The sequence below is a fragment of the Phyllobates terribilis genome, unplaced genomic scaffold (assembly GCF_046119375.1).
Source record: "Phyllobates terribilis strain yellow unplaced genomic scaffold, ASM4611937v1 Scaffold_2__4_contigs__length_985480577, whole genome shotgun sequence".
Taxonomy (NCBI): domain Eukaryota; kingdom Metazoa; phylum Chordata; class Amphibia; order Anura; family Dendrobatidae; genus Phyllobates; species Phyllobates terribilis.
Window position 1 is genome coordinate 425272497 of NW_027362762.1, and position 288358 is coordinate 425560854.

Below are 288358 nucleotides of genomic sequence, written 5' to 3' on the forward strand. Positions count from 1 at the left end.
AATGATAATAACTGCCTAACTCCATATCAACATGGATTCATGAGGGATCGCTCCTGCCAAACAAACCTGATCGCCTTCTACGAGTAGGTGAGCTCACAGCTGGACCGGGGAGAGTCAGTGGATGTTGTATACCTTGACTTCTCCAAAGTGTTTGATACCGTGCCACACAAAAGGTTGGTATATAAAATGAGAATGCTTGGTCTGGGGGATAATGTGTGCAAGTGGGTAAATAGCTGGCTGAGTGATAGAAAGCAGAGGGTGGTTATCAATGGAGTAAGCTCAGGGTGTGTCAGGGTTACTAGCGGGGTGCCTCAAGCGTCTGTCTTGGGCCCTATATTATTTAATATATTTATTAATGATCTAGTGGAAGGGTTGCATAGTAAAATAGCAATATTTGCAGATGATATTAAACTTTGTAAGTAGCTAATACAGATGAGGATAGGGCACAGCTACAGGAGGATTTAGATAAATTGGGGAGTTGGGCCAAAAAATGGCAAATGGGGTTCAATGCCGATAAATGTAAGGTCATGCACATGGGAAAGAAAAACAGCAGTCACCCATACATATTAAATGTGAAACCGTTGGGGAAATCTGACATGGAGAAGGACCTGGGCGTCTTGGTTAACAGCAAATTAAATTGGAGTGCCCAGTGTCAGGCAGCAGCTGCGAAGGCAAATAGAGTCATGGCATGCATCAGAAGAGGAATAGGGGCATATGATGAGAACATTGTTCTTCCTCTGTATAAAGCGCTGGTAAGGCCGCACTTAGAATATTGTGCACAGTTCTGGGCTCCGGTGCTCAGGAAAGACATATTGGAGCTAGAGAGGGTACAAAGGAGGGCGACTAAGGTAATAAAGGGAATGGAGGGATTAGAATACCCAGAGAGGTTGTCAAAATTAGGCCTATTTACGTTGGAAAAGAGAAGGCTTAGGGGAGACCTCATAAACATGTATAAATACATTAGGTGGCAGTACAGAGATCTCTCCCATGACCTGTTTATACCAAGGATGGTGACAAAGACGAGGGGGCACACTATGCGTCTGGAGGAAAGGAGGTTCCTGCACCAGCATAGAAGGGGATTCTTTACGGTCAGAGACGTGAGACTCTGGAACTCTCTGGGAGAGGAAGTGGTGATGTCCAACTCACTTAATGAGTTCAAGAGAGGCCTGGATGCCTTTCTTGAGAACAATAAAATTACATCTTATGCTTAGTGATAGTTAATTAATCCAGGGATTTAATCTGACTGCCAGATTGGAGTCGGGAAGTGAATTTTTCCTCAATGATGTAAATTGGCCTATACCGCATGGGGTTTTTTTTGCCTTCCCCTGGATCAACGCTGCGGAATAGCTGCAGTGCACAAGAAATAGGCTGAACTGGATGGACGCTTGTCTTTTTTCGGCCTTATAAACTATGTAGATCCCAAAACAGACAGAGTTACAGTGAGTAACAGTGTGACATTCATTGAAGATTTAAATGAAGACATAATGATTTCAGTTGAAACAAAAAATGAGAAAAACAATAGTGACATAACTGAAGAAATATCTGATGAGAAAGAAGTAGAAATTAATGAAGAACAAAATACTGAAAGTGAAGAATCACAACTACAAACAGACACAGAACCAAGACGTTCAATGAGAGAGAACAAAGGAAAACCACCAAAACGTCTCTCATACAAGACAAGCATAAGAAAAATCTATGAGCCTACCTCTTGGGAAGACATATCTAAACTTCCTGAAGAAGAAGCTAATAAATGGATGGAAGCAACAGAAGCAGAAATTAAATCCATGCATGATTCAAATACATGGACACTAACAGATTTGCCAGAAGGAAGAAAAGCCATAGGATGTAAATGGATTTTTAAAGTAAAATACCAAATAGATGGCACAGCTGAAAGATACCGAGCAAGACTCGTAGCTAAAGGGTATTCTCAAAAATATGGAGAAGACTATGATGAGACATTTTCTCCAGTTGTCAAACACACTACAATAAGAACTTTACTTACAGTTGCAGCAATGAAACAGATGGAACTGAGACATCTGGATGTAAAGACAGCTTTTCTAAATGGAGATTTAACAGAAGACATTTACATGGAACAACCTCCAGGATTCAAAGATGAAAGAAATCCAAACAAAGTTTGCAAACTACAGAAAAGCATATATGGTTTAAAGCAAGCAGCTAAAGCGTGGAATGACAAAATCACGGAAGTACTTACAAATGAAAAATTTCAAAGAAGCAAAGCTGATCCATGCTTATACACAAAAAGGCTGATTAATAGATGGATTTATGTACTCATATACAGTACAGACCAAAAGTTTGGACACACCTTCTCATTTAAAGATTTTTCTGTATTTTCATGACTATGAAAATTGTACATTCACACTGAAGGCATCAAAACTATGAATTAACACATGTGGAATTATATAGTTAATAAAAAAGTGTGAAACAACTGAAAATATGTCTTAAATTCTAGGCTCTTCAAAGTAGCCACCTTTTACTTTGATGACTGCTTTTGCACACTCTTGATGAGCTTCAAGAGGTAGTCATCGGAAATGGTTTTCACTTCACAGGTGTGCCCTGTCAGGTTTAATAAGTGGGATTTCTTGCCTTATAAATGGGGTTGGGACCATCAGTTGTGTTGTGCAGAAGTCTGGTGGATACACAGCTGATAGTCCTACTGAATAGACTGTTAGAATTTGTATTATGGTAAGAAAAAAGCAGCTAAGTAAAGAAAAATGAGTGGCCATCATTACTTTAAGAAATGAAGGTCAGTCTGTGTGAAAAATTGGGAAAACTTTGAAAGTGTCCTCAAGTGCAGTTGCAAAAACCATCAAGCGCTACGAAGAAACTGTCTCACATGAGGACCGCCCCAGGAAAGGAAGACCAAGAGTCACCTCTGCTTCTGAGGATAAGTTTATCCGAGTCACCAGCCTCAGAAATCGCAGGTTAACAGCAGCTCAGATTAGAGACCAGGTCAATGCCACACAGAGTTCTAGCAGCAGACACATCTCTACAACAACTGTTAAGAGGAAACTTTGTGCAGCAGGCCTTCATAGTAAAATAGCTGCTAGGAAACCACTTCTAAGGACAGGCAACAAGCAGAAGAGACTTGTTTGGGATAAAGAACACAAGGAATGGACATTAGACCAGTGGAAATCTGTGCTTTGGTCTGATGAGTCCAAATTTGAGATCTTTGGTTCCAACCATCGTGTCTTTGTGCGACGCAAAAAAGGTTAACGGATGGACTCTACATGCCTGGTTCTCACCGTGAAGCATGTAGGAGGAGCTGTGATGGTGCTGGGGGTGCTTTGCTGGTGACACTGTTGGGGATTTATTCAAACTTGAAGGCATACTGAACCAGCATGGCTACCACAGCGTCTTGCAGCGGCATGCGATTCCATCCTGTTTGTATTTAGTTGGACCATCATTTATTTTTCAACAGGACAATGACCCAAAACACACCTCCAGGCTGTGTAAGGCCTATTTGACCAAGAAGGAGAGTGATGGGGTGCTACGCCAGAGGACCTGGCCTCCACAGTCATCAGACCTGAACCCAATCGAGATGGTTTGGGGTGAGCTGAACTGCAGAGTGAAGGCAAAAGGGCCAACAAGTGCTAAGCATCTCTGGGAACTCCTTCAATATTGTTGGAAGACCATTTCCGGTGACTACCTCTTGAAGCTCATCAAGAGAATCCCAAGAGTGTGCAAAGCAGTCATCAAAGCAAAAGGTGGCTACTTTGAAGAACCTAGAATATAAGACATATTTTCAGTTGTTTCACACTTTTTTTGTTAAGTTTATAATTCCACATGTGTTAATTCATAGTTTTGATGCCTTCAGTGTGAATGTACAATTTTCATAGTCAAGAAAATACAGAAAAATCTTTAAATGAGGTGTGTCCAAACTTTTGGTCTGTACTGTATGTAGACGACATTTTGATTTGTTTTAAACAAGAAAGGGATAAAGAAAACATTCTAAAAATCCTGAAGCAACATTTCAAAATCGAAGACTTGGGAAAAGTAAAAAAGTACTTAGGAATACAGGTAGAAAGAGAAGAAGACGGAAGTTTCCTACTGAATCAAAATCACATGATTCAAGACATAACAGAAAAATTTGGATTAAAGGATGCAAAAACAGTAAAGTCTCCAAGGGAAACTAATTATCTCAAAGAGATGAACAGTGAAAAAAATATTCTACCAAATAATGAAGAATACAGAACAGCAATAGGAAAACTACTGTATCTAGCGACCGTTACAAGACCAGACATCGCAGCAGCAGTAGGAATCCTGAGTAGAAAGGTATCAAAACTAAATAAAGCTGATTGGAATGCCGTGAAGAGAGTAATGCGTTATTTGAAAGGAACTAGCAATGTTAAGCTGAAATTAATTAAGTGATAATTGCATTTTAACAGGATATGTTGATGCAGATTGGGCTGGAGATCCAACGGACAGAAGATCTACCAGTGGACATATTTTTTTTCTCTCAGGTGGACCAATAAGTTGGACAAGTAAGAAACAGTCAATTGTGACACTGTCTTCAACAGAAGTGTAGCACCCTGAGGATTCGGCTGCTACAGGGGTATTGCACCTCAGCCAGAGGTGTGATATTCCACTCCCGGGTAAGGATGGAGTGTGGAACTGAGCTCAGTAGGCTGCATGCACTACACACATCCCATTTCCGGGGGACAGACCAATGGTACTCCCACTAGAGAAATGTGCAGGTACGACAGTGTCTGTCCCTGGCTGGAGTGGGAGGGGGGGTGGAACATCCCAGTAGTGTAGGGGCAGATAGGGGGAGCAGTCTGGGTAAAGCTAGGAGCTCATTGGGTGCTGGTCACCTGAGCTCACACATAGAGGGAGTATATAAGGTGGGCACCATCTTAGATCAGGGTCAGTCTGTCAGAGTTGAGTCAGAGGAGCAGAGCAGAGAAGCTCAGCCAGAAGGGCTGACAGGGAGTTGTGGTTCCGGCTGGGCCCAGCTCCAAGGCCAAGAGAGAGAGAGGAGTCAGAAGGACCCAGAGAGAAGGAGAAGGAACCCCAAGACCCCAGAATACAAGCAACAGGGTGAAGGGTTGGCACCTAGGGTACCGGATCCCAAGCTGGCAGAGAGAAAAGCACACCTTAGCCAGAGACCGGAGGTCATGGGCAGGATCTGCCACGACCCTCACCAAATCCACCAGGAAGGCAGACCAAGTATAGGGTCAGGGAACCCAGAAGAGGTGTACCCACCAAGAGACCCGAGGGAGCCGGACATAGGTGGATCCCTGGTGAGAACGGCCAGAAGAGAGGGAAAGTCAGACAGGAGCTCAGGACCACGCTCCAGAATTACTTGGGGGTTGGCCGAGTCCAGGACCTGGTGGACGCAGCACGGCTCGGGTGGTCGCTTCAGGCCAGAGTGACCATAAGAACACCCGTAAGTAAAAACCCCTGAACTGCACAGCCCGACTCTGAGTCTTCTTGCTGAATCATCCTGCACCTTCACAACCACCATCCTCTACATCTGACCCCCTGAGGCTATACCCCTCCCGTTGGGGGTTATACTACCAGAGCTGCACACACACCACCAGCCTCAGCGGACCCTTCTGCAGCGGCGGCCTTGTGACCGCAAATCAACGGGTGGCGTAGTCGACATTAAGGACCTTTAACAACATCTGTAAAGACTGCCACACACTGAGTTTGACACCCTGGGCACGGACCGGGTCACCGCCACTCGGAGACTACAACCCCCATCTGATCCGGCTCCGGGTAATCCCCAAACAGCACTGGCCCAGGGGGCGCGTCAGAAGCAGAATATGTTGCCGCAGCACATGCGAGTCTAGAAGTACTGTGGTTAAGACAATTGTTGACAGAATTAGGACAGCCACAGTTGGAACCAACAAAACTGAAAGAGGACAATCAAGGCTGTCTTGTTCTTGCTCAGATGGAAAGAGTCAATCCAAGAACCAAGCACATTGATGTGAAATATCATTTCTTGAGAGATCATCAGGAACAAGTCTTGAAGTTAGAGTATTGTCCTACTGAAGAAATGACAGCAGACATCTTCACGAAGGCGTTGAATGCTGATACACCAGAGACTAATAAAAAAGTTGGGTTTGATTGAATAAGTCCTTACTGTTGAGAAAGGGTGTTGACATATACTACAGATTAGGACTTATTATAAGTGAAAGGAGGACTTTATACTAACCAGACAGCAGATGGCGATAGTATGTTAAGTTATATGCTTGCTGTAATGAGGGGAGGAAAGCTCTCAATTGTTGGTTGTTTTACTTCCTGTGGGTTTTTTTTTTTTCCTGAATGTGTTATGTCAGAAGCACACGGACTGTGTGACACTGAATTGTATCTCATGTTTAACCAGTATGAAGTAAATACTATTTACTCAAGATATCTTGCTGATTGAAGCTCTCATAAGTACAGTGGTGACTATAAGAAGATGCACTCTGCGACAGTCTGGTCTTCTACTAAAAGTCTGCAGTCACTCTATATAGCTACCATGGTTAAATCATTCCTCAACCAGGAGCGTACATAGAAATCATGGGGCCCCATAGCAGAAGTTTTAATTGGGCCACTCCCTCCCAAAAAAATATTCGGCAAGGTCACAGAAGAACTTATCCCACAATTTTGCAGCCCTTAAAAAAGGTGATTTTGCCTTTATTGAAGCCCATTAAAGTTCCCACACACTAAGATACCACTTTCATGTCCCCCATAAAATATGATGCCCCCCAAACACAGTAAGATACCCCACAGTGAATTCCTCCACACGCACAGTATAAGGACCCTACACTACCCCCTGCAAAGTAAGATACCCCCACAGTGACCCCAACACAGTATGATGACCCCCTAGTCCCCCACACACAGTATGATGGCCCTTTACACAATATGATAGCCCCCACACAGCCCTCCATACAGTACAATGGCCCTCCATACAGTATAGTGGCCCCCCATACAGTATAGTGGCCTCCACACAACCCTCCAAGCAGTATAATGGCCCCACACTCAATATAATGGCCCTCACACAGCCCTCCAAACAGTATAATTGGCCCCCACACAGCCATTTAAACAGTATAGTACGATGTAATGACCCCCACATAGTCCTCCAAATAGTATGATGCCCCCAAAATAGCATGATAGCTCCCACATAGCACTCCAAATAGTATGATGTTCCCCTACATATCCCTGCAGATAGTATGATAGTCCCCACATAGCACTCCAAATAGTATGATGGCCTCCACGTAGTACTCAAAATAGTATAATTGCACCCAAATAGTATGAAGCCCCCTATATAGACCTCCAAATAGTATGATGGCCCCACAAATACTGTAGATCACCAAAAACTATGATAGCCCACCAAATAGCCCTCCAAATAGAATGATGGACCCCAAATAGACTTCCAAATAGTATGATGGCCCCCCTAAAAAGCCCTCCAAATAGTATGATGCCCCCCCAAATAGCCGTCCAAATAGTATGATGGCCCCCTAGTAGCGTGATGCCCCCACATAGCCCTCCGAATATTATGATGGCCCCCATAAGGTACTCATTGATTAAAAAAAATATACCTCACACTCCTCCTGTTGCTTTGGACTCTGCAGCACGTGGTCTGCACTGCTTGGCACAGTGGTCACAATATAATGATGTCATCTTGCCCACTGAGACCCCCAGACTCAAGGGCCCCATAGGGGCCACATGATTTGCCGCTATTAGCGGCACTCCACAATCCTCAACATTGAAATTGCAACACCAAGAAGGAAAAGTCAGGGAATTATGGAAATCAGGGGATCTATAGACATGTTAATGATATTCAAATGATGAAAAATGGAAACACAATTTTCTTTCTGGGATTGTCCACATGGTCTCTAGATGATGTAATGGTGCATTTGAGGCAAGAATTGAGGACTATTCTATTCAGTGATGAGTTCCACTTTTGTTTTGGGTGCAATAATAGCTGGAGATTGGTCCACTTGGGCAATGCCATGAAGAGGCTTTCAAATGGGAAAATAACACCAGTCCTACTCCTACAATTTTGGTTTGGGGTGTCATAATGTACAATAACCAGTATCTCTAGTCTTAATTCAAGGTACACTAATAGATCGGCATAACATTTATTTGGTCATGGAACCAGTGATACAGCCATTGCTCCAAAGTGTACCCGTATTGGTTTTTCAACACAACACCAGGTTACATGGCTGAAATGTGCTACCATGACTTACAGTATCTCTGGCCTAGTCTCCCATTGAACACATCTGGTATGTCATTGGTCAGCAACTGCAAAGGGAGCTGCCAGCAGCAGATCTTGATGATTTACATGCCCAATTGCATTCAGCATGACAGAACATTCCTGAGACAACAATTTTTAACTTCACTGATAGCATGCCAAGGTATGTTAGTGTGTGTATGTCTGCATTAATGGCGCTCATACTCAAAACTAAATAAATAAAACATTTTTGAAAATGTTGTTTACATTTTGTTCATTATTTGCATATCATTAACATGTCTATCCATCCTGTAATTTCAACAATTCTATGCCTTTTCCTTCTTGGTGTTGCAGTTTCATTGCTCAGTAAGGTAGATACAGTCATGACCAAAAATTTGAGTCTTACACAAATTTTGATTCACAAAGTTTGCTGCTTCGGTGTTTTTACATCTTTCAGTCAGATGTTTCTGTGGTTACTGAAGTACAATTATAAACATTTCATAATTTTTTACACTTTTATTGACAAATATATCAAGTTTATCCAAAGACCCTTATTTTTCAAAACTTATGTTATTCACCCTGGCATCATGGATATCAGTTTCTGGATCAAATCCAGACTGATGGCAACTCATTCGTGCATACCCAGTGATTGGAGTTTACCACAATTACTGAGTTTTTATTTGTCCACCTGCTTTTTGTATAATAGCCACAGGTTCTCAAATGGGATTGAGATCTGAGGAGTTTTTAGTTTCTGGATCCAAAATTTCAATGTTTTTATCACTGAGCTAAATAGTTATCACTTTTGCAACATGATATGGTTCTCCATCATGCAGAAAAAAACATTGTTCATCACCAAATTGCTCCCGGATCATTGGGAGAAGTTGCTCTTGGAGGGCATTTACATACTATTCTATATCCATGGCAGTGTTCTTAGGCAAAATTGTTAGTGAGTTCAATTCCTTGGATGAATAGTAATCCCTCACATGAATGTCTCAGGCATGACACAGGACTCATGGTAGTGCTCACCTTTTCTTCTTCTGATAATCATTCTTCTAGATGTCCCAACTAGCCTGAAGAGGTCTTCAAAGAAAATAACTTTACCCCAGTCCTCTGCAGTCCAATCCCTATAGTTCCTGCATAGTGATTATTTCTGATGAAGTCCCCTTAAGACTGTTTGAGACATCTGAAACAATGATTGTCCAGAGAAGAAAAGGTGAGCGCTACCATGAGTCTTGTGTCATTCCAAGAGCATCCAGAGACCATTCGTATGTGGGGTTGCTTTAAAGTAAGTGGCAACACCCACAATTTTGCCAAAATGCCCCTATACCCAATATACTAATATTGGGTGAACCTACTGATATTGACGGGTTCAGCCGACAGTGTAATGTGTGTGGGGGCATTGGTCAACTGATGGTCAGGGGACATGTTGATCATGCATGTATGATTTCGAACTGTCAATTGCATTGTTCTCCCAGAGATAAACCACCAGATGATGTGTCAGTTATCAATTTTCTCACAGAGAATGCAGCAGCACTCAGCCAAACAAGCACTCCTGTATATGGGAAAGTCGGCTGAGATGGCTGTTGATGGAGCAACACATCACAAGGCAAAAGTGATAATTAAATGGCTCGATGAATAAAACATTTTAATTTTGGGTCCATAGTCAGAAAACGCCCCAGGTCTCAATACATTAACCAACATGTGGTATATGGCAGAGGTTTGTGCTCCTGGCGGTCTATAATGTGCCTCACGGTGGCCCAGCTTTCTGTCACGATAAGACTCCTTCCCTCCCCAATTACACACACACATAAAGTTCCACAATATATAAAATGGAAAGGGATATAACAGTTAGAGATAGTTTGTTGCTGTGCCAGATGCGTATCAGACCATTTGAGATGGGCTCCTGGACATAGGGCTGATGGTGAATCTTAAATCTGCACACATCAGAATGGGTAATTTGGAAAATGATGATCTGCACAGTAGCAGCCTCTTTAAGCAGAGGATGATGGTGGTGATGGTGGTTTGTGCGACTAATCCCCAATCAAGAAGAAGCAGTGGTAACTTGAAAAGAACATTCCTTTTACTAATGATAGGGGAATCAGTAACTAAGGTATATACAAACAGTAGGTAATTAGTGGCCAGGTTTACACTCACAAGACACAAGATTGACTCATACATGGGGACAGGCAGGTCTCTGTGGGACACTCGTTTCATGAAATCAGTGTATTCCTTCCTCAGGACTGATCTATGCTTCTGCTCTGAGACAGCTTTTCCTTCTGGAGGTGCAATAGCAATATTCCGAATATGAAGGCTGTAAGCTCCCCTTCTTTTATTGGTCCCTTATAGACCCAGCAGTCAGGGGGAGAAACCCCTACTCCTGCAATCTGCCTTCCTCTTCTCACTCCTCTCTCATAATGGCTGACCCCTTCCAGCCGACTCAATTCTTAGGGTATGTGCAAACGATCCGTAGCCGACCGCCTCCGGTTTCCCCTGAATATGCAAATGAGCGGCGGCCGTTTTTTTTTTCTCACAGGCGGACTTTCCCCATAGAAGTTAGGTCTATGGGGAAAGCCCGCATAGGGACCCGCAGGAGCAAATAGACATGCTGCGGTCTGGAAAGACGCGCCGCATGTCAATTTCCACGGGTGTGCCGCAGATGCATAGTGGACATGGGATTTGTATAAATCCCATCCACTATACTGTAACATCTGGCTGCTGCGGGTTGCATGCAGCGCACTTGCGCTGCGTCCAATCCGCAGCGAACACTGATCATGTGCACATACCCTTACTGCCTCACAGGAGTTAGCTCCTCTCACTCATGTGATTCTTACAGCTGCAGTCATTGGCTGACTACCCAGGGGAATTTGTTTCAGCTCTTTCCAGAATCTACTGCATACCAAGCAGAGCTGGGTCACATGAACAAGCCTCTGTGGGGGAAGATTAACCTTTTGAGTGCTGCCTCTCAGCAGGTCTCTCAATGTGCTACAACATGCAGTTTACACAGAAATCAAAGTATTTGCATGGAACACACTATACATCCAGTATCCCATGGAGATGGCCACTATGTGGAATACCACATCATGATCATTGAGAACCTGTTGTCAATTCTAAAAAAGTAGGTGCGCAAACAAAAACATAAAAATTATGATATACTCCAAGCATTCAATAGGCAAGAATAGTTTGTCATCAGTCAGGATTAGCCCCAGAAGCTGATATCCAGCATGTCAGGATGTACTGCAGAAATCTTGAAAAATAAGAATCAAATCAACATAGATATTGAGCCCAATAAATTAAGACAGGTGTTGTACACATCAGTCTTAATGAAAGGATGTAATAAATTAGGCGCATCTTATCACAGACATGCACCTCAATGCGCTTTGCCAGAAATGTTACTCTGTTATTCTAGTCAGTAACTACAGTGGTGTAACTTTGGAAGAATCTATCAGATGTGTATCAATATGCCCTGTTCTACTCATGCTCCACCCACTTTGGCGGATCTGGCCGGGACTGAAAATGCTAAAAGTCTCAAACTTTTTACGCAACTTGGAGTTGTGACTTCTCAAAGTGTTTTACTCCAGAAGTCTGAAAAAAGTACTTTGATGAATCAGGGCCATTCTTGTTACATTAAGATTTGAAACAGCAAGAAATGTATAATCTGTTTAATCTCAATCTCTAGTCCCAGATTTGCTGTGCATAATTTAGTACATAATCCCTGCTAGCAATACCTTTTAATACCTTTCTTTGTAAATTGTCTGTTATGTCTAAATTTAGCAATGGATTAAAAATGTGTTAACCTCTACTTTTCTCATCGTTTCAGTCACCTCGAACCCTGTGATTAGCTAATAGGCAGAAATAAATCTTAGCTCAATACAGCGTTGTTGGGTGTAACTGCATTACACATATCAGATATGCACTGTCTGCCCCACCTTATTGGAGGTGAACATACTTGTCTTTGTTGTCATTTTGCCTTGGTGCTATTTTAATGGTTTATTATGTACATTACTTAACATAGTTATGAAAGTTGTACCAAGACCAACATTGTGCCAAACACAGTGTGAGAGGATTATCTGAATCTGGCATTCTGATGGATGAGTCTGGCTTTTGTGAATACCAGAACGTTACCTGCCTGACTGTATTGTGCACACTGTAAGTTGTGGTTTGGTGTGGATAATGCTATGGGGTTTTGAGGAGTTAGCCTAGGTCCCTTAGTTCCATTGAACGGAAATCTTAAGTCTGTCACCAGGTTTTTGCTACCCCATCTGAGAGCAGCATAATTTAGGGGCAAAGACCCTGATTCCAGCGATGTGTCACTTACTGAGCTGCTTGCTGTCATTTTTATATAATCTCTGTTTTCTCTATTGCAGATCTAGCAGTTATCTGAATTCTGAACTCTGTTAAACCTCATTCACACCACTGATTTCTTTCTACATATAGTGTATACAGAAAGCTGCAAATCAGTGGTGGGGGTGGGGTTATACAGACCTCATGAATATGGAGGGATACCTGGCAGAAGATTTTCTAGGCTTCAAGTGATAATAATCTCCTGCTAATAAAACAGTGATTTTACCAAAGCAGCAACAAGCAGCCCAATAAGAGACAAAGTGCTGAAATCAGGGTCTATGTCTCTACATTTTGCTGCTCTCTAACGAGGTGGCAAAAAAAACTGGTGACAGATTCCCTTTCAAGGGAATCTATCATGTCCACAAATGTTATTTACCTGCAGATATCGGGTTAATCTGCAGGTGAATAATGTTCAAATCCTGCCTGTTTGCCTTAATGGAGTAGCGGTTACAGGGAAAAATGAAGGTACAGTTGTGCTCAAAAGTTTACATATCCCGGCAGAATTTTTCCTTTCTTGGCCTTGTTTCAGAGAATATGAATGATAACAAAAAAACTTTTTCTCCACTCATGGTTATTGGTTGGATGAAGCCATTTATTATCAAACTACTGTGCTTTCTCTTTTTAAATCTTAATGACAACCAAAAACATCCAAATGATCCTGATCAAAAGTTCACATACCCTGGTTATTGTGGCCTGATAACATGCTCAGAATTTGACACAAATGGGTTTGAATGGTTACTAAAAGTAACATCCTCACCTGTGACCTATTTGATTGTAATCAGTGTGTGTGCATAAAAGCTGAGTGAGTTTCTGGGATCCAGATAGACTCTTGCATCTTTCATCCATCCAGCCGCTGACGTTTCTGGACGTCATGGGGAAAGCAAAAGAATTGTCAACGGATCTACGAGAAAAGGTAGTTGAACTGTATAACACAGGAAAGGGATACAAAAAGATATCCAAGGAATTGATAATGCCAGTCAGCAGCATTCAAACTGTGATTAGCAAATGGAAAATCAGGGGCTCTGTAAAATCCAAAACCACGGTCAGATAGACCAACAAAAATTTCAGCCACAACTGCCATGAAAATTGTTCGGAATGCAAAGAAAAACCCACAAATAACATCAGCTGAAATTCAGGACTCCCTGAAAACTAGCAGTGTGGCTGCTTCAAGATGCACAATAAGGAGTCACTTGAAGAAAATTGGGCTGCATGGTCAAGTCACCAGAAGAAAGCCATTACTGCGCTAATGCTACAAAAGTATCTCGCCTACAATACACCAAACAGCACAGAGACAAGCTTCAAAACTTCTGCAACAAGGTACACTGTGTTCCAAATTATTATGCAAATAATATTTTCTCAGATTTTCCCAAATTACCTATATGAATTGCAGTCATTGTAATTTTCCAGTCAAATAACTATTAGAGTACAATTGAAAGGTTTTTGTACAAACTGCCTATGATAACAGTATATTTAAAAAAAAAATAAAATACTCAAACTGCACTCAAAATGCATGTTCCAAATTATTATGCACAGCAGAGTTTTCAACCTTTTCATTTTAATAAAGAACAAAAAAATTGTCATTTTTGCAATTATAAGAATTAGCAGGTTATTACAAACTGAAATCAAACAGTTTTCAACTCAAAACTTTATTCTAGGTGATGTTACATTTGCACATAGGACCGCTTGTTCGAAAGGAGCTTCTGAACTCTCTCGTCCATTTAATTTGTCAGGTTTTGGATGGTTTCTGCTTCAATTGTTTTGCATGAGGACAGAATACCCTCCCAGAGCTGTTGCTTAGATGTGAACTGCCTCCTGCCATCATAGACACTCCTTTTAATGATGCTCCAGAGGTTCTCAATGGGGTTGAGGTCAGGGGAGCATGGGGGCCACACCATAAGTTTGTCCCCTTTTATTCCCACTCCATCCATCTGGACCATTGAACTGTTTTGTTCACCGATGAGTGCCGTGCAACGCTTGATGGTCCAGATGGATGGAGTGGAGGATGGCTGGTTTATGGACACCCCATGCAAACACGGCTACGGCGCCAACAAGGAGGAGTTGGAGTAATGTTTTGGGCTGGAATCATAGGGAGAGAGATTGTCGACCCCTTTAGGATCCCTGAAGGGGTAAAGATGAACTCCATAATGTATGTTGAGTTTCTCAAACAGAACTTCCTGCCATGGTTCAAGAAGAAGAACCGTGCATTCCGCAGCAAGATCATTTTCATGCATGATAATGCACCGTCTCATGCTGCACATAACACATCTGCATCTCTGGCTGCTATGGGAATAAAAGGGGACAAACTTATTGTGTGGCCCCCATGCTCCCCTGACCTCAACCCCATTGAGAACCTCTGGAGCATCATCAAAAGGAGTGTCTATGATGGCGGGAGGCAGTTCACATCTAAGCAACAGCTCTGGGAAGGTATTCTGTCCTCATGCAAAACAATTGAAGCAGAAACCATCCAAAACCTGACAAATTCAATGGACGAGAGAGTTCAGAAGCTCCTTTCGGACAAGGGGTCCTATGTGCAAATGTGACATCACCTAGAATCAAGTTTTGAGTTGAAAACTGTTTGATTTCAGTTTGTAATAACCTGCTAATGCTTATAATTTCAAAAATGACCATTTTTTTGTTCTTTATTAAAATGAAAAGGTTGAAAACTCTGCTGTGCATAATAATTTGGAACATGCATTTTGAGTGCAGTTTGAGTGTTTAATTTTTTAAAAAATATACTGTTATCATAGGCAGTGTGTACAAAAACCTTTCAATTGTACTCAAATAGTTATTTGACTGGAAAATTACAATGACTGCAATTCATATAGGTATTTTGGGAAAATCTGAGAAAATATTATTTGCATAATAATTTGGAACACAGTGTAATTTGGAGTGATGAGACCAAAATTGAACTTTTTGGCCGCAACCATAAACGTTACATTTGGAGAGAGGTCAACAAGGCCTATGATGAAAGGAACACTATTCCTACTGTAAATCACGGAGGTGGATCACTGATGTTTTGGGGATGTGTGAGCTACAAAGGCACAGGAAAGTTGGTGAAAGTTGAAGGAAAGATGAATGCAGCACGTTATCAGCAAATACTGGAGGCAAATTTGCACTCATCAGCCCAGAAGCTGCGCATGGGACGTACTTGGATGTTCCAACATGACAACAATCCAAAACACAAGGCCATGTCGACCTGTCATTGGCTACAGCAGAACAAAGTGAAGGCTCTGGAGTGGCCATCTCAGTCTCCTGACCTCAATATCATTGAGCCACTCTGGGAAGATCTCAAGCGCGCAGTTCATGCTAGACAGCCCAGGAATTTACAGGAACTGGAGGCTTTTTGCCAAGAAGAATGGGCAGCTTTACCATCTGAGAAAATAAAGAACCTCATCCACAACTATCACAAAAGACTTCAAGTTGGCATTGATGTTAAAGGGTGCAATACACGGTATTAAGAACTGGGGTATGTGAACTTTTGATCAGGATCATTTGGATGTTTTTGGTTGTCATTAAGATTTAAAAAGAGAAAACTCAGTAGTTTGACAATAAATGGCTTCACCCAATCAATAACCATAAGTGGAGAAAAAGTTTTTTTGTTGTCATTCATATTCTCTGAAACAAGGCTAAGAAAGCCAAAATTCTGCCGGGGTATGTAAACTTTTGAACACAACTGTATATCCTTCCTGCAGCCAATCGCTTTCAGTCATGGGATTGGCGCAGGGGGCTACCCACTAAACTGTGAAGACTCAGTTATCACTACCTGGCATATTGATTGACAGCCTGCTCTGCACACACACAATGTAGATATACGCTGCAAAGTAGGCTGTCAATCTAGGTGCACAGGAGTGAATACAGTGCAGAGGATATAAATTCATCTATTTGGAACTTCAAGACCAAGAATTTTTTTTTCCGTTTTTTTCAATGTCACATTTAAAGAGTCATAACATTTTTATTTTTCCTTCATCATAACCAGATGATGGCTTGTTTTTTTGCGAGATGAGAGGTATTTACCAGTGCCATTATTTTGGGATGCATATAGCCTATTAACCAACTTTTATTAGCTCTTTTTCTACGGGAAGGCAAAAAAACCTATATATTTATTTGTAATGTGGCTCTGTCAGTGGTCACCTGGTAGCTCTAAAATCCTATCACAGACAGGCTTGGCACAAGGCACTTAGTTTAGTAGATCCAAGGTGCAAGGCCGGTTGTAGACATAGTAGGACCTGGGCAAAAATTTATAGTGGGGCCCAAAATTCTTCACCCACATTATGATATTACCAGAATGTCCACCAACTATAGCTGGTCAAATAAGACACATGAATGATACCTGGCAATTATGCATCCCACCAGGTATGTATAGATACACACGTGGTCAAAATTGTTGGTACCCCTCGTTTAATGAAAGAAAAACCCACAATGGTCACAGAAATAACTTGAATCTGACTAAAGTAATAATAAATTAAAAATCTATGAAAATGAACAAATGAAAGTCAGACATTGCTTTACACCCCTGCTTCCACAGAATTTAAAAAAAATAAACTCATGAAATAGGCATGGACAGAAATGATGGTACCCCTGAAAATAATGTGATAAAAGGTACATGTTAAATCAGGTTGTGTAAACTAATTAGCATCACAGGTGTCTACAATCCTTGTAATCAGTCAGTGGGCTTTTATATAGGGCTACAGATACTCACTGTGCTATTTGGTTACATGGTGTGTACCACACTCAACATGGACCAGAGGAACCAAAGTAAAGAGTTGTCTCAGGAGATTAGAAAGAAAATTATAGACAAGCATGTTAAAGGTAAAGGTTATAAGAGCATCTCCAAGCAGCTTGATGTTCCTGTGACTACAGTTGCACATATTATTCAGAAATGTAAGATCCATGGGACTGTAGCCAACCTTCCTGGACATGGCCGCAGGAGGACAATTGATGACAAATCAAAGAGACGGATAATATGAATGGTAACAAAAGAGCCCAGGAAAACTTCTAAAGAGATTAAAGGTGAACTTCAAGCTCAAGGAACATCAGTGTCAGATCGCCCCATCCATCGTTGTTTGATCCAAAGTGGACGTCATGGGAGACGACCAAGGATAACACCATTTGTTGAAAAAAAATCATAAAAAAAGCCAGAATGGAATTTGCCAAACAACATGTTGACAAGTCACAAAGCTTCTGGGAGAATGTCCTATGGACAGATGAATCAAGAATGGAAGTTTTTGGCAAGGCACATCAGCTCTATGTTCACAGATGGAAAAATGAAGCATATAAAGAAAAGAACACTGTCCCTACTGCCGAACATGGAGGAGCCTCTGTTATGTTCTGGGGCTGCTTTGCTGCATCTGGCAGAGGGTGTCTTGAATCTATGCAGGGTACAATGAAATCTCAAGAATATCAAGGGATTTTAGAGAGAAATGTGCTGTCCAGTGTCAGAAAGCTTGGTCTTAGTCGCAGGTCATGGGTCTTGCAACAGGATAATGACCCAAAACACACAGCTAAAAACACCCAAGAATGGCTAAGAGGGAAACATTGGACTATTCTGAAGTGGATTTCTATGAGCCCTGACCTAAATCCTATTGAGCATCTTTGGAAAGAGCTGAAACATGCTGTCTGGAAAAGGCAACCTTCAAACACGAGACAATTGGAGCAGTTTGCTCATGAGGAGTGGGCCAAAATGCCTGTCTAGAGGTGCAGAAGTCTCATTGTCAGTTACAGGAATTGTTTGATTGCAGTGATTGCCTCAAAAGGTTGTTCAACAAAATATTAAGTTAAGAGTACCATCATTTCTGTCCAGGCCTATTTCATGAGTTTAATTTTTTTTTAAATTCTGAGGAAGCAGGGCTGAAAAGCAATGTCTGACTTTCATTTTTTCATTTTCATAGATTTTTACTTTATTATTACCTTTTTTGTCAGATTCAAGTTATTTCTGGGACCATTGTGGGTTTTTCTTTCATTAAACGAAGGGTACCAACAATTTTGACCACGTGTATATGATGTCATTAGCTCATGTTACCTCCTGATGCAACAATGAGCAGTGCCAGACAAGAACTTTACGTTTAAGTTTAAAGATACACTTAAAGGAGTTCTCTGGTGAAAACAAATTATTCCCTATCCACAGAATTGGTGCTAAGTTATTGATTTGTGGGGGTCCAATCACCCAGACCTTCATCGAACGGCAGAACAGGGAACTTTTATCCCTATTAGAATGAAGTGGCAGTGCACATATATGACCTGCACTCCATTCTTCTCATATGGGGCTGCTGACCTTTGAGCTCAGTCAGTAGCGTAGCTAACAGGGGGGGGGCAGAGGGGGCGGTGGCCCCAGGCCCCGTGCTCTCAAGGGACCACTCGGGGCTACGCTAGTGTAACTGTATCAGCGTGGGCAGCACGCCGATACAGTTACACTCCAGGGCAGAGCATGGAGACTTGATGTCCCTGCCCTGCCCGGCGGCCGCTGTCGGGCCCTTGAGCAGGAGGGTGGGCCTCCATGCCAGCATCGGGCCCCCCGCCCGTCTCCACAAGTTCAATGATGATGGAGGGAGTGCGACGCTCCCTCGCCCATCAGTCCCCCCTCTGCATCTGACGTCACTGACATCATCACTTGGCGACCGCCCGCTCTTCTGCTATGTGCGGGCGCTCGGAACAGGGGGGAAAGAGGAGGAGAAGTGAGTATTGTGTTTAGTTATTTTTTTCCTATGGGATGCATTATACTATAGTCTGCCTATGGGGTGCATTTTACTATAGTCCGCCTATGGGGTGCATTATACTATAGACTGCCTATGGGGTGCATTATACTATAGACTGCCTATGGGATGAATTATACTATAGACTGCCTATGGGGTGCATTATACTATAGACTGCCTATGGGTTGCATTATACTATAGACTGCCTATGGGATGCATTATACTATAGACTGCCTATGGGGCGCATTATACTATAGACTGCCTATGGGGTGCATTATACTATAGTCTGCCTATGGGGTGCATTATACTATAGACTGCCTATGAGGTGCATTATACTATAGACTGCCAATAGGGGTGCATATACAATAATCTGCCTACGGGGTGCATTATACAAAAGTCTGCCTATGGGATGCATTATACTATAGACTGCCTATGGGGTGCATTATACTATAGACTGCCTATGGGGTGCATTATACTATAGACTGCCTATGGGGTGAATTATACTATAGTCTGCCTATGGGGAGCATTATACTATAGTCTGCCTATGGGGTGATTGTACTATAGTCTGCCTATGGGGTGTATTATCCTATAGTCTGCCTATGGGGTCCATTATACTATAGTCTGCCTACAGGGGTGCATTATACAATAGTCTGCCTATGGGGTGCATTATGCCATAGTCTGCCTATGGGGTGCATTATACTATAGTCTGCCTATGGGGAGCATTATACTATAGTCTGCCTATGGGGTGATTATACTATAGTCTGCCTATGGGGTGTATTATACTATAGTCTGCTTATGGGGTGCATTATACTACAGACTGCCTATGGGGTGCATTAAACTACATACTGCCTACAGGGTGCATTATACTATTCGACTGCCTATAGGGGTGCATTATACAATAATCTGCCTTTGGGGTGCATTATACAATAATCTGCCTATGGGGGTGCATTATACTATAGACTACCCATGGGGTGCATTATACCACAATCTGCCTATGGGGTGCATTATACTATAGTCTGCCTAGGGGGTAACATTATATAATAGAGGCCTATGGGCGTACTGTTAGAACCCTCCTGTTAGTTTTTTCTATCTTGTGTTTTGCGGTCACGTGACCATCTGCCTATATATTCCAGCTCCGCCCTTCTGGCTTTGCTGGACTTCAGTGTTGTTTGACTGTCTTGCTAGCCTGGTGCTTCGGTGCCTATCTCTGTCAGTTCGCTTGGTCCTCTGGAACCTCTAGTACTTTTTGTCAGTTTGTCTTTTGTGTTCTACAACAACTTCTGTTTAGGAGGTGTCCCATTTTGGTCCCAGTCCTTAGTTCTTTTAGGGACCCCTCCCTTAATTCTATAGGTCTTCGTTCAGACTAGCCGAGGACGAAGGCGGGTCTGTTCACTAGGAACAGGCAGCCCGTTACATCGTAGGGATTCAGCTTAGTCTTACTGTAGGGACAGCTTTCCCCTATCTTTTCTTAGTTCTTGTTGCAGATCATAACAGTAAGTCCAGCGCAAAAAAAACTTAAAGGAAAGAAATTTGGGGATCAGTATGGTTTCTGTCCAGGAGTTGGCTCAACGCTTGCAGGGATTGTCTCTGGAGGTGGCCGAGCTCCAGCAACACGTGAGTAGCTGTTCTGGAGCGCATTTTGTCGAACCCAAGGTAGGACTGCCTGATGTTTTTTGTGGTAAACAGCAAGATTTTTTTTTCTTTAAATATGCTTGTTTGTTATATTTTCCTTTGAGACCAAGATCCTCTGGGAATGAATCACAGCGCATTGGTTTTATTATGTCACTTTTGCGCAAGGAACCACAGGGGTGGGCCTTTTCTCTCCAACCTAATGATCCATGTTTGGGGTCTGTTGAGGAATTTTTTTCTGCTATGGGGCTATTATATGATGATCCTGATCGAATCTCATCTGCTGAATCAGAACTTAGACGTTTGAATCAGGGGTCAGATGATGTTGAAAATTATTGCACACACTTCAGGAGATGGGCCTCTGAAGTTAAATGGAATGATTCTGCGCTGAGATGTTTATTTCTTGCTGGTCTAAGTGAAAGGGTTAAGGATTTGCTAATTGCATTCCCTGCACCTGAGACACTGCAGGAGGCTATGCAGTTAGCTGTTCGTGTGGACAGGAGACTGAGGTCCAGGGTGAATGATGTAAAAACTTGTGGTAAAGCTGACTATTTGATTAAGTATTGTGAGCGTCGTTTAAGTAAAGAAAAAAAAAAGGTCAGTTACGCCCGTATAGCTTGTTTACACTCTGCAGGAGTATTTCTTTCTGGGAGTACCACTCTGCAGGGAGATTTGATTGAATTTCAGGTATTTGTGGATTGTGGTTCAACACTTAATGTGATTGATAAAGGGTTTTTGGAAAACCTTAAATTGAAATCCAAGCCTTTGTCATCACCTATTTCTGTGGTTGCAATTGATAACACTCCTTTGAAATGTATTACTCACAAGACTGCTGCATTTTCCCTCACTATCAATGGAATTCACCAAGAAATTTTGGACTTGGTTGTTTTGGATAATTTGCCCTCTCCAGTTGTTCTACGATTGCCTTGGTTAAAACTGCACAATCCGACTTCCGGATCCAGCCAGGAGGATTGAAGACTGAGAGCTCTGCAAAGCCCCGGTGATTACCACCCCCTCAGGCACATAAAAACATACAGAGACGCTGGGCAGAGGATCCTGAAGATAGTGTGAAAGTACCTGGCTGCACATGGACTGGTATGTCCTCAGAAGTGGCTGTAAAATCCCTGTAGCAGGCAAGAAGTGTGGAGAGCAAAGAGGAGATAAGATGGCTGACGCTGATAAAGGCAAGCATACTGAACGCTCACAGCAAATGGAGAGGGGGAGCGAGGCAGTTTCAGGGGAGGAGATGCAAGCTGATGCTGGTGTCAGAGAGGTAGATCATTGCCAAATGTACAGAAAAGCAGATCAGTGTGAGAAGCTTTCACTGGTGGCTGGTGCAATAAACTCTGACAGCATGAACTATAAGGATTTTGCACAAGAAGTAGCAAAACACCTTGTCCCAGAGATCACTGCCTCTCTAGCCAGCACAGTACAGTAGTCACTGGCAGCCCTTAAAGAGGACATTACACAGCATGGGCAGAGACTGGATGAAGCTGAGGACAGAACAAGGAAAGTGGAGGATAAAACTGAGCACATAGAAAAGGATGTTAACTTACTGCAGAAACAAGTGTACATTATGGCTGACCGCATTGAGGACCTAGAGAACCGGTCACGCAGAAACAACGTACGCGTAGTGGGCCTGCCTGAAGCCTGGACAACTTCAGAGGCTATTTGAGGAGGATCTGCCATCAGCTCTGGGTTTAGCGCCAAAAATGAGAGTGGAAAGAGCACACAGAATAGGGGCGCTTAGGCCAAGTACTGCCGCAGAACCAGAAACGAATCAGAGACCCAGACAAGCCATCGCCAAATACCTAGACTTTAATGATAAAGAGGCTATTTTACGTGCCTTCAGAAGGCATAAAGAACCGCTAAACTTCCAAGGCCACAAAATTATTATCTTCAATGATTACTCCGCAGAGGTCACTAAAAGGAGGAGGATGTTCAGCTACTGCTGCTCAAAGCTATTCCATGGCCGAATCCAATTTCAGCTTGTGTACCCAGCCACCCTGAAAGTACGACAGGCGGACGGATTGGTAAAGAGCTTTCAGAACCCGGCGGAGGCAGAGGAGTATGTTTCCAGGATGGTTGAAAAAGATGGACCAAAAGAAAAGGAGAAGAGGGCTTCGCCACGACAGGAGAGAAGAACGGAACAGGACGCAGAGGCGGATGAAGAATCTGTGGGACCGAAGTCAGCAGCGCAAACCCAAAGACAAAGATCGCCCCAAAATCATAGGGGATCCCCGGCTGCAGACTCTGGTTAAGATAAGTGGACCATATGGGAGGGTATAACACTTTAAGAGAGAGAGATCTCAAAAAATCTGGCAACCCTTGGACTCTCTTGATTTTACTCACTTGAGGGGGTGATCATTTAAAGAACAGAAACATGATTTAGTAATAACAAAATGCCGGGAAGGAGCATATGGGGAGAAGCTGCCAGAAAAAAGGAGGTCACAAAGATGAAGACGTCATTGTTTGTTTATATGTTGTTATATGTTAATGTTAAGGGAAGGTTTATTAAAGGGAAAGACATACAGAATGCTGCTCAAGTACAGGAAGGAACAAAAGTATTAAGGAGTGTCAGTTCAATCTATAATCCAGAAGTGGTAAAACACATAGTATGCGGATAGTCTCGTGGAACGTAAAGGGGCTCAGAGCCCCAACCAAGAGAATGATGGTTCTAAGACACTTAAAAAAGTTAAAAACAGACATAGCACTGTTGCAGGAAACCCATCTGAGGAAGGAAGACTTGTTTAGAATGAAAAAACTGTGGGTGGGGGAGGCTTATGGATCGGAAGGAGAAGGAAGGAAGGCGGCGGTGTTAATATTGCTGCACAAAAACCTTACCTACAAAGTGACACAGGTAGAACACGACGCAGAGGGAAGGTATATAATGCTCCAGCTTGAAGGGAATGAGGGGGAGCTGAGTATAATTAATGTTTATGCACCAAACGCAAACCAGAAACCATTCTTCGAACATCTGCACACTAGTTTACTGCAAAATACGACCAAGAAAATAGTAATGGGAGGTGACTTTAACAATACTCACCGTGAGGAGGAGGACAGACAAAGTTTAGGGGGTGCAAAACTTAGACCGAATGGGAAATCAACTCTGCTAGCTGACTTGATAGCCGACACAAATTTATCAGACGTGTGGCGCATGGAATTCCCCATTGAGCGAGAATTCACACACTTTTCCCTCCCGCATCAGACTTGGTCCAGGATTGACTATCTTCTTGTCAGTAGAGAATTGCTAGATAGGTGCAAGGAGACTAAAATAGAGGAACTGGTTATTTCGGACCATGCGCCAACCTCGATAAACCTCCTAGAAAAATACCCAAAAGGGACAGACTATATATGGAAATTCCCTGCCTTTCTTCTTAGAGAGCAACATTTTATCATTACACTACAGCAATGGTGAGAGGAATACACTTTCCACAATTCATCAGACGAATTAAAGACACAAACATTCTGGGAAGCAGGGAAAGCTGTTTTGAGAGGGAGACTGATGGCATATGTCCATACACTGAAGAAAAAAACGAACACAAAATACGAAGAGGTTAGCGGTGATCTGAGGAGAAAGTACGTACTCTTCCAACAATTAAAAACGGAAAAGGCAAGGGAAGATTGGAAGGACGCCAAAAAAAACTTTGATGAATGGGCGGAGAAGAAAGAAGGATTTAGGAAGTCACAAATGGAAATTGAACTAAGGAGGTTTGGGGATAAAGCGGGACGGCTACTAGCAAACTTAGCAAAAGGAAGAGAGGGGAGGAAAGGCATACTGAAACTTAAGAACGAGAAGGGGATAGCTGTAGATAATCCCAAAGAGATAAGCCGTGTCTTAAGGGAATTCTATGCGGCTTTATACTCAGAAGATGGCTGCGAGGAGGATATGGGAACGACCTTCCTCAGCAAAATTAAAATGCCTGCCATAACTGAGTCACAACTGAACATGTTAAATGCGCCGGTAACAGAGGAAGAAGTGAAAAGCACTATTGGAGGTCTACCAGGTAGTAAAGCCCCTGGGCCTGATGGGTTCACAGGCGATTTTTTTAAGGTCATGTCCCATCAAGTAGCTCCTATTTTGACTAAATGGTATAACGAGTTGTTACAGGGTGGTGAATTGTTGGGGGGAACCAACATGGCCTATATAAGTTTGATACCAAAAGAAGGGAAGGATGGGGAAGATCCAGCGGCCTACAGACCTATATCCCTGATAAATCAGGAAATTAAAATTATATCCAAACTGATGGCGAACAGGCTAGCAGTAATACTTCCGACACTAGTGTCACCAGCACAAGTGGGCTTTGTAAAGGGCAGGAGCGCAGTCACAAACATCAGGCGTACATTACTAGCATTAGACACAGTAAGGAATGGAGATAATAAGAGTAAAGACCCGGCCTTAGTCACATTAGATGCAGAGAAGGCATTTGACAAGGTGAAATGGTCCTGGTTAAAACAAATCCTGGACAAAATGGGGGTGATGGGCAAATTTAGAAACCTTATAAAAGCCCTATACAATAATCCCATGGCGAAAATTCAAACCCCTGGGCACCTTTCCGCTAGCTTCCTCTTGGAAAAAGGAACACGCCAGGGCTGCCCTTTGTCGCCACTTATATTTAATTTAGCGCTTGAACCTTTGTCATGCTATCTGCAGCAGTATGAAGTATTTGAAGGGCTGAAAATAGGAGACGAGAAGATTAAGGCCTCGGACGACATAATACTTTATATGGCAGAGGTAGAAAGAGATTTATCAGGAGTGTTGAAACTTCTGGAGGCTTTTGGGAAATGCTCAGGGTTTACGCTAAACAAAAATAAGTGTGAAATACTGGAATTAAAAGAAAAAGGAAGAGGGCACACAGTGAGAAAAGAGCTGCATGATATACCGATAGCAGGAGCATACATAAACTATTTGGGCATCAAACTGGGTAGGAGACCAGAGTCAGTGTATAACTTAAACTTTCCCCCAATTATATCTAAAATACAGCAAGAACTAGAAAGATGGCAAAACTTGCCCCTGAGCCTATTAGGCAGGATACACCTAATAAAAATGATGAGCACTGCAAAACTCATGTACCCGCTGCAAACTATACCAACTCTTTTAAAACATGTAGATGTTAAAAGAATAAATTCTTCTATTAGGAAATTCATATGGAAGGGTCGGAGACCTCGGATAAAACTGAAAACATTGATGGCAACAAGGAATGAGGAAGGTGCCAATCTACCAGACATAAGAGGGTACAATCTGGCATGCATATCTAGACACATAATAGACTGGTTGAAAGGTACTAGTAAATATTCTGACACGAACCTGGAAAAACATTATGTAGGGCCCTGGAACTTAGTCGCCCTGCTACATACACCTTTAAATCTACTACCTAGCAAAATTAAGAATTCAATAATATACCGGGACACGATAGCAACATGGAAGGAAATTAGAAAGCGACTAAAATTATCATGGAGAATATCTAGGGATTTGCCTCTGTGGGATAATTCAGCACTAAGACAAATAGGGGAAAACAAGCTTTTCCAAGAGTGGAAAATAAAGGGGATACATAAGGTTGCTAACCTACTACATGAGAAGGAAAACAGGTGGCTATCTGAAGAGGAGACCATCTCAAAATTTAATCTTAAAAAGCAACAATACCTACAATTTGAACAGATAAGAAAGACAGTGATGGTTCACTTAATAAATGTCAGGGAAGAAACAAAAAGGAATGCAATGGATACCCGGCTGCTAAACTGGGCAAGTTCGCATCACAGTGTTTCTGCAATATATAAAGGTATTAAAGAAATCCTTGTGAGGGCGGATGTGAAACAAATATTTGGATCTTGGGAAAGTCAAATAGAAGGGGTAGAAATTGGGGAAAAAATTCTATTAGGTTGGCAGGCGGTGGGTAAAAACATATTGAGTGAGACCTGGAGAGACACGCAATTCAGAATTATGCATAGAGCAATTATAGCCTTTAATATACCAGTTTTCAAAAATATGATAGACCGCCTGACACACTGCCCAAAGTGCAAGCTCAAAAGTTCTAACCTACTGCACGGTCTGTGGAGCTGCCCCAAAGTGCAAAAATTTTGGATGGATACAAAAAATATACTAGAGAACTTAGGCGTCCACAATATAGATCTACATCCGCTACCGTTTCTTTTTCATTTTTGGGGTACTGAAGAAAATGCACAACAGAAGGGTGGGAATGTTTTGGCCCCAATGTTCCATACAGTGTGTTTAATAGCTAAAAGAAGTTTATTAAAACATTGGTTGTCTGACTCTATTCCAAGTCCGAATGAAATCATAGCCCAATTGAAAGCCCTGTTTCGCTCGGAAAAGCTGGAAGCCGAGCGTGATAGGGAAAAAAATATAAAAGCACTCATGACAAAGTGGAATGGTTTTCTATTGAAGTATTACACAAATGAGGAAATTCAAGGAGCTGTGAAACCATTTCTATGTACTAGCTGGTATATAGTAGAAGACATGAGTGGAACATTGGGTAGGTTAAAAATTGCTGATCCAAATGTGGAAGGGAAAGAAGCTATAGAAAGTGTCGCATAGGTGAGAGGAGCTATAAGACACTGAAATAAATAAAGACAGAACTAACAAGGTCGCTGTACATAGGTATTCCTGTATGTCTGGGATGAGGGAGGGCAGTTGGGGATTATTCTTTTAAAATGTTTTCTGTTTTTTTTTTTTTTGTTTTTTTGTTTTCTCACTGAACATGATATTCAAAAATCCGGAATAATACTATTGATCAACGATGTTACCTTTGCGCGAGATGTACCTTAATGTATCCAGAGTCCAATACTTGGAATACAGTTGTATAAAGTGAAAATTTCAATAAAAAGTATTGTTAAAAAAAACAACTGCACAATCCTTTATTGGACTGGTCTACTAATGTGATTAAGTCTTGGAGTCCGAAGTGCTATGATAAATGTTGTAATGGTCGCACTGCGGCTGTGCTGTGGTAAAAGGGGAATTACCTGTACCTATTCAAGATTTTTGGAGGTTTTTTTCAGAGGAGGAGTCGCAAGTTTTACCTCCTCATAGGGATTATGATTGCGCCATTGAGTTTGTTCCTGGAGCTGCTCTTCCCAAAAGTCGCTTTTTTAATTTGACTATCCCTGAAAGAAAGGCTTTGGAGGAGTACATAGAGACTAGCCTGGCTGCTGGTCACATTAGACCTTCTAAGTCGCCGGTGGCAGTTGGATTCTTCTTTGTTAAAAAAAAGGACGTCGGTTTACGTCCATGTCTGGATTTTCGAGAAATTAATAAGATTACCGTACGCAATTCCTACCCGTTGCCGTTAATTCCTGACTTGTTTAACCAGTTAGTGGGAGCCAAGTGGTTCTCCAAAATTGATCTCCGGGGGGCATACAATTTGTTACGAGTGAAGGAGGGTGATGAATGGAAAACTGCTTTTAACACTCCGGTAGGTCATTATGAGAATCTGGTGATGCCTTTTGGTCTTATCAATGCACCTGCATTTTTTAAGAACCTTATTAATGACATCCTGAGACCTTTGATTGGTAAGAATGTGGTTGTGTATTTGGATGACATTTTGATTTATTTGCCAGATCTGGAGTCCCATTGGCAGAGTGTACGTGAAGTTTGGCAGTTATTGAGTGATAATTCACTCTTTGCTAAGCTGTAGAAATGTGAGTTCGCTGTGCAGAAAATTAGTTTTTTGGGCTACATTGTCTCCAGCGAGGGCTTTGAGATGGACCCGGTGAAGGTTCAGGCTGTACAGGAATGGCCTAGGCCTATTGGTTTGAAATCTATACAGAGATTTTTGGGTTTTGCCAATTATTACAGGAAATTCATTAAGAATTTTTCTGTAATTGTTAAACCTCTAACCGATCTCACTAAGAAAGGTGCGAATACGGCCCAGTGGACTACTGAGCCCATTGAAGCGTTTGAGTATCTCAAGGAGAGGTTCAGTTCTGCCCCTATCCTTATGCAGCCTGATGAGACCAAGCCTTTTTTGGTCGAGGTCGATGCTTCATCGGTGGGGGTCGGAGCAGTTTTGTCTCAGGAGAACAAGGGTGGAGTACATCCTTGTGCCTTCTTTTCGAGGAGATTTTCAGAAACCGAACTGAATTATGATGTTGGAAATCGGGAGTTGCTGGCTATTAAACTTGCGTTTGAACATTGGCGTCATTTTTTGGAAGGCACTAGATTTCCTATTCAGGTTTTCACAGATCATAAGAATTTGATCTATCTGGATGCTGCCAAGCGCTTGAATGCCCGTCAAGCTAGGTGGGCCCTTTTTTTTTCTCGGTTTCATTTTTCTGTTACCTACATCCCTGGTACTAAGAATGTTAAAGCCGATGCTTTATCTCGCAGTTTCTCTCCTACAGTCGGTGCCGAGGAGGAGGAGAGCATTTTACAGAAAGGAGTTGTGGTGGCGGCTTTGGACTCCATTTTGGAGAATGGGATTCTGAAAGCTCAAGATGATGCTCCATCTAACACTACCCATGGGAGGTTGTTCATGCCTAGAGCCTTTAGGAGAGATTTGTTTGTGGAGTATCATGAGTCTCGGTTGGCAGGTCATCCAGGAATTTCGGAAACTAAAAGACTTATCAGTCGCAGTTTTTGGTTGCCTGGATGGCAGAAGGAAGTCATCAAGTGGGTGCGTCAGTGTACTGTGTGTACTAGGTCAAAGGCTTCACATACTCCTGCTGCGGGGTTGCTTTGCCCTCTGGAAGTTCCTAGTGCGCCTTGGACGCATCTCACAATGGATTTTATTACTGATCTTCCTGTGTTGGAGGGTTTTACTGTCATCTGGGTGGTCGTGGACCATTTTAGTAAGATGTGTCACTTGGTTCCATTCATTAAGTTGCCCTGCGCCAAGACACTCGCTAAGGCGTTTGTTAAGGAGATTGTCAAACTCCATGGCATTCCCACAGATATTGTTTCTGATAGAGGACTTCAGTTTGTGGCTCACTTTTGGCGTGCTTTTTGTGACAGGTTGGGAGTCCATTTGTCATTTTCGTCTGGTTATCATGCTGAGTCTAATGGACAGACTGAAAGAAAGAACCAGGATGTTGAACAGTTTTTGCGTTGTATTGTGGCAGACAATCAAGAGGTGTGGTCTGAGTTTCTGCCTCTCACAGAATTTGCTCTTAACAATCATACATCCTCCTCTGCTGGGTGTTCTCCTTTTTTTTGTTGTACTGGCAGACATCCGTCTTTTGGTTCCTTCTCCAAATTAGGGTCGGCGGTGCCGGAGGAGAAGAGTTTTTCCTGTGATTTGGAGAGAGTTTGGACTAATGTACGTTGCAACCTTCAAGAGGCTAACAAGAAATCCAAGAAGTATTTTGACAGGAAACGTAAAGAGCTTTCGTTTACTGTGGGTGACATGGTTTGGTTGTCCTCGAAGAACCTGCGGTTGAGGATTCCCTCTAAAAAACTGGGTCCTAAGTTTGTGGGTCCATTTAAAGTGCTTCAGGTTGTTAACCCGTCTGCTGTTAGGTTGGATGTCCCTACTTCCTGGAAGATTAATCCTGTGTTTCATGTTTCCTTGTTGAAAAAGGCTGACGTTTCTGATAGGGACGCCACTGTCACAGTTCCTCCTGTGGTGGAAGATGGCGAATTTGAGATTTCGCGTATCTTGAATTCTAGATGGCATAGAGGGAGATTACAGTATCTTGTCTCCTGGAAGGGTTTCGGTCCCGAAGACAACTCCTGGGTAAGGACGGATGATGTCTCTGCTCCTAGGCTTGTTAAAGCTTTCCACAGGAGGTTTCCAGATAGGCCTGGGCCTGGAGGATCTGGAGGATCCTCATAAAAGAGGGGGTACTGTTAGAACCCTCCTGTTAGTTTTTTCTATCTTGTGTTTTGCGGTCACGTGACCATCTGCCTATATATCCCAGCTCCGCCCTTCTGGCTTTGCTGGACTTCAGTGTTGTTTGACTGTCTTGCTAGCCTGGTGCTTCGGTGCCTATCTCTGTCAGTTCGCTTGGTCCTCTGGGACCTCTAGTACTTTTTGTCAGTTTGTCTTTTGTGTTCTACAACAACTTCTGTTTAGGAGGTGTCCCATTTTGGTCCCAGTCCTTAGTTCTTTTAGGGACCCCTCCCTTAATTCTATAGGTCTTCGTTCAGACTAGCCGAGGACGAAGACGGGTCTGTTCACTAGGAACAGGCAGCCCGCTACATCGTAGGGATTCAGCTTAGTCTTACTGTAGGGACAGCTTTCTCCTATCTTTCCTTAGTTCTTGTTGCAGATCATAACAGGTGCATTATACTATATGGAGGTACATTATACTATATGGAGGCCTATGGGGGTGCATTATACTATATGGAGGCCTATGGGGTGCATTATACTATAGAGAGGCCTATTTGGTGCATTATACTATAAGTAGGCTATTTATACAGTGTGAGGATTACACTTGGGGTCATACAGTGTGGGAGATAATGTGGGGTCTTTGCACAGTGTGGGAGCCATCATACAGTGTTGGAGCCATCAGTTTGGAGGCTACTAAGGGGTCAGTATACTGTGTGGGGGGTACTATACAGTGAGGGGGAATTATACTGTGTATAGGAGAGCATCATACTGTGTAGAGGGGAGCTGTACAGGGGAGAGACTCAGGACATTATAAAATGTTAAGTGGGCACTTATCGTTATAGGGGAACTCAGGTTATTGTGAGACTGTCAAAGGGGCACACAGAGGGCACTATTACTTTATATGGGGCACAATGTGGGCACTGTTTTCTATGGCACTTGCACACCACATTACTATATTCTAGAGGTTTGTTTTACCATCTAGAGGGCACACAGTAGGTGCAGTAATAGCGACACATACAGCAACAGAGGCTCAGTAGGATGAGGGGTTTGTGCAAGTTGGGAATAGATGGGGACAGTGCCTGAAATGTAAAGAGTCAAATGTGTCTTTGTTGTGATCTCTGTAATCTCCGCAGATGAGTCCTGACTGGAGAAGTTGTCGTGTTGGTCTGGGCCAGATGGAAAAGACGGGAAAAGTGAACAATTTAATCAGAAAGAACGTCAGCTGTAAGTCATTATATATAACTTTACTGTGATCTCTTATATGTTCTGCAGGACTGGCATCTATCAATATATGTCACCATATGGCGGTAATATCAGTGCTGCTCATTGTATACAGATTATTTCCAGTAACAGTGCGGACATCTGCTGAGGTTCTCCTACATCCACTATCCGGGTGCGCCACCATAGTTGTAATCAAGGTTACCTGCTTAGGGACCCACTCAAAAGTTTCACCCCCCCCCCCTGAACCAAAACCCTAGCTACGCCTCTGAGCTCAGCTTTTTCTGGCAACCTCATAAAGAATGAATAGAACGGCAGTCAGGCATTCCCTGTTTTGATGATTGATGCAGGTTCCAGAAGTCAGACACCCACCAATCAGTAAGTTATCGCCTATCCTATGAATAGGCGATAACTTGTTTTCACTGGAAAATCACTTTAGCTTCCTAATACCACATGTGTTTTAGTCCTTAGCCACTTAAAGACACAGGTATTTTGGGCCTTAAGGACACAGTAACTCATGGAAAAGTAACTCTTGGAAAATGGGGACAGGTGTGACATGCAGAAGTAGTGCTGTTGCTTCAAAAGCATTCAGCAGCTATTAGAAATAACACAAGCACAGGAGACAGGAAGTGTTGTGCTTCAGAAGCATCCAGCAACTAGAGGGGTTAACACAGTCACAGGAAACCGGAAATGTTTTAGCAGAGCCCCAGGGGGATTGTGGGGAACTTGTTATTGTAGTCTGGCTGAAGCCGAAGAGAGAAGTGGTGTGTTATCTGTATCTAACAGAAGGCAATTGAACAGGATTCAGATCAGGAGAGAAACTAAACACAGGTCAGATAAACTCTCTGAACTAACAGTGCAGAGTATTATCGGGCAGGAAGATAAGGACTGGAAGGAATTATGTCACAGGGATCATTTCCCTCATCAAACCCTACCCCCCTCCATCTTCATACAGGATAAAGAATGCTGTGTACTATTGTGTCTTTGTGAAGGAAATGCCTGTGGTTATGCATGCATAGAAGTGTGCTGCTAAGAGATCTAATCTGTGCTAAACTGTGCTACTGAAGAGACTGCCGTTACTGTACCTGCTTTTATAGACTGTACTGTGGTGAAGCCTGTGTCTTCAAAGAGTTAAATGGTACTGGTCGTACTTGAATAAACTCCACAGTTAAACTGTTGAAAAAGACTCTTGTTAGATGTGTCTGGTCAGCAATTGAATTGATCATGTGCCTGACAGAAGCTGCAGCCTATGGTCGCCCTGAGTAACGGTTCCCCCAGGATTCCAAAGAATTCATGAAACCCGTCTCGCCCCTATCTGAACTTATGTGGCATGCGTGTAACATTGGTGGCCCGTACGGAGAATCCTGAGTGGGAATTAGCGTGTAGAGGGAGAAGAGGAAAAGTGTCTGGAAAAACACAGCAGCACAGCACCTCAATTCAACTCTGCTACTCCAGTTAAAGGGGACCAGCCCTAAAGAAAACTCACTAGCAGCAATGGATGTGGAAATACAAATGGACAGAATTAGTGAGCTGCTTCTTCAGTTAACCTGTGAAGAATTGAAGACAGTAGCAGAACATATAAAGATGTCAGAAGAACAGATTTCTAAAGCACACAACCGCAGGCAACTTTTAGCTGCCATTAATGCAAAAATGGATGAGCTGGGGGAGAAAGAAGCTGAAGACGTCATGGGGACGTTCCTCCAGGAGCAAACACAGTTTTTAACCAGGTTTCAGTTGGAGGATGGAGGGGCGGCACCAATTACCAAAAGCGGAAATCTCCGTCCGCAGACAGAACTACAGGAATTGAAAGAACAATTCAAAGCCCTAACATCCCTGCAGGAATCGACCAAAACCTCTGAATGGGTGACAGACTCAGACAGAACCTTTAACCTGCTCAGATTAGATAAATCAGGAAAACAGTCCTCTCTAACACCACAAATCACCATAAGGAAAGAATTCAAGATCCTGGGACAGATTGGAGAGTGTGAACAGAAAGAGAAACTGTCTTATGTGAACTTGTTGCACCAGATCGATGCAGGCTTACAGAAAGGCTACTAGCCAGATGAGATCGTTGAGGGGATGGTGAAAGCGATCAGCCCAGGACTGAACCTCCGTAGTATGCTAGAAATGAAGAGTCAATTGACCTTGCAACAGCTGAAGATGATTTTAAAAGGGCACTATAAAGAAGAGAGTACTTCAGAATTGTTCCACCAGCTTATTAACCTCTCACAGAAAAATAATGAATCACCCCAATGTTTCTTGTTCAGAGTAATTGAACTGAAGGATAGACTGTTGTTTGCATCCAGAGATGTAGAAGCGGAGGGGAAGTTTGATGCTGGACTAGTCCAGAAGAAGTTCTTGAGATCATTGGGAACAGGGTTAATCAGTGAAGATATCAAGTTGCAGCTGGAACAGTACCTAGAAGATCCTGGCATTCTGGACGAAGTCCTAATTGAAAAAAATGAATGAGGCAGCTAGTTTGGAGTCAGAGAGCAAACAGAAGTTAAAGAAAGGCTCTGCTCCTAAAATCACCAAAATGAGTCAGCTGATGTTGGAGACCCCTGGTGTCCAGTCTGAAGATCATCATGGACACCCTCCAGTGCCACCTGCGAGAGGGAACCTTAAATCACCAGCAAAAGAGAGGACCACCAGCGCTGACTGGGAGAAAGTAATAGGAGAACTGTGAGCAGAGTTGATTGAGGTGAAAAAGTTGATATATTCCAGGCCAGAACCTATATCTCTCAGATCCAGGAGTGGGTTACAAAACAGAAGATACCCGGCTTGTGAAGCGTGCCGTTCATCAAATCAGAGTACGGTGTGTGTCCACTGTCTAAGATATGGTGAGGAAGGACATTATGCCAAGGAATGCCAATGGTCATGGTCGTTTGGGTTAAAAGACAGGAGGTTGCCAGTGCGGGGCGACTGGTAACCACGACACGAAGGAGGCCCCAGAAGCAAATCCAAATCTCACCAAACCCCAGAACGGCGCATGAGGTAAAACGGCTGCGTCAGTACTATCCCCAAGTGTGTTCCTGTCTAAAACAGCTGCAAGAGAGACAGGGGCATCAGTTACTTAAAGTCCAGTGTGGAGGTCAAACGATGTACTCCTAGGAGGAGGATTCCTCGGTCAGTAAAGATAGCCTCATCAGCCTAATCGGTGAGAGGTGTTTTATACAGTGCCAGCTAGATGGACTCCTGGTAAAAGGACTGTGGGACACAGGAGCCCAAGCGAGCCTTTTAAATGAAGAATGGAGAAGGTGCTACCTGCCACATACCTGCCTTCGGTCACTTAAAGAACTCTTAGGACCAGTGGAACTCTACAGCAAAGCTGTCAACCAGACCAGACCAAAATCCCTTTCATATGCTGGGTGGAAGTGACTTTCCAACTGAGGGCCACGAAGAACAGCAACACCATTGAGCTTTTGGTACCTTTTCTCGTGACCAGTGATCAGAACGTGGCAGAGGATCCTATCCTGGGTTATAATGTAATCAGTGAGGTCATCACGAAACACAAGTCAGGGACGCTGGTGATGGATGCAATTGCCACATCACTTGCCATACCCAACGCCGTGGCGGAAAATGTGATTCATAGAGTAAAGAAAGCACAGAATACAATGGACCTAAAAGAAGTCAAGGTAGGCTGGCGCCCAACCATCATCCCTGCAATCCAAATGGTGGGAGTCAGGTGTGGAGTCCAGGTAGAACCAGGAAGAAAAGTCCATAAAACACTGTTCGTGCCAAAAGACTCCTCAGAACTTCTGGAAGGCCTAGTTCAAGGTGAGACGGTGCTTACGATTCCTAGTGGTGGGTTTGCTCGAGTGACAGTACCGGTGATGAATACTACGAAACACAAAATTAGACTGGATCCAAAGACTGTGTTAGGTCACATTGAAACTGTTAAAATGGTATATCCAGCCAGTGTGAGACCCACCCAGGGGTCTAACGTGAATTCAGTCTCCCCACCAAGGAACAGGAGTTGCCCAGGGAAGGAAATTGCACGACCTACCTCAGGGTCCTGGGATCCCCCAGTACCCCTGGAACACTTGTGTGCTCAAGATATAGCGATAGCAAAACAGATGCTGAGAGAGTGTCATGTATTCTCTAAAGATGACTCTGATATAGGCTGTATCCCGTCGTTGCAACTGAAAATCAATTTGAAAGACATGACCCCAGTAGCAAGAAATTACATGTCTGTGCCGAAACCATTACACCGTGAAGTGAAAAAGTATTTACAAAATCTAATCAACAGAGGTTGGGTCCAAAAGTTGAAGTTGTCTTATTCCTCTCCTATTGTCTGTGTTAGGAAGAAGTACGGTACGTTGAGACTCTGTTGTGATTACCAGGAACTAAACCGAAAGTCAGTACCTGATCAACACCCGATACCAAAGATACAAGATATGCTGGATAGCATATCAGGAAGTACCTGGTTCTCTGTCCTCGATCAGGGTGAAGCATACCATCAAGGGTTTGTTGAAGAGTCCAGTAGACCCTTGACAGCATTCATCACACTGTGGGGGTTATATGAGTGGATCCGCATACCGTTTGGGCTCAGTTCAGCTCCAGCAGAATTCCAGAGGAGCATGGAGACATGTTTAGAAGGATTGAGGGACGATATCTGCCAGCCGCACTTGGATGACAATATGGTACACAGCAAAACCTTCCAGGAGCATGTTGAATACGTGAGGACCATATTACAGCAGTATTAACAACACGGAGTTAAGTTGACCCCAAAGAAGTGTGACCTGTTCAAAAGGCAAGTCCGATTTCTAGGGAAAATTGTGTCCGGAGAAGGTTATACCATGGACCAAGCAGAAATTTCTCTGGTACTGGCCTTAAAAGACAAGCGGCCCTCTACCGTCGGGGAGTTGAAGCAGATCTTAGGATTCCTCTCCTACTATCGTACTTACGTTCGGAACTTCTCCAGGATTGCCGCCCCACTGTACCTCCTCTTGGGGGAGACAAAAGAGTCAACAACACCAATGGAGAAAAAGAAGAACGCGGGCAGGACTGGGCTTAAAAGAAACAACGCCGTTTTGTCCCAACAGTCCATTCTCTGGACAGCAGACCACCAGGAGATATTGGAAGAACTAATAGATTACCTAGTAAAACCACCCATCTTGGGATATCCTGATTTCAAATTACCATTTGTTCTTCATTGTGACGCTTCTCAAGTTGGACTGGGAGCTGCCCTGTATCAGCATCAAGATAGAAAATTTCAGTATCAAGTACAGGCCAGGAAAATGCAATGCGGATGCTGACGGATTGTCGAGAATGCCACTAGAGCCTGAGGAGTTCATGCAAGAATGCTCCGAGGAAGTCAGTCTGCAAGCACTTGAGAGCACTACCCAAGCAGTACAAGCAAATCTGAGGAAGACACACCATTGTGGTGTCCGTTGACAGTGGAAACCAGTGTAAAAGCGAGAGAACAAGATCACCCCCTGTCCATTCAACAACTACCGAAAGGAAAAATCCGTAGAGCACAATGGCAAGATCAGATAATTGGTAGAATACTACTTTATGTGGACCAAAATTGGTTTCCAAGTAAACGGGAGAGAGATAATGAGTCACCAGCAGTATCTGTTTTAGTTAAAGAATGGACGAAGCTCTACCTCAGTGAAGACGGTATCCTGTATCGTAAAGGACAAAACCGGCAGTTGGTACTACCCAGAGTATTCCATAGGTTGGTCTTCAAGGAACTCCATGAAAACATGGGACACCTGGGAGTGGAAAAGACAACCTACTTGATCTGTGAATGTTTCTTCTGGCCGTACATGCAGAGAGATATTGAGAGGTACGTGACCAGGGAGTGTGGGTGTCTGAAAGATAAACGTCCCAACACATCAACCTGGGCACTTATGGGCAACATCCAAACTACGTATTCATTTGAGATGGTCTCAATAGACTTTCCACATCTCGAGACGTGCAAGGGTGGTTACGAATACATATTGGTGGTGATGGACCATTTTACTCAATTTGCCCAAGCATATGCCACCACCAATAAAGCTGGTCGAACAGCGGCAGAGAAGATCTTCAATGATTTTGCTTTGAGGTTTGGGTTCCCTATGAGGTTAAACCATGACCAAGGAAGAGAATTTGAGAACCAGCTCTTTGCCAAGCTAGGAAACTACTGTAGAATTCAGAGATCCCACACAACGCCCTATCACCCAGAGGGTAATGGACAAGTGGAACGTTTTAACTGGACATTATTGTCGATGTTGCGCACTTTAACAGCTGATGAGAAGAAAGACTGGAAGAGTTCTCTGTCAAAAGTGGTACATGTCTATAACTGTACAAAGATCGATGCAACAGGTTACTCATCCTTCTTCCTATTGTATGGACGATCACCAAGACTGCAAATCGACATCATGTTCGATACTCCGGTATCAGAGACTTGCAGAACGTATCCGGAGTACATTTGGAAATGGAAGGTACGGATGGCAGAGGCATACAACATAACGTCCAAAGTGGTTACACAAGGACAGAGCAAGAGTAAGGAGCACTATGATCGAAAATGTTATGGAGCAGAATTGGCACCGGGAAGCCGGGTGCTAGTCAAGAACGTACGTGAGAAAGGTGGTCCAGGAAAACTTAGTTCGTAGTGGGAAGACAAGGTGTATGTGGTCGTAAAGAGGAAAGCCGATGACAGTCCAGTGTATGAAATCTGATTGGAAAGAGGGGACAAGAAAACCAGAATAGTTCATCCGAATTTATTATTACCCATTGATTATCTCCCACCACAACAAGACTACCCAGAAGCAGACCAACATCAACCGAGATCGACTAAGAGATCACTACAGATTGAAGCTCCGGTGGTGGATAATGACCTTGAAAGTTCTGATGAGGAAGAGCACAGCGTTGTATTTCTTGGACCGGGAAGGAGAGGGATGTACCATCCTCAGGAGAGTGAACTAAGTCCCGAGGCTCCAGAGTTTGTACCAAGGAGTACAGATGAAGTCCAATACAGATATGATGATCGAATACCGATCACTGAAGAGACCAATCGACACTCAGGAGGAGTGGAATTACCAGACCGTGTGGAAACAGGCGAATCAGAAAAAGTACAGGAACTTACAGAGGCAGATCCAATAGCATCTGAGGAAGCACAGGAAATGAGTGTGGTGGAAGAAACTCCTGTAACTGAAGAACCCGTGGTATCAGAGGAACAACCCACCAGGAGGATGTCGACTCGAGAAGTGAGGAGGCCCATGATGCTGACGTACAAGACACTTGGTGAACCAAGTGCCAAGGACTATCGACTGGAAAAGGGTATCTCTGCCTGCAGACCAGGTAAGCTTACTTGAGTGGTATTCACCACCAAGAGGCAGTATGGAAGATGTTGCCTGGTGGATAGACTTGTTTTCATGCTTTGATTTTCCTTAAAAGATTTTGTAGAAACAAAGAACTGTTAAGGCCTAGTGAGAGAGAGAGCTGGTTGAAGACGTACGAAAAGCTCCAGCTGAAGAGACGCTGATTGTGTTAATTGTTTATTTCTTACAGGAGTGCTAAAAGAAAAAGGTCGTAGAATAGGTTGTTAAAAATGTTTATAAATGTTTATAAATGTTATGTCAACTTGACAATGCCAATTTGTATATAAAGTTACTCAACTTTCACCACTGTCTCAGAATTGGTCAGATTGACCAATTAAGACAAATGTCGAGGACAACATTCAAAAAGGAGTATGACATGTAGAAGTAGTGCTGCTACTTCAAAAGCATCCAGCCGCTATTAGAACAACCCCTGGCAAAAATTATGGAATCATCGGGCTCGGAGGATGTTCATTCAGTTGTTTAATGTTGTTGAAAAAAAGCAGATCACAGACATGGCACAAAACTAAAGTCATTTCAAATGGCAACTTTAGGGCTTTAAGAAACACTAAAAGAAATCAAGATTAAAAATGTGGTACTCAGTAAGGGTAATGTTTTTCAGACCAAGCAGAGGGAAAAAATTATGGAATCACTCACTTCTGAGGAAAAAATTATGGAATCATCCTGTAAATTTTCATTTCCAAAACTAACACCTGCATCAAATTAGATCTACTCGTTAGTCTGCATCTAAAAAGGAGTGATCACACCTTGGAGAGCTGTTGCACCAAGTGGACTGACATGAATCATTGCTCCAACACAAGAGATGTCAATTGAAACAAAGGAGAGGATTATCAAATTCTTAAAAGAAGGTAAATCATCACGCAATGTTGCAAAAGATGTTAGTTGCTCACACTCAGCTGTGTCTAAAATCTGGACCAAATACAAACAACATGGAAAGGTTGTTAAAGGCAAACATACTGGTAGACCAAGGAAGACATCAAAGCGTCAAGACCGGAAACTTAAAGCAATATGTCTCCAATACAGGAAATGCACAACAAAACAAATGAGGAACGAATAGGAGGAAACTGGAGTCAATGTCTGTGATCGAACTGTAAGAAACTACCTAAAGGAAATGGGATTTACATACAGAAAAGCTAAACATAAGCCATCATTAACACCTAAACAGAAAAAAACAAGGTTACAATGGGCTAAGGAAAAGCATTCGTGGACTGTGGATGACTGGATGAAAGTCATGTACAGTGATGAATCGCGAATCTGCATTGGGCAAGGTGATAATGCTGGAACTTTTGTTTGGTGCCGTTCCAATGAGATTTATAAAGATGACTGCATGAATAGAACATACAAATTTCCACAGTCATTGATGATATGGGGCTGCATGTCAGGTAAAGGCACTGGGGAGATGGCTGTCATTACATCTTCAATAAATGCCCAAGTTTACATTGATATTTTTGACAGTTTTCTTATCCCATCAATTGAAAGGATGTTTGGGGATGATGACCTAATTTTTCAAGATGATAATGCATCCTGCCATAAAGCAAATTGCCTCTTCAGAGAAAAAAAGGACTTGTACTCTATAGCGCCACCTATTGGAAGCAGCAATCCTACAAAGTCACAATCAACCCTTTATCGAGTCGTGCAATATGACTTAGGATAATCAGAATCTCAATTTGCAGACACGGTGTTTAGGACTGTTGGCCCTCGTCAGTGCAAAGTATGAGAACTGATTTGGCTAGGTGAGAGGCTCTGGACAAAAACTGTGAAAACATTCCTTGAAAGAAGACACATAAGGTCAATGTCATGGCCTGCAAATAGTCCAGATCTCAATCCAATTGAAAATCTTTGGTGGAAGTTGAAGAAAATGGGCCATGACAAGGCTCCAACCTGCAAAGTTGATCTGGCAACAGCAATCAGAGAAAGTTGGAGCCAGATTGATGAAGAGTACTGTTTGTCACTCATTAAGTCCATGCCTCAGAGACTGCAAACTGTTATTAAAGCCAGAGGGGGTGCAACAAAATACTAATGATGTATTGGAGTGTTCTTTTGTGTGTTTGTTTTTCATGATTCCATAATTTTTACCTCAGAATTGAGTGATTCCATAATTTTTTCCCTCTGCTTGGTCTGAAAAAATTACCCTTACTGAGTACCACATTTTTAATCTTGATTTCTTTTAGTGTTTCTTAAAGCCCTAAAGTTGCCATTTGAAATGACTTTAGTTTTGTGCCAAGTCTGTGATCTGCTTTTTTTCAACAACATTACACAACTGAATGAACATCCTCCGAGCCCGATGATTCCATAATTTTTGCCAGGGGTTGTAGTAACACAAGCACAAGAGACAGGAAGTGTTGTGCTGCAGAAGCATCCAGCAACTAGGCGGGTTAACACAGTCACAGGAGACAGGGAGTGTTTTAACAGAGCCCCAGGGGGATTGTGGGGAACTTGTTATTGTAGTCTGGCTGAAGCCGAAGAGAGAGGTGGTGTGTTATCTGTATCTGACAGAAGATCAGGAGAGAAACTAAACACAGGTCAGATAAACTCCCTGAACTAACAGTGTAGAGTATTATCGGGCAGGAATATAAGGACTGGAAGGAATTATGTCACAGGGATCATCTCCCTCATCAAATCCCACCCCATCTCCATGCAAGATAAAGAATGCTGTGTACTATTGTGTCTTTGTGAAGTTCATAGAAGTGTGCTGCCAAGAGATCTTATCTGTGCTGAACTGTGCTACTGAAGAGACTGCCGTTACTGTACCTGCTTTAATAGATTGTACTGTGGTGAAGCCTGTTTCTTCAAAGAGTTAAATGGTACTGGTGGTACTTGAATAAACTGTTGAAAAAGACTCTTGTCAGACGTGTCTGGTCAACAATTGAATCGATTGTGTGCTGAGAGAAGCTGCAGCCTATGGTCACCCTGAGTAACGGTTCCCCCAGGATTCCAAAGAATTCATATAACCCGTCTCGCCCCTATCTGAACTTAGGCTGCGTGCGTGTAACACATACTATGGCCAAAATATAATAATTGGCTGAGTGAACCAAAATCAGATCTCATACTTTGTACTATGAGGGGCAATACCCCGAAACACTGTGTCTACAAATTGAGATTCTGAATTGGCTTTTATCCTAAGTCATATTTCAAGGCTCGTTAAAGGGTCGATAATGACTTGTAGGATTGCTACTTCCAATAGGTGGCACTAAAGTTTAAGTTCTCTTCCTCTCTGAAGAGACAATTTGCATATTTAATTTCCCAGAGGAGCATGCAAAGCATTTAAGTCTCCTCATACTGGCGTACCAGATCTGGCATGTTACCCTCTACAAGGAGAAACCTTACCCCTTAGATCCCAGCCTTTACATAGTAATTTTCCTCCTTCTGAAGTCCTATATTCCCCTTTCATTGCTTCCATAAAGTTTGATGCCAACAAAAGTGCCCCCCAAACACAGTATGATACCCCCATAGTGGATTCCTCCACATTAGCCTCCACATGTACAGTATAATGACCCTACTGTATCCCACCACAACTCCAAAGGCAAAGTATGGTAACCCCAACACAGTATGATCCCCCACACAGCCCTCCATGCAGTATAATGGATCTACATACAGTATAATGGGCCCACATTGTATAATGGCCTCCACTTGCCCTCCAAACAGTATATTGGACCCCAGACAACCCTCTACACAGTATTATGGACCCCACACAAACTTTCACACTGTATAATTGCTTGCATACAGTATAATGGCCCCCCACATAGCTCTCCAAATATTACAATGGCCCAACATAGCCTTCCATATAGTATAATGCAGCCTCCATAATCCTCCAAATAGTATAATGTACTCCCTATGGTCCTCCATAAAATATAATGTACTCGCCATGGTCCTCCTGGTAGCCACGATAAGGCGTTTCTTGTTACCAGGAACCTACCAATGGATATCCTCTCTTAGAGACTAAAGTCTGCATGTGTATGGGAAGGTAAGAACCTGCTGTAATTAAAACCGCCTGTGGCTTAGAGGCGGAGTGCTCAGTCAGAAGGCTAAGTATGTAACGCTAAGGATGCTAAGAAACGCCTGACCGTAGCTACCAGGTACACATGAATTGGCCAATTTATGCGCTAAGATTTCTCAATTATTTCTATTTTCTTGAGCAGTAACGCTATTCAAATTTCATATATTTCATGTTTGCATACTATAGCGTTACAGAGTGCTACTTTATTTGTTAGTTGTACATGGAGATGGCTACTCTTAGTGCACCTGTACACACTAGTTTTCTGTTTTGGATGTGATGGTCAGTCTTTTTCATTTGTATTCATAGGCCTTCTGACTGAGCACTCTGCCTCTAAGCCACTAACCGAGTATCTTCGATGTGCTCACAAAATAGGTTCACGTAGCCACGGTTGCATGATTCGCAGCTGTTTGAGAGCCGCGAGACATGCAGGGATGGCCTGACTAACAGGCCATCCCTGCATGTGTTGCGGCTGTCTAACAGCCGCGAGACATGCAGCTGCGGCGACTTGAACCTATTTTGCGAGCACACCTGATCAAAGCACGTTTGCTCACCACTACTGCTCAAGTCTACAGTCTTTGGATCTTCTGAGGTGAAAAGTGTGCTCCCGAACTCTGCCACTGCGATGGAGCTACAGATAACACTGGATAGCACAGCACTCAGCAGTACAAGAAGGCTGAGAGATAAACACATCTCTGCACCTTCTCGCCTGCATTTTCCTATTTTGTGCTGTGCTGTCCATTGTTATTTGTAGCTCAATTACAGAGATTGGGAGCGCAATAAGGACTTGCGCTTCTCCTCTTCTGTCTTGGTACTCACTCAGCACAACACTGAGCTTTAGCATGTGGAGACTCATTAAAGCAGTAGACAAGTGAGGTCACAGGCAGGGGGCCCCTCTGTGGATGGGGGCCCTGGGCAATCGCCCTCTCTTCCCCTAATACTGACCCTGCCCAGGTGTTGTGCTGACCTTCACCCTTTAACCCCTGTACAGGGATTTGGACTTACACAGGTGCCTCTGGGTTGGGGCCACGGAGTTAGCTACTGGCCAGTGGTGTTGGCTGGCAAGAGTGGTCAGGTAGCTGGGTAAGAACCAGGAGGTCACAGAAGGTACAAAATCATAAGACGCAAGAGACAGGAGCTGAGCACACAGGACTGAACCAGAGCAGAACAAGGCTATATCTAGCAGCGTACAGCAATATGATGTGAACTAAAATTGAGATTGCAAGGCGTTCTTATCCAAAATCATTGTCTGACCTCACATGTGTTCTCCTGGATGATCGGGGAAAAATTTGTACAGACATGTTACATTTTTAGGGTGTAGGGGTCCACATACTTTTTGTCCATTGTAAGGCAGCGGTGATCACGCCGTGCAGTAACTGAGGCAGTGACCCAAGCAAATCCAACATAAGCAGCTTTTATTCAGCAGACTCACGGGTAAGCAGAAAAGTCCTCCGGTTCGCAGCCGGGTTAACACAAGTCCATAACAAAGGTTGCCGGGGGCAACAGCTGCGTCGGGCCGCTCAGAGCCTGACGGGTGCAGAGCCTTCCCAGGCGTGGGTTCAGCTACTCACAGGTCCGCTGAGCTTTCCTGCTATGCTCCTAGCAGGTCCCAACACTGAACAACAACACTAGTGCAGGGTTTTTAACGGACCTGTGGCAAGAGCCACTAGAAAACCCAGGTTGGAGGGAGGAGGCCGCCCCACTGACTTCCTGTAGCCTCCTCCAAAAAATGAAGGCCCTGCCGGGTTTTACTTAATCTGCCTTAGCCAGGTAGTCTGACCAGGTCCATGCTCACCATCATTTCTGCATTGCAGCCGCAGCCGTGTCTGTGTCTGCCATGCACTCCAACAGGTTTAATAGGTCTCTGTACACATTCTGGGGGATATATAACATCCCTCGTATACAATCCCAGTCACTGCCTCACACCATACTGTGGAAAAATTTTAGGCAGGTGTGGAAAAAATGTTGAAAAGTAAAAATGCTTTAAAAAATAAAAGTACACATAATTTATTTGTATCAATTAACAAAATGAATGAACAAAAGAGTAATTTAAATCAAATCAATATTTGGTGTGACCACACTTTACCCTCAAGACACGAGCTGAGCACACAGGACTGATCCACAGTAGAACAAGGCTATATCTGGCAACTTCCAGCAATTTGCGATGAACTAGAATTGAGATTGCAAGGCTTTTTTATCCAAAATTATTGTCTGACCTCACATGTGTTCTTCGGGATGATTGGGAAAACATTTTCATAGACATGTTGAATGTTTAAGGTGTAGGTGTCCCCATACTTTTGTCCCTAGTGTGCAAAATTTTTAGGAAGATGTGGAAAAAATATTAAAAAGTAAAAATGCTTTAGAAAAATAAAAGTACACAGAACTTATACTTATTAGTTAACAAAATTAATGAACAAAAGAGTACAGTAATATAAATAAAATCAATATTTGGTGTGACCAAACTTTGCAATCAAATCAGCAGCAATTCTAGGCACACTTGCACAAATTCAGGGATTTTGTAGGATTATAGTCAGGTTTATGAGTCACCATGTTATACCAAACAGATAATAATAATCATCATTTTCATATGTAGGTTGAATCACAGTGTAGCGTAATGGCTGGCGCCTCTGCATGGTGTCCCCTTCTCCCTCCAGGCTTACTCACCTCAACGGCCCCGCGGCGTGGTCCCTGGCGCGTTCCCTGCTTCCTACTTTTTGCTCTGTTCAGAGTGCTGGTGGCACGCCAAGGGCGTGAGCGCATGCTTCCTCGCTCTTAAAGGGGCAGCGGGCATATAGTGAAATGCCCTTAGCTTGTTGCTGAGAGGCATTTAGCATAATGAGTTCACCTGCTGGATGGCTCTCAGCCTATTGCTGGGAGTCATCCTGTATAAAAGACTTCCTCCCCCTTAGGGAGTCGCAAAGCAACAGCTTTCATTAGTATGTAGTCTCCCTTGCTAGTGAGTTGTTAGGTCCTCTGGTCCCAGTGTGGCCCATATTCTGAATCCGAGTGCCTGGTCCCAGTGTGGTCCGTGTCGTGAACCCGAACCCCTGGTCCCAGTGTGGCCAGAGTCTTAAATCAGAATCCTTGGTCCTGTTCTGGCCAGGTCCTGAACCTAAATCCCTGGTCCATGTGCGGCCAGTGTCTGAACATTGTCCCCTGGTCCTGGTGCAGCCAGTCCTGTCCCTGAAGTCTCCTGGTCCCGGAGCGACCAGTGCCTGAACATTTTCCCCTGGTCCTGGTGCAGCCAGTCCTGTCCCTGAAGTCTCCTGGTCCTAGAGCGGCCAGTGTCTGAACATTGTCCCCTAGTCCTGGTGCAGCCAATCCTGTCCCTGAAGTCTCCTGGTCCCAGTCCGGCCAGTGCCTGAACATTGTCCCCTGGTCCTGGTGCAGCCAGTCCTGTCCATGAAGTCTCATGGTCCCAGTCCGGCCAGTGCCTGAACATTGTCCCCTGGTCCTGATGTGGATAGGCCTGTTCCTGAAGTCCCCTGGTCCCAGTGTGGAAAGGAATCATAATGTTTCCTATCTGAATCTCAGTGTCAGTAACCATTATACAGTGATCCTGAACTAATCCTATTAGTCTGAACAGAGCCCTAGTCTGTGTCAGCTAATCTGACCCCTGAGGTCATCTGTTGTAGTACCGGCATCTATCTAGGAGTGGTACCTGGTGAACACCAGGTAGCTGCTTAGCTATGCCCCTACCTAGGCAGACCCAGTTCTGTGGCACAGTGGGTCCACTAATTCACATGCACCACCGGTGGGCGTAATACACAGTCATTAAATGAAATAGAAACTGTGTAGGAGGCTTTAACCCCTTTACGACATACGGCGTATTAGTACGTATCTGTGCCTTGGGACTTATGGACCAGATACGTATTTATACGCCCTGGCGATTTCGCCCGCACACAAGCTGTGCAGGCGCGATCGCCGCCGGGTGTCAGCTGATTGTCACATCTGACACCCGGTGCAGGGAGCGGTCCCGCACCACTCCCGGCACATTAACCCCCGCAGTCGATCGCAGTCGATCGCAGCATTGCGGTGACAAGGGGAGGTGATCGCCGATACTCACCTCCTCTTCCGGCCTCCAGCGCTGTCTGCCGCGGCTTCCAGGTTGTTGCCATGACGACCCGATGTCGTCATGACAACATCCGGGTCGCCAGACAGCAGGAAGATTTTTTTGGCCATGCGCAGTGCATCTCCAAACTATCTTCTCCCTGTCCAGCGCTGACAGCCTGCATGGCACAGGGATGATGCTGCATTCCTGTGCCATGCAGGCGATCAGAATAAAAAAAGTGAAAGTCCCATAGTGGGACAAAGTAAAAAAGTGTAAAAAGTGTCATAAAGTGAAAAAAAATAAAAAAATTTAAAATTGTAAAATTATTAAAAAAAAAATAAAAAAAATAATCCACCAAAAATAAAAATATAATGTACCCATCAATAAATATTATCAAAAAAAACAATAAAAGTACACATATTTGGTATCGCCGCATCTGGAACGACCTGACCTATAAAACTGTCCCACTAGTTAACCCCTTCAGTGAACAAGGTAAAAAAAAAAAAACGAAGCAAAAAACAATGCTTTATCACCATACCGCCAAACAAAAAATGGAATAACACGCGATCAAAAAGACGAATATAAATAAAAATGGTGCCACTGAAAATGTCATCTCGTCCCGCAAAAAACAAGCCGCCATACAGCTCCATCAGCCGAAAAATAAAAAAGTTATAGCTCTCAGAATAAATGCTAAAAATAATTTTTTCAATAAAATTGCTTTTATTATGTAAAAGTGCAAAACATAGAAAAACGATATAAATGTGGTACCACTGTAAATGTACTGACCCAAAGAATAAAGCTGCCTTATCAATTTTATCACACGCGGAATGGCATAAAAAAAAACAAAAAAAACAATTCCTGAATTGTTGGTTTTTGTTTATTCTGCCTCCCAAAAATCGGAATAGAAAGCGATCAAAAAATGTCACGTGCCTGAAAATGGCACCAATAACAACGTCAACTCATCCCGCAAAAAAAAAGCCGTCACATGACTCTGTCTGCCAAAATCTGGAAAAATTATAGCTCTCAAAATATGGCGATGCAAAAACTAGATTTTACAAAAAATGTGTCTTTTAGTGTGTGACAGCTGTCAATCATAAAAACCACATATGATTCTGGTATCGCTGTAGTCGCACCGACCCAAAGAATAAGGTCGTCTAATCACTTATACCGCACGAGGAATGGCGTAAAAAATAAACTCTCGGGTTAGGGTTGGGCTAGGGTTAGGGCTGGGGTTGGGGATAGGTTTGGGGTTAGGGTTGTGATGGGGTTGGGATTTTTTTCAAAAGTAAGGAAAAAAAGATGACGATATGGCGACTAGTGTTGAGCGCAAGTGCTCGCTACTTGAGTTTGCATCGGGTGCTCTGGTATGCATTGAGTATCGTGGGTATTTGAGTGACGTGCTCGAGTCTCCGCCCCATATGCTTCGCGGCCAAAAAACTTTGCGAGGATTGCCTGCCATGCACGAGCGATCCCCGCATGTTTTTTTTTGGGTGTCTAATAACCGTGAAACATGCGGAGCAGGGACTCGAGCATGTCACTCGAGCACACGCAGTACATGGTGCATACCTGAGTACCCGATGCAAACTCAAGTAGCGAGCACTTGCGCTCAAGACTAATGACAACTTATTCAATATGATGACCTAATGTTATCAAATTCTGTGTCGTACCTCTGGGTTCAAAATGTTCACTATACCCCTTAATAAAATCCTTGAGGGGTATAGTTTCCAAAATGGGGTCACTTGTGCGGGAGCTCCACTGTTTAGGCACATCAGGGGCTCTCCAAACGTGACATGGTGTCCGCTAACAAATTGAATGGAAAATCGGCTCAAATTGTTAGCGGACGCCATGTTGCGTTTGGAGAGCGCCTGTGTGCCTAAATATTGGAGCTCCCCCACAAGTGACCCCATTTTGGAAACTAGACCACCCAAGGCACCTATCTAGATGCATAGTGAGCACTTGGAACCCCCAGGTGCTTCACAAATTGATTCGTAAAAATGAAAAAGTGGGAAAAAAAACACTTTTTCATTTTTACGAATCAATCTGTGAAGCACCTAGGGGTTCCAAGTGCTCATTATGCATCTAGATAGGTGCCTTGGGTGGTCTAGTTTCCAAAATGGGGTCACTTGTGGGGGAGCTCCAATGTTTAGGCACACAGTAGCTCTCCAAACGCAACATGGCGTCCGCTAATTATTCAAGCAAATTTTACAATCAAAAAGTCAAATGGCGCTCCTTCCCTTCCGAGCCCTGCCATGCGCCCAAACAGTGTTTTTTCCCCACATATGGGATATATGCGTGCCCAGGGGAAATTGCACAACAAATTTTGGGGTCCATTTTTTCTTGTTACCCTTGTGAAAATAAAAAAAATTGGGTCTAAAGTAACATTTTTGTGAAAAAAGTTAAATGTTCATTTTTTTCTTCCACATTCCAAAAATTCCTGTGAAGCATCTGAAGGGTTAATAAAGTTCTTGAATGTGGTTTTGAGCACCTTGAGGGGTGCAGTTTTTAGAATGGTGTCACTTTTGGGTATTTTCTGTCATAGAGACCTCTCAAAGTGACTTCAAATGTGATGTGGTCCCTAAAAAAATGGTTTTGTAAATTTTGTTGGAAAAGTGAGAAATCGCTGGTCAACTTTTAACCCTTACAGCTCCCTAACAAAAAAAATGTGGGTTCCAAAATTGTGCTGATGTAAAGTATACATGTGAGAAATGTTATTTATTAAGTATTTTGTGTGACATATCTCTCTGATTTAAGGGCATAAAAATTCAAATTTTGAAAATTGCAAAATTTTCAACATTTTCGCAAAATTTCCATTTTTTTCACAAATAAACGCAAGTGATATCGAAGAAATTTTACCACAATCATGAAGTACAATATATCACGAAAAAACAGTCTCAGAATCAGGGGGATCCGTTGAAGCGTTCCAGAGTAATTACCTCATAAAGTGACAGTGGTCAGGATTGTAAAAATTGGCCTGGTCATTAACGTGCAAACCACCCTCGGGGGTAAAGGGGTTAAACTGGGTGAGAAACAAAATTTTACTACAAAGGTGAGGTTGTAGAAAACAGTGTTCATGACAGTGAAGTAGTGTTCATGTCACATGTCTTAAATTATGGCAAGACTGAGCACAGCAACAAGACACAAAGTATTTACACTGCATCAACAAAGTCTGTCCTAGGCAGATTTTAATGCAGACTGGTATTTCAAAATGTGCTGTTCATGCTCTTTTGAAGGAAGCATCAAGAAATGGGCAACGTCGATGACTGTATATGCAGAGGTTGGCTGTTACGCTCGCGCCTGGACTGACTGGCGTGAGCGTGATTAGTGATCCCACTGTACCATGAACCGAGGAGTGCTTGGAGGGGCGTAACTAAGTATCAACCCGATCCGACCAAGGTTGCACGGCGGCTTAGTCGACTCTGTGGACCAAAGAGGAACCGAGCAGAGGGACCAGGTGCGACTCCAGGTCAGACCCCGGTCACAGTTGTTGACCCACACCGGGGAATGCAGGAACAGGCAGGTTAGACTGGCATACAGGCAGGTGGGTATTGGCAAGTAAGGCTGGTATGCAGACAGGTGGGCACTGGCAAGCACGGCTGGTATGCAGACAGGTGGGCACTGGCAAGCACGGCTGGTATGCAGACAGGTGGGCACTGGCAGGCACGGCTGGTATGCAGACAGGTGGGCACTGGCAAGCACGGCTGGAGTGCAGACAGGGAGGTACTAGCAGGTAGGAGCGAATGCTGGATAGGGTCCAGTACAGACTGGGAGACGGGTTCAGAGCCGCAGATGCAGTAGTCAAGCAGTGTAAAATGAAACCGCAGGTGCGGTGGACAAGGCTGAGCAGAGCGAAACCGCAGGTGCGGTGGACAAGGATGAGCAGAGCGAAACCGCAGGTGCGGTGGACAAGGATGAGCAGAGCGAAACCGCAGGTGCGGTGGACAAGGCTGAGCAGAGCGAAACCGCAGGTGCGGTGGACAAGGCTGAGCAGAGTGAAACCGCAGGTGCGGTGGACAAGGCTGAGCAGAGCGAAACTGCAGGTGTAGTGGACAAGGCTGAGCAGAGCGAAACCGCAGGTGCGGTGGACAAGGTTGAGCAGAGTGAAACCACAAGTGCGGTGGACAAGGCTGAGCAGAGCGAAACCGCAAGTGCGGTGGACAAGGCTGAGCAGAGCGAAACCGCAGGTACGTTGGACAAGGCTGAGCAGAGCGAAACCGCAGGTGCGGTGGACAAGACTGAGCAGAGCGAAACCACAGGTGCGGTGGACAAGGCTGAGCAGAGCGAAACCGCAGGTGCGGTGAACAAGGCTGAGCAGAGCGAAACCGCAGGTTCGGTGGACAAGGTTGAGCAGAGCGAAACCGCAGGTGCGGTGGACAAGGCAGAGAGGACAGGGCTCTGTTCACATGGAACAGACAGGAAAATGCAGGAAGATGGCTAGAACACAAGAGGAAGATACAGAGGAAGGGAAAAGGGACAAGCAGATCCAGATACACACAAGGTACTTCACATGAAGTAGCGAGTGGACACAAAACTCACAAACAGAAGTACAGAGACAACGAGTTGGAGTTAGGTGCAGCTTCAGATACTGCAGGAAAAGGGAAGGTACGGACGTAGAGAGAAACAGGTAACAGGTTAGGATACAGCTCAGACTGGAACTGCTACTGCAATGAGATACAAGAACGAGCCTGGGTATACAGCCCCCAGAGTGGCGGGAACAGACTAGAAGTCAGAGATAACCTGTCTGGGAATGCAGCCCCCAGAATGGCGGCGACAGACTAGAAACAGGACAGGACCTGGCAATTCAGTAGCAAAGACTAACTGAGTGAAGGAGTTGCTCAGGCACCTCCTACTGGGTGGAGGGGGTTTAAATATCCAGTGACTCACAGCAATAGGCTGGAGACGCATTGGGGGTGCGCCCACAGCAGCTATAAGAATCAGGAAGTAACCGGGCCGCCGCCCTAAACAGTCAGTCAAGAGACATGCACATAGCATGAACTGGAGCAAGGTTTGTAGGCTGGACTGACAGGTAAGATTGCGGTCTTGCATAGTGGGAGGTGGTGCACTATGCAAGTACGCCGCCAGGGATGTTACATTGCCAAGCAAGCTAAATGCCGCAAGATGAAAGAAACATCATACTTAATAACCATCAAAATCAGAAGTGCCATCAGCTCAGAACTAGCAGCAACCAATGGGACTCAGCTGCGACCATCTACTGTTCAGAGACGTCTTGCCAGAAGTGGTCCTCATGGAAGAAAGTCAAGAAAACAAGCGACTTAACTATGTATGAATACATGAAAGCTTGAGTGCAGTTAAATGGCAAATGATGAGTCAAATTTGAAATATTTGCCTGTAAAAGTAGGCAGTTTGTTTAGCAAAGATTTAGGGAGTGGTACAATAAGAAATGTCTGCAGACCACTGTGAAGCATGGTGGGGCTGTATTTCAGCAAATGGAGTTGGGGATTTGGTCTGGACTAATGGTGTCCTAAGTGCTGAGAAATACAGGCAGATATAATATCATGGCGGAGTCTGATTGGTTCCAAATTTATTCTGTAGCCGGACAACGACCCCAAACATACAGCAAAGAGTCCTAGAAGTGATAGTATGGCCCCCATACAGCACTGATCCTAACAACATGGAGTCTGTGTGGGATTACATGAAGAGACAGAGGATTTGCACAAGCCTACATCCAAATATCTGTGGTTAGTTCTCCAAGATGTTTAGATCTTTTCTACCAAGTGCCTTCAAAGACTGTGTGCACAGACTGGTCTACATACTACAATACTGTTCTATTGTACTAGATAGTATAAACAATCAAACAATTCAAGGTAAAAGTCCCCTATGGTGACTAAAATATAAAATTAATAAGATTTTGAAAATATAAAAAAAATCGAAAAATCCAAAAAAAATATTCACCTTATTAAAAATGAAGAAAATTTTAAAATAAATATATTTGATATTCCACATTCATAAAAGTCCAGTCTATCAAATAATAAAATTAATTAACCTGAACAGTAAATCCCATAAAGACAAGCAAAAAAAATACGACACACCAGAATTGTGTCTATTTTGTCACCTCATCTCTCTAAAAATGCAATAAAAACATGAATATGTCCTATGTACCCCAAATTGGTAACAATAAAAACAGTACCTCACCATGCAAAAAAAACAAGCTCTCACACAGCTCCATCAATGGACAAATTAAAACATGACAGGTCTCTTTTTCTTATTTTTATTTTACAAACTTCTGAATTATTTTTGCCACTAAAATAAAACAAACAAAAAAAAATCTATGCAAGTTTGATTTCGCCATAATTGTGTTAACCTGAAGAGTGTTGACAGGTCATTTTTACCATACAATAAATACCGTAAAAGCAAAACCCAAAAAACAATGGCAGAATTGCGATTATCCACTGTAGGTTATACTGAAAGGACAGGCCGGAGTACAGCCGCCCCCTCCCCCGCAGGCTTGGACGCAGGCCTGCATGACGATGGGTTGGAGGGAGTGGCTAAGACTATTAACATTGGGAGGGGTTAACGGGGGGGTTTTAAGTGCCAGGGAGGGGAGGGGCGTCACATTTTCCCACTCACAAGGGTGGTGAGTTGTCTCCCCCACATCGTGCTGCGTACCTCATGGCGTCCACGGCGCAGCTGTTGGAATCCCTGAGGGCGGCTGCAGAGTTGCACCCTGCTGGCTGGCTGGAAGAGCAGGTAGCGGCGATTCTCGGAGGGGAAGTGGGGACGGTGGCTGTGTCAGCACAGCCTGAGCGGCATTCCCGTCGGGCGCGGCCTCCTGCCAGGCTGTCGCCTGATTTAGCTCCCCGGACACAGCGCAGGCGCAGGAGCCCCTCCGGGGACCCTCCAGGCCGGGTGCCGGTCAGGAAGCGCAGCAGCAGGCCCCGGTCTGGGAGGAATCCGCCCGCCAGCGCGTGTCACGCGGCGGTTAGTAGGCCACAGCGTGCGTTCGGGTCTGGGCCTACACGAGCCAGTCCTTTCATTACCAGTGACGTCACGGGGGGTCGCATCGGCGATGATTCGGTCGGGCGGCCCGCCTCCTCAGACACAGTAGTCGGCAGGATTATCCATGATGGGCAGCAATCGGGCGGTGATAACAGGCAAGTGTTGTTACCGGCCCCTACAGATGGTCTCTGGTCAGCGTTAAATTCAGGATCGGATGCCAATAGACAGACCTTGCGGGCAGGGGGCAGGGCGGGCAGGGGGTCGGGCGATATTAATATGTCCCCACATACACATCCCCTTGGTCCTTCTTCAACTCCAGTGCATGTCAGTAACTTTCGGCCTTACAGGGCTGCGTCGGCGGGATCCAGTGCTTCGGCGGTGCTCGGGCCTCAAGAGATAGAGGGTCCAACGGGAGGAGTCGGAAGTCGGGATGGACTTCTGGAGTCGGGAATATCGGCTGGGGGGACCACAGCTCCTCCGCAGCCCGGTGAGTTGGGTTCTATGTCTTGTTCGTTATCCCAGAATTTTTTATCCCCAGGTTTAAGTGTTAATCGGGGGTCAGTGGCTGGGAGTACAAGTCAGGAACAGGTTGGGGAGACTGTGAGTGAGGTTTTAGCAAATGTGAGGGAGTTATTGTTGCGTTTGGAAAGGGGTAGTAGTGCTGTTTCGGGCCATTTAGCTGCATGGGTGAGCCCTCAATGGGGCGGGCTGAACAGTTTAGGTAATAGACTTGGGGGTGCGAGCCAATTGCCCGAGCCCGTTTCGGTGTCAGTGCAGACAGAAAAAGAAAAAGAGTGTAGAATTCATTTGGATGACAGGTCTCACGACGAGGTTTACATGTGCTTTGAGGGTCCGTTATGTGCACACCTCAAGAAAGAGGTGAGGGAAAAAATTTGGAAGGATGAGTACGTCAAAATTTTTCTCTTTTGCCTCTGGTGAAATTTAACCTGGAAAAAAGTAAGAAGGATGATAGTAAGAAGGAGGAGGAGGAAAAGAAAAGGTGGCGCTTAATCCCGCAGACTTTTACTAATTGGCTGCAGGCATTCGCCATTTTGGCGTGCGTAATAGGTGAAAAAGCACCAGAGAATTGCTCTCCCTTGTTTTGCTATATGGATGCCATTGGGGAGGCTCACAGAACTTATGGGGGACAAGCATGGCTTCGTTATGACGAGCAGTTTCGTCAGAGGAAAGCTATTCGTCCTGCCATAAGATGGGATCAGAAGGACATTGGCCTCTGGTTACGGGTGATGGCTCCTTCTAGATTAGGGCATTCCTTTCATGGAGGGGTCAGTTTTGCCGGCTTTTCCGGGGGTCAATCAAGTATGCAGGGGAGCGGAGGCACGTCAGGGCAAGCGGGAACACAGAAACCGGGCTTATGCTGGCAGTTCAATGACGGCCAGTGTAAATTTGGGGCCAGCTGCAGGTTCAAGCATCTTTGCTCGCACTGCTGCAGTGGATCATCACACGGTGCTGCCAGATGTTTCAAAAAGAAGGCTAAGTCAGGGGCCAACAATTCTCAAGGGGGAGACACCAGTGAAACTAACCGCGATGCTCCCTTATCTAAGTAGGTTTCCCGATAGGGAAAAAGCTGCAGTGTTAGTATCATGTTTTGCTGACGGTTTTAAAATTCCTCCACCTCTATTCGAGATTCCCCAGGGGTTGAAAAATCTTAGATCAGCAGATCAATATGCGGAGGTGGTTTCTGCTAAGTTACAAAAGGAGGTAGCTTTGGGGCATATGGCCAGTCCGTTTGCCGATCCTCCTTTTTCGAATTTAGTAGTATCGCCATTGGGGGTGGTGCCCAAAAAGGAGCCTAATAAGTTTAGGCTCATTCACCATCTTTCCTATCCGCGGGGAAAGTCAGTGAATGATGGGATTGATCCAGAACTATGTTCCGTGGTTTATACATCATTCGATGAGGCGGCTCGGTGGGTCAGACAGTGTGGTAAAGGGGCATTGCTGGCTAAGACGGATGTGGAATCAGCGTTACAGTTGTTGCCCGTTTATCCTGAAAGTGTTAGGTTGTTGGGTTGTTACTGGGAGGGCGAGTTTTTCGTAGATAGATGTTTGCCCATGGGATGTTCTTTATCTTGCTCCTTGTTTGAGGCTTTCAGCACATTTTTGGAATGGGTCGTACAGGATATGACAGGGCTCGAATCCATTATACATTGCCTGGATGATTTTCTGTGCATCGGTGCGGGCGACTCTTCATGTTGTGAAATTTTGCTGAGAGCGACTCAGTGGGTAGCAGAGCATTTCGGAGTGCCTTTGGCTCCAGAAAAGACCAAAGGTCCAACTACCACCATTTGTTTTTTAGGTATTGTAATCGATTCAGTGAATTGAGAATTTAGGTTGCCAGAGGAGAAAGTGAAAGCTTTGAAGGAAGAGGTCGCACGGGCTAGGAAGTTAAAGAAGATGACTTTGAGAGAAATGCAGTCTCTCCTTGGGAAACTTAGTTTTGCATGTCGCATCATTTCTATGGGGAGAATTTTTTCTCGCCGGTTAGCCAGCGCTACGGTGGGTGTAAAATCGCCGCATCATTATATGCGTTTGTCGGCTGAACACAGAGACGATTTGGTAGTGTGGGAGAAATTTTTGGAGCAATATAACGGACGCTCATTGCTCATGGAGGAAGTTCAGGACAATTGTGCTTTGGAGTTGTACACGGATGCAGCGGGAAGTTCAGGTTTTGGGGCGTACTTTAGAGGTCGATGGTGCGCATCCAGTTGGCCTAAGGAGTGGGTAACATCAGGATTGGTAAAGAACATAGCCCTATTAGAGATTTTTCCCATTTTGGTGGCAATGTATTTGTGGAAGGGGGAACTGCAAAAAAAGAGGGTGAGGTTTAATTGCGACAACATGGGGGTCGTGTGTGCAATTAATAACATTACAGCATCCTCACCTCCAGTGATTAGGGTTCTTCGACAGTTAGTGCTGACTTGCCTTTCCATGAATGCTTATGTGACAGCGTCTCACGTACCGGGTGTTCAGAATGCCATTGCTGACTCACTTTCTCGTTTTCAGTGGGAGCGCTTCCGGCAGTTGGCACCAGAGGCGGCAGACAAGGGGCTGGAGTGCCCTCCGGAGCTTTGGAAGGTGGTATGCGGGCCGCTGAGTCGCTGATTAGGTCATCGTTGGCAAGGGGAACTTGGGAAGCGTATCAGTCTATTGGGCATTTATGGGAAGATCGGTTGTTTAATACAGTCGGGATTATGGCTCAGGATGACAATCAGTTAGGTGTACTATTGGCATGGATTAGTCAAGGGGCTGAAGAGGGTTGGTCTGTAGTAAAAATCTCTCGGACTATGGCGGCTTTGGCTTTTGGCTTTAAGTTTCATGGTCAGAGAGATTTGACAAAAAGTTTTTTGATCAAACAGGCTTTGAAGGGGTTTCGGAAGGGGAAGGGGCAAGAGGACTCCAGAAGGCCAGTTTCATTTGGCATTTTGGAAAAGATTGGGGGCGTGTTACCTTCTGTGTGTTGCTCCGGGTTTGAAGTTTGTCTTTTTAGATTGGCCTTTTCCCTGGCCTTCTTTGGAGCGTTGAGGTTGGGTGAGATCGTGTCACCCAGCAGGTCAGTGGGCGGGGGGCTTTTGTCAGCAGATGTGATTGGTACCTCAGGAGGTGTGGAATTTTGGATCAGGAAATCTAAAACGGACCAGTTGGGAAAAGGGAGGCATGTAGTTTTGAGAGCAATTGAGAATTCCATTATGTGTCCGTTAAGATGTTTACAACTGTTTAGGGAGTCCGAACCAAAGCAGGGGGGTCCATTATTGTGTCACGAGGATGGGTCCTTCTTGTCCAGATATCAGTTCATAGCGTTATTTAGGAAGTGTTTAAATTCATTAGGGTTAGATGCATCCCGTTTTGGGTCGCACTCGTTTCGGATTGGAGCAGCAACGGAAGCCGCTGCTGGTGGTCTTAGTGGGGAGACTATACAGCGCATTGGGCGTTGGGAATCAAGGCGTTATCGGAGTTATATCAGACCCCAGGCTCAGGGTAAAATTCAACTTTAATGCTTGATTTTGGCAGGTGTTGTTATTGCGAGAGTGTTCAAGTTTGTTTGTATTTTCCGCAGGTTCCAATTCCGCGTTGGTGTGGATTCTGGGACACTCCTACGTACACTGGGGAGCAATGAGGGGAGATGTAAGGCCTGCAGGAAGGCAGCTCGGTTTTGACAGAGAAACAGCTGTGATTAGGTGGTTGGGCTTTAGAGGCATGAGTTGGTGCAGAGTGCTGCAGGAGGTACATCACAGTGCGCGCTTGGATAGGTCACCTGACATTTTGGTGTTGCACGTGGGGGGGAACGACCTAGGTTCACGCCCTTTTAGAGAGTTGATAAGGGATGTTAAACATGATTTGTTGCGTTTGTGGGTATCATTTCCAGGCTTGTTTATTGTTTGGTCGGAGATTGTTCCTCGAAGATGTTGGCGGAGGGCTAGGTCAGTAGAGAAGATCAATAAAGCCAGGATTAAAGTTAATAGGGCAGTCTCTAGTTTTGTTACTAGGAATGGGGGGATTGCTGTACGGCACTTTGAGTTAGAGAGAGGGGAGGGTGAATTTTGGTTGGCGGATGGGGTGCATTTGAATGCAGTAGGTATTGATATGTGGGCTTTGGGGTTACAAGAGGGCATTGAGAGGGCCATAGCTTTTCGTTCGGGGGTAGTCTCGGGCATTTGAGATATTCAAAGTGCCCTCGTTGTGGCGGTTGGGGGTCCTTGAAGTTGGTTTTAAATTGGTATAAGGGGTCCATTTGGGTATGGATTCCTTAATTGGAAAATCTTGATTGCTGATCTGGTTTTGGGGGTCTCATGGCAGGCAATGTCGGAGCCCGGGATGTGGAAGTAATTATTGGAACCCATGTTGGGTTGTAGTTCTCTCGAGCCAGTGGGTATCGGCTGGGGTCAAGTTGGTGTTAATTGTTTGTTTATGTTAATCACCAGATCTTTGGAGCTTCAAGGACCCTCCTACCATTGTGTGTTAATTAATTACTTATCTATGCAATTTTGTTAAATAAAGGCTGCTGTGGCCAGTTTTTCCCAAAGTATATGGTGTTTTGGTCTTATTTTAGTTAAATAAAGGAATTCCACGGGAAGATGGGTATTAATATCGGATGGTTTGGTTAAACAGACTATCGACAATACCAGTGTCAAGTACAGGCCGGAGTACAGCCGCCCCCTCCCCCGCAGGCTTGGACGCAGGCCTGCATGACGATGGGTTGGAGGGAGTGGCTAAGACTATTAACATTGCGAGGAGTTAACGGGGGGGTTTTAAGTGCCAGGGAGGGGAGGGGCATCACATTTTCCCGCTCACAAGGGTGGTGAGTTGTCCCGCCCGCCCTTGGTTCGTATTTGGTTAAGAGGTTTTTAGTTTGGTTGGGTCACTGTGGCTCTTGGCGGTTGGGGGTCCCTGAAGTTGGTTTTAAATTGGTATAAGGGGTCCATTTGGGTATGGATTCCTTAATTGGAAAATGTTGATTGCTGATCTGGTTTTGGGGGTCTCACGGCAGGCAATGTCGGAGCCCGGGATGTGTAAGTAATTATTGGAACCCATGTTGGGTTGTGGTGCTCTCCAGCCAGTGGGTATGGGCTGGGGGCAAGTTGGTGTTAATTGTTGGTTTATGTTAATCACCAGATCTTTGGAGCTTCAAGGACCCTCCTACCATTGTGTGTTAATTAATTACTTATCTATGTAATTTTGTTAAATAAAGGCTGCTGTGGCCAGTTTTTCCCAAAGTATATGGTGTTTTGGTCTTATTTTAGTTAAATAAAGGAATTCCACGGGAAGATGGGTATTAATATCGGATGGTTTGGTTAAACGGACTATCGACAATACCAGTGTCATGTTTTAACTGTAAATTATGTTAGCAGTTTTAGGGCTAATGTGACCTTTAACACACTAATCCTAAATAATGGACTGAAATGGATACATAAAGCAAAATCAGTAAAGATGAAGTGAAACACATTAGCAAGGTAGATTGTGTCTAGAAGTTCCCTGTAAGCCATGTATTGAAGTAGCAAAATACAGACCCAAAAGTCTCATTCTCCAAAAACATAATGAAATGTACTTTATCTCCCATTTACATGGGTAATATTATAAATCTGTAAGAGTTTACATTTTAGCACACTTTCCATTACAAAACCTGCTGACATCTCCTGCTCCAGCACCATGGACAAAGCCAGCAGGATCCTTTAAATTCTATTTTTATGTCTGTATTTAGTCTATGAAAGAGGCAATATCAGTTCAGTGTTATAATACTGCAACATTTATTGGTTATATTCTTATGATCCAAACGCATTAACGTTCGTAAACCATAACCGATTATATGAGACACATACATGATATTTGAACTGCATATATGAATTTCACACACAGTTGTGATTGACATCATAATCCTCATTCAGCAATGTCAAAAATAATTATTTACTATTTTTGGGGGAAACCTGTGCCTATTATATGTGTCATGCAATGTGCTGTGTGGTGTGTTTACCACTTCACCACGGCAGTGACAAAAATAAAAAAAACGTAAGTTTGTGATGCCAGGGTGCACTTAATTAACCTCTGCTTCTTGGTAGTGTGTAGTAATGTGGTGCACTCCAAATAGTCCAGAAAACAGGGAGGCTAGAGTGACTGTTAATAACTTACTTGTTGCATGAATACACAGGTACATCCAGATAGATGATGATTGAACAGAGATTCAATTCCTATGCAGCAATCGCAGTTACTTTCCAGTATAGTAATGCTGATATATAAATGGTGCAGTTATTTCTGAGCTTCAACTTCTGCTTATTTGCACAGTCTTTCTCACACAGCTGTCTGAAGCTGAGACTGTGATTTCTCATATACAGGCGCTAAGGCTGCTCCCTTGACTGCTCCTTCTGCTTCTCTAGAAAGACTCACATGTGCACAAAATGTCTCCTTCTCCTTCACTGCTAAGCCCAAGACCGGGGTCATGTGGTTTAACCATGTGACCTTGTGGCCATATATGAAAAACAGGGCTGCTTTGTTAACTCTTAACCTCTTAATGGCAGAACATAATAAGTACATCACTTTGTGCATACAGTACAGACCAAAAGTTTGGACACACCTTCTCATTTAAAGATTTTTATGTATTTTCATGACTATGAAAATTGTACATTCACACTGAAGGCATCAAAACTATGAATTAACACATGTGGAATTACTGTATATACTTAACAAAAAGTGTGAGACAACTGAAAATATGTCTTATATTCTAGGTTCTTCAAAGTAGCCACCTTTTGCTTTGATGACTGCTTTGCACACTCTTGGCATTCTCTTGATGAGCTTCAAGAGGTAGTCACCGGTAATGGTCTTCCAACAATCTTGAAGGAGTTCCCAGAGATGCTTAGCACTTGTTGGCCCTTTTGCCTTCACTCTGCAGTCCAGTTCACCCCAAACCATCTCGATTGGGTTCAGGTCTGGTGACTGTGGAGGCCAGGTCCTCTGGCGTAGCACCCCATCACTCTCCCTCTTGGTCAAATAACCCTTACACAGCCTGGAGGTGTGTTTGGTGTCATTGTCCTGTTGAAAAATAAATGATGGTCCAACTAAACGCAAACCGGATGGAATAGCATGCTGCTGCAAGATGCTGTGGTAGCCATGCTGGTTCAGTATGCCTTCAATTTTGAATAAATCCCTAACAGTGTCACCAGAAAAGCACCCCCACACCATCACACCTCCTCCTCTATGCTTCACGGTGGGAACCAGGCATGTAGAGTCCATCCATTCACCTTTTCTGCGTCACACAAAGACACGGTGGTTGGAACCAAAGATCTCAAATTTGGACTCATCAGGCCAAAGCATAGATTTCCACTGGTCTAATGTCCATTCCTTGTGTTCTTTAGCCCAAACAAGTCTCTTCTGCTTGTTGCCTGTTCTTAGCAGTGGTTTCCTAGCAGCTATTTTACCATGAAGGCCTGCTGCACAAAGTCTCCTCTTAACAGTTGTTGAAGAGATGTGTCTGCTGCTAGAACTCTGTGTGGCATTGACCTGGTCTCTGATCTGAGCTGCTGTTAACCTGCGATTTCTGAGGCTGGTGACTCGGATAAACTTATCCTCAGAAGCATAGGTGACTCTTGGTCTTCCTTTCCTGCGGCGGTCCTCATGTGAGCCAGTTTCTTTGTAGCGCTTGATGGTTTTTGCAACTGCACTTAGGGACACTTTCAAAGTTTTCCCAATTTTTCAGACTGACTGACCTTCATTTCTTAAAGTAATGATGGCCCCTCGTTTTTCTTTACTTAGAATTTGTATTATGGAAAGAAAAAAGCAGCTAACAGTCTATTCAGAAGGACTATCAGCTGTGTATCCACCAGACTTCTGCACAACACAACTCCATTTATAAGGCAAGAAATCCCACTTATTAAACCTGACAGGGCACATCTGTGAAGTGAAAACCATTTCCGGTGACTACCTCTTGAAGCTCATCAAGAGAATGCCAAGAGTGTGCAAAGCAGTCATCAAAGCAAAAGGTGGCTACTTTGAAGAACCTAGAATATAAGACATATTTTCAGTTGTTTCACACTTTTTTGTTAAGTATATAATTCCACATGTGTTAATTCATAGTTTTGATGCCTTCAGTGTGAATGTACAATTTTCATAGTCATGAAAATACAGAAAACTCTTTAAATGAGAAGGTGTGTCCAAACTTTTGGTCTGTACTGTATATAAACCACTTCTATGTACTGAATTCTCATGTACATTATCTGCCAGGGAAATGTTAGCATAGTGCAAACATAATGAGGTAGCTGCTAGCTCTGCTAAATCTTAAAGGCACATGCACTACAACTTTGGGGCATTACATATTCACTAACTGTTGTGTTTTAGGTAGTTTACCCACTTTTCAAGTTTGTACAACATGTGTACTATTTTCAACACACCTGTTTTTTCACATTTTCTGATGCATGTAATTACATTATTAATTACTATTCTTATTATCACCATCATTATTGATTTTAAAGTGTTCCTAATGCCTGGGGAGAGGTTGTGGACCTCCTTATTTGAAACTGATTTTGTGTGATGGCAGTAGGTGTGGACCCACTGCGCCACTGGCCGGGCTTACCCTGGAGGGGCATGATTAAGTGGCTACCTGGTCTTCACTAGAACCTCTGATAGTAAGGATAGGCTTGGGCCATTGGGGTAGCCACCAGTTGCCACTCCACGGCAGTACCCAAACCTGCAGCCGCTGACCAACGGGTCAAGGCTGGGATACGTGGCACCGAGGGCAAAGGCAGAGACGTGGTCAGGAAGTCCAAGGCCGGAGCAGGCAGCATATGTTCAGAATACAAACCCAAGGTTAGGAGCAGAGAAGTCAAACAAAATGGCCATACCAGCCGGGTCCGTAACAGGAGAGTCAATACAAACATACAATTAAACAGGATACTAGGAGACAAACTGCACAAGGAACCTTAGGTGTGAAGGGTGGAACTGCCTAATATATCCCCTGCTGGCAGGGGATAAGCTAGAGAAGTTAAACTCTGCAGGACACAGGGTCTAAATTTCTGCAGAGTCTGGCCACACCTCTGTATAGTCAGGTGGAGATTATCAACAAGAATAGGATGCAGTTGTGCTTGGAATGCTGCAAGAGAAAGTTCAGCATGATAGTCTGAAACTGAAAGGAGCAAAGCAGTGAGTAGCACGGTGCTGAGAAAGCATGCGAGTTGACGGCATAACAGTAGCCCCCGTACCCTTGTTTAAGCCCCCTCCATTTTTGGCCAGACCAAGAGAGACACCTTTTTTAAGATAATAGAGGTGCAGATGTTCTCCGCAGGCTCCCAAGATCTCTCCTCAGGATCAAAGCCCTTCCAATCTCTCCTCAGGACCAAAGTCCTTTATATCGACCAAATAGGTCTTCCCCCGAACTTTCTTAAAATACAGATTGTCCTTAACCTCAAACACATCTGAGGGACTTTCCAGAAGAGAAGTAGAGGCGGGAGTATGGAATTCAGAGTAGCGATTCAGGACCACCGATTTCAGGAGCGAGATGTGGAACGAATTTGGAAACCATAGATTCACCGGGAACTGAAGACAGTAAGTCACCAGATTAATTTGTCTGAGAATTTTGAATGGCCCGAGATACCAGGGGCTAACTTGTAGGTGGGTACCTTCAGGCGATTGTTCCGGGAAGATAGCCATACTTTATCTCCAAGTTGGTAATTAGGAGAATGGGTCTACACACATGTCAGTGTATTTCCACTAACTGTGTGTCCATGTGATCCACACATAGACATGTTTGTTTTTGACCGGCAGCTTGTATCACACGGACCCATTCAAATCAATGGGTCCGTGTAAACATATATTGCACACGGATGCCATCCGTGTGACACGTACCGGCGCTTGTGAATCAGTGTACAGTTAGCGCTGTTCCCAAGCGCCGGGTGCTGAACACTGCCCTCATCATAGTCCCCTGCCAGCGCTGCAGAGAGCGGGCCCCGGAGCTGCGCTGAGCTCAGTGAGTGACACAACAGCACTTGCTGAGCGCTGCTCCCGGGCCCACTCACTGCAGGCGTCATTCCCCCCGGCTCCTCTGCTGAGTGGTCACATGGATTACAGCGGGGGACACTTAGGACAGATGAGTCTATGGATTTTTTTATTTTATTCTTATTTTTACTGGGGGGGACACCTTAAGCAGACACTACAACTCTCATTATTATCAGCTGCTGGTGCTGATCGCAGTGCCGGCAGGGGACTTGGATGAGAGCAGCGTTCAGCACCCGGTGCTTGGGAACAGCGCTAACTGTACCGCTGATTCCCAAACGCCGGTACGTGTGCTCCTGATGCGGCACACGGGGGGCACGTGGTTGCCACACGTGTGCCACAAAGGTGCACACGGACACACGGATACGGATATCTCCGGTAGTGGTTTTTACAGTACCGGAAATATCAGGACATGTGAAAGAGGCCTTAATGTGATTTCCAGCTCAAGGAAGGGAGGCCACACCCTGGCTTGCACAGAATGCAAAGATACAAAGAAAAAACAGAAAAACTGAGCTTGGTTTATGTTGGTATACATGCAGCATATAAACACACGTTTACACTGGCCATAAATCAGAAAAAAACTACAAGAAGCAAAAATGAACATAAACCTTGCTGTAAAGAAAAGGAAAAAGTGCATTTAAATAACATAGGTTTCTTAGTAACACTGTTTTTGATCAAAAATAGTATAAAAGCAATCACCGTGCTGTGGTGGGATAGCTTTTATACTATTTCTGATCAAAAACAGTGTTACTAAGAAACCTATGTTATTTAAATGCATTTTTGCTTTTTATTTTTATTTTTTTACAGCATGGTTTTAGCTCCCGCTCCTGAGAAAAAATACTGACCGCATACTGACCAAATACTATCAGCATTTGGTGAGTATTCGGTCAGTACTTTTTCATCAGTATTTGGTCAGTATTCGGTCAGTACTTTTTCATCAGTATTTGGTCAGTATTTTTTCTCAAGAGTGGGAGTCAAAACCAGGAGTGGGTGATAAATGCAGAATTGGTGCACTGACTGAATACTGACCAAATACTGATAGTGGGGCCGTGGCCTAAGAGTGAGAATTGTACAAACTATCGGTATACAAAATATTTACCATTACATGAATGAGATCAAATATTTTAGTATCAAGCTTGGAGCTGTACTCACATTTAAAAAAAATGACTCATATCCTATACCAGTCCTCAATGACGAAAGTTGCACCTGTGATTTAGTGAAACGGCATGTGACTTTCAGAGGTGAGAACTAGTAAGAGCTAAACATTTTCATGTGTTGTTTGGTGCAGGTCACAGAGAACTATCTCTTTTTCTTTGAATGGTTTTTCAAATTTATACCAGGATATGACTTCATTGTATAAGCAAGATTGTAATGGACATACTGTACATTAATACAAATGTTCCATTTGTAATATCCATTAAAGAGATTGTTCAGGGCTAGAAAAACCTAACTTCTTTCCAGCCAAAAAAATATTGCAATACTTGTCCACAGATTTGTGTAATTTTGCAGATCAGCCAGATAAACTTCAATGAGGCTGAGCTGTAATACCAGACACAACCCCTAGACAACCATGGAAAAAAGCAGCCATATTTCTCTAAGGGCTCGCTCACATTAACATATAAAAAATAGCTCCACTGTTGCTCTTGAAAAGTTGGATGCGTGGAATCCGTATGGTTCATGCGTTCATGTTATGTTATGTGGGTACAATGCGATTTTATCCTCACCTAGCATCCATATCACATGTGTATGCAATCCGCAAGCAATCCGTATGCAGTGCGTTTTTAACATCATCTTTTACAAACTGTAATTCACTATGTAAATTAAAGCTAGTTTTCAAATTAATAAAGCCATATTATATACAGATAGATAGAATAGATAAATAGAACAGATAGATACAATATATAGATATCCCCTAGACATATAATTTCACAAGGCCCCTGAATATAATAAACTAGCATCCTTTAATACCTTTCATGTAGCACTAAAGGATGTTTCGCCTTATTTAACATATTAAAGAAATAAATAATTTTAAAAAAATGACGTGGAGTCCCCCCTATTTTTCATAACCAGCCAAGGTAAAGCAGACAGCTGTGGGCTTATATTATGAGGCAGGCTAGGTCCCTGGTTATTTGGCCTTTCTCAGCCTAAAAATACAAGCCTGCAGTTGCCCCAGAAGTGGCGCATCACATGAGATGTGCCAATTCTGACACTTGGCCCGAATCTTCGCGATTGCCCTGGTGTGGTGGCAATCAGAGTAATGGTTTATGGGCTTTATGTCAGATTTGTAATGTCCACTGGCATCAAGCCCAGGGGTTAGTAATGGAGAGGTGTCTATAAGACACCCCTATTACTAACCCAGTAAGTTAAAAGCAAAAAACACACACACAACATTTTTATTTGAAAACACATCCCCTGACTCTAGCCCTCTTTCACCAATTTATGAAAAAAAATTAGAAAATCTAGGGGTTCCGACGTAGTCAACTAAATCCGATGAAGTCCATAAATGGGAATCTGAATTGCATAAAAGGAGAGATGTAAAGAAATAAAAACAAGAAACACTCCCTCACTCATCGATTTATTATAAAAAAAAAATCTCTGCAGCTCCAACGTAATCCATCGCGTTCTCATAACGTCTAGCAACTCTGTACTGCAACCTAGGTTACTCCCGGTCATGTCTCATGAGCGATGATGTCAGTAACTCTGTAACGTCATCGCTCGTGAGACATGACCGAGAGTGACCTATGGTTGCATTACAGAATCAGAGCTGCTGGCTCCTCCAAGACCCGGCAGCTCTGAACAGCGGTGACATCTGTAAGTACACCGCTCATCAGAGTCGCCGAGACTCACAGATGAGCGGAGTAGTTACAGATGTCACCGCTGTCCTCAATGAGACTTGGCAACTCTGATGAGCAGCGTAGTTACAGATGTCACCGCTGTCCTCTATGAGATTCAGCGATTCTGATGAGCAGAGGGTACTGTGGTAGGTCGACTAGCTCAGCAGCTTCCGGAAGTAGACTCAGGAACCGGGTTTTCTCTGCAGGCTTTATTATATGGCATAAAGCCCTGCAACTCCAGCAAGAATAAACCCGGCCTTACTGGCAAAACAACAAAGCAAAAGATAAACAATAGCACAGTCCATATGTGTGTGTGCAGATCGCCCACACAGGTTATGTCCAGCCTTCAGCTCCCTCCTGAGCTATGGCTGTCTAGTCTGGAGACCTTGCCTCTCCAAACACAACACAGAGAAAAAAAAACTGGACTAAATATTTAAATCTTGCTCAGCCACACCCTGAGGTGGAGGTATGGGGAATGACTTCCCTCCCATCTCTACGTCATTCCCATAAAACCACACCCTTTAAAAGAGGTAACCCCCAGCATAACATGCTGGCAGAAATTCAGTAGGTCTCAGTTCACACAGGAAAGCATTCTGAGTTACACATACCTTCCCTTGCATATAACACCAGTGACTCTGGGCTTGGGCACCTTCAGACACCAAGCAAGGAATTCTGGAGAGGGCATCAGAATTAGCGTGTAACTTCCCGGGTCTATGCTCCACATAAAAATTAAAGTCTTGGAGACCTAAGAACCACCTAGTTCCTCGAGCATTCTTACCCTTCTTTTCCCTCAACCATCTCAAAGGTGCATGGTCTGACACCAGTTTAAACTTTCGGACAAGTAGGTAATACCTTAGCCTGTCTACGGCTCATTTTATGGCTAAGCATTCTTTCTCCACAATGGCAAAATTTTTCTCACAGGACGAGAGCTTCCAGCTCATATGCAGGATGGGATGCTCTTCCCCATTTATCTCCTGCGACAGCACGACTCCTAGGCCAACTTCTGAGACGTCTGTCTGGAGCGCAAACTCTTTGGTAAAGTCTGGTGCGACCAGGACCAGCTGCTTATAGAGTGCCAGCTTCAGCTGTTGGACCGCCATCTCGGTTTCAACCGTCTATTTCACCATCGTTGATTTTGTGCCTTTCAGAAGGTCCGTCGGTGGTGTGGCAATCATAGCAAAATTTGGGATAAACCGCTGGTAATATCACACGATTTCAAGAAACACTCTCACCTGCTTCTTGGAGAGCGGTTGCGGCCAGTTCTGAATTGCCTCTGTCTTATTGACCTGTGGCTTAATTTCGCCTCTCCCGTTGACGTAGCCTAAATACTTGGCCTCCTCCTTCCCAATGGCACATTTTCTCGGATTTATCATAAATCCTGCCTTGCTGAGAGCATCCAGAATCGCCTGTACCTTTGGCAGATGACAAGCCCAGTCTGGGCTAAAGACGACAATGTCATCAAGGTAAGCTGCGGCATACTTCTTATGTGGGTCGAGGATCCGATCCATGACCCTCTGGAAGGTGGCTGGTGCTCCCTGCAGTCTGAAAGGCATTTGGGTGTACTGGAAGCACCCATCAGGTGTTGAGAAAGCTGTGTTCTCCTTGGCCCTTTGGGACATGGGGATCTGCCAGTAGCTCTTCATCAAGTCGAGGGTGGTAATATATCTCGCAGGTCCAAGTCTCTCGATGATTTCATCGACGCGGGGCATCGGGTATGCGTCACACTTGGAAACCTCATTCAGCCTACAGTAGTCATTACTAAATCTCCAATCCCCGTCGGGCTTTGGCACGAAAACGATGGGACTCGACCATCCTCTCTTCGATTCCTCTATCATGCCGAGGTCCAGCATCCTCTTCACCTCAACTGAGATTACCTCACGGCGGGCGTCAGGAATCCTATAGAGTTTGAGGTTTACTCTAACATGCGTTTCCGTTAGCACGTCATGCTCGACCACCTCCGTACGCTCTGGTAACTCCGAGAACAGGTTACGGTTCCATTGCAGCAGTTCTCTACATTGTTGTTTCTGTGCCGGCAATAGAGTCTCTGCTATCGTGACGTCCTCGACTTTGGCTTTCGGACTGGCTCCCAAACAAGAAGACCCCAGCGTTTCCCGATCTCGCCACGGCTTAAGCAAGTTCACATGGTACACTTGGTGTGGCTTTCTTCGCCAGGCTGGTGAACTTTGTAGTTCACTTCGCTGAGTTTCTCCACCACCTCATACGGGCCTTGCCACTTGGCCAGGAACTTGCTCTCGACAGTGGGAATAAGCACCAGTACTCGATCCCCAGGCTTGAACTCTCTCAGCCTCGCTGACCGGTTACAAACCCTTGCCTGGGCCTCTTGTGCTTGGAGGAGATGAGCCTTCATGATAGGCATCACTTTCACCATTCTCTCCTGCATCTGGGCGAAATGTTCTATGATGTGGCATAACCTCGGCTGCCCAGGTTTCTTTGGCAATTTCCAGGAGCCTTCGCGGATGTCATCCGTACAGTAGCTCAAATGGGTAGAAACCTGTAGAGGCTTGTGGGACCTCTCTTACTGATAAGAGCAGGAATGGTAGCAGGTAGTCCGAGTCACGATCGTCCTTCTCTACGACCTTTTTGAGCATTGCTTTTAAGGTTATATTAAAGCGCTCCACCAGGCCATCTGTCTGCGGATGGTAAACAGGTTCGCAGCTGGGTAATCTGAAGGACTTTACACAGCTCCTTCATTACCTTGCTCATAAATGGGGTTCTTTGGTCCGTTAGGATCACCTTCGGAAGTCCGGTTCTGGCAAATATATGGACAAGTTCCCGGGCGATGCTCCTACTCAACGAGTTCCTCAGTGGTACTGCTACCGGGTACCGGGTCGCATAGTCCATGAACATCAGGATGTATTGGTGGCCCTGGGCTGATTTGACTAAGGGCCCCACTAGGTCCATGGCAATCCTCTCAAAGGGGATTTCTATCACAGGTAGGGGGATTAAAGGATTACGGAAGTGGGAGGAGGGCTTGGTTATCTGGCAGATGGGGCAGGATCTACAATATTTCAGGATCTCTCGGTAACACCCTGGTCAGTAAAACCTCCTCAATATCCTCTCCTGAGTTTTCCTGACCCCCAGGTGTCCCCCCAGAACATGTAAATAGGCCATATCTAATGCCCTCTGTCGGTATGGCCCTGGAACTAACGGCTGCTTCACTATTTCATCACCCCTTGGTTTGGTCACCTGATACAATTACTTCCCCTGAACTGCGAAGTGTGGGTACCTGGTGTCTGCCCATGGCTCTTGAGCAACCCCACTACAGATAGTAACATTGTCTCATGCCCCCTTCAAGGTCAAGTCCCGAACTTGAGCAGACCCAAAGTTCTCTCCTGTCACCTCTATCTCAGGGAGGTCGGCCTCCTCCGTCAGTCTCATCCTCGTCGCCGGCAAGGACACACAATGGGAACTCATCCTCTTCAGATGTCGACGGGGGTATTTCCTTAGGGACCTGGAATTTGTCCACACGACTCAGTCCGATTCCTTTCCCCCACAAGTCCCAGAACGAGAAATTGCTCACCAATATGACGGAATGTATCAGGTCCTTAACCACCCCGACCTCATGGGATTGGGCACAACAGTCTGTTCCCACTGTCACAGTGGCTTCAGGGTAGTCCTTGGCGTCCCCATGTATGCAGCGAACACCCACAGTCTTGGCAGAGATCAGCTGGTGAGGAAGGTTGGCACTGATTAGCGTCACTAGACTCCCTGAATCCAACAGTCCAAGCACTATCACCCCATTAACGGACACGGCACATGCCTGCGGCCCCTCGCTGGGTCGACAGTCCACACTGCTGGCGGGATAAGTATAATAGGAGACCCGTCTGCCTAGGCTGCAGTCCATGGGCTCAGGGGACAAATGACACCTGGCGGCTACGTGTCCAGGGTTGTGACACTGCCAACAGACTAGATCTTTAGCAACAGTCCTTATGTCACCTTCAGTGGGAGTGGGACGCCCCCCAGTGGTGGCTCTAGACCCCTTCCGTGGTGAACCCGCCCCCTTTTGGGTATCCCAGTATGGAGGAGTGACTATTTCTGGTTTCCCGGGGTATCTCTCAACCACCTAGTACCTCTCTACCAGGCCGATGAAGTCATCTGCGTTCTGGGGATCGCCCTGGGCAACCCAAGTCTGTACTAGCTTGGGAAGGGAGTGCACAAATCTATCAACCTGCTCAACCTTCTGGGCCGGTGTGGAGGACTCTGGCTGCAACCACTTCTGTACGAGATGCAGTAGATCAAACATCTGCGAGCGAGGGGGTTTGTCGCTGGCATAAGCCCAATGGTGGACTCGTTGGGCTCTCACCGCCATATTCACTCCCAGACATGCTAAGATCTCTGTCTTTAGTTTGACGTATTCCTTTGCATCCTGCAGTGCCAAGTCGTAATATGCCTTTTGGGGTTCCCCCGACAAATATGGTGCCAGAACCTCTGCCCGCTGTTCTGGTGGAAGTCTCTCCCGATTAGCCACCCTCTCAAAGACAGTCAGAAATGCCTCTACATCATAACCAGGGGTCATCTTCTGCATGGCCTGTCTTACCGCCTTCCTGACGTGGGCCTCATAAGTCGGCCTTGTGGGTGGGGCGGTTGCCCTGCCCTGGATGGCGTCCGCCAGAAGCTGTATCTGCTTCTGCTGTTCCTGGTGGTGCTGTTGCTGCGCCTTTTGCTGCAACTGGATCTGTTGCAACAACAGTTTGGTCGTCTCCTGGTGTTATTGCTGGCTCTGCAAATGCTGTTGGTGCATCTGTGGTTGGCTCTGCACCAGGTGCTTAATGAGCTCCTCCATGCTGCCAGACTTCTCTGGCTGGCTGCCGGCCTTCACCCAGGACATCCACCGGTCTCTGTGGCAGGTACACGTGTTCCTGGAATCTTGCACGCACTCTCACACCAACTGAGGTAGGTCGACTCGCTCGGCAGTTTCCGGAAGTAGACTCAGGAACCGGGTTTTCTCTGCAGGCTTTATTATATGTCATAAAGCCCTGCAACTCCAGCAAAAATAAACACGGCCTTACTGCCAAAACAACAAAACAAAAGATAAACGATAGCACAGTCCATATGTGTGTGTGCGGTTCACTCACACAGGCTTTGTCCAGCCTTCAGCTCCTCTCTGAGCTATGGCTGCCCAGTCTGGAGACCTTGCCTCTCCAAACACAACACAGAGAAAAAAAAAACAGGACTGAACATTTAAAGCTTGCTTAGCTGAGGTGGAGGTATGGGAATGACTTCCCTCCTTTCTCTATGTCATTACTATAAAACCACACCCTTTAAAAGAGGTAACCCCCAGCATAACATGCTGGCAGAAATTCAGTAGGTCTCAGTTCACACAGGAAAGCATCCTGAGTGACACATACATCCCCTCGCATATAACACAAGTGACTCTGTCACAATATGTAGGTTAATAGTTCATACTTTGAAAAGACAAGATTTGGGAGTGACATTTTCAATATCTTTATATTCTATGTTCAACAATAGTTGTCAAAAACAGCCACCAGGTTGCTCTAACATCAGACAATAAAGAAACTAATTAGATATGTTGTTTAACCCATTTTATGTCCCAATCAATGCTGATCAAAAATTACAAACACAGAAACTTTGTCAATTGGCAGGGCCAAGACAATGAAATTTGGTGCCTTAAGTAAATAAGGCAAATTAATAGTGAAGAGACTAACATAGTAACGTAGGTTGAATAAAGACCTAGTTCCATCAAGTTCAACCTTTCTCCCCCAATTGTACTCCCCATACCAACACTACACTAACTTACTGGAACTAGGCCTCACAAATGAATTACCATTTTTATTTTTATCATTACTGCACTATTACAATTACAAATAAACCAGTTTCTAATTTTTTAATTAGTTTTATTTTTGTATTACTGTTATGGTATTACTAAAATCCTTGTACCTAAATCTGTTCATCCAGAAGAAGGCAAAAAACCCAGGATACATTCAGCCAATTTGCATCATGGGGAAAAATTCCTTCTTGACCCCGAGAAAGACAATCAGTACAAGAACCCTGGATCAAAAGTACTACTATAGGTGTAACATTTTGTCTAATTTAACTGTAGCCCACAATGTTATGTGTATCGAGGAAATCATCCAGCCCTTTTTTGAACGCTGTTATAGTATCTGCCATTACTACCTCTTGTGGTAGGGCACTTCACAGTCTGACTGCTCTAACTGTAAAGAACCCTTTACTGTTTAGGTACCGGAATCGCCTTTCTTCCACCCGTAATGAGTGCCTCCTGGTCCTTAGTATAGTCTTTGGAAGGAATAAGTCATGGGCTATACCTTTGTACTGATCACACACATATTTATACATGTAAATGAGATCCCCTCTGAGGCGTAGTTTTTTCTAAGCTAAACAAGCTCAACTTTTTCAACCTCTCATCATATGAGAGGCCTTCCATCCCTTGTAATAATCTAGTTACCCGCCTTTGAACTGACTCTAACTTCTGAATATCTTTTTAAAATGTGGAGCCCAAAACTGGATTCCATATTCTAGATGTGGCCTCACCAGTGATTTATAAAGGGGCAACAGTACGTTGGGATTTTATTTCTCTTTTTATACAGTACAGACCAAAAGTTTGGACACACCTTCTCATTTAAAGATTTTTCTGTATTTTCATGACTATAAAAATTGTACATTCACAGTGAAGGCATCAAAACTATGAATTAACACATATGGAATTATATACTTAACAAAAAAGTGTGAAACAACTGAAAATATGTCTTATATTCTAGGTTCTTCAAAGTAGCCACCTTTTGCTTTGATGACTGCTTTGCACATTCTTGGCATTCTCTTGATGAGCTTCAAGAGGTAGTCACCGGAAATGGTTTGCACTCCACAGGTTTGCCCTGTCAGGTTTAATAAGTGGGATTTCTTGCCTTATAAATGGGGTTGGGACCATCATTTGTGTTGTGCAGAAGTCAGGTGGATACACAGCTGATAGTCCTACTGAATAGACTGTTAGAATTTGTATTATGGCAAGAAAAAAACAGCTAAGTAAAGAAAAACGAGTGGCGATCATTACTTTAAGAAATGAAGGTCAGTCAGTCCGAAAAATTGGGAAAACTTTGAAAGTGTCCCCAAGTGCAGTTGCAAAAACCATCAAGCACTACAAAGAAACTGGCTCACATGAGGACCGCCCCAGGAAAGGAAGACCAAGAGTCACCTCTGCTTCTGAGGATAAGTTTATCCAAGTCACCAGCCTCAGAAATCACAGGTTAACAGCAGCTCAGATTAGAGACCAGGTCAATGCCACACAGAGTTCTAGCAGCACACACATCTCTTCAACAACTGTTAAGAGGAGACTTTGTGCAGCAGGCCTTCATGGTAATATAGCTGCTAGGAAACCACTGCTAAGGACAGGCAAAAAGAACACAAGGAATGGACATTAGACCAGTGGAAATCTGTGCTTTGGTCTGATGAGTCCAAATTTGAGATCTTTGGTTCCAACCACCGAGTCTTTGTGCGACGCAGAAAAGGTGAAAAGATGGACTCTACAAGCCTGGTTCCCACCGTGAAGCATGGAGGAGGAGGTGTGATGGTGTGGGGGTGGTTTGCTGGTGACACTGTTGGGGATTTATTCGAAATTGAAGGCATACTGAACCAGCATGGCTACCACAGCATCTTGCAGCGGTATGCTATTCCATCCGGTTTGCGTTTAGTTGGACCATCATTTATTTTTCCACAGGACAATGACCCCAAACACACCTCCAGGCTGTGTAAGGGCTATTTGACCAAGCAGGAGAGTGATGGGGTGCTACGCCAGATGACCTGGCGTCCACAGTCACCAGACCTGAACCCAATCGAGATGGTTTGGGGTGAGCTGGACCGCAGAGTGAAGGCAAAAGGGCCAACAAGTGCTAAGCATCTCTGGGAACTCCTTCAAGATTGTTGGAAGACCACTTCAGGTGACTACCTCTTGAAGCTCATCAAGAGAATGCCAAGAGTGTGCAAAGCAGTCATCAAAGCAAAAGGTGGCTACTTTGAATAACCTAGAAAATAAGACATATTTTCAGTTGTTTCACACTTTTTTGTTAAGTATATAATTCCACATGTGTTAATTCATAGTTTTGATGCCTTCAGTGTGAATGTACAATTTTCATAGTCATGAAAATACAGAAAAATCTTTAAATGAGAAGGTGTGTCCAAACTTTTGGTCTATACTGTACATCCTAAAATCTTGTTTGCTTTTGCGGCACCTGCTTGACATTGAGTACTGCTGCTCAGCTTACTCGTAACCAGAATACCCAAATCCTTCTCCTGCTCTGTAGTCCCGAGTATACTCCCATTTAATGTATATGTAGGAATAGGATTACTCTGTCCTAGGTGCATTACTCTACATTTATCTACATTAAACCTCATCTGCCAAGTGTTTGCCCATTCAGTCATCTTATCCAGATGGTTCTGCAATATCGTAATGTCAAGATCAGATTTTAATATCCTACATAGTTTGGTATCGTCAGCAAAAACTGACACTTTACTCACAATCCCATCCCCAAAGTCATTAATAAAGAGGTTAAAGAGAATTGTTACTAGCACAGATCCCTGCGGCACCCCACTGCTGACTATGTCCCATTTAGAGAATGTACCATTTATGTTGAACCCTTTGTTTCCTATCATTTAGCCAATTCCTTACCCAGCTACATATAGTTCCCCCAAGTCCTTGCTTCTGTAGCTTCAGTATGAGGCTGCTATATGATACAGTACGAAATGACTTCTCAAAGTCCAGATAAATCACATCAGCCGCATTACCAACATCCAGATTTGCACTTACCTCCTCATAGAACCCCAACATATTGGTTAAAAACGACTTATTCTTCATGAATCCGTGATGATTATAATTTATTATATTATTCTCTGCGATATAACTCTCCAGGTCATCTCTTATGATGCCCTCAAAAACTTTGCACACTACTGATGTCAGACTTACCGGACGGTAGTTACCTGGATCCACCTTCTTGCCTTTCTTAAAAATCGGTACCACATTGGCTATCCTCCAATCCTGTGGCACTACACCGTTACAATAGAGTCTAAGAATACGAGATACAACGGTTTATCAGTTACTGAGCTCAATTTCCTCAGTATTCGTGGATGAATACCATCTGGGCCAGGGGATTTGTCAATGTTTAATTTGTTCAGACACAGGCATACTTCTTTTTGTGTTAACCTAGTTATATCAGGTGGTGAACTTTGATTTTTGCCCTGTTGAAAGATCCCTGGATCCTTAATGTGAAGTATTTCTGGTGAATGAGTTAATAGGCACAAGCACCTGATGTCTAGTTATTTATTCATGTCCTCAAACTCCAATGGTGCTGTCTCATGAGCCAACCACAGGTCTGTAACTAGACTGTCAAGAGCTGAGAGTGCAGGAATCCTGCTATAAGGACTGACAATAACAGATATATGATTACTATGCATGGTTAAAGGACAAGCTTACACTCACACACTACACTTTCTTACTGACAGAAATTTCAAGAAGGGGTGTAATAGTGTAAAGTGGCGATGGGCGGTAGCCGTGGGTGAGGCACTCGTCTCTTGTGCCCCGGCACATTACATGGAGGTGGAGGTCCTGACTGGTTGTGTGCACTTGTTTCGTAGGGGTGGTATGCCCTTGCCAGCCATATGGTGCTGTTGACTTCGGCTGGCCAGGACCTGGTGTTAATCAATTCATGAAAGGAGACCAACAGTTCTTAACAAACAATGTCCTACTAAACAGCCGTTGCGTGGCAACTATGAAAAACAAGATAGCTGGTACACGCATGTTTCTTCATTAATACAGAGCATCTCAATATACAGTCCCATATACTTCCTCAGCCTTGCACATTCTTTACTCCACTGGTTTAATTTCTCTCACCACTACCCAGCTTAGCACCACAGTACAGTCCATGAAAGTCATTTCCGCTTCCTGTGGTTTTGCGTCTGCTTCTCCTTAGGGGGGCTACTTTGCCACTTTGGCCTTTACTTATCTCTTCTGCCTCTGACGCTCTGGAACTCCTGCCCGGGGCACTCACTTTCACATTCTATTCTGTCCTGGCCTGTTACCTTTAAGAGCTGTAAGCTACTTGGGGGTCATGCTGCTAGGCGTACCTTCTCCGGACCCTTTTCACTTGGTCATTCTGCTCTCTGGTCAGTCCTCTGAGCTGGCACTGCCTCTGTCCTTAGACCTTAGCCCCTCCCACTGTGGGCTAGTGCCAACACTTAACTCTATCTTATCCTACTTACTGTCTGTTGCTGGGCAGAACTCAGCTTCCTTACAGTACAGTGAATTACAATACACCACATCACAATTCACATTACACATCAGCATCACAATAACGCATGACATTATACAAACTACACTTTACATTATACACAGCACTGATGTCTTCAAGGGGGAACAGGACATTATGTCCATCTCCTTAAACTAGGTATAATCTAACTTTTTTTTTATAAAATGGTTACCATTTACATAGGCCATACTCCAAAATGCCGCTTACCTAGTGGCATTCCAATCAAAACTGATACATAGATCCTTCATTACAAAAATTATAAAGACACCATAGTAAGTATAGACCCTAAAATAAATACAATGTCACGATTCTGTGGTCAGATTATCTGGGGCCAGGGGCTCCTTCCTTGTCCCTAACGCTATGGGCACCCTAGCTATCCCTGCTCCCTAAAAATAAATTCTGACCCCAGGCCAAACCCCTAAATAAATACAGAGCAGGTTCTCTAAGTATACCACTTGCAAATGTAAACAGGTATGTGGATGCAACAGCACAGAGAATGAGGACTCAGTAGTAACTTAACCAACAGATATTTATTTGATTAACACGGATATATGTGGTGCCTACAGCACAATATTAAAGAAGAAAACCAAACAATGGAAATACAGTAAATTATTATACAATGAGAATACAGCAATTCGCCTATACTGAGTATTAACACAATTCTGTTTGCGCACTATTGCTCTATTGTTACAAGTGAACGACTATCATTGTCAGGGGTGTCTTGGACCTAATATGTTGACCAGAAGTGTGACACAGTATTATTGGTGCCCGTCACCGTCATCATTCTCTCTCTCTTAAGCAATACGAATTGTCGTACAGGCCCTAACGGGAGTCTACGATACTATGCCGTTAGGCCGCAAGTCCCTTATCAATCAGTCATTTTGCACACCCATTGTGCTGGCCGTCGTAGTCACCGAAAGTACGGCCCTAGTCCCTTTTTATACTGTACATCTGCACCTGAAGTTACAGCTCACACGAAAGTCCCTCTACGGCGGCCTAGTCGTCTCTCTCTGCCCTGATTCTGCACACTGGGCTCGGGTCTCCCAGCACTGGTCTCTCATCTCTGGTTCTGGTCAGTCGGCTCTTGATCTGGTTACTCAGTTCCTTACTCGGATCTGGTTACTCGGTTCTTTACTCAATCTGGTAACTCTGTTCTGGTCACTCAGTTCCTCACTCAGATCTAGTTACTCGGTTCTTTACTCGGGTCTGGTTACCCGTAATGGTGGTTATAAGCCAACTCCACTGCACCGTACATCTGTCCAGCCACAGATCCAAGCGCCGACTCCTCCACTTCTCTTTCCTCCTGGGCCTTTTATAATTAAAATGTACAAACCAGACCTCCCCAAATACAGACCTCCCCCCTTTCTCAAGTAGATGTCATAAAAAAAATAGGATCCCAAGCCATACCCCAAAAAAAACAGCACCAGTAAATTTTGACTCCAGACCTGACCCTCTAAATAGGTTCAGACCTCAAACCATACACATATAAATATAGACCTTGGACCAGACCCCTGATACTTATATGGAAAAAATCTAAATTTCATTCTTTATGGGGCCTGCTGCTAGTCCTATTGGCTTCAGGACCAGTACAAATACAGTATAATCCTGTGACCATATCAGTGTAGGTCCTTCATATACAGTATTTGTGCTACAAAGATAATTTAGTATTTCAGTTTCATTGCAGTTCTTGCCAGGCTCCATGGCAAAATTGACACAAAACCACAATCTGCATCAAATCCTTAAAAAAAATTAGCATTATTATTTTTTATTAGGTTTCAGCTGTTTTTTTTACCATTTCAGCAGTACTTTGCAATATTATATACAAAATATTGCACTCCTCTAGAAGGCAAAACAAAGGATTAAACTCCTGAAAGGGAAGACTAATGTCAGTTTACAACCTGCTGCATAGGAAAGAGGTTATCGCCAAGGTCTCCAGTCTCATTATAATAATAGGTGGAGGATTAGAATGACAGCTCTATTGTTTTCTTGATAATCTTAGATAAACATGGCCTAGACAGACGGAACAATGACAAGAGAAAAAAATGAATGTGAAAAAGTATAGAATCAGCAAGCTAGTTTTGAAGGGAGTCAAAACAGGAAATCTAGGAACAGATTTACATAACAGTTGTAGGTAGGGATGAGCGGACCCGTGGTTGTTCAGGTTCGTCAGGTTTGGCCGAACTAGAGTTAAAAGTTCAGTTTGGTATCCGAACTTGACCCCGAACCCAATAGTGGTCAATGGTGACCCGAACTTTGGTGCTGTAAAATGGCCATAGTAAGGCATAGGGGGCTGCAAAAGGAAGTTAAATGGGGATAAGAGCAGGACAAGTGCCCTGCAAACAAATTTGGATAGGGAAATTACTTAAAGAGGTTGTTTGCTACTTTTACATTGATGATCTATCTGGCACACCCGCCAAGCATCTGCTATCGGTGTCGGCGGCAGCCGCCGGTCGGAAGTACTTACTTGTGGAGCTGGCCGTCTACTTGTAGTGGCTGCTGCAGGGCACTACTCAACTGACTCCTATTGATTTGAATAGGATGTCGGACCCCTGACCGTTCAGACATTGATGATCTATCCTAAGGATAGGCCATCAAGGTAAAACTAGTGGACAGCCTCTTTAAATAACATAGAATCCTCCTAAAAAAGGACAAATTTGATCCGCTATCAAATAGGCTAACTGCATGTCCTAAGTGCCACCATCCTTATTCTGACCTAATACATGGTCCCTGGTCCTGCCCTGAGTCAGCTTCATATTGGAGTCAGGTATTAGATATGATTCACACTATTTGGGGTCCAGTATATAACCTATCTCCATATCTAGCCTTGTTACACTTCTGGAGTAACACAGAGAACCCTAATTGTAAGACGGGAGGCCCTCCTAAATTGCTCCACACCCTACTCATACTGGCAAAAAAACAGTTACTTAAATATTGGCTAGACCCCAACACTCCCCCTATTGCAGAATTGACAGCTCAAATGAAACACTTTATGGGAGTGGAACAACAAGATGCCCTCAGCAATAAGGAAACACAAACTGGCAAATTTCTCCTAAAGTGGAAACAATTTATTGTAACTTGATGCTCACCAAATGAAAAAAAGAAAACGGTGGAACCATTCACTTCTACAGCGTGGTATATATTAGAGGATCTCAAAAATAACCTGGGACTACTACGCCTAAATTAAAAAAAAGGGGAGAAAGAATAGGATAGAGAAATTACTTTATAGAGTCCCTAATCTGTTCAAAGATTGATTACCCTTTCATGATGGCTTCAATAAGCTATAATATCAGTTAGATCTTATATTACTTTAGACCAGGGGTCTCAAACTCAGCTGGGCATATGGGCCGCACACGGAATAACATTTAATTTGGGGGGCCGCATTATTTTCATGACAAAGTGACATTTTTAGTGATACCATTTTATTTTCTATACACCTTTTGAACTGGTCCTCATCTTGCGGACATGTGTAGCGCCCCGAGGGTTCGGTCGCTACAGAGGTATTGCATCTCACCCCGAGGTGTGATATCTCACTTCCAGGTAAGGATGGAGTGTGGCTCAGGACCCTAACACCCACATGCACTACACCACATTTCCAGGGGACAGGGCGACAATGCTCCCAGGTGTGAGCACAACTGCCCCTGTCCCTGGCTGGAGTGGGGGGGAGGGAACACCTAGAAAGTGGGAACCTGGTAGTGTGTGGGTGGGGAGAGTAGATCCAGGGTGCACTGTATAGGGGAGTATATATGGTGGGCACCATCTTAGAGTCAGAGTGGAAAGTGGGAGAGAGAAGAGAGAGAAGGAGGCTGGGAGCAGAGGCTCTGCATGGACTCTGCTCCGCAGGCAGGCCAAGTCTTAAGGCCTGGGCCTGGAGGAGAAGAAGGGAAAGGGGAGGAACGGAGGAAGCTCTAGGAAAAGACTGAAGGGACCCCAGGGGTGCGGACCGGCCAGCCGCCACTGCACGCCCGCCGCTACCAGAGTAAGGGGGTCAGGCCAAGAAAGGGAACCGGATCCCTCATCTAGTAGAGGAGAGCAACTACCCTCAGCTAGTAACCGGAGGCCGTGGCATTGTACGTGCACGGCCCCTCACTACACCCGTTAGGAAGGCACCATATAGGATCCAGGGAAACGGAACATACGTTTTACCGCCAAGGCCTGAGGCAGCTGGACATAAACGTGGTCAATTGTGGGGTACGACAGGCCAGAGAAAGGACACACGAAGGGGGTCCTGAAAAGCATTCCAAAGGTACCTGGGAGTAGGCCGAGCCCCTCACCTGGTGAGCACAGCATGACGTGGGCAGCCATCACCTGCAGAAGTGGCTTGGAGTGTAAAACTGTGAGTAAAGACCCTGGACTGCATCACTGGACTCTGAGTCATTACTGTTGCTCCCACGCACCATCACCCCCACCATCTGCACTCACTGCCCTGAGGCTATACTCCTCCCGTGGGGAGTTATACTACCCTCTGCTGCACACACAACATCAGCCTCAGCGGTCTGCCACGCAGCGGCGGTTTTCAGTGACCGCAATCCACGGGTGGCGTAGTCGGACATTTAAACATTACAAAACCAAGTAAACAGATCCGCCATTGGTTTGACCACCCTGAGCCACGGGACCGGGTCGCCGCCACGGAGACTACAACCCCCAGCGTTACACAGAGTCCCGGCTCCGGGTATTCCCCCACACACACGGCCCAGGGGGTGCGTCAACTTTGGCGTAGTCGGCAGGATCGAAACCAACCCGTTACCATCGGGTATTGTGTGCCTAGAGACTGTTTCACTGAATTGAATGTGGCGCCCACCCCAGAGGAACGGACGCCATGATGTGCATGCCAAAAGACAACAAGAAGCCACCTCCCATCGTGGGCCAGGTCCCAGAATGGCGCCAAAGACGGAGCCCACCCCAACAGCCATGAGTGCAGCTGTAGAGATGTCCATCAACGTGGGGGGGCTGCCCCTGAGAGTGATTGTCAGCAGATTGCCCCAGGACCACCCCCAACAAGGGCGGAAGGGAAAGAAAACCGAAGGGCAGGGTGTGGTTTGGATCAGTCTCGGCAGACCACACCCGGAGATGGCGAGCAGCACCAGCCCCAGTACCCGTGCCAGTGGCCTACTGCAGGCCGAAGCGGCTCCGTGCAGCCTCACGGAGCTGATGGCCCAGCTCCCCGGAGGGGACCCTGAATTCCTCCGGGCTGAACTGGAGGATTTGGATCGGAGGATGGTCCAGGCGCAGCGGGAGGCCATCGCGGGGTGGAGAGAAGAGATGGGCCGGCGAGTCGCGGCCCGGCAGCAAGAGGCGCTGCAACCACCCGACAGTGTGCCTGCCCCTGAGGACGGAGGAGGACCGCTGGAGGCTGAGAGCGGCGCTGCAAAGGGAGCAGGTAAGGGGGACGCCCCTGATACCAGCCCGGACGCCACTAACCTGCCCCTGGACCCCGTCGCGGTGCCGATCGCCCCAGAAGTCGCTGCACCTCCTCCCCCGCTCCCGCCGCCTGCACCTAGGCCCAAAGCCCCAAGCGCAGCCGCCGGACCATGTCCCACGCCGTGCCCCTTGATCCCGGGTACGGCCGGAAGCAGCCCGCTCCAGGCCCGGTCGCAAGGCCTGATGCCCCCAGGCGCCTTCCAACAACGAGAGTCCCCGGTCCCAACACTACCATCCTTAGGGACCGACTTATACAGTCAGCTCACCGGGCCTGATGGAGAGCCGGTCCCCCTGCCACGCGGATGGGTTCACCCTTGCCACCGGAGGGACCTGTCCGCAGGGGCCAAAGCCCCGCTTTCTTCGCTCCTGCCCACTCCACAGCTAGACACAATTCCCCAGCTCCCGGATGAAGAGGTCCAGATAGAGTGGGACCAGACCGGGGAGGACCTAATGGGGTTTTCACAGGAGATACGGGCGGACGCAGCTTGCAGGCGGGAATTCTGCCGCCGTGAAATAGAGCAACTAGAGAAGGAGAAGCGGGCGCGGCACCAGAGGCAAGTACAGCTGCAGGCCCGGAGTGCGGAAGAAAAGACCCGGACCCGCCGAGACCCCCAGGCTGCACGCGGTCCCACAGTTACTGGGATCATGGTCAAATTCCACCAGGAGAAGGGGTGGGGGTTTATTCGGGACCCGACAACCGACACAGACCTCTATGTTGACCGGGGGGATGTGGAGAGTCACCTGCCCACGGGTAACCCGAAACGGGATCTGTTCCCGGGAGATCGGGTATCATACACCCGACATCGAGGACTGCGAGGGTGGTACGCTCTTAACGTTCGGAGGGTGGAAGAGCACCACTACCCTGAACCCTGCTACGTGGAGGACCTGGACGAGCCTGAAGAGGAAGAGGCGCAGGGAGACCGCTATTAAAGAACAACAGCAGGAATTGTGCATACACTGTGTTCCAAATTATTATGCAAATAATATTTTCTCAGATTTTCCATAATTACCTATATGAATTGCAGTCATTGTAATTTTCCAGTCAAATAACTATTAGAGTACAATTGAAAGGTTTTTGTACAAACTGCCTATGATAACAGTATATTTTTTAAAAAATAAAATACTCAAACTGCACTCAAAATGCATGTTCCAAATTATTATGCACAGCAGAGTTTTCAACCTTTTCATTATAATAAAGAACAAAAAAATGGTCATTTTTGAAATTATAAGCATTAGCAGGTTATTACAAACTGAAATCAAACAGTTTTCAACTCAAAACTTTATTCTAGGTGATGTTACATTTGCACATAGGACCGCTTGTTCGAAAGGAGCTTCTGAACTCTCTCGTCCATTGAATTTGTCAGGTTTTGGATGGTTTCTGCTTTAATTGTTTTGCATGAGGACAGAATACCCTCCTAGAGCTGTTGCTTAGATGTGAACTGCCTCCCGCCATCATAGACACTCCTTTTGATGATGCTCCAGAGGTTCTCAATGGGGTTGAGGTCAGGGGAGCATGGGTGCCACACCATAAGTTTGTCCCCTTTTATGCCCATAGCAGCCAGAGATGCAGATGTGTTATGTGCAGCATGAGACGGGGCTTTGCACTTACCTGAGTGAAGTTTCCCGCCATCCGGAGCCGTTTCCCGCCATCTTCAGTCGTCTCCCGCCATCTTCAGTCGTTTCCCGCCGTCTTCAGCCGTTTTCCCGCCATCGGACGCCATCTTCAGGACGCCGCGCGGGAAGAAGAGGGGCGTGGACGTCCAAACCGCGTGAGACCAGAAGCCCCGCCCTACGCACCGACGCTGCGCAAGGTCCTGGAAGGAGAGAGAGCGACGCTGACATCACCAGGGCGCGACGCAAGGTCCTCACCTGGAGCAGCACAAGCGGAGCCGCGGCCTATGGAAGAGGATCGACGGAAGGTAGGCCACACTTAACTAGGGGGGAGGAAGATGATGGACGCGGAGGGACCTTCTACCACCAGCGCCGCTGCAGCAGCGGTGATGCCATTTACAATGCCTTACATCCCCGGAGCGGCCTTGCTGCCCCAATACTCAGGGGAGTCGCATACCCTAAGCGACTTTAAAGAGAGACTGTACAGCCTATTTAAAGTATACCCCCTGACGGAGGGACAGAAAGTGAGCATATTGATAGGCCAGTTAACCGGCGCAGCCCAGCGTGAAGTAAAGTCCTGGTCAGTCAGGGACAAGGAGACCGTAAAGGAGATCTTAGCCCGTCTGAAGGACACTTTTGATACCCGCACCTCAGCCGAGATCAAAATGAGATTTTATGGGTGCAAGCAGCGGGCCCAAGACAGTATAAGAGACTATGCTTTGAGTTTGCAAGAGGCCCTGGGAGCCATCAAACAGGCAGACCCTGACAGTGTGTGTAATGCAGATGAACTGTTAACTGAGCAATTCATTGAGGGTCTGCTGTCCAACGCCCACCGAACCCAGTTACGTGCAATGGCCTTGCAGAACCCTGGTTTAGACTTTGCAAAGTTCAAAGACAGGGCCATCCGGGTGCTCCGAGAACCGGCACCGGGTAGCGCTGTAACCCACCGGCGCCCTGCTATTAACTATCATCAGGAGGCGGCGCCCTTGTCTACAGAGTCTGTAGGAGCTGGTGCGCAGGCTTTGGACAACAACCCGGCTACAGACCTTCACTATCGGGTCCAAGAGCTGACTAAAAGCGTAGCCGCGCTAACCAGAACTTTGCAGTCTTTACAGGTCTCTCCTCCAGGAAAGATCCAGCTGGCGTCCGGACCGGGGGATGTCCGACAGAGGAGGATCCCAACGTTCAGAGGAAGACCCAGCAACAGATACAACGAGGACGGACAACCCATCTGCTGCCGCTGCAATCAACCCGGACATATGGCAAGGTACTGTCATTTAAATGGGCACAACCTGGGGCAGAGGGCCAATCCCCAGGCATAAGATCATCAGGCCCCTCAAACTGGCATGATAAATATGTAGGGGGACGTCCAGTCTTGCCTGTGGTACTGGATGGCATTCCAATGAGTGCCCTACTAGACACCGGGTCACAGGTAACTACCATCCCTTATGTGCTCTTTAAGCGGTACTGGAATGACTCGGACATAACCCGCTACTCGGATGACGACCTGAGTATCATCGCCAGCAATGGTCAGCCCGTGCTGCAGGTGGGATTCAAAGAGGTGACCATTAAAATCGGTAAAGTTGAACTGGCGGCACAAGGACTGATTATTGTGGACATTGACCGTCGTGAGAGTCACCCTAAAATAACCTTGGGTACTAACGTGATTGAAAATTGTCTTGCAGAGATAATTCTCATTTTACAGCAGGTTGCCATGAACGCCAGTTCCAGCCAGCAGCGTGTCCTACAAAAAGAGATCCGGGCATTGATGAAACGGCAACAGGTGGAACTATCTGGTGGTGAGATTGGTAGCGTGAGAATGTGTGACCCGTTCCCTATTGCCATGCCCCCGAAAAGTGAGATGATGATCTGGTGCTGGGCAGCTATTGGTCTAAGAGGTAGAGACTACCAAGCAATGGTCAAACCCGTTTACTCAAACAGTAGGCCCACCATTTTGACAGCACGGGGGGTGGTCGATGTACGCCATGGGAGGGTACCTGTCCGCATCATAAATATCGGGGAGAGAGAAGTATACCTGCCCGGTATGCCACGCTAGCCAAATTGTTCACCATAAACCAAAACTCTGTAAGGGCCGTGGAACCCTTGCCTCCATCTCAACCAGAGGAAGGTAACGGCTCTAAGAAACAAATGGAGGACTGGTGTCAGCAACTGCATTTGGGTACTGACTCCACTCCCTCACACCAAAAACAGGGAGTCTACCGGGTGGTTCAGGAGTACGAAAGAGTCTTTAGTAAACACCCGCTAGACTTCGGGTGAGTAAAGGGGGTAGAACATCACATCCCCACAGGAGACCATCCACCCATAAAGGAAAGATACCGACCTGTACCCCCTGCACACTATCAGCATGCAAAGGGGATGTTGCGGGACATGAAGGAGGCTGGGGTAATCAGGGACAGCTGTAGCCCCTGGGCAGCTCCACTAGTTCTAGTGAAAAAGAAGGACAACACAATGAGAATGTGTGTAGACTACAGAAAGGTCAACCGTATCACACACAAAGATGCGTACCCGTTACCTAGAATAGAAGAATCTTTAGCTGCATTAAAATCTGCTAACTTCTTCTCCACTTTACTAGCGGGTACTGGCAGGTTCCTGTAGCAGAGGCAGACAAGGAGAAGACTGCATTCACCACCCCGATGGGCCTCAGTGAATTCAACTGTATGCCGTTCGGGCTCTGCAACGCACCAGGAACCTTCCAGCGGTTGATGGAATGCTGTCTGGGACACCGGAATTTCAAGACGGTCTTGTTATACCTGGACGATGTCATCGTTTATTCCAAAACCTACGAGGACCATCTGAAACACCTGGCAGAAGTGTTTGACGCCCTGGCAAGCTACGGCCGAAAGGTGAAACCCTCCAAGTGTCACCTGCTAAAACCAAAGGTGCAGTACCTGGGACACGTGGTGAGTGCTGACGGAGTGGCTCCCGACCCCGATAAGATCAACGTGATTAAAGACTGGCCAAGACCCTCCAGCATAAAGGAAGTGCGGCAGTTCCTCGGGTTGGTAGGCTACTACCGAAGATTCATTCCCGGTTTCACCAAAATGGCAGCTCCTATGCAGGACCTCCTGATAGGTCAATCACCTAAACCTAAACCAGAAGCCGCCCTTCAGGTGGGAAAAGCTGGAAGAGGAGTCCTTCCGCCAGCTGAAGATGGCCCTCAGGGGGATGAAATCCTGGCATACCCTGACTACGGCCAGCCCTTTATCCTCCACACGGACGCGAGCAACATAGGGCTAGGAGCCGTACTGTCCCAGATCCAGCAGGGGAAAGAACGGGTAATCGCTTACGCCAGTCGAAAACTACGGCCCACAGAGAGAAACCCTGAAAATTATAGCTCATTCAAGCTAGAGTTCCTGGCAGTGGTGTGGGCAGTGACCGAACATTTCAAGCATTACCTTGCCTCTTCCAAGTTCACCGTGTACACGGATAACAACCCGTTGACACACGTGGACACTGCAAGACTTGGTGCCCTGGAGCAGAGATGGATGGCCCGCCTGTCCAACTATGAATTCACCATCAAATACCGGGCAGGACGCTCAAATGCCAATGCGGATGCCCTGTCCAGAATGCCAAACTTACCGGACGTAGGGGAAGATCCAGAAGAACTGGAAGAAGTCGAGCTCCCTGCGTTCCACCGTCATGGGATTACCCTGTATTCCCACCGTGTAAGGGACAGGCGCTCTGCTACGTTCAATCCCTTACCCCACTACAGCTGGGCGGAGACACAAGACAGTGATCCCGCAGTCCGTCTGGTGAAGGAAATGCTGACACAGGCTGATGCCCGTCTTGACCCAGATGCTCCGGAGGAGACTAAGCAACTGTGGAAGGAGAAAAGTAAACTGTTTCTTTACAAGGAGAAGCTGTGCCGGAGAATGGTCAACTCTAGAACACATGAGCTGACCTGGCAGGTAGTGGTCCCAAGATGAGACGCGGCTATGGTTCTGGAGGCATACCACGACGGAGCAGGACACTTCGGATGGAAGAAGCTGGAGTTCTTGTTGCGTGGACGGTTCTACTGGGTAAGCATGAGAGGAGCCATCGAGAGGTGGTGCAGAGACTGTAGCCCGTGCAGCCTAAGAAGAAGAGACTGTGCCAGCCAGAAGACTTCCCTGCAGCCCATCATCACCAGGCAGCCACTGGACCTGGTAGCCCTGGACCAGGTGAAACTGGCTCCAAGCAAATCTGGGTACGTCTACGCCCTCACCATCGTAGATCACTACTCCCGGTTCCTGGTGGTGGTCTCTGTCAAGGACTTAACGGCTCAAACAGCAGCTAGAGTCTTCCAGCAGCACTTCTGCCATCCACACGGGTATCCGGAGCAAGTGTTGACTGACCAAGGGCCAGCCTTCGAAGCGGAGGTCTTCCAAGAGTTCTGCAATCTGTATGGCTGCAGGAAGATAAGAACAACGCCCTATCACCCTCAGACCAATGGACTATGTGAGAAAATGAACCAGGTGGTGATAGACTTGCTAAAGACGTTGCCCCTGGAAGAACGCAGTCTGTGGCCTGAAAAACTGCCTGATCTGGTGGACTTGTATAATCACATCCCCGTAGGTTCCACCAACTGTACCCCGGCTTACCTAATGAGAGCAAGACCTGGTAAGCTGCCTATTGACCTGGATATGGGAGTCCTGACACCTGAGGACACCTCGCCAGAGGCAGACTGGGATACAGAACGGCAGCAGCAGTATCGGAAAGTACAGGAGAGTGTTGAGCGAAGTCTGTCTCAAGCAAGAGAAAGGCAAGAGAAGATTTATAACCAGCATGCTCCCGCTGTTCCCCTGGTACCTGGAGAGCAGGTCTTGAAGAGAAAGAGGCGGCTCCACAAGTTGGACGACCAGTGGGAGAAGGACCCGTACACAGTACTGCCCTCAAGCCATGATAATCCAAAAGTCTGCATAATCAGTAAGGATGGAGGAGAAACCACAGCCATTGTTTCCAGAGACCACCTGAAAAAGTGTCCCGAGCAGCTGCAAAGCCCTGCCGAAGATAAAGAGAACCCACAACCAGCAGAGGAAAGGGAAGAAATGATCAGTACCGTACTCGGAGACTTTCCCCGGTCCTGGACTCAAATCAACAACGCAGTCGTGGTACCCGTCCTCACCTTTCTCCAGCCAGCCCCTCAAGGGCCTACAGAAGAACAGGGAGTGTCAGAAGAGCAGCCGGCCCAGGAGGCAGAAGAATCCATACCAGCAGCCCAGGAGAATCAACCCTCTGCTAGTAGTGAGCCTGCCGTGCCCCTAGTAAGCCAAAGAGTACGCAGAAAGCTGCCAGGCCTACCCGCAACACCTCCTACACCCTGTAGTGCAGATTCAGATAGTGGGTTACGTAGGTCCACCAGGAGCACTAGAGGACAGATGCCCGCTCGCTGGAGAATTTAAACTATAATGTGAATTTACCTGTAAACTGCAAATGTTGAAAATGGTTTATGTTTGTTGCCTGTTTATTAATTATGTTTCTCTAGTTACCCTTCAGGTTTATTTGGACTGACAGGTTATGGACGCTGAATAACCGGAACTACATTGTAAATAGTTGCACTTCGTGCCTCTTGCGAAGATGGCCACGGAAGAAAAACCTGTCTGGCGTGGTCCCGTGTGGTCCAAAGTAGTTTGCTTCGCCTTGCAGCCACGCCCAGGGCCAACGTTTGGGGCTTCCTTTGGACAGGTCCCCTACTCCGTTCTAAAACTTCACCTTGGGTGATATGGACACCCGGTTACGGAAGCGCCGTGACCTTAAAGACAAAATGTCCTCGTACATATGTTATGCTATTGTTATACCTTGTATTTGTGTTTTTCTGGAAAATGTGTTTAGTCCCGGAGTACTAAATTTCACTAGGGTGGAATGTGGCACCCCAGGGGTTTGGTTACCACAGTAATAGAAATATTAGGTCTGAGAGCAAGTGGGAGGTTTCCTGGTCAGGAGCCCTTAAACATGCAACACCTCCTGTCCCAGACCAGATAGGAGAGGAATCTGCCCTATATAAACTGGATCTGGGGCGGGGTTAGTGAGTCAGAGCCTGAAGTTTGTTCCAGACACAGGGAAAGTAACAGCGAGGAGCTCTGTAGGAGCAGGAGCTGAAGACCAGGGACTTGAGCTAAGCGGAGTTCTTCCTGGCGGAAGACGCTAAGAACCGGACACAGGAGTCTGAGGCTGTGGGGACTTATATATACCCAGCAGCAGAAACCCGCCGACAGGGGATTTCAGGTCCTCTGGCCATAGAAGCCCGGAGACTCAGTCACAAGCAAGGGGCCAGCACCGCCATCGAGGAGCGGGGGCTATCAGAAGGCCCCAAGTCACCAGCCATATGGGTGAGCACCACACGGTACACTCAGGGACGTGGGCTACTTCCACTCGCTTACAGCAAGGTAGCCAGGAAGAGTGCAGATAGACGGGGAGGCCTACAACTCCACCTGGCCAGGGGAACTCCAGTTTGCTCACAGACTGACCAGGCCTCTTATGCTAGCCAGTACTCCCGGGAGGGTCTGCCTTATCATCATCAGTAAAGACCCTGAACTGCACTGCAAAGCCTCTGAGTCGTTCCTGCTGCTCTCGTGCACCATCACTCCCATCATCCACACTCACTACCCTGAGGCTATACTCCTCCCGTGAGGAGTTATACTACACTCTGCTGCCCTCCCAACATCAGCCTCAGAGGTCTGCTCAGCAGCGGCGGTTCTTATTGACCGCAATCCACGGGTGGCGTAGTCGGACATTGCATTATATTGATACAGAGACTGCCACAACCTTGGTCTGACCACCCTGAGCCACGGGACCGGGTCGCCACTACTACTCCCAGCATTGCCCTGAAGTCCGGTCCCGGGTGCCCCCACGGCCCAGGGGGCGCGTCAGTATGTTGTCCTTGTAGCAGGAATTCAGCAGGATGGCCAACCAGTAGACTTCACTGGTAACAATTTGGGCAACTTGGCAGTCGTTGCGCAGGCACAGCAGCATGTATTGGCTCATGTGTGCCAGGCTGCCCAGAGGCAATGACAAGCTGTCCTCGGTGAGAGGTGTATTGTCTGGGTCCTCTGTATCCCTCCAGCCACGCTCCAATGATGCCCGTGAGCTGCTCTGAGTGCCACCCTGCTGTGAACACGGTTGTCCCTCCTCCTTATCATCCTCCCAAACTGTCCCCTGGCTGTACAGTTGGGTACCTGGCCTCTGTTGGGACAGTAACCCACCCTCAGAGCCATGTGTGGATGACAGGCCTGATAACAGTATGAATTGGCCCTGCTTCTCCTACTCCTCTTCCTCCTGTGCCACTGACGTGCCCCCTGGGCTGTGGGGTACTCGGTGCCGGGCCGATCGTTGCTAGGGGAGATGTCACAGTGGTGGTGACCCAGTCCGTGACCCAGGGCAGTCAATAAAAGGGGTTATTTACAGGGGATTTATAGTTTTTATATAATGCTCGTGACGCCACCTGTGGTATGCGGCTAAAGGGAGCCGCCGCTGCGGAACAGGTCCTCTGGAGCTGCTGTTGATACAGTAGAGTTGGTTCAGCTCTCCAGAGGCAGAGCTTAGCTCCAGGGCAGTGTAGTTGTGGTAGATATTGAGGTAGCGGTTGTGGTGCAGTGTAGTGCAGGGGGTAATGGCGCAGCAGTAATAATTCACAGAGACAGTGGGGTGCAGTTCTCACTTTGCTCCAGGTTACAATTGCAGATCATAACTTCCTACGTCATCCTGTGCTTACTCAGGGAGGGGTTCAGCAAACCCTCAGTTATCTCCGGAGTACAAAACGGGACCCCCTTCTGTGTGTTCTTTCTGGCCATCTCCCTGCACCTCACACCTAGTGTCCCAATCCAGTGACCGTGGATCCTGCCAGACGACGTCTTCTTTGTCCCCTGGGTCCTCTATGGCCACCTTCTTGGTGAGATAGATGTGGCTTGTGGCTGCAGTACCTGAAATACTGCAGCCTCCGGTTTCCTAGTTGAGGCTTAAAGAACTCTGCTAGTTTAGGGACCGGTCCCCTCTGTGCGACCTGACCCCTCCACCTCCTGGTAGATTCGGGCGCACGGGTGGCCTCTAGCACTACTCGTACCCCTGGGGTCCCTTCCACGTTCCTGGAGCCTTTCCTGCTCCTCTCTCTCTCTCTTCAGTCTTGGGCCTCTCTGGCTAGGCCCTCCTCCTGAGCAGAGCTCCTACAGAGCTCCTGCTCCTCTCACTGTCCTCCCCTGACTGAACTCTCTGACTGAACTCTCAAGATGGCTTCCCTCTTTATACTATTCCTAACAAGTGCTCCCCTAATCTTCCTCCACCCACACCCACTACATGGTTCCCCCTACTTTGGTTCCCCCCACTCCAGCCAGGGACAGGGCTCAGCAGGAAGCGACGCATCTTGCCCCTCCTGCTGGTAGTGTAGTATGCAGGTGTTAGGGTCCCGGGCAGTACTCCTTCCTTACCTGAGAGTGAGCATCCGCCTGTGTGATGACAGTCTGGAACTTTGAGACATTCTTATGCCTTCCACATCCTCCTCTTCTTCTGGAACCACCACCTCCTGCCGCAGGCTATTTAAAGTCTGCTCCAGCATGTAGATGACCAGAATAGTGATGCTGATGACGGCATCGTCAGTGCTAATCATTTTAGTAGCCATTTCAAAACTGTGCAGAAGGGTGCAGAGGTCCTTAATCTGTGCCCACTCCATAAACGTGATATGCCCCTTGTCCGTACTGTGTTGGTCCAGGCTATACGACATGATATACTGTGTCAGGGCTTGTTGCTGCTGCCACAGTTGCTGCAACATGCGCAGAGTGGACTGCCCGCTGTGGATTTACTTAACTGTTTGTTATCCAATTATATTGATTTTGTTTCATTGTTTTGATTTTTGTCCATTTCACTAACATCATCTATAGTGGTCCTTGTTGCTTTTGAATGATGTACTTACATGCATAGTTATTAACTTGTATTTTCATTGTTCATTCATTTTTTTTTTTTTCTCATATGTGATGATTCACGCTATGTGATCTATCTATACCAATCCTCCATTATACCACAGATCTTCAACCTAATCATGTCTAATCTTTATTGTTATTATTGTTATTATTTTATTTTTTGTCATGTCGTTTTGTTTTTTTCAATGAGGGTGTATTTTTCGCAGTGTATGTTTTTAGTTCACATGTGTACCTTGGCTTTTTTCTTTGTCAGCGTTGTACCAATACCGCCCCTGTGGGAGCCCTCTCTTTATCTAGTGGTCATTACTATAATATTACTCTCTGTTCTGCTCTAGTGAATGCGCATTATCTATCTATTTGGCTTTGCCCTTTGGCCAGCTTAATACATCTTGTTGGTACAGCGCACGCGCATTATCTACCTATACGGCTTCGTAGTATCCGCCTTGTCTCATATGTTTGGCTTCGGCCATGGCGCCTGCGCATTGCATTTTTATTTGGCATCAGCCTTTTGATTGGCTGGCCTCGTTGCGCCGGCGCACTAAAACCTTTAGAGCTGCCGGACCTCACATATAAACGCTGTTTTCACATTTTTTTTGTTACGCCATACTTGATTGATTCCTCTTTACTTAGCAAGCGCCGACCGCGCTCTTCAAGCACTGTTTCATAGGCTGTTTTTGCGGCGTAGGTGTATTGATATTCTTTGTGATCATTTCCTGGCATGCCGTCCCTTAGCTTCATCTCAGCATGTGTGGTAAATCTTGCCTTAATTATCCTTACATATAAATGATGAACTGTGTAGTTCTTTCTTGTGCTTCCTTCCCCTGATGAAGCCACACAAGGTGGCGATACGCGTGGGGTTTCCAACTCCTCCATACCTTTTGACCTCATTCATCATCAGGTACTCTCCCTGGCCATATTTTGTCTATGTTTCCACCATGTTCATGTGACCTGGTTTATGGCTAGCTAAAGGAATTTTTTCCTTTATTTATATTATGGGTAGTTTTTACTCTATTTAACTTGCCTTTATTATACCCTGAGGTTTATTATCATCTTTACTTTATAGTCTGGGGTATTTGGAGGAGGGGTGTTTTTTCCTATTATGGATTCACTTGTTGGATTGAAATCAAGATAGCATGTGTTGCTTTTTAAATGTTTTTAATTGTTTTTGTTCATCTTTCTCTGTTTAATAAAATTATTTGACTGTATTTTGTGGTGATCCCAGTTTCTTTTGCACACCGCTTTGTCTTCCATTGTTCAGTAAACTTTTTTGGTGTGCTTCTGGATGATCCCCGTTTATATTTGGGTAGTGCCCTCGGTTTCATTCACATTCGAATTCTACCGTGTCGGCACATCGCATGTCAACCTTTTAACTTGCATGGACAAAGACCTCTGTATCGATGCAAGTCGATGACATGAGGGGTGAGAACGACGGAAGTGAGCACACAGCTTTCATGCTTTCTGAAGCAGCTCATCAAAACCAGGATAGTGACGGAGAAATCGCTGTGCCATCAGGTTGAGGACGTGAGCCATGCAAGGCACGTGTGTGAGCTCGCCTCGGCGTAGGGCCGCCACTAGATTGGCACCGTTATCGCACACGGCCTTCCCTGGCTCCAGGTTCAGCGGAGACAGCCATTGCTCAAACTCAAGATTAATTAGCACTGTAAGGAAATGCAGATCCATTAGTAATACAGAAGGAGTACCCCAACTTAATCAAAATTCTCAGAAAACTTCTGTTCAATATATCAAAAAGAGTCATAATATGACATAGTCATATGATAATAAAATACATACAATTCTTTTATTAAAATCTTGCCCCTAAAATCCCAGTTAAAAACGATGGGCAGTGTGGTATACAGATGGAACTATGACAGTACCAGGGGGTACTGGGAAGTGTGGTATTGTCATAATGGTATATAAACTTACCTGTATGTCAGAGTTCAACCTCTTAGCTTTCTCATGTGTAGGATGAAACAATATTTTACGTGACCACAATTGCGGGACTGAGGGCTGGCTGCAGTGCTGAGAGAGGATGGAGTACGATGAACCAGACAAACTGCTGGACCGTGAGTGAGGTGCAGGCGCAGATGTTACGGTGGATTGAGAAACATGTGGTGTGCTAGGTGGCTTATAGCAGAGTGTATCATGTTTGCGACATGAAAAAATATTTTGTGGACTCTGGCTAGTGTGAGGAGCTACCCACTTTCTAAAGACTATGATACTTTTCCAGCAACGGACCACCATTTTTGTTAATATTATTATTGTGCTTTATTAGTGATTTACTTGTTATGTTTTATATAGTTCTGCTAACTTGTCAGTATGTGCACTAGATTCACTTGTAAAATGTCCATCATTCCACTAATCTGTATCTCAGGAGTATCTAACCATTGTTCCAATAGCCAATAATAAGCTGCGATTGTACACGTATATCGCGCGAGACTCGCCAATACAAGCCTATGGGTGTGAGGAAAATTCGGACGACACACGGAGCATTCGTATAGCATGCAACAAATACGCACACAACTCCCTGAAGCCAGGAAATTGCATCAGCTAAGAACCGGAAGCTTGTCATGCAGATTGACCTGGCAACCTATAAAAAACTCTGAACATGCCTCCACAGATACCAGCAACATGGCCAGACACATCAATGTTGAAATGCTTATTGTCCTCGTGCAGGAGACGTGAGAAATATGGGACCCTCGCGATGCCAACTATGCGGACCGCAATAAAAAGGATGCAGCTTGGAGACGCATATGTTGCCAGATGTACCCCAATTTTGATGAAAGTCCACGAGGTGCAGCAGGAAGTTAGTAAGTGCAAAACATTTACATACTGCATTTGTATCTGTAGATGTACAGTACAGACCAAAAGTTTGGACAAACCTTCTCATTTAAAGATTTTTCTGTATTTTCATGACTTTGAAAATTGTACATTCACACTGAAGGCATCAAAACTATGAATTAACACATGTGGAATTATATACTTAACAAAAAAGTGTGAAACAACTGAAAATATGTCTTATATTCTACTGTAGGTTCTTCAAAGTAGCCACCTTTTGCTTTGATGACTGCTTTGCACACTCTTGGCATTCTCTTGATGAGCTTCAAGAGGTAGTCACCGGAAATGGTTTTCAGTTCACAGGTGTGCCCTGTCAGGTTTAATAAGTGGGATTTCTTGCCTTATAAATGGGGTTGGGACTATCAGTTGTGTTGTGCAGAAGTCTGGTGGATACACAGCTGATAGTCCTACTAAATAAACTGTTAGCTGCTTTTTTTCTTGCCATAATACAAATTCTAAGTAAAGAAAAACGAGTGCCCATCATTACTTTAAGAAATTAAGGTCAGTCAGTACGAAAAATTGGGCAAACTTTGAAAGTGTCCCCAAGTGCAGTTGCAAAAATCATCAAGCGCTACAAAGAAACTGGCTCACATGAGGACCGCCCCAGGAAAGGAAGACCAAGAGTCACCTCTGCTTCTGAGGATAAGCTTATCCGAGTCACCAGCCTCAGAAATCGCAGGTTAACAGCAGCTCAGATTAGAGACCAGGTCAATGCCACACCGAGTTCTAGCAGCAGACACATCTCTACAACAACTGTTAAGAGGAGACTTTGTGCAGCAGGCCTTCATGGTAAAATAGCTGCTAGGAAACCACTGCTAAGGACAGGCAACAAGCAGAAGAGACTAGTTTCGGCTAAAGAACACAAGGAATAGACATTAGACCAATGGAAATCTGTGCTTTGGTCTGATGAGTCCAAATTTGAGATCTTTGGTTCCAACCACCGTGTCTTTGTGCGACGCACAAAAGGTGAACGGATGGACTCTACATGTCTGGTCCCCACCGTGAAGCATGGAGGAGGAGGTGTGATGGTGTGGGGGTGCTTTGCTGGTGACACTGTTGGGGATTTATTCAAAATGGAAGGCATACTGAACCAGCATGGCTACCACAGCATCTTGCAGTGGCATGCTATTCCATCCGGTCTGCGTTTAGTTGGACCATCATTTATTTTTCAACAGAACAATGACCCCAAACACACCTCCAGGCTGTGTAAGGGCTATTTGACCAACAAGGAGAGTGATGGGGTGCTACGCCAGATGACCTGGCCTCCACAGTCACCAGACCTGAACTCAATCGAGATGCTTTGGGGTGAGCTGGACCGCAGAGTGAAGGCAAAAGGGCCAACAAGTGCTAAGCATCTCTGGGAACTCCTTCAAGATTGTTGGAAGACTATTTCCGGTGACTACCTCTTGCAGCTCATCAAGAGAATGCCAAGAGTGTGTAAAGCAGTCATCAAAGCAAAAGGTGGCTACTTTGAAGAACCTAGAATATAAGACATATTTTCAGTTGTTTCACACTTTTTGTTAAGTATATAATTCCACATGTGTTAATTCATAGTTTTGATGCCTTCAGTGTGAATGTACAATTTTCATAGTCATGAAAATACAGAAAAATCTTTAAATGAGAAGGTGTGTCCAAACTTTTGGTCTGTACTGTACATAAAGCATTTATGAACATGTTGTTTTGTTCAATACATGTTTGCTATTCCACTTGCCACACTGTATGCATGGTGACAAAGTAATCTATCACTCAACACCTCCCATTATGGAACACCGACAGTAAGTGCATGTTTGTCTTGGCTCTTTAAATATGTAAAACAAAAATTCATTTTTTTTAAATAAATCAACAGAACTGAATCCAACCTTAGAGACAGGGAGACAGCATCTGATTCTGATGCAATCTTGGATCCTGTTGGAGAAGTAGATGAGGAGGCCGGACCTTCTTCTGCCCCGTCAGCGTCAGAACCACCACCACCTTTGCCAGGACATGTGGCCAACCCAGACAAGGATGAACATGGACAAACCAGTAGTCCTACGCTCACCATGAATACCTCACCACAGGCTGCAGCCATCCGACGCCGTGGCCGGCGCAGGAGGGAGCTCCTCACCACTGGTAACACGCCACAAGTAGACCTTGGGTTTTGCAATACCTAGCTCGCACAGTAAACGATAATGGTGAGGAGGCATATGCATGGAGCCTGGCACTCTATTTGCGCACAATTCCCCGAGAGGTGACTGCGTGCCAGATGTGCATTGCAAATTGTCATTGATTTATGCACAGCCCCTAACAATCCAAGACTGGTTTTCAACTTCCTCGAGAGATGGCAGATATCCACAGACAACCACCTACGTATGCCTGGAAATGTGGAAGAAGAGCCTATAGTCCTCCAAGAACCACCTCCATCACGGATTCCATCACCTCAACCCCAGCAAAGAGCTTACCAACGTCACCAAACACAACCACCACAACATTCTGCACAACCTCAATCAGCACCTTCCCAATATGGCCATTTGAACATACCCACTGTAGGAGAGTGGTCTCAACATGCGTATGGTCAACATGGCTATGGGGGAGTTTAAGCCAAGAGGTAAACCCAAATATGCCTGATTTGGACTGCCATTACCCAAGTGGACAATACCATGTCCCTCAACAGAGCCCACAAATAAATCCTCAAGTGCCTCCCAGGGTCCAAACATTCCACCCAGCCAATCTCATCAAACAAGTCATGTTATACAAGCGCCATCATCTGAAGCAATATTGTGGAATATTATCCTTTATCTTTATGTTCATGTTGAAGTGTTTGTTTTGCCAATTTTGGCATATGCCTGAAATATGCCTGTTTTGGCTCCAAAGAACCATGTTGGTTATAAATGTTTAAGTTTTACTTACATTAGTGTTATCATTTTTAATACTTACTGTATGCCACAGAGATATAGAAGGTATACTTCATTACATAAACTGGCATAATCAATTTGAGGCAAGAACATTTTATTGATTGTTAAACAAAAAAACGGGATATTAGAACATAGCCACAGCATCATCTTGCCAAGGAGTAGATCCCTGTGGTGACACAAAATAATTTGTAAAGATGTCCCGAACTTTGAGACCAGAGGGCTGACGACGTGGATTGCGAACATGACTTGTAGGTCTGGCATTACCTGGTACATCACCAGAATCATCATCTATAGGTGCACATTCATGGATCCTTGTGAAATTTTGAAGGATGACACAGGCCTTAATCACTGTAGTCACATTAGCTTCACTTAATTGGATGGCCGACATCAGGACCCTCCATTTTACACATAGGATCCCAAAGGTGCACTCCACCAATCTTCTTGCGCGTGATAGGCAATAACTAAAAATTTGCCACCAGTGGTCCAAGGCTCTCCATGGATATGGCCTCATTACATGGCGTGTCAGATGAAATGCCACATCACCAACCATGACATAAGGAACTGCTTCCAAACTTGATCCCGGTAGAACCCGTGGGGGTGGGATAGACAAATCATTACTTCACAGCCGCCGACCCATGATGGAAGAATTGAACACTCTGGAGTCTCCAGTTCTTCCATAGGCCCCAATATCAACAATTATAAACCTGTATGTGCTGTCAAGCAAGGCCATCAGCACAACAGAGAAAAATTGCTTATAATTGTAATATTGGGACCCTGAGTTTGGCGGCTTACGAACGCGGATGTGCTTGCCATCCAGGGATCCAATGCAATTAGGGAACTGACATGTTTCCTCAAAGCCTCAGGCTATCCGCAGCCAGTCTTCTTGTTTATGCTCAGGCATAATAGAATTCTGTAGACGTAAACAGATTTCTGTACAAGTTTGACGTACAATGCCTGAGATGGTAGATTCACCAAGAAGAAATTCAAGATGAAATGCTGCATACAATATACCGGTGGATAGAAACCTAAAATTATTTTTATAAAAAAAAAAATTATCTTAACCATTGGCCAAATAATTAACATTTTTTACAAACATATAAATAACATCTACACACATAACATTACCAGTGTAGTACAAAATCACAATAAACAATATGTCTGACCCATGAGAATAATGAAAAGTTGTGTGGCATGAAATAAAAACACATACACAACATGATGTCATTCACATATCTACTAATCTCAATTTACATAAAGCAAATTAAAGCAGAAAAACAAAAAAAACACTTGGTCACCAGTAAACATCAGAAAAACATGCTAAAGAATACAACAGTTTGGAATGACATCAGGGAGTGATAATGACCAAAAAACAATAATATTTTGAAATAAATATGTATTAAAGTATCACACTATATTTTCCAACGTATGGGTTTAATGTGCATTAAAACAATCAAGGAATACATCCAAACATTTGAAAAAAAATACCAACCATAATGTAAGTGTGTCACCCCAGGCCTGGATGCCACAAATATTAAAGGGTGTGTCTGAGAGCAGGAGGGAGGTTCCCTGGTCAGGGACCATTAGCATGCAGCACCTCCTGTCCCAGGCCAGTAGGGGGAGCAGGCTGCCCCTATAAAATCTGGAACTGGGGCAGGGTTAGAGAGACCAGAACCCACTTCTGAAGTGACCAGAAGGGTTCCTTAGAGGAAGGGACAGGTCAGCAGCAGCTGAGGAGTCCGTGAGGCAGAGGAGAGACTGCGAGCCAGGGACAGAGGCGACGAGAGCCGGTCCTGGCTGAGAGAAGTACACAACCGGACATTGGGGTCTGAGGCTGTAAGGGTTGGAAGCCCAGGGGCAGAGAACCAACCCGCGAGGGATTTCAGGTCTCTTGGCCTAAGAAGCCTGGAGGCTCCGCCACACAGAGGGACCAGTACAGCAAGGAGAAGCAAAAGGTACCCAAGGCCCGAGTCGCAAGCCATACAGGCAAAGTACACGGCCAGCTCAGGGACGTGGGCTATTACACCACGAAAAGGGGGATAGTCAGCAAGAGCATAGAGAGAGAACGGTAGGCCTTCACACTCACCCTGACCAGTGGGGCTCGCCCGAATGCTCTCAGATACCCAGGCCCATTCCTAACCGGTACTCCTGTTGGGTCAGTAACAACATCTGCAATAAAGACCCTGGACTGAACTCTTACTATTGCGGCGTGCACTATCACCCCCAGCATTCACCTACACTGCCCTGAAGCTACACTCTTCCTGTGGGGAGTTGTCCTACCCCTGTGCTGCACACCAACACCAGCCTCAGTGGTCTGCCTCGCAGCGGCGGTTATCAATGACCGCAAACCACGGGTGGCGTAGTCGGACATTCAAAACACTGATAAATAGACTGCCACAATTTGGTCTGACCACCCTGAGCCACGGGATCGGGTTGCCACTACTACCCCCAGCATCGCATAGAAGCCCGGTTCTGGGTGCCCCACGGCCCAGGGGGAGAGTCATAAGTAAAAAACGTTCCTCTGGGGAAATACATTTGCACATATTTGTGTCCTTGAATGTTATCTCAGGTCTCACGGCCTCCATTGCATTACTTCAACTTTGATATACAGTAAAGTTTTTAATATAGACAGTGTAGGACCGTCCCAATTAGGGTCACCTTGTCGCTGGTGGGACGGCTTGTAGTCAGGGACTAACTACGGGTGCACTGTTTTCATCTTTATGGTGTCTTTTCCTGTTTGCAAACTTACATGAATGTGATTAAGCATTTAATATTCTAGCAGGCTGTGCTCGGCCAGGCCAGATATTTCACTGTCTACCTTGCATTTCACTTTGATGTTTTGGGTTATATTTTTAAATGAATGTTTCAATAAAATATGTATTCTTTTCTAAGCCATGATGACTCTGTTTCTCTCCTGACAAAAAAAAGTATTGTTCTGTGAATAGAGATGAGTGAGCGTGCTCATTTAACCCTTTAAACGAGCACGCTCCGGTACTCGCCGAGTAGTTTCGGTGTGCTCGACATTTCAATTTCAGCCCCTGCAGCTGCATGTGTCCTGGCTGTTGCTCAGCTGTGACACATGTAGGGATTACCTGACAAACAGGCAATCCCTACATGTGTCACAGCTGTGTAACAGCCGCGACACATGCAGCCGCGGCGGCTGAAATTGAAATGCTGACTACTCGGCGAGTACCTGAGCGTGCTCGTTTAAAGGGTTTAACGAGCACGCTCACTCATCACTAACTGTGAACTACCAACATATTTTGCTCAGATTATTTCACCATTGACTTCACAATATAAAACAACAATGAAAACTGATTTGTGAAATAATCTCAGAAGAAATTGTTCACATTAGCAGAGGACATCAATAATCGTCAAGGAGCAAAAGGGACATCTACTTAATAATTATGTACAGTAATTAGCTTGAAATAGGAAGAAGCGACTCATTGTTTGGCCATGTTTAAGATGTTCATTGAAACAATATTACCACGAGTATTATCAGAATGGAAGCTAATTGGAAAGGTAAATTTTTTTTTTACAGAAATGAATTAGCTTGAATTGGCCTATGTATGTGTGTCATATGCTACAGTTGGTAAATGACCTAAATTATTTCAGACCTAATTATATTCTTCAGTCTGGTACACGTTCTGTTTCTAATCCTGCAAATATATATTCTGTTCCAATGCCAACATGTGATTGGAAAGCCCAGAATTTCTCATGCTGATAATGTCAAACCTTTCTGTTCCCTTGCTCTAAAATAATTATTTAAGCAGAGATTACTGTGCATGAATGGTCTGTTCAATTAAAAAAGTAAATGATTCTCTCTCCGCTGCACAATCTGTAAATGTAACTAATGCTTGCAGAACGATTATCAATAGAAATTTGTTGCTTAGAGCATGGATCTCACGAGAGCTGTCATTAAAGGGGTTGTCCAGTACTTTTTAAGAGCACCCCAATGTATTAACCCAGTGATTATAAGATGTTTTGTAAACACCTTGCTGTGTCCTTCTTGCCTGTGAGCGGCGCTATCACTGGCCGCTCACAGGCATCACGTGACCCCCGGCTGCAGCCGGCTATGACATCCGCTGATGTCACGTCAAATCTCGGCTGCAGCCAGGGGTGACTTACGTCTGCGATCCACGGTGAATGATGGGCTGTGGGCGGGGTTACCCCACGGGTCACACCTAGCATCCACCTCGCACTTTCCCTCTCCTCATTCATTGGGAAAGCACGCTGTGGATGCTGGGTGTGACACTCGGGGTAGCCCCACCCACAACCCAGCATCCACTGCGGGGACCCCATCACTGATGTCACGCCTCACTTGACATCATCGGCGGGTCACGTGATGCCTGTGAGCATCACGTGACATTGGGAGGTCTCTTAAAAAGTACTGGACAACTTCTTTAAGTGACATCCCTCAACTGTCCATATCGGCATTGGGGTTTGCTCTGGTAAAAATATCTTTATTACACCTACACTTACTCTGTTTATGTAGATCAGTTGTCATTTTCATATTACGTCACTAGCCAAACTTCTAATGTTTATTGTGTATTTATAGAATTATGAGGGAGAGATGGCTTTTATTGTTCAACTATTTCTGAATATTTTGACAGTACATTCGACTTTAACATAGTGCTAAAATTTCCAATACCACATTATTCATAATAAAGGTCACAATGTAAAATCTGAACCTCCATTTTTAACAATCATAAGTCATTGCCATTTATAATACTGTGCTCCCTTATGTGGCCCCAATTAGACACAACCAGCACTTGGGCATTACACCTCCCTATAAAGTATGACACAATCTTGAAGTTCAGAATTAGATAATTGTTCAGGTTACTGTAATTTCTGTAAAAAGAATTTCTAGCCATGTTATTTTAAAATTGTTATTTTCTTGAAAAAGTTATTTCCAAAAATCAAGTTATCTCCTATCTGTGTTATAAGAGAAAACTTGCTGATTACTGAGGGTCTGACTGCTGAAACCCCCAGGAATTTTGAGATCTGAGTTCTAGAGTCTTGAGAATGGGGCACCTGAATGGAATATACATGCGCATGCCTGACCTCCGACCTCTGCTCCATTCATTGTCTATGCGACAAAAAAAAGCATTCAGCTTTTTCTCCAAGTCCCATACACAATGTGTTGAATGCAGACTTTGCACAAATCTGCTACATTGAGGATGCAGTTGCAGAGCCCCATTTTCAGAGTTTCATAGCCTCAATATGAGAATCGCAGGGAGTCCAATGGTTGGAACGCCAGCAATCAGCAAGTGATCTCCTTTCCTGCAGATAAATAATAACTTGATTTTTTGGGGATAACGCAAATAAAATGCAGCATTTCTACAATATAAAAAAAAAAAATATCGAAAATTTTGTTAAGATCTATTTAGAAGTATTACTAATATACTCCTGATCCAGATATGAGCATACAGTGTATTATGTGTTTGTATTATAACAATCTTCAAAAGATACATTCATCCTGTCTCTTTATAACTCTCCTGGAAGAAATAAACTTTTACTTTTAATACATAATGTGTCAAAAATGGAGTTATAGTTGTACAGATCAAAGGCTGGGGACCTTGGGTCACTGCCTGCTCCTACCTCCCCCTGCTGTGGACAGGTAATTTAAGCAGGTTATCTGATGGACATGGAGACATACATGGAGTGTGTACTCAGAGTAATTAACAAGTAGCTGACAGGTGTTGGAAGGGCAAACTTTGACTGTGTATATCCTAATTACTAATCAATGCAAGGTGAAGAATACCGGCTTGAAGGTAGACGGCACAGCTCCATTTCAGAGACCTCACATGGCAATAGAAGTACAACATTTTCCATGCCATATCTATAAAATCCGAGTTTGACACAATCCATTGATATATCCATGATCAAGAAACATTCGCATCTGTGGGTAAAATTGCAAAAGTCTTGATAGTTGCCAATCCACAAGAAGGCAATATCCTCCTGAATCATGCATATATCATATTCATGTGTGGTATGTATAGTTTTTACGAATCGTGGTTCTGTGCTCCCACCTGGTAATGGAGCAGGTCTGGTACTATGCTACTCCGGTTGCAAGCGCTGCCATTGTCCTGACTTTGCAGGCGGAGTTACCACGCGTGCAGGGAGACTGTCCCAATCTTGTGGAGCGTCGAGTTCTGGTGTTGTGAGATGTGTGAGGACACGGGATGTCGGGTCTCTCACTGATTTATCGGCCCAGGGAAGATGGGACGCTGACTTCCCCTGTTGCCAAGCAACGCAGGATGCTGCTTTGTTTGGCAATAAGCAATGGTGGGATTTTGTCCAGCCTGCTATTGAAGCTAGCAGGTAGTAGCTGTCTGGGGATGATTTGTGAGGTAATCAACACCTGATCATTAGGCAAGCTATATAATGCGGCTCAGTCCTTTGCTTTTATTGCAGTTCCCTATGTGCTTGGTAGTGAGTGGTGCTACCATTAGGCTTTGCTATCTCAGCAAGGTTTTCTCATTTTCTCTTTTGGTTGCACTTTCTGGAGTTCTGGCAGAGGCACTGACCTGGTCCTCGACTAGGCACCAGCCAAGTCACCAGATGCCAGCTTTCCAGCGACAGTGGGCCTGGAAAAGGCTCTGCCAAAGTCCCCCTTCCATTATCTGGGAGCTGGGTGAAGAGTATTCCCGGCCCTCGAGGGCTCGTCAAGTGCGTCTGTGGCTGTGCCTTGCTGGTTTGGTGCCAGTCTAGCTGGGTCCCTCTGTGATGCGCATAACAATAGAATGCTTGATGTATGTTTGGCAAGATGACAGCCATATTGTATCTCTAGGATGTTCCTGGGGGAAATATGGCCAACAGCAGTAATATGGCCTAAAACTGGATTAGAATCAAATCTAATCAGCCATTCTCTCCTGACCTCAGCTGACGGAGGGGTAAGAGGTCTGGTAGACCCCTTCATAATGTCACACTGTAAAACGGCGAAACTGGGAAATGGCTAAGTGTTGGGACCCGCACCTGTCCCTGCCACACTAGGGGAACCCTGACTTTCCCTTATCTCAGGGGTACCTCTGATGGTGAGGAGGCCTGAGCCACAAATGTCTCCTTATCTCCTGCACAGGCCCAAACAGTGACCCTCTCTACCCACAGGGAGGAAGACAGTACAAAATAATGATACTGTGACAAGACAGGGAAATACAGACAGGGTAAACAGAAATAGCAGTCACACGAAATGCTCACTCAGCCACAGAGGAAATACAAGGGAGTTAAGGAGGGGAAACCAGAAAGGAGAGAATGCAGGTGTGATGCTAGTCACTAACTTACAGAACTACCGTGAGGCGGATAGTCAGACGTTCCGAGGTCAATACCAAGAGAGCCCGTAGCTACCAAGGGAAAAGACAGATGCGCAAGCCTGATGAAGGTGGCTGTGTCCACCGAAACGCGTTGTGTGTGTATTAATAAATCAGTCCTTTTAATATTTTTGCCCTGTTATTGGCGCTCTGGTACCGCTATTCATATTCAAAGATGCGCAAGTCAGGTCACAGTCTAGGGTCAATATCAAGAGAGCCCATAGATACCAAGGGAAAAGACAGATGCACAAGTCAGGTCACAGTCCAGGGTCAATATCAAGAGAGCCCATGGCTACCAAGGGAAAAGACAGATGCGCAAGTCAGGTCACAGCCCATGGTCAGGCAGCAGAAGATCAGAACACAGAACAAAAGAATGAGGCAAACACTCAGCAGGAAGCATAAACTATGTCTAGCAGGGAACAGGGGCAGTCAGCTCAGTTAAATAGCTTGGGCAATCTCCAGAACATAGAACACCTGGAGACTGCCCTGCAAATCCCAGACAAACATTGGACAGCCGAGCTGTCAAGCAAAGCACCGAGAGCCCGGCTTGCCATTCACAGGATTGGACAGCCAAGCAGTCCATCAAAACACAGCAAGAACCAGTTCAATAGGACAGCATAGCAATCCCACACAGAATGCAGGAATCCTGACAGCAGGTAAACACACAGCAAAACAGCAACCAAGATAGCTAAGTAAACCTCCAAGCTCCTATACACAAGGCACCTCCTTCACTCTCCAAGTCAAGCAGAAGAACTGATCACTGACACTCCAGGAAGTCAGAGCTGAATCTATATGGAAGGGGAGAGTAGTTAACCCAAATCAGCTGAGAGACAAGAATCTCAGGAAACCCAACAACCCAGATTAACTCCCGCACTGCTGGCAAAAATCAATAAGTTAATAAACTGGAGAGGAGCTTCGGCCCAGTGTGTGTGAACTATGCCCAGAACGCTGCCGTTCTCTGGAACCTCTCTGTCGCGGTAACCCCCATGACACATAACATTTCATCTACTGTATTTCCAAATCAGACTCCAGGAGAAGCAACGAGTATTGCAATTCTGGCCATATTTCCTGTGGCATTCTCCTCCACCAGAAGCTCTCAAAGATCCAATTCGTAAGATGTATCTGTATTTTATTCCTTTTATTTTAGACTGTTTTTGACTTTATGTATGTATTTGTATTATTTCTTCTTTTGTAACCTTTTTAAGCACTGGATTTCTTTTACCATTTTAAATCTAAAATGTAATAAGTTGTTCCTGCTGCTATAAATGTAGCACCCTGAGGATTCGGCTGCTACAGGGGTATTGCACCTCAACCCAGAGGTGTGATATTCCACTCCCGGGTAAGGATGGAGTGTGGAACTGAGCTCGGTAGGCTGCATGCACTACATACATCCCATTTCCGAGGAACAGGCCGACGGTACTCCCACTTAGAAATGTGCAGGTACGACCGAGTCTGTTCCTGGCTGGAGTGGGAGGGGGGTGGTACATCCCAAGTAGTGTAGGGGCAGATAGGGGGAGCAGCCTGGGTAAAGATAGGAGCTCATTGGGTGCTGGTCACCTGAGCTCACACATAGAGGGTGTATATAAGGTGGGCACCATCAAAGATCAGGGTCAGTCAGCCACAGTCAGTCAGCCACAGTCAGTCAGGCTGTGAGTCTTTGCAGAGAGAAGTAAGAGGAGCAGAGAAGCCCCAGAGAGAGAGAGAGGAGAAAGAAAGAGAGACCCAGAGGGGGAAGCAGAAGAGAGGACTCTGAGACCCCAAATCCAATCCACGGGTGAAGAGTCGGCATCAGGGTACCGGAACCCAAGCTGGTGGGGGCAAAAACACACCCCAGCCAGAGACCGGAGGCCGTGGGCAGCGTCTGCCACGGCCACCCACCACATCCACCACGAAGGCATACCACGTGGAGGGTCAGGGAACCCAAGGCCAAGGGTCTCCCAACAGAAGGCCCGAGGGAGCTGGACCTGGGTGGATCAATAGTGGGGACGGCCAGTGAAAGGACAGAAGGAGAGCTCAGGGTCACGCTCCGGACTCGCTTGGGGGTTGGCTGGATCCAGGACCTGGTGGATGCAGCACGGCTCGGGAGGTCACTCGAAGCTGGAGTGACCGGAACATCAGCAGTGAGTAAATACCCTTAACTGCATAACCCGACTCTGTCTTCATTACCATCTATGCTGCACCACCACAACCCCCATCCTCTGCACCTGACCCCCTGAGGCTATACCCCACCCGTTGGGGGTTATACCATAAAAAGCTGCACCTACACCATCAGCCTCAGCGGACCCTGCTGCAGCGGCGGCCATAGTGACCGCAATACAACGGGTGGCGTAGTCGACATTAAGAACTTATTAACATCTGTAGGACTGCCACATACAACTGAGTTTGACACCCTGGGCACGGACCGGGTCACAGCCACTCGGAAGACTACAACTCCCATCTGATCCGGCTCCGGATATTCCCCCTAAAGAATATGGCCCAGGGGGCGCGTCAACTTTGGCGTAGTCGGCAGGATTACGTGCCCGCAACACCCGGGTACTGCGTGCCTGAAGAAAAGTGCAAGTTTACCTCAAAAAGAAGTCTCCTGCCGGTTCCGGAGGGTCCCCGCCATCGGACCCCATCACCAGTCGATTCCCGCCGGTTGTCCGCCATTAACAGCTTTTTCCCGCCATCTGCAGAGTTTCCCGCCACTGGGAAGCGATTCCCGCCATTTCCAAAGGTTTCCCGCCTTGGAAGAGCGGACGCCATTATGGGCGTGCCAGAGGGTGGCGAGAGGCCACCTCCCATCGTGGGCCAGGACCGAAAATGGCGCCAAAAGTGGAAACCGCCCCCACCAACAGAGACTGTGATGCTAGAGGTGTCTGTCAGCGTGAAAGAACTCCCCCTGGAGCTGACAGTCACCAAGTTGCCCCGGGACCGCCCTCGAGGGGGGAGGAGACGAAAGGAGAGAGAAAAGATGGGTGTCGCCTGGAGCAGTCTAGAGCGAGCGCACCCGGAGGCAAGAAGCCTGGAGAAGAATATCGGAGGAGCTTACCCGGAGATGGCGAGAAAGCAGAGCAGCACCGGCCCGTTGGCCAGGAGCCTGCTAGAAACCGAGGAGGGAGAGCAGAGCAGCACCGGCCCGTTGGCCAGGAGCCTGCTGGAGACAACGGAAGGAGAGCAGAGCAGCACCGACCCGTTGGTCAGGAGCCTGCTGGAAACAACGACCCCACTAGGCCTAGTGGAGGTCCTAGCACAGCTCCCCCGAGACCGGGAGTGTGCACAGACCGCTCTGGAGGGCCTCGCAAGGAGGATGGCCCGGGTGCAGCGAGAGACGTTGGCGGAGTGGAGCCGTGAGATGGCCCAGCAGACCGAGACCTGTCAGCGGAGCACGCCACCCGAGACGAGGAGACAGACCGCCTCTGGGGATGGCGCGGGAGGATTGAAGGCTGGAGACGGCGCCGAGAAGGGAGCCGAACGAATGGAGGCAGGTAAAGGGGACGTCTATACCCCAAACCGGGAAACCGCGCACCTGCCCCAGCTTCCCGTCGCAGAGCCCGAAGTCTATCCTGCCGTGCCCGTCGCTGCAACGTCACCGCCGCCGACTAGGCCTCAAACAGGAGCCGCGACCCCTGTGACGTCACACGCCTCGACCCCGAGCGTGACCAAGCAGGAAGTACCACCAGCCTGGTCGCAAGGCCTAGTACCCCCGGGCGCCGCAATACCAACAGCGCCCCCTACCTCCGCGGAGCCCCCGGCCTGGTCACAGGGCCAAGTAGCCCAGGGCGCCGCCGTCCTTACGGTGCCCTTCACCTTCCAGATACCCCAGGCCTGGCCGCAAGGCCCGGGCAACCCGGGCGCCACCACCACCGCGCCCATAAGACCAAGAGTGCCGCATCTGGGAGAGGACCTGTACGCCCAGCATACGTGCCCGGATGGGCAGCCATTTATATGGCCACCGGAGTTCCACCATCCCCGACTCCGGAGAGAGAGACCCCTGGATGAACCCCTGATCCCGGCTCCAAAGCCCGTAAAGAGGATCTCGCCCCCGCAAGCGGAAGCACAGTTTGAGTGGGACCCCACCGGAGAAGATCTTATGGGGTTCACTCAAGAGACTCGGGCAGCTGCAGCGGAGCGTGCTGAGTGCTGCCGCCAACAGCTCGAGGACTTCGAGAGGGAGCGGAGAGAGAGGCGGGTCCGGGAACAGCTAGCTCAAGTAAAGAGCGCGGAGCAGAAGAGCCGGGCCAGGAGAGACCCCCGTGCAGCGCATAGTCCCCGCACCACCGGGACTGTGATAAAGTTTAACCTGCAGCATGGGTGGGGCTTCATCCGAGACCACCACACCCTAGGCGACGTCTTTGTGACCAGAAGAGACGTTGAGTCCCACCTGCCGGAGGGACACAGAGGTCGTGACCTTTACATCGGGGACGAGGTCACCTTCGCCCGGCACAAGTGTGCCAAGGGTCCCTGCGCCCTCCGTGTGCATCGCCTGGCGGAGGAGGAGCTGCGGTGTGGGGAGGAAGAACAAGAGGACCCAGACGGGTCTGAAACTAGAGCCAAAGGTAACCAAAAAGCAAGAGCAGGAGGACGCTGTCGCTAAGGACAGCGAAGCAGAAGCTGTATATAGTTGCCCGTCGGGGCACAGTAAACTGAAACCGTGAACTGAAACTGAAACTGTTGTTGCTAATATAGTCCCCGTTGGGACCAGCAAGTGTGAACTGTTTACCCGTTTTTCCCTTAATCCCACTGACCGAGGACTGAGAGCGGTCATTCCTCCCCAATACCTGGCCGAGGACTGAGAGCGGCCATAATCCCTGTATATAGTTGCGCGTCCTAAAGCGCCCCCTACCGGTTTTATAGGAAAACCAGTTTTCTAGAGAGACTGTCGCACTTTACCCGGTCACACGTTGCACAGTGACCGGAGGAGGAGCCAGAGGCGACGAGAATGTTTTATATATATATAATGTTTTATATGTTTTATATGTTTATGCAAAAATTTGTATGTTTTTGGTGTTATGTCTTACAGCCCGAGGACGTGCTGTGATTTACCAGGGGGGAATGTAGCACCCTGAGGATTCGGCTGCTACAGGGGTATTGCACCTCAACCCAGAGGTGTGATATTCCACTCCCGGGTAAGGATGGAGTGTGGAACTGAGCTCGGTAGGCTGCATGCACTACATACATCCCATTTCCGAGGAACAGGCCGACGGTACTCCCACTTAGAAATGTGCAGGTACGACCGAGTCTGTTCCTGGCTGGAGTGGGAGGGGGGTGGTACATCCCAAGTAGTGTAGGGGCAGATAGGGGGAGCAGCCTGGGTAAAGATAGGAGCTCATTGGGTGCTGGTCACCTGAGCTCACACATAGAGGGTGTATATAAGGTGGGCACCATCAAAGATCAGGGTCAGTCAGCCACAGTCAGTCAGCCACAGTCAGTCAGGCTGTGAGTCTTTGCAGAGAGAAGTAAGAGGAGCAGAGAAGCCCCAGAGAGAGAGAGAGGAGAAAGAAAGAGAGACCCAGAGGGGGAAGCAGAAGAGAGGACTCTGAGACCCCAAATCCAATCCACGGGTGAAGAGTCGGCATCAGGGTACCGGAACCCAAGCTGGTGGGGGCAAAAACACACCCCAGCCAGAGACCGGAGGCCGTGGGCAGCGTCTGCCACGGCCACCCACCACATCCACCACGAAGGCATACCACGTGGAGGGTCAGGGAACCCAAGGCCAAGGGTCTCCCAACAGAAGGCCCGAGGGAGCTGGACCTGGGTGGATCAATAGTGGGGACGGCCAGTGAAAGGACAGAAGGAGAGCTCAGGGTCACGCTCCGGACTCGCTTGGGGGTTGGCTGGATCCAGGACCTGGTGGATGCAGCACGGCTCGGGAGGTCACTCGAAGCTGGAGTGACCGGAACATCAGCAGTGAGTAAATACCCTTAACTGCATAACCCGACTCTGTCTTCATTACCATCTATGCCGCACCACCACAACCCCCATCCTCTGCACCTGACCCCCTGAGGCTATACCCCACCCGTTGGGGGTTATACCATAAAAAGCTGCACCTACACCATCAGCCTCAGCGGACCCTGCTGCAGCGGCGGCCATAGTGACCGCAATACAACGGGTGGCGTAGTCGACATTAAGAACTTATTAACATCTGTAGGACTGCCACATACAACTGAGTTTGACACCCTGGGCACGGACCGGGTCACAGCCACTCGGAAGACTACAACTCCCATCTGATCCGGCTCCGGATATTCCCCCTAAAGAATATGGCCCAGGGGGCGCGTCATAAACATACCCACAGACTCTGAGGAGGGCAGTAATAGCTTGGTTGTGTTAGCCTGTGCATGCCAGAGTGCATATCTGGTGCTCGAAAAAGCTGGGTGGCATGTGCTAGTGTGTGACTAAATATGACGATTATTATCGCACTAATATCGGATCACGTCTGATGACCACGGTTTTAGGCTGTGGCCTTACAGATGTGGTATTGGTCAGCGACCAAGTGTGAATAGGTTGAACAACACACAACTTGCAGACTTTAACTGGAGTGTAATAGTTGGCACACTCCAAAAAATGTGACGATTATTACCGCAGTAATATCGGATCACGTCTGATGACCATGGTTTTGGGCAGTGGCCTTTTAGATGTGGTATTGATCAGTGATCAAGTGTGAATATTTTGAACAACACGCAACTGGCTGACTTTAACTGGACTGTAATATTTGGCACGCTCCAAAAAATGTGATGATTATTATAGCAGTAATATCGGCTCATGTCTGATGATCACGGTTTTAGGCAGTGGCGTTAGAGATATTAATAATCAGGATTAAGAGCAAAAAAAAAAATAGCTGTGATATCTAGGGCTATGGATATCTGTAACAGCAGCAGACAGAACGTGCAATGGACCCTATTCTGCTGTATACGCTCTCCACAAACTCTGCCTGCCTAACTCCTGCTATCACCAGTAATATATGCAGCTGGATTAGTCCTTAGAAGGACTCTTAGTTCAGATGTGTATATATAGCTGTGGAATACCTAAGACCTCACTAATAAACTGCCAATTCTCTCCCTAGCTCAGCAGCAGCTCTCCCTACTCTGCCTGTGTGAAGGGTAGACTGTGACGACCATAGGGTCACCAGGTCTGATATAGACCCGGTGACGCTATGCTGCCAGCCAATCACTGTAATGCCACAACCAACATGGCTGCGGCATTACAGTGAGTTGCAGGCAATCCCTGCATGTTTATTCACTGTTAAAACAGCACCAAACATGCGGGGCGGGGACTCGAGCTCTCACCCGAGCATCCCGAAAGTACACGCCAAGCATCTCGAGCATTGAGACACTCGGGCAAGTACAGAGCAGAATCGAGCACGCTCGCTCATCACTAAGGCCCATATCAATAAATAGTACATTTATTGCCCTTAAAGTTTCATTTACATGTACTAGTTTTCTCTTTTGAAGGCCATAATTGAAAGCAGAGGAGGCATGAACTACTATTTGAGGTGAGCTCTCTATGCATTAAAAATACCAGTGTGCCACATACTAAACAGGCAGATGACCAGAGCCATACATATCCACAGTCAGACGCTACTGCTCTGATTCTGCAAGCAGCATTGATAGCTGGGAAACGGCACTGATGTTATTGCTAGGCAGGAGGCAACATGGAAAATGCTGCTTTTTGTTCTTTTGTGTTGGCCATGGCAAGGTAAGAAGGGGCAAGGTACAAGTGACTTCAGGAATAAACATGGCAGCAATTTTCACCTTTTTCCCTTTACAGATTCATGTAACCCCACGGGTCGATAGAGGAGCGTGCTATCACTCACTTCTTATCAATAAAAAGTAATATGCTATACGAAGAGGACTTTTTTTTTTTTAACCCATTATCTACCAATGTCCTTTTTGTGGGACGCCTAATTTTTTGCTTCTAGCAACTAAAATTTTCTAATTAGGTCCAATTAGGTCTTAAAAAACAAAAAATGAAAATTGCAAATTTGGCAAGTAATGGGTTAAAGAAGCTTAATTTTAGAACCAAATGAAATTCATGCTTACATTTTGTTACAAATGTTAACATTTTTTTTCAGCTGTTAATGGAGCAACATTAAAGACAAGGTATTATACTGTCAATCTGGTATTCAGTTATTTTAAGCATTACCTCTTTGTATCCTGTAGTGAATATGGTTTATGTCTCCCATATTGTTTCTTTTTTCATTCCCATATTTTTCCAATCAGAGAATTAAAATTAAAACAAACATATTTCCCCCTCAACAATTCCACCCTTTTCCAGTGGTTGCCTTGTGTTTCTTCTTTCCACCTTCAGTTTCCTTGGAATACCCTTCAACTCCTCTCTACACTACCAGGTAGACCTAGTAGTGTTTCTGTCTTTGTGTATAGTTACTGTGATGCTAGTCACTATGCACGGACAAGCTGTGAGGCTGGGTAGTCAAGAGGGCACGTCTTAAACAAAGGAGTAAGGCAAAGGTGTAGTCAGGTCACATCCGAGGTCAGAATTCCGGGAGGTAGCGGTTCAAGACAAAGGGGCTAGGTAAACAGATGGTCAGAGACAAGGTCCAAGGTCAGGCAGCAATAGATAAGAGATAGAACACTGAAGAACAAGGCAAACATGCACCACCAAGTTAAGGCTACAACTAGCAGTAATCAGGCACAGACAGCCAGCTAAATAGCCCGGGAATCACTCAGAACAGGAGACACCTGTAGGGAACTCAGCACGCCCTGATTGAGCAACTGGACTGTCACTCACAACTCTGACAGCTCAGCACGCCACAGCCTAAGATCGCACAACTGAGCTGTTTATCACAATACTGACAGCTCAGCACGCCCCTGCACCAGATTGGACGGCTGAGCTGCCACTCACCACACTTAGTGGAGAAACTGTCAGTTAATTTCAATAAACTTCCTCCATTTTGCAAAAATGTTTTATTATAAATCATCAAGACTTTAAGTGTAGCAATTACCCCTTTTAATTTTAAAGTAATATCTCGGAGCCTGAAAAGTAAATATTTTTGCAACGAGAAGTAAAACATGGATTATTTTTGAATATCTAATCTTATAATTTGGGTCTGATTGATTCCTATCACATATAGAAACATCATCATCATCTGTGGTGGTAATGATAGGTTAGTGTTTTAAGTAGTAAAACCATAAGTTTGTATTTCTTCCAATAATGGCTTTAATTTTGGGCAGTTCCATATGGCATACATTAAAGGGGTTGTCCCACAAGAAAAGTTCCACAATTATATGTGTTAATTTTTTTTTCCTGTGCTGAGATAATCTTATAAATATGTCCCTGCTCTATACAGTGTAATGGCCATGTCTGACCATGCAGGAACATGGTCTGATGATACCACGGCTACTGGCCAGGGGAGGAAGCAAAAGAGAGTATACGTACATTACAGATTGGGATCTCAGCTGCTGCTTTCTGTGAGGCAAAACATTTCTCTACCTGTTTTACCTCACAGAAAACAAATGTTTTATCTCACAGAAAGAATCAGCTGTGAACCCATGCTGTCCTGTCTGTATATCAACATATGTAAAAATTACTTTTTTAATGTTAAAGGTGTCTATACCCTATAAAGTTTGTTACAGCCAGTTTATGTGACTAGAAAAGGAAGAAGCATTAGAAAGCTGACTACTCTCTATGTTTGTCCACAGTGGTCACAAATATGATTCAGAGATAAATGGAAAAAGCTGCTCACATGCAGCCACATTGGTCCAGTTTAAAGATAAGGCATAATCTATATTATTAAATAATTAGAACAAGATACTCATAAACATTTTTCAATCTTTTTTATTGTAGTTTTTTTTTATTCTACTTTCTGTACATCATTATGGGGGACAAATATCTTGCCAAACTGTTTTTGCGAACATTGAGAATCATTACATTACAAGAGCCACATAGACCATAGGAAATAGTCGTCTGGAGATTACTTATTTACTTCTAAGGGAAAGTATTGTGAGGAAAGCTCTGTGCAGAGGTCACTGTACAGTGAAGACAACAAGGGGAACACTGACCATATATATATATATATATATATATATATATATATATGTATATATATATATATATATATATATATATATATATATATATATATATATATATGCACACTCTTCAAAATTAAAACTTCAACACCAAGTAGGAAAAGTCCTGAAATTGTAAAAATCATGCTGCAGGCCTTGGTTGCACTGAGACTGCTCACAGTAGAACGAGCAACATGCAGCCTGGCATTATTGTGTTAAAAAAATGGCTCATGGGACACTTTGGAGAAATAGCCGAACCACTGCTGTCATCACCAAATCATTATAATGTTGTTAATATACCTGGAATGAAGACTAGAGAGGTCTGGCTACTGCACATTATAACACCCCACACCATAATCCCAGGATAAGACCGGAGTGACGATCCCTTGTGAAGGCCTGTTCATAGCATTGCACGTGTGGTCTTGTCAGATTTGCAGAATGGCACGTAGTGATCCATTCTGTACTGCAAGTGAAATTAGACACACTTTTTTTCTTCGATGCAATGATAGCCAAAGATTGGCCTGGAGACAATGCCATGAAGAGGCCTTCACAAGGGATTGTGAAAGTGTCCCAGGAGTCTTTTTTCAATATGACAATGCTAGTCTGCATGTTCCTTGTGCTACTGTGAGCTTCCTACATGGTCTAAACATGATACCATGGCCTGCAGCATCTCTGGACTTGTCTCCCATTCAACACACCTGGGATATCATTTGTCAGCAATTACAAAGGGAGCTGCCCACAGTGGATCTTGATGACTTGTATGCCAAAGTGCATTCAGCATGACAGAACATTCCTCAGACAACCATTAATAACCTCCTTGATAGCAGCCAAGGCATATATGGGTGTATTTCTGCATGTGGAACTCATAGTCGATGTTCAATGAATAGACATGTTTTGAAAAAAAAAATTCCCTATTTAAGCATCTTTTGCATATCATTATCATGTCTATCCATCCTGCAATTTCCATAATTCCAAGACTTTTCCTTTTTGGTGAGGCAATTTCAATATTGAGGATTGTGGGTGTATATAGTAATAAAATCTCCTACCAATCAGACATTTACGCATTTCCTATAAATGTTATATATATCATGTGCCAAAATTCTGTATCCATTTATTTAACAACATTCGAGTTATGCTAACTACATATTATAGATCCCATTATCTAAAGTCACAGTTTAATGGGAATAAATCACACATTATGCTAAAGATGAGCAGCACAGTGTAGCTTTATACTGCATAGTGGAGTGGCTGGCAGCTGGTTGGAAGATTATACTATATATTCTTACTAATAAAATCTATTTTCATGTGGCATCTGAGCCAAAGATCTGATGAATGGCTGGCACAACAGTTATCCAAAAACTAAAGCAGAATGCTTTTTTTTTAAGGCAAATAGAGCTCATATATTATTCACAACATGCTGTTCACTAAAATGAAATTCTGGTAAATAGGTAAAGCTTTGAAAAAAACCTGTCAGCATGATTTTGTAATATAAAGGAAAGCCATGGCTGTAACGGCGCTGTAATACTGATTAAATTGATACCTTTGGTGAAGAAATCTGCTTTTTGGTTCTTCTGTAAACACAAACTGAAGTTTTGTGGTAATTACCGTATATACTCATGTACAAGCCGACTTTTTCAGCACACTTTTTTAGGCTGAAAAAGCCCACCTCGGCTTATACTCGAGTATATACTTACATTCCGGCTGTGGAACATGGTGGGGAAGGGCGGCAGCGGAGGAGCGGTGCACAGGCAGTAGCCGCTGCTGCAGCTACCACGTGTGACTGCTGCTAAATTAAATGAATATTCATTCTTCTCCACGCCCATGGGAGTGGAGAGGAGTGAATATTCATTTTATTTAATAGCGCGCAGTATCACTTGCAGCCGCCGGCTTCCTGCTGAGGCTCGGCGATCCTCTGTGCCCACTATTGGAAAGTATGAATATTCACTCCTCCCCACTCCCATGGGCATGGAGAGGAGTGAATATTCATTCTCTTTAGTAGCAGGCACACGGGATAGCTGAGCCGCAGCAGGAAGGCAGCAGCTGATGCTGCGCGCTATTAAAGAAAATTACTATTCACTCCTCTCCACACTCAGTCCTGGCGTGGAGAGGAATGAATATCCCCGCAGCTCAGCTCAGCATCTGAGGGTGCATGGCAGTGACATCTTGCGTTGCTCAGCTGCTGGCAGAACAGGACACAGCGCTGGAGCAGAGGGAAGAAAGGTGAGTAGGAGTGTTTATTTTTTCCATGTGTGCAGTGATGGGGGGCCATGTATACCAGGATAGGGGGGCCATGCATACTAGGATTGGGGATGAAGGGGCCATGCATACCAGGATTGGTGATGAGGGGGCCATGCATACCAGGATTGGGGATGAGTTGGCCATGCATACCAGGATTGGCGATGAGGAGGACATGCATACCAGGATTGGGGATGAGGGGGCCATGCATACCAGGATTGGGGATGAGGGGGCCATACATACCAGGATTGGTGATGAGGGAGCCATTCTTACCAATATGGGGAAATTTACCATTAGTTGCTGTATTTCCCACCCTGGGCTTATACTCGAATCAATACGTTTTCCCAGGTTTTTTGTGGTAAAATTAGGTGCCTTGGCTTATATTCGGGTCGGCTTATACTCGAGTATATAAGGTAAATTTATGGAAAGAAGTTATTTTTCTCCCAGTAGCTGCACTTTCAATAAGGTGATCAGGCAGCATTGTAATGCTATTTACCTGCAGATTAAGCTTACAGTATATCTGCATATAAATAGCATTTAAAGAGGTGACAGGTTCCCTTTAAATCCTGTTTAACTGTCTTACTGGAGCAGTGGACGCAGGGTGAACATTACGTTATATTCTCTCTGCATCCATTTACTGCCAATCATTGGAGCGGTGCAGGGAGCTGTTACAGTCACTGATCACTATACAGTGAATGTGCTGTAATAACTCCCCACCACACTAATTGACAGCTGGCTATGCACACATAAATTGTAGAGAAGGTTGTCAATCAAAGTTCAGGAGAGTTATTACAGCTGTTCTCACTGTGTAGTGATCGGTAACTGTAATAGCTCCCTGCACCGCTACAATGACTGGAAGCCAGCAGGTGTAAGCAAAATTCAGATGCTATTTTCTTTCCAATTACTCCAATCTCTCGTGGTCCATTGTGTTTCTGGACATGAAAGGTTCACTTTAAGGTGAGTAGGTGCTCTAAGTTAAGCTGAAAATACAACTGACTATACACATTAGTTAGCAGTTGAACGAAGGCGATCCCAAACACCACTCTCAATTTTCTTCCATACACATGAATGTTTTGTTTGGCCGAGCTTGTTCTGCTGCATGATTCCTATCTTCTCTGACTTCTACCCTTCCAGGAGAGTTGGGATGACCCCTACATATTAGATGGTAAGCCAGACAATCACTTTTTGATGAAATTTGTATTCTGGCAACACAAAAGTATATTTTTTAACATTGGGGGTATCTTTTAGTGATCATATATAAGATACCTGAAGTTATTAACTATTTCAGACAACATTTAGTTAAACAAGAATAGTTCTTTGAAGTAAATTAGGACAGAAAAAAATATGATACATATTGTAAGAGACAGGAGGACATGTATATTTTGTGTTGCAATTTTAAATATTTATACAATTTTTCTACATGATTTTCTTTTCTTTTTACCACCTCGATGCATTGTAGATTATCAGATCTGGCGAGATAGCAGTAATGTTTTCTAATGTACTGTGGAAAGCTGCCAGTGCGCAGCTGAAGCTAAATTAGACCTTTTTATGCAAGCATTTGACAAGCTTGGGCTATACAAGCAGATCCTCAATCTGTCTAATCCTTATTATAGTAGTTATATTTTCTTTTTTTGTTTAATGATACAAGGTTAAAGGGATATTCTCATGTTTGAAAGTTATCCCCTATTCATAACTTTCGCTTCGCTGGGGGTATGACCACTGGGACACAAGTCGATCTCGTGAACCAGGGCTTTGAAGAGTGCAGGGTGACTGGAGCAGTGGTCGACCATGCACAAATTCACTCTTGGGAGTGCTGAACACCAATTGAAAAATGGCCGAATTCTCCAGGACCTGTGAAATTTATAGAATTCGAGTTGAATTCAATTTGCATCAAATCGATTTGATCATCTCTAATTATTGCTGTTTTAGTAATCTAACTGCTACAACCAATCAGAGGGCCCAACGATTCTGTGACAGGAATATAGTAGCGCTGTCACATCAGGGGCCGATGCAGACAACGCAATTGTAAGCACTGGAACCATATGGGTGATAGAAGGCAAAGATGTTATTTTAACATAATTCATGTGTCCTGTCTAGATTGGGTTTAACCTGGAAAATCCTTTTCATGAACTTGCTTCTACAATCCAAGTTAATAGAGACCCTCAAATTTATTCAAGGACTCCAGGTTAAACAGAAATAAAAAAACCTGCCTATTTCTATTTCACAAATGAATAAACAAAGTTTCCTTTCCTAAAATGTCAGCAATTTTTGGCAAAGTGTTTCTCTCCTTTTTTATTAAACTGGTACAGCTTGGCTCACATTGATGTGTGCCAGGAATGTGCTGCATTGTGATTAATGCTCTTGATCTACGTAAATCTATCAGTGAATTTAATTACCTGCTGTCATTAATAATAAAAAGCAGTGTCTGAAGTACCTGGGTACATGTTACATAGCTCATAGTATAAGAATGTCTGTCACACCCAATGCCCCAGACCAGGTGGTTCAGAGAGTGTAATGAACTCCAGGAGTATATCAATGGACATATTTCTCATTATAAGTGATAAGCTATACTTACCACAATTACTATAAATGCAAAAGCCAATCATTAAGCACCTATTAAAGGATACAGTAACTCTTGTTTAACTTAACTTCTAAAATGTTACCTTGAGATACTCACTAATCACTGAAACTAAGCAGCCGAAGGGCTCAGCCTAGCATTTTGTCCCCGCAGATGTGATTGGATTGTTTGGCATTCTTTGGAAACAATGGGTAAGAAGAGATGAGCAGGGCCGCCACCAGGGCACTACTGCCCTTACTGGCGTACGGGGCCCGGTGAGCAGAAGGGCCCAGTTGGGCCAACATTCTTCTGCTCACTGGGCCCCAGCAGGGTATCTGCCATTTCAGTTACTGACCATGCGTCCTCGGATGCACGTTCACTTGAAATCTATTGCCGTGTGGGAAGCTTCCCTCACGGCAATAGTTAACAGCGGCAGGCCAATCACAGGCCGGCAGCTGACATCAGCGCGCATGTCGCCGGCGTATAACGTCACTATCATGCGCTGGTAACCATGCCTCGGATGATGGGCAAGCCGGGCGCCGCTGAATCGCGGCAAGGTAAGGAGAAATTTTTTTTAAAAAAACAACTTTTTTTTGTAAAGCCGCTCTATGGGGGAGGATGGAAACATGGGGGCAAGATGGAGAGACATAGAGGCACAATGTAGAGACATAGGGGTTGGATGGACACAATAGGGGCAAGATGGAGACAATGGGAGCAGAATGGAGACATGAGGCAGAATGGAGACATGGGGGGCAGGATGGAGACAAATGGGGGCAGGATGGAGACATGGGGCCACGATGTGGGACATTATTATTGTAGTGGCTAATTAAGGGATATTGTTACTACTGTTATGTATTTTATTTTTGAGGATACTGGTTTCAGTGAGGGTGGAGGCCCTATTACTGTGCAGGGTGGCACTAATTCCTGGTGGCAGCCCTGACAGTACCTATATAATAGATGACAGTACAATATACTGCTCAATATTAAGTGATACAATTATTATTGTTATAAAATAATAATTGTAATTAATATGTTAATATTAATAATAATTGTAATTAATATGTTAATATTAATATTGAGCAGAATTAGTTTCAGCCTATTAGTTCAGCCCTACACAACGATGTAGCCCCTTGGGAAAATGAATTGCCCATCCCTGGTATATAGTAACATTGTCTATAGTGTCCTCTCCTATTTACTGGCCATTTATCCTACAGTGGTATATCCATCTCCCCATCCAACCATCCATATAATCTAATCTTCTATATTACTGGGATATATGGGTTATTATTGTGGACTTATCACAATTCAATTTAATAGAAACTACTCCGGAATTACATTGTATGGCAATAATGACAATGTGGCATTTTGTAAAATGTTTCAGAGGCCAAGGTGGATAATTAGAGTCCATTTCATCTATATGGTAATGAATTGGTTCATGGCCTGGTCTGGTCCCTTTAAATAACAGCTGCTGCTCCTGCTGCTGATGTACCGGAATGTTGCGGTTTCTGGCTCCGCCCCTTCCATTATGACATCATTATGACATCACACACATTATAGTAGGAGCTGCAGAGCCAACATTCCATTTGACGGTTGCAGATCGTGGAGAGAGGTAAATCGGCTCTACCCCTTGTTGTGTGCTTCATTCTCTTCTATCATATATTTCTCATTTATTTTTTTATTAATTAAGGAGTCTTTATTCTATATAATACAATCAGGTCCAAAACAAATAGTGAACCCCTCAGATTAGGTGATGTCCAAGTTTTACAGCATTTCTTCCAATAGTAAATATAGGATATATAGGATGTGACAGGATTTATCTCCAAGTACAGAAATGATAATGATTTACCGATTATCCATCACATATTATTGGTATCTGACTTTCTTGCTCATCAGATCCATAGAATAGTTATAATTGCGAAAACCCCCTCAGCCATAACTGGAACATGACGACTTCTCGTTTTTCGGGCCATATATTGTTTAAGAATCATCCAAATCTGGGAGATTAAAATTATATCCTGTAAAGGGAACACATGTAACCTGAAGGTAATTATGTAATTGTTGGGTGTTATTGAGGCATATAGTAATATATACAGTCCAGATCAAAAATATAAATCCAACCAATATTGGGAAATCCTTGTACAACACCAATGTATATACATATTAGCTCCATATATAGTGAAACTATTCAGATATTTCCCCATATTAGTAGGATTCATATTTGAATCTAGTATATTGGGCAATGCACTTCAATGGAAGCCAGCAGTAATTTAAGGTCCCGGAATGACTCAATCCCTCTAATAAACAATGGGCATAACAGCTCTTCATAGGATACCAGCACCTCTAGGGGAAACCTATCGGGGTCACACTCTGTCCCTAGGTTGGACACCCCTACGGCATGTACCCCTGACTTGGGTTCTTTGGGTACAGCGCCTATAATAAATTTTACCAGAGAAGAGTGTTTTTTGTTTTTCCACAGAGTCCAGAACAGGGGCAAGTCTCTTCCCAACACAGTCCCATAGGGAAGAGTTTTTACCACCCCCACCACATGTTTCGTATCACCACATGGCGTGGACAACACTACCTCCGCGGTTGGGTATTCTCGGAAGTCCCCATGGATACACACAACCCCGACGGGTCCGTCCACTGGGGTTGTCTCCTGCCACCAGCGACTCATGTACCAAAGTCACTAGGCTCCCCGAGTCTAAGAGGGCCTCCGTTGGGTACCCATTAACCAGTACCTGGTACAGTTGGGGTTCACTGTCTGGGGGGTCAGCACTCGCAGAGCAGACGGTCTGGGTGTACAGTAAGACCCGGCGGTTATACCCGCAGTCCATGGGGTAATCAGGGGGCAGTTAGCAACCACATGTCCCGGCCCCAGACACCACCAGCACCTAATGGCGGAGGTACTGTTAGATCTCGTGACGTTTTGGGAGGGAACCGGTCTCCTGCCACTTTCACTCCAGGGTTCCCCTTCAGCACGTGTACGGTGCTGACTGTCCTCAGCAGAGGGACGCGACCCCTTTCCCATTTCCTGGTTTGGCAGGGTCTGCGTGACAGCCGTGAGGGGGCAGAGTCCTGTATAAAGTCCTGAGTGGCCGAGTACTGCTCGATCAGGCTGACCACCTGGTCGAGGGTGCCGGGGTCCCCTTGCCCCACCCAACGTTGGATAGAGGCTGGCAGAGTCTTCACGAGCCAGTCGACCACCACCCTCTCTATCATGTGGGCTGTAGTCAAAGACTCAGGCTGGAGCCACCGCCTTACCAGCTGCAGAAGGTCATAAGCCTGAGACCGGGCGGTTCAGATCTCCACAAAGGCTCACGAAAATACGCGCTGAGCCCGGTAGGCTGGGTAATCTCCTACGAATTCTTTGACTCACCCTGGGTACGACAGGTTCACTGCTAGCAGAGGGTAGATTCTCCTGATCTGCTGCTGAAGATCTGGGGCCGACTGGTCTTCCAGATGTTCTGGAGCCTCTGCAGCTTCCGGTGAGGCCGCTTGGAGAAAGGCTAGTACAGGTACCACAATTGCTTTGTTCACCTGCATCCAAGACCGGGGAAATTCTCTGAGGACTGTCTGAACCGTCTCCTCCACTTTTTCTGTAGGCCGAGGGCTGCCTTGATCTTCTTCTGAGTGTTTCAACTGTTCAGGACATATCTTCAAGTGATCTCTTGGGACTGCCGCTGAAGTTTCTCCTCCATCCTTACTGATGAGGCACACCTTGGTGTTATCGTAATTCGAAGGTAGGACAGTGTATGGCTCAACCTCCCACTGGTCATCTAATTTATGGACTCGTCTCTTCTTCTTGAGTACTTGTTCTCCAGGTGACAAGGGAACTGCAGGTGCCTGCTGATTGTAAGTTTTCTCCTGCTTCTGTCTCGCCTGGGACAAACTTCTCTCCACACATTCTTGCACCTTACGGTACTGTTGCTGCCGCTCTGTATCCCAATCTGCATCTGGTGATGTCATCTCTGGTGTTAAGACTCCCATGTCTAAGTCGATGGGTAGCTTACCAGGTCTTGCTCTCATCAGGTATGCAGGTGTACAGTTGGTGGAGTTCACCGGGATGTGGTTATATAGGTCCACCAAATCTGGTAACTTCTCTGGCCACAGGCTACGTTCTTCAAGGGGCATCTTCTCACAGAACCCGTTGGTCTGGGGATGATACGGCGTCGTCCTGATTTTCTTGCAGCCGTACAAGTTACAGAATTCCTGGAACACCTCTCCTTCAAAGACTGGACCTTGGTCGGTAAGCACTCGTTCAGGGTAATCGTGCGGGCGACAAAAGTGTTGTTGGAACGCTTTGACTGCCATCTGAGCCATCTGGTCTTTCACTGGCATTACTACTAAGAACCTGGAGTAGTGGTCTACTATGGTGAGAGCATAGACGTAGCCTGACCAGCTTGGGGCTAGCTTCACGTGGTCCAAGGCTACCAGTTCAAGTGGTTGCTTGGTGATTATGGGCTGCAGGGGAGCCCTCTGGCTATCACGGTCTTTTCGTCTCAGGTTGCATGGACCACATTCTCGACAGCATGTCTCGATTGCTTTCCTCATGCCAACCCAGTAGAATCGCTCACGTAGCAGGACTTCCAACTTCTTCCACCCAAAATGTCCTGCTCCATCGTGGTACGCTTCTAAGACCATTGGTGCATCCCGCCTTGGGACTACCACCTGCCAGACCAATTCGTGTGTCCGGGAGTTGATGCTTCTTCGACACAGCTTTCCCTCATAGATGAACAGCTTGCCCTTCTCCTTCCACAACTGTTGGGTCTCCGGTGGAGCATCTGGATCAGGGTGTGAGTCAGCTTGTGTCAGCAACTCCTTTACCAGGCGGACGGCTGGGTCGCTATCCTGCGTCTCTGCCCATCCATGATGGGGCAATGGGTTGAACGTGGCCTCCCTGCTGGCGGAGCGCTTGTCCCTCACACAGTGGGAGCACTGGGTCACCCCGTGACTATGGAAAGCGGGTAGCTCTATCTCCTCCAGATCTTCCGGGTCTTCTCCCCCATCTGGCAAGTTGGGCATCCTGGACAGCACATCAGCATTAGTGTTTTTATGCCCCACCCGATACTTGATGGTAAACTCGTAGTTAGACAGTCGGGCCATCCATCGTTGCTCTAGGGCACCAAGCTTCGCAGTCTCCAGGTGCGTCAGTGGGTTGTTATCTGTGAAGACTGTAAATCTGGAGGAGGCGAGGTAATGTTTGAAGCGCTCTGTTACAGCCCAGACTATGGCTAAAAACTCCAACTTAAAGGAACTATAGTTGTCGGGGTTCCTTTCCGTGTGTCGGAGCTTCCTGCTGGCGTAGGCAATCACTCTCTCTCTGCCCTGCTGTACCTGGGACAGCACCGCTCCCAATCCTACGTTGCTGGCATCCGTATGGAGTACAAATGGTTGGCCATAGTCGGGGTAGGCCAGGACTTCGTCTCCAGTAAGAGCCATTTTCAGTCGAATGAAAGATTCGTCTTCTGGTTTACCCCATTTGAACGGAGGTTTCGGGTTCTTGGCCTTCTTGGACTGGCCCACTAAGAGGTCCTGCATGGGTGCTGCTATCTTGGTGAAACCCTTGATGAATCTCCGGTAGTAGCCCACCAGCCCGAGGAACTGCCGCACTTCCTTGATAGTGGAGGGTCTTGGCCAGTCCTTGATCACGGTGACTTTTTCAGGGTCTGGTGCTACACCTTCGGTGCTTACCACATGACCTAGGTACTGCACCTTGGGCTTCAACAGGTGGCACTTGGACGGCTTTACCTTCAGGCCAAAACCAGAAAGGGCTTCGAACACCTCGACCAGGTGCTCCAGGTGGTCTTCATATGTCTTTGAGTAGACGATTACGTCGTCTAGGTACAGCAGGACGGTTTCAAAGTTTTTGTGTCCTAGTCAACACTCTATTAACCGCTGGAAGGTTCCTGGGGCGTTGCAGAGCCCGAATGGCATGCAGTTGAACTCGCTGAGGCCCATTGGTGTTGTAAACGCGGTCTTTTCTCTGTCCGCCTCTGCCACAGGAACCTGCCAGTACCCACTGGTGAGATCCAAAGTGGAGAAATAGTTAGCTGATCTCAATGCTGCTAATGATTACTCAATTCTGGGTAATGGGTAGGCATCCTTATGTGTAATGCGGTTAATCTGCCTGTAATCAACACACATCCTCATTGTACCATCTTTCTTTCTAACGAGAACTAATGGAGCTGCCCAGGGGCTACAACTATCTCTGATCACCCCAGCCTCCTTCATCTCCCATAACATTCCTTTGGCACATTGATAGTGAGCTGGGGGTACAGGCCAGTACCTCTCCTTAATGGGCTGATGATCTCCTGTGGGGATATGATGTTGGACCCCTTTTACCTGCCCAAAGTCTAGTGGGTGTTTGCTGAAGACTTGCTCATATTCTTGGACCACACGGTATACTCCATGCTTTTGGTGCAAAGGGGTGGAATCAGTGCCTACTTGTAGCCTCTGACACTAATCCTCCATCTGCCCCTAGGAGCCGTTATCCTCCGCCGGTTTGGATGGAGGCAAGGGTTCCACTGCCTTTATTGCATTGTTACTGTGAACAGCTTAGCAAGGGTGGCATACCGGGGTAAATGGACCTCTTTCTCTCCACAATTCAGGATGCGTATCGGTACTCTCCCCTTGCGGACATCGACTACCCCCCTGGCTGTCAAGATGGTGGACCTACTGTCAGAGTACACGGGTTCTACCAGGGCCTGATAATCTTAACCCCTGAGACCTATTGCTGCCCGACACCATATTATCATTTCACTCCTAGGGGGCATTGCAATGGGGAATGGATCACTCATCCTGACACTGCCATCTTCTCCACCAGACAGCTCTACCTGTTGTCTTTTCATCAGGGCTCTGATTTCCTTCTGCAGAACTCGCTGCTGACTGGAACTGGCAGTCTCTGCGACCTGTTGCAACAAAAGAATAATTTCTCCAAGACAATTTTCTATCACATTGGTGCCTAAGGTTATCATAGGGTGACTTTCTCGGCAATCAATATCAACAATAATCATTCCTTGTGATGGCAATTCTACTTTGCCAACTTTTATGGTCACCTCTTTATACCCCACCTGAGGCAAGGGCAGACCATTGCTGGCATAGATACTAAGATGTTCATCTGGTCGGCGGGTAATGTCTGAATCAGTCCAGTATTGTTTATAAAGGATATATGGCATCGTTGTCACCTGGGACCCAGTGTCCAGCAGTGCGTTCATCGGGATGCCATCAAGCACGACAGGTAGGACCGGTCGTCCTCCCACATACTTGTCTCGCCAGCTTTGTGGACCTGGTCGCCTTACTCTTGGGGGTTGGCCCTCTGCCCCAGGGGTTGCTCATTTAAATTACAGAATCTTGCGTAGTGCCCCGCCTTTTGACAGCGGCGGCAGATGGGTTGTCCGTCCTAGTCGTAGCGATCTCTGTTCCTCCCTCTGGTCGGTGGAATTCTTCTCTGTCGCCGCCACGGGACGTCATCTGGACTGGAAGCCAGCTGGATCTTTTCCTTTGGAGACACTTGCATGGCCTGCACGGTTTTGGTTAACGTAGCCACACTTTTGATCAGCTCCTGGACCTGAAGGCGCAGGTCTGCAGATGGATCATTATCTAGGGTCTGCGCGTCAGCCTCCACAGGTGCTGGGGGAAAGGACGCCACCTCCTGGTGGTATGTGATAGCTGGACGCCGGAGGGGTGCAGTGCCGCCTGGGGTTGGTTCTCGCAGCACCCGGATGGCTCGGTCTTTAAATTGCTCAAAGTCCAGATCAGGGTTTTGCAGAGCCATAATGCGCAGCTGTGTCCGGTGAGCGCCAGACAGGAGCCACTCAATAAACTGCTCAGTCAGCAATCTGTCCTCATCTCGCACACTGTCGGGGTCTACCTGTTTGATGGCCCACAGCGCCTCCTGCAGGTTTAGAGCATAGTCCCGTACACTGTCCTGCACCCTTTGTTTGCACCCGCAGAACTTCATTTTAATTTCTGCTGCTGTGCGGGTGTCAAAGGTATCCTTCAACCGGGCCAGTATTTCCTTGACAGTGCCTTTGTCCCTGCCTGGCCAGGACTTCACCTCTCTCTGGGCTGCACCGATTAGCTGTCCTATGAGGATGCTGACTTTTCGCTCCTCAGACAGGGGGTACACTTTAAACAAACTGCGCAGTCTCTCCTCAAAGTCGTTCAGGGTGTGCTACTCCCCTGAGTACTGGGGCAACCACGCCGCCCCCGGTATATATGGCATTGATAACGGCATTACAGTGGCGGCGGCCGCGCCCGCGGCTGAATCCTCTCCCATGCTGGGCATCTCCCTCCCCCCTAGTGAACCTCAGCCAGGGCCTGGGCATCTGCTGACGTACCAGTATGCTGCTCTGCAGGCGGAAGGATCTCTTACCCGGCGGTTCCAGATCGGGGCTTCCTGCTTCCCCTCGGCGGGCGGCAAACCACATGATAACACCGTTTAGTAAAGTCTATGGCACACATGACCCGGTAATACCGGGCTTTGTGAATCCTGTTCGTGACGCGAGAGTTGACGCGCCCCCTGGGCCGTGGGGTACTCGGTGCCAGGCCGGTCGTTGCTAGGGGAGATGTCACAGTGGCGTTGACCCAGTCCATGACCCAGGGTGATCAGTAAAAAGGGGGATTTTATAGTTTTTATGTATGCAATTCGTGACGCCACCTGTGGTATGCGGCTATAGGTAGCTGCCGCTGCCGCGCAGGTCCTCTGAAGCTGGTGTTTAATGCAGCAGAGTTGGTTCGGCTCTCCACAGGTAGAGCTTAGCTCCAGGGCAGTGTAAATGTTGTAGTGAAGTAGATGATGTGGGGCGGTGTAGTGCAGGGGTGATGGCGCAGTTAATAATCAGTCCACAACTCAATGGCGGTTTCCTCTTATGTTTACTTGCGGTGATTAGGCAGACCGGGACACGGGTGCTGGCTAGAAGTGGAAGTCCGGGCAGCCTGGAAGCAAGTAAGGAATCCACCTCGCCAGGTGGAGTTGTAGGCCTTCCCTTTTGCACTAATCTCCCTGGCCCTGCTGCTTGTAGCTGTACTGTGGCCCTCATCCCTGAGTACAACGTCCTTGTGCTCACCCGTATGGCAGGCAGCTCGGGCCTTGCTGATGCGTCGCTCCCACGTGGCGGTGATGGGCCTGTGGTGCTGCTGAGCTTCCGGGCGTCTGGTGGGGCCAGGAGACCTGCAGTCTCCTGCCCTCCGGTTTCTGCTGCTGGGCCTTCGGTGCCCCACAACCTCGGACTCCGGTGTCCGGTCTTTCCGTGCTCCTATCCTCAGGGGTGAACTGCCGCGCAGCTCCATTCCCTAGGTCTTTCCTCTTCAACGTCCTGACTTCAACTCCTGTCTGTTCTACTCACACTAACTAACACCACCTCCAGATCCAGTTGCTAAGGGGAGGAGCTCCCCTTGCTGGTCTGGAGCCAGGAAAGTGTTGCATGCTAGCAAAACCTGATTAGGGGACCCCTCCTTGCTTCCAGGCATGGCATCACCCCCTTGTGAGGGAGGCAATGCCACTGTGGCAACCGGACTCCTGGGGTGCCGCATATTGACCACCAGTCGGGCAAGGATCTCACCTTTGAGCCTCTGGTATTCCTGGGCGTCCTCCCGACTGAGGTTGAAGTAGGCCTTCTGGGCATCGCCGACCAAAAACGAAGCCACCACTTCTGCCCACTGGCCGGCTGGTACGTTTTCCTGCTCTGCTGTGTGTTCATATATGGACAGGAAGGCTTCCACGTCGTCCTCCGGCCCCATCTTCCTCAACGCTGAGCGAACCTTTTCCCGGGCCTCTCGACGTTCCGGGGCTGTTGCCGTCGACGTCTCCCGCAGAGCTGTGAGCTGCTGCACGATCAGCTCATTGGTGTGCTGCTGCTGCTTGAACTGCTGCTGCTTGAACTGCTCCTGCTGCTGCCGCTGCGTGAGGGCCAATTGCTTTAACAGCTCCTTCATTTTCTCCACAGGGTTGGGCTGAAAGGTGGCAGGCCAGATTGTGGTCATGCAGCTGCCTGTGGGGTATGCCTCAGTTACATTGCCCGCATTCTCTCGCAAAACTGTAAGGCGGCGGTGTTCACACCGTGCAGTAACTGAGGCAGTGATCCAAGCAAGTCTAACATAAACAGCTTTTATTCAGTAACTCACGGGTAAAACAGAAAGTCCTCCGGTTCGCAGCCGGGTTAACACAAGTCCATAACCACGGTTGCCGGGGGCAACAGCCGCGCCAAGCCGTTCAGAGCCTGACGGGTGCAGAGCCTTCCCAGGCGTGGGTTCAGCTACTCACAGGTCCGCCAAGCTTTCCTGCTATGCTCCTAGCAGGTCCCAACACAGAACAACACTAATCCTTAATGCAGGGTTTTTAAAGGACCTGTGGGAAGAGCCACTGGAAAACCCGGGTTGGAAGGAGGAGGCCGCCCTACTGACTTCCTGTAGCCTCCTCCAAGAAATGAAGGCCCTGCCGGGTTTTACCTAATCTGCCTTAGCCAGATAGCCCCAGGTCAATGCTCACCTTCATTCTTGCATTGCAGCCGCATCTGTGTCTGTGACTGCAATGCACTCCAATGGGTTTAATAGGTCTCTGTACACATTCTGGGGGATATATACCGTCCCTCGTATACGATCCCAGTCACTGCCTCACAGTGCTCAATTTTAATAATAGGGTTATATAGGCACCAATTGGGTCAGTCTACAGAGAGCAGGGGCACCATATCGTTTATAATTTAGGGTGCCAACTTCCTTGTTAGGTAGGGGTGAAAATAAGGTCCTATTAGGGACTTTAGAGAGAAAATATATTTAATATGCTTTCAACCCTGTTTGATATCCTTGTTGGGCATCTTTTATTGTGCTAGTCTACACATATATGTGTATACCTGGTGTAGTAGCACTATTGGGATATTTTAGTGTTTAAGGTGTCTTTTGATATGTAGTTGGTGATCAGTTGAAGAATAGGGACCAATAGGGTCAGTCTACGGTGAGGAGGATATCGCTTATAGTTTAGGGTGCCAACCTCTGCTATAGGTAGGGGTGAACACAGAGTCCTATTAGGGACTTTAGAATTTAATACCCCATCACCCTGCTCGATATATCTTCAGGTTTTCGTATGTTTATATATGTTATAATATGTTTAATGTTTAATATGAGTATTGTTATGAAGAATATTTTTAAGGGTTTTTTTTCTTGCTTTTATTTACTTGTTTAGGATGTCCTACACCTATTTGCTCTGGTGTTCATGCTTCATATGATGTCACGGAATGTTATGGTTGTTGGCTCCGCCCACATTATCTCTTATTTGTTATTTCACAGAATGTTTTGGTTGTTGGTTTCGCCCCCATAAGCTACTACTTATGATGTCACCAAATGTTTTGGCTCTTGGTTTCGCCCCCATTAGCTTGTGATGTCACTGAATGTGCAAGGCAGCCCTTCAGAATAGAATGGCTCTTGAATACCTGTTAGCAATTGAAGGTGGAACTTGTGGTGTTATAGGTGAGGAATGCTGCTCCTAGATTGAAGATGCACATGATTCAATTGAGAGAAACATGGATAAGATAAAGGAGCTGCAACAAAAAGTTAGAGATATATCTAAGGAGGGATGGAATCCCTTTTCCTGGATGTTGTCTATCGGAGTTTGGTTAAACAATATACTTTCAACTTTGCTAAAGCCCATAGTGGTAGTGATAGGATTGATTGTATTGATCTTGATTGCCTGAAAATTATTAATGTGATGTGTTTCTCATTGCAGGAAATAAATTTTACATTGGAGCCACTGGTGGACACAGACAGAAGAGGGCCCCTGTGTAAGAACAATATATGAGCCCTTTGCAGCCCGATAGCTCATCATAATGCACAATTCCATCTGCTTTGGAGGTGGAATGGGCCCCCTTACCTCTTGGCCCGTGTGCAGTCGCACAAGTTGCACCAATAACACGTCCGCCCCTGATTGGAACCATAGGAAGGATGACAGTACAGCTACAGAGGTGACAGTCTGATGGCCTAGACTAGCTTGACTACCCAACTCTCCTGAAGACCCTTTCAGCCTTTTGAGACTTGGGTGGAGGACATAATCTCTGAAAATAGGGTCCCACAGCTGCATCCCAACAGTTTGAGAACTGAGGATGATTTCATTCTCCAGAGTGGTTCTTGTGGTGGGATGCAGGTCTGCACAGTTGTCGTCATCCCATAATCTATGCAGACTAGCTGCATACTTCATGAACTATGGGCTGTCGACAGGGGTCATTGCACGATAGGCAGGAACATAGCTGTCATCATCCTCTTAGATAGACAATAATGAATACATCTGTATGTATTGTGGTAGGACGACTCGCTCTGCCACTTCCGGAAGTAGACTCAGGAACCCGGGTTTTCTTTGCAGTCTTTATTAACAGCATAAAGCTCTGCATGCCAGCAAAATTAACACAGCCTTGCTTGGCAAAACAACAAAACAAAAGATAAACTGTAGCACAGTCCATATATGTGTGTGCGGTTCGCCCACACAGGTTATGTTCAGCCTTCAGCTCCCTCCTTAGCTATGACTGTCCAGTTTGGAGACCTTGCCTCTCCAAACACAACACCGAGAAAAAAAGAAACAGGACTGAACATATAAACGTTGCTCAGCCACATCCTGAGGTGGAGATATGGGGAATGACGTCCCTCCCATCTCTATGTCATTCCCCTAAAACCACTCCCATTAAGTGAGTTAACCCTCCAGCATATAACATGCTGGCAGAAAGTTTATTGGCTTCAGTTCACACAGACTACCAACCTGTGTGACACATACCTCCCCTCATAAATCATACCATTGACTCTGTCACATATTCCCCCCCTCTGCCCAAAGCCGGGGGTTTGGGCACCTTCCGATACCAGACAGGGAATTCTTGAAAGGGCATCAGCGTTCCCGTGTAATTTCCCGGGCCTATGCTCTACGTGAAAGTTGAAGTCCTAAAGAGCTAGGAACCATCTAGTTTCCCTGGCATTTTTACCCCTCTTTTCCCTCAACCATCTCAACGGGGCATGGTCTGATACCAACTTAAACTTCCGGACTAGTATGTAGTATCTTAGTGTATCTATGACCCACTTTATGGATAAACACTCTTTTTCTACTATTGCGTAGTTTTTTTCACAGAAAGCTTCTGGCTCAGATAGAAAATGGGATGCTCTTCCCCATTTATTTCTTGAGAGAGTACGTCTCCTAGACCAACCTCTGAAGCGTCTATTGAACTACAGACTCTTTCTTGACGTCTGGTGCGACCAGGACCGGCTGGTTACACAGTGCTGACTTTAACAGTTGAAACTCGGTCTCTGTTTCCTCCTTCCACTTCACCATTGTTGATCTGGTGCCATCATGGCAAGATTTGGGATAAATATCCCACCACCGGTAATATCCCACCATTCCCAGGATGCTCTCATTTGCTTCTTGGAGAGTGGTTTCGGCCAGGTCTGGATTGCCTCCACTTCATTTACTTGCGGCTTTATTTCGCCCCTTCCGACAACATAGCCCCAGTACTTGGCCTCCTCTTTTCCGACGGCACATTTTTTTTGATTTATAGTAAATCCCTCCTTCCTTAGAGCATTCAGAACGGCCTGTAGCTTAGGTAGATGACAAGCCGAGTCTGGGCTAAAGACTACAATGTCGTCAAGATAGGCTGCGGAATACTTTTTATGTGGGGCTAGGATCCGATCCATAGCCCACTGGAAGGTGGCTGGGACCCCCTGTAATCCGAACGGCATCCAAGTATATTGAAAGCACCCATCAGGTGTCGAGAAAGCCGTCTTCTCCTTGTCCATCTGGGACATGGGGATCTGCCAGTAGCCCTTCGTCAGTTCAAGAGTGGTGATGTTCCTTGCCGGTCCAAGCCTCTCGATGAGTTCGTTGACGCAGGGCATTGGGTATGTGTCACACTTGGAAACCTCATTTAACCGGCGGTGGTCGTTACAAAACTTCCACTCTCCATTGGGTTTTGGCACGAGGATGATTGGGCTCGACCACCCACTCTTTGACTCCTCTATCACCCCGAGGTCTAGCATCCTTTTTACCTCATCGAAGATCACCTTCCAGCGTGCTTCCGGAGCCAGTACGGCTTCAGATTCACTCTTACATGTGGCTCTGTCAGTACGTCGTGTTCTACCACCTGAGTATGGCCTGGCAACTCTGAGAACAATTCCCGATTTCGCTGTAGTAGTTCTCAACATTGTTGCTTCTGGGCCAGCGATAGAGTCTCTGCTATAGTGACCTCTTCCACCTTGCCTTCAGGAGTAGCTCCCAGGAAAGGAGTTTCCACTGGTTCCCGGTCTCGCCACGGCTTGAGCAAGTTCACATGGTATACTTGGTGCAGCTTTCTTCGGCCAGGCTGATGGACTCAGTAGTTCACTTCACTGAGTTTCTCCACCACCTCATACGGGCCTTGCCACTTGGCCAGGAATTTACTTTCGACAGTGGGAATGAGAACCAGAACGCGATCCCCACGCTGGAACTGTCTCAGCCTTGCTGACTGGTTATACACCCTCGCCTTGGCTTCCTGCGCCCGGAGGAGATGTTCCTTCACGATGGGCATCACTTTCGCCATTCTCTCCCGTAACTGGGTGACATGTTCGATGATGCTCCAGTGGGGGGTGACCTCGGCCTTCCAGGTTTCCATGGCGATATCTACTAGACCCCTTGGATGCCGGCCATATAGAAGCTCAAATGGAGAGAAGCCAGTGGAGGCTTGGGGAACTTCCCTGACAGAAAACAGTACAAACGGGAGCAGGTAGTCCCAGTCTTGACCATCCTTCTCGATGACCTTTTTGAGCATTGCCTTCAGAGTCTTATTAAAGCGATCCACCAGGCCATCAGTCTGTGGATGGTAAACGGAGGTTCACAGCTGGGTAATTCGAAGCACTTTACACAGCTCCTTCATCACCTTGCTCATGAATGGGGTTCCTTGGTCCGTCAGGATTTCCATTGGCAGGCTGGTCCTGGCAAAGATGAGGACAAGCTCCCGAGCTATGCTCCTACTGGACGAGTTCCTTAACGGTACCGCTTCGGGGTACCGGGTCGCATAGTCCATGATGACCAAGATATATTGGTGGCCCCGGGCTGATTTAACTAAGGGGCCAATGAGGTCCATGGCAATCCTCTCAAAGGGATCTTCTGTCACAGGTAGTGGAACTAAGGGGCTACGGAGGTAGGAGATGGGCGTGGATATCTGGCAGGTGGGGCAGGACCTACAATAGTTTAAGATCTCCCGGTAACATCCTGGCCAATAAAACCTCCTCACTATTCTCTCCTGAGTTTTTTAAACCCCTAGGTGTCCCCCCAGAATATGTGAGTGTGCCATGTCCAATACCCTCCATCTGTATGGTCCTGGCACTAACAGCTGTTCCACTGTCTCACCGCCCCTTAGTTTAGCTACCCGATATAGCAGCTCTTCCTGAACTGCAAAGTGGGGGAACCTGGTATCGGCCTCCGCTCTTGGGCAACCCCATTACATACAGTAACCTGGTCAAACGCCCCCTTTAAGGTCAGGTCCCGAACTTGAGCAGTCCCAAAGTTCTCTCTGGACACATCTAACTCAGGGAGGTCGGCCGCCTCGGTCACCATCTCGCCCTCATCGCCGGCTAGGATGCACAGTGGGAACTCATCCACTTAAGACTTCGTCAGGGGGTTCTTCTCCAGGGACCTGGCTTTTCCCCATGTTACTTAGTCTGGTTCCCTTCTCCCATAAGTCCTAAAATAAAGAAAAATCACAGCCCAGTATGATGGGATGTATCAGGTCCTTAACCACCCCTACCTCGTGGGACTGGGCGCCACAGTCTGTTCCCACTGTCACTGTGGCCACGGGATAGTCCTTGGCATCGCCATGGATGCACCAAGTGCCCACAGTTTTGGAAGGGATCAACTGGTGGGGAATGGTAGCTCTGATTAAGGTCACCAGACTCCCAGAGTCCAACAATCCAAGCACCTTTACTTCATTAATGGATACGGCACATGCCTGCGGCCCCTCTTCGCGCCGACAGTCCACACTGCAGGCTGGATAAGCATAATAGGAACCCCGTCTTCCTAGGCTGTAGTCCATGGGTTCAGGGGACATATGACAACGGGCGGCAACGTATCCAGGGTTGTGACACCGCCAAGAGACTATATCTTTAACAACAGTCCTTGTGGCACCTTCAGTGGGAGTGGGACGCCCCCCCAGTGGTGGCTCTAGACCTCTTCTGTGGTGAACCTGCCCCCTTTTGGGTATCCCAGTACAGAGAAGTGACTATATCGGGTTTCCCAAGGAATTTTTCCACCACCTGGTACTTCTCTACCAGGCCGATGAAGTCATCTGTGTTCTGGGATCGCCCTGGGCAACCCAAGTCTGTACCGACTTGGGAAGGGAGTGCACGAATCTATCAATCACCACCCGCTCAACTATCTGGGCTGGAGTGGAGGACTCTGGCTGTAACCACTTCTGAACGAGATGCAGTAGGTCAAACATCTGCGAGCGAGGGGGTTTGTCGCTGGCATACGCCCAGTGGAGGATTCGTTGGGCTCTCACCGCCATATTCACTCCCAGGCATGCTAAGATCTCTGTCTTTAGCTTGGCGTATTCCTTGGCATCCTGCAATAGTCGTAATATGCCTTTTGGGATTCACCTGACAAATATGGCACCAGAACCTCTGCCCACTGTTCTGGTGGAAGTCTCTCCCGATCAGCCACCCTCTCAAAGACAGTCAGAAATGCTTCTACATCATTCCCGGGGGTCATTTTCTGCATGGCCCGTCTTACCGCCTTCCTGACGTGGGAGTTATCAGTTGGTCCTGGGGGTGGGGCGGCTGCCCTGCCCTGGATGGCTTCCACCAGAAGCTGAATCTGCTGTTACTGCTCCTGCTGGTGCTGCTGCTGCGCCTTTTGTTGCAACTGGATCTGTTGCAGCAACAATTTAGTCGTCTCCTCGTGCTGCTGCTGCATGCTCTGCTGGCTCTGCAGGTGCTGCTGGTACTGCTGTTGCTGTGCCTGCTATTGCTGTAGCTGCTGCTGGTACTGCATTTGTTGCAGCTGCTGTGCCTGCAACAGATGTTTAAGCAGGTCCTCCATGCTGTCGGATTTCTCTGGTTGGCTGGCGGCCTTTACCCAGGACATCCACCGGTCTCTGTTGCAGGTACCTGGAATCTTGCCAGCACTCTCACACCAACTGTGGAAGGACGACTAGCTCGGCCACTTCCGGAAGTAGACTCAGGAACCCGGGTTTTCTTTGCAGGCTTTATTAACAGCATAAAGCTCTGCACTCCAGCAAAATAAACACAGCCTTACTTGGCAAAACAACAAAACAAAAGATAAACTGTAGCACAGTCCATATATGTGTGTGCGGTTCGCCTACACAGGTTATGTCCAGCCTTCAGCTCGCTCCTGAGCTATGGCTGCCCAGTCTGGAGACTTTGCCTGTCCAAACACAACACAGAGGAAAAAAAAACAGGACTGAACATTCAAACGTTGCTCAGCCACACCCTAAGGCGGAGGTATGGGGAATGACGTCCCTCCCATCTCTATGTCATTCCACTAAAACCACGCCCATTAAGTGACTTAACCCTCCAGCATATAACATGCTGACAGAAAGTTTATTGGCTTCAGTTCACACAGACTACCAACCTGTGTGACACATACCTCCCCTCATAAATCATACCAGTGACTCTGTCACAGTATGCGTTCATAAAGATTGAGTGAATGCTTAGATGAAATGGCAACTATAAGGTAGCAGCAATGGATGTCCGTCATCCCATGATCTATGCAGACTAGCTGCATATTTCATGTACTATGGGCTGTCAACAAGTGTCATTTCACGATAGGCAGGAACAGGCTGCCATCAAAGCATTACTGCCCTTACTAATGTCTGGGGCCTGGTGAGCAGAAGCAAAGAGGTGGGGTCGGACACGCTGGCAGCCCGGGCCCATCCCCTCTTTGCTTCTGCTCACTGGGCCCCAGGGGCAACAATTTAGGGCCACCGCACGCCAGGTGCATAACAACATTGTAGTTAGATGATAATTTTGCACTTTATGTAATTGACCAAAGGATTTAACTAAATGACTCTTATGAAAAATAGATTTAGTTACCAAATATATAGTGGGAATGTGTTACGAAGCTTTTATGTTCAGGGCATTGACCACTCTCTGGTTATTGTTACCCAATGTGTTTGTGAGGTGATTAAAAGGCACTTAATGTCTTGTGATATATACTGTATATACATGCATCTGTCCAATGTCCATATCTCAAAACAGGAAAGAGAGCAGCTTCCATAAATATACAGGAAACAGAATACAATAATCAGAAATACAGATCATAAAAAAAATTATCATAATCTGGTTTCAATTAGTTTAAAAAATGTATGTGACACATTCTCTTAAAGATAAATAAATTAAAATATAGCTAAAAAGAGATATTTTAAGAAATGTTAAATAGGTTAGAGTAGAGTAGGGCCCTGCCAAAAGAGCCTACCTTGTCGTGGTTGGCAGGCTTAAAAAATCTTTTGGTCAAAACAAAAGTTGCTGGGTATGAATGTGATATGGCTCGATGGGAACTGGTAATGTGTGATTGGTGAGGACGTGGTGCAGAAGTGGAGTTTTTCCAAGAGTGGGCAGTGGGACTGTGGAAGGTTCGAGGGGTGGAGGCGTAGCTGGGGCGGAGCCTGAGCGGAGTGTTAAGGGGGCCTGAAAATTTTGACAGTATGGGGCCCTAAAATTCCTCTTGGCAGCCCTGGAGATGAGAAAAGCCAATCACAGCCAAAGGGGCAAAGCTTTGTTCAGTATCAGTGGGGACCACGGAAGCCCTACTTTATCAAAACTTCTGACATGTATCCATAACATGTCAAAAAGTTTTCTAAAACTACAAGTACAGTATAAAAAAACACAGCAAAATTAACAGCAGTATTTACCTGCTCAGATATTCAGACCTAAATGCACTACCAGGGTGTAGCAAACCCATATAAAGATGTCGGCTACATAGGTGCAAAATACTGATGAGACAATCACTCACAACCTACAATTTCATGGAGGGGGTGACTGCTTAGTATTTGAATTGCACACAAAAAGGCTTGTATAGGGTGCTGTTCACACTTGGGTAGTGCACAGTATCCGGCTTACAGCCTATTAGTTACACCCTTACTATTAGATCAGGTGGGCTGCCTGGTACTGTCCAAGTGCACAAGTACAAGTACAGTATAGCAAGATCCTTAATGATCTGGTAATTAGTGAAAACATTGCACATTCAGCTTAAGTGTTACTCTTAACACCTTCCACTTCGGAGTAACCCCCCCAATTGGGATACACAACTCTATGAGTTGTACGTGATCTAATACAAACTCAGGACTTTCAAACTTAGAACATACAGTACAGACCAAAAGTTTGGACACACCTTCTCATTTAAATATTTTTCTGTATTTTCATGACTTTGAAAATTGTACATTCACACTGAAGGCATCAAAACTATGAATTAACACATGTGGAATTATATACTTAACAAAAAAGTGTTAAACAACTGAAAATATGTCTTATATTCTAGGTTCTTCAAAGTAGCCACCTTTTGCTTTGATGACTGCTTTGCACACTCTTGGCATTCTCTTGATGAGCTTCAAGAGGTAGTCACCGGAAATGGTTTTCACTTCACAGGTGTGCTCTGTCAGTTTTAATAAGTGGGGTTTCTTGCCTTATAAATGGGGTTGGGACCATCAGTTGTGTTGTGCAGAAGTCTGGTGGATACACAGCTGATAGTCCTACTGAATAGACTGTTAGAATTTGTATTATGGCAAGAAAAAAGCAGCTAAGTAAAGAAAAACGAGTGGCTATCATTACTTTAAGAAATGAAGGTCAGTCAGTCCAAAAAAATGGGCAAACTTTGAAAGTGTCCCCAAGTACAGTTGCAAAAACCATCAAGCGCTACAAAGAAACTGGCTCACATGAGGACCGCCCCAGGAAAGGAAGACCAAGAGTCACCTCTGCTTCTGAGGATAAGTTTATCCGAGTCACCAGCCTCAGAAATCGCAGGTTAACAGCAGCTCAGATTAGAGACAAGGTCAATGCCACACAGAGTTCTAGCAGCAGACACATTCTCTACAACAACTGTTAAGAGGAGACTTTGTGCAACAGGCCTTCATGGTAAAATTGCTGCTAGGAAACCACTGCTAAGGACAGGCAACAAGCAGAAGAGACTTGTTTGGGCTAAAGAACACAAGGAATGGAAATTAGACCAGTGGAAATCTGTGCTTTGGTTTGATGAGTCCAAATTTGAGATCTTTGGTTCCAACCACCATGTCTTTGTGCGACGCAGAAAAGATGAACGGATGGACTCTACATGCCTGGTTCCCACTGTGAAGCATGGAGGAGGAGGTGTGATGGTGTGGGGGTGCTTTGCTGGTGACACTGTTGGAGATTTATTCAAAATTGAAGGCATACTGAACCAGCATGGCTACCACAGCATCTTGCAGCGGCATGCTATTCCATCTGGTTTGCGTTTAGTTGGACCATCATTTATTTTTCAACTGGACAATGACCCCAAACACACCTCCAGGCTGTGTAAGGGCTATTTGACCAAGAAGGAGAGTGATGGGGTTCTACGCCAGATGACCTGGCCTCCACAGTCACCAGACCTGAACCCAATCGAGATTGTTTGGGGTGAGCTGGACCGCAGAGTGAAGGCAAAAGGGCCAACAAGTGCTAAGCATCTCTGGGAACTCCTTCAAGATTGTTGGAAGACCATTTCCGGTGATTACCTCTTGACGCTCATCAAGAGAATGCCAAGAGTGTGCAAAGCAGTCATCAAAGCAAAAAGTGGTTACTTTGAAGAACCTAGAATATAAGACATATTTTCAGTTGTTTCACACTTTTTTGTTAAGTATGTAATTCCACATGTGTTAATTCATAGTTTTGATGCCTTCAGTGTGAATGTACAATTTTCATAGTCATGAAAATACAGAAAAATCTTTAAATGAGAAGGTGTGTCCAAACTTTTGATCTGTACTGTATGTTCATGTGTTGTCTTTGTGAACAACATCTTTGTATGTACCACTGGCACAGTCAATATGATCCAGGACACCAGGAAAAAAACCCTTTGAAAACTTCAATATTCAGGCATCATGTTCGCTGCCAACTGCAGTGCCACAGCAGAGCACAGCAGTAGTGATGACTTTGTGGTTGACATCTGCGCTCTGGATAAGTAATGACCAAGATGACAAAGCGCTCAGTATAGTGACTATAATGAGCGCTTTTTCATCTCATTTCATATCTATTCAAAGCACAGCAGAAGTCACCTCTACTGATTCCCTGCTGCATAGGCAGCAATAGAAATACTATGACTAACATTGTCTCTATTGCTGCCTATACTTCGGGGCAGCATGTGAGATGACTTTGTCATGCTGCTGTGCTCTGCATAGTCAATGGCTGAGATTACAAAGTGCTCAGTATAATGTTTAAAAGAGTGATTTGTCATCTCGGTTGGTACCTATGCAAAACGCAGCAGCATGACAAAGGCATCTTGATTGCTGCGCTGCTACATAGGCAGCAGTAAAGCTATTGTAATAGATTGTGCTCTGCATAGGCAACAATGGAGATAACAAAATGCTCAGTAAAATGCTTATACTGAGCTCTTTGTCATCTCAGTCACTGGCTGTGTAAAGCGCAGCAGCATGACAAAGTCATCTCAGCTGCTGCATGCAAATGTGTTACACTTTGCTATAAGCCACCTAGTCCTTTAGTGGCGGTGAAATTCAGCTGTATGCAGAGCTTATGCAGAGTAAAAAAAATATTTTTTTTGCTGTGATTAACGTGATACAACAGGCTAGATCTGACTTTGAAATATCTTGAAGCATATATTCTATGTTATACAAGCCTCATCCACAGTAAAAAAAAATACTTTCTTCGATTCCTAACGTTTTACAGCAGGGGACATCTCAGTTGGAAATAATGTGGAGAATATCTCGTATGTTATACAGGCCTCATCCACACTAAAAAAATACTTTTTTCTGTTCCTAAAGTTATACAGCATGGAACATCTCAGTTTGCAATAGTTTGGAGAATATCTTGTATGTTATACCAGCCTCATACACACTAAAAAAAAAAACTTTCTTCTGTTAGTAACGTTATACAGCAAGCCATATCTTACCTTGTCATTTAGTGTCACTGAAATTCAGGTGTGTGCAGAGCTGTTGCAGAGGAAAAAATCTAATTTTGTTTTGCTAATCGAGTGCTCAAACCACAGTATCTTAGCAACATGAGTGGGAAAAGAGAGGTTGTGGTGGAAGGAGGAATAGGCTTGGTGTTCAAGGTATACGTGGGGTAGGTGGTAATGTTAGTGAAAGCACTAGTGAACCAACACCGTCATGTCCTATCCGAAGACAACTGACAACTTCTGTTACTGGACGGGCTACCACTCCCTTTCTTTGGCAGCCACACAGCGATATGCCTTGTTGATAAGGGCCAGAAAGAGCAAGTGCTTCAGTGGATGGCAAGCGCTGCTTCACGTGGCCTCTCCTCTTCTTCCTCCACCTTAACATCACACACAGTACAATCCACAGAGGTGGCACCCCAATTACCCTAGCTTCCCCCACGTCACAACTGTCCAACTGCCCAATTGACTGTAGCGAACCACAGATGGGTGAGTCTGTAGAACTGTACACCCATTCTATACCATGGGCATCAGAAGTGTACTCCGAACATTCACAGAGTCAAGAGAAGGAAAGCATCTGCACCGATGCCCAAATTTTTTTTAGGTTGGATTCGGGGCAGGATGAAGTAGGGACCGAGCAGGTTCCTGACCCTCATCAACAGACGTTAACCGCTGGGGAAGGAGATGATCCTTATGAGACTCAGATACCTAAAGCTCATGTGGACTGTACTGTGCTGTCAGCAGAGAACAAGAGGAGAAGGGTCACTCTGAGGGCGAAGAATGGGATAACACATTGGATGATGATGAGGTTGAAGATCGTACTTGGTGTGAACTCAGGGTCATGCAGCCGAGTATCTCATCTGAGGTGAAGGAAGACGAGGAGGTTTTGTTTCGCCCTACGGCACAGACATAGAGTGATGCAAGCATGAGGAAAATTGCATCCTTAGCCACAACTGTGGCGGTGTCCAGCAGCGGTCGCGGTTCTGCAGCTCATAGGGGCGGTAAGGGTTGCCTAGCTTGGGCCTTTTTTGTCACCGCAAAGGATGAGCTAACTCACATTATCTGCAAACTTTGCAAGAAAAAACTCAGTAGTGGGAAAAAATGCAATAATTTGACTACTACATGCATGAACCTTCACAATCAACATGCGTTATGCTGACAATCTCACTGTGCTGAAATGCAGACCAGCGGACCTCAACAACCATTAGCTGCCCCATCAACCGAATCCGCTGCTTCTTCCTCCTCCTATGTTACCGTGCCAAGTATTGTCACGCAGGTCTCCCACCGCAGAACCTCCGGTTCTCTACCCGCTCCAGTAAGGCTGAGTAAGAGCCCGTCAGCTGTAACGGAAGGTGTTTGTTTCACCGAGGACACCACATGTTTCTCAATCCACCATAACAACTGTGCCTGCACCTCACTCATGATCCACCAGTTTGTCCGATTCACCGTACTACGCCCTCTCTCAGCACTAAGCCAGCCCTCGGTCCCGCAGTTGTGGTCACGTAAAAGATTGTTTCATCCTACACATGAGAAAGCTAAGAGGTTGTACTCCACCATCTCCAATCTGTTGGGCACGGAAATGGTGGTGTTAGGCCCTAATTTTCTTAAATGTGAACACTCCTGATTGTGTTTCCATCTGCTGGGTTGGCTGTAGTGGAAGAGGTGTCGGTCCCTATTATAATAGTTATACTCTATTTAAATTAATTGTTTGGTGCAGATATTGTTTTCACAGGAGAACACATGATAAAATAGAAATTGGTTTTCTTTCTACCATGGTATAAAAAGCAGGTTATATCTCAGCTTAAAATTCTTTGGGGCAGATAATGTTCTCTTCACAGGGCTACACAGACATGATAAACTCAAAATTGATATATAAAGCAGACTACATCTCGCCTTAAAATTCTTTGGGGCAAATATTGTTCTCCATACAGGGGGAAAAAAAGGTTGTCTGAGCAGCTTCCAGACCCTTGACTGTACTGTGCTGTCAGATCAAGAAGAGGAGGAGGGTGACTCTTAAGGCGAGGAATGGGATAACACATTGGTTGATGATGGGGTTGTAGATCCCACTTGGAGTTTACCCAGAGGCACACAGCTGAGTAGCTCATCTGAGGAGGTGGAAGAGGAGGAAGATGAGGAGGTTACGTTGTGTCCTATGGCGCAAACATGGAGTGATGCAACCTCGACGAGCACTGCACGACCAGTAGCGGTCGCGGGTCTTCAGCTCGCAGGGGCAGCAAGAGTTATCTAGTCTGGGCCTTTTTTGACACTGCAAAGGATGAGCCAACTCACGTTATCTAGCAACTTTGCAAGGAAAAAATCAGTAGAGGGAAAAAGTGCAATAATTTGACTACTACATGCATGAACCTTCACATGCGCAATCAACATGCGTTACTCTGGCAATCTCACTGCGATAAAATGCGAACCGCAACAACCATCAGCCGCCTCATCAACCGCATCTGCTGCTTCTTCCTCCTCCTCTGTTACCGAGCCAAGTATTGTCACGCAGATCTCCCACCGCAGAACCTCCGGTTTTCTACCCGCTCCAGTCAGGCTGAGTGAGAGTCCGTCAGCTGTAACAGAAGCGGACATGCCTGCAGTTTTAAACCGATCTCAGAGAACGAGCACACCACAACTTTAGCGATCCATCGTAACATCTCCGCCTTCATCTCACTCCAGCAGTTTGTCTGGTTCACCGTTCTCTGCCCTCTCTCAGCACTGCAGCCAGCCCTCGGTCCCATAGTTGGGGTCACGTAAAAGATTGTTTCATCCTACACATGACAAAGCTAAGAGATTTAACTCCACCCTCTCCAATCTGTTGGCCACGGAAATGGTGGTGTGAGGCCCTAATTTTTTGAAATGTGAACACTCCTGGTTGGGTCTCCATCTGCTGGGTAGGCTGTAGTGGAAGAGTTGTCGGTCCCCACTATACTAGTTCTACTCTAGTGAAATTAATTATTTTGTTCAGATATTGCTGTCACAGGGGTACACATGCTATAATCAAAATTGGTTTTCTTACTACCGTGGTATATAAAGCACGCTATATTTCATCTTTTAATTCTTTGGTGCTGATATTGTTCTCCATACAGAGGTACACATTAGTGATGAGCGATCGCTAAATGTGCTCAACTTAGTGATTCAGCGGTTTCTCAAAATCTACTCAGATCTTCCAGAGCTGCTTGTGAAAGTATGGCGCGTGTGTGCCCATTTCAGAAAGTCAGCTACAGCTTCCGCCACCCTGGCAGTGCTTCAGCAGTGTTTGCAGCTTCCAGCTCGCCGACTGGTGTGCAATGTGACCACATGTTGGAAATGAACGTTGCAGATGTTGGGAAGGAATTGTGAGCAGCAGAGGGCAGTTGTTGAGTAGCACCTTCAATATGCAAGTTGGAATTCGGGTCAGCCTCCACACATAAGAGCTGATGAGTGGGCATGGATGTCTGACATCTGTGCCGCCCTCCAAAACTTTGAGGACTCCACCAAGATGGTGAGCGGCGATGATGCTATAATTAGCATCACTATCCTGCTTCTCTGTCTACTGAAATGCTCACTGCTTACAGTTAAAGAGGAGGCATTGCAGGCAGAGCAAGGAACTATACAGGGTGATGCTACACAGCTCAGCCTCATCTCATCTCAACGCGGATTGGGTAATAATGAGGAGGATAAAGTGGACAGTCGTCCTCTTGGTGAGGACAGGGAAGTCTTGGCTGTCTTGGAAGTCTTGATATCCCTCTTTCAGTCTGTGAGAAAGCTGTATGAGTTTCTCTTAATGATGACCTTCAGTAGCCTAAACCATGGCTTTGCTTATGCGTGTTATTTCTCAAAATGCGTTGCAGATCAAGCCATTTCCCAACTCTGTAGTCATGAAATTCAAGGCATAAAGAAAGTTCTTTGTGTGTGACTAAGCACCACCGAGAAGTGTGAGATGATGTTGGACTGGCTGCCATTGCTTATGGAACGAGCTGCATTAGAGGACTTCCTGGGAGAAATGACAGCCGAAGTAGATACGGTTTCCCTCTATGCCAGTCCTTTCACCGAGCTAAAGAATATGGCTGAGGTAAAATACAACTGTCACCGAGAAGCAGTGTCAGACTGAAGGCCAACAAGAGGGTTTGATTCTGAGGGCCCACCTTTCTCCCCCGTTTGTGAACATTGTGTTGAAGCTTGCAAGGTGTCACAGATTTACCGTGACAGAGAGGATTCCTCCCACTCCTGCAGTTATTAGAAGCCTTTCACCTTCATATTAATCGGTGCAGGGGTTAATCTGCTCAGTTGTGAGCTCCTGGATCTTCCCTTCATTTAGGCTCTCAGCAGATTTGTCTCGTGTATCTCCCCTACTGTGTAACTCTATAGCCCAACACATCAGACTCTCATCTACTGTGGAAACCTTGAAAAGGAAGCTGAAGACCCACTTGTTCTGACAAGCGTACAATCTGCGGTAACCCTCTCTCCAGCATACCGCTGCATGACTAGCTGTACCCTGACCTACTGTATCCTCACCCATCCCTTGTAGATTGTTTGTGTGCCCTCGCAGTCAGAGTCCTCTATCCTCTTGTAGCAGTCGGTGACCCCTTTTCACATGTAAAGCGCCACAGAATAAATGTCGCTGTAATAATAATTATAGTACTTGTACTCTGGGTCAATTGATGGTAATTTCCTTGTGTCTACCCCTAATTTGATGTGTTTTGGCAGTTGTTGGGCCCATTTGAAGGTGTTGTGTATGCGGGGGTTTTTTTGCCCCCTCATTGAATCCTATGGCGTTCGGCGAATATTCAGCAAATATTGCAAATTCGGCGAACATAATCCGAACCGAATATTAAAACATTCGCTCATCTCTAATCAAGACATGCGGAAGAAGTGAAAGAGCAGCTCTTACTTCCTCTGGATGTCAATTGCGTCAGTAGGAGAGGAGAGTGAAGCCAGAGCTGATTGGCCGCAGGGATCACGTGACATAACAATGTCATACAATCCCGGGAGGGTCATTGCTGACAGCACTGGAACGGCACCAGCACCGGAGGTGAATATAAGTGTTATTATTTTACTGCGGGGAAACATAGGTATTGAGAAGGGTTTGTCAGAGTAGTGGACAATCCCTTTAGCCCCTTAAGGACCAAGATACTTTGTACGGTAATGACCGAACCTCACTTTTAAAATGAGGTACTAACTCGAATACTTCAATGTATCCCAGTAATTCTGAGATTGTTTTTCTGTGACATGTTGTACTTCATGTTAGTGGTAAATTTTTGTCGATATGATTTGTGTTTATATATGAAAATATCAAAAATTTGTCAAAAAATCAGAAAATGTTGCCATTTTCAAACTTTGAATTTTTATGCCCTTAGACCGGAATTAACAAAACATATTTTTTTAGGGACCACAACAAAACGGAAATGATTTTGAAGGGCTATATGACAGAAAATACCCAAAAGTGGCACCATTTTAAAAATGGCACCCCTAAAAGTGCTCAAAACCACATTCAAGAAGTATATTAACCCTCTACGTGCATCACAGGAAATAAAACAATGTGGAAGGAAAAAATAAACATTTTTCTTTTCCCCACAAAAATGTTGCTTTAGCCCCAAATTTTTAATTTTCACAAGGGTAACAGATGAAATTGGACCATACAATTTGTTGATCAATTTCTCCTGGATACATTGATATCCCATATGTGGTGGAAAACTACTGTTTGGGTGCACAACAGAGCTCGAAAGGGAAAGAGCACCATTTAACTTTTGGTGTGCAAAATTGTCTGAAATAGATAGCGGATGCCATGTTGCATTTGCAAAGCCCCTGATGTGCCTAAACAGTGAAAACCCTTCACAAGTGACTCCATTTTGGAAACTGCACCCCTCAAGGAATTTATCTAGTGATATGGTGAGCATTTTGAACCCACAGGTACTTCAGGGAATTTTAAAACATTGGATCGTGAAAATTAAAACTTACATTTTTTCCTAAAAGATGTTGTTTTAGCCCCAAAATTTTAATTTTCACAAAAGTAACCGGAGAAAATGGACCACAAAATTTGTTGTGCAATTTCTCCTGAGTACAGGGATACTCCATATGTGGTCATAAACTCTTGTTTGGGCAGACGGCAAGTCTTGGATGGGAAGGAGCATTATTTGATTTTTGGAGTGCAAAATTCTCTAAAATAGATTGCGGATGCCATGTCACATTTGGAGAGCCGCCAAGTTTCCAAAACAGCAGAAAGCCCCACAAGCGACCCATTTTGGAAACTACAGAATGGAAAATGTACCTCCAAAATGTGTTACGTAATGTCTCCTGAGTACGGCACTGCCCCATATGCGGTCAAAAAACTACTTTTTTAGGCACAGTGGAAAGCTTAGACGGAATGGAGCGCCAAATCGTAATGCAGATTTGACTGGAAAAGTTTGCATGTGCCATGTCACATTAAAGGATCCTCCAGATGTGTGGTGAGCACGTTGAACCCACAGGTGCTTCACAGAATTGTGTAACATAGAGCCGTGGAAATGAAAAAAAATATTTTTCACCAAAAATGTTGGTTCACCAAATTTCCCATTTTCATAAGAGTAAAAGGAAAAAAATGAATCATACAATTTGTTGTGTAATTTTTCCTGAGTACACTGATACCCCATATGTGGTGGAAAACTACTGTTTGGGCACATGGCAGGGTTCGGAAGGGAAGGAGCGCCAACTGAATTCTGAAGTGCAATTTTGGTTGGAATAGATTGCGGATGCCATGTCACATTTGAAGAGCCCCTGACATGCCAAAACAGCAGAACCTCCCATAAGTGACCCCATTTTGCAAACTACATCCCTTAGTAAAATAATCTAGAGGTGCAATGAGCATATTGCTACCATATGTGTTTCACAAAATTTTATACCAATGAGCGGTGAAGAAAAGAAAATTACATTTTTACCACTATAATGTTGTTTTAGCCCCAGATTTTACATTTTCACGAAGGGAAATAGGTAAAAATGACCGCATAATTTGTTGCACAATTTCTTGTGAATGTGGCTATATGTTTTCCAGAAATAAGCAGCAATAAACGTTGCAGAGTGAAAATGCAAATATGCTATTGTAGTGTCCAATACATTGTAGTGCCCAATACATTATGTCCAGCTCATGCTTCTGCAGACATTCAGCCGTAAATTAAGTGGGCTCTTCTCCCTACAGTAATGCCAAACATATGGACACTGACTGTAGTTTAGGCACACTGTGGGTTCAGGAGGAGGGAGCATTTTGATTTGGGAGCTCGGATTTCGCTGGATTTCATTTGGTGCGAGCCCTAAGTGGGGACTTGTTTTTATGGGTTGAGTAGAAGCTTTTATTGGTGGAATTTTGGGGTACAGAACATTTTGGATCAGTTCACATTTAACCTGTGCTCTACGCTGAGCACTTAATCAGGGTTTCCATTTAAATCTACAAAATACGTGACTTGGATAAAACCCCTGAGGGATCCATTCACTAATGAGGCAGCAGAGATACTCTGGACTCTGTGTGGCTTCTATTCGGCGATATCCAGCTTTTAAGCGGTGCACAAAACTGTGACTGACCGCACTTTTATGCAAGTCTAAAAGATGGGCACGCCCGGATCATAGGCCAGACAGAGTGCACATTGTCTCAATGTGCCTCATTATAGGGAATCTTCCGCCGGAGGTTTTGTCTGAAAACCCGGTGTAAGCACTCAGTGTAGAGCGCAGTATAAATGTGAGCCAAGCCTTTCTGCAATCTTTGGGAAGCAGAATAAACAAATCAACAGCGGGTGAAGAATTGGTTTATTTATTTTTTACGCCATTCCCTGTGCGGTATAAGTGATAAGACTGCTTTTTTCTTCAGGTCGGTGCAATTACAACGCTACCAGATTTATATAATTTGTTTTATGTCTGGCTGATGTCACACACTAAAAGACGCTTTTTTTTTACAAAAACAAGTTTTTGCATTGCCATATTTTTTTAGATCTAGAATTTTTCTATATCTCTGCTGAAAGAGTCATGTGAGGGCTTGATTTCTTGCGGGGCTGGTTGGAGTTTTTATTGGTACCAGATTATTAGCATCAAGAAGCTCCGTAATTGCCTCTTTAATGAAGTTTTCAAAAATTTTGCCCACAACGGACGTCAGACTCACCGGCCGATAGTTTCCGGCGTCACTTTTCACTCCCTTTTTGAATATTGGCACTACATTCGCCTGTCGCCAATCAAGTGGCACAGACCCAGTCTCAACAGAGTCCTTAAATATAAGATATAACGGTCTGTCTATCACATTACTTAGTTCCCTTAGTACCCGTGGGTGTATGCCATCAGGTCCTGGTGATTTGTTTATTTTAATGTTACTGAGGCGTTTCTGTACCCCAGCTTGGGTTAGATTTGTCATACTTAGTGGAGGATTAAGCTTGTCACTTCTCATTTCTCCTGTTAGTTCGATTTCCTTTGTGAAAGTTGTCGAAAAAAAATTATTTAATAGATTAGCTTTATCCTCATCTTTCTCTATGATTTTGCCTTCCTCACTTTTTATCGGTCCAATATTATCCGATTTAATCCTTTTACTATTTATATACGTAAAGAACAGTTTGGGATTTGATCTACTTTCCCTAGCAATACGTTTCTCTGTTTCCTCCTTCGCTATTTTTATTTGTTTTTTGCAGGTTCTCGTTTTTTTCTTGTAACACATTAGTGCCTCCTTACTGTTTTCCTGTTTAATCTCTTGAATGCCTCTTTTTTGCTATTTAACGCCCCTTTTACGTTCTTGTTCAACCATATTGGTTTCCTCTTATTTCTGGCCCTTTTATTCCCATACGGTATATACCTCTCGCACTGAGTATTCAGAATTCTTTTGAAGGTTTCCCATTTACTATTCGTATTCCTTTGATTAAGAACTTTGTCCCAGTCAATAAGTTGAAGGTTTTCTTTCAGCTGATCAAACTTCGCCCTCCTAAAGTTTAATGTTTTTGCTGTTCCCTTATTGATAACCCTACTGAAGGGCAATGAATGACCAAAAACCAGCAACTCAGAGATTGTTTTTAGTTTTTTTTTCATGCAGTTCACCGTGTGGTAAAATGATAAGGCAGCTTTATTCTTCAGGTGAGTGTGATGACAGCGATACCATATTTATATCATTAGTTTATGTTTTGTTGCTTATACACAATAAAAACAATTTTATAGAAAAAATATTGTTTTTTGCATCACTGTATTCTGAGAGCTATAACTTTTTTATTTTTCCACTGATGGAGCTGTATGGTGGCTTGTGTTTTGCGAGTCAAGATGACGTTTTCAGCTGTACCATTTTTATTTATATTCGTCCTTTTAATCATGTTTTATTCCACTTTTTTCCAGCAGTATGATGAAAAAACATAGTTTTTCGCCATGTTTTTTTTTTTTTTTCAACATCATTTTTATTTGACTTTTCAAGACACAAATACATAGCATACATCTAATCTGGGACATAGAGAGGTAAGAGTGCCCGTACACAGACTGGGTCTATAACAACTCTATTCACATATTTAATTGGTATAACAGATATAACAAACAACAAAATGAATTAGTTGACGGTATGTCTTACATCTCATTGAAGCCATCATGGATAATTAATGCATTTATATCTATGCCAGAAGTCCTGGCCCATTGATTGTTCTCCTCACCATTCTCTTCTTCATTTTAAGTTAAACGAAGTGGACCTAAGTTATTTTTGAGATCTTCTAGTATATACCATGCTGTAGATGTAAAGGGTTCTACCATTTTCCTTTTGTCCTCTATTGAACAGCAATTTATAATAAACTGTTTCCATTTTAGAAGGTATTTGCCTGCTTGATTCTCTTTATTACATAGGGCATCTTGTTGTTCTACCTCCATGTAATGCTTCATTTGTGCTATTAGTTCCGTAATAGCCATGTGTTTTTTATTTTTTATGGCGTACACTGCAGTATTTAACTAGTGTGACAGCTTGATAGGTCAGGTCTTTCCAGATGGGGCGATACCAAGTATGTGTAGATTTTTTGTTTATTTTTGTTTTTACATAAATATGTGTATTTATTGGTGTAATATGTTCATATTGTGGGAGAGTGGGGGGGATTATATAATTTTTTTCAATCTTTTTCTTTACTTTTTTACTTAGTCCCTCTATGGAATTTTTACTTTTATTAGTCTGATCACTGGTCTCATGCATTGCAATGCACCAGCACTGCAATGCATGAGACCTGTGATATTACATAGGCAGATTGACTGTTAGATTCTGCCTCTGGCTGGGTCTCACAGGCCAACTGACTTGGCATACCAGGAGGTCATTGTTTAACCTCTGGGTGCCGTGACAACTATCGCCTCCCCGTGATCGCTAACATTTGCAGCATCTGCAGGGTTAATCAGTCAGGGGCAGTGCGAGCATATGCCCTTTCTGTTACTGCAGGAGCTCGGCTATCAGCTGAGCCCAGCTCCCGGCGGTGATCATGCAGGGAAGTGCTGATATTTCAGCACTACCCAGTGATCACATGCTGTAATTGGCCAGTCAAATTGAGCGAGAACGGGGACTGCTGAAATGGGTCACCGCATCACTAGCCGTGCAAGTCACCTGTCAATGGCACAGAGCAGTCACACAGTGACAGCTTAAGGACATCACGGGTATGTCATAATGCAGGAACTGACACCTGCCCATGACGTACCATACTCATCATTGATCGTTAACAGATTAATGATCTACGGGCTAGGAGACAAAAAATACTTGTCTTGCCCCAGGTTCTGGCAACCCATGCTATGCCACTGAAATGTACTGCTGCTGAACATAGTCATTTTATTACATATTATTATATCTGAATTTTGTCATGAATAAGTCAGAATAAAGATATCAATGCCACACTTCAACATGAAATGTACAGGAAAGGCGTAAGCAAACACTGTATTTGGTAATAGGGACTTTCCAGACAAAAATGTTCAGAAATTAGCTGTAAATAATAAGTTCTAAAATATACAGATTTTGTTGTATTAGCCCAGATGTCCTGATTGTCTGGTACTGTGCTTGGTATAGGACAACATTTCCTGTGTTGGCACACATTCGAAACAGTATGCAAAGGGGGCCAGAAAACATCTCATTTCAATAGCTAAGCCGGCAGCCTCTTCTCTGTCACTGTATAAACTGAATGAGGGACAGTCTGCTTATTGAAATAAGCAGCCAGCCAGCCCCCTTCACATACTACTCAGATCACATGCTGACACAGGAAATGTTGTTCTGTGTCAGCCATAGAATGGGAAGCATGGGCTAGTAAAACCAACTTAGTAAGTTACAGTACATAACTTTAAATTTACAGCAAATTATTCAATGAAGATTCTTCTCTAGAAAATACCTATAAAGGGAACCTGTCATGTGTGATGATGCTATCAACCTGTAGATATAGGGTTAATCTGTAGGTTAATAATGTTATGAAGGTGCCGGACCGTTGTACTTAAAGGGCGGCCCCCATGAAAAAATAAACTTTATTCCTCAAGGAGCCGCCTGCTTTCAGTCATGCAGGTGTGCCGGTACGGTTTCAGTCACCACTCTCTATACTTTGAATGACGGCTGTAAGTATGTCCTGGCACTTTGACTGACAACCAGCTCTGGAGTATATTAGTGCTCAGTATATTGAGCGGTGACTCAAACCACACTTACACACCTGTATAACTGAAAGCCGGCGGCTCCAGAGAGGAATAAAGTTGATTTTCTCCCGGGTGCCGCACTTTTAGTGCTATGGCCAGACACCTTCATAACGCTACCAAACTGCAGATTAAAAGCGCTATCGGACATGAGAGGTTCCTTTTAAGGCTGGTTTCAGACATCAGTTTTTTTGGTACTATCCTATTCATTATAATATAATTATATATTCTATTATAATCAATTTGCCTTTTCACATGTCCTTTATTTTGTGGACCAATTATCCACACAAAAAAGGGGACGGCTTACTTTGATTCGTCAATGTAAGTCAATGGCCCCGTGAAAAAAACAGATAGCACAAATAGATGTCATCCAAAATGCTGTCCGTATTTTAATGTTTAATGGGTATGAGAAGACTTTTTTTCTCTTCAAAAGAGAAAAATGGATGCAACACAAGGATCAAAAATAGGTCAAACACACTAAAAAAAACAAGGACCATTTTCTCTTGCGCGAGAAAAAACTTACAAATGAAACCAGCCTGTCTCAAAAGTTGAATTTTTGGACTCAATTAAGAAAAAGGTACAATTAGAGAAATCTGATCATTTGATGTAAATAAAAATGATTAAAAACATTTAAAAATAGAAAAAAGATTTTGACATTCCAGTGTTTGACAGATTTTTTGTAGGTTTGTTTGAAGTTCTTGATTAATTGCCGATGAGTTCTTGTTAGCAACTAAGAAATGCCTAGAGATGAAAGCAAACTTCATTTCAGAGCTTCAAAGAAGGCGTACAGGTGAAGTGTTTTATTTGCTAAAATCTCAGTGTATATTTGTATCAATCAAACACTACAAAAACAATAAAGTAAGAAGTGCAAATGTTTGCATTTTCCTATAAAACTGAGAGGAGTAAGTATGGAATCTTTAAACATATATAATTAGGACAATCATTGTAATTACTTAGAAATATAAAGAACAAACCTTGGGCAGACATACTGGAGAAAGCCAGGAAGGGGGGATGTGCAAAAATAGTACGCGCACCCCTTGCTTAGAGGGGTTGTGCTTTGAAAATAAGTTATCCAGAGAATAGTAGGAGGGTTGGAGAGAAAATAACCACAAATTGGGTCTTATCCAACAGTGTACACAATCGGCTGTTACTCTAACCATTCCCTATGGGGCTGCCAAGTGCTGTTCTCAGCTTTTTACAGCTACCTCATTGAGAATGAATGGAGACATGCTGAGGCATCCTGCCTGCCACACCATTCTGCAATGGAGATAACATAGCCACTTCGGGGATATAAATGCCTTGTTCTGCCAATCAGTGCGAGTCTCCATGTTTGGTTATCACCTATCCAGTTGTTTTCACCGGACAACCCCTTTAATAGTTGTGTTTATCAAAAGTGGTAGACTCATTACAAAGCTTCTTCTATTTCTAATTTTGAACCAAGAGAACATTGGTGCCCTTTTTTTAAATGTGATATGGTCCCGCTTGCCCATGTGCAGCCTTACATCCAATGTGTTTAAAGAGGTCATGGAGTCCGCCCAATGTTTTTAAAGAGGTCATGGTGTCCGCGCAAAGTCTTTAAAGAGATCATGTAATGCGCTCATTGTCTTTTAGAATCCAGACGTGGCGGCATTCAGTGTATGCCATTGATGACACCACTGAAAAACAGCTTCTTGACCCCTTAGTGACCGAGCTAATTTTGACCTTAATGACAAGGCCAAATATTAGAAATCTGACCACTGTCACTTTATGAGGTAATTACTCTGGAACGCTTCAACGGATCCCAGTGATTCGGAGACTGTTTTTTTCATGACATATTGTACTTCATGATAGTAACATTTGTTCAAAATGACTTGCGTTTATTTGTGAAAATATCGCAATTTTGGTGAAAATTTTGAAAAAAAATTCAATTTTCAAACTTTCAATCTTTATATTCTTAAACCAGTTAGTCATGCTGTACAAAATAATAATAAATAACATTTCCCATATGAAGTATTCATTAAACCACTCACAAAATTAGATAAAATAAATTACATTTTATTCAACATACTTAAAAACATAAGACATACAATAGTAGTACCTACATGAGGAATATAAAGAGGATGAATCAAGTAAAGAAAAGGTGGTGGTAAGTCAGGTCTGACCTCAGTTATTATTGCTTATATATACTATGCTTGAAAATGTCTGCGATGCATTAATATGTATATATGGTCTAAAATTTACTCAGTTTAAACCCTTCATGACTGGGCCATTTTCCGTTTTTGCGTTTTCGTCTTCCCAGAGCCATAACTTTTTTATTTTTCGGTCAATATGGCCATGTGAGGCCTTATTTTTTGCCGGACAAGTTGTACTTTTGAATGACACCATTGATTTTGCCATATCATGTACTGGAAAAAAATTCCAAGTGTGGTGAAATTGCAAAAAAAGTACAATTCCATAGTTGTTTTTTTTTTCACCATGTTCACTGAATGCTAAAACTGACCTGCCATTATGATTCTCCAGGTCATTATGAGTTTGTAGATGCCAAACATATATAGGTTCCTTTTTATTTAAGTGGTAAAAAAATCCAAAGTTTGTAAAAAAAAAAAAAAAAAAAAAAAAAAATGGCGTTATTTTCCGAGACCCGTAGCATCTCCCTTTTTCAGGATCTGGGCCTGGTGAGCTGAGCTTATGTTTTTATTGATACCGTTTTGGGGCAGATACGATGTTTTGATCGCCTGTTATTGCATTTTATTGCAATGTAGCGGCAACCGAAAAACCTTAATTCTGGCATTTTTTTAAAAAAAATCGCCCCTGATTGTGTTCTCTAGGGTCTCAGCTATCCCCCTTAGCTGAGACCCCGGATATTTTCAGACTCTGGGGGGCATTATACCTTTATTTCCGATTGCTATTTTAAAACGGCAATGAGGGAATAAGGCCCCTTAGTGGCCGCCGTTTTAATCTATATCGGCAGTTGTTAAGGTGTTAAAAGACAATATTAGATTATGATCTTGTATACACTTTTGTGTATAGCCCCTTTGGGTGCTCCATCGGGGGAAAAATATTTAAATATGGCATCTTCTTGCTCTTAAAAATTATTACAATATGGACAGAACTCTGTTACATCCCATTCAAGTCAATGGGGTCCGTTGGTCACCTCTCTGATTGTTCAGATGTTTGAACTGTCATGGCTTTTATCATAAACACAGACAGTCATTAAATATTTTCCTATAAAAGATATCAGGCACCATGTTCCATCTGCAGAGCCAATGATGAACCAGTAGAGTGGGAAAGCCCCAAGGTGTTTTAATATTGAAAAATACTTAAAGATGTTGTCCACTACTTTGATGCCCTATCCTTAAGATAGGGAATCAATCTCTGATCGGTGCCGGCTAATGCCCTCCAAAAGATGTCTCTACTACTCAAGCACCATCTTGATAGCCAGAAGTTTGCGATCCCCAATAGTATAATTTCGCTCAGCTGGCGAAAACAGTTTGGATAAAAAAATGCAAGAGACAGACTTGCACAAAGAAGTTTTTTGTAGAAACACTGCCTAGTACCGACAGATGAGGCATCTACCTCCAAGATGAACTGCTTGTTGGGATCAGGGTGATGCTGCACCAGAGCACTTGCGAAGGCCTCTTTCAAATGCTGGAAGGCCGACACTGCTGACACAGACCAGTCTCTGACATTGGCCCACTTCTTGATTAAGGCAGCAATAGGTGCCATAAGTGACAAGAAGTGTGTGATAAATTGCCTGCAGAAGTTGACGAAACCCATGAAGCACTAGATGGCACACAGATCTTGAGGTCGAAGCCAGGATAGAACTGAAGAGACTTTCTCTTGATCCATTTCAAGATATTGAATGGAGACAATGTAGCTGAGGAAAGGCAAGGAGAGTTTTTCAAAGACACATTTCGACAAGCTGGCAAACAAATTGTTCTCCTGGAGACGCTGCAGAACTTGACAGACGTGCTGCCTGTGGAAAGGAAGGTCAGGGGAGAAAATAAGGATATTGTCCAAATACACAACCACGGAAACATAAAGGAGACCCCAGAAGATGTCATTAACAAACTCCTGAAACATGGCTGATGCATTGCACAGCCCAAAGGGCATGACGAGATGCTCATAGTGGCCATCACGGGTATTAAAGGCCGTCTTCCATTCATCGCCCTTACGGATATGAATCAAGTTGTAAGCCCCTCGGAGATCTAATTTGGAGAAGATCTTAGCTCCATGGATTCTGTCAAACCGCTCGGATATCAGAGGCAGAGGGTACTTGTTTTTTGTAGTAATTTTGTTGAGACCTCAATAGTATATACAGGAACATAGAGAACCATCCTTCTTAGTCACAAACAAGAAGCCAGTTCCATCAGGAGAAGAGGATTTACAGAAGAATCCTTTAGCTAAGTTCTCCTGGATGTATTCAGACATGGCTCGAGTCTCAGGTAGAAAAAGGGGATACACCCACCCCGGGGTTGGAGAAGTGCCAGGAAGAAGGTCAATGGGCAAGTCATAAGGTCTGTTGGGTGGCAGAACCTCAGCCTTCTTTTTGCAGAAGACGGCCTCAAAGGCACTATATTGAATATGCAATGAAGCAAGGTTCGAAGACATAGGAGGCAGAGTCTTTGGCGTAACTTTGGCAAGACAGCTGGAAGCACAGTGTGATCCCTATTGCCCAGAGGGCCTGCCCAGAGGACCTGCCTAAAGGATCAGTCAATATTCGAAGCATATAGATGCAGCCAAGGAGGGCCCAGATGAGCAGAATTCACCGATATCTGGAAAGCATGTCGAAGGAGATCCTCTCGGTATGCAGCTCACCGATCCGCATCATAACTGGTAGCGTAATGAAATGAACAGGTTTAGCTAGGACTTGTCCGTCTATGGAGGCAACAGTCAGGAGATGATCCAGCTATTATGTAGGGAGCTGAAGTCTATGGACCACATCCAGATGAATGAAGTTGCCTGCGGAGCCGGAGTCCAGATGGGCAGAGATGGAGAGGGACCCCTCCTGCCAAGTCAGGGTAACTTCGGACATTAGTTTCGGAGAGCAATTACTCTCACCTAGGGTCATCTCTCCTGCCATCTCTAGGTGATGGAATTTCCATGGTCTCAAGGGGCACTGGTGAACAAAATGTCCCTTATCTCCACAATACGTACAAATGTTCTCCCTGTACCTCCACAGTCGTTCCTGTGCAGAAAGCATAGTGCGCTCAAGCTGCATTGGTTCAGGAGGCAGTGGTGACACTAGCGAAGACAAAGAATTCCGGAAGATCTGAGCCAGCCTGGGAGGACATTTGGCACAAGGAGGTGCTGAAGCTTGTTTCAGAGCTCACTCATGGAAGCATAGATCAATACCGGTGGCCACATGTATCATGGCATCCAGCGAGGAGGGTGAGTCCCTGCCAGCCAGTTCATCCTTAATACGACCAGAGAGACCCTGCCAGAAGGTTGCAAGCCAACTCCGCCGTCAAGGTACGGACGAGCAAGGCATACTGGGCTACGGAATTCAAGCTCTGCCTTAGATTCAGCAGAGACAAGGCATCACAGGAAGTACATCCGGGAACCTCAAAAACTACACTGAACATCTCCAGGAACCACTCAAGATCGCGAGTCTCTGGAACACCACGCTCCCAAAAAGGATTTGCCCACGCCAGGGCTTGACCAGACAGCATAGAGATCAAAAATGCTATCTTATTCTAGTCTGCAGGAAAGAGGTGAACGTGGAGTGTGGAGTGGATCTTTCACTGGTTAACATAACCACGGCTCTCTTTAAGGTCTCCATCAATCCAGGAAGGGAGTGGAAGCTGGAGCATTAGCCGTTCCACCAGAAACTAGAGCAACGGGAGGATCCCTTGTAAAGGCTAACAGTCCAGAAGGGGGCTGGGTGGACAAGTTAGCAGCAGACATAGCGGAGGACAAACCCTGTAGTTGGGTTGCCACCACACATATGGCCTGCATCAACTGATTCTGACACTCACGCTGAGAGCGGACCTCCTCAAAACAGCACTTGTACCGGGTCTTGGGGTCCATGGGTCCAGACTAGTAATGAATGAATGTGCTCTCCACTACTCGGTACTCACCTGAGCATCATGGTGCTCGACAAGCTTGGCGCTCAGCTAGTATTTTCGGGTTGCTCGGGCAGGAGCTCGGATCCCCGCCCTGCATGTTTGGCGCTCTTTAGAGAGCCAATGAGAGCCATGTTGGTTGTGGCATTACAGTGATTGGCTGGCCGCATAGTGTCATGGGGTCTATTTAAGACCCAGTGACGCTAGTCTCGCCACAGTCTACCCCAGAAACAGGCAGAGTAGGGAGAGCTGCTGCTGCATGAGGGAGAGATTTGCTTGTTTATAGTTAGTAAAAGTATTCCACAGCATATCTATATATCCATGTGAACTATCAGTCCTTCTGAGGACTTAACCAGCCTCATATATTCAGTGGTGATAGCAGGAGTTAGGCAGGCAGGCAGGGTTTGTGGCAGACTGCAGTGCATACAGCACAAGATGGTCCATTGCACATTCTGTCTGCTGCTGCTGTTGTTACAGATATTTGTAGACACAACCTCAGATATCAGGGGCCAGGGATAATTTTTTTTATCTTAATTCTGGTTATTTGCTTAAAAAGCAAGGCAGGCAGGGTTTGTGGCAGACAGTGTATACAGCACAAGAGGGTCCATTGCATGTTTTGACTGATCCTGCTATTACAGATATTTGTAGACATAGACCCAGGTATCAGGAGCCAGGGCTAATTTTTTTTTTTTCAGCATCACTTTTATTTGATTTTTCAAGACACAAATACTTAACATACATCTAATCTGGTACATAGAGAGGTAAGAGTGCCTGTACGCAGACTGGGTCTATAACAACTCTATTCACATATTTAATTGGTATAACAGATATAACAAACAACAAAATGAATTAGTTGACGGTATGTCTTACATCTCATTGAAGCCATCATGGATAATTAATGAATTTACAGTACAGACCAAAAGTTTGGACACACCTTATCATTTAAAGATTTTTCTGCATTTTTAATGACTTTGAAAATTGTACATTCACACTGAAGGCATCAAAACTATGAATTAGCACATGTGGAATTATATACTTTACAAAAAAAGTGTGATACAACTGAAAATATGTCTTATATTCTAGGTTCTTCAAAGTAGCCACCTTTTGCTTTGATGACTGCTTTGCACACTCTTGGCATTCTCTTGATGAGCTTAGAGGTAGTCACCGGAAAAGGTTTTCACTTCACAGGTGTGCCCTGTCAGGTTTAATAAGTGGGATTTCTTGCCTTATAAATGGGGTTGGGACCATCAGTTGTGTTGTGCAGAAGTCAAGTGGATACACAGTTGATAGTCCTACTGAATAGACTGCTAAAATTTGTTTTATGGCAAGAAAAAAGCAGATAAGTAAAGAAAAACGAGTAGCCATCATTACTTTAAGAAATGAAGGTCAGTCAGTCCAAAAAATTGGGAAAACTTTGAAAGTGTCCCCAAGTGCAGTTGCAAAAATCAGCGCTACAAAGAAACTGGCTCACATGAGGACCACCCCACGAAAGGAAGACCAAGAGTCACCAGCAGAGTCACCTCTGCTTCTGAGGATAAGTTTATCCGAGTCACCAGCCTCAGAAATCGCAGGTTAACAGCAGCTCAGATTAGAGACAAGGTCAATGCCACACAGAGCTCTAGCAGCAGACACATCTCTTCAACAACTGTTAAGAGGAGACTTTGTGCAGCAGGCCTTCATGGTAAAATAGCTGCTAGGAAACCACTGCTAAGGAAAGGCAACAAGCAGAAGAGACTTGTTTGGGCTAAAGAACACAAGGAATGGACATTAGACCAGTGGAAATCTGTGCTTTGGTCTGATGAGTCCAAATTTGAGATCTTTGGTTCCAACCACTGTGTCTTTGTGCGACGCAGAAAAGGTGAACGGATGGACTCTACATGCCTGGTTCCCACCGTGAAGCATGGAGGAGGAGGTGTGATGGTGTGGGGGTGCTTTGCTGGTGACACTGTTGGGGATTTATTCAAAATTGAAGGCATACTGAACCAGCATGGCTACCACAGCATCTTGCAGCGGCATGCTATTCCATCCGGTTTGCGTTTAGTTGGACCATCATTTATTTTTCAACAGGACAATGACCCCAAACACACCTCCAGGCTGTGTAAGGGCTATTTGACCAAGAATGAGAGTGATGGGGTGCTACGCCAGATTACCTGGCCTCCACAGTCACCAGACCTGAACCCAATCGAGATGCTTTGGGGTGAGCTGGACCGCAGAGTGAAGGCAAAAGGGCCAAAAAGTGCTAAGCATCTCTGGGAACTCCTTCAAGATTGTTGGAAGACCATTTCCGGTGACTACCTCTTGAAGCTCATCAAGAGAATGCCAAGAGTGTGCAAAGCAGTCATCAAAGCAAAAGGTGGCTACTTTGAAGAACCTAGAATATAAGACATATTTTCAGTTGTTTCACACTTTTTTTGTAAAGTATATAATTCCACATGTGTTAATTCATAGTTTTGATGCCTTCAGTGTGAATGTACAATTTTCATAGTCATGAAAATACAGAAAAATCTTTAAATGAGAAGGTGTGTCCAAAGTTTTGGTCTGTACTGTATATCTGTGACAGAAGTCCTGGCCCATTGATTGTTCTCCTCACCATTCTCTTCTTCATTTTAAGTTAAACGAAGTGGACCTAAGTTATTTTTGAGATCTTCTAGTATATACCATGCTGTAGATGTAAAGGGTTCTACCATTTTCCTTTTGTCCTCTAATAAACAGCAATATATAACAAACTGTTTCCATTTTAGAAGGAATTTGCCTGCTTGCTTCTCTTTATTACATAGGGCATCTTGTTGTTCTACCTCCATGTAATGCTTCATTTGTGCTACTAGTTCTGTAATGGGGGGGATATTGGGATCTAGCCAATGTTTTAGGAGCTGTTTTTAATTTTTTTAATCTTAATCTTTATTAACATATCACATATAACTGCGCTCCAAATTCAGCCATTTCTGGCCTCCATTTACATTTTGTTGCAGTGTGTCAGTGAAGCCAGTTCATGCCACGTGTCCAGCTTGGATAACACAAGGTCGCTGTGAAGAATAGTATTAGTAAACTACAGAGCTTTCTTGAGAAAGCAACGCACTGTCAACGCGAAACGCACGTTGGGAAGTTGTTTTAGCACCCTTTCATCCCACTGGGGGGTCTCCTGTCCTAGGGTAAGTGTCCACTACTGGTTTCATTCATGTTCCAGTTCAGCACAACTCTTTAGGAGGGCTACCACTTGTTGCTCCTTCTGTTTGGCTCTTGATCGGCTATGGGGTGTTTTAGCAGCATTTCCTGCTCTCCTTCACTTAATTCTACCTCTCAGGAGTTTACTTGTTAGGTGGTCACGTGCTGATATGTGGTTATGTATACTTGTAAACTTTATTACCTTGCAATTTACCCCTTGGAGTGGTTATCCTGATGGGGTGTCTGCTTCTGCTCTGAACACATTGTAGATGTTTTACTGACTCTATGTGAAATTTTACAATTTATATATTTATTCAATAAAGAATTTTCTTATTTGCATTTAAAAGCTCTTGTTGTCTCCTGCTATTATATGTACTTTGGAGCTATGCTGCTGTTACGGCACGTTCTCACCTACAGGTATTGACATGCCTTCAGCAACCATGTATTTGGGTTTTTCGTTCCTAAATTCACACATTTCATGAATGCTTGCGCTCAAAATATTACATTTTAGGCTCGTGGAGACGGAAGCTTTCCGCAACCTGATGGCAGTGGGCGTCCCTCGGTACTTGGTCCCCAGCCGCCACTATTTCTCCTGGTTTGCCGTCCCCGCATTACACAAGCACGTGTCCCACAACATTAGCCATACCTTCAACAATGCAGTTACTGGGAAAGTCCACCTGACCATGGACACGTGGACAAGTGCTTGTGGGCAGGGACGGTACATCTCGCTGATGGCCCACTGGGTTAATTTAGTGGAAGTCGAGACCCAGTCGGACCTTGGAACGGAACACGTCCTCTCGACACCGAGGATTGCGGGCCCTGGGTCAATCAGGGTTTCCCCCACATTCTACAGCTCGTGCACCTCCTCCTCTTCAGCCTGCATCTCCGAAATGACCACATTAGTCACAAGCTGGAAGCACTGCCTTGGCCAAGCGCAACAGGCTGTGCTGAAGCTAATATGCTTAGGTGACAAAGAGCACAATGCTGAAGAGTTGTGGAAAGCTCTGAAAGAGCAGGCAAATCTGTGTCTGACACCGCTGAACCTACAGCCAAGCATGGTCGTGTGTGACAATGGCCAGAACCTGGTGGCGGCTCTGAAATGATGCAAGCTCACACACGTACCATGCCTGGCCCATGTGCTTAACCTCGTTGTTCAGCAGTTTCTCAAAACCTACCCGGATCTGCCGGATCTGCTTGTCAAAGTACTCCGCATGTGTGCCCATTTTAGAAAGTCAGCTACAGCTTCTGCCTCCCTTGTCGTGCTTCAGCAACGTTTGCAGCTTCCAGCTCACCTACTGGTTTGCAATGTCCCCAGTCCCCACGCATTGGAAGTCTACATTGCAGATGTTGGGAAGGATTTGTTAGCAGAAGAGGGCTGTTGTTGACTACCAGCATCAACACGGCCATCGGTATTCAGGTCAGACTCCACAAATAAAACCTCAGGAGTGGACATGGATGTCAGACATCTGTACCATCCTCCAAAACTTTGAGGACTCCACCAAGATGGTGAGCGGCGATGACACCATAGTTAGCATCACCATACCGCTTCTCTGTCTTCTGAAATGCTCTCAGCTCACAATTAAAGAGGATGCATTGCAGGCGGAGCACGATGAGATGGAGCAAGGAACCATACAGGGTGATTCCACACAGCCCAGCCTCATCTCATCCCAACGTGGATTGGGTGACAATGAGGAAGAGGAAGAGGAGGAAGAACAGGAGCTAGTTTCCTGCGCTATAGATGGTACTTCCTGCGCTACTGTCATACCGTCTGTTCAGCGTGGATGGCCAGAGGACAGAGAGGAGGAGAGCATGGTCAGTCGTACTCTTGGTGAGGACACAGAAGTCTTGCCTGTTAGCAGTCTGGCACACATGGCTGAGTTTACATTATGCTGCCTTTCCCGTGACCCTCGCGTTGTCCAAATTTTGGGTGACAGTCATTACGGTGACACTTCTAGACCCACGCTACAAGGAGAACTTTATATCTCTTATTCACGCGGCAGATAGACCTAATAAAATGGGGCAATACCAGAAGGCCCTTGTTGCGGAATTATTAAATAAATTCCCATCTGAAAATGCTGGCAGCATAGGTCACAGTTCATTGGACAACCAAGGAGTATAGGCAAGAGAGACACAAATCCAATCCAGCAGAGGCAGGGGAAATGTAACATCCCTGGCGGCTTGCTGGCATGGCTTACACCTCCCACCATGCAAGACCGCCATCTTACCTATCAGTCCGGGCTGCATACTTTGCTCCAGTACCTACTGTGTGCATGTCTCTTGTCTGATTGCTTAGGGCGACGGCGCGGTTACTGCCTGATTCTTATAGTTACTGTGTGCGCACTCCTAATGCATCCCCAGCCTATTGTTGTGAGTCACTGGATACTTAAACCCCCTCCACCCAGTAGGAGGGGCCTGAGAAACACTTTCTTTCAGTGTGTTCAGTGCAACTGAGTTGCCAGGTCCTGTCCTGTATCTTGTCTGTTCTGCCACCCTGGGGGCTGTATACCCAGGCCTGTTACCTGTATCTGTGACTTCTAGAATGTTTCTGCGACCCTGGGGGCTGAATTCCCAGGCTCGTTCCTGTATCTTGTTCCTGGTTCAGTTCCTGCTTGAACAGTGTCCTAGCCCGTTACTTGTTTGTCTCTATGTCCGTATCTTACCTTTTCCTGCAGTGTCTGAACCTGCACCTAACTCCAACTCGTTGTCTCTGTACTTCAGTTTGTGAGTTTAGTGTCCACTCGCTACTTCATTGTAAGTACCTTGTGTGTATTTGCTTTGCTCTGCTTGTCTACCACACCTGCGAGTTTTGTTCTGCTCTGCTTGTCTACTGCACCTGCGGGTTTTGCTCTGCTCTGCTTGTCTACTGCACCTGCGGGTTTTGCTCTGCTCTGCTTGTTTATCGCACCTGCGGGTTTTGCTCTGCTCTGCTTGTCTACCGTACCTGTGGGTTTTGCTATGCTCTGCTTGTTTACCGCACCTGCGGGTTTTGCTCTGCTCTGCTTGTCTACCGCACCTGTGGGTTTTGCTCTGCTTGTCTACCGCACCTGCGGGTTTTGCTCTGCTCTGATTGTCTACCGCACCTGTGGGTTTTGCTCTGCTCTGCTTGTCTACCACACCTGCAGGTTTTGCTCTGCTCTGCTTGTTTACCGCACCTGTGGGTTTTGCTCTGCTCTGCTTGTCTACCGCACCTGCGGGTTTTGCTCTGCTCGGCTTGTCTACCGCTTGTACCCACCTGTCTGCATACCAGCCGTGCCTGCCAGTACCCATCTGTCTGCATGCCAGCCTAACCTGCCTATTCCTGCATTCCCCGGTGTGGGTCAACAGCTGTGACCGGGGTCTGACCTAGAGTAACACCTGGTTCACGGAGTCGACTGAGCTGCCGTGCGACCTTGGTCGAACCAAGTTGATACTTAGTCATGTCCCTCCAGGCATTCTTCGTTTCTTGGTCCAGTGGGATCACTAACCATGCTCACGCCAGTCAGTCCGGGAGTGTGCATAACAGGAACACTGTCAAAGTTCTGGGACAGTTTTCTCAGACCCTCCCATCACACAGGCCCTCCCAAGGAGGGAAAAGTTTGGGAAGATGCTGAGGGAGTACCTTGCTGACCATACCAATGTCCTCCGTGATTCCTCTGTGCCTTATAATTATTGGTTATCCAAGCTGGACACGTGGCATGAACTGGCTCTCTATGCCTAGGAGGTCCTGGTCTGCCCTGCCGCTAGCTTTTTGTCAGAGCGGATTTTTAGTGCCGCTGGTGGATTTATAACTGATAGGCGCATCCGCCTGTCAACTGAAAATGCTGACAGGCTGACTCTTATAAAAATTAACAAGCGCTGGATTGGGCCAGACTTCTCAACACCACCGAATGATAGCAGCATAACATAAACTCAAATCCAGTGCCTTTTTTTGGGAGATCTATTCCCATGCACCTCTTCACACCCAGACATGGGTATATGCTTCCTGATTTTGTCTATTTGCTCTTGTCCTCCTCCTTCTCCTCATCCTCCATCACCATATCATTCACCACCATATCTACCATATCACCTCCTTTACGTCTCTTGCAAAGGGCATTGAAGTACCTCCAACTTTTTGGCAGTCATTGCATTCACTGCATAGGCAAACAGTATGGGAGGCTCACTTCTTAAAAATGGGAACATTGTTTTCAGGAGGCCCTCATCTACGTCTCTTGCAAAGGACATTGGAGTACCTCCAACTTTTTGGCAGTCATTGCATTCACTGCATAGGCAAACAGTATGGGAGGCTCACTTCTTAATAATGGGAACATTGTTTTCAGGAGACCCTCATCTACGTCTCTTGCAAGGGGCATTGGAGTGCCTCCAAATTTTTGGCAGCCGTTGCATTCACTGCATAGGCAAACAGTATGGGAGACTCAGTTCCTAATAATGGGAACATATGGGAGACCCAGTTCCTAATAATGGGAACATTGTTTTCAGGAGGCCCTCCTCTACATCTCTTGCAAGGGGCATTGGAGTGCCTCCAAGTTTTTGGCAGCCATTGCATTCACTGCATAGGCAAACAGTATGGGAGACCCACTTCCTAAAAATGGAAACACTGTTGTCAGGAGGCCCTCCTCTACATCTCTTGCAAGGTGCATTGGAGTGCCTCCAAATTTTTGGCAGCCGTTGTACTCACTGTATACCCTATAATTGTATAGCAGACCCGCTCCTTTCTAATGGGAACATGTCGTTACTGAAGCCCACCTCTATGTGTCTTTAAATTGTTATTGGAGTTTTTCCTAAATGTTGGCAGCCGTTGTACTCACTCCATACCCTATAGCTGTATAGCAGACCCACTCCTTTCTAATGGGAACATGTCGTACTCATTACTGAGGCCCACCTCTATGTGTCTTTAAATTGTTATTGGGGTTTTTCCTAAATTTAGGCAGCCGTTGTACTCACTGCATACCCTATAACTGTATAGCAGACCCGCTCCTTTCAAATGGGAACATGTCGTACTCGTTACTGAGGCCCACCTCTATGTGTCTTTAAATTGTTATTGGGGTTTTTCCTAAATTTTGTCAGCCCTTGCAGCCCCTGCATAGGCAGTACCACTATAGGAGACCCACTCCTTTATAATGGGAACATGTGTCGCATTCGTTACTGAGGCCCACCTCTATGTGTCTTTAAATTGTTATTGGGGTTTTTCCTAAATTTTGGCAGCCGTTGTACTCACTGCATACCCTATAGCTATATAGCAGACCCGCTCTTTTCTAATGGGAACATGTCGTACTCATTACTGAGGCCCACCTCTATTTGTCTTTAAATTGTTATTGGGGCTTTTCCTAAATTTTGGCAGCCCTTGCAGTCACTGCATGGGCATTACCACTATAGGAGACCCACTTTTTAATAATGGGAACAACAAAGCATAGCCGGCTGATATCCCTCTAACAATAGTGAGGGCCGACTGCTGGCCCTTTAAGAATAGTAAGGGCCACCTGATGGCCCTATAAAAATTGTCTATGTGACTTTCAGAGTCCCTCCTTCATAAATGAAACAGAATGTGTCTGATCATGTCTCACACACCACATGGCCAGATAAGGTAGTAAAATGTTAAAATGACATTTACCGGTGTATGTATTTTTCACCATTGAAAGCAATGCAAAAGTGTAAAAACGCATCAAAAATGCTACTGACGCGCCCCCTGGGCCATATTCTTTAGGGGGAATATCCGGAGCCGGATCAGATGGGAGTTGTAGTCTTCCGAGTGGCTGTGACCCGGTCCGTGCCCAGGGTGTCAAACTCAGTTGTATGTGGCAGTCCTACAGATGTTAATAAGTTCTTAATGTCGACTACGCCACCCGTTGTATTGCGGTCACTACGGCCGCCGCTGCAGCAGGGTCCGCTGAGGCTGATGGTGTAGGTGCAGCTTTGGTGATATAACCCCCAACGGGTGGGGTATAGCCTCAGGGGGATCAGGTGCAGAGGATGGGGGTTGTGGTGATGCAGTGTAGACGGCAATCAGAGACAGAGTCGGGTTATGCAGTTTAGGATGTTTACTCACTGCTGATGTTCCGGTCACTCCAGCTTTGAGTGACCTCCCGAGCCGTGCTGCGTCCACCAGGTTCTGGATCCAGCCAACCCCCAAATAAGTCCGGAGCGTGACCCTGAGCTCTCCTTCTGTCCTTTCTCTGGCCGTCCCCACTATTGATCCACCCAGGTCCAGCTCCCTCGGGCCTTCTGTTGGGAGACCCTTGGCCTTGGGTTCCCTGACCCTCCTCGTGGTATGCCTTCGTGGTGGATGTGGTGGGTGGCCGTGGCAGACGCTGCCCACGGCCTCCGGTCTCTGGCTGGGGTGTGTTTTTGCCCCCACCAGCTTGGGTTCCGGTACCCTGATGCCGACTCTTCACCCGGGGATTTAATTTGGGTTCTTAGAGTCCTCTCTTCTGTTTCCCCCTCTGGGTCTCTCTTTCTCCTCTCTCACTCTGGGTCTCTCTTCTCCTCTGCTCGCTGACTTTCTCTCTGCAACTGACCCTGTTCTTAGTTGGTGCCCACCTTATATACACCCTCTATGTGTGAGCTCAGGTGACCAGCACCCAATGAGCTCCTATCTTTACCCAGGCTGCTCCCCCTATCTGCCCCTACACTACTTGGGATGTACCACCCCCCTCCCACTCCAGCCAGGAACAGACTCGGTCGTACCTGCACATTTCTAAGTGGGAGTACCGTCGGCCTGCCCCTCGGAAATGGGATGTGTGTAGTGCATGCAGCCTACCGAGCTCAGTTCCACACTCCATCCTTACCCGGGAGTGGAATATCACACCTCTGGGTTGAGGTGCAATACCCCTGTAGCAGCCGAATCCTCAGGGTGCTACATTCCCCCCTGGTAAATCACAGCACGTCCTCGGGCTGTAAGACATAACACCAAAACATACAAATTTTTGCATAAACATATAAAACATATAAAACATTATATATATATATTTCAATTTAAAACATTCTCGTCGCCTCTGGCTCCTCCTCCGGTCACTGTGCAACGCGTGACCGGGTAAAGTGCGACAGTCTCTCTGGAAAACTGGCTTTCCTATAAAACCGGTAGGGGCGCTTTAGGACGCGCAACTATATACAGGGATTATGGCCGCTCTCAGTCCTCGGCCAGGTATTAGGGAGGAATGACCGCTCTCAGTCCTCGGTCAGTGGGAATTAAGGGAACAACGGGTAACAGTTCACACTTGCTGGTCCCAACGGGGACTATATTAGCAACAACAGTTTCAGTTTCAGTTTACGGTTTCAGTTTACTGTGCCCCGACGGGCAACTATATACAGCTTCTGCTTCGCTGTCCTTAGCGACGGCGTCCTCCTGCTCTTTCTTTGTGGTTACCTTTAACTTCAGACCCGTTCGGGCACGTATGCTGGGCAAATAGATTTTCTCCCAGATGCGGCACTCTTGGTTTTATGGGCGCGGTGGTGGTGGCGCCCGGGTTGCCCAGGCCTTGCGGCCAGGCCTGGGGTATCTGGAAGGTGAAGGGCACCGTAAGGACGGCGGCGCCCTGGGCTACTTGGCCCTGCGACCAGGCCGGGGGCTCCGCGGAGGTAGGGGGCGCTGTTGGTATTGCGGCGCCCGGGGGTACTAGGCCTTGCGACCAGGCTGGTGGTACTTCCTGCTTGGTCACGCTCGGGGTCGGGGCGTGTGACGTCACAGGGGTCGCGGCTCCCGTTTGAGGCCTAGTCTGCGGCGGTGACGTTGCAGCGACGGGCACGGCAGGATAGACTTCGGGCTCTGCGACGGGGAGCTGGGGCAGGTACGCGGTTTCCCGGTCTGGGGTATAGACGTCCCCTTTACCTGCCTCCACTCGTTCGGCTCCCTTCTCGGCGCCGTCTCCGGCCTTCAGTCCTCCCGCGCCATCCTCAGAGGCGGTCTGTCTCCTCGTCTCGGGTGGCGTGCTCCGCTGACAGGTCTCGGTCTGCTGGGCCATCTCACGGCTCCACTCCGCCAACGTCTCTCGCTGTACCCGGGCCATCCTCCGTGCGAGGCCCTCCAGGGCAGTCTGTGCACACTCCCGGTCTCGGGGGAGCTGTGCGAGGACCTCCACTAGGCCTAGTGGGGTCGTGGTTTCCAGCAGGCTCCTGACCAACGGGTCGGTGCTGCTCTGCTCTTCTTCCAGCAGGCTCCTGGCCAGCGGGCCGGTGCTGCTCTGCTCTCCTTCCTCTGTCTCTAGCAGGCTCCTGGCCAACGGGCCGGTGCTGCTCTGCTTTCTCGCCATCTCCGGGTAAGCTCCTCCGATACTCTTCTCCAGGCTTCTTGCCTCCGGGTGCGCTCGCTCTAGACTGCTCCAGGCGACACCCATCTTTTCTCTCTCCTTTCGTCTCCTCCCACCTCGAGGGCGGTCCCGGGGCCACTTGGTGACTGTCAGCTCCAGGGGCAGTTCTTTCACGCTGACAGACACCTCTAGCATCACAGTCTCTGTTGGTGGGGGCGGTTTCCACTTTTGGCGCCATTTTCGGTCCTGGCCCACGATGGGAGGTGGCCTCTCGCCACCCTCTGGCACGCCCATAATGGCGTCCGCTCTTCCAAGGCGGGAAACCTTTGGAAATGGCGGGAATCGCTTCCCAGTGGCGGGAAACTCTGCAGATGGCGGGAAAACGCTGTTAATGGCGGACAACCGGCTGCAATCGACTGGTGATGGGGTCCGATGGCGGGGACCCTCCGGAACCGGCAGGAGACTTCTTTTTGAGGTAAACTCGTTCTTTTCTTCAGGCACGCAGTACCCGGTTGTTGCGGGCACATAATCCTGCCGACTACGCCAAAGTTGACGCGCCCCCTGGGCCATATTCTTTAGGGGGAATATCCGGAGCCGGATCAGATGGGAGTTGTAGTCTTCCGAGTGGCTGTGACCCGGTCCGTGCCCAGGGTGTCAAACTCAGTTGTATGTGGCAGTCCTACAGATGTTAATAAGTTCTTAATGTCGACTACGCCACCCGTTGTATTGCGGTCACTACGGCCGCCGCTGCAGCAGGGTCCGCTGAGGCTGATGGTGTAGGTGCAGCTTTGGTGATATAACCCCCAACGGGTGGGGTATAGCCTCAGGGGGATCAGGTGCAGAGGATGGGGGTTGTGGTGATGCAGTGTAGACGGCAATCAGAGACAGAGTCGGGTTATGCAGTTTAGGATGTTTACTCACTGCTGATGTTCCGGTCACTCCAGCTTCGAGTGACCTCCCGAGCCGTGCTGCGTCCACCAGGTTCTGGATCCAGCCAACCCCCAAATAAGTCCGGAGCGTGACCCTGAGCTCTCCTTCTGTCCTTTCTCTGGCCGTCCCCACTATTGATCCACCCAGGTCCAGCTCCCTCGGGCCTTCTGTTGGGAGACCCTTGGCCTTGGGTTCCCTGACCCTCCTCGTGGTATGCCTTCGTGGTGGATGTGGTGGGTGGCCGTGGCAGACGCTGCCCACGGCCTCCGGTCTCTGGCTGGGGTGTGTTTTTGCCCCCACCAGCTTGGGTTCCGGTACCCTGATGCCGACTCTTCACCCGGGGATTTAATTTGGGTTCTTAGAGTCCTCTCTTCTGTTTCCCCCTCTGGGTCTCTCTTTCTCCTCTCTCACTCTGGGTCTCTCTTCTCCTCTGCTCGCTGACTTTCTCTCTGCAACTGACCCTGTTCTTAGTTGGTGCCCACCTTATATACACCCTCTATGTGTGAGCTCAGGTGACCAGCACCCAATGAGCTCCTATCTTTACCCAGGCTGCTCCCCCTATCTGCCCCTACACTACTTGGGATGTACCACCCCCCTCCCACTCCAGCCAGGAACAGACTCGGTCGTACCTGCACATTTCTAAGTGGGAGTACCGTCGGCCTGCCCCTCGGAAATGGGATGTGTGTAGTGCATGCAGCCTACCGAGCTCAGTTCCACACTCCATCCTTACCCGGGAGTGGAATATCACACCTCTGGGTTGAGGTGCAATACCCCTGTAGCAGCCGAATCCTCAGGGTGCTACACTACGTGTGAACATAGCCCAAGGTGTGGAGGAGCATTTTTGTTTTTGTATATTTATTTTGCCTTATATACAAGTCATTACACTGGAAAGGATGTTCCTTAACATTTTTCCCAGGAAAATCCATTTTGGTTTTGTTTTTCTATGTTTTATTGTGAGTCTGTAAAAGTGGCATAATACTCTGGCAACATTGTTGACAGCAGTGACCTGGGAGTCAGAGATGCTGTTCCCATGTCACAACAGAGTGCTGTTCCCATGTCATTTCAGCACTGTTCCCATAAATTTGGGCAATTTTTAGGCCCTCTGCAGACCGCCGGGGGGACCACTGGAAAAATGCTCGAGTTTCCCATAGACTTACATTGGGCTCATTGCTCGGACCGAGCACTCGAGCATTCCAATTTGCTCGACTCGAGCAACGAGTACCCAAGCATTTTAGTGTTCGCTCATCACTAGTCCAGACGTGTCAGCGGGGTCCATGGCTTGAACATACTGTAACGCAGGTGGGTGTAGACCCACTGCGCCACGGGCCGGGCTTACCCTGGAGGGGCGTGGCTAAGCGCGCACCTGGTGTTCACTAGAGCCTCTGGTGGTAGGGTTAGGCTTGGCCACAGGTAGTCGCCAGGTGCCACTCCAGGGCACTCCCTTGGCTGACTGAAGGGTATGAGGTACAGGGGGGGGGAGGCTAGATAAAGGCAAAATCAAACAGTCTGAGGTCAGGGTAGGCAGCACAAGATCAGAAAACATAACTAAGGTCAGTAGCAGATAGGTCAGGCAGCATGGGTAAACAGGAAGGGAGGCTGAATGCAGGCGGTTGCATGCACACAGACTAGCAGAGCAGAAACCACGTTCGAGCAAGAGGGGTGGAGAGAGGAGCTGCCTTAAATAGAGCCTGCTCGCATGGAATAGGCTCGGGATCCAAATCTCTGCACATCACAGCAGGGTTTAATACCTGCAGAGACTGACCATGCCCCCTGAGACGAGATGGAACCACAATGCTTTAGTAGTTGTGGGAGAAGTTGCTCTTGGAGGATGTTCAGATAACATTCTATATTCATGGCAGTGTTCTTAGTCAAAATTGTGAGTGAGCCCACTCTTTTGGATGAAAAGCAATCCCTCAAATGAATGGTCTCAGGATGTTTTATTTTTGGCATGACTCAGGACTCCTGGGAGTTCTCACAGTTTCATATCCAGATAATCATTCTTCCAGATGTCCAAAACAGTCTGAAGGGGGCTTCTTCAGAGAAAATAACTTGCAGGAAGTACAGGGATTGGACTGCAAATGACAGGAGTAGAGTTATTTTCTCTGATGAAGCCCCCTTCAGAGTATATAAACTATACACACATACATAATACTATGAAAAAGTACTTGGTAGGTGTGGAAAGAATGCTTTTAAAAATTGGAAGTGTTATTATTTTATTTTTATCAAATTAGCAAAATGCTAAGTGAATGAACAAAATAGAAATCTAAATCAAATCAATATTTGGTGTGATCATGTGATGCCTCAAAGCCTCTTGTAAGCCCCTTACCCTGGGAGATGGGGGACTCGAAGTCGAGTCCTGTGATGGAGAGATGGGGTGCAGCCGTGGCCCAGACCCGCTCCGTGCCCAGGGTCGTCACATTAAAAAAAGATGGTATGGGCTTATCCGGGTTGAGTGGCTGATTACGACTACGCCACCTGTGGCACCTGGTGAAGGCCACCAGCGCCGCTGCAGTCCGCTGAGGCATGGTGTTATGGCAGCCGTAGTTGTTACTACTCCCCACAGGCGGAGCAAGGCCACAGGGCAGAGGGACAGGATGAAGGGGGTAGTAGTAGAGGAAACCTGGTGCTGCATAGTGCGGTGTAGTGCAGAATAAATAGTCCGGAGGCCATAGGGGTGAACTTCCAAGGCTTTACTCACGAAAGAGATGGCAGTAGGAAGGCGACTCCCTGCTCCTCGCGGGGTTCTGCGGTCACCAGAGACAAAGGGGGTCCGACAACCTCCGAGTAAGTCAAGTGTTCAATCAGGACCCCGCACCGGAGTCTTCCTAGACTTCAGACCGGATCCTTTCCTGTCTGTGTGTGTATGGATAGGCCGGGTCTCCCTCTGAACTTCACTCAGAAAAAGGGTACGGGTGGCAGCTCCGCTCCTTCCGTTACCCAGTGGGATCCTCAGGGTCTACCGGGCTTTCCCGACCAGGACATGGAGTAGCAAGGTCGAGTGTCGGGGGCCGGTACCCCTCTTGCAGCCAGAATCCCTCTGAATAGATTAGCATAGCGAGGACAGGTGGCGTACACCGCTCCGTCTGCATCCTCCCTGGGATCCATTTGCTGTGGAGCTACACTCCTGAGCTCCGGGCCTTCTTGGTCATGGTCCTTGACCGGGTTGAGACATTCATTGTCTGCAATCTGCCCCTCGACCCAAGGCTAAGGTACGAGGGCCGTGTCTCCGTCCTCTGCAGGCCCACACAGGATCCACGCTCAGGGAGGGAGATCACAATACAAAAGACCATGAGCCCAAGATGGCTGTTTATTAAATATGAAATTTAAAGTGTCACTAAAATGTGAATCCTCCACCCTCACCCACTAAATGGTTCCCCTATCTCTTGGTTCCCCAGTCTCCCGATAACCAGGAGGGCAGCACCTAGTGCATTCTAGCCCCCTCTGGTGGAAGAAGTGTGGTGTTGGATGTGAAGGAATGGTCCTGACCATCGCACTGTTCTTACCTCAGAGGAGGAACACTACACTCCATTAGAGAAGTGCAGCATCCCTGTGGCGGTCGAACCCTCAGGGGTGCCACATTCCCCCCTGGTGAAACACAGCACGTCCACGGGCTGCAAAAGAGTAAGACCTAGTAAAGTTGTCTTTTTATATAACAATAAACCATCTTCCCTTTATGGGAGGCACATCTTCTTAAACGTTTCAAACATAATAATATAACACAAAAATACAAGAGTATAAAAGTATAAAATTATAACAGCGCTAGCATTTTCCAGAGACATTCATATGCAGATGGTTGGGTTAAAGTGCAAGGACAAAGAGTCAGTTCAGAAGTGCGAGGGACCTGTCCCAAACCCCCAACGTGGGCCCTGGGGTGGCTGCAGGGCATGAAGATCCTGAGTTGGACCTCCAGGAGAGCCACTCCAGACAGGTTTTTCTTCTGAGGTCTGAGGTAGAAATATGTACGCGGTTTTACATAAAACCAATAAGGAGCACCTAAAGAGATGCAAACTATGTACAAGAAAGGAGTCTGTCTGCTGCAAGTCCGCAGTGACAAATGTCTCTAGAAACCGGGGATAGAAAATCAAAACATAAGCGTCAACATAATAACTTTTAACAGGTTACAGCCTCCGGGGCTGCTTAGATCTCGGGTTCCCTCCTGGGAAAAGGCTGGTTCCTCCCGACGGAGGCTGACCGGTCCTCTGAGGCCGAGCACGAGGGGGCGCCGCTCCTGGACACCTTGTGGACATACAGGGCGTACCACCCCCGCACCCCATGGTGGCGAGAGTACGTAACTACATCGCCCGGGAAAAGCTTCCGGCCAGGGTGTCCCTTCTTCAAACGCGGCTCGACGTCCCGCCTGCTGACAAAGATGTCGTCCTGGTACTGGAGACTCCTTATGAACCCCCATCCCGCCTCATGGTGGAAGCGGATGACTTGCCCTTCCACACAGGGACTTGGACGGGTTGCCTCTTCCTGTCGGGCCCGGGACTTGGCAGCTTTGGCCCGCACCTCGAGGCGCTCGCAGCGGATTTCCCTCTGGCGTTGCTCCCGAGTGAGTTGGAGGATCTGCTCACGGCACCGCTCACTCCTCCTCTGCGCTTCAGCCTGGGTCTCCCGGGGGAAGCCCATCAGGTCCCCCACCTGGTTGGCCCAGGCCCACTCCTCAGCCTCCGGCCAGGTGACTGTTGGTGCGGGTAGCGGTGTCATTAGGGGTTGCTGTGGGTCCTCTGAAAGTGTGGACCAGTCCGGGTTGGGGTCGGTGGATACCCCAGCACCCTCAGGCGCTTCTGATTCGGGAGTTGGGTGGCAGCGCAGATCCCCACCTATAGCTGACGCTTGCAGCTCCGGAGCAAAGACCTGCCCCCAGGTGACTGCGCCGGGCAGGAGATACTCAGTCATGAGGTCCAGTATGAGTACGGTAGGCTCAGCAGCCGGGGCAGGGGTAGCACACTCACCCGCCTCTGGGCCGCTCACGACCTCTGTCACCGCGTCTCCCTGAGCTTCAGCTCCTTGGCGGCGGGCCCGGATGTGCAGCAGCATTTCTTCCCGGTACGCAGCCGTCGCCGCCTCCTGGGCCTCTTTCTGTCTCCGAACAATACCCGGGGTTTCCTGGTGGAGAAACTCTAAATCTCCCGCTGTTAGAATCTTGCCGCCTCGCTCCCTGCCGGGGGAAGGACCTGGACCGGGTTCGGAAGGCTCCGTAGGTTTCGCTCCAGAAGCGTCCATGTCTGCTCCCGAAGATTGCCAACCTCCAGCTGCTATGGCCCCATCTTGTTGCTTTTCTTCTTTCTCCTCTTTCGGGGCAGTTCCTGGGCGGAATGCTGACAGGCCCACCTTCGTTCAGCCCATCCGGTTTGACGGGCATTACCCCGCGGACAGCCTCTGATGGAAGGGGCGGTCCGCACTGTTGGCGCCATGCGGGAGCCCAGCCCACGATGGGAGGTGTTTGAAGGCCATCTTTCCACAGCATTATGGCGCCTGTTCTTCTTGGTCGCGCGCCATTTTAAGTGAAAACGACAGTCCAAGGTGTAAGGCACACAGTACCCGGTAGCAATGGGTAATTGCTTCCTTTGCTGCGGGCACGCGATCCTGCTGACTACGCCAAGTTTGTGATGCCTCAAAGCCTCTTGTAAGCCCCTTACCCTGGGAGATGGGGGACTCGGAGTCGGGTCCTGTGATGGAGAGATGGGGAGCAGCCGTGGCCTGGACCCACTCTGTGCCCAGGGCCATCACATTAAAAAAAGATGGTATGGGCTTATCCGGGTTGAGTGGCTGATTACGACTACGCCACCTGTGGCACCTGGTGAAGGCCACCAGCGCTGCTGCAGTCCGCTGAGGCATGGTGTTATGGCAGCCGTAGTTATTACTACTCCCCACAGGTGGAGCAAGGCCTTAGGGCAGAGGGACAGGATGAAGGGGGTAGTAGTAGAGGAAACGTGGTGCTGCGTAGTGCGGTGTAGTGCAGAATAAAGAGTCCAGAGGCCATAGGGGTGAACTTCCAAGGTTTTACTTACGAAAGAGATGGCAGTAGGAAGGCGACTCCCTGCTCCTCGCGGGGTTCTGCGGTCACCAGAGACAAAGGGGGTCCGACAACCTCCGAGTAAGTCAAGTGTTAAATCAGGACCCCGTACCGGAGTGTTCCTAGACTTCAGACCGGATCCTTTCCTGTCTGTGTGTGTGTGGATAGGCCGGGTCTCCCTCTGAACTTCACTCAGAAAAAGGGTACGGGTGGCAGCTCCGCTCCTTCCGTTACCCAGTGGGATCCTCAGGGCCTACCGGGCTTTCCCGACCAGGACGTGGAGTAGCAAGATCGGGTGTCGGGGGCCGGTACCCCTCTTGCAGCCGGAATCCCTCTGAATAGATTAGCATAGCGAGGACAGGTGGCGTACGCCGCTCCGTCTGCATCCTCCCTGGGATCCATTTGCTGTGGAGCTACACTCCTGAGCTCCGGGCCTTCATGGTCATGGTCCTTGACCGGGTTGAGACATTCATTGTCTGCACCCTGCCCCTCGACCCAAGGCTAAGGTACGAGGGCCGTGTCTCCGTCCTCTGCAGGCCCACACAGGATCCACGCTCAGGGAGGGAGATCACAATACCAAAGACCATGAGCCCAAGATGGCTGTTTATTAAATATGAAATTTAAAGTGTCACTAAAATGTGAATCCTCCACCCTCACCCAATAAATGGTTCCCCTATCTCTTGGTTCCCCAGTCTCCCGATAACCAGGAGGGCAGCACCTAGTGCATTCTAGCCCCCTCTGGTGGAAGAAGTGTGGTGTTGGATGTGAAGGAATGGTCCTGACCATCGCACTGTTCTTACCTCAGAGGAGGAACACTACACTCCATTAGAGAAGTGCAGCATCCCTGTGACGGTCGAACCCTCAGGGACGCCACAATCACACTTTGCCTTCAAAACAGCATCAATTCTTCAAGGTACACTTGAACACAATTTTTGAAATAAGTCACAGGGAGTTTGTTGCAAACCTCTTGGAGAGCTCGTCACAGATCTGGATGTAGGCTTGTGCAAATACTCCTGTTATTTCATATAATCCCAGACAGATATGATGATATTGAAATTAGGGCTCTGTGGGGGGCATATCATCACTTCCAGGACTTCTTGTTCTTTATGCGGAAGATAGTTTTCATGAAGGCCTTTTCATGGTGTTACCCACATGGTCTCCAGATTAATCTGACCACTCTCTATCAATGCATACAAGACAAAGGCAGAACTCATTGCTGAAGAGGATAAACCGCCATTCCAGCCTCCATTGCAGTCTTGGTCACTACTGTGATAGCCATTGAGAGTAGTTGCATGAGTACAATGAAGAGGCCTTGACGAGTAAATGTCACACTGGCCCTACTCCCTGGATTTTGGTGTGTGGTGTCATAATGTATGGAAGCTGAACCGTTCTAGTCTTCTTTCCAGGCACGAGTGGCACAAGAGGTAAAGGGGCCCACTACCACCTCCAAAGCAAATGGAATTGTGGATTATGATGAGCTATTGAACTGCAAAGGGCTCATGTATTGTTCTTTCACAGGGGCCCTCTTCTGTCTGTGTTTGCCACTAATTGCAGGTACATTAAAAGCTCGATGATAAATTGATTTGGTAGTTGAACCAGTGGTATTGTCACACTGTCACAGAATACTGGAGGTAGGGGGCCTAAGCTGACCCTAAGCTGGGGCCCTGACTAATCCCTCATCCTGGAGGTACTGTTAAAGGTACAGAGGTCCAGGCCGCCAGCGTAACCCCTACCTTCTGCGGATCCCTGCACCTAAGTAATCTAGTCCTGAGAAGGACCCCGATCACAACAATAGGGAACCAGAAATAATATGCCCACACACAGTATTTAGACGAACGAGACAGTACAAGGGAAAAACCAAAACCACCTTGCATACAACTTCTAAACAACTACAACAGAGGGAACACCAACGGGAAAGGAGATAAATGATAAAGCGAGGAAAGGGAAAACACACTTCCAAATACACTTATCTCAGCAACTCCAAACACCACGATCCGCTCTGTAAGTCTGAATGAAAAGCTTTCACCGACACCTCCCAAACAGACCTGCAGGAATATAAAGGAGTCTCACTAAAGAAGCATTGATTGCAGCTGGGCGAGGCTGGACCTCAGCTAGCCCAGAGAGAGAGAGAATTAACTCCTACACTGCCGAGAAAACACAAAGCACCAACAAGTCAGCTGCGAGAAGTCAGGCTGTGTACTCGTGACGATCTTCGTGGCGACACACCCGTGACAGTACCCCCCCTTCTACGAGGGGCCTCTGGACCCTCAGGGCCAGGTTTATCCGGGTGAGTCGTGTGGAAGGCCCGAACTAATCGGTCTGCGTTAATATCCGACGCAGGAACCCACATCCTCTCCTCAGGACCATACCCCTTCCAATGAACCAAGTACTGAAGGGACCGGCGATTAAAGCGTGAATCAATGACCCTCGATACCTGGAACTCCAAGTTACCATTGACAACCACAGGAGGGGGAGGTAAAGGTGACGGTACCACCGGCGCCACATACCTCTTAAGCAATGATCTGTGAAACACGTTGTGAATTTTAAACGTAGGGGGGAGGTCAAGACGGAATGCCACCGGATTAATAACAGAACTGATTCTGTACGGCCCGATGAACCTGGGACCCAGTTTCCAGGAGGGAACCTTAAGTTTAATATTCCTGGTAGACAACCATACCTGATCGTTCACACTTAGGTCCGGACCAGACACTCTCCTCCTATCAGCCATACGTTTGTATCGGTTCCCCATAGTATTCAGATTCTTCAGCACCCCTCTCCATACTGAAGCGAGAGATGAGGAAAATCGTTCCTCCTCCGGAACCCCCGAAGAGCCCCCCCTACTGAAAGTACAAAACTGGGGGTGAAAACCATATGCCCCAAAAAACGGGGACTTACCAGTGGACTCGCTCCGCCTATTATTGAGAGCAAACTCTGCCAGAGGTAGGAAAGAAGCCCAGTCCTCCTGGTTCTCTGACACAAAACACCGAAGATATGTCTCCAAGCTCTGGTTCATACGTTCCGTCTGACCATTGGTCTGAGGATGAAAAGCCGACGAGAATGACAAATGCATCCCCCGCCGTGCACAAAACGCCTTCCAGAACTTGGACACAAACTGAGACCCCCGATCAGACACCACCTCGGAGGGTACCCCGTGAAGCCTCACAATCTCCCCAATGAACACCTGCGCAAGAGTTTTAGCATTAGGGAGAGCCGGAAGAGCGATAAAATGTGCCATCTTGCTGAACCTGTCCACTACAACGAGTATGACCGTTTTACCCGAAGACGGAGGGAGGTCAGTAATAAAGTCCATAGACAGATGAGTCCAAGGACGCTCCGGGATCTTCAAAGGTAAGAGGGCCCCAGACGGACGGGTATGTGAGGTCTTAGAGCGCGCACAAACCCCACAGGACGCGACAAAAGTTACCACCTCTTTATGTAAGTTAGGCCACCAAAACCGACGCGAGAGGAGATCCACAGTTGCTTTACTCCCCGGGTGTCCTGCAAAAACTGAGTTATGGTGTGCCTCGATCACCTTTTGTCGCAACTGATCTGGAACGAACAGTCTCCCCGGAGGTCCAACAGGGGCGTCTCCCTGAGCCTCCAATATCTCCTCCTCCAGCTCAGAGCATACTGCCGAAACCACCACCCCCTCCTGAAGAATAGGAATCGGGTCGTCCGTATTCCCGGCCCCAGGGAAACTACGAGATAAGGCATCCGCCTTTACATTTTTAGACCCAGGACGATATGTAACGACGAAATTAAACCTGGTAAAAAACAATGACCACCTAGCTTGTCTGGGATTCAGACGTTTAGCGGACTCCAGATATAGCAGGTTCTTGTGATCGGTGATGACGGTGACCGGATGAACTGCCCCCTCCAAAAAATGGCGCCACTCCTCAAAAGCTAACTTAATGGCCAAGAGTTCCCTATTGCCGACATCGTAATTCCTCTCAGCGGACGACAATTTTTTAGAGAAAAAGGCGCACGGATGCCACTTACCAGGGGACGAACCCTGTGACAATACTGCTCCCACCCCTACCTCGGAAGCGTCTACCTCTACAAAGAATGGCTGAGACGCATCAGGTTGAATGAGTATGGGCGCCGAGGCAAAACATTTTTTCAAGGAGGAGAATGCTTGACAAGCCTTGTCAGACCACCTAGAAAAATCCGTCCCCTTTTTAGTCATGTCTGTGAGAGGCTTAACCATGGACGAGAAATTACGAATGAACTTCCGGTAATAGTTAGCAAACCCCAGGAAACGTTGTAGTGCCTTAAGATTCTCCGGCCGATCCCACTCAAGAACTGCCCGCACTTTCCCAGGGTCCATACGAAAACCGGACGCTGAAACCAGGAAGCCTAAAAACTGGAGTTCCTGTACGGCGAACACACACTTTTCCCACTTGGCATACAGTTTATTATCCCGCAAGATCTGTAACACCTGTCTAACGTGCTCCTGATGAGACACCAGATCCGGCGAGTAAATTAAGATATCATCCAGATATATGACAACAAACTGTCCCACCAGGTGGCGAAAAATATCATTAACAAAGTGTTGAAACACCGCCGGGGCATTAGTCAGACCGAATGGCATGACAAGGTTCTCATAATGCCCCTCCGGAGTGTTAAAAGCAGTCTTCCACTCATCCCCCTCCTTCATCCTAATCAGATTGTACGCCCCCCTGAGATCCAACTTAGAGAACCATTTGGCGCCCACGATCTGATTAAAGAGATCGGGAATAAGTGGGAGCGGATACGGATCTCGGACCGTAATCCGATTAAGTTCACGGAAATCCAGGCAAGGGCGTAGGCCTCCATCTTTCTTCTTAACAAAGAAGAACCCCGCGGCCACCGGAGAAGATGAAGGTCTAATATGCCCCTTAGCCAGACTTTCAGAAATATAATCCTTCATGGCCTGCCTCTCAGGACCAGAAAGGTTATACAACCTAGCTTTAGGTAACTTGGCCTCAGGGAGCAGTTTTACAGAACAGTCATACACGCGATGAGGAGGTAGTTCCTGACACCCATTCTCCGAGAATACATCCTCAAAGTCCGCCAGAAATGGAGGTAAGACCCAAGGAGTAACCGCACCGATGACCGTGTTCATGCAGTTTTTATTACAGAATTTACTCCATTGGCTTATCTCTCTGGTTTGCCAATTAATAACCGGGTTATGCTTAGCTAACCAAGGAAGGCCCAACACTATAGGAGTGGGAAGACCCTCCAACACGTAGCAAGACAACAGTTCTTTATGTATTGCCCCCACTTGAAGTTTTACGCCATGCACAGCTTGCAAAAAACTTCCCTGACCGAGAGGTCTGGCATCGATCGAGAATATGGGGATGGGTTTAGCCAACTCACTCAATCGCATACCTTGAACCCGGGCAAACCGAGCATCAACCAGATTAGCCCCGGCCCCACTATCCAGAAGAACAGATATCCTCTCAGTTCTCGTACCCACCACCACCTCCGCCGGTACGAGAAACTGAGACGAACCTAGGGACGAAATACCTACTCCCAGATTGCCGTCCACCACACAACCTGGGATCAACAGTTTTTTCGACGACTCTTTACTCTGCAAGGGACGGGATGGACATCCCCCAATAAAATGTCCCTTTTTCCCGCAGAGAAAACACCTTCCTGTCTTATGGCACACCACCGGTCCCCTTCCCCGAAATGATGTCCCTCCTAATTGCATAGGCTCCTCCGGACTGACCAGGGGAACCACCATATGAGGGGACCTTGTAGGAGGTGGAGACATTACAGGGGGTAGAGTTATCCCGCACCTCTCCCGAAGCCGTCTGTCAACGCGAATAGCAAGGGCCATAGCGGCTTCCAGTGACGCGGGAGAGTCATACTGTGCCAACACATCCTGTAATTTGTCGGATAAACCATGACAAAACTGGCTCCTAAGAGCCGGGTCATTCCACTGGGTGTCCGTGGCCCACCTACGGAACTCCGAACAGAATTCCTCCGCCGGACGATCTCCCTGCTGAATCCTACGTAACTTAGACTCAGCAAGGGAGATCCGATCTGGGTCATCATATACGAGTCCCAGAGCAGCGAAAAACCTATCCACTGACTGGAGAACCGGGGAGCTTGGGGGAAGAGAGAACGCCCAAGATTGTGGGTCCCCTTGTAGGAGCGAGATGACAATTCCCACCCTTTGTTCTTCACTACCCGATGACCGAGGCCGCAGCCGAAAGTACAATTTGCATGCCTCCCGGAAAACAAAAAACTTGTCCCGCCCCCCAGTGAACCTGTCAGGGAGAGCTACTTTAGGTTCTGGTCCGGCTTGCTCCAGAGGATGCAAAACCTTGGACCTAACGTCCGCCAGCCCCATGGACAAACTCTGCAACTGCCGAGCTAGACCGGCTACTGGATCCATGGTAGCTGGAGAAAAACAAAGATGGTCGGTGAAAATGTCACACTGTCACAGAATACTGGAGGTAGGGGGCCTAAGCTGACCCTAAGCTGGGGCCCTGACTAATCCCTCATCCTGGAGGTACTGTTAAAGGTACAGAGGTCCAGGCCGCCAGCGTAACCCCTACCTTCTGAGGATCCCTGCACCTAAGTAATCTAGTCCTGAGAAGGACCCCGATCACAACAATAGGGAACCAGAAATAATATGCCCACACACAGTATTTAGACGAACGAGACAGTACAAGGGAAAAACCAAAACCACCTTGCATACAACTTCTAAACAACTACAACAGAGGGAACAACAACGGGAAAGGAGATAAATGATAAAGCGAGGAAAGGGAAAACACACTTCCAAATACACTTATCTCAGCAACTCCAAACACCACGATCCGCTCTGTAAGTCTGAATGAAAAGCTTTCACCGACACCTCCCAAACAGACCTGCAGGAATATAAAGGAGTCTCACTAAAGAAGCATTGATTGCAGCTGGGCGAGGCTGGACCTCAGCTAGCCCAGAGAGAGAGAGAATTAACTCCTACACTGCCGAGAAAACACAAAGCACCAACAAGTCAGCTGCGAGAAGTCAGGCTGTGTACTCGTGACGATCTTCGTGGCGACACACCCGTGACAGGTATGGCCATTTCTACAGGAGCCATTTTTCAACACAGCAAATCCAAGAAGCATGTGGCTTGTGCTACTCTAAGCAGCCTATGTGGCCTAAACAATCAACCATGAAATGCATCGTCTCCGGACTTGTCTCCCATTGAACATATCTGGAACATCACTGGTTGGCAATTTCAATGAAAGAGAGCTGCCAGCAGTGGATATTGATGATTTGCTTTTCCAAGTGCATTGTGTGACAGAACATTCCTAGAATACCTTTAATAACCTTATTGATATCATGCCAAGGCATATACAGTATGTGTGTGTACTTCTGCGTGTGGTGCTCATATTTAAAGGGGTTGTCCACTACTTCTCACTCCTCAAGTTTGGCCCCGCTTAAATAAAAACATCCACAAAGTGGCCAAGAGTGGTAGTCATGCTGCTGTCTGGTTATTCTCTGGCACTCTACAGGAAAACAGTGTCCCAGTGTGCTGTCAGTTGTGAAGTGCATCACACTCACTTGTAGGCCACAGGCCTCTGCTGTCTCCGGCCTCCATCTTCAGGAGCCTCCACATACAATTCAGGTGACACCAAGTTCATTGCAACAAGCAAATGTTTACTGGTCAGCTCAAGTTCATCAGGATGTAACATGAGATAAGGCACAACACTTCATATTTCTTACTTCCTTAGTAAAACACCTCTTCAACACTACCACTCGTTCGTCCTGGACTATCCCTAAGCCCACTGACTCTGTTAGCCTCAGGAATATCCTGTCCACTTCAGCAGTACACCTGGGATCCAGTACCTTCTGTCTACACGGGTTCCTGTCCATCTTCTCCTCTACACTAGAGGACACGATGTGCCAGACAGCCCATATGCCAGACCTTGGGCTCCAGACATGATAGGAGAGTCCGCTCAGGATTCCAGTATGGCCTCCCACAGCCTCGAATAACTGGTACTTGCCGAACCTAGCAGCCCACTGTTCCTGAACTTGACCTTGTCACTGTACTTCCCTATCTGTCTTACTACCAGGAAATGCCCCCTTTTTACCAACACTAGTGCCGACGCACTGTGGGCTAGTTCTACACATGCATCTTATCACTATCTTGTGTCTGTCTAATCCTGTGCTTACCCGGCACTATACTCTACTCACATTGTACATTAACACTTTACATTACTTATATGCTGTACATTACCATAACAAAATATTAGAGACACACATCACTATTCACATTACATGTAAAATCGCATGACATTGCACATGGCGCGATTATTGTCTCCAGGGGCAGGATCGCAGCAGAACATCTATACTCACAGCTATACTCACCCCCGGCGCCGTTCCAGCGGTGTCAGCACTCTTGTTCCCGGGGCTCACTTGAGATTGCTACGTCATGTGATTCCTGCGCCCAATTAGAGTTGGCGTCACTGTCCCCGTCTTCGGACGTATTGAACATCAACAGGAAGTGAGAGCTGCCGTTGCTCCCAGGCTTCCTGTTGATGATCGATTTGTCTGAAGGCAGGGACAGTGACGCCAACGCTGATTGTGTGCAGGGCTCACATGACGTAGCAACTTCAAGTGAGCCCCGGGAACAAGAGTGCTTACACCACTGGAACAGCACCGGGGGTGAATTATTATTATTATTTATTATTATAGCGCCATTTATTCCATGGCGCTTTACATGTGAAAAAGGGGTACACATAGCAAAAACAATTACAATAATCTTGAACAAAACGTGACGGCGACTGGTACAGGAGGAGCAAGGACCCTGTCCGCGAGGGCTCACGATTTACAAGGGATGGGCGAGGATACAGTAGATGAGGGTAGAGCTGGTCGTGGAGCGGTATGGTGGAGCGATGGTTAATATAGGCTGTAGGCTTGTGAGAAGAGGTGGGCCTTCAGGTTCCTTTTGAAGGTTTCCACGGTCGGCGAGAGTCTGATATGTTGGGGTAGAGAGTTGCAGAGTAGGGGGATGCACGGGAGAAATCATGTATGCGATTGTGGGAGGAGGAGATAAGAGGGGAGTAGATAAGGATATCTTGCAAGGATCGGAGGTTGCGTGCATGTATGTACCAGGAGACTAGGTCAGAGATATATGGAGGAGATAGGTTGTGAATGGCTTTGTATGTCATGGTTAGGGTTTTGAACTGGAGTCTCTGAGCAATGGGAAGCCAGTGAAGAGATTGACAGAGAGGAGAGGCTGGGAAATAGAGGGGGATACGTGGATTAGTCGGGCAGCAGAGTGAATATAGGTGTTTTTACTTTAATAGGGACAAACATACAGATTGAGAAAGGGTTGTCCTGGTAGTGCAAAACCCCTTTAATACTGATTAAATTGAGATGCTTTGAAAATTTTCTTTCCATTTTTTCATCATTTGAAAATCATTGTCATGTCTATTGATACTGTGATTTCCATAACTGCATTGCTCTTCCTTCTTGTTGCTACTTAATGTTGCGGAGTATGTACAGTATCGACCAAAAGTTTGGAAACACCTTCTCATTTAAAGATTTTTATATATTTTCATGACTTTGAAAATTGTACATTCACACTGAAGGCATCAAAACTATGAGTTAACACATGTGGAATTATATACTTAGCAAAAAAGTGTGAAACAACTGAAAATATGTCTTATATTCTAGGTTCTTCAAAGTAGCCACCTTTTGCTTTGATGACTGCTTTGCACACTCTTGGCATTCTCTTGATGAGCTTCAAGAGGTAATCACCGGAAATGGTCTTCCAACAATCTTGAAGGAGTTCCCAGAGATGCTTAGCACTTGTTGGCCCTTTTGCCTTCACTCTGCGGTCCAGCTCACCCCAAACCATCTCGATTGGGTTCAGGTCTGGTGACTGTGGAGGCCAGGTCATCTGGCGTAGCACCCCATCACTTTCGGTCTGTACTGTATATGTGTATATACATTTTACATACAGTTATATGAAAAAGTTTGGCCACCCCTATTAATCTTAAGCTTAATGTTTTATAAAAATTGCTGTTTTTGCAACAGCTATTTCAGTTTGATATATGTAATAACTGTTGGACACAGTAATGTTTCTGCCTTGAAATGAGGTTTATTGTACTAACAGAAAATGTGCAATCTGCATTCAAACAAAATTTGACAGGTGTATAAGTATGGGCACCTCACCAGAAAAGTGACATTAATATTTAGTAGATCCTCCTTTTGCAAAAATAACAGCCTCTAGTCGCTTCCTGTACCTTTTAATGAGTTCCTGGATCCTGGATGAAGGTATTTTTGACCATTCCTCTTTACAAAACAATTCCAGTTCAGTTAAGTTTGATGGTCGCCGAGCATGGACAGCCCTCTTCAAATGATCCCACAGATGTTCAATGATATTCAGGTCTGGGGACTGGGATGGCCATTCCAGAACATTGTAATTGTTCCTCTGCATGAATGCCTGAGTAGATTTGGAGCGGTGTTTTGGATCATTGTCTTGCTGAAAGATCCATCCCCTGCGTAACTTCAACTTTGTCACTGATTCTTGAACATTATTGTCAAGAATCTGCTGATACTGAGTGGAATCCATGCGTCCCTCAACTTTAACCAGATTCCCGGTGCCGGCATTGGCCACACAGCCCCAAAGCATGATGGAACCTCCACCAAATTTTACTGTGGGTAGCAAGTGTTTTTCTTGGAATGCTGTGCTTTTTTGCCACCAAGCATAACGCCTTTTTGTATGACCATCAACTCAATCTTGGTTTCATCCGTCCACAGGACCTTCTTCCAAAAAGAACTTGGCTTTTCCAAATGTGCTTTTGCATACCTCAGCCGACTCTGTTTGTGGTGTGCTTGCAGAAACGGCTTCTTTCGCATCTCTCTCCCATACAGCTTTTCCTTGTGCAAAGTGCATTGTATAGTTGACCGATGCACAGTGACACCATCTGCAGCAAGTTGATGCTGCAGCTCTCTGGAGGTGGTCTGAGGATTGTCCTTGACTGATCTCACCATTCTTCTTCTCTTCCTTTCTGATGTTTTTCTTGGCCTGCCACTTCTGGCCTTAACAAGAACTGTCCCTGTGTTCTTCCATTTCCTTACTATGTTCCTCACAGTGGAAACAGACAGGTTAAATCTCTGAGACAGCTTTTTGTATCCTTCCCCTGAACAACTATGTTGAATAATCTTTGTTTTCAGATCATTTGACAGTTGCTTTGAGGAGCCCATGATGCCACTCTTCAGAGGAGATTCAAACAGGAGAACAACTTGCAAGTGGCCACTTTAAGTAGCTTTTCTCATGATTGCATACACCTGGCTATGAAGTTCAAAGCTCAATGAGGTTACAAAACCAAAAAAAGTGCTTTAGTAAGTCAGTAAAAAGTAGGTAGGAGTATTTGAAACAAGAAAATGATAAGGGTGCTGTAGCATCGGAGTCTCTGCCCCGTACTAGGCAGAGACGCCGTCCCTCTCACCTCCCCGCTCCTGGCGCGGCGCCCTCCAGCGCTTCTCTCCCCGCTGCTTCCGGCACGCGTCCTTCCCCGGCAGTGTGCTTAGGGCGCGCGCTCCCCCTCTCTTAAAGGGACCGCGCGCGCGGTCCTAAGGAGTCCCCGGCCAATTGCCGGAGGACCTCCCATATATAAGGCACCTCCTCCAAAATGGAGGTGCCCGAGCAATGTTGTTGCAAAGTCTTCACTCTGCTTCAGCCCTCAGGTCCCGTTACCAGTTACCTGCCAGTCACCTGCCAGATTCCTGCTTGTTACCTGCCAGTCACCTGCCAGATTCCTGCCTGTTACCTGCCAGTCACCTGCCAGATTCCTGCTTGATACCTGCCTGATATCCGCTACCCGCTTGCAAGCCTGCGGTCCGACGGTCTGCCCTCCGACTCCTGTCAGTCTGTCTATGGACCAGCCTGCCCGCTCACCTGGGAGCGCTCACCTGTTACCTGCCTGCTAGCCTACCTGGAGGCTCTGCCGTCACTTGCCGTGACCACCTGCCTGTCCAGAGACTCTTGCCCGCTCACCTGGGAGCGCTCACCTGTTACCTGCCTGCTAGCCTACCTGGAGGCTCTGCCGTCACTTGCCGTGACCACCTGCCTGTCCAGAGACTCTTGCCCGCTCACCTGGGAGCGCTCACCAGCCACCAGCCCGCTGCCCTTCTACCCAGAGACTGTCCCTGTCACTTGCCGTGACTACCTGCCCCTCTACCCAGAGACTGTCCCTGTCACTTGCCATGACTACCTGCCCGTCTTCCCTGGGAGCCACCCGCTTCCTTACAAGGACTGCCCCCTTGTATAGTTGCTCAGAGGTTCCACCTCCCAGACCCGTTACAGGTGCCCATAGTTATGCACCTGTAAAATTTTGTTTGAATGCAGATTGCACATTTTCTGTTAGTACAATAAACCTCATTTCAAGGCAGAAACATTACTATGTCCAACATTTATTACATATATCAAACTGAAATAGCTGTTGCAAAAACACCAATTTTTATAAAACATTAAGCTTAAGATTAATAGGGGTGCCCAAACTTTTTCATATAACTGTATATATACTGTATATTTACATAAGGCTTTGTCATAAGTCCAATCCAATATCCTTACTATGTTTATGATCTAAGAAATGCACATTTTATTCATTCATGTTGTCTTGTATACCAGATGACACTGACCATATAGAGCAGAATTATTTAATTTATTTATAATCAATGCAGAATTGCTAAAAAATGTTTGAATGTTTTATTATACCTAGCTACATTTCAGGTTTAGATATTATGGAAATACGCTTATTTGGCTTTAGTAATTAGAATATTTAGGTTGCTGGATTCATTACAAGTTTCAATTGGTAATTAGCATCATTCCGATTACAGAAATAATTGGATGTTTTGCTTACAAACATCCTTGTGTGACGTAGGCAGAGCATATGGACTAAGTGTTGTATTTTTTGTCAGTAGTGTTAATTGGAATGTCTTTGTATTGTTGAAAAACATCATCCTCTAGTGAGCAAATTGTGAACTACAAGTTAAACCACAGGATGTCAATTGCGACCAATTTTACAGTATTATAATCTTTTTAGCAGTAATTAAAAAATGCAGGGTCCACTCAAAATAATGGTCGTGTATTATTATCCAATCAGACATAATCTCCATTGAACTCTACCTAAGTGTACCTATTTTGGCGTTAAAATACTGTCAAAATTACCACTTTCTGAATTTATCTTTATTTTATTTTAACCATAATCAGATTGGCTAAATTGTACGGTAAAAGAAAACTCATCTCAGATGCCAAAAAGTCAACACAAAGCTCTGTAGTGACAGCAATCACAAGGGTAAACTGCACATATAAAAATGCCAATATACTGTTGTCCAGTTTCACCAATTACTGCTTCTCCAGTAAATGAGGTTGAGTGCGGGATTTTTAAATTTTTTTTCTCAATGTTGTGGAAGTGTAACTACCTAGCTACTTTGAGGTGTCAAGGATTGTGATCCAGCTCCTGTGATGGTTGACAGGCTGCAGCGGTATCATGACTACAGTGCTGCAGCCAAACACTGGGCTCAACATCTCATGCTGCCTACATCAGCCATACAGTTGAGCCTAGTGATTGACTGCAACAATGATATGTGCTGTAGTCGTGATGTCTCCACTGCAGTCTGTCAACAAAGACCATAAATCTTACTGTATGTAGACCATAAATCTTACTGTATGTAGACCATAAATCTTACTGTATGTGCACACATGTTATTCTGTCCCCATGGCTGTGGCTGTAATATAGGGCGCTGTTGAGACGCTGTCTCTTCACCTTACTTATATGGAAGCGATGGTCGCAGTTAGTTTTAACTCGGCTACAAGCAAGCACGTTGTGAAGAATTCAGAAGAGGCTTTATTTTCTTTAAGAATTCTTGTTATAATGCATACAGGAGCATGTAAAAAGGAACTTTCCTCAGACAGGCTGAGAGCACATGAGCTTCTGATGGAGCAAAGATGGAGCATAAGGAAAGACAGGGGGAAAATAAGGGAGGAGTTAGCTACATTAGAGACACATGAGAGACAGGGAGAGAGAAAGGACAAACTTAAGGATGGTGAACACTACAGCAATGCAATAAAACAGCAGTGCATAGCTGCTGTAAAAAGTCCAAACATAGTCCATAAATTTCCTATTCATGGGACATAACACTCCCCGTCTGAAATCTTTAGGTTAACCGTTTCAATAATTCTTGACGTGGTGTCTTTTGGGGGTGTCAAAGTAGACCTGAAAGTCAAAGAAATAAACAAACATACAACAATAACAGTAACAGTTGTAGTCCAATTTTTTGTTGGAGGCCTGAAGTCCTCAACAGCCGGATAATCCGAGTCAAATGAAAAGCATCTTCGGATTGGGGAAGCCACAATGTGCAAACACTTCCACCAACCGAACAATCCGTTGTAGAAAGTTCAAAAGTCCCAACACAGCTGGAGGAATATGGCGGTAGGCTCCCTGCCGTAAGCTGTGTCCAGAAGCAAAGTCCTTCATGTGATGCCTTCTCCCTTGAAGCACTTGGCGTTATAAGTCTGGCAAATACCAGCCTGCACAACCGGTGACCAGCTCAAGAAGCGCCCAGAGAGATGAGGCCTCAGCTTCAACTTTGGAGTCACAGGTATGCAGCGTGTAGAGATGACAGGTCTGGTCTCTCTGCCAGTGACTGGTTCATCAAGTTCAAATGTGTTGCCAGCATTGACAGAACAAGGGTCCTCAGGAACAAAACTTGGTAATGATAGCCAGGTGTTGTCACAAAGGCTGGTTGCAGTCATGAGTCCTATTTCTGGGTGAGTTGGATGCAAGTCAGTGGAGATGTGGTGCCATTGTTCAGGGGCAACTTCTGTAACCTCCACCACTAGTACAGCAGCACGAAGACGAAGTCTTGGTGCAGTGTGAGCAGGCCTTCAGGCTAGTTTGGTCCTGTCCAGGACAAATTCACTATGTACCTTGTTGATGGCTTCTGAAGTCATCAGGTAGGCTACTGCAGCCATGACCCTTGTAGATGCGTCAGAGTGAATGTGAACTTCTCTTTTTGTGGCGGCTGAAAGAGACCTTAAGGCAGAGCCAGATAGGAATGAGATGGGATGATCTAAGATGCTTGGAGACGTTTTCCATGTTTCCCACCTTTGTGGTTTCTGGGACGGAAGTAGAGTGTTCCAATCCATGTTCTCAGTGGTCAACTGTCTCAACAGAATCTTGCCTTGAATAGTGATGGGAGCTATAAACCCGAGAGGATCGTAGATGCTGTTCACAACAGGTAAGACTCTTCGTTTGGTGAAGGGTTTAATGCAGACTGACACCTGGAATGAGAACGTGTCCCATTTAATGTCCCAGAGCAGACCAAGGCTGTGTTGCATAGAAGTAACGTCAGAACCTAGATCAAGATCATTTAAGCTCATTGTACTGTCCTCAGATGGAAATGCCTTCATTACCTCCTGGCGGATGGAGACGATCTTGTAAGTTCTGAGGTTTGCTGCTAACAACATTTCCTGTGCTTCAGAGAGCAGATCAATTGTTTCTTCACTTGTGGGTAGAGATTTAAGCACATCATCTACATAATAGTTCTTCTCCACAGATAGAGGAGCATCAGGTCCATACTCTCTCTCACTTTCCTGGGCTGTCTCTGTCGGTCCACAGATTGCTGCAGCAGGTGAGGGGCTGTTCCCAAAGACATGTACCTTCGTCCATTAGTCTATGACCTCATTGTGGACGTCATTGTCCTTGTGCCATAGGAACCTGAGATAGTTTCCACTGTCTTCTCTTGCAGGTACCAGCCAGTTGTCTTCACTTGAAGAATTGAACGTCGTTAACCCGAGGTTGTCATCACAGGATGAGAACGTGTTTAGGTTGTTAGGGTTTTCTTTCTGCCACTTACAGTTTCTCGGCTTCTCTTTCATCCAGTAATGATGTGGGCATGGATGAGAGTGAGTGTTGCAACCATTTGGAGAGACATGAGTCTTAAATGAGAAGATCCTTGCAGGTCTCTTCGTCCTTTCCATGCAGACATCATCTATGATAACCCAGCCTAGATCAAAGCGCTGAGCAAATGGAGCATCATGTGGCCCTTTGATTTTCCGATGTACCTTGTGTAGCTGCAGAATGTCTCTGCCAAGCAGAATCAGGATGTTCGCGCTGTTGTCAAGAGCTGGAATCTTGTTGGCTATAGTCTTTGTTACGCACACGCCCGGACAGACTGGCGTGTGCATGATTAGTGATCCCACTGAACCATGAACCGAGGAGTGCCTGGAGGGGCGTGACTAAGTATCAACCCGGTCCGACCAAGGTCGCACGGTGGCTCAGTCAACTCCGTGAACCAGGGAGGTACCGAGAAGAGGGACCAGGTGCTACTCCAGGTCAGACCCTGGTCACAGCTGTTGACCCACACCGGTGAATGCAGGAACAGGCCAGTTAGACTAGCATATAGACAGGTGGGTACTGGCAGGCACGGCTGGTATGCAGACAGGTGGATATTGTCAGGCACGGCTGGTATGCAGACAGGTGGGCTCTGGCAGGCACGGCTGGCATGCAGACAGGTGGGCACTGGCAGGCAAGGCTGGCATGCAGACAGGCGGGTACTGGCAGGTAGGAACACAGGCAGGATAGGGACCAGTACAGCCGCAGGTGCGGTAGACAAGCAGAGCAGAGCAAAACCCACAGATGCGGTAGACAAGCAGAGCAGAGCAAAAACCCGCAGGTGCCTTAGACAAGCAGAGCAGAGCAAAACCCGCAGGTGCGGTAGAAAAGCAGAGCAGAGCAAAACCCGCAGGTGCGGTAGACAAGCAGAGCAGAGCAAAACCTGCAGGTGCGGTAAACAAGCAGAGCAAAACCCGCAGGTGCGGTAGACAAGCAGAGCAGAGCAAAACCCGCAGGTGCGGTAGACAAGCAGAGCAAAACCCACAAGTGCGGTAGACAAGCAGAGCAGAGCAAAACCCGCAGGTGCGGTAGACAAGCAGAGCAGAGCAAAACCAGCAGGAGCGGTAAACAAGCAGAGCAGAACAAAACACGCAGGTGCGATAGACAAGCAGAGCAGAGCAAAACCCGCAGGTGCGGTAAACAAGCAGAGCAGAGCAAAACACGCAGGTGTGGTGAACAAACTGAGCAGAGCGAAACCGCAAGTGCGGTGAACAAACAGAGCAGAGCGAAACCCACAGGTGCAGTAGACAAGCAGAGCAGAGCAAAACCTGCAGGTGCAGTAAACAAGCAGAGCAGTGCAAAACCCACAGGTGCGGTGAACAAGCTGAGCAGAGCGAAACCCCAAGTGCGGTGAACAAGCAGAGCAGAGCGAAACCGCCGGGGCGGTGAACAAGCAGAGCAGAGCGAAACCGCCGGTGCGGTGAACAAGCAGAGCAGAGCAAGACCGCAGGTGCGGTGAACAAGCAGAGCAGAGCGAAACCGCAGGTGCGGTGAACAAGCAGAGCAGAGCGAAACCGCCGGTGTGGTGAACAAGCAGAGCAGAGCGAAACCGTAGGTGCGGTGAACAAGCAGAGCAGAGTAAAACTGCAGGTGCGGTGAACAAGCAGAACCAGATACACACAAGGTACTTACAATGAAGTAGCGAATGTACACAAAACTCACAAACAGAAGTTCAGAGACAACGAGTTGGAGTTAGGTGCAGGTTCAGACACTGCAGGAAAAGGGGAGGTTTGGACATAGAGAGAAACAGGTAACGGGCTAGGACACAGTTCAGACAAGAACTGAACCAGGAACAAGATACAGGAACGAGCCTGGGAACTCAGCCCCCAGGGTGGCGGAGACAGACTAGAAGTCACAGATACAGGTAACAGGCCTGGGTATACAGCCCCCAGGGGCGGAACAGACAAGATACAGGACAGGACCTGGCAACTCAGTTGCAAGGAACACACTGAAGAAAAGTGTTGCTCAGGCACCCCCTACTGGGTGGAGGGGGTTTAAGTATCCAGTGACTCACAGCAATAAGCTGGGGAGGCATTAGGAGTGCGCACACAGTAACTATAAGAATCAGGCAGTAGCCGCGCTGCCACCCTAAGCAATCAGACAAGAGACACAGCAGGTACTGGAGCAAAGTGTGCAGTCTGGATTGATAGGTGAGATGGTGGTCTTGCATGGTGGGAGGTGGTAAGCCATGGCAGCACGCCACCAGGGATGTTACAGTCTTTAGATGGGGGTGACGAAGAGCAGCTTCTGGAGTTGAGATCTCCTCTCTGTTGGATGGTATTTGGTTACACTCGACCAAAGTGGGTAGGGGAATCTTCACATTGTTCTCAAGAGAAGAGATACTATAAGTCCATTGGCTCTTCTCCCCGAGACCTCTGTAACACCACTACAGGTGCCCAGAGTGTAGGGGTGAGCGTTTCCCTTTAAGTCAAATGGATCAAACAGTTCTGACCTTGCAAGGGATCGGTTGCTCTGATCGTCCAGAACAGAGTACATCTTTACGGTTTTCTCTGGATGGCCCTTAGGATGCACGTTCACCAGACATATCTTTGCACAGGACTTGTTACACAGGTCTTCTGTGCAGACTTCTGTACATGAAGAAGATATTGTATTAGGACTTGCTGGTTGTTCTGCATTTTCCCCGCCATGCCTTGTGGTGGGGGAAGGCGCAAGCGGTGCAGAGTCAGGTTGGGATGGATGGAGCGCTTGTACGTGGTCCTCACTTTCGCACTCAAAACACTTAATAGAGATTTTACAGTCTTTAGCAAAGTGTTCAGTAGACGCACAACATCTGTAACATACCCCAAATTTCTTTAGAAGCGCCTTGCGTTCCTGGAGCGGTTTCTTTCTGAAGCCGATGCACTTCTTTAGGGGATGTGGCATCTTATGAATGGGACGCATACGATTAGGATTTTCGATCTTTTCACATACCTCGCTCTTGTCTGGAGCTGGTGAAGGTGTGGAAAGAATATCAGTCTTCTTTGCTGACACTGGACTGTTGCCGTTTCTGTTGCTTGTATGTGGACTTTCATACTTGGGAGGGGATGAACCAGCGTCGCTGAGTCCTTCGTGGAAGAAGCTTGGGTCAGTCTTACACTCTGCAATGTTTTCGATTAACTGACAGAAGAAGGAAAATGGAGGAAAGGAGACTTGGTTTTCCCTTTTGTATTTTGATCCAAACATGGCCCACCTATCTTGGATATTGGATGGTAGCTTAGAAGCTATTGGAATTACCCCACGAGCAGTGTCCAGGTAGCTGAGGCCAGGAAGGTGTGGGTCTGCTCTGGCCAGCTGAAGCTCTAACAGGAGGTCACTGAGCTCTTGGAATTTTAGACTGTCCTTACTGGATATTTTTGGAAAGTCATCTAAATGCTTGAACAGGGCGTTTTCTATGGCCTCGGGACTACCATAGCTTCATTCTAGTCTCTCCCATGCAGCAGTGAGACAAGCCATTGGATTACTGATGTGGACAAATTTAAGTCTCTTGACTCGTTCTGTGGATTGTGGTCCAAGCCACCTGATCAGCAGGTCTAGCTCTTCAGCAGCAGTGATGCAGAGGTCGCTAATTGCGGTTGTAAAGGTGCATTTCCAACCCCTGTAGTTTTCAGGTTGATCATCAAATTTAGCAATACCGGTCTTAGCTAGATCACGGCGAATCATGTACCTTGCAAAGGCAGACATGTCAGTATTCTCTGATTTTGGAAAGTCAGTTGCTGGCTCCGTAGCATTGTTCATACAGTCTGTGGTGTTGTGACCTAGGAATGCAGGAAAGTATGGTGCAGCGTAGACATTCAGTCCAGTAACTGGCTAAATCTGCATAGATTCTGCCACACATGGAGCTGGAACTCTGTGGCTCACCGGAATGTGATGACTTGCCTGCATATTGGCATGCATGTGTGCTTCTGTGTATAGGGCTTGGTGAGGTGCAGGGGCCTGGTACATTCCGGTGCACGAAGGAGCTTCAGGATGAAGGGTTGGCAGCGTATTGTACTGACCTTGAATGCAAGATGCTAATAAATGCTCTGCGCCCTGATACCTTAGAGGAATGTCTGTGCTGTCAGGAAGGATTGCTGGAGCCGGGGGAGCACTATTTTGGCTTTGTACATAGTCTCTTGTACGCTTAAGAGGGTCTTCAGTATCAAAATCACTTAAACTGATGCTGTCTCTTTGGCTCCCACTGATAGCTTGTTCCAGGACCTTTAATCTTGCCATGGGAGTGGCGTCTTCACATTCCTTTTCTAGGGTCTCTATTTCTGCCTTCATGCGTGCTGCTTCGGCTGCTGTGCTCGATTCCATTTTAGTTTTCTTTTGTGCAAAAGCGGCTTGCACCTTAGTGGCCTCAGCTTCTGCGCGTGCTCTCATAAACTGTTAGCTGAGGGTTGAAGATTTTGAAGCGCGTGATTTAGATGATCTCTCTTAATGCCTGTCCTAGCCAGAAATGCAAGATGACATCTCGGCTATCTGTGCAATTCTTGCCTCTGTCTTGGCTTTAATATTGGGCACCATGCGTTCTCTCTCTCAGAGTTAAATTGTTTTTGTAAAACTGTGACATATTCATCTGTTGTTTCTACATACAGTTGATAATCTGAACACAGTTGTGCAGGGGCTCCCTCTGGTGGTAGTTTTAGAGAAGCAGGCTGAGACAGGAAAGTTCATGTTTACTGGTTTCAAGGTTCTCCCTGACTTTCCATGTGGGCTTTGTGGGGCATCTAGCCTTCTCACTAGACAGTGGATCAAGTTCTATGCACTCTTCCTCTAACAATGGGTCTGGCATTTTAGTTTTCTTTCGTGCAAAAGCGGCTTGCACCTTAGTGGCCTCAGCTTCTGCGCGTGCTCTCATAAACTGTTAGCTGAGGGTTGAAGATTTTGAAGCGCGTGATTTAGATGATCTCTCTTACTGCCTGTCCTAGCCAGAAATGCAAGATGACATCTCGGCTATCTGTGCAATTCTTGCCTCTGTCTTGGCTTTAATATTGGGCACCATGCGTTCTCTCTCTCAGAGTTAAATTGTTTTTGTAAAACTGTGACATATTCATCTGTTGTTTCTACATACAGTTGATAATCTGAACACAGTTGTGCAGGGGCTCCCTCTGGTGGTAGTTTTAGAGAAGCAGGCTGAGACAGGAAAGTTCATGTTTACTGGTTTCAAGGTTCTCCCTGACTTTCCATGTGGGCTTTGTGGGGCATCTAGCCTTCTCACTAGACAGTGGATCAAGTTCTATGCACTCTTCCTCTAACAATGGGTCTGGCAGAGACTGGGTAGTCATTCCCTCAGCCATCTTAATTCACAGGAAGAAGCAACTTTGTATGGTCTCTTATATGCTGGGAGCGGATGCTCTGCTGAAAGTTTTGTAGCTTTATAGAAGCTGTGGCTGGCTCTACAGATGAATCTGGGAAGTTTCCCTTTTACTATTCTGTCCCCATGGCTGTGGCTGTAATATAGGGCACTGTTGAGACGCTGTCTCTTCACATTACTTACATGGAAGCGATGGTCGCAGATAGTTTTAACTCGGCTACAAGCAGCCACGTTGTGAAGAATTCAGAAGAGGCTGAAGTCCAAACATAGTCCATAAATTTCCCATTCATGGGACATAACACATGTTTTTCAAGTGGGCGAACCCGCCAAGTTTTTAAAGAGGAAAAAGTTTCAGGACATGTTGGTCATTTTTTTCCTGAAGCATCTATTTTAGCTTTTTTTTTTTTGTCTTTTATTCTGTGCTTTTTCGACATCGTGAGCGCAGGAGTTATTTTATCTATCCTGACTCCATTTTGATTTTGTAACGGGTCTGGGAGGTGGAACCTCTGAGCTATTATACAAAGGGGCAGGCTTTGTAAGGAGGCAGGTGGCTCCCAGGGAAGGCGGGAAGGTAGACACGGCAGGTGACAAGAACAGCCTCAGGGTAAAAGGACAGAACGGACACGGCAAGTAATGGGAACAGTCTCTTGACAGGCGGGTGGTCACGGCAAGTGACAGCAGAGCCTCCAGGTAGGCTAGCAGGCAGGTAACAGGTGAGCGCTCCCAGGTAAGCGGGCAAGAGTCTCAGGACAGGCAGGTGGTCACAGCAAGTGACGGCTAAGCCTCCAGGTAGGCTAGCAGGCAGGTAGCAGGTGGGCGCTCCCAGGTGAGCGGGCTAGAGTCTCTGGACAGGCAGGTGGTCACAGCAAGTGACGGCTAAACCTCCAGGTAGGCTAGCAGGCGGATAGCAGGTGAGCGCTCCCAGGTGAGCGGGTAAGAGTCTCACGGCTGGCTGGCAGGTGGTCACGGCAAGTGACGGCAGAGCCTCCAGGTAGGCTAGCAGGCAGGTAGCAGGTGAGCGCTCCCAGGTGAGCGGGCAAGAGTCTCTGGACAGGCAGGTGGTCACAGCAAGTGACGGCTAAGCCTCCAGGTAGGCTAGCAGGCGGATAGCAGGTGAGCGCTCCCAGGTGAGCGGGTAAGAGTCTCACGGCTGGCTGGCAGGTGGTCATGGCAAGTGACAGCAGAGCCTCCAGGTAGGCTAGCAGGCAGGAAGCAGGTGGGCGCTCCCAGGTAAGCGGGCAGACTGATCCATAGACAGACTGGCAGGTGCTGGTAGGCAGACTGTCGGACCGCAGGAATGCAAGCAGATAGACAGGTATCAGGCAGGTATCAAGCAGGAATCTGGCAGGTAACTGACAGGTGTCTGGTAACAGGACCTGAGGGCTGAAGCAGAGTTGATAGGCTTTGCAACAACATTGCTCGGGCACCTTCATTTTGGAGGAGGTGCCTTATATATGGTGAGATCCTCCGGCCATTGGCCGGGGACTCCTTAGGACGGCGCGCGCGGCCCCTTTAAGAGAGGGGGAGCGCGCGCGCGCCCTAAGCACAGTGGCCGGGAAGCAGCGCGCGCTGCCAGCAGAGCGGGAGGAAGACGCCGGGCACGGAGCGGAGAGGTGAGGGGAACGGCGTCCCTGCCTAGCAGGAGGCAGGGACGCCGACGCTACAGATTTTTGTACGTGCATCTCCTTGCTCGCAAAATGGAGTCTATGTAAAGGAGAGTTTTGAGAATTTCTTTGTCTAGAGACTTAGAGATAACGAAGAAGCGAAACCAAGAGGTAGAGCCACGCCTAGACCTAAAAGTTATGTGTTGATAGTGTTAACTTTAGCCAAATAGATGTATGTATGCTAATGCCAGCACATATTTAGAGATAAGCTGAGCCAATTATATTGTTATAAAGCATGAATATTAAAAAACTATATAAACTTTAATAATTAATAAAGGAGTTCTGTTCTGATACTAAACGTGTCAGTGTGGTTCTCTCTCTTTGTATATGTACTAGGATTTTACAACTTAATTTGGAGCAGACACGTTTCAGAACATCCCACAATACGTGGCGATGACAGACATATCTGACTGTTTGCGATCTATTTTAATATCTTTTCCTGGTTGTTGGAGCCTATTATTTACTGACACTTTTCTAGTGTTTTTTTTTATCTCCATTGAACAATGAAGAAACCACTAGCTGTTTTGAGGCGAAAAAGCTGCCAAAATGCTCAAAAAGATGACTGGCTTCTCTGGGGGTGTTGTTTGAACCTTTCCATTGACTTCTATTATAAAGCAAGGAGAGTCTTTAGATCGGAAGCTGCCCAAAGAATGGATATGGTGCTTATTTTAACTGCTTGGTGTCTTTGGAAACCTGAAGAGGTTAAAAGACGCTCATAGACTGTGAGCCATCAAGGGCAGGGTCCTCTCTCCTCCTGTACAAGTGGGTGACTTGTTTTGTTCATGGTTACTGTACTTGTTTTTTTATTATATATACCCCTTTTCACACGTAAAGCTCCATGGGATAAATGGCGCTATAATAATAAATAATAATAATACAACTAAACATATGAATAGTTAGTCTGTTTTACATAGAAATCCATATGTTGATTTAGATAACGCATTTTCTGGTGGGTTACTAGGTCCTATGTCGGGTGCATGTATATGAATAGGGCTTAGGAGATGAACCCTCTGCAAACATAGCGGATGCCAGCTGTATTATACAGCTGGCATCCAACTGTAACAGCACTTCACTGTAATAATGTAGTGTAAAAGCAGCCTTAGTTTTGAAGGTGTACTGTACAGCTTTAGTCTACTGACCCTCATGTCCTAAATCTTCCAGTCCGCAGACATTAAAAACTGAAATAATGGAGATATTTCTATCCACATCAGTTGTTTATAGGAGCAAAAATTAGCCCTTTCCTGAACTGAAGGCATTAGTGCATGTAACACATTCTGATAATGTGCAGGTATTTTGAGAAGATAATTGTGGTAAGAATCTTACGCCCTTTTTACAAACACTGCTGATTGTGTGTCAGTTGACCGCAACTTTTACGCGGGCGGACAACTAATTGAAACCACCAGGGTAAAGGCTCCCTTCTTCCTTCACTAGACAACCACAGCTTAATCACTTCAGGACCCTATTAAAATAAAAACAATCTATATTCACCTCCTGGAGTGGCGCTGTTCCTGCGAAGTTGGCGGCGCTATTACTGCTTGAGTGGCATCTCCTATTGCATCACCTGGTGCCACAGGGTAATATATGTCTACACTATAGCACTGATTTATGGCTAATACATGTGGCTGTAACTAAGATCTATGTTATTCACGACTTATGACTACCATATCTTAGAGGTATTTTTAAATCTATCGCTATTACTCAGCACTATGCATAATCTATGTTTGGGATATATCTTTTTTTCTGTCTATTTCAAGTCATATGGGTCGAATACATGAGTGTATTAAACTGTTTATTGGTACCCTTGTGGAAATAATGACTGTAATGTAATGTAATTATTCTATTGATTTTGAGTGCTATGTTATATTCCCTTTATTTGTAGTGTTATTCTTTTATGTTAGTGTTTTATTTTAGTATTAGCCTTTTATTATATGTGTATATTTTATATGGATTAAGTAAAAATCAACTTCTTAACCTAAGTGTGGTCATATTTGTAGGTTATGTAAAGTATAATATTTGTAACCTTGACAAACTCCTAGTATAAAATGATTTTATAGCTGGAGTAACCAACGGCTGCTATGTTCCAGGTCATTTTGACATTGCATAAACTTGACAGAAGTTGTGAGTTATAAAGCATCCTGATTCCATGCTGTGCTTAGGATCACCTTCATGGTAAAGTGTCTAAAGTAGATCAGAAAATGTAACTATTTAACCCCTTCAGTGCCAGGCAATTTTTGCGCTTTTGTTTTATGCTGCCCTTCTTCCAAAATCCATCAATTTTATTTTATTTTTCTGCCAACATGGTTGTACGATGGCTTGTTTTTTTTTGCAGGTTGAGTTTTAGATTTGAATGACATCATGCATTTTACCACTCAGTGTAATGATCAATGAGAGAAAAAATTCGACATTCAATTAAATGGTGAAAAATATGAATTTCTGCTATTGTTTTTTTTTTTATTTGAATTTTGTATTTACAGCGTTCATTCTGTGGTTAAGGTTAAGGTGACCTGGAAAACTGATTTTCCAGTTCAGTACGATTACAGCAATGCCAAACTTGCATTTTTTTTTATATATATTTTTTTTTATTTAAGCGGTGAAAAAAAAATCTGAAGTTTTGTAAAATAAAAAAAAATCTTAATTTGTTTGTATTTCCATTTTCCAAAACCCATAATGTTTTTACTTTTCCACGATTGGAGCAGTATGAAGGATCATTTTTTATATGTCGATCTGACATTTTCATTGATACCACTTTGGGGTCCATAAGACAATTTGATCACTTTGTATTACATTTTTTAGGGAGCTGTGATGAACGAAAAAAAACAGTCACGGAAATTTGATTTTATTTCTTTTTACGTCGTTTACCATAAATTAATTTTATATTTTGGACTTTTACGGACATAATGACATGAAATATGTTTATTTTTAGCATTTTTTTAAGTTCTCTATTTTCCAAAGGGGAAAAAAAAGGAGAAATTTGAATTTTTCAATTTTCTCAATTTTTTCATATTTTTAAAAACCTTTTTGTTTACTTAGTTGAAGTACCTATTTTCTGCCAAGGGCCATTTGGATATTTATACCATCCTTCAGGAGCTGCACAAAATTATCAACTTGAAATTTTCCCTGCTATATTTAGACAACCCATTAATTAACTCGCCCCTAATTTGAAGACTGGAACTGCTGGTCTTTGGTGCAGCTGTGGTGTTAGGTGACATTGATGATGTTTCTACTTGTAATTGCATTTCCAGATTTGTGTCAGTCTGTGTCAGTCTGGAGCGCAGACAACTCTTTGATGATAAGTTTTGTAAAGGACTCGCAGCAGTTAATCGTACTGAACTCAGACGTACATTACACTGCAGGTCTCCTCACAATGAGAAATCCATCACGGCTCATGTACCATAGAACTGAAGCAGTGGCAGATCTGCAGTATACATACCATAGCAGACACTGAGACTGATATATACATCACATAGGAGTCACCTACATTGTTGTGTATAAAACACATAGGAGACACCGAGACTGTTGCATACATCACATGGGGAACACCGAGACTGTTGTATATTAATCACATAGGAGACACCAGGGCCGAAGTATAAACATCACATAGGAAACACTGGGGCTGAGGCATATACATCATAGAAGACATGGGTCTGCGGCATATCTATCACAGGAGACATGGGGCTTAAGCATATACATCATAGGACACATGTGGCTGCGGCATATACATCACAGGAGACATGGGGCTATGGCATATACATCACAGGAGACATGGGGCTGTGGCATATAGATCACAGGAGACATGGAGCTGTGGCATATACATCACAGGAGACATGGGGCTATGGCATATACATCACAGGAGACATGGGGCTGTGGCATATAGATCACAGGAGACATGGAGCTGTGGCATATACATCACAGAAGACATGGGGCTGCGGCATATACATCACAGGGGGCATGGGGTTGCGGCATATACATCACAGGGGACATGGGGCTGTCGCATAGATATCACAGAAGATGCTCTGGCTGCGGTATAGACATCACAGAAGGAGACATGGGGCTGCTTCATATACATCACAGGAGACATGGGGCTTTGGCATATACATCACAGGGGACATGGGGCTTTGGCATATACATCACAGGGGACATGGGACTGCAGCATAGATATCACAGAAGATGCTGGGGCTGCGGTATAGACATCACAGGAGGAGACATGGGACTGCGATATAGACATCACAGGAGGAGACATGGGGCTGCGGTATAGACACCTAAGGAGGAAACATGGAACTACGGTATAGACATCACAGGAGGAGACATGGGACTGCGGTATGGATATCACAGGAGGAGACAGGGGGCTGCGGTATAGACATCACAGGAGGAAGAGACATGGGGCTGCGATATAGACATCACAGGAGGAGACATGGGGCTGCGATATAGACATCACAGGAGGAGACATGGGACTGCGGTATGGATATCACAGGAGGAGACAGGGGGCTGCGGTATAGACATCACACGAAGAGACATGGGACTTCGGTATAGACATCACAGGAGGAGACATGGGGCTGCGGTATAGACATCACAGGAGGAGACATGGAGCTGCAGTATGGACATCACAGGATTAAAATTAAGCATTAAATAAAGGAAAACTGTCACCAGGTTTTTGCCATCTAATCTGAGAGAAGCATAATGTAAAGACAGAGACCCTGACTTCAGCAATGTGCCACTTACTGGGCTGCTTGTTTGTCATTTATAAAATCACTGTTTTATGAGCAGGATATTATCACTAGAGGACTAGTAAACCTGCTGCCATGTAGTCCTCCATTTTTTGTGAGCTCTATATAACCCCGCTCCCATTACTTATTAACTCTCTGCCTATGCACATTGTATACAGAAAGCTGCCAATCAGTTGTAGATTAGTTATACAGAACTCAGTATTCAGAAAACTAGTAGATCTGCTGCAGATAAAACAGTGATTTTATAAAAACTGTAGCAATCAGCCCAGTAAATTATACATACCTGGAATCAGGGACGCTGCCCCTGTATCATGCTGATTTCAAATGGCATAGCAAAAATCTGGTGACAGATTCCTTTTAAAGCCACATGAAAATTAGCCAGGAAGTACACTGGGGACATGTCAATAGTCCTGATGAAGTTTTCCTTTAACAAATCTAAGTGTAACATCTGGTTTCAGTCTTTATTACAGTCACAACTCCTAGACCTGGACATACTTACAGCTGCAATTAATTAACAATGAAGAGCATCATAGCACAGTTAGTAACTTTACATATTTGAATGGGACACAAAATTTTGGAGATGAATATGTTTCCAGTGCAAATGAATATAGTAATTACAGATCAATAGAGATAACCATTTAGTCACAGTTGCCGCTATGTAATTGCTTGCAAATCTGCTGAAGTGGTAAGAGCAGGTTTGGGAGAATCCAGCAAAGGTCAGAGGTAGCGCAGAGACAGCGCAGCATCATCCAGCCTGCCAAGCTGTCGGTGATGCTTGATGCTACTGCCTGGCAGTACCAGCTTCCTTCCACACAGTCTGCAGCTAGCTATAGTGTAGCCATGGCATGGAGCTCTATGGATGCAGTGGGGTGGACAGCAGCTGAAGACTCTAGCCAGCATGCCTGCCTGCACCTTTCCTACTTGCTGGTGGCTTGCCAAACACCACCTGGCACATGTGTAAGGTGTCCAAACGAGGTAGTAGTGGGCGAGCTGTAGCCCATGCTGGTTTTGGCACCCTATAGACAAAGTGTGTTCTCTCTCTGGCGTGCTGCTGTGTATGTGGTGTTTCCCACTTACTTCTAGCCAGTCAGCCTCTTCTGACTCCAGGAGTTCCTCTTCTGGAACCAGGGTAGCAATCAATTCAGAGGACACAGAGTTCATAAAAACTACCAGAATTAGTCAGCCACATGGCAAGATCTCATTTCCCTGGCAAATCTTAAAGCAGGTGATGCATATTGGCCTGTTATGGACACTGCATTTAATGATGCCTCACTTGTCAGTGACACTACATGGGACTCTGGTGCTCAGTTCTGCCAACAACTTAAGCTCCGAACTGTTAACGCGGCAACCATACTAGAAAGTCCCATTGTGCCCAATCCACATACATTGTTGTCAGAAATACCATCAGATGCAAAACGTTTCACTGTCATCGATCTGGCCAATGCTTTCTTCAGCATACCACTACATCCAGAAGATTGATACTTACAGAGGATCACAATACACCTGGACGGTCTTACCACTAGGAGCACAGAACTCACCAAGTCATTTCTCTCAGGCCCTTGTCTCGTGTTTACAGCTGTGGAGAGAGACTAACCATCAAGTTGTCCTTCTTCAGTATGTGGATGATCTCCTACTATGTTGTCCGGATCAGGCGACAGCTTAAGAGTCGAGTCTCAGTCTTCTCCTTCAACTTGCACAATAAAACTGCAAGGAGTCCCTCAACAAAATCCAGTGGTGTCAGCCCAAAGTTGTGTTTTTAGGCCACTGTCTCTCTCCAAACCTGAAACGCCTAACGGGTGAAAGGAAACTTGCTATTGAGACCGTTCCTCTACCAAAAGAACCTGAGCAATTACAAGCTTTCTTAGGACTTATCACATATTGTCGCCAATGAATTCCAGATGCCTCAAAGCTGATGCAACCGTTGTATGATGACCTGAAGAAGTCAGCTTTTCCACTACGTCCCAAATCCGTGGAAGCCTTCTACGCTCTTAAACAGGCCATACAGTCTGCACCAGCCCTTGGAATCCCAAATTATCAACTACCTTTTTACTTGTTTGTCAGTGAAGTAGCAGGACATGCTTCCGGAGTCCTAGCACAGAAACATGGGGGAAGAACAAGACCCATCGGCTATTACTCTGCCTGGACTCGGCGTCTCAAGCTTCCCCGACTTGCCTTAGAGCCGTACATGCTGCACATATGCTTCTGGACAAAACTTCTGATATCTTCTTAGGACATCCGGTTCTTTTAATGGCTCCACATGACATAAAAGCTATTCTTGACCAAACTCAACCTAAACACCTGTCGTTGCAGTGTCATATGAGACTCCAATGTTCCCTCTTGATTCTGGATAATGTCACTCTTGTCCGGTGCACCATCCTCAACCCGTCCACGCTACTTCCTCTTTCCAGGCAGGATGTGGATGATGATACTGATGCTCTCAGTGAAGACGCCTTTACACACTCAGAGAATCATGATTGTCTCAAACAGATGCAGGAAGAATCAGCCTCCAAGAGAAACGTGTCTGAAGACCCACTCCTGCATGCTGACCTTACGTTCTTTACCGGTGGTTCCAGATTTGCAGATGAAACAGGAAGATTCCATACGGGATATGCCGTGGTTACACATGACCAGGAATCATTTAGGAAAGAGAAAACAGCGATGTACATGTCTCAAGACACTGAAGGAGGGCCTCAAAGCTCTCTTATGAAGTTTATCCATTTACATCAAGACAAGACACCAGATGATGAAAAGAAGTCGTGGCAAGAAGCAGGTACTAAAAAGGATGAAGATGGAGTCTGGAAGAAGAACAAAAAGATCGGTCTACTTCGTAATCTGCACCCCTCGGTGACAGAATGGGCACACGGTATCACCCATAGAGGCAAGAATCAGATGAATGACTTGATTTGGAAGACTTATATGGCACCTGGGATTTCTACTGTCACCCCAAAATATTGCAAGTCCTGCTTTGTGTGTGCAACATGCAATCCAGCACCGCCTCAGAAAGTTACTCAAAAACATTTGGCTAAACCACTCTATCCCTTTCAAAGAATTCAAATAGATCATATTCAAATGCCAAAAGTAGGAATGTACGAGTATGTGCTGGTAGTGATTGACATGTTCTCGGGATGCCCTGAAGCCTATCCGGTAACCAACATAACTGCCAGAGTGACTGTTAAGAGACTAATGACTGAGGTAGTGCGCAGATATGGAATCCCAGAGATAATTGAGAGTGACCAAGGACCTGCTTTCATTGCAGCACTGACTAAGGAACTATGGACATTGGTAGGGGCCGATTTGAGTTTACATACTCCGTATCACCCCCAGAGCAGTGGGAAAGTAGTAAGGCTAAATGGCACCTTGAAAAATAAAATACTGAAAGCCAGTCAGGAGGTCAAATTTCCTTGGACAGACATTTCGCCCATTGCCTTATATTCAGTCAGAAACACTCCGAGGGGTCCCGCTAAACTCACACCATATGAGATTCTTTTTGGGGGGCCTCCAAGGTTGGGTCAATATTTTCCACAATAGCTAGCTTTAGGAAGTGATACTCATGTAAATTATGTCATTGCTCTTACTAAAGAATTGTCAGTAACTCATGGACGAGTTTTGTCATCCATAACAGATCCAGATTTCAGTGAAGGTACTCACACTTTCAAACCTGGTGACTACGTGCTGGTAAAGAAGTTCACCAGAAAGACATCCCTAGAGTTGAGATTCTAGGATCCCTACCAAATGCTCCTGACCACTCCTACTTCAGTCAAACTTGAAGGACGACCGACATGGATACATGGATACACGCCTCCCACTGCAAGAAGTTCGTGCCTCCATCAGAACCTTCTACAAAATGTTACATATCCTCTATTTTGTGTGTTGTGCCATTCTATACTCATTTGTAGGAGGACAGCAGGTCACAATCACCCAAGCAAGGGGGGTGATCACGCACTGATGGGTGAGGGAACCACAGTAGGGACAAAAGGTTAATAAAGTATTTAGGGGGTCTGTTGAGGAGAGCCATAGGATCAAATACTTAATTAATCTCAAGACATAGGAGATTGAGAGAAAAGACCCATAAAGTGTATTATTTCATCTTACATAAGCTTGTTTAGATCAAAAGCTGGCTACCATTTCCTGTTTCATCACACCATGCTCTGTTATGCAAGATGGCAACTGGACCTATGACTACATCCTGTTGTACATGTGGCAAAGGGGGAGATTTTATTCATGACTACATCCTGTCGTACAAGGAAGTTCCAAGAGGAAGCTGAATTCTATAGAAGGACTAACCAATCACAGAGCGATGCATCGCTTGGAGACACCCACCCTGATGACCTCATGGACCACGCCCCCTGATGACCTGATGGATCACGCCCCCTGATGACCTCATGGATCATTCCCCCTGATGACCTCATGGACCAACCCACCCTGATGACCTCATGGATCTGACCATGGACTAACCAATCAATACATCTGGTTACTCACATACTGAGGCTAACCGAGCCCATATACAGAGTTGATATAAATCTATATTGGAGTTGAATAAAGGACACTTGGAGCTGTGCCATAACTTATCAAGGAGAGCTTACATCTGACTGTGTGTGTCTGATGATATTCTTTCTTGCATGCACTTGATCATATCCATTAGGCCAGGAGCAGGCAACTAGTGAACATATCAAAATGTACGCCCTTACCTTTCTTTCCGTCATTCTAATCACTCTGTAGCTCCTCCTCCTCGGGGACGATCATCTCTTCTTAGTGCATAAACTAAATATTCACCTTCTCTTGTTATCGGTCTCACCTTGGACTCAAACACAGCAAACATGCTTTGCCAATGCTCAAAGGCTGTGTGCTCTAACCACTGAGCTACAGCCCATAATAATAAAGATAGGATATTTTGGTTATCTTGACTCTACATTGCAATGAATCAGAAGCAGAGTAAATATCTCCATATAAATTTATTGTATATATAACAATTCATTTTTATGGTGGCTGTATACTGAGGTGAAGATTTATCTTGTTCCTATAAGGCAGGGTTCCCCAACTCCAGTCCTCAAGGCCCACCAACAGGTCATGTTTTCAGGATTTCCTTAGTATTGCACAGGTGATGTAATTATCACCTGTGCAATACTAAGGAAATCCTGAAAACATGACCTGTTGGTGGGCCTTGAGGACTGGAGTTATCACCTGTGCAATACTAAGGAAATCCTGAAAACATGACCTGTTGGTGGGCCTTGAGGACTGGAGTTGGGGAACCCTGCTATAAGGCTATAAACCTAAGCTCTGTAATGGCAGCGTTTTGTACACAGTTCACCTGTGCTGCGTAATATCGCCAGCGGACCGGATTTACAAAACGCAGCATGTAATGAAAATTTAAATTTCACTATGAAATTTCCACAATAAAATGTCGTTAGATGTGGAAACTCCACATGGTTCAGTGAACACATGCCGATGTACTTGTGTGATTATAACACAGCATTTTGGATGCAGCAAGAATACGCTGCGTCCAAAGCGCTGCTGTTCCTGATCGTGGTAATGTAGCCTAAAAGTATTAAAAATAATAAGCAATTAAAGTTTTTGTGTTTTATGTCTACTTTAGTCTTGAACTCACAAACCTTCACACAGCACAGATAGATGGGAGCTTTAGTGCACTGAGTCACAAGCTCTTGTGGGGTAATGAGCACAATTCCATGTACTTGATCTGTACTGCAGAATCTGACTAGGCTGATCGGAATACACTGCTGTGTTCAATGTGTGTATTTTTATTCTACAGTGAGAATCAGGGTATGTGCGCATGATGCGTACCAGCCTGCAGGCCCAACGCTCCGTAATAGCCGCTGGTGGCTTCCGCTCAATATACAAATGAGCGGCGCCATTTTTTTTTTTCCACCTGCGGACTTTCCTCATAGAGGCATGTGGACCTGCAAGAGAGATTGACATGCTGCGGGTCTGCATGTAGAGTGTAAGCTCTTATTATCAGCAGAGTCCTCTCTCTTCTATAGAGTGTAAGCTCTTAAGGTTAGGGGGGTCCTCTCTCATGTGTAGAGTGTAAGCTCTTAGGCTGTGTGCCCACGATGCGGATTTAATGCGTTTCCGCTGCGGAAATGCATTAAAATTGCTTTTTAAGATGTCTGCCATGTTTCCCAATGATAATCCTCATGTGCTGTGCACATGCTGCGGAAATTTCCGCTGCGGATTATCATTGCGGAAAAAATGTGCAGCACAACCATTTATTGTGCCATTTTGCGGCAAAATTGCCGCCATTGACTTGCATTGAACCGCATCACTACATGTGCACATGCGGATGTTATGCGGTTCAATACGCGAATGGTACCCGGGTCTGGAAAAGAGGAGACTCTCTTCCAACCCGGGTACCATGGTACCTACAAGTTAAAAAAGAATTATAAAGTAAAAAATATTCATATCACCTCTCTGGCAGCCCCCGGTCTGCTCCCAGCGGCGTCCTCTCTCCTCGGCGTCCCGCGGTGTTCTGCCAGGACTTGCGGTGACGTCATTTAGTCAGCTGATGGTCACGCAACCGGTCAGGTGATGGTCGCGTGACTATCAGCTGACAAAATGACATTACCGCAGGTCCTGGCAGAACACCGCGGGACGCCGAGGAGAGAGGACGCCGCTGGGAGCAGACCGGGGACCGCCGGAGAGGAGATTATGTATATATATTTTTTTTTTTACTTTATAATTCTTTTTTTTACTATAGGTGCAGTATTTTAAGCAGAAATCTCGGTCACGCAATATAAATCCATGCTAGTTGCATGGATTTATATTGTGTGACCAACTTGTCAAGCCCTTTTCCAAGTGATGCTCAAAATCGCTTGGAAAAGCGCTTGAAAAAACGCATGCGAAAACGCTGAAAAAACGCATGTAAAATCTGCATGTGTTTTTTTTCTGCCAGGGAGAGGAAAAAACGCTCAGGAAATTTCTACTTAAAATCTGCATCGTGGGCACATACCCTTAAGGTCAGCGGAGTCCTTTTTCTGTCAGCAGAGTCCTCTCTCTTCTGTAGAGTGTAAGCTCTTAAGGTCAGTGGGGTCCTCTTTCTTCTGTAGAGTGTAATCTTTTTGTCTGTAGAGTGTAATCTTTTTGTCAGCAGAGTACTCTCTCTTCTGTAGAGTGTAAGCTCTTATGGTCAGCGGGGTTCTTTCTCTCTCCTCTCCCCCAGTGTTTTTTCCAAGTATTTCTAGTACTGAGATTCTCACTCATTTATTCACCGCAAATCAAATTTTGGGGGGAAATTTAGAGAAGTAGGCGAATTCAAATTTTAAAACATCCACTCATCTCTAATTATATCATTTCTCTTCTGTGTAAATAAGCTTTAAGCCTGAATTCATAGAAAAATATTGGAAAAAATGCTACAGTTTTACTGATTTCATGACAACAAAAAAAACACGGCAACAGCATGTAAACATAGCTTAAATGGAGTGTATCCAGGTTCAGTGCCTAGGGCTCTGACGGTAATCACAGTCTGAAGTCTAACCTAAGCAATTATATTTTGGTGCAACACAAGATGGCACCATTACCTAATTCAATGGGATGTAAAGCTAAGCTTTAGTATGTGGCCAGAATTTGCTGACACTGTGTGAAATATGCAGTCAGGGCTGGTTTTAGTCAAAGTGTCACACTGTAAAAATGAAAAGTGTAACATATTTGTACCATCACAAAGAAACATTTAGGGTGCATTTAAACTAGCTGATTTCGAACCATTAAATGCGCCGATCAACAATATTCAAGTTGTTCAGCGCTTGTGGGGCAATTATACTATATGGAGCACTATGTTGAGCATTATACTGTATGGAGGACTATGTGGAGCCATTATAATGTATGGAGCAGTATGTGGGGTCATTATACTGTATGTAGTACTATATGGGGCCATTATACTATATGGAGCACTATGTTGAGCATTATACTGTATGGAGGACTATGTGGAGCCATTATAATGTATGGAGCAGTATGTGGGGTCATTATACTGTATGGAGTACTATATGGGGCCATTATACTATATGGAGCACTATGTGGAGCAGTATACTGTATGGAGCACTATGTGGAGCCATTATAATGTATGGAGCAGTATGTGGGGTCATTATACTGTATGGAGTACTATATGGGGCCATTATACTATATGGAGCACTATGTTGAGCATTATACTGTATGGAGGACTATGTGGAGCCATTATAATGTATGGAGCAGTATGTGGGGTCATTATACTGTATGGAGCACTATATGGGGCCATTATACTATATGGAGCATTATACTGTATGGAGCACTATGTGGAGCCATTATAATGTATGGAGCAGTATGTGGGGTCATTATACTGTATGGAGCACTATGTGGGGCCATTATACTATATGGAGCACTATGTGGAGCATTATACTGTATGAAGCACTATGTGGAGCCATTATAATGTATGGAGCAGTATGTGGGGTCATTATACTGTATGGAGCACTATGCGGGGCCATTATACTATATGGAGCACTATGTGGAGCATTATACTGTATGGAGCACTATGTGGAGCCATTATAATGTATGGAGCAGTATGTGGGGTCATTATACTGTATGGAGCACTATGTGGAGCATTATACTGTATGGAGCACTATGTGGTGCCCATTATACTGTATGGAGCACTATGTGGGGCCATTATACTGTATGGAGCACTATGTGGGGCGATTATACTGTATAGAGCACCAGGTGGGGCCATTATAATGTATGGAGCACTATGTGGGGCCATTATACTGTATGGAGGACTATGTGGGGTCATTATACAGTATGGAGCACTAGGTGGGGCCATTATACTGTATGGAGGACTATGTGGTTTCCATTATACTGTATTGAGGACTACGTGGGGCCCATTATACTGTATTGAGCACTATGTGCAGCCATTATACACTATGGAGGACTATGTGGGGCCATTATACTGCATGGAGCACTATGTGGGGCCCATTATACAGAATGGAGCACTAGGTGTGGCCATTATAATGTATGGAGCTCTATGTGGGGTCATTATACTATATGGAGGACTATGTGGGGCCATTATACAATATGGAGCACTAAGTGGGGCCATTATACTGTATGGAGGACTATGTGGTTTCCATTATACTGTATTGAGGACTACGTGGGGTCCATTTAGTGTGTGGAGGACTAAGTTGGGATTACAGTTGGGGAATCTTTACTTAAAAAGCCATTCCTGGACCAGAACTTCACTGCTAACTAGAGACCTGTCTCTAATCTTCCATTCGTCTCTAATCTTCCATTCATCTCTAAACTTCTGGAATGCTTGGTCCACTTCCGTCTAATCCGCTATCTCTCAGATTACTCTCTCCTTGACCCTCTACAATCTGGTTTCCGCTCTTTACACTCCACTGAAACTGCCCTCGCTAAAGTCTCAAATGATCTACTAACAGCTAAATCCAAAGGTCATGACTCTCCTGGATCTCTTTGCCGCTTTCGACACTGTGGATCACCAGCTCCTCCTCACTATGCTCTTCTCTATAGGCCTCATGGAATCCATTCTCTCCTGGATCTCCTCCTACCTCTCTGACCGCTCCTTCACTGTATCTTTTGCCGGCTCCTCTTCCTCTCCTCGTCCCCTTACTATCGGGGTTCCACAGGGCTCAGTCCTAGGCCCCCTCCTCTTCTCTCTATACACTGCCCCTATTGGACAAACAATCAGCAGATTTGGGTTCCAGTATCATCTCTATGCTGACGACACCCAATTATCCACTTCTTCTCCTGACATCACCCCTACCCTAATACAAAATACCAAGGGTCTTAAACTGAACTTGTTATGTTTCTCCCATCTACTAACCTCACACTACCTGATATTGAAATTACCTTGGAGGGTTCAACCATAACTCCCAAGCAGAACGCCCACTGCCTTGGGGTCATATTCGACACTAAATTTTCTTTTACTCCCTATATCCGATCACGCACCCGCTCTTGTCACCTGCATCTTAAAAACATCTCCAGAATCTGACCTTTTCTCACCTTTGAAACTGCTAAAACTCTTACGGTCGCTCTTATTCACTTTCGTCTGGAATACTGCAACTCTCTTCTGATCAGTCTCCCTCTTACCAAACTTTCTCCTCTCCAATCCATCCTGAATGCGGCAGCCAGGGTCGTATTTCCATCCAGCCACTTCACCGATGCCTCCATCTTGTGGCAGTCAATACAATGGTTACCCATTCGCTACAGGGTCCAATATAAACTCATCGCTCTCACCCACAAAGCTCTCCACAGTTCTGCACCACCTTATATCTCCTCTCTCATCTCTGTCTATTGCCCTACACGTGCTCCATTCTACAAATGACCTAAGACTAGCATCCCCCATAATCTGAACCTCGCACCTCCGTCTTCCAGACTTCTCTCGTGCTGCACCAGTTCTCTGGAATGCACTACCCCAGACGATCCGACTGATGCCTTGCCCCCACGTCTTCAAGCGTGCTTTAAAAACCCATCTCTTTAAACAAGCCTACCACTTCAACTAAGTAAACTAACTTTACTCTGTTCCCTCCTTCTAAATATTATTTAGAACCTGCTCCCTATTATTCATCTGTCTCCACACCCTCCATGCACATGATAACTGCACTCGATACTTGATTATTGCACTTACTGAAAAACCTGAGAAAAATTCGAAGTGGGGTGAAATTGTGCAAAACATTCAATTCTGCTATAATTTTTCAGGTTTTGATTTTTATGGTGTTCATTGTTGCAGTAAAAATTACCTGGCTACATCATTCTCCAAGTGAGTACAATTGCAGTTATACCAAACTTGTATACTTTGTTTTTAGATTTTAAGTGAAAACAAATTCAGAAATATGCCAAAAAAATGTTTGTGTCGCCCTTTTCTGAGAACAGTAACTTTTTTATTTTTATGTAGATATGAGATATTGATCACTTTGTATTGTAATATTTTTTTCAGAAACTATGGTCACTGAAAAATTACAAATCAGGTGTTTTGATTTTATTTTTTGTCATCAGCATTCAATGTCTGTTTTAAATAATTTTGTATTTTGCCAGACCGGACTTTTATAACACCGCTGATCAATGCTGTTATGGGCAGAAGCCCTGTATTGGAGCAGTCAGAGCTTCCAAACTCGTTCCATACACGCTCATCTGAACAATTATGTACGGTAGGGTGCGCAAAGGGGTTAATATAACTATGCTAAAACATCTGAAAAATATCATACATTAATAAAAAAAAGCATTCATAAACATAGCATTAACAAAATCATTCTCCAAGATATTATAAATATAAACAGCATTACTGTGAAAAATATCTATTCTAAAAATAAATTCCTCCCGTATATTTATATTTAAACATGTATGTACGAAAAAAAAATACTAACATTTTTTTTACTTCAAAGCACATATTATAGCTATTGTTTGAACCAAAAAGTTAACTTTTCTATAGTAAAAGGAAGAAGCTCACAGGCAAAACCCAGGGTTGGTTAGAATCTGTCCTTCCCTGCGTTGTGACACATTTTTTATGTGTTTTAACTCATTTATTTTTCAGAGTATAATAAAATAACCCAATTTGAAGCTAGTTGTCTGGCAGTGTATGGGTTTTCTGGAAGGGAAAATCTTGACAGTATTGGTTGCAGCAGTCGCTTGTGCAATTACTGGTTTCAGCAGTCATCATATGAATACACCATACCTGGAAGTGTGACAAAATCTGGAGGATTCCAGATTATGTGGATTCCGCTATGAATATCTTTGCTGCAATAAAGTTGTATTATATCTCCTGTTTCACACATTGCATATTAAAGGGGTTGTCCACCAGTCATATAACGTTGCGCGGGGCGGTAGCCTTGGGCAACGTACTCGTCTATTGCTCCCCGGCACGTTACATGAATGTGGGGGCCCAGGCTGGGTGTGTAGACTTGTGCTGTGAGGTCTCTACGCCTGTGCAAGCCACATTTGTCACAAGGAGGTTTTTGCAAATATCACCAACTGTCATGGCGGAGTCAGAGTCTGAGAAATCCACAGATTCTTTACACTCTTCCTTTTAATCAGTGCAGGGAGACTCAGACGTGGACTCAAAGAATTGTAGCTCCTAGCCAGGTTAGCAAGAGTTAAATCTCTGCTGGGCTAGTTTGTTGCTCTCCTTTAGTCACATGCTGTGGGAAAACCAGTCATATCTTCTCTCCTTCTATATATGATGGCTTGACTATTCAGGTAATATCAGCTATAGTTTGTGTATCCTGGTCTAGAGAGGTGGACATATCCAGGTTGTCATCTCTAAGTTTGTTGCAAGCGTTTTTCTTTTGGTGTAGCCTTTCCTTTCCTTTGGTGTCTTTGTGTTGCTTCTTTACCTAACTGACTTTAGATCTTTATTCCCTAGTTTTTATTCCTCTGTGAGTGCTGTGTGACTTTGCTTCTGTTTTTTCCTGTCTATCTTGTTTGTGTTTTCCCATACACTTCTGCCCTACCTCCCTGGGAAGAGGGAGAGTGGGCAGGAAGAAACAGATTAGCGTTATTTAGGAGCATAGGGAGGAACGAGACCCAGGCAGCCCCACCATCAGGAATAATCCTGGGGACAGGGATATCCTAAGGTCCACTAGCCTGAGGAATAGAGTAGGAGCCCATTGTCAGTTGATATCCCAGAGTCACACTGTTACGCTCACACCTGGACTGACTGGCGAGAGCGTGGTTAGTGATCCCACTGGACCATGAACCGAGGAGTGCCTGGAGGGGCGTGACTAAGTATCAACCCGGTCCGACCAAGGTCACACGGCGGCTCAGTCGACTCCGTGAACCAGGGAGGAACCGAGCAGAGGGACCAGGTGCTACTCCAGGTCAGACCCCAGTCACAGCTGTTGACCCACACCGGGGAATGCAGGAACGGGCAGGCACAGCTGGTATGCAGACAGGTGGGTACTGGCAGGCACGGCTGGGATGCAGACACGCGGGTACTGGTAGGCACGGCTAGTATGCATACAGGCGGGTACTGGCAGGCACGGCTGGTATGCAGACAGGTGGGTCCTGGCAGTCACGGCTGGTATGCAGACAGGTGGGTACTGGCAGGTATGAACGCATGCTGGATAGGGACCAGTACAGACTGGGATACAGGAACAGAGCCGCGGGTGCGGTGGACTAGCAGAGCAGAGCGAAACCGCAGGTGCAGCGGACAAGTCGAACAGAACAGAGCAGAAGGTGCAGGCAGACAGGACAGGGCTCTCTTCACATGGAACAGACTGGAAAATACAGGAAGATAGTTAGAACACAGGAGGTAGATACAGAGGCAGGGAAACGGGACAAGCAGAGCCAGATACACACAAGGTACTTACAATGAAGTAGCATGTGGACACAAAACTCACAAAGAGAAGTACAGAGACAACGAGTTGGAGTTAGGTGCAGGTTCAGACACTGCAGGAAAAGGGAAGGTTCGAACATAGAGACAAACAGGTAACGGGCTAGGACACAGTTCAGACAGGAACAAGATACAGGAACGAGCCTGGGAACTCAGCCCTCAGGGTGGCGGAAACAGACTAGAAGTCACAGATACAGGCAACAGGCCTGGGTATACAGCCCCCAGGGTGGCGGAAACAGACAAGTTACAAGACAGGACCTGGCAACTCAGTTGCAAGGAACACACTGAAGGAAAGGAACGTGTTGCTCAGGCACCCCCTACTGGGTGGAGGGGGTTTAAGTATCCAGTGACTCACAGCAATAGGCTGGGGAGGCATTAGGAGTGCGCACACAGTAACTATAAGAATCAAGCAGTAGCCGTGACGCCGCCCTAAGCAATCAGACAAGAGACACAGCAGGTACTAGAGCAAAGTGTGCAGCCTGGATTGATAGGTAAGATGGCGGTCTTGCATGGTGGGAGGTGGTAAGCCTTGCCAGCACGTCGCCAGGGATGTTACAGTACCCCCCCCCTTTACGTCCCCTCTTCTTCAAGCCTGCAAGGATTTTCTACAGAGAATTTGGAGGCCGATCCTTCTCTTCAAGAAGATTACCTCTTCTGTCCACTAGAGGGAACGAAACTGGTCTCACCATCTTGGTGACTAGGATGCTTCCTCCCATCGAGCCATCCTCAGCTACAGAGGAAGTGGGTGAAGTACCAGGAACAGGACACAGAAAAGTCTCTCTCCATTTGTTAATATCGGGTAGCACCCCAAAGGATTCATGGGACAACTGGAGATCCTCCACCGGGTTGGAGGGGTGCAGAGACTCGGGGGTAACCACTGCCTTGACGTACACTTTGCCAAGCTTGCTGGATGAAGTGGGCAAAGTACCAGGTACAGGGTGCAGAAAAGTCTCTCTCCATTTGTTATCAGGTAGCACCCCGCAGGATTCAGGAGACAACTGGAAGTCCTCTGCCTGGTTGGAGAGGTGCAGAGACTCGGGGGTAACCACCGCCTTGAAGTACACTTTGCCAAGCTTACTGGATGAAGTGGGCGAAGTACCAGGTACAGGGTGCAGAAAAGTCTCTCTCCATTTGTAATCAGGTAGCACCCCAGAGGATTCAGGAGACAACTGGAAGTCCTCCGCCTGTTTGGAAGGGTGCAAGACTTGGAGGTAGCCACCGCCTTGATGGACTTATTGCCAGATTTATTAGAGATGGAGGATCCTTGCTTAGAGAACAACTATAGTCTGGTTTCTGAGATGACACGTCTGCGAAGCGGGGTGGTACCTGAAGCCAGATCATTGGTACAATCGTCGAGACTGAGTGGGAACAATGCCTCCGCTTCCCTTCCTTTGGAGACTTCAGCGCACAGCGAGTCAGCGACTAGCAGATCTGGTGAAGAAGAAGAAGAAGAAGACACTGCTGACTGTCCTGAAGATATGGGGACTGGACACCCCTTGTACCTCAGCAGTCCCCCAGGAAACACCATGCAGGATCTCCAGACCTGAGCGGGCACTAGATCTCTCGGCTCTGGATGACCTGTGGGTAAACCAGACAGCACCTGGAGTGTGAACTTCTTCATGTGTAATGCTCCAATCTGGAGCTTAATTTGTACAGACATATTTTGACTGTTTCTGAGTAGGGCTCGTCCTTCCGCTGACAATGCCCAAACCGGATTCTGGAGTTGTCGGACGGGAATCAGACACCGATTCTTCAAGGCTTTATGCCCGAAACTTCTGGTTAATCCGAGGCCTTCACTTGCCATGGAGACAGTCATGGTCATCTGTGAAGAGGAAACACTAACGCCAAGGGCAGCCTCTCCTACAGGCCTAATGTCTTGGGATTCTCCAACCTTCGCTGGACAAAGACCGTCAGGGTGTCCCAAACAACCGCAGCGGGACCGCAATCCGATTTTGTGACTGAGTTCCGGCCTCTGCTTTGCCTGACGAACATGGTCATCCTTCATGGATTCTGTGCGGGTAGCTGCCTCTACAGGCTAGGGAACAGGAAGTCTTTGGGAGGCCCAGAACCTGGCGTGACTGTTTACCTCTACGCCTTGCACGTCTGGACTGCCTCTTGAGGTTGGGAAGAGAAGTATTCAGTGGAGCATAGTCATCCTGTGTGGATCCTGTGTGGGCAGCAGCCTCTTCTGGCTGGGGAACTGGTGGGCTACCTACACGCATCACCCATTGGGACTGCTCCAGGATATTGGGAAGGGAAGCTTTAGCAGAAGCTTCAGGGTTAGGGTCATCGAAGACCATTAGAAAGGCCACCAAGAAGGCCTGCAGGTCAGAGACAATAGGATCCCATGCTTCCCATAGGGGGGTGATCCAATTCAAGGCATCACCCATTAGGTAGGACATCAGAAATGCTACTTTAACCCGATCAGTGGGAAAATAGTGAGCATAGAATTTGTAATGCAGCATACATTGCTCCACAAATGCACGGCTTTGTTTTGGATCCCCATAGTACCGTGGTGGATCTGCAGGGACAAGTGCTGATAGTTCCATTTGGGCTGGTGCATAAATCGCCTGGATTTCAGCTTGAGAAAAAAATTTTCCTTGGTGCATGTATTCGCCAGACAAGGATTCAAATGTCTCCGAGAGCGAAGGGCCGTGGGGCTCAATGGGAGCCATGGCCTGAGCAAACTGTTACACTCACGCCCGGACTGACTGGCGAGAGCGTGGTTAGTGATCCCACTGGACCATGAACCGAGGAGTGCCTGGAGGGGCGTGACTAAGTATCAACCCGGTTCAACCAAGATCACACAGCGGCTCAGTCGACTCCATGAACTAGGGAGGAACCGAGCAGAAGTACCAGGTGCTACTCCATGTCAGACCCCAGTCACAGCTGTTGACCCACACCGGGGACTGCAGGAACGGGCAGGCACAGCTGGTATGCAGACAGGCGGGTACTGGCAGGCACGGCTGGTAAGCAGACAGGTGGGTACTGGCAGGTATGAACGCAGGCTGTATAGGGACCAGTACAGACTGGGATACAGGAACAGAGCGCGGGTGCGGTGGACTAGCAGAGCAGAACCGCAGGCGCGGAGGACAAGCGGGGCAGAGCTGAGCGAAACCGCAGGCGCGGAGGACAAGCGGAGCAGAGCGAAACCGCAGGTGCGGTAAACAAGCAGAGCAGAGCGAAACCGCAGGTGCGGTGAACAAGCAGAGCAGAGCGAAACCGCAGGTGCGGTGAACAAGCAGAGCAGAGCGAAACCGCAGGTGCGGTGAACAAGCAGAGCAGAGCGAAACCGCAGGTGCGGTGGACAAGCAGAGCAGAGCGAAACCGCAGGTGCGGTGGACAAGCAGAGCAGAGCGAAACCGCAGGTGCGGTGGACAAGCAGAGCAGAGCGAAACCGCAGGTGCGGTGGACAAGCAGAGCAGAGCGAAACCGCAGGTGCGGTGGACAAGCAGAGCAGAGCGAAACCGCAGGTGCGGTGGACAAGCAGAGCAGAGCGAAACCGCAGGTGCGGTGGACAAGCAGAGCAGAGCGAAACCGCAGGTGCGGTGGACAAGCAGAGCAGAGCGAAACCGCAGGTGCGGTGGACAAGCAGAGCAGAGCGAAACCGCAGGTGCGGTGGACAAGCAGAGCAGAGCGAAACCGCAGGTGCGGTGGACAAGCAGAGCAGAGCGAAACCGCAGGTGCGGTGGACAAGCAGAGCAGAGCGAAACCGCAGGTGCGGTGGACAAGCAGAGCAGAGCGAAACCGCAGGTGCGGTGGACAAGCAGAGCAGAGCGAAACCGCAGGTGCGGTGGACAAGCAGAGCAGAGCGAAACCGCAGGTGCGGTGGACAAGCAGAGCAGAGCGAAACCGCAGGTGCGGTGGACAAGCAGAGCAGAGCGAAACCGCAGGTGCGGTGGACAAGCAGAGCAGAGCGAAACCGCAGGTGCGGTGGACAAGCAGAGCAGAGCGAAACCGCAGGTGCGGTGGACAAGCAGAGCAGAGCGAAACCGCAGGTGCGGTGGACAAGCAGAGCAGAGCGAAACCGCAGGTGCGGTGGACAAGCAGAGCAGAGCGAAACCGCAGATGCGGTGCACAAGCAGAGCATAGCGAAACCACAGGTGCAGTGGACAAGCCGAGCAGAACAGAGCAGAAGGTGCAGGCAGACAGGACAGGGCTCTGTTCACATGGAACAGACTGGAAAATACAGGAAGATAGTTAGAACAGAGGAGGTAGATACAGAGGCAGGGAAATGGGACAAGCAGAGCCAGATACACACAAGGTACTTACAATGAAGTAGCGAGTGGACACAAAACTCACAAAAAGAAGTACAGAGACAATGAGTTGGAGTTAGGTGCAGGTTCAGACACTGCAGGAAAAGGGAAGGTTCGAACATAGAGACAAACAGGTAACAGGCTAGGACACAGTTCAGACAGGAACTGAACCAGGAACAAGATACAGGAACGAGCCTGGGAACTCAGCCCCCAGGGTGGCGGAAACAGACTAGAAGTCACAGATACAGGCAACAGGCCTGGGTATACAGCCCCCACGGTGGCGGAACAGACTAGAAGTCATAGATACAGGTAACAGGCCTGGGTGGCAGAAACAGACAAGATACAGGACAGGACCTGGCAACTCAGTTGCAAGGAACATGTTGCTCAGGCACCCCCTACTGGGTGGAGGGGGTTTAAGTATCCAGTGACTCACAACAATAGGCTGGGGAGGTATTAGGAGTGCGCACACAGTAACTATAAGAATGAAGCAGTAGCCGCGCCGCCGCCCTAAGCAATCAGACAAGAGACACCGCAGGTACTGGAGCAAAGTGTGCAGCCTGGATTGATAGATAAGATGGCGGTCTTGCATGGTGGGAGGTGGTAAGCCATGCCAGCACGCCGCCAGGGATGTTACACACACCATGACAGCATGTAACCGATGATGCTGGTTTGCCTGGACAAGGTGTTTAACAGTTTAATGAGGGAGACCACCATTTGAAAATGAACTATTTACTGAATGGGAACTTGGTAGGGAATATATACAAGAGATAGCGTGTACACAGTCTTATGAATGTTTCCTTTACAACTCAAAGCATTTTCCACACACGGATTCCTTCCTCTTTCTTCTATTATTCTCATTTCTTTACTTTTCCTCTTTACTTTCTCTACTTGTTCTCTGTCTCCACTATTTCATACTACTTCACCACAACTCAGCTCAACTTTACAGTCCTGCTTAGCAAGAGTTCTTTACTCACCCCGCAGGTTCTTTCCCCTTAGGGTTCCAATATGGCCGGACTTAGCTTCAATCTTTCTGACGCTCTGGAACTCCCACCCGGGACTTTCTACTCATCTGACGTACTCAGTCCTGTGTAAGCCCGTTACCTTCAAGAGTTTTAAACTCTGGAACTCTCTGGTAGCTGTCCTCTCCCAGGACCTATCTCCAATCGATCATTCTGTCTGTTAATCACTTCTGCTTTGAATCTTGATATCTCTTTATTTCGTCTCACTCTCACTTTAGGGAAAAACAGAATGCGGCACTGCTCACCATGGACCTTAGGGCCTGGAGTGCATAGAAAGAGGACCTATCTGACTCTCTAACAGGAAATTGTCACTTTCCCTTCAGCTTAGCCCCTCCCACTCTGGGCTAGTCCCAACCATTAACTCTCACTATCCCTACTGTCAAACTACAGACAGTGTCAAAATTACTAATACCTTTCAACGCACATCACAATTCACATTATACATCACATAACATTTAAACTTGTTTCTTGAAGAGTTAAACATGGGCAGCATGTCCATCTTCTTATATTCGGATAACCCCTTCTAAATCCCTATGTTTTACCCCAGTAAAATAATAACATCTATACTCACCTCCAGTGCAGTCGTCATTCCAACGATGTTGGCACTGACTCTGCCGGTGCTCGCGTGACATTGTTATGCCACACAATCCTGGCATCGAATCAGAAGCCACTTCACTCTCCCCTCCTTCAGACAATCAGACATCTGGAGGAGGTGAGACAGCAGTTGCAGCTCTCACTTCCTACATATGTCAGTTACATCCGAAGGAAGGGACAGTAAAGTTGCAGCTGATTGGCTACAGGGGTTGCATGACATAACAATTTCACGTGAGCCCTGGGAGAGCCAGTGCCAACATCAGTGGAATGGCACCATTGGTGAGTAAAGGTGTTATTATTTTACTTGGGGGAATCATAGTGCTTGAAGAGGGTTTTTCTGAGTGGTGGCAAAATATCGGAGTCAACAAGTAGGCTCATCACAAGGTCTATCAGTTCTAGCATGACAAACACGGCAGTGGAGGTGGCTCGTATGCTTTGTAATAGTGAGATCACAGACGTCCATGCAAGCACCGTGTAACACATATTACACAAATCTGTTATAGTGGCCCAAAAAAGGTGAAGAAGCCTCAACTTCAATATCATCATAAGAAGCGTCGCTCAAGTTTGCAAAAAAGTACAAAAAGTGGACAGTAGAAGATTGGGTAATGGGTGATTTGGAGTGGTGAGACAAAAGTCAATAGACTAGGCTCTGATGGGTGCAACGGATCAAGAAATTTAAAGAACTGTCAAGTTTGGTGGAGGAAGCCCGTTGATATGGGGTTGTGTCATAGCCAAAGGCTTTGGATACTTGACCAAGATCGACGGTCAAATCTCAATGCTGAGCTATATGTCAGTATCCTACAAGACGAGTTACTTCTTACACTCAAGTTCTATGGGTATGAAAAAGCAACAGTGTTCCAGGAGGGCAACGACCTGAAGCATACGTCGAGATTGGCAAAGAAATGGTTCAATGACCATGAAGTAGAGGTACTGGTTTGGCCCCCACAGATCTCAACCCAATCGAACACTTGTAGGTAGAGTTGAAGAAAAACCTGTATACATACCCAAGTGAGTCGACCAGTATGCACCAACTTTAGGAACATGTAGAAAAGAACAAGGATCAGATTTTGGTCAAGAATCTGATCAAGAGCATGCCCAGAAGGATGCAAGCAGTGTTGAAAGCCAAAGGGTGGATTAACAAAATACTAACAAAATAATGCAAATTAAAATTTCGATTTTTAGGAGCAAAACAGAAACAATGCAGTGACATGACAAGAATCTACATAACTAATCATATGCAAAATAGTTGCAAGTCAAATTTATGTATGAGATAGCCAACATGATAGTCTATAAAATTATGGTAGTCTCACGTTCAAAGCAGTAGTGGATGGTGAGATATGGAGCCTGAAAGTCAAAAGTTCAACACATTGTTACCCATTGTTCAGGTAATACAGGCATCACCCGTGAAATTATACACAGGAGCTCTGTATATAGTGTCTGTACAGGTAATACAGGGATCACCAGTGACATTATACACAGGAGCTCTGTATATAGTGACAGTGTACAGGTAATACAGGGATCACCAGTGACATTATACACATGAACTTTGTATATGGTGTATAGTGTGCATGTATATGTAATACAGTGACTTACCAGTGCCATCTCTAGTTGAAGTCATTAATTTTTACTTTTCTTTTTCATCCAGCGTAGACCGCTATCACTTCTTCCAGCCAGAACTCGACTCTGCAGAAAATAACACACAGTTATCTATAACTGATCGCTTCTAGAGCACATTCCCCACTTTTTCCCCCGACTTTTACACTGCGTCAGATGAAGAAAAAAAGCAACATAGAGCTGCCCTGCACAGTAACAGGACCTCCCTTTTGTCCCCACCATGGAAAACAGTCTCCTCAAAAGTATACACAGTATATTATAGTTATTATAGTAGTAATGATGTACCCTATTTATGGCACCTTTTTTTTTAGTGTCCCCATCCGGGGCCCCTTCCTGTAATAATGTCCTCCATCCTGACCCCTTTATGTAATAATGTACCCCATCCTGGTCCCCATATGTCTCCCATGTTTCCTATCATGGGCCCCATATGTCACTCATCCTGGACCCCATATGTCTCATCAGGGTCCCCAGATGTCTCTCATCTGGGTCCCATATGTCATCCATCCTGGTCCCCATATGTCCCTCATCCAGGTCCCAATAAGTCCCTCATCCTAGTCACCGTATATCCCATGTACAGGTTGGCCCCATATGTCCCATATCCAGGTCCCCATGTGTCCCTCATCCTGTTCACCATATATCCCATATCCAGGTCCCAATATGCCCTTCGTCCAGGTTCCCATATGTCCCATATCCAGGAGACCATGTGTCCCTCATCCTGTTCATCATATATCCTATATCCAGGTCCCAATAAGTCCCTCATCCTTGTCACCATATATCCCATGTACAGGTTAGTCCCCATATGTCACATATCCAGGTCCCCATGTGTCCTTCATCCTGTTCACCATATATCCCATATCCAGGTCCCAATATGTCCCTCATCCAGGTTCCCATATGTCCCATATCCAGGAGACCATGTGTCCCTCATCCTGGTCACCATATATCCCATATCCAGGTCCAAATATGTCCCTCATCCTTTTTCCCATAAGTCCCATATCCAGGTCGGTCTCCATATGTTCCATATCCAGGTCAGTCCCCATATGTCCCATATCCAGGTCGGGCCCCATAAGTCCCATATCCAAGTCGGTCCCCATAAGTCCCATATCCAAATCGGTCCTCATAAGTCCCATATCCAGGTCGGTTCCCATATGTCCCATCATCCAGGTCCCCATTTGTCCCCCATATTACTATCTTCAGTAAGAAAATAAAATAAAAAAAGATTCTTCTTACCTCTCCACGGTCCAGCAGCATCCTGCTTCAATTCAATGCTGGTGCAGATGAGCCGGAACATGGCAGTGACGTCATACGCCGGCGACGTGCGCACTGATGTCAGGTGCCGGCCTCTGATTGGCTGGCGCCTATTTTAACTATTGGGTTAATAGGAGGACGCACATTCAATTGGAACCGGCGGGCCAGGGAACCGGATCGGGGCATTGCTTTCTGGCGGTTTGGGGAACTGTCTGCAATTTTAACACGAACTGCTGGGAACCCCCTGAATCCCACCCCTGGTGAGGCCCACAGGTTACCTAGAATGCATATACTCCTGTTAAATGGGGAAACCAGAGTTATATAGTGCACCATTAGTACTTGCACATCCCTTTTTTTGAAGTATGTGTCAGTCCTTTTCTCCATGACATGAAAACTACATTTGAGTGGACACACAGAGACAAATATTTTCAGGTGTTTGGCGGCCACACAAAAAGGTATAGTAGGCTGCATTGTGCCCCCAGGCCACAGGTTCTTCTGCAATAAATAAACGCAATCCCCTTCAATATACAGTACAGACCAAAAGTTTGGACACACCTTCTCATTTAAAGAAATTTCTGTATTTTCATGACTATGAAATTTGTACATTCACACTGAAGGCATCAAAACTATGAATTAACACATGTGGAATTATATACTTAACAAAAAAGTGTGAAATAACTGAAAATATGTCTTATATTCTAGGTTCTTCAAAGTAGCCACCTTTTGTTTTGATGACTGCTTTGCACACTCTTAGCATTCTCTTTATGAGCTTCAAGAGGTAGTCACCGGAAATGGTTTTCACTTCACAGGTGTGCCCTGTCAGGTTTAATAAGTGGGATTTCTTGCCTTCTAAATGGGGTTGGGACAATCAGTTGTGTTGTGCAGAAGTCTGGTGGATACACAGCTGATAGTCCTACTGAATAGACTGTTAGAATTTGCATGATGGCAAGAAAAAAGCAGCAAAGTAAAGAAAAACGAGTGTCCATCATTACTTTAAGAAATTAAGGTCAGTTAGTGCAAAAAGTTGGGAAAACTTTGAAAGTGTCCCCAAGTGCAGTTGCAAAAACCATCAAGCGCTACAAAGAAACTGGCTCACATGAGGACCTCCCCAGGAAAGGAAGACCAAGAGTCACCTCTGCTTCTGAGGATAAGTTTATCCGAGTCACCAGTCTCAGAAATCACAGGTTAACAGCAGCTCAGATTAGAGACCAGGTTAATGCCACACAGAGTTCTAGCAGCAGACACATCTCTTCAACAACTGTTAAGAGGAGACTTTGTGCAGCAGGCCTTCATGGTAAAATAGCTGCTAGGAAACCACTGCTAAGGACAGGCAACAAGCAGAAGAGACCTGTTTGGGCTTAAAAACCACAAGGAATGGACATTAGACCAGTGGAAATCTGTGCTTTGGTCTGATGATTCCAAATTTGAGATCTTTTGTTCCAACCACCGTGTCTTTGTGCGACGCAGAAAAGGTGAACGGATGGACTCTACATGCCTGGTTCCCACCGTGAAGCATGGAGGAGGAGGTGTGATGGTGTGGGGGTGCTTTGCTGGTGACACTGTTGGGGATTTATTCAAAATTGAAGGCATACTGAACCAGCATGGCTACCACAGCATCTTGCAGCGGCATGCTATTCCTTCCGGTTTGCGTTTAGTTGGACCATCATTTATTTTTCAACAGGACAATGACCCCAAACACACCTTCAGGCTGTGTAAGGGCTATAAGGGCTATTTGGCCAAGAAGGAGAGTGATGGGTGCTACGCCAGATGACCTGGCCTCCACAGTCACCAGACCTGAACCCAATCGAGATGGTTTGGGGTGAGCTGGACCGCAGAGTGAAGGCAAAAGGGCCAACAAGTGCTAAGCATCTCTGGGAACTCCTTCAAGACTGTTGGAAGACCATTTCCGGTGACTACCTCTTGAAGTTCATCAAGAGAATGCCAAGAGTGTGCAAAGCAGTCATCAAAACAAAAAGGTGGCTACTTTGAAGAACCTAAAATATAAGACATATTTTCAGTTGTTTCACACTTTTTTGTTAAGTATATAATTCCACATGTGTTAATTCATAGTTTTGATGCCTTCAGTGTGAATGTACAATTTTCATAGTCATCTAAATACAGAAAAATCTTTAAATGAGAAGGTGTGTCCAAACTTTTGGTCTGTACTGTATATACAGTGGATAAAAAAAAGTTTATATAGTCCTGTTAAAATGCCAGGTTTTTGCATGTAAAAAAATCATACCAAGAAGAATTATTACCTTTAATGTCACCCATAATCTGTACAAATCCATTGAGAAACAAACTGAAATGATTTTGCAGGAGAAAATAAAAAGATGAAAACTAAAATAATTTGGTTGTACTGGTTGCAGTGTGAATATCATCTTATAATTGGGGATGTGGTTGTGTTCACATACATAGGAGCACTCCTCCCATCAAAATGTTTATCCTCTTAGTATATTGCAATCATATTATATAGCACTGTGTACTTACAATTGCTCATTTTGCCCTTCTACCCGGTTAATTCTTCTCTTTTCCATTAGGTCTATTGCATCATGTAATTAAAAACTGAGTAACTGGAGTAACAGAATCCTTTTAAGCTCTATGTAGAAACAGGAAGTTTCTTTTCCCTGCATGAGTCATGACTGCAAAAGTTCCTGGCAGGGTGGGAGGAGGGGGCTGCTATGCCACCAGTTGCAGAGGGGGTGGATCTGGGCTGCCAGGGACTTTGCAGTGATGTAGAATTGTAGCTCTAATGATGACTCATGCAGGGAAAAGAGACTTCCTGTTTATACATAGGGCTTAGAAGGATTCAGCTAGTTTGTTTTATCACATGAGATAATTATCTTTTTCATTAAGTCTATATTAACTGGTTACAAGTTTTTAGAAGGGCAAAATTAGCAATTTTAAGTACACAGTTATATAATATGAAGATTGCAATATATTAAAGTATAAAAACTTCCATGGGAGGCTTCTTTAAACTCATGGTAATATAATAGTCAGCACGCAGCTGCCATTATTTGAAGTGATTCTAATTAACCCCATATAAAGTTTAGCTGTTCTAAACTGTTACCTGCTGTTCTAGGATATTCCTGACATTTCCTTATTTGCATTTTACAGCAAAAACCATGGTCTGTAAACAGCCTACAACACAGCAAAAGGATGTCATTGTTGAAAGTCAGGAGAAGGGTACAAAAACATTTTCAAAGCATTAGATATACCATGGAACTCTGTGAAGATGGCCATCAAGAAGAGGCTTAAGTTTGGCACAACCGTGACATCTCCTAGAACTGGACATCTCCCAAAAAGTGATAAACAGACAAGAAAAAAATTGGTCCAGGAGGCCTACAGCAAAATTTAAGGATCAGCAGGCATTTCTGCCAAGTACTGGCTGTGTACATCATGTGACAACAATCTCTTGTATTCTTCATATGCCTGGCCTGTGGGGTAGGGTGGCAAGACTGAAGCCTATTTTTACAAAGAAAAAAATCAGTTTTTTTCAAAACCTACATCAATCTGTTGTAAGATGGCTGCCTGTCAGGTCCTTGAGGGGAGATATGTATCACCCAGGTTGGTAGCTTCAGTGATGTAAAACCGGGAAAGCATGCTTCAGCAGACAGTGCTGAGAGGGTTAATAGGGCGTATCATGGCGAGTTTTTACGAGCAGTCATAAGAGTTGGGAGGGATTGGCTGCTCACATATCCCTACCCCAGGGCGTGAACATAAAATGGAGACCGAGTGTCTCATTTGTGGTCTGTGTCTGGAATGTGTGGATCTCCAGAGTGTTGGTCTGTGTTAGAACCTAAGGACTGGACTCTAACGTGAGCGGACAAACCGGGAACATTGTATGGACATTTTACTTTCTGTTTCCACTTTTTGCCGGAAAAGGCTGTGTTTTTGTTTTGCTTCCTGAGCGGTTTATGCTGTTTAATAAACCAGCCAGGATTTCACAGAAAACGCTTCTGTGCCTACCTCCACCACAGCCGAGTGAGTACCAAACCCTAAAATTGGTGCTAGAAGCATGGGCACAAATCTCATGGGGCAGTGTGACTGCTACAGGAAACCGTTTATGTCCTCGGTGAAGGCCGCCAGCATGGGAGGGACGTCCGGCAGCATGGAGGAGCTGATAAAGCAACTCATGCAGGCTAATCTCCAGCCGCATCAACAGCAGCAGCAGCAGTGGCAACAGCAGCAGGCGCAGCAGAAGATGCAACAACTGAAGCAAAAGCAGCAGATGGAGCTCCTAGCCGAGGTGATCCGTGGCAGGGCAACTGCCAAACCCCCAACTCCAGGTGATGACTCTCACGTGAGGAAGACGGTATGAAGAGCATTACAAAAGATGACCCCGGGTGATGACATTGAGGTGTTCCTGACGGTCTTTGAGAGGGTGGCAAAGCGGGAGAAATTGCCTCCGGAGCAGTGGGCGGAGGTGTTGGCGCCATATTTAACAGGTGAGCCGCAGAAAGCCTGTAGAATAATAATGGGAGGTCAGTTTTAGCATTTAGTGAACATGGTAAAGAAAAAACCCAAAGAACAAATGTGAAATTGCACTTTTTTTGCAATTTCACCGCACTTGAAATCTTTTTACCGTTTTCCAGTACACAATATGGTAAAACCAATGGTGTTGTTCAAAAGTACAACTTGTCCCGCAAAAAAATAAGCCCCGACATGGCCACATTGAAGGACAAATAAAAAAGTTATGGCTCTGGGAAGAAGGGGAGCAAAAAACGAATGTGCAAAAACTGAAAATGGCCCGGGGGTGAAGGGGTTAAAAGTTCTGATGTCACAGCCACTTACAGTCCCTGATTAAAACCCATTTGTGATGCCACAGTAGCTTACATGAATGAAACAATCTTCTGATAGCATAGTAGATCCTATACAAGAACTGCACATGGGCTCTTTGATTTCCAACTACTAATTTGAGTGCTACCCATGGACCACTTTATTAATTGCTGTGCAAAAAATTGCTCATAGATGTACTGCTACACAGGATACATAAAGTTACATAGCATCTAGCAGACAGTAGGAATCGCTACTATTTTTTAAGGTAACAGTGGGCCCTACCGCTTGTGACATACCATTGCATCAAGGTGCGAGAATCAGGCTAAATTTACTTTCCCCTGTGCTAAGTGCATGGTTACTCCAGGAGATGGATATCCCATTACTATATATAAATAGCTGCACTTAGAGTTAGTGCTTCCTAGGCACGTTGTCTCCATACCATAGTGTGTGCAACGTCTACAGTCCTATATACTGACATGTAGGTACATAATATAAGTTAAGTAATCTCCAGCAGCAAAACAAAAACTGCAATTGTCAATGTAATTAAGCCTTTGTTTCCTCCATTTATTATTATTTTGCTAAAACGACAAGAGATTCTTGTAGAGAGAAATTGGAAACTTCCCATAGGCCATAAATCATTAGTCATCCAAGTAATGCCATCATGTAAAGCAGAAGTATTACAGCTATTCAGACCCCAACAATTACTGCCATACAGTGGTGAAATGTCATCGCAAATGAGCACTCAAATAATTCCTCAAAACAATACCCATATAATATCGTCATCTAGCTCCCAAGATGACATAGCCCATAAATAACCCCTTTATAGAGACCTAGAAATAATACAAATACTAAATTATACTTTAGAACAAATCTATTTCTTACAAAGTGACAACCATTATGTCTGTCAAAGCAGCGCCCATTTTTTATATATTTCTGAATGGTGAATTTGCCTAGTTATAAAGTGTCCTATTCTGTGTGGTAGTATAGCTAGCTGCATAACTAAAAAGGATTACCCATCAGGAATTTAAAGGGTTGTCCTCAATTTACCTTCAGGAGGGCATCCCTGATGGACTACAGAAGTGGCCAGTAATCTAGGCAACGAGCAGTACCCAATAAAAAATCCCTCTGTTCTTGACAATAGAGAATAGAAGAATAGAGAATATTTTTAACAACAAGTAAATTGCACAGGTTGTTTTGTCAAGCTTTTTGCAATTTCACCTATTTTATGAAGATGAAACAACACTATGGATTACAGAACAGTAAAATTACTTTGGTATTCAAGTTCCAAGTAAGCTAAGCAGCAGTACACAATGTCAGGCAGCACCTGCAAAAGCAAACAAGATTTTAGGGTGTATAAAAAAAAAAGAGATAAAATCTGAGATCCCAATTAATTATTACCCCTTTATATATCCCTTGTAAGGCCACATCTAGAATATGGGATCCAGATTTTCGCTCCCCACTTTAAAAAGGATATGCGAAATGGAAGGTCTCTCATTTAATGTGAGGTTAGAAGAATTGAGCTTGTTTAGCTTAGAAAAATAACACCTCAGAGGTGGTCTCATTTATATGTATAAATACATGTGTGGTCAATACAAAGGATTGGCACCTGATTTATTCCTTCCATTCATTCCATTTATTCCTTACATTCATTACATGTGGAGGAAAGGCGATTCAGGCAGCTAAATAGGAAAAGATTCTTTACAGTCAGAGTACTCAGATTGTGAAATGCCCTACCGCAAGAAATAGTAATGGCAGACACTATATAATCATTTAAAAAAGGGCTGGATGATTTTCTCACAACAAATGGCATTGTGGTTTATAAATAATCTAGCGATAGAGAGAGCATAACTGGTGGAGAAAGGTTGAACTGAATGGACCGATGTCCTTTTTTGATCTATGAAACCCCTTTAAAGAGAATTTGTCATCATAATCAGCCATGATAAACAAAAGATATGGGCATAAAGGCGCTGTTCTATTGATTTAATAAATGCCTTCATTGTCGAAATCTGCAGCCTGCTTGTTCAGGAAAGTGGCGCCGGTCCATGCGCAGATTTAGATCTCACATGGTCATTGAGCCAAGAGCTAAATCTATGCATGCGCCGACACTGGCGCCATTTTCGTGAAGACCGCTGTGAGATACAGTGGCATGTAAAAGTTTTGAGCACCCCTGGTCAAAATTACTGTTATTGTGAACAGCTATGCAAGTTGAAGATGAAATGATCTCTAAAAGTGCTAAAGTTAAAGATGACAAAAATAACACATTTCCTTTGTATTTTAGGCGAAAAAAATATCATTTTTTACATTTTAAAAATGACTAAAAGGGAAATGGTACAATTCAAAAGTATGGGCATCCTTGAAGATTTATGTGCTCAGATAACTTTTACGAAGCTTTCAGACCCTAATTAGCCTGTTAGGGTTAAGGCTTGTTCACTATTATCGTTAGAAAAGTCCAGGTGATTTCCCAGCTTTATAAAAACCCAGCCTCCTATAACCTTGTGCCAAAAAACAGCAACCATGAGTTCATCTAACCAGCTGACTAGCACACTGAAATGGTGGAGGCCCACAAAGCATAAGAAGGCTACAAGAAGATAGCAAAGTGTTTTTAAGTTGCCCTTTCCTCAGTTCAAAATGTAATTAAGAAATGGCAGCTAACAAGAACAGTGGAGGTCAAGATAAGTTGTGGAAGACCAAGCAAAATTTCAGTGACAGCTGCTCGTACGATTGCTAGAGGGGCAAATCAGAACCCCCACTTAACTGCAAAAGACCTTCATAAAGATTTAGCAGACTCTGGAGTTGTGGTACATTGTTCTACTGTTCAGACACACTTGCATAAATATGGCCTTCATTGAAGAGTCATCAGAAGAATACTTCTCCTGCATCCTCATCATAAAATTAAGCATCAGAAATATGCAAAAGAGCATCTAAACAAGCCTTTTCCATTTTGGAAACAAGTCCTGTGAATTGATGAGGTTAAAATAGAACACTTTGGCCACAATGATCACAGGTACAGTACAGACCAAAAGTTTGGACACACCTTCTCATGTAAAGATTTTTCTGTATTTTCATGACTTTGAAAATTGTACGTTCACACTGAAGGCATCAAAACTATGAATTAACACATGTGGAATTATATACTTAACAAAAAAGTGTGAAACAGCTGAAAATATGTCTTATATTCTAGGTTCTTCACAGTAGCCACCTTTTGCTTTGATAACTGCTTTGCACACTCTTGGTATTCTCTTGATGAGCTTCAAGAGGTAGTCACCGGAAATGGTTTTCACTTCACAGGTGTGCCCTGTCAGGTTTAATAAGTGGGATTTCTTGCCTTATAAATGGGGTTGGGACCATCAGTTGTGTTGTGCAGAAGTCTAGTGGATACACAGCTGATAGTCCTACTGAATAGGCTGTTAGAATTTGTATTATGGCAAGAAAAAAGCAGCTAGGTAAAGAAAAACGAGTGGCCATCATTACTTTAAGAAATGAAGGTCAGTTAGTCTGAAAAATTGGGCAAACTTTGAAAGTGTCCCCAAGTGCAGTTGCAAAAACCATCAAGCGCTACAAAAAAACTGGCTCACATGAGGACCGCCCCAGGAAAGGAAGACCAAGAGTCACCTCTGCTTCTGAGGATAAGTTTATCCGAGTCACCAGCCTCAGAAATCGCAGGTTAACAGCAGCTCAGATTAGAGACCAGATCAATGCCACACAGAGTTCTAGCAGCAGACACATCTCTACAACAACTGTTAAGAGGAGACTTTGTGCAGCCGACCTTCATAGTAAAATAGCTGCTAGGAAACCACTGCTAAGGACAGGCAACAAGCAGAAGAGACTTGTTTGGGCTAAAGAACACAAGGAATGGACATTAGACCAGTGGAAATCTGTGCTTTGGTCTGATGAGTCCAAATTTGAGATCTTTGGTTCCAACCACCTTGTCTTTGTGCGGCGCAGAAAAGGTGAACGGATGGACTCTACATGCCTGGTTCCCACCGTGAAGCATGGAGGAGGAGGTGTGATGGTGTGGGGGTGCTTTACTGGTGACACTGTTGGGGATTTATTCAAAATTGAAGGCATACTGAACCAGCATGGCTACCACAGCATCTTGCAGCGGCATGCTATTCCATCTGGTTTGCGTTTAGTTGGACCATCATTTATTTTTCAACAGGACAATGACCCCAAACATACCTCCAGGCTGTGTAAGGGCTATTTGACCAAGGAGAGTGATGGGGTGCTATGCCAGATGACCTGGACTCCACAGTCACCAGACCTGAACCCAATCGAGATGGTTTGGGGTGAGCTGGACCGCAGAGTGAAGGCAAAAGGGCCAACAAGTGCTAAGCATCTCTGGGAACTCCTTCAAGATTGTTGGAAGACCATTTCCGGTGACTACCTCTTGAAGCTCATCAAGAGAATGCCAAGAGTGTGCAAAGCAGTCATCAAAGCAAAAGGTGGCTACTTTGAAGAACCTAGAATATAAGACATATTTTCAGTTGTTTCACACTTTTTTGTTAAGTATATAATTCCACATGTGTTAATTCATAATTTTGATGCCTTCAGTGTGAACGTACAATTTTCATAGTCATGAAAATACAGAAAAATCTTTACATGAGAAGGTGTGTCCAAACTTTTGGTCTGTACTAGTGTTGAGCAAGCACTTAAATGCTCGGGTGCTCGAAGCTCGGGCCGAGCTCGCCGTGATACTCGGGTGCTCGACCCGAGCAACGAGCCCAATGTTAGTCTATGGGAGACCCGAGCATTTTTGCGGCGGCACCCCCGGCAGTCTTTTAAAAGCCTAACAAGTGCCCAAAGCGATAGTGACAGTGCTCAAATGACATGGGGACAGCATGGGGATCGCCCTAGGAAGCATTTCTGACCCCCAGGTCACTGCTGTCAACAACGTGATCAGAGGTATTAAGCCACTTTTAAGGGCTCACAATAAAATGTTCAAAAACGAAACTGAAACTGCTTTCCTGTGAAATATGTTAAGGAAGTTCCTTTCCAGGGTAAAGACTTGTGTATAAGGTAAAATAAATAACCCCTCAAAAAAATACTCCTCCACACCTTGGGCTATGTTCACAAGTAGCATTTTTTTATGCCTTTTTGCACTTTTGTATTGCTTTCAACCGTGACAAATGCATTCACAGGGAAATGTCATTTTAACATCTTACAATCTTATCTGGCCATGTGCTGTGTGACACATGCATACAGTGCTGAAAAGACATGGGAACAGCATGGGGAAGACCCCTGGAAGCATCTCTGACACCGAGGTCACTACCTAAAAGTGTGCCCATCAGAAGTCATCCTTGCCGCATCAGAAGATGCAGACTTGCAACTATCACCGTGCAAGTCCTTGTCCCAGGGCAGTGTTCAATTGTACCTCCCCCATTCCTTGCAATGCAAGCGCAAATATGCAGCCAACCACCCACCCACCCACCCACCCGCAGGCTGCAATACTATACTGCTAGCTTGCACTTGAAATGGGGCCTTTTAGTTTGGAGGAGGCCGAAGCTGGCCACTACCTCATGGCTGCTTCGGCAGCGAGGTATCCATACTCAGTCCCCAGCCGCCAGGCGGCCGGGTGTCCACGCTCGGTCCACAGCCGCCAGGGGGCGGCTGAATGTCCATACTCGGTCCCCAGCCGCCCCGCGGCTGGGTGTCCACACACGATCCCCAGCCGCCTGGGGTCGGCCGGGTGTCCATAAACGGTCCCCAGCCACCCCTATTTCTCCTGTCACCTTCCCACACACTTTTCTTAGCCTGGCCTGCTTTAGAGCAGAATTGGACGAGCCCACCAGAGAGCCAGATTCCTCCAGTGGGCCCTGGCTTCTCCATCAGGGGAGTTGAGAGTGCCAAGGTGAGAAGCATGATGATGATGATAGAAGCTAGCATCTGCTTTGTTTTCTTGGAATGCAAGCGTAAGTGTGCAGCCTGCCACCCACCCACCCCCAGGCTGCAATACCATACTGCTAGCTTGCACTTGAAATGGGGCCTTTTAGTTTGGAGGAGACCAAAGCTGGCCACTACCTCATGGCTGCTTCGGCAGCGAGGTATCCATACTCAGTCCCCAGCCGCCCCTATTTGTCCCGGTGTGCCTTATACACAAGATTAAGCGTGCATACCAAAACATTACCTGTGCCCTCTCCAGTGCATTTAGTGGGAAGGACAGCCTATTACGCTGTAGTATGTGCATGCGAAGATGCCTCCCACCCTGCACCTGTCGTTGCAGACTGGCAACTATCCCCGTTCAAGTACTTGTCCCAGGGCAGTGTTCAATTGTACCTCTCCCATTCCTTGCAATGCAAGCGCAAGTATGCAGCCTGCCACCCACCCACCCCCAGGCTGCAATACCATATTGCTTGCTTGCACTTGAAATTGGGCCTTTTAGGCATGTGGAGGCGGAATCTGGCCACCACGTCATGGCTGCGTTGGCGGCCTGGTATCCATACTCAGTCCCCGGCGGCCGGGTGTCCACACTCGGTCCCCAGCCGCCAGGGGGCGGCCGTGTGTCCATACTCGGTCCTCAGCCGCGCCGCGGCCGGGTGTCCACACACAGTCCCCAGCCGCCCCTATTTCTCCTGTCAACTTCCCCCCACACACTTTTCTTAGCCCGGCCTGCTTATGGGCAGCATTGGACGAGCCCACCAGAGAACCAGACTCCTCCGGTGGGCCCTGGCTTCTCCAACAGGGGAGTTGAGAGTGCCAAGGTGAGGAGCATGATGATGATGAAAGTTAGCATCTGCTTTGTTTTCTTGGAATGCAAGCATAAGTGTGCAGCCTGCCACCCAACCACCCCCAGGCTGCAATACCATACTGCTTGCTTGCACTTGAAATTGGGCCTTTTAAGCATGTGGAGGCGGAATCTGGCCACCAAGTCATGGCTGTGTTGGCGGCCTGGTATCCATACTCAGTCCCCAGCCGCCCGGCAGCTGGGTGTCCACACTCGGTCCCCAGCCGCCAGGAGGCGGCCGGGTGTCCATACTCGGTCCCCAGCCGCCTGGGGGCAGCCGGGTGTCCATAAACGGTCCCCAGCCGCCCCCATTTCTCCTGTCAACTTCCTCCCACACACTTTTCTTAGCCCGGCCTGCTTTAGGGCAGCATTGGACGAGCCCACCAGAGAACCAGACTCCTCCGGTGGGCCCTGGCTTCTCCATCAGGGGAGTTGAGAGTGCCAAGGTGAGGAGCATGATGATGAAAGTTAGCATTTGCCTTGTTTTCTTGGAATGCAAGCGCATGTATGTAGTAGCGGCTAGGCCTGAGGTGGTCAGCGTTTTGGCGCATATCCTACCTCCTCCGAGGATTGCTGGATGTTTTCCAGCTACTATCCCAGTTCTATGACTCCCATTAAAACAAAGCTTCAGGTGATGAATGATGGATGAGGTGGTGGCAAAGGAGAAAGAGCAGGAGGAACAGGGACCATTCACATCAATATCAGGCCAGTCAACCACATATGTCTTGTAGGATATGTTTCTGTAACAAAACGAGCTGTTCGGCTACACAGTTATTGGGCATACAGTGAGTGCAATGCCTACCAAAAATTTTCGAGGCACTCCAATGCCCCTTGGAAGTGACATGGAGGTCATAGGGCCTTAACTAAACAGTTTTTTTCCATTTATAGCAACTGGGTCTCCTGTACACTGTTGGCCTAAGCAGTGAATGGAAGGCTTTCCAAAAATTATGAGGAACTGCAATGCCCCTTGAAACAGACGTGGATTACAGCGTACTAAAAACCTTCTACCCATTATTGGGGAGTGGGTCTCCCTAAGTTTTCACCTTTGCATTGAAAAGCAAAAGCTGACTAAAATTAGGAGGAAATGCAATGCCCGTTGGAAGAGTCGTGGAGGTTAGAGGTAATTAAAAACAACATTTCAATGCCCCTTGGAAGAGCTGTGGAGTTCAGAGTGGCTTAAGAAGACGCTTTTAATGCCCCTTTGAAGAGACGTGGAGGTCACAGTAGCTTAAGAAGACGGTTTTAACGCCCCTCGGAAGAGACGTGGAGGTCCCAGTAGCTTAACAAGATGGTTTTAATGCCCCTCGGAAAAGTGATGGAGGTCGCAGTAGCTTAAAAAGACGGTTTTAATGCCCCTTACAAGAGTGGGTCTCCCATAGTCTTTGCTTATGCCTTCCAAGCAAAAGCTGCCAAAAATTAGGATGGAGAACTTGCAATGCCCCTTACAAGAGCCATGCAGTACAGCATATTACAAACATTATTCCCATTATTGGGGAGCGGGTCTCCCATAGTCTTTGCTTATGCCTTCCAAGCAAAAGCTGCCAAAAATTAGGAGGAAATGCAATTCCCGTTCGAAGAGTCGTGGAAGTTAGAGTTAATTAAAAACAACATTTCAATGCCCCTTGGAAGAGCTGTGGAGTTCAGAGTGGTTTAACAAAACTGTTTTAATGCCCCTTGGAAAAGTGGTGGAGGTCACAGTAGCTTAACAAGATGGTTTTAATGCCCCTTACAAGAGCCATACAGTACAGCATCTTAATATTATTCCCATTATTGGGGAGTGGGTCTCCCACAGTCTTTGCTTATGCCTTCCAAGCAAAAGCTGACAAAAATAAGGACGGAGGAACTTTCAATAATGGCAACACAGACCACGGTCACCCTGGTGGTATAGTGGTGGTGGAGGCTGAGGATAAGGAGAAGAAGATTAAACAGCCGAAACGAGGAAGCGTATACCCATGTGTGGGTGTGAAGCGGTGCATGTGAATACACCTCCCGAAATAACACAGTGGATTTGACTTTATGTTACTCTGCTGTCATTTGGTGGTGATGAGAAATCTGGCCCAATCCAGCCCTTGTTCATTTTGATAAGGGTCAGCTTGTCAGTTGAGAGGCGAGTGCGCTTATCAGTTATAATTCCCCCAGCGGCACTAAAAACATGCTCTGATAACACGCTAGCGGCAGGGCAGGCCAAGACCTCCAAGGCATACAGAGCAAGTTCATTCCAAGTGTCCAGCTTGGATACCCAATAATTAAAAGGCACAGAGGAATCACGGAGGACGCTGGTATGGTCGGCAAGGTTCTCCCTCACCATCTTTTGAAACTTTCCACTCCTTGTGAGAGTACCCCGCGCCTCAGGGTCTGTCCGAAGGGAGGGTCTGAGAAAACTGTCCCAGAACGTTGACAGTGTTCCCCTGCCTCTGCTGGATTGGAGTTGCGTCTCTTTCGCATGTACGCCTTGGTTGGGCAACGAACTGTGACCTCTGCCGCTAGCGTGTTCAGATGGGAATTTTTTTAACAGTTCTGCAGCAAGGGCCTTCTGGTACTGCCCCATTTTTGTAGACCTTGCCACCTCAGGAATAAGAGAGTGAAAGTTCTCCTTGTAGCGGGGGTCTAAGAGTGTCACCAACCAGTAATGACTGTCACCCAACATTTTGACAACGCAAGGGTCACGGTTAAGGCAGCGTAACATAAAGTCAGCCATGCGTGCCAGACTGGTAACGGGCAAGACTTCCGTGTCCTCACCAAGATGACGACTGACCATGCTCTCCTCCTCCTCCTCCCCCCTGTCCTCAAGCCACCCACGCTGAACCGACGGTATGACAGTTGTACAGGTACTACCGTCTACAGCGCATGATACCAGCTCCTGTTCTTCCTTCTCCTCCTCCTCCTCCTCCTCTCCCTCATTGTCCCCCAATGCACATTGGGATGAGATGAGGCTGGGCTGTGTGTAATCGGCAGCTACGGCTTCTTGATCCATCTCATCATACTCTGGCTGCAATGCCTCCTCTTTAATTCTCTGTAGAGAGTGTTGCAAAAGACAGACAAGTGGAATGCTGACGCTAATGATTGCGTCATCGCCACTCACCATCTTGGTGGACTCCTCAAAGTTTGTCAAGATGGTACATATGTCAGACATCCAGGTCCACTCAAGAGGTCTTATGTGTGGAGTCTGACCTGAATATCGACGGCCTTGTTGCAGCTGGTACTCCACAACTGCTCTCTTCTGCTCACAAATCCTTTGCAACATGTGGAGGGTAGAGTTCCAACGTGTGGGGACATCACACACCAGTCGGTGTGCTGGAAGCTGCAAACGCTGCTGCAACACAGCAAGGGCGGCGGAAGCTGTAGCCGACTTGCGAAAATGAGCTGACAGGCGGCGTACTTTGACGAGCAAATCTGACAACTCGGGGTACGATTTAAGAAACCGCTGAACCACAAGGTTAAGCACATGAGCCAAGCATGATACGTGTGTGATCTCGCCTCGCCTCAGAGCCGCCACCAGGTTACGGCCATTGTCACACATGACCATGCCTGGATGTAGGTTCAGCGGTGTCAGCCACAGATCTGCCTGCTCTTTCACAGCTGTCCACAACTCACAAGCAGTGTGAGGTTTCTCACCTAAGCTTATGAGTTTCAGCACAGCCTGTTGCCGCTTGGCGGAGGCAGTACTGCAGTGCTTCCAGCTTGTAACTGATGTGGTGATATCTGAGATGGAGGCTGAACATGAGGAGGAGGAGGAGGATGATGCGCAGGAGCTGTACACTGTGGGGGCAACTCTGACTGACATAGGGCCCGCAATCCTCGGTGTGGGGAGGATGTGTTCCGTCCAAAGGTCCGCCTGGGTCCCGGCTTCCACTATGTTTACCCAGTGTGCCGTCAGGGAGATGTACAGTCCCTGGCCACAAGAACTTGTCCACGTGTCCGTTGTCAGGTGGACTCTCCCAGTAACTGCGTTGTTGAGGGTACGGCAGATGTTTTGGGACACGTGCTTGTGTAGTGCGGGGATGGCACACGGGGCAAATTAGTGTCGGCTGGGGACCGAGTACCGAGGGACGGCCACCGCCATAAGGTTGCGGAAGGATTCCGTCTCCAACAGCCTAAAGTGCAGCATTTCCAATGCTAGCAGTCGTGAAATGTGCGAATTTAGGACTGTGGCCTGTGGGGCGTTAGCTGCGAATTTCCGCTTTCGTTCAAAGGTCTGGGATATGGACAATTGAACGCTGCGGTGGGACGTGGACGTTGATGCTGTTTCTTGAGAAACTGCCATAACAATTGAAGACTGAGAGGAGGGGGCATCTTTGCATGCAGTATGGACAGGGGATTGCCTTGCACACACAACAGGGGGTTCTATTGCATGCACAACAGCGGAAGAAGCAGTGGTGACACCCGCTGACACTGGTCGTGGACCCTGGGGTTCGCCCCACAAAGTCGGGTGCTTTGCTGCCATGTGCCTGATCATGCTGGTGGTGGTCAGGCTGGTAGTTTTGTCACCCCTGCTGATGCTGGCATGGCAGGTGGTACAAATGGCCTTTTTGGGGTTATCAGCAGAGTCTTTAAAAAAATTCCAGACTCTGGAATACCTACAGGTTGTACTGGCAACGTCCCTCGTGTTGGTGTTACGGGGAACTGTTGCCCGTCTTCTGCGTGCGGCCACCACACTGCTTCTTCCTGCCTGTTGGGGTACTCTGCCTCCCTCACCCTGTGTGCTGCTGGCCTCGCTCTGCGTGTCCTCCTGTCACGTTGGGTCAGTTACCAGATCATCCACCACCTCCTCCTCTTCCACTTGCGCACCACGATCCTCCTCCTCACTTCCTGGCAATTGTGTCTCGTCATCGTCCACCTCTTGTGACAAATTGCCAGCGCCGACTTCCTGTGGCCGTGGCTGTTCAAATATTTGGGCATCGCTACATGGGATCTCCTCTTCCACCACTTCAAGTGGAGCAGGCGAGGGACACAAATCTGGAAATGGACCAGTGAACAGCTCTTCAGAGTGTCCAAGTGTGGGATCAGTTGCTGTCTGACGACACTCGGCATGGTGGGAGGAAGGAGCATCAGGGTGAGGAGGAGTATGCGGACGAGACTCACGGCTACTAAGAGTTGACCGTGTGGAAGATAGACCAGAGGTGGTGGTGCCCAGGTAACTGGAAGTATTATCTGCTATCCAATTAATAAACTGGTCACACTGATCAGTTCGCAATACTGGTGTTGTTCTGTGCTTCCCAAGTAATTCGGTCAAGAAGTGGGAGCAAGAAGATGTGGCTGTTGGTTGTGGCACATTTTCACCTTGGCCACGGCCCCGTCCTCGGCACGCACCATCACCAGAACGTCCAGTTCCACGTCCCTTGCCACACACCTTGCCCATTGTAAAGGAAGTAAAATAGCTTACACTCACACTATCAATGGAAAAAGGGTAATAAAAAGTAGATTAGAACTGTGGAAGAGGAAAACCACAGTTCTATTTCTCTGGCCTACACCCGACTCTTTTAAACAATCTGAACAATCAGGGAGAAACTATTACTGTTTTTCTTTACGGCAAAAAATGCCAAAAGCAGGATAATACAGAGATTTGACCCGTGGAACTGCAAAACCGCACTTCTATTTCTCGGGCCTACACCAGACTATTTTCAACAGATATATTTGTGTCTGAACAATCAGGAGATACTATTACTGTTTTTCTTTATGGCAAAAAATGCCAAAAACTGGATAATAGAGATTTTTTTACCGTGGAACAGCAAAACCACAGTAATAATTTACTGGTGTATACCAGACTTTTTTAAATCTATATATTTGCGGCCGAACAGTGAGCGACACAAACTGTTTTTTTTTTTTAGATACAAATGGCCCAAAAGTGGATAATACAGAGGTTTGAACCGTGGAACTGCAAAACCACACTTCTGTTTCTCTAGCCTACACCAGACTATTTTCAACAGATATATTTGTGTCTGAAAAATCAGAGACACACTTTTTTTTTGGGGGGGGGGAGGGGACACCAAAAGGTTAATAAGATGGGTATTTGTACAGTGTGAAGGAGGAATAAAAAAAAAAAAAAAAAAGTGTATTTAGATGAAAAAAAAAGGATTTTTCCTGGCCCCCGAGACCTGGAGCTAAGTCCAGCAATTTCAGCAACAGGAGCACACAGGACTGTAATGCAGCGTTTGCTGGTATAACCACTGCGTCTCCTATACAGCCTGCCTGCCTGATATCTGGGATGGATATTAGTCCTGAGAAGGACTGTTTGTTTGATCTGGCAGCCTTTACAGACCCTACACTAACTATTTCAAAGTATATCTCTCTCCCTAAATCAGCAGCGCTGTCCCTACACTGTCTGATCCCAGCCGTCTGTGTCCAAGATGGCGGCGCCCGGTTTTAAATACTCGAGGTGACGCTGTGCGGCCAGCCAATCAATGTAATGCCCACAACCAACATGGCTGCGGCATTACAGTGACTGGCTGGCAATCCCTGCATGTTCATTGGCTCTGTAAAGAGCGCCAAACATGCAGGGCGGAGACCCGAGCTCCCGCCCGAGTAACCCGGAAATGCTCGGTACTCGCCGAACATCCCGAGTAGCGTGATGCTCGGACGAGTACCGAGCAGTGTCGAGCATATTCGCTCAACACTAGTCTGTACTGTATGTGTGGAGAAAAAAGGGCGCAGAATTTCAGGGAAAAAAACATCTCGCCAACCATTAAGCATGGGATGGATCAATCATGCTTTGGGGTTGTGTTTTATCCAATGGCACGGGGAAAATTTCACGGGAAGAGGGAAGTCTGTAAAAATGCTGAAGTTGAATAGAGAATGGCTTCTACAAATGGATAATGATCCTAAACACACATCAAAATCCACAATAGACTACCTCAAAAGGAGCAAGCTGAAGGTTTTACAATGGCCCTCACAGTCCCCTGATCTGAACATCATTGAGAATCTGTAGCTAGACCTCAAAATAGCAGTGCATGCAAGACGACCCAGAAATGTCACAGAACTGGCAGAATTTTCTACGGTAGAATGGATGAAAATCCCTCAAACAAGAATTGAAAGACTCTTGGCTGGCTACAAATAGCAGCTGAGGGGCCGTGGCTGAGATGAAGACCCTACCCACAGTCCCGCCCCACAGGCCTGCCCCAATGCACAAACCGCTTATTACACCCAAACTTCTAACGATGATTAAAGAATGACCAGGCTGCGGATTTCTACACTAAAGGTACTTATTAAATAAGTAGAACAGCGCCTTTAGTTTAACATTCCTGATCCTGATGACAGATTCCCTTTAACCCCTTAAGGATGGAGCCAATTACACTACCATTCAAAAGTTTGGGGTCATTTAGAAATGTCATTATTTTTGAAAGAAAAGCACATTTTTTTCAATGAAGCTAACATTAAATAATCAGAAATACACTCTATACATTGTTAACGTGGTAAATGACTATTCTAGCTGCAATTGTCTTGTTTTTATTGCAATATCTACATAGGTGTATTGAGGCCCATTTCCAACAACCACCACTTCAGTGTTTTAATGGTACATTGTGTTTGCTAACTGTGTAAGAAGGCTAATGGATGTTTAGAAAACCCAAGAAAACCCTTGCACAAGTATGTTAGCCCAGCTGAAAACGGTTTGGCTGATTTGAGAAGCTATAAAATTGACCTTCCTTTGAGCTAGTTGAGAATCTGGAGCATTACATTTGTTTGTTCTATGAAACTCTCAAAATGGCCAGAAAAGAGAACTTTCATGTGAAACTCGACAGTCTATATTTGTTCTTAGAAATGAAGGCTATTCCATGCGAGAAGTTGCCAAGAAACTGAAGATATCCTACAACGGTGTGTACTACTCCCTTCAGAGGAGAGCACAAACAGGCTCTAACCAGAGTAGAAAGAGAAGTGGGAGGCCCCGCTGCACAACTGAGCAACAAGACAAGTACATTAGAGTCTCTAGTTTGAGAAATCGACGCCTCACAGCTCCTCAACTGGCAGCTTCATTAAATAGTACACGCAAAACGCCAATGTCAAGGTCTACAGTGAAGAGGCTACTCCGGGATGCTGGCCTTCAGGGCAAAGTGGCAAAGAAAAAGTCATATCTGAGACTGGCTAATAAAAGGAAAAGATTAATATGGGCAAAAAAACACAGACATTGGACAGAGGAAGATTGGAAAAAAGTTATGGACAGACGAGTCAAAGTTTGAGGTGTTTGGATCACACAGAAGAACATTTGTGAGATGCAGAACAACTGAAAAGATGCTTGAAGAGTGCCTGACGCCATCTGTCAAGCATGGTGGAGGTAATGTGATGGTCTGGGGTTGCTTTGGTGCTGGTAAAGTGGGAGATTTGTACAAGGTAAATGGGACTTTGAATAAGGAAGGCTATCACTCCATTTTGCAACGACATGCCATACCCTGTGAACAGCGCTTGATTGCAGCCAATTTCATCCTACAACAGGACAATGACCCAAAGCACACCTCCAAATTATGCACAAAGTATTTAGGGAAGAAGCAGGCAGCTGGTATTCTATCTGTAATGGAGTGGCCAGCGCAGTCACCAGATCTCATTCTCACAAAAATGTTTTTCAGCCCCCAATTTTGCATTTTCATAAGGGTAACAGGAGAAATTGCACAGTGCAATTTTTCCTGAGTAAGCCGAAACCCCATATGTGGGGAAAAACCACTGTGTGGGTACACGGCAGGGTTCGGAAGGGAAGGAGCACTGTGTGACTTTAACGCAAAATTGGCGGGAATGGAGAGCGGATGCCATGCCTCGTTTGGAGAGCCCCTGATGTGCCTAAACAGTGGAAACCCCCCACAAGTGACCACATTTTGGAAACTACACCCCTCAAGGATTTTATCAAGAGGTATAGTGAACCCAGAGGTACGACACAAAATTTGATAACATTAGGTCATCATATTGAATAAGTTGTCATTAGTGTTGAGTGCAAGTGTTCGCTACTTGAGTTTGCATCGGGTACTCGGGTATGCACCAAGTATCATGGGTGCTCGAGTGATATTCTCAATTCCCCGTCCCGCATGTTTCACGGTTGTTAGACACCCCGAAAAAACATGTGGGGATTGCTCGTGTATGGCAGGCAATCCCCGCATTTTTTTGGGCTGTATAACAGCCGCAAAACATGTGGGGCGAGGACTCGAGCATGTCACTTGAGCACCCGCGATACTCGGTGCATACACGAGCACCTAATGCAAACTCAAGTAGCGAGCACTTGCGATCAACACTTGTCGCCATATAGTCATCATTTTTTTTCTTTACTTTTGAAAAAATCCCAACCTCAACACAACCCTAACCCTATTTCTAACCGTAACCCTAACACAACCTTAACCCTAATACAATCCTAACCCTAACACAACCCTATCCCTAACCCTAATCCTAACATAACCCTAACTGCAAAGAATGGAAAAAATATTTTTTTTATTTTATAATTTTTATCCAACTAAGGAGGGGACAAAGGGGGGGGTTTGATTTATTTTTTTTTTTTTATATTGAACACTGTGATAGGGTTTATCAGTGATCAAAAGGAATCAATAGGGAAAATTCCCTGTTGTTGCCGGGTACCGGCTGGCAGATCCCAGTGGGCGCGCAGCACATCCGCCTGCCATTTTTTTATGCCGGAGGGCCTGGGGACAATCCAGGTGAGATCAGGGGACGGTGGAGGTACCGGGAGGGCTCGGGGGGCATCATTTCTCTCTCCTCTGACATGTATATCATGTCAGAGGAGGGAGAAATGATTGTAACTGTGGGCACACTTTTTTTTGTGATCGCCGTTTTTCGGTGAATAACGGCGATCACGTGACAGGGGACCGTAAAAAACGGCACTGATCATATTCTCCAGGATCTCAGCTACCAGAATTTCCAACTCTGGGGGACGCTACAGCCTATTCCTCAGCGACGCATTTTCATGGCGCTGAGGAATAAGTACCCTTAACTGCAGCCGAGAAAATGCGTTACGGCGGTCATTAAGGGGTTAAAGCACCACTCCAACGTTTTTAGATCTCACCGCTGAAGTGGTGCTTAAAATCCAAGTCCCCTGCCCTCCTGTCTGATACTCACCTTCCGGCGTTTTCATCTCTTTTCGCCACCGCTCCAGTCCATCTCCTGCAGTTTGTGACCTGCCGGCTGCTCCAGTGTTACATTGATTAGTGACATTTGGCTCGCTCCATGAAAGTCTATGAGAACCTTGTTCTGGCATTAATGGACTTTCATTGAGAGCTTTTGACGTAGCTTCTGAGTTCCGGCTACTCAGAAGCTAAGTTCACAAGATGACATCGCGGGAGCAGACCGGCGCCCGAAAATGGTGAAGATGCCGAAAGGTGAGTATATGACCAGGGGCAGGGGACTTATGCTTAAAGCACCACTCCAGCGGTGAAATAAAACGAAATGCTGGAGTGATGCTTTAAGAAAGACAACTACAACTGATGTTAGAGTAAAAGAGTTAGAGTTTTAACCTGTCATTAATACTGGTGCAGATGTACTTCTAGTAGGGCCATCAGCAATATAGCCCAGTCTTATTTGTGCATGTATTTTATCTCCAAAACTAATTATGTTCAGCAAATGGATATACACACATTTGTTTCATTATGGGCAAGAGATACTTTGGGCTGTTTTTCCATCTGAATGCCTAGGGAAATGAGATTGTCCTGTACATGTGCATAGAAACATAATGCAGATGCAAAACGGTTTAAAGAAATGGACCATTCTGAAGTCCTTTAGAAACTATGTCACAGACTGTAAATCTGTCCTCTTTTGGTAAATTGCTTCATCCCAATGATGTGCTTTACAATCATTGCACAATCTGCAGTCCTATCTGATTTCTACATTTTTACAACAAAAGCTTGCATTGCTATGCTTTTCATTTCCAACCCAGAACATTAAGATAATAGTACTGTAAACTCAGAAATTTCATATCTATCTACTTTTGCTGATATATATATATATATATACACACAGTACAGACCAAAAGTTTGGACACACCTTCTCATTTAAAGATTTTTCTGTATTTTCATGACTATGAAAATTGTACATTCACACTGAAGGCATCAAAACTATGAATTAACACATGTGGAATTATATACTTAACAAAAAAGTGTGAAACAACTGAAAATATGTCTTATATTTTAAGTTCTTCAAAGTAGCCACCTTTTCCTTTGATGACTGCTTTGCACACTCTTGGCATTCTCTTGATGAGCTTCAAGAGGTAGTCACCGGAAATGGTTTTCACTTCACAGATGTGCCCTGTCAGGTTTAATAAGTGGTATTTTTTGCCTTATAAATGGGGTTGGGACCATCAGTTGTGTTGTGCAGAAGTCTGGTGGATACACAGCTGATAGTCCTACTGAATAGACTGTTAGAATTTGTATTATGGCAAGAAAAAAGCAGGTAAGTAAAGAAAAACGAGTGGCCATCATTACTTTAAGAAATGAAGGTCAGTCAGTGCGAAAAATTGGGAAAACTTTGAAAGTGTCCCCTAGTGCAGTTGCAAAAACCATCAAGCGCTACAAAGAAACTGGCTCACATGAGGACCGCCCCAGAAAAGGAAGACCAAGAGTCACCTCTGCTTCTGAGGATAAGTTTATCCGAGTCACCAGCCTCAGATATCGCAGGTTAACAGCAGCTCAGATTAGAGACCAGGTCAATGCCACACAGAGTTCTAGCAGCAGACACATCTCTTCAACAACTGTTAAGAGGAGACTTGTGCAACAGGCCTTCATGGTAAAATAGCTGCTAGGAAACCACTGCTAAGGACAGGCAACAAGCAGAAGAGACTTGTTTGGGCTAAAGAACACAAGGTGTGGACATTAGACAAGTGGAAATTTGTGCCTTGGTCTGAACGGATGGACTCTACATGCCTTGTTCCCGCTGTGAAGCATAGAGGAGGAGGTGTGATGGTGTGGGGGTGCTTTGCTGGTGACACTGTTGGGGATTTATTCAAAATTGAAGGCATACTGAACCAGCATGGCTACCACAGCATCTTGCAGTGGCATGTTATTCCATCCGGTTTGCGTTTAGTTGGACCATCATTTATTTTTCAACAGGACAATGACCCCAAACACACCTCCTGGCTGTGTAAGGGCTATTTGACCAAGAAGGAGAGTGATGGGGTGCTACGCCAGATGACCTGGCCTCCACAGTCACCAGACCTGAACCCAATCGAGATGGTTTGGGATGAGCTGGACCGCAGAGTGAAGGCAAAAGGGCCAACAAGTGCTATGCATCTCTGGGAACTCCTTCAAGATTGTTGGAAGACCATTTCCGGTGACTACCTCTTGAAGCTCATCAAGAGAATGCCAAGAGTGTGCAAAGCAGTCATCAAAGCAAAAGGTGGCTACTTTGAAGAACCTAGAATATAAGACATATTTTCAGTTGTTTCACACTTTTTTGTTAAGTATATAATTCCACATGTGTTAATTCATAGTTTTGATGCCTTCAGTGTGAATGTACAATCATGAAAATACAGAAAAATCTTTAAATGAGAAGGTGTCTAAACTTTTGGTCTGTACTGTACATACATATATTTCTGTTTGAAATAATTCACATTGCGCTACAATAATATATGTAACACTTTCCAAACATCAGACTTCAATGCAGGCATAGAAATGTTGCAATGAGTATATAATACTTTTAGTGCAGAGTTTATTATCACCACCTGTTAAATACTAATAACAACTGCTGCTCCGGAATAACTCACATATAAGCTAAGTCCAGACAAGCTTGTATTCTCTCATCTGAGAGAATCAGGTCAATTATGAAAATCACACTCTGATCAAACATTGATCAGAGTTTGATCAGAGTGTGATCACAATCTGATCCGATGCTCTCGGATGAGGAGAAGATGGTGGCAAAAATATCTACATTTTCTCCATTGTGTCAGTCTGTAGAAATCGGACGGCACTAAGATGTCATCCGAGTGAAAACCGATGTTTTCCATGAACTCATTGACATGCATGGCCGAGTGCGATCTGAATTATCGGATCAAACTCGGGCATGTTGTGATTTTTTTCCCTGGACCAGCTCCGAGGAAAAAATTGGGCATGTGCACGGTCCAATAGCATAACATTGGTCTGGGTGTGAGCAGATGTTTTGTCGGATCCCACTCTGACCTATAATACAGTCGTCTGTACCTGTCCATACAATGCTTTTCTTCTCACACTACAGCTTCATACAACTGCAATTATTATGTTCAAAGTTTGTAAGATCATGCCATTTACTCATTATATCTTATATACTAAGCAGTCTGGTAAATGAATCTGCCCCAAAGTATTCAGTATTTAAGTATTTACTCCTGATTCCAATAGGTGGCGCTATAGAGTACAAGTCCTCTTTTTCTCCGAAGAGGCAATTTGCATATTGAAAGTGGCAAAATTTTTGACACTTTACACTCCAGTCTCAGCCGACTACACCAAAGTGGGCCGAGCATAAGTGTGGCGAGCATGGCGGCATCCGCCTGTTGAATTGATTGTTACTAACTCCAGAAATGTTACTGAAGTCCCTGGCTGTAGCATTTCTGGAAGAAGTGCACACAACTGACTGGCATGAGCCTTTTAATGAATTTGGTGCATGTTGTAGCACAACACCCTAGGAGCATGGGCAGAGATTCAGTGCTGGATCTGGGAAGGTGAGAAAAGAAAAGTTTTGGTTTTTTTTTCTTTAAACTGCAGACAGAGGACAGGGGTTTTCTGAAACAGGAAAACCCATTTAATGATATACAAAATGTTCCAGTAATTGATTAACCCCTTTACTGTGGTTTGCATGTTGATGACCAGGCCAATTTTTACAATTCTGACCACTGTCACTTTATGAGGCAATAACTCTAGAACGCTTCAACGGATCCCACTGATTCTGAAACAGTTTTTTCGTGACATATTGTACTTCATGATAGTGGTAACATTTATTTGATATGACTTGCGTTTATTTGTGAAAAAAATGGAAATTTGGCGAAAACTTTATAAAATTCGCAATTTTCAAAATTTTAATTTTCATGCCCTTAAATCAGAGATATGTCACAAAAAAAATAGTTAATAAATAACATTTCCCAGATGTCTACTTTACATCAGCACAATTTTGGAACCAAATTTTTTTTTTGTTAGGATGATATAAGGATTAAAAGTTGACCAGCGATTTCTCATTTTTCCAACAAAATTTACAAAACTATTTTTTTTAGGGACTACATCACATTTGAAGTGACTTTGAGGGGCCTTTATGACAGAAAATACCCAAAAGTGACACCATTCTAAAAACTGCACCCCTGAAGGTGCTCAAAACCATATTCAATAAGTTTATTAACCCTTAGGGTTCTTCACAGGAATTTTTTGGAATATGGAAGAAAAAAATGAACATTTAACTTTTTTTCACAAAAATGTTAATTTAGACCCCAATTTTTTTTATTTTTGCAAGGGTAACTGGAAAAAATGGACCCCAAAATTTGTTGTGTAATTTCTCCTGAGTAAGCCGATACCCCATATGTGGAGGAAAACCACTGTCTGGGCACATAGCAGGGTTCGGAAGGAGCAACATTTGACTTTTTTAATGTACAATTTGGTTGAATAATTAGCGGACGCCATGATGTGCCTAAACAGTGGAAATCCCCCACAAGTGACACCATTTTGAAAACTAGACCCCTCAAGGAACTTATCTAGATGTGTGGTGAGTACCTTGAATGCCAAGGTGCTTCACAGAAGTTTATAACATTGAGCCATAAAAATACATTTTCACATTTTTCCCACAAAAATGTTTTTCAGCCCTCAATTTTGCATTTTCATAAGGGCAACAGGAGAAATTGCATCAAGCAATTTGTTGTGCAATTTCTCCTGAGTAAGCAGATACCCCATATGTGGGGGAAAACCACTGTTTGGGCGCACAGCAGGGCTCAGAAGGGAAGGAACGCCATTTGACTTTTTGAATGTAAAATTTGCTTGAATAATTAGTGGACACCATGTCGCGTTTGGGGAGCCCCTGATGTGCGTAAACAGTGGAAACCGCCCACAACTGACACCATTTTGGAAACTAGACCCCTCAAGGAACTTTTCTAGATGAGTGGTGAGCACCCTGAACCCCCAGGTGCTTCACAGAAGTTTATAACATAGAGCCGTGAAAATAAAAAAAAAAAAAAAAAAAAAAAAAAAAAAACTTTTTCCACAAAAATGATCTTTTAGCTCCAATTTTTTTTTTTTTTTTTTTTTTTTTTATCAACATCATTTTTATTTGATTTTTCAAAACATAAATACATAGCATACATCTAATCTGGTACATAGAGAGGTAAGAGTGCCCCTACGCAGACTGGGTCTATAACAACTCTATTCACATATTTAATTGGTATAACAGATATAACAAACAAAATGAATTAGTTGACGGTATGTCTTACATCTCATTGAAGCCATCATGGATAATTAATGCATTTATATCTATGCCAGAAGTCCTGGCCCATTGATTGTTCTCCTCACCATTCTCTTCTTCATTTTAAGTTAAACGAAGTGGACCTAAGTTATTTTTGAGATCTTCTAGTATATACCATGCTGTAGATGTAAAGGGTTCTACCATTTTCCTTTTGTCCTCTATTGAACAGCAATTTATAATCAACTGTTTCCATTTTAGAAGGTATTTGCCTGCTTGATTCTCTTTATTACATAGGGCATCTTGTTGTTCTACCTCCATATAATGCTTCATTTGTGCTATTAGTTTTGTAATGGGGGGGATATTGGGATCTAGCCAATGTTTTAGGAGCTGTTTTTTCAACCAATATAAGCCAGGTATGTAGTAGCTTGGGGGGGACTCGCTATTAATTTGTTAGGGTTGTTTATGTTAGTCCAAACATGCAGCAGGGCTAAACATGGAGAAAAGACATATCCTGGTCCCCATGTCGTGTTAATCATGTCAGCTACCTAGTCCCAATAGGAAACCGATGTAGGACAGGACCAAAGGCCGTGTAGGAGGTCAGAGTGTGGATATTGGCACACGCAATTAGTCTATTAGAAAGTGGGTCTTTTTTTGGTAGATTAAGGCGTATATTGCACCATGCATGATTTTGAACTGACTTTCTCTCCACGACTCATTTATAATATGTTTCCTGAATATCCTCCAACCCGTTCTAATCTTCTCGGGGATATCTACATCAAATTGTTATTTCCAATACTTAAAAAAGGTATCTGGGTGTGTTTCCACAAGGTTAGGTTTCATTGATGAATATAGTGTAGATATTGAGAGGGTACCCATTGGCGATGACAGGATATTATCCAGTTCATTTCGCCAAGTTTCAAAGGTAGCATCTCTTAAGTTAGCCATGACGGAGAGTTTTATCTGTTCATATTGGAAATAGTGCTGTGGGGGTAGTTCATATTTTCCTAAAGTTTCTGCACTTGTTAGCCATCTCTGTTCAATTGGGTGAAGAAGGTGAGATATGTTCACAACACCTACTTGTTGCCATTTTATAAAGAATTTATTTTCACTACCTTGGGGGAATTCTGGGTTGTGCCACAAGGGAAGGTGATTTGAGATTCTGAATGAGAGGCCATATTTTTTCCTGACTGCTTTTCCATGTAGCGATAGTATCTCTAAAGATCACGGATTTCTTGATTACTAAGGGTAGCGAGGAAAAACGTGAGTGGAGGATTGCTGTTAAGTTGTAGGGGGATGCATAGTCAGAATCTAGCGAGTAGTCCGAATGTACAGTATGTCTTTTATGAAGCCAATCTATTATATATCGAAAAAGGCAAGCTAGGTTGTAATTTCTATTGCATGGAAAGTAGATGCCTCCCTCTTCCTTGGAGGCTATCATTTTATTCATACTAATTCTAGGACGTTTTCCCTTCCAGATGAACTGACTAAAAGCTCTATTAAGTATAGTAACGTCTGAGTGTTTTAAAAGTAATGGTAAGGTTTGTAGATGATACTTGATCTTTGCCATACTTATCTTCACCAAGTGTGCGCTACCCATAAAGGATAAGGGTAGATCTTGCCGGGTCTTTAGCTGATTAATAATTTTCTTAATAAGGGGGGGATAGTTTAGAGTGTATAAAGACAAGGGTGAGCGACCCATCTTGATACCCAAGTATGTAATATATGAGGGGGCTAACTTTATGCCACCGAAAGATCCACTCGGGAATAATTTTATTCCTCTCTCGGTTTAGGGGAGTATTTCGCATTTTTTTACATTAATTTTAAACCCGGAGTAAGTGCCGAAGTTTTTAAGTAGTTTGAGAACTTTACGCAAATGCTGAATGGGTTCAGACATAAATAAAATGACGTCGCCAGCAAAAAAGGCTGCCTGTATTGATCTTCTTGTGAACTGGATGCCTGAAGAAGTGTATGGATCTGATAATATGCGGACTAAGGGTTCCAAAGCTAAATTGAACAGGAGGGGGGACAATGGACAGCCTTGAGCCTTGTCTCGTTCCTTTTTCGAGGGGAAAGGGAGTGGACAAAAAGCCTGGAGTGTAAATCTGAGCCTTTGGAGATGCGTATAAATTACGTACATTGTTAAAGAAGGGGCCTATTAATGACATTTTTGTCAGTACCTTATATAGCCATTCCCAATTTATGTCGTCAAAGGCCTTTTCCGCATCTAATGAGATGATTGCTGGGGAATTTTTTATGTTAGGTGAGGTGTGGATTTTATCTAGAACCAAGAGTACCTTTCTTATATTCAAAGTAGCCGATCGGCACTTAATAAAACCCGCTTGAGCAGGAGATATTAGGTTGGGCAATATGGAGGCCAGTCTATCGGCCATTATTTTGGGCATGATTTTGACATCCACATTAATGAGAGAAATTGGCCTATAAGAACTGGAGGACAAAGGGTCTTTATCTGGTGTTAATAATAGTTTAATGTATGCCATGTTTGCAGAAGGAAAAATGGGATCACCTTGAGATATTTTATTAAAGCTCGGCATCAACATTGGGGAGATTTCCAGCACCAGCGATTTAAAGAATTCGTTAGTATAGCCATCAGGGCGGGGGCTTTGTTTAGACTCAAGTTTTTAATTGTATTGGTTACCTCCTTTGTGTATATAGGTTTATTCAACATGCACCTTTGTTCCTCTGAGAAGGTGGGCAGCTTAACCTTTTCCAGGAGTGTAACTGTGGAGGAAGGGGTTTGCTTTGGGTTTTTGTCTAGGTCTTTATAAAAAGAGCCTAAGATCTCATTTATTGTTTTAGGGTTGGTGTGAATCTCTCCTTTTGAGTTTCTTAGCTGGAATATTCCTTATGGTTTCCTCATTCCTTTAGCTAAATTAGCCAGCATCCGTCCTGGCTTATTTCCAAATCTATAGAAGTAGGTTTCTGACTTAGAAAGATAAAATTTTTCCCTTAAATCTGCATAGAGATTAAATTCTGTTTGTTTTTGTGACCAATGTTCCTTATTTATGAGGGATGGATCAAGTAAGAATTTGGTGTAGGCTTGTTTTAGTTCAGTAGAGAGTTCACTATATCTTTTAAGCATTTTTTTTTCTGGAAAAATGTATGCCAGAATTTTCCCCCGAAGTACCGCCTTTTCCGTCTCCCATAAAAGAATAGGGTCATCCTGGTGCACCAAGTTATCCGAGATGATCTCCTGCCACCATAGTTTGAGAGAGAAGATGAACGATTCATCTTTGCAAAAGTAGTTAGGAAATCTCCAAAGAAAGTCAGAGCCCCGGGAAAAGGTCTGGGATAACTCTATAGTTACTGGGGCATGATCTGATAACCAATTTTTTTTTATTTTCACAAGGGTAAGAGAAGAAAATGGACCCCAAAAACCGTTGTTCAATTTCTCCTGAGTACGCCAATACCCCATATGTGGGGAAAATACACTGTTTTGGCGCACAGCAGGGTTCAGAAGGGAAGGAGCACTGTGTAACTTTTTGAACACAAAATTGTCTGGAATCGAGAGCGGACACCAGGTTGCGTTTGGAGAGCCCCTGATACACCTAAACAGTGGAAACCCCCCACAAGTGACTCCATTTTGGAAACTAGACCCCTCAATGATTTTATCAAGGGGTATAGTGAACATTTTGAACCCAGAGGTACAACACAGAATTTGATAACATTAGGTCATCATATTGAATAAGTTGTCATTAATCTTGAGCGTAAGTGCTCGCTACTTGAGTTTGCATCGGGTACTCGGGTATGCACAATGTATTGCGGGTGGCATGCTCGAGTCCCCACCCTGCATGTTTCACAGTTATTAGACACCCGAACACTCATGCATGGTGGCAGGAAATCCCCGCAAGGTTTTTTGGCTGTATAACAGCCATGAAACATATGGGGCGGAGACTCGAGCAGCAGCGATACTCGGTGCATACCAGAGCACCCGATGCAAACTCATGTAGCGAGCACTTGTGCTCAACACTAGTCACCATATCGTCATCATTTTTTTTTTCTTTACTTTTGAAAAATCCCAACCCTAACTCCTACCATAATACAACCCAAACCATAATACAACCCAAACCATAATACAACCCAAACCATAATACAACCCAAACCATAATACAACCCAAACCATAATACAACCCAAACCATAATACAACCCAAACCATAGCACAACCCAAACCATAGCACAACCCAAACCATAGCACAACCCAAACCATAGCACAACCTTAACCCTAGCACAACCCCAACCCTAGCCCAACCCCAACCCTAGCCCAACCCCAACCCTAGCCCAACCCCAACCCTAGCACAACCCCAACCCTAGCACAACCCCAACCCTAGCACAACCCCAACCCTAGCACAACCCCAACCCTAGCACAACCCCAACCCTAGCACAACCCCAACCCTAGCACAACCCCAACCCTAGCACAACCCCAACCCTAGCACAACCTTAACCCTAGCACAACCTTAACCCTAGCACAACCTTAACCCTAGCACAACCTTAACCCTAGCACAACCTTAACCCTAGCACAACCTTAACCCTAGCACAACCTTAACCCTAGCACAACCTTAACCCTAGCACAACCTTAACCCTAGCACAACCTTAACCCTAGCACAACCCTATCCCTAGCACAACCCTATCCCTAGCACAACCCTATCCCTAGCACAACCCTATCCCTAGCACAACCCTATCCCTAGCACAACCCTAACCCAATCCTAACCCTAGAGTTTATTTTTTACGCCATTCCTCATGCGGTATACGTGACTTACTTTTTCGAGTCGGTGCGATTACAGCGATACCAGATTCATATCGGGTTTTTATGTCTGGCAGCTGTCACACACTAAAAGACGCTTTTTTTTTTAAAGACTAGCTTTTGCAATCATTTTTCCATATTTCGGCTGACAGTCATGTAAAGGCTTGTTTTTTTCCAGGACGAGTTGACGTTTTTATTGGTACCATTTACGGGCACGTGACATTTTGATTGCTTTCTATTCTGATTTTTTTTCTGGTTAATGTGCCAGGAGCGGTGCGTCATGGTGAAAATCAGCTGACACTATTACTGACAAAGTCGGTAAGGTGTTAATTTGCGCATGATTGTGTAGTGATAACTGTTTAAATGTATCAACAACTGCTCCAATGAACATTGGCAGGCAAGACACAGCACCAAAGTCAGTTAATGCCCGCACCATACATATAGTAGACACATATACAATGCACTGAGTGAAGGTATATAATTATAACTTAATCAATATTAATCACAGCACATATTGATTGTCACATTGTATGCTGTCTGGTGTTCTGTTACAGAAAGATCTATTTAACAGTATTGTGGCACATTCCTATTCAGAAACATCAAAACAACATCACCAAGACCATCAAGGTCAACTTTATTTCATGGTGCATAGATTTACATGGAGTGATGGTTCCTTATTGATCTGTGGTCAAAGAAAATGCAGTATTACAGTCAACCATTAAACATCACAGAACAAAACGAATGAATTATATAACATAAGCCGGAGTGATGGCAACAGGTAACTTGTAACGTTAGGTAAGCTGCAAACAAAACATTAAGCGCCATGTTCTGGAAAAAAAACCTTAATAAGTTGCAATATTTTTGCTCAACTTAAAAGCTGACTGGCGTTCACTTCTGGTGGCGGCCAATGCCAGATAATAGATGCGCCTAATTCATTAATCGGCATGCGCCACTCAACAAATTAGCTGTATCATAGTCCAGCTGTAAGGATGTTCTGTCAGTGGTCTTCTGGCAGCTCAAAAATGGCTACCATGGACACACTTAGTGCAAGTCACTCTGCTTACCAGATCCCAGGGGTTGCTCTGGCCTTCAATCTTTAACCCCTGTACAGGTATCTGGACGTAAACAGGGGCCACGTAATAAGCCGATGTTTGGTGGTGCAGGCTCACAGGAGTGGTCAGGTAGCCTGGTCAGGACCAAGAGGGCAGGAAAGGTAGAAAATCAGAATCCATAAGAATTGTCAGAAACACAAGCCGAGGCCAAAACAAGTAACAATGATATGGGTTGGCATGACAACCCAGGGTCTGAAGGAGACCCCTGTGGTTGTCGTAGCCGATCTGCTATAAACGCTGCCCCCAGCGGTCGGCGTTCATAGCAGGTGAGCATTTCTGCAACACATAGCAGGGACCAAGCCCTGCTATGTATTGCACAAGCGATCAGATGATCGCAGCTTCAGGCCTCAAGATTTCAAACAAGCCACCAACATAGCCTAACCAAGCAGTCCTAACTGAAAGTAAAATACTGATAGAAGAGTATAAAAAACACAGAATGTCATAACATTACCTATGGGTAATCCTTACCATTATTAATGCAACTTCCATTACAAAGTTACTGGACAAATTACAAAGACAAAGGAATTGTGTAACAATGACAAACAAGGCACAGCGGTGAAAAAGGTATACTCTGTGGCTGCTTCAGTGTGATACAAGGCACGGGGGTTAAAAAGGTATACTCTGTGGCTGCTTCAGTGTGATACAAGGCACGGGGATGAAAAAGGTATACTCTGTGGCTGCTTCAGTGTGATACAAGGCATGAGGGTGAAAAAGGTACACTCTGTGGCTGCTTCAGTGCGATACAAGGTACGGGGGTGAAAAAGGTATACTCTGTGGCTGCTTCAGTGCGATACAAGGTACGGGGGTGAAAAAGGTATACTCTGTGGCTGCTTCAGTGTGATACAAGGCACGGGGATGAAAAAGGTACACTCTGTGGCTGCTTCAGTGTGATACAAGGCATGAGGGTGAAAAAGGTACACTCTGTGGCTGCTTCAGTGTGATACAAGGTACGGGGGTGAAAAAGGTATACTCTGTGGCTGCTTCAGTGTGATACAAGGTACGGGGTGAAAAAGGTATACTCTGTGGCTGCTTCAGTGTGATACAAGGTACGGGGGTGAAAAAGGTACACTCTGTGGCTGCTTCAGTGTGATACAAGGCACGGGGGTTAAAAAGGTATACTCTGTGGCTGCTTCAGTGTGATACAAGGTACGGGGGTGAAAAAGGTATACTCTGTGGCTGCTTCAGTGTGATACAAGGCATGGCGGTGAAAAAGGTACACTCTGTGGCTGCTTCAGTGTGATACAAGGCACGGCAGTGAAAAAGGTACACTCTGTGGCTGCTTCAGTGTGATACAAGGCACGGCAGTGAAAAAGGTACACTCTGTGGCTGCTTCAGTGTGATACAAGGCACGGGGGTTAAAAAGGTGTACTCTGTGGCTGCTTCAGTGTGATACAAGGCACGGGGGTGAAAAAAGTATACTCTGTGGCTGCTTCAGTGTGATACAAGGCACACTCTGTGGCTGCTTCAGTGTGATACAAGGCATGGGGGTGAAAAAGGTGTACTCTGTGGCTGCTTCAGTGTGATACAAGGCACGGGCGTGAAAAAGGTGTACTCTGTGGCTGCTTCAGTGTGATACAAGGCACGGGGGTGAAAAAGGTGTACTCTGTGGCTGCTTCAGTGTGATACAAGGCACGGGGGTGAAAAAGGTGTACTCTGTGGCTGCTTCAGTGTGATACAAGGCACGGGGGTGAAAAAGGTGTACTCTGTGGCTGCTTCAGTGTGATACAAGGCACGGGGGTGAAAAAGGTATACTCTGTGGCTGCTTCAGTGTGATACAAGGCATGGCGGTGAAAAAGGTACACCCTGTGGCTGATTCAGTGTGATGCAAGGCACGGGGGTGAAAAAGGTACACTCTGTGGCTGCTTCAGTGTGATACAAGGCACGGGGGTGAAAAAGGTGCACTCTGTGGCTGCTTCAGTGTGATACAAGGCACGGGGGTGAAAAAGGTACACTCTGTGGCTGCTTCAGTGTGATACAAGGTACGGGGGTGAAAAAGGTATACTCTGTGGCTGCTTCAGTGTGATACAAGGTACGGGGGTGAAAAAGGTATACTCTGTGGCTGCTTCAGTGTGATACAAGGTACGGGGTGAAAAAGGTATACTCTGTGGCTGCTTCAGTGTGATACAAGGTACGGGGGTGAAAAAGGTACACTCTGTGGCTGCTTCAGTGTGATACAAGGCACGGGGGTTAAAAAGGTATACTCTGTGGCTGCTTCAGTGTGATACAAGGTACGGGGGTGAAAAAGGTATACTCTGTGGCTGCTTCAGTGTGATACAAGGCATGGCGGTGAAAAAGGTACACTCTGTGGCTGCTTCAGTGTGATACAAGGCACGGCAGTGAAAAAGGTACACTCTGTGGCTGCTTCAGTGTGATACAAGGCACGGCAGTGAAAAAGGTACACTCTGTGGCTGCTTCAGTGTGATACAAGGCACGGGGGTTAAAAAGGTGTACTCTGTGGCTGCTTCAGTGTGATACAAGGCACGGGGGTGAAAAAAGTATACTCTGTGGCTGCTTCAGTGTGATACAAGGCACACTCTGTGGCTGCTTCAGTGTGATACAAGGCATGGGGGTGAAAAAGGTGTACTCTGTGGCTGCTTCAGTGTGATACAAGGCACGGGCGTGAAAAAGGTGTACTCTGTGGCTGCTTCAGTGTGATACAAGGCACGGGGGTGAAAAAGGTGTACTCTGTGGCTGCTTCAGTGTGATACAAGGCACGGGGGTGAAAAAGGTGTACTCTGTGGCTGCTTCAGTGTGATACAAGGCACGGGGGTGAAAAAGGTGTACTCTGTGGCTGCTTCAGTGTGATACAAGGCACGGGGGTGAAAAAGGTATACTCTGTGGCTGCTTCAGTGTGATACAAGGCATGGCGGTGAAAAAGGTACACCCTGTGGCTGATTCAGTGTGATGCAAGGCACGGGGGTGAAAAAGGTACACTCTGTGGCTGCTTCAGTGTGATACAAGGCACGGGGGTGAAAAAGGTGCACTCTGTGGCTGCTTCAGTGTGATACAAGGTACGGGGGTGAAAAAGGTATACTCTGTGGCTGCTTCAGTGTGATACAAGGTACGGGGTGAAAAAGGTACACTCTGTGGCTGCTTCAGTGTGATACAAGGCACGGGGGTGAAAAAGGTATACTCTGTGGCTGCTTCAGTGTGATACAAGGTACGGGGGTGAAAAAGGTATACTCTGTGGCTGCTTCAGTGTGATACAAGGTACGGGGTGAAAAAGGTATACTCTGTGGCTGCTTCAGTGTGATACAAGGTACGGGGGTGAAAAAGGTACACTCTGTGGCTGCTTCAGTGTGATACAAGGCACGGGGGTTAAAAAGGTATACTCTGTGGCTGCTTCAGTGTGATACAAGGTACGGGGGTGAAAAAGGTATACTCTGTGGCTGCTTCAGTGTGATACAAGGCATGGCGGTGAAAAAGGTACACTCTGTGGCTGCTTCAGTGTGATACAAGGCACGGCAGTGAAAAAGGTACACTCTGTGGCTGCTTCAGTGTGATACAAGGCACGGCAGTGAAAAAGGTACACTCTGTGGCTGCTTCAGTGTGATACAAGGCACGGGGGTTAAAAAGGTGTACTCTGTGGCTGCTTCAGTGTGATACAAGGCACGGGGGTGAAAAAAGTATACTCTGTGGCTGCTTCAGTGTGATACAAGGCACACTCTGTGGCTGCTTCAGTGTGATACAAGGCATGGGGGTGAAAAAGGTGTACTCTGTGGCTGCTTCAGTGTGATACAAGGCACGGGCGTGAAAAAGGTGTACTCTGTGGCTGCTTCAGTGTGATACAAGGCACGGGGGTGAAAAAGGTGTACTCTGTGGCTGCTTCAGTGTGATACAAGGCACGGGGGTGAAAAAGGTGTACTCTGTGGCTGCTTCAGTGTGATACAAGGCACGGGGGTGAAAAAGGTGTACTCTGTGGCTGCTTCAGTGTGATACAAGGCACGGGGGTGAAAAAGGTATACTCTGTGGCTGCTTCAGTGTGATACAAGGCATGGCGGTGAAAAAGGTACACCCTGTGGCTGATTCAGTGTGATGCAAGGCACGGGGGTGAAAAAGGTACACTCTGTGGCTGCTTCAGTGTGATACAAGGCACGGGGGTGAAAAAGGTGCACTCTGTGGCTGCTTCAGTGTGATACAAGGCACGGGGGTGAAAAAGGTACACTCTGTGGCTGCTTCAGTGTGATACAAGGTACGGGGGTGAAAAAGGTATACTCTGTGGCTGCTTCAGTGTGATACAAGGTACGGGGGTGAAAAAGGTATACTCTGTGGCTGCTTCAGTGTGATACAAGGTACGGGGTGAAAAAGGTATACTCTGTGGCTGCTTCAGTGTGATACAAGGTACGGGGGTGAAAAAGGTACACTCTGTGGCTGCTTCAGTGTGATACAAGGCACGGGGGTTAAAAAGGTATACTCTGTGGCTGCTTCAGTGTGATACAAGGTACGGGGGTGAAAAAGGTATACTCTGTGGCTGCTTCAGTGTGATACAAGGCATGGCGGTGAAAAAGGTACACTCTGTGGCTGCTTCAGTGTGATACAAGGCACGGCAGTGAAAAAGGTACACTCTGTGGCTGCTTCAGTGTGATACAAGGCACGGCAGTGAAAAAGGTACACTCTGTGGCTGCTTCAGTGTGATACAAGGCACGGGGGTTAAAAAGGTGTACTCTGTGGCTGCTTCAGTGTGATACAAGGCACGGGGGTGAAAAAAGTATACTCTGTGGCTGCTTCAGTGTGATACAAGGCACACTCTGTGGCTGCTTCAGTGTGATACAAGGCATGGGGGTGAAAAAGGTGTACTCTGTGGCTGCTTCAGTGTGATACAAGGCACGGGCGTGAAAAAGGTGTACTCTGTGGCTGCTTCAGTGTGATACAAGGCACGGGGGTGAAAAAGGTGTACTCTGTGGCTGCTTCAGTGTGATACAAGGCACGGGGGTGAAAAAGGTGTACTCTGTGGCTGCTTCAGTGTGATACAAGGCACGGGGGTGAAAAAGGTGTACTCTGTGGCTGCTTCAGTGTGATACAAGGCACGGGGGTGAAAAAGGTATACTCTGTGGCTGCTTCAGTGTGATACAAGGCATGGCGGTGAAAAAGGTACACCCTGTGGCTGATTCAGTGTGATGCAAGGCACGGGGGTGAAAAAGGTACACTCTGTGGCTGCTTCAGTGTGATACAAGGCACGGGGGTGAAAAAGGTGCACTCTGTGGCTGCTTCAGTGTGATACAAGGCACGGGGGTGAAAAAGGTACACTCTGTGGCTGCTTCAGTGTGATACAAGGTACGGGGGTGAAAAAGGTATACTCTGTGGCTGCTTCAGTGTGATACAAGGCACGGGGGTGAAAAAGGTATACTCTGTGGCTGCTTCAGTTTGATACAAGGCTGTCACGCTGTCTCTGTATACTGGAGGTAGGGGGCCTAAGCTGAGCCTAAGCTGGGGCCCTGACTAATCCCTCAACCTGGAGGTACTGTTAAAGGTACAGAGGTCCAGGCCGCCAGCGTAACCCCTACCTCCTGAGGATCCCTGCACCTAAGTAATCTAGTCCTGAGAAGGACCCCGATCACAACAAAAGAGGACAAGTAATAATATGCCCACACACAGTACTTAGACGAACAAGACAGTACAAGGGAAAAACCAAAACCACCTTGCATACAAAAACTACACAACTACAACAGAGGGAACACCAACGGGAAAGGAGATAAATGATAAAGCGAGGAAGGGAAAAACCACTCCAAATACACTTATCTCAGAAACTCCAAATACCACGATCCGCTCTGTATGAAATGCTTTCACCGACACTTCCCAAACAGACCAGCAGGCATTTGAAGGAGACTCACTACAGCAGCATTGATTGCAGCTGGGCGAGGCTGGACCTCGTCTAGCACAGAGAGAGAGAGAATTAACTCCCTCACTGCCGAAAACACAAAGCACCAAAAAGTCAGCTGCGAGAAGTCAGGCTGTGTAATCGTGACGATCTTCGTGGCGACACACCCGTGACAGTACCCCCCCTTCTACGAGGGGCCTCCGGACCCTCAGGGCCAGGTTTATCCGGGTGAGTCGTGTGGAAGGCCCGAACTAATCGGTCTGCGTTAATATCCGACGCAGGAACCCACATCCTCTCCTCAGGACCATACCCTTTCCAATGAACCAGGTACTGAAGGGACCGGCGATTAAAACGTGAATCGATGACCCTTGATACCTGGAACTCCAAGTTACCATTGACCACCACTGGAGGGGGAGGTAAAGGTGACGGTACCACCGGCGCCACATACCTCTTAAGCAACGATCTGTGGAACACGTTGTGAATTTTAAACGTAGGGGAGAGGTCAAGACGGAATGCCACCGGATTAATAATAGAACTGATTCTGTACGGCCCGATGAACCTGGGACCCAGTTTCCAGGAGGGAACCTTAAGTTTAATATTCCTGGTAGACAACCATACCCGATCGTTCACACTTAGGTCCGGACCAGACACTCTCCTCCTATCAGCCATACGTTTGTATCGGTTCCCCATAGTATTCAGATTCTTCAGCACCCCTCTCCATACTGAAGCGAGTGATGAGGAAAATCGTTCCTCCTCAGGAACCCCCGAAGAGCCCCCCCTACTGAAAGTACAAAACTGGGGGTGAAAACCATATGCCCCAAAAAACGGGGACTTACCAGTGGACTTGCTCCGCCTATTATTAAGAGCAAACTCTGCCAGAGGTAAGAAAGAAGCCCAGTCCTCCTGGTTCTCTGACACAAAACACCGGAGATATGTCTCCAAGCTCTGGTTCATACGTTCCGTCTGACCATTGGTCTGAGGGTGAAAAGCCGATGAGAATGACAAATGCATCCCCCGCCGTGCACAAAACGCCTTCCAGAACTTGGACACAAACTGAGACCCCCGATCAGACACCACATCGGAGGGTACCCCGTGAAGCCTCACAATCTCCCCAATGAACACCTGCGCAAGAGTTTTAGCATTAGGGAGAGCCGGAAGAGCGATAAAATGTGCCATCTTGCTGAACCTGTCCACTACAACGAGTATGACCGTTTTACCCGAAGACGGAGGGAGGTCCGTAATAAAGTCCATAGACAGATGAGTCCAAGGACGCTCCGGGATCTTCAAAGGTAAGAGGGCCCCAGACGGACGGGTATGTGAGGTCTTAGAGCGCGCACAAACCCCACAGGACGCGACAAAAGTTACCACCTCCTTATGTAAGTTAGGCCACCAAAACCGACGCGAGAGGAGATCCACAGTTGCTTTACTCCCCGGGTGTCCTGCCAAAACTGAGTTATGGTGTGCCTCGATCACCTTTTGTCGCAACTGATCTGGAACAAACAGTCTCCCCGGAGGTCCAACAGGGGCGTCCCCCTGAGCCTCCAATACCTCCTCCTCCAGCTCAGAGCATACTGCCGAAACCACCACCCCCTCCTGAAGGATAGGAATCGGGTCGTCCGTATTCCCGGCCCCAGGGAAACTGCGAGATAAGGCATCCGCCTTTACATTTTTTGACCCAGGACGATATGTAACGACAAAATTAAACCTGATAAAAAACAATGACCACCTAGCTTGTCTGGGATTCAGACGTTTCGCGGACTCCAGATATAGCAGGTTCTTGTGATCGGTGATGACGGTGACCGGATGGACTGCCCCCTCCAAAAAATGGCGCCACTCCTCAAAAGCTAACTTAATGGCCAAGAGTTCCCTATTGCCGACATCGTAATTCCTCTCAGCGGACGACAATTTTTTAGAGAAAAAGGCGCACGGATGCCACTTACCAGGGGACGAACCTTGTGACAATACTGCTCCCACCCCTACCTCGGAAGCGTCTACCTCTACAATGAATGGCTGTGACGCATCAGGTTGAATGAGTATGGGTGCCGAGGCAAAACATTTTTTCAAGCAGGAGAATGCTTGACAAGCCTTGTCAGACCACCTAGAAAAATCCGTCCCCTTTTTAGTCATGTCTGTGAGAGGCTTAACCATGGACGAGAAATTACGAATGAACTTCCGGTAATAATTAGCAAACCCCAGGAAACGTTGTAGTGCCTTAAGATTCTCTGGCCGATCCCACTCAAGAACTGCCCGCACTTTCCCAGGGTCCATACGAAAACCGGACGCTGAAACCAGGAAGCCTAAAAACTGGAGTTCCTGTACGGCGAACACACACTTTTCCCATTTGGCATACAGTTTATTATCCCGCAAGATCTGTAACACCTGCCTAACGTGCTCCTGATGAGACACCAGATCCGGCGAGTAAATTAAGATATCATCCAGATATATGACAACAAACTGTCCCACCAGGCGGCGAAAAATGTCATTAACAAAGTGTTGGAACACCGCCGGGGCATTAGTCAGACCGAATGGCATGACAAGGTTCTCATAATGCCCCTCCGGAGTGTTAAACGCCGTCTTCCACTCATCCCCCTCCTTCATCCTAATCAGATTGTACGCCCCCTGAGATCCAACTTAGAGAACCATTTGGCGCCCACGATCTGATTAAAGAGATCGGGAATAAGTGGGAGTGGATACGGATCTCGGACCGTAATCCGATTAAGTTCACGGAAATCCAGGCAAGGGCGTAGGCCTCCATCTTTCTTCTTAACAAAGAAGAACCCCGCAGCCACCGGTGAAGATGAAGGTCTAATATGCCCCTTAGCCAGACTTTCTGAAATATAATCCTTCATGGCCTGCCTCTCAGGACCAGAAAGGTTATACAACCTAGCTTTAGGTAACTTGGCCTCAGGGAGCAGTTTTACAGAACAGTCATACTCGCGATGAGGAGGTAGTTCCTGACACCCTTTCTCCGAGAATACATCCTCAAAGTCCGCCAGAAATGGAGGTAAGACCCAAGGAGTAACCGCACCGATGACCGTGTTCATGCAGTTTTTATTACAGAATTTACTCCATTGGCTTATCTCTCTGGTTTGCCAATTAATAACCGGGTTATGCTTAGTTAACCAAGGAAGGCCCAACACTATAGGAGTGGGAAGACCCTCCAACACGTAGCAAGACAACAGTTCTTTATGTATCGCCCCCACTTGAAGTTTTACGTCATGCACAGCTTGCAAAAAACTTCCCTGACCGAGTGGCCTGGCATCGATCGAGAATATGGGGATGGGTTTAGCCAACTCACTCAATCGCATACCTTGAACCCGGGCAAACCGAGCATCAACCAGATTAGCCCCGGCCCCACTATCCAGAAGAACAGATATCCTCTCAGTTCTCGTACCCACCACCACCTCCGCCGGTACGAGAAACTGAGACGAACCTAGGGACGAAATACCTACTCCCAGATTGCCGTCCACCACACAACCTGGGATCAACAGTTTTCCGACGACTCTTCACTCTGCAAGGGACGGGATGGACACCCCCCAATAAAATGTCCCTTTCTCCCGCAGAAGAAACACCTTCCTGTCTTATGGCACACCACCGGTCCCCTCCCCCGAAATGATGTCCCTCCTAATTGCATAGGCTCCTCTGGACTGACCAGGGGAACCACCATATGAGGGGACCTTGTAGGAGGTGGAGTCATCACAGGGGGTCGAGTTATCCCGCACCTCTCCCGAAGCCGTCTGTCAACGCGAATAGCCAGGGCCATAGCGGCTTCCAGTGACGCGGGAGAGTCATACTGTGCCAACACATCCTGTAATTTGTCGGATAAACCTTGACAAAACTGGCTCCTAAGAGCCGGGTCATTCCACTGGGTGTCCGTGGCCCACCTACGGAACTCCGAACAGAATTCCTCCGCCGGACGATCTCCCTGCTGGATCCTACGTAACTTAGACTCAGCAAGGGAGATCCGATCTGGGTCATCATATACGAGTCCCAGAGCAGCGAAAAACCTATCCACTGACTGGAGAGCCGGGGAGCCCGGGGGAAGAGAGAACGCCCAAGATTGTGGGTCCCCTTGTAGGAGCGAGATGACAATTCCCACCCTTTGTTCTTCACTCCCCGATGACCGAGGCCGCAGCCGAAAGTACAATTTGCATGCCTCCCGGAAAACAAAAAACTTGTCCCGCCCCCCAGTGAACCTGTCAGGGAGAGCTACTTTAGGTTCTGGTCCGGCTTGCTCCTGAGGATGCAAAACCTTGGACCTAACGTCCGCCAGCTCCATGGACAAACTCTGCAACTGCCGAGCTAGACCGGCTACTGGATCCATGGTAGCTGGAGAAAAACTAAGTGGGTCGGTGAAAATGTCACGCTGTCTCTGTATACTGGAGGTAGGGGGCCTAAGCTGACCCTAAGCTGGGGCCCTGACTAATCCCTCAACCTGGAGGTACTGTTAAAGGTACAGAGGTCCAGGCCGCCAGCGTAACCCCTACCTCCTGAGGATCCCTGCACCTAAGTAATCTAGTCCTGAGAAGGACCCCGATCACAACAAAAGAGGACAAGTAATAATATGCCCACACACAGTACTTAGACGAACAAGACAGTACAAGGGAAAAACCAAAACCACCTTGAATACAAAAACTACACAACTACAACAGAGGGAACACCAACGGGAAAGGAGATAAATGATAAAGCGAGGAAGGGAAAAACCACTCCAAATACACTTATCTCAGAAACTCCAAATACCACGATCCGCTCTGTATGAAATGCTTTCACCGACACTTCCCAAACAGACCAGCAGGCATTTGAAGGAGACTCACTACAGCAGCATTGATTGCAGCTGGGCGAGGCTGGACCTCGTCTAGCACAGAGAGAGAGAAAATTAACTCCCTCACTGCCGAAAACACAAAGCACCAAAAAGTCAGCTGCGAGAAGTCAGGCTGTGTAATCGTGACGATCTTCGTGGCGACACACCCGTGACAAAGGCATGGCGGTGAAAAAGGTACATTCTGTGGCTGCTTCAGTGTGATACAAGGCAAGGCGGTGAAAAAGGTATACTCTGTGGCTGCTTCAGTGTGATACAAGGCACGGCGGTGAAAAAGGTATACTCTGTGGCTGCTTCAGTGTGATACAAGGCACAGTATTGAAAAAGGTATACTCTGTGGCTGCTTCAGTGTGATACAAGGCACGGCGGTGAAAAAGGTATACTCTGTGGCTGCTTCAGTGTGATACAAGGCACGGCGGTGAAAAAGGTATACTCTGTGGCTGCTTCAGTGTGATACAAGGCACAGCGGTGAAAAAGGTATACTCTGTGGCTGATTCAGTGTGATGCAAGGCACGGGGGTGAAAAAGGTACACTCTGTGGCTGCTTCAGTGTGATACAAGGCACGGGGGTGAAAAAGGTACACTCTGTGGCTGCTTCAGTGTGATACAAGGCACGGGGGTGAAAAAGGTACACTCTGTGGCTGCTTCAGTGTGATACAAGGTACGGGGGTGAAAAAGGTATACTCTGTGGCTGCTTCAGTGTGATACAAGGCAAGGGGGTGAAAAAGGTATACTCTGTGGCTGCTTCAGTGTGATACAAGGCATGGCGGTGAAAAAGGTACATTCTGTGGCTGCTTCAGTGTGATACAAGGCATGGCGGTGAAAAAGGTATACTCTGTGGCTGCTTCAGTGTGATACAAGGCACGGCGGTGAAAAAGGTATACTCTGTGGCTGCTTCAGTGTGCTACAAGGCACGGTATTGAAAAAGGTATACTATGTGGCTGCTTCAGTGTGATACAAGGCATGGCGGTGAAAAACGTATACTCTGTGGCTGCTTCAGTGTGATACAAGGCACGGCGGTGAGAAACGTATACTCTGTGGCTGCTTCACTGTGATACAAGGCACGGGGGTGAAAAAGGTGCACTCTGTGGCTGCTTCAGTGTGATACAAGGCATGGGGGTGAAAAAGGTACACTCTGTGGCTGCTTCAGTGTGATACAAGGCACGGTATTGAAAAAGGTATACTCTGTGGCTGCTTCAGTGTGATACAAGGCACGGTAGTGAAAAAGGTATACTCTGTGGCTGCTTCAGTGTGATACAAGGCACGGCGGTGAAAAAGGTACACTCTGTGGCTGCTTCAGTGTGATACAAGGCACGGGGGTGAAAAAGGTATACTCTGTGGCTGCTTCAGTGTGATACAAGGCACGGGGGTGAAAAAGGTATACTCTGTGGCTGCTTCAGTGTGATACAAGGCACGGGGGTGAAAAAGGTGTACTCTGTGGCTGCTTCAGTGTGATACAAGGCACGGGGGTGAAAAAAGTACACTCTGTGGCTGCTTCAGTGTGATACAAGGCACGGGGGTGAAAAAGGTATACTCTGTGGCTGCTTCAGTGTGATACAAGGCATGGCGGTGAAAAAGGTACATTCTGTGGCTGCTTCAGTGTGATACAAGGCATGGCGGTGAAAAAGGTATACTCTGTGGCTGCTTCAGTGTGATAAAAGGCACGGCGGTGAAAAAGGTATACTCTGTGGCTGCTTCAGTGTGCTACAAGGCACGGTATTGAAAAAGGTATACTATGTGGCTGCTTCAGTGTGATACAAGGCATGGGGGTGAAAAAGGTACACCCTGTGGCTGCTTCAGTGTGATACAAGGCACAGCGGTGAAAAAGGTACACTCTGTGGCTGCTTCAGTGTGATACAAGGCACAGCGGTGAAAAAGGTACACTCTGTGGCTGCTTCAGTGTGATACAAGGCACAGCGGTGAAAAAGGTACACTCTGTGGCTGCTTCAGTGTGATACAAGGCATGGCGGTGAAAAAGGTACACTCTGTGGCTGCTTCAGTGTGATACAAGGCACGGGGGTGAAAAAGGTATACTCTGTGGCTGCTTCAGTGTGATACAAGGCACGGGGGTGAAAAAGGTATACTCTGTGGCTGCTTCAGTGTGATACAAGGCACGGGGGTGAAAAAGGTATACTCTGTGGCTGCTTCAGTGTGATACAAGGCACGGGGGTGAAAAAGGTATACTCTGTGGCTGCTTCAGTGGGATACAAGGCACGGTGGTGAAAAAGGTATACTCTGTGGCTGCTTCAGTGTGATACAAGGCACAGCGGTGAAAAAGGTATACTCTGTGGCTGCTTCAGTGTGATACAAGGCACTGCAGTGAAAAAGGTACACTCTGTGGCTGCTTCAGTGTGATACAAGGCACGGTAGTCAAAAAGGTATACTCTGTGGCTGCTTCAGTGTGATACAAGGCACGGTGGTGAAAAAGGTACACTCTCTGGCTGCTTCAGTGTGATACAAGGCACGGCGGTGAAAAAGGTACACTCTGTGGCTGCTTCAGTGTGATACAAGGCATGGCTGCGAAAAAGGTATACTCTGTGGCTGCTTCAGTGTGATACAAGGCACGGGGGTGAAAAAGGTGTACTCTGTGGCTGCTTCAGTGTGATACAAGGCACGGGGGTGAAAAAGGTACACTCTGTGGCTGCTTCAGTGTGATACAAGGCACGGCGGTGAAAAAGGTATACTCTGTGGCTGCTTCAGTGTGATACAAGGCACGGCGGTGAAAAAGGTACACTCTGTGGCTGCTTCAGTGTGATACAAGGCACGGTAGTGAAAAAGGTACACTCTGTGGCTGCTTCAGTGTGATACAAGGCACGGGGGTGAAAAAGGTATACTCTGTGGCTGCTTCAGTGTGATACAAGGCACGGGGATGAAAAAGGTATATTCTGTGGCTGCTTCAGTGTGATACAAGGCACGGGGGTGAAAAAAGTGTACTCTGTGGCTGCTTCAGTGTGATCCAAGGCATGGGGGTGAAAAAGGTATACTCTGTGGCTGCTTCAGTGTGATACAAGGCATGGTAGTGAAATAGGTATACTCTGTGGCTGCTTCAGTGTGATACAAGGCACGGTAGTGAAAAAGGTATACTCTGTGGCTGCTTCAGTGTGATACAAGGCACGGGGGTGAAAAAGGTATACTCTGTGGCTGCTTCAGTGTGATACAAGGCACGGGGGTGAAAAAGGTATACTCTGTGGCTGCTTCAGTGTGATACAAGGCACGGGGGTGAAAAAGGTATACTCTGTGGCTGCTTCAGTGGGATACAAGGCACAGGGGTGAAAAAGGTACACTCTGTGGCTGCTTCAGTGTGATACAAGGCACAGTAGTGAAAAAGGTACACTCTGTGGCTGCTTCAGTGTGATACAAGGCACGGTAGTGAAAAAGGTATACTCTGTGGCTGCTTCAGTGTGATACAAGGCACGGGGGTGAAAAAGGTATACTCTGTGGCTGCTTCAGTGTGATACAAGGCACGGGGGTGAAAAAGGTATACTCTGTGGCTGCTTCAGTGTGATACAAGGCACGGGGGTGAAAAAGGTATACTCTGTGGCTGCTTCAGTGGGATACAAGGCACAGGGGTGAAAAAGGTATACTCTGTGGCTGCTTCAGTGTGATACAAGGCACGGCGGTGAAAAAGGTACACTCTGTGGCTGCTTCAGTGTGATACAAGGCACGGGGGTGAAAAAGGTATACTCTGTGGCTGCTTCAGTGTGATACAAGGCACAGGGGTGAAAAAGGTATACTCTGTGGCTGCTTCAGTGTGATACAAGGCACGGGGGTGAAAAAGGTATACTCTGTGGCTGCTTCAGTGTGATACAAGGCACAGGGGTGAAAAAGGTATACTCTGTGGCTGCTTCAGTGTGATACAAGGCACGGGGGTGAAAAAGGTATACTCTGTGGCTGCTTCAGTGTGATACAAGGCACGGGGGTGAAAAAGGTATACTCTGTGGCTGCTTCAGTGGGATACAAGGCACGGTGGTGAAAAAGGTATACTCTGTGGCTGCTTCAGTGTGATACAAGGCACAGCGGTGAAAAAGGTATACTCTGTGGCTGCTTCAGTGTGATACAAGGCACTGCAGTGAAAAAGGTACACTCTGTGGCTGCTTCAGTGTGATACAAGGCACGGTAGTCAAAAAGGTATACTCTGTGGCTGCTTCAGTGTGATACAAGGCACGGTGGTGAAAAAGGTACACTCTCTGGCTGCTTCAGTGTGATACAAGGCACGGCGGTGAAAAAGGTACACTCTGTGGCTGCTTCAGTGTGATACAAGGCATGGCTGCGAAAAAGGTATACTCTGTGGCTGCTTCAGTGTGATACAAGGCACGGGGGTGAAAAAGGTGTACTCTGTGGCTGCTTCAGTGTGATACAAGGCACGGGGGTGAAAAAGGTACACTCTGTGGCTGCTTCAGTGTGATACAAGGCACGGCGGTGAAAAAGGTATACTCTGTGGCTGCTTCAGTGTGATACAAGGCACGGCGGTGAAAAAGGTACACTCTGTGGCTGCTTCAGTGTGATACAAGGCACGGTAGTGAAAAAGGTACACTCTGTGGCTGCTTCAGTGTGATACAAGGCACGGGGGTGAAAAAGGTATACTCTGTGGCTGCTTCAGTGTGATACAAGGCACGGGGATGAAAAAGGTATATTCTGTGGCTGCTTCAGTGTGATACAAGGCACGGGGGTGAAAAAAGTGTACTCTGTGGCTGCTTCAGTGTGATCCAAGGCATGGGGGTGAAAAAGGTATACTCTGTGGCTGCTTCAGTGTGATACAAGGCATGGTAGTGAAATAGGTATACTCTGTGGCTGCTTCAGTGTGATACAAGGCACGGTAGTGAAAAAGGTATACTCTGTGGCTGCTTCAGTGTGATACAAGGCACGGGGGTGAAAAAGGTATACTCTGTGGCTGCTTCAGTGTGATACAAGGCACGGGGGTGAAAAAGGTATACTCTGTGGCTGCTTCAGTGTGATACAAGGCACGGGGGTGAAAAAGGTATACTCTGTGGCTGCTTCAGTGGGATACAAGGCACAGGGGTGAAAAAGGTACACTCTGTGGCTGCTTCAGTGTGATACAAGGCACAGTAGTGAAAAAGGTACACTCTGTGGCTGCTTCAGTGTGATACAAGGCACGGTAGTGAAAAAGGTATACTCTGTGGCTGCTTCAGTGTGATACAAGGCACGGGGGTGAAAAAGGTATACTCTGTGGCTGCTTCAGTGTGATACAAGGCACGGGGGTGAAAAAGGTATACTCTGTGGCTGCTTCAGTGTGATACAAGGCACGGGGGTGAAAAAGGTATACTCTGTGGCTGCTTCAGTGGGATACAAGGCACAGGGGTGAAAAAGGTATACTCTGTGGCTGCTTCAGTGTGATACAAGGCACGGCGGTGAAAAAGGTACACTCTGTGGCTGCTTCAGTGTGATACAAGGCACGGGGGTGAAAAAGGTATACTCTGTGGCTGCTTCAGTGTGATACAAGGCACAGGGGTGAAAAAGGTATACTCTGTGGCTGCTTCAGTGTGATACAAGGCACGGGGGTGAAAAAGGTATACTCTGTGGCTGCTTCAGTGTGATACAAGGCACAGGGGTGAAAAAGGTATACTCTGTGGCTGCTTCAGTGTGATACAAGGCACGGGGGTGAAAAAGGTATACTCTGTGGCTGCTTCAGTGTGATACAAGGCACGGGGGTGAAAAAGGTATACTCTGTGGCTGCTTCAGTGTGATACAAGGCACGGCGGTGAAAAAGGTATACTCTGTGGCTGCTTCAGTGTGATACAAGGCACTGCAGTGAAAAAGGTACACTCTGTGGCTGCTTCAGTGTGATACAAGGCACGGTAGTCAAAAAGGTATACTCTGTGGCTGCTTCAGTGTGATACAAGGCACGGTGGTGAAAAAGGTACACTCTCTGGCTGCTTCAGTGTGATACAAGGCACGGCGGTGAAAAAGGTACACTCTGTGGCTGCTTCAGTGTGATACAAGGCATGGCTGCGAAAAAGGTATACTCTGTGGCTGCTTCAGTGTGATACAAGGCACGGGGGTGAAAAAGGTGTACTCTGTGGCTGCTTCAGTGTGATACAAGGCACGGGGGTGAAAAAGGTACACTCTGTGGCTGCTTCAGTGTGATACAAGGCACGGCGGTGAAAAAGGTATACTCTGTGGCTGCTTCAGTGTGATACAAGGCACGGCGGTGAAAAAGGTACACTCTGTGGCTGCTTCAGTGTGATACAAGGCACGGTAGTGAAAAAGGTACACTCTGTGGCTGCTTCAGTGTGATACAAGGCACGGGGGTGAAAAAGGTATACTCTGTGGCTGCTTCAGTGTGATACAAGGCACGGGGATGAAAAAGGTATATTCTGTGGCTGCTTCAGTGTGATACAAGGCACGGGGGTGAAAAAAGTGTACTCTGTGGCTGCTTCAGTGTGATCCAAGGCATGGGGGTGAAAAAGGTATACTCTGTGGCTGCTTCAGTGTGATACAAGGCATGGTAGTGAAATAGGTATACTCTGTGGCTGCTTCAGTGTGATACAAGGCACGGTAGTGAAAAAGGTATACTCTGTGGCTGCTTCAGTGTGATACAAGGCACGGGGGTGAAAAAGGTATACTCTGTGGCTGCTTCAGTGTGATACAAGGCACGGGGGTGAAAAAGGTATACTCTGTGGCTGCTTCAGTGTGATACAAGGCACGGGGGTGAAAAAGGTACACTCTGTCACTGCTTCATTGGGATACAAGGCACAGGGGTGAAAAAGGTATACTCTGTGGCTGCTTCAGTGTGATACAAGGCACGGGGGTGAAAAAGGTATACTCTGTGGCTGCTTCAGTGTGATACAAGGCATGGCTGCGAAAAAGGTATACTCTGTGGCTGCTTCAGTGTGATACAAGGCACGGGGGTGAAAAAAGTATACTCTGTGGCTGCTTCAGTGTGATACAAGGCACGGTAGTGAAAAAGGTATACTCTGTGGCTGCTTCAGTGTGATACAAGGCATGGTAGTGAAATAGGTATACTCTGTGGCTGCTTCAGTGTGATACAAGGCACGGTAGTGAAAAAGGTATACTCTGTGGCTGCTTCAGTGTGATACAAGGCACGGCGGTGAAAAAGGTGTACTCTGTGGCTGCTTCAGTGTGATACAAGGCACAGGGGTGAAAAAGGTACACTCTGTGGCTGCTTCAGTGTGATACAAGGCACGGTAGTGAAAAAGGTATACTCTGTGGCTGCTTCAGTGTGATACAAGGCACGGTAGTGAAAAAGGTATACTCTGTGGCTGCTTCAGTGTGATACAAGGCACAGGGGTGAAAAGGTACACTCTGTGGCTGCTTCAGTGTGATACAAGGCACAGGGGTGAAAAAGGTATACTCTGTGGCTGCTTCAGTGTGATACAAGGCACAGGGGTGAAAAAGGTACACTCTGTGGCTGCTTCAGTGTGATACAAGGCACAGGGGTGAAAAAGGTGTACTCTGTGGCTGCTTGAGTGTGATACAAGGCACGGGGGTGAAAAAGGTATACTCTGTGGCTGCTTCAGTGTGATACAAGGCATGGCGGTGAAAAAGGTTTACTCTGTGGCTGCTTCAGTGTGATACAAGGCACGGTAGTGAAAAAGGTATACTCTGTGGCTGCTTCAGTGTGATACAAGGCACGGCGGTGAAAAAGGTGTACTCTGTGGCTGCTTCAGTGTGATACAAGGCACAGAGGTGAAAAAGGTACACTCTGTGGCTGCTTCAGTGTGATACAAGGCACGGTAGTGAAAAAGGTATACTCTGTGGCTGCTTCAGTGTGATACAAGGCACGGTAGTGAAAAAGGTATACTCTGTGGCTGCTTCAGTGTGATACAAGGCACAGGGGTGAAAAGGTACACTCTGTGGCTGCTTCAGTGTGATACAAGGCACAGGGGTGAAAAAGGTATACTCTGTGGCTGCTTCAGTGTGATACAAGGCACAGGGGTGAAAAAGGTACACTCTGTGGCTGCTTCAGTGTGATACAAGGCACAGGGGTGAAAAAGGTGTACTCTGTGGCTGCTTCAGTGTGATACAAGGCACGGGGGTGAAAAAGGTATACTCTGTGGCTGCTTCAGTGTGATACAAGGCATGGCGGTGAAAAAGGTTTACTCTGTGGCTGCTTCAGTGTGATACAAGGCACAGGGGTGAAAAAGGTACACTCTGTGGCTGCTTCAGTGTGATACAAGGCACGGGGGTGAAAAAGGTATTCTCTGTGGCTTCTTCAGTGTGATACAAGGCACGGGGGTGAAAAAGGTATACTCTGTGGCTGCTTCAGTGTGATACAAGGCATGGCGGTGAAAAAGGTATACTCTGTGGCTGCTTCAGTGTGATACAAGGCACAGGGGTGAAAAAGGTACACTCTGTGGCTGCTTCAGTGTGATACAAGGCACGGTAGTGAAAAAGGTATTCTCTGTGGCTGCTTCAGTGTGATACAAGGCACGGGGGTGAAAAAGGTATACTCTGTGGCTGCTTCAGTGTGATACAAGGCATGGCGGTGAAAAAGGTATACTCTGTGGCTGCTTCAGTGTGATACAAGGCACAGGGGTGAAAAAGGTACACTCTGTGGCTGCTTCAGTGTGATACAAGGCACGGCAGTGAAAAAGGTATACTCTGTGGCTGCTTCAGTGTGATACAAGGCACGGGGGTGAAAAAGGTATACTCTGTGGTTGCTTCAGTGTGATACAAGGCACGGGGGTGAAAAAGGTGCACTCTGTGGCTGCTTCAGTGTGATACAAGGCATGCGGGTGAAAAAGGTACACTCTGTGGCTGCTTCAGTGTGATACAAGGCACATCGGTGAAAAAGGTACACTCTGTGGCTGCTTCAGTGTGATACAAGGCATGGCGGTGAAAAAGGTACACTCTGTGGCTGCTTCAGTGTGATACAAGGCACGGGGGTGAAAAAGGTACACTCTGTGGCTGCTTCAGTGTGATACAAGGCACGGGGGTGAAAAAGGTATACTCTGTGGCTGCTTCAGTGTGATACAAGGCACGGGGGTGAAAAAGGTACACTCTGTGGCTGCTTCAGTGTGATACAAGGCACGGGGGTGAAAAAGGTATTCTCTGTGGCTGCTTCAGTGTGATACAAGGCACGGGGGTGAAAAAGGTATACTCTGTGGCTGCTTCAGTGTGATACAAGGCATGGCGGTGAAAAAGGTATACTCTGTGGCTGCTTCAGTGTGATACAAGGCACGGGGGTGAAAAAGGTGCACTCTGTGGCTGCTTCAGTGTGATACAAGGCACAGCGGTGAAAAAGGTACACTCTGTGGCTGCTTCAGTGTGATACAAGGCACGGGGGTGAAAAAGGTACACTCTGTGGCTGCTTCAGTGTGATACAAGGCATGGCGGTGAAAAAGGTACACTCTGTGGCTGCTTCAGTGTGATACAAGGCACGGGGGTGAAAAAGGTATACTCTGTGGCTGCTTCATTGTGATACAAGGCACGGCAGTGAAAAAGGTATACTCTGTGGCTGCTTCAGTGTGATACAAGGCACGGCGGTGAAAAAGGTATACTCTGTGGCTGCTTCAGTGTGATACAAGGCACGGCAGTGAAAAAGGTATACTCTGTGGCTGCTTCAGTGTGATACAAGGCACGGTAGTGAAAAAGGTATACTCTGTGGCTGCTTCAGTGTGATACAAGGCACGGGGGTGAAAAAGGTATACTCTGTGGCTGCTTCAGTATGATACAAGGCACGGTAGTGAAAAAAGGTATACTCTGTGGCTGCTTCAGTGTGATACAAGGCACGGTATTGAAAAAGGTATACTCTGTGGCTGCTTCAGTGTGATACAAGGCACGGTAGTGAAAAAGGTATACTCTGTGGCTGCTTCAGTGTGATACAAGGCACGGCGGTGAAAAAGGTACACTCTGTGGCTGCTTCAGTGTGATACAAGGCACGGGGGTGAAAAAGGTATACTCTGTGGCTGCTTCAGTGTGATACAAGGCACGGTAGTGAAAAAGGTATACTCTGTGGCTGCTTCAGTGTGATACAAGGCACGGGGGTGAAAAAGGTATACTCTGTGGCTGCTTCAGTGTGATACAAGGCACGGGGGTGAAAAAGGTGTACTCTGTGGCTGCTTCAGTGTGATACAAGGCACGGCAGTGAAAAAGGTACACTCTGTGGCTGCTTCAGTGTGATACAAGGCACGGGGGTGAAAAAGGTACACTCTGTGGCTGCTTCAGTGTGATACAAGGCACGGCAGTGAAAAAGGTATACTCTGTGGCTGCTTCAGTGTGATACAAGGCACGGCGGTGAAAAAGGTATACTCTGTGGCTGCTTCAGTGTGATACAAGGCACGGCGGTGAAAAAGGTATACTCTGTGGCTGCTTCAGTGTGATACAAGGCACGGCGGTGAAAAAGGTACACTCTGTGGCTGCTTCAGTGTGATACAAGGCACGGTAGTGAAAAAGGTATACTCTGTGGCTGCTTCAGTGTGATACAAGGCACGGTAGTGAAAAAGGTACACTCTGTGGCTGCTTCAGTGTGATACAAGGCACGGGGGCGAAAAAGGTATACTCTGTGGCTGCTTCAGTGTGATACAAGGCACGGGGGTGAAAAAGGTGTACTCTGTGGCTGCTTCAGTGTGATACAAGGCACGGCAGTGAAAAAGGTATACTCTGTGGCTGCTTCAGTGTGATACAAGGCACGGGGGTGAAAAAGGTACACTCTGTGGCTGCTTCAGTGTGATACAAGGCACGGGGGTGAAAAAGGTACACTCTGTGGCTGCTTCAGTGTGATACAAGGCACGGGGGTGAAAAAGGTACACTCTGTGGCTGCTTCAGTGTGATACAAGGCACGGGGGTGAAAAAGGTGCACTCTGTGGCTGCTTCAGTGTGATACAAGGCACGGGGGTGAAAAAGGTGCACTCTGTGGCTGCTTCAGTGTGATACAAGGCACGGCGGTGAAAAAGGTACACTCTGTGGCTGCTTCATTGTGATACAAGGCACGGCGGTGAAAAAGGTATACTCTGTGGCTGCTTCAGTGTGATACAAGGCACGGGGGTGAAAAAGGTATACTCTGTGGATGCTTCAGTGTGATACAAGGCATGGCTGCGAAAAAGGTATACTCTGTGGCTGCTTCAGTGTGATACAAGGCACGGGGGTGAAAAAAGTGTACTCTGTGGCTGCTTCAGTGTGATACAAGGCACGGCGGTGAAAAAGGTACACTCTGTGACTGCTTCAGTGTGATACAAGGCACGGGGGTGAAAAAGGTACACTCTGTGGCTGCTTCAGTGTGATACAAGGCACGGGGGTGAAAAAGGTGCACTCTGTGGCTGCTTCAGTGTGATACAAGGCACGGGGGTGAAAAAGGTACACTCTGTGGCTGCTTCAGTGTGATACAAGGCACAGGGGTGAAAAAGGTGCACTCTGTGGCTGCTTCAGTGTGATACAAGGCACGGGGGTGAAAAAGGTACACTCTGTGGCTGCTTCAGTGTGATACAAGGCACAGGGGTGAAAAAGGTACACTCTGTGGCTGCTTCAGTGTGATACAAGGCACAGGGGTGAAAAAGGTATACTCTGTGGCTGCTTCAGTGTGATACAAGGCACGGGGGTGAAAAAGGTACACTCTGTGGCTGCTTCAGTGTGATACAAGGCACGGCGGTATAAAAGGTATACTCTGTGGCTGCTTCAGTGTGATACAAGGCACGGCGGTGAAAAAGGTACACTCTGTGGCTGCTTCAGTGTGATACAAGGCACGGTAGTGAAAAAGGTATACTCTGTGGCTGCTTCAGTGTGATACAAGGCACGGTAGTGAAAAAGGTATACTCTGTGGCTGCTTCAGTGTGATACAAGGCACTGGGGTGAAAAAGGTGTACTCTGTGGCTGCTTCAGTGTGATACAAGGCACGGGGGTGAAAAAGGTGCACTCTGTGGCTCCTTCAGTGTGATACAAGGCATGGGGGTGAAAAAGGTACACTCTGTGGCTGCTTCAGTGTGATACAAGGCACGGGGGTGAAAAAAGTATACTCTGTGGCTGCTTCAGTGTGATACAAGGCACGGCGGTGAAAAAGGTATACTCTGTGGCTGCTTCAGTGTGATACAAGGCACTGCAGTGAAAAAGGTATACTCTGTGGCTGCTTCAGTGTGATACAAGGCACGGCAGTGAAAAAGGTATACTCTGTGGCTGCTTCAGTGTGATACAAGGCACGGGGGTGAAAAAGGTACACTCTGTGGCTGCTTCAGTGTGATACAAGGCACGGCAGTGAAAAAGGTATACTCTGTGGCTGCTTCAGTGTGATACAAGGCACAGCGGTGAAAAAGGTACACTCTGTCACTGCTTCATTGTGATACAAGGCACGGCGGTGAAAAAGGTATACTCTGTGGCTGCTTCAGTGTGATACAAGGCACGGGGGTGAAAAAGGTATACTCTGTGGCTGCTTTAGTGTGATACAAGGCACGGGGGTGAAAAAAGTGTACTCTGTGGCTGCTTCAGTGTGATACAAGGCACGGCGGTGAAAAAGGTACACTCTGTGGCTGCTTCAGTGTGATACAAGGCACGGGGGTGAAAAAGGTACACTCTGTGGCTGCTTCAGTGTGATACAAGGCACGGGGGTGAAAAAGGTACACTCTGTGGCTGCTTCAATGTATCAAATATGAGACCATCTGTCAGAAGACTGAAGGTTAACTGAAAGCAAACAACTACCCTAGATAAATGATTAAATGTACAGAAAATAAAGTGAAGGCAATATATAGTGGCGTACTTTACTTTACACAAAACTCAGTGACATTCAGGCCTACAACTTGCAGAAGAAACTGAAAAAGGAATTAGGGGTCTTTATGCTAATTCATTATGCAATGTGCTTCCTTTATGTTTCTCTTATGTGGCTACATTGTAAACATTGTATATTGCTGGCAGTGCAACCCCAAACTGCATCCCGGATTTACTGGACCATACAGTGTGCATACTGAGCTACCCAGAACAGAAAGAATGGCTACAGAAATGTTTCTATAAAGTAAATTTATTATATAAATGAAAGTTCATGTATTTTTATTAACATGGCTACTTATGGCCTATATTAGAAAAATCCTGACAACCCGTGAAAAGAAAGAGTATAATCAGAAAACGACATATTGTGAAACAGGCAGATGGAGACAGAAACATTGTGCAGGGCTCTCTAACAACTCTTTTTTCCTCACATCAGTGCTCAATTCAGATCAGGACAGCTCAGCTCTGCTGTACAATTTTCTCCATGGCCCAGGTGCTTAACTCTGTGTGCTAAATGTAAAGGAAGATCAGGAATCCCTCTCTGTGTGCTGTGCTGTGTATAGGAGAGATCACCGTAGTTAGTTGTCTCCCATCTGTTCTCAGTGGATTAGAAATTAGAGATAGAACTAGTAGAGGGGAAAACTGGGGAAAATGCCAGATAAAAGTCATGGATTGGCCAGAAATAGTGTTATTTCTCATGCACTCACACAGGACAGATTATTCTGAAAAGTTGATTGCAATTACAGTTATTCTTTAAAAACCACAGAAACAGCAATGATGAATGGGGCCCTCAGTCTTGAAGATTACATTTATGGCCCTGATTCATCATTGCTGCTTCTCCAGTTTTCTTAAGTAATTTGCTCTTTTTAGTGGCTTTAGTATTTGCCCCTTATTCTCTATACCTTTTGCGTCACTTTTTAAGTCGCCTTTCTTTTTAAATTCCTTTTTTTTTTTTATCGACAACTTTGCTTATCCTGATGTTTTAGAGAAGTTCATGAAATGCAACTTTACCAAATGTCACATTTTTGGGGACATATCGCACTCTAGTCCCTGCCTGGAGTAAGGTTTCTGGCAGAGTTTTCAATTTAATTTACAACTTTTTAAAGGATTTGCGACTTTTGGTGCTGATAAGTTGCAAAAAACTGTAAAAATTATTTTCAAAATTGCGCAAAATTCATATGCCATTTTGAAGAATTTGGCCCAAAAAAATCTGCGAATACAAGACAAAAAAAGAAAAGTGACTACAAGAAATCACAAATGATGAATTGGGCCCTATGATTTACAGACACCAGGCACAATCTTCACAGTTGAGCACAAAGTCGCAATCTTCAGCAGTCAAAGAGTGCTTCTTCGACAGATAGTAAATTATAGACCTCATGATATTTCTTTCAATGTGTTACATTCTTTCTTTAGACTTGTTAGACAGTCATCCCATAAGCCAGCATAGAAAAAATATTCAGGTTGTTGGACCAGCAGCATGGGAAATATACATTACCTGTCACAGACTTTTTTCAATTAATATTTAATGAGGAAAGACAATGTTCTTCCTATCCACTAGAGGATCATGGATGACATTCTTATTGCCAGATGCCAAACTATGTCGCTGAGGCCATTCAGTTTTCACCCAATGCTCTGCTGTAGCTCTACTGTCCCAGTAGCACAGAAAACAAGGGTGTTTTGTGTACCCTCCTTGCAGACCCAAAAGAAAGTTAACCATTTTCAAATCAACACAAATTAACCACCCATGAACATTATATTGTAACCTCTCTAGAACAATCTTGATGTTTTTATATTCTTCTTTAAGTTTTACAGAATGACCTATTGGTACAGAGCCATACTTATTTCCATTGTGTAACAGAACACATTTTAAACTTATTTTGGAACTATCAATAAAAAGCCTCCAATCCCTTGAATCAAATGCTGGAAGTCCCATAAAGAGAAGTAGCCCTTCAACATCAGTACAATAGACAAGCTGGCCATCTGAATGGAAGTACTTCCGCAGTTCTGCTTCCCTGTTACAATAAAATGAGACACTTGTACCGGGTTTCAACATTCGATTCTCTTGTAGTCTTGAAGCCAATAGTTCAGCAGACTCTTTTGGTAGATAAAGATCTCTAACCAGATCATTCAAAGCAGACTGAGTAAACAGAATTGGTTTGTCACAATCTTCATCACATGGCTGAAAAATATCTGGACTGTCTTCTTCATCAGTATAACAATGTGAGGAGAGATCTGTGTCACCGTTTTCTGGAAGCGCAGTAGATTTTGGAACAGGTATGTCTTCACTATGGGCAGCTGGTCGAATAGCTGAAGGGATACTCGGGTATTGCAAATATTGCTTGTTTTTCTTATTGAAACCTTTTACATCGACAAGGCAGAAATAGCAGTCTTCTAAATGATTGCTTGGTTCTCTCCAAACCATAGGAACTCCAAACTGAAGTTTAGCATTCTTTCCTTGAGATCATGATCTCAAGCTCTCAATACAGGTTTTGCACACTTTGTGAGGAGCCCAATGCTTGTCTTGGTCTCCAAGTTTTACTTTGAAGTACGCAAAATACACCCTCTTAACAAAGTCAGTAATGTTGCGCCTCTGAGTCTTCACAGTAAAGTTTCCACATATGTAACAAAAAATATTTGGATCATTTGAGCACTGTCTTCTGCGAGATGTAGAGGCCATTGTTAGATCAGCAAAACAACCTGCAGAGAAATACAAGATAAAAGTTGTTAGCTACCTGAGTTATTCATTGAATTTCTGTCCCCCCCCACACACACACACACACCTTAGGTATTGATTTACAAACAAAAAACAGAAAACCAGCAGGATAAAAACAATAAATATCAAAATTCATTGAAAATTTCAATAAATAAAACAGTACCTACACATGACTGTTGTGTGCGTTGAAAACTGTTTTTTTACTTTCTTATCATAACAAAAGGGAATTATGCATGTTCAAAGAAAACAAAGATATTCTCACATTTATTGGGAGACTAAATGAAAACTAAATTTACCTTAGTGAACCGTATAAACCGGCACTTTTCATACACTACTTATATTTTGCATGGAATTCATGAAAATGGGCTATATGCCTATAGCGCAAAAACGTGATGTGATAGAGAAATAAGATCAGA